Raw genomic sequence first — 221,097 nt, 5'->3', positions numbered from 1 at the left:
TTATTGACCCCTGTGACACTGTCCAGAATGTAGCCCCTCTCCACTGTCATTTCCCATTAATAGCAAATGTATGGCATCAAAATAGGTTCTAAAGTTCTGAGAACCAAAAAACTGAATCCATAACCAATAAATGTCATTTTAAAATTGAGAAAACTCTCATTAATATTGAATTATAAAAACAAATAAATGAAAAAAGAATATTTCTGCATTCAACAGACTATTTTGAGTTCAATACTTTTGAAAAATCCGTTTTCGCTTTCATTCCAACTTTTCTCAGTTGCACTTCTCTCAGTCTCGCTTTCGCTTCCAGAAGTTGTCGCATTTGTCTTTTGACAGGGGCGGGATCTAGATAGTCATTGGCTGCTGAAGTTAGGTCCCGCCCACGCAGCCGATTCTGCACATCACGCCACGTCAGCGAGAGTGCGCCAATCTTACCCTGATTGGAAAATGACCGATCGGCAAACACAGGTAAACCATATCAATTTTTTTAACGATTATGTCTTTTATAAATGCAGAGTTCGTCATAGAAGCGTAAAGTCATTTTCAAATCAGGGTTAGGATGTGCAGAGTAGGCGGTGTGGGCGGGACTTAACTTCAGCAGTCAATGACTGTCTAGATCCCGCCCTCCCTCGTCAAAACTCAAAAGCGAGAAACCTGGAGACAGAGAGAAACGCAAGTGAGAAAAAGGCGGAATGAAAATAAAAAGCCTGTTTTTATAACTTTCGATATCAACGAGTTTTCTTAATTACAAAATATAATTAATTGGTTATGGATTCTGTTTTTGGTTCTCAGAACTTTAGAACGTATTTTGACGCCATACAAACGAGAGCTCCTACTCCTTGTTATTTCAGTGTAGTAGAAGCAGGCACGACAATTTCATTTATTTTTGTATTTTTCCCCCTACTTTTACTGCACTGACCCAGCTCGTGTAGAACAAGATCTGTTTCACAAAATATCTCAAGGGCAGAGAGCTTAGCAACAACCGTATTATCACTCTTTGTGGGTAGATGGGATGTAACTAAGAGCATAATGATGCTAATTACCTGACAATATAAAATATACCATGACCAGCAGCAGAAACAGGACAAGCACAGCCTTCCAGGAAAACTTACCTAAAACTGCCAAGAATGTCAGACCTCAGACGCGGATCCTAGCGTTTTTGAACGGATATCCAATAGGGAGCTTGAAGCCCACTGACTGTTCTACAAACAAATGAAACCTGTGAAATCAGTGAATTTCAAATCCGTTCAAACCTGCTGACCTGTTCTCCGCAGCTCTGGGGTACACTATGACTCTGAATGTGGGATTCTAAGGTAAATCATATACACAAGAGAAACTTTTCAGTGTATTGTCAAAACGGCTTAGAATTCAAGCCGAGGGGGATATTTGAGCAAGCACTAAATCCTGAAAAGCCACCAGTGACATGCAGCAAAGTAACGTATCACACAGGATCAGTGATAAAATCTCAAAACTAGTTAATCGCTATCACAATTTACAGTTTGAGTGGCTGTGTTACACACACTCTCAAGCAGAAAAAACGAATCCACCTTCAGCTCTGGCGACAATAAGAGTAGCTTAGAGACCCCAACCTAGAAACCTAGAAGCAGGGGATTGGCTAAAGACCAGATTTACACAATATTCCCTTTAAAGTAAGTGTGCTTTTGCTGGAGCGCCTAGCAGGTGAGGGGAGATACGTGTTTGCTGACATACTGAGATTTAATTGCACTTGGATTAGCTCTTTATGAGTTTGGGTTGCTACAGGGAAACTTGCAAAGCAGGCCCAGCACATTTTCTTCGCTCTGGGGAAGTTCACGGAGCTATAGTGAGTTTAATTGCACCAGTATCGCTTTTTTTTCTTTTGCGGAATCATTTTGATAAATTCTCTCTCTCATATATATATATATATATATATATATCAGTAGCGGATGCTGGTCTTTCAAGGAGGGGAAGCTCAATTTTGGCCTACATCATAAAATGTGTCGGTTTATTTATATGTAAATTCTACCTTCCGTTCCTTTTTAAGAAAATGACCTGTGACCCTGTCGTACCAACAAGGCGTCTTTTCCAGGGACTTGACTAGTGTCCTCTAAATGGCCAGCAGAGCTAGGCTGCTTAAACGGCCTTGGCCCATGTGAAGTGTGTCCGCCTGTGAGTGCTTTGTGACGGTGGAGGGGCTCAGCAGCACCCGCTGGACAGAAACTGCGATAGAAGTCAGAAAGTGCGATAGAAGTCAGTCTCCAAACACAAGCAGCTACAAAAAAAACCCACCAGAAATAGGAGCTCGATTTGTCGCTAGTCGATTTTAACAAAGAAAATGCCGCTAAGAGGATTAAGAAAGTCTCCGGTTCAACTCAGAACAGAATGAAAATGTAATGCTCCCTCGGATCTCTACACCAGAGGATCGCTGATTCGCTCATTTCGCTGTCAATCAAAAAGGGATTCAGCCTCACACAGATCATCCAATCATCATGCAGAAGCTGAGCGTCCGGGCCACCCCACTGCCCCATAGACCCCCAGAGACGCTGAGCGTCCGATGGGCGGGACAAAGCCCAGAATTTATCCAATCACTCGTCTCGTTTCCCTGCACTTCGCTGCTTCTCCATTGAACTCCGTGGACGTCCACACTGTTTAAATCACTGCGGGAATGATTGAGAGGAAAGCCTCGTCTTTACCAGTGATAAGAAGCTGATTCTGAATAAAAGTTGAGCGCGTTGTAGTGCATATTAATTCAATTACATGTACACACAACAGTATATATTTGATCACTTATTTTTTGACATTTTAGGGGAAGCTGAGCTTCCCTTGCAGTCTTCGAGCAATCGCTCTATCCTAACAAGGATAAATATATCCTTGTTTGTTTAGTTTTACTAAATGTTATTCTTTGTATATTTTGGGAATTTTATATATTTAGTTTGGTTTAGGTTCATACCAAATGTCAGTGTGGGTGAAGTTGGGCAAGGGTAAATAGGAGGGAAGTAAATAGTGGGTGGCCCTGGATGACTGTTTTATTTTTTGTTAGCTATATTTGGGAAAAATTGCTGAATATTTGCATACCCAATAAACAAGAGTTGTCAAAAAAAAAACATTAAACTTAACACAACCAAATACGAACAATTAATTTAAACAAATATAAATTCAAGTAAGTTTTTTTTTCCATTCCTGCTTGTGGTTAATTGGGTTGGGCTGCAGATTTTAACTAGAACCGGAAGTTTTATCGCTAATAGCGCTGTATATTTCACATATTAGATTAAAGATGAACATACTTTACCCATTTCACGGTTGAAATAAGATTACATTTTTTAAAATAAATATTGTTTTACACCTCATTTTTGTTCTGTATTTGTCTGGCTGTTTTTAAGCCAAAAAGAGGAGGGAGAGTACTAGAGGAGAGTGAGGTGCAGCTGTCTAAAAATGGTCACATTTTGGCTGAGTTCAAAATTATGCTTAGGGCCCCAGGAAAGTCTGGACCGGTTTTGTGTGCAGGTGGCTCCTCTTCTTCTTGCATTGGGGGCTGACTCAGGGTCGAACATACAGTGTGGTAAACGCTCAGCCTAAATATAGGATGGGTGTGGCGTGGCCAGCAACAGCTTATTTGCATAAACATGACAGGGCCCTTAAAGGCTCATTCCGAAAGGGACTGAAACAGGCAAGAATAGAGCTGATGAGAGTTTTGTGCAAAGAACTTCATGAACATGTTTGGTATAGCCCATAGACTTATTTTAACTTTTTTTTTTTTTTTTTTTTTAAAAAAGACTTAATATGTCCCCTTGTAGGATTAGCAGTATCTTTGCAGCATTTAAGAGACAAGTAGCATATGTAGAAATCTAAACTTTGCATGTGTTATTGACATCAGTGCTACTACTGTCAGAAAATGCAACACCTTCCACACTTAATTTCTGCTTTAGAAAAACATACTGCTCAGGATTCTGCTTCATGGTATCAGTACTGAAGAAGTTTCAACATTACCCAACCCAAGTAGTTTGCTACTTAAGGATTGTGGCTCCAGTGAAAGACTAAAAGCTCATTTCAAACACAAAACATACCTTGACAGATCAACTTACCAGCTGAGTAAAGGGCAAAACTGTGTAAATTCTGTTTTTGACTTAACCATCACTTCTTTAAATTGAAAGAGGACAAAATGAAAGACACTTTGCAGTGATCCTATGCTTTTAATCTTCAGTCATCTCCAAACATAGTTGTCTTAAGTTCTACACAGAATAACTGTGGAAACGTTTCTGGATTAATCATGAATGTGGGAGCGTGCAGGTAGGTCAGAGCGACCCACCTCACACCAAGCCAGTCTGAATTCCGCACATGATCATTCAGTGTAGCCCTTGTTTACATGACGACAATATCCAATATCAAGAACTTTTTATTACGAGGTTCTTAATTAGATATAAATCAAACTACACATTTTCATAGAAAAAGTTATATACACTACAGTGCTGACAATAAAAATGAAACAAAACAAAACAAAACAACCTTGATATAAATAAGCTCTATGGAAAAGCCTGGAGTCATTAAAAGAATTCTGTCTCATCTCATCTTAAAAATATATATGTTCATGTCAGCTCTAATACAACTATAGTCTACAACTTAAAAATATATTATTTAAGGACCTGTTTGTGGGTTTTGTTTTTTTTTCCGACCTGCAGGGTAGCAGTGCAGCTGGCCCTAAGTGCTTTGATAGTTCACAGTTACAGGCAGGCACTGAGGAATGTTACGCGCTACATTTGCTATGTATTCCATCGATAACTTTAGGGAGAGGGAGCAAGTCACAAACTCGCACCCTGCTGGAGGTCTGCCACACTGCTGCTTTCCACATCACACACGGCTGTTGGTGTCACACTGTTCCTTTCTTTATATTCTCCTCATTGGATAAATACAGAGAGTCAACCAAAACCTTAAAATAAGATTTAAAAAAAAAGAAAAAGAAAAGGGAAAAACCATTAAAAAAAAAACAGTTATATACAAATCAGTACAAAAAGTCTTTCTGCTGTTCATGCAGGAGGGGGCTGAGCGGGTGGTGTGGCCGTGTGTCCTGTGGTGTGATGGTGGATTTTGGGTGTAGAGAGTCCGTGCCTCTGTCTGGCCGTGGTTGGGTCTGGGGCTGGTGGTGCTGTTGCTGGGGATGGGGCAGTAGCTGAAGTTGCTGGGGTAGCACAGCCTGAGGCAGAACTTGGTGCTGAGGGGGTGCAGTCCGACTGTCTGAATGCCCAGAGCTGGGTTTAGGGCTGGGAGAATGTGTGCGTTTGGTTGTTGGGGTAGTGTGCGTGTGTTTGGTTGTGTTGGAAGTATGGGCGTGTTTGGATGGCATCATCGTGGATGCTGAATGAGAAGATTTGGACGTGGTAGAAGAGTGTGTGTGTTTGGACGTCGAGCTGGAGTGCGAGTGATGTTTGGTTGACGAAGATGAGTGTGTATGTTTGGTTGGTGTGGATGTGTGCGCGTGTTTGGTTGGTGTAGAATGGTGTGGATGTTTGGGAGTTGTCGAGCTCAGGCTGGGTGCTGGCCTGGCTGTGATGGCGTGTGTAGGAGTGGTTCCACATTCTGAATGATGATGGTGTGCTTTGGGTCGGCTTTCAGACGCTGCCGCGTGGGGCAGAGGCGGTGTAGCACTGGAGCTGCTGGGTGCACTGTTGGGGGCTTTGGCCGTCCGCTCAGGGAGGGGCTCCACCTCCTCCAACTTAATCTGGGGCACATCTCTGGAAGGCTTGGTGTCCGTGGAGGCAGGTGAAACTGTGGACACACTCAGGCTCTCGGCGGGCAGCTCCTCTTTGATACACAGAGGCTCTTGTTTGATACAAAGCGGTTTCTTGTCCTCGTCTTCCTCCACCGGCACGTCTTCCTCAGGGGTCTGGTGGTACTGCTTCAAGCGGACATGCCACGCCAGGCTGCAGACGGCAGAGACGGTCTTGAACTGATGGACTACGCTGCGGGGGATGTAGTAAATGTCGTTGTCATAGAGTTGGATGCGTGCGTAGCGTATCCCCTCTCGCCTCAGCTGATTTAGCTTCGCATCATCCACCCACTGCACGCACTGAAAACAGCACAGACACAGTTCGCTGTTAAGTGATATTACATAGCAGATATTTACAAAATAGCCACTGTGTTTTGTACATGCTCTATAACTGCATAGACTATGCTGCTCTATTACAGAAAATTGTAAGAAACTATCAAAATCTTTCTAGCACAATGCTGAAATCAAGTGTCAGAGTGCCAGTGCTTTGAGAGTTCACAGGAACAGGCACTGAGGAGAAGTCTAACATATGCCAGGCTTCACTGATCTAGTATCAGCTTAATGATTTGTGAACTACATATTCAGTGCTCATTCCGAGTTCGCTTATAGCAACAGGGAGTAGGCTTGTCACAATACTTACATGACAGACTTATTGTACAATATATGGACATTTAGGACATTTTTCATATTCCAATTCCAGTGTCTGTATTTCCCTAATAAATATGTTTTTGTAAAAACAAATCTTTGTTCTTTAAAGAGGGGTGTAACTGCATTATTATGCTATTATATAATCACTAACCAGTGGTATGAAATGGTCTAAAAATGACAATAATATGGATATCACATTGTTTCTGGAACAATACAGTGACCACATGTCTGTCTATCCTGACAGGCCTAATAAGGAGTCTCTACTCCTACACAAAGGTTTACAATAGATTTTGGAACCAGCTGTAAAGATCTGACTGCATTCAGACACGTTTTATTGAAGTCAGGTAATGATAAAAGTATAGAAGCACCAATGAAGCAACAGCCCCTCATTCCTTCACTCCACTGCCCTAAAGTCCAAAGCCAGGTTTTTTTTACATCCTTTTAACCAAAGCTTTTGCAGCCAAAGACTACCATCCATTCATTTTTATGGCAAATGCACAAGAAAACCTTTAGTAAAATAATTCTTTAACTAATTATTAAATTAATTCACTAGTTAGAAAACGTCAGAGTACTTTCCCACATACATTTATCAAGGCATAAGCTAATTATTAACACCAGCTTATTTAAAACAATTAAGCCAACCTTTTCATTAAGTATAACACCCCCAATCCATTAAGGCCAATTAGTAACACCACAAAGCCAAATATTTGTACGCTTATGCATAAGCAATTCAATATGGCAAATGTGGATTATATATTTTAATAGTATATTAATATTCTACAACAGATTGTTCAAACTTAAAAACATAGCAAAGAAAATCAAATGAACTGCCTTAATAGCTTTGGCTTTCTAATTAAATCTTCTCATACCTACTGAATTTATTTATTTAAACATACACAAAATATCTTTGGGGAAAAAAAAAAAGTTAATGTAAATTCACCAGGCGCCCTTATATAGTACTAAACCAATTCCATCTGACAAGCTTAGCACAGCGTTTAAGACTATTTGCCCTGATGATGTATGCCCTCAATCCATAGCTGCTCTTTAAACCCTCCACAAACAGCAGCCCATCTGGGCTAATGAGGGAAAGATTTTAGAGATCAGTTCCTCCCCCTCGGTCCTCATCATATAACACTTTACACTTGTCAGGTTCTACATCTGTCCAGCAGGGGTCAGTGTTGCCAACTAAGATGAGTCTGAAAAACAAGAGCGGCTCAGCATTTTGAATGAACATGATACCAATTCAAGGGATGTACTTTGAGAATATTTCAGACTATTTCAATCTACTTTGTAAGCTACAATCATTTAATTATTTTAGTGTAATTTATTCAAATTAAGCCCAGAAAATGTAAACTTAGCTTAGGTTTCTTATAACACTCAGATTCAAACAGTCCCTAAATGACCATAACTATTTCTGAGCTGCAACTAAGCTTTGTTACTGAACACTATGGGCTGGTTTCCCAGACATGGACTAAGCCTAAGCTTGATCCACACTGCAATCCCATCAGTGATTCACCAGTGAAAATCCTTGTTAAATGTATATCTGGGAAATCAGCCATGTATCTTGGAGTGCAATATATCTGATGTCTCAAGCTTCTTTATGGTAACAGAGGGGCTCAACAGAAGTTAGAAGAAAATAATTTAACCCTTCAAGAGAAAAAGTGCAAATGTGCAAAGAATGGTTCAGAGCTGGTCCAAACATTTACAGGCCTTGATTGCTTTGTGGTGTGTGTGTTTATATATATATATATATATATATATATATATATATATATATATATATATATATATATTCTAGTTCAGCATTTTAAAAACAGCAATGTGGGCAATATGGCTGCAACCTTCTGGTGACCTCGTCTTATACGAGGAAAGTGAGTGGAGAAAAAAAAAATAGTAGATCAAGGCATAATGCAAAGACTAATTTAACAGCAAAAACATCCATATGCATGGCCTTGTGCCTAAAGAGAGTAATTTGTCAAGTCACACAGACAAAATAAAGATATTAAGATGCGAGTTTGCAAGGCCACTTGTAAAACTATGCTTCTCAATTAAGTTTTCTGATATGTAAATTTATTAGCCAAGTTCAATCAAGCTTTTTTTCTTTTTTCTTTTTTTTTTTTTGTTAATGGTCCAACAGAGAGTAACTTTTAAATGCACTGAACTGAGTTCAGCTCTCTCTGGATGTACTGTAATTGCAGTCACTATGATATTAAGCTATTTCATACCACTAGATCAGCACTTTACACACATACATGGATGAATACATGCTGGATGTCCCTTCCCCACCCCAAAAGTTTCTCATGTTTAAGTACTGGGAGATCTGATCTTGTGATTTTAAATTTTAAATTGACTGAAGGATCTTACGCACGTTGCAGCTTTCCCCAGACAGGCCTAACCTTTATTTGATATATTGCTCACATCTGACCAAAAAACTGGAAAAACATATTTCCTCATTTTAAAATTTTTCTAAATACAGAAACCATTATGGTTCCAATATTACTGTGCATTGCCATTAGACGTTTGATGTCCAATGTGTGACATATTTGAATATTAGGTTGTAGTAGCTTGCCCAGATCTGCTTTTATTTCAGGAATTAAAACTTATTTCTATATATATGTACTAAATATGTACTATATGTACAAATATCGTTTGTAGTGAAATGTTTTATATTACGATACATATTGATATTGAAGGACATTCACAACATGGTTCATGAGAGTTTGTGTTGGATTTGACAAATTAGTTAAGCCTGAGAGGCAAACAGCTGATCAGATGAAGGTGGGGGATATATTAATAAAAGATCTGTAATTCCACAAAAACCTTCTGATGAAATATACTGTTAGTGTTTTACAGAAGGATAAAATATTTCATCCAAGCATGACATTTTTTTTTTGACTACAAAACTGTCTGAAATGAAAATCACCTGAGACAGTGGGGGCTCATGAAGGTCCAACTGCAATCGCTGCACAACATCAGTGAAATCTGCGGCATGGAAGCAGACCACGTCTTTGGTAATGCGAGGAGGCTCCGGACTACTCCGCACACACAGACACACACAGCATGAGACGCAGACAAATCAGCATCTACAAGTCCAGTGAATGAATGCTAAAGTCTACTTTTGCATTACTGAATGTTGTGCAAACAGGACTCATCTCTAATCAAAAATCAAACATGCAAATATGTTTACATAAATATATGGCAAAACTCACCCCTCTCCGCAGCGTACAGCTTTCAGCACCCCCACAGCAGCAGTGGTCTGTCTCTCAAAGCCCTGTCCAATGTGGTCAGCGTGTGCACGTGTCCGGTCCTCGAACAGCATCTCACGTGGCTCACTCGTCCGAGGTAGATACTGCAGGTTCTTAATTTCATTGGTTGACCTTTAAGGGTAGGATAAAATTATGATTCTCAAACACTGTTATTTACATTACAAAGTCCACAGAGAGCTGACGAGAAAGAGGGAGGAAAGAGAGAGGTAGAGTGCTATAAATGTGACTGAGAATTTCTACAAAAATTATAAGTGATCAGTGTTTTGCCATTTAACTTATGCTATTAATTACAATAAGTACCATAATAAGTACAATAAGTTATTTCATGTCCACATTTAACACGTTTGTATTTGAATATGCAGATTTATCTATCCAAAGATGTTTTTGAAGGGAACACAGTACATTCACTAGGCCACATTTCTTACCAAATATCTAAAACGTGGCTTCAAGAAGAAATCAGAGATAAGACTGTAACGTAATTAATATTTTGGAAAGGTTACGTCACTGTATTTAAGCAAGTATGTTTGATTTTAAAAATGGCCTAAATTTTCATCCCCAGAACTACGACATATACAAAACAACTGGAGACAGAAAGTAAACAACTGTCAGTATATAGTACATGCATAAAAAAGTAGCTCACTGGATGTCAGCCCTTCCAACCATTATTTTTTTTTTTTTGTTACCAATAGATAATTATAAAATCCTGCTTGTTTTTAAATATTTATATATATTTTTTCACTGGCTTAAAAAAACTTTCCATTCATAGTTTGCTACAAAATATCTACATTTATCATTATGCTACATAAAAATAATGCTCACACATAGCATATGGCATTTTAAAGTTAACCATAACCCTTCTTATGCCACGATTATTAGCACCTAAATTCCTACAAGATTCACAATGAATTCATCCATTCTTTGTTTACTTTATAATCAATAGTTTTGACAATACAAGTGAACATGAGCACGCTGAAATTCTGAAGACATGATCATGTCCTATCGCAATTCACGTGGTAATCCACTAAAGAGGGGTGAAGCGGTTGCGAGCACACAGGCCTTTAGTAAACATTACAAAGGCTGATATGGGAGTGGTGGGGGCTCGGACTACAGTACAGTGAGCAGACCTACTTAGTATGCAGCACAGAGGAGAGCTGCATACCATGATAAAGTAATGAATGCAAAGCTCTCTCACACACACACGCACACACACACAGGGAGAGAGAATGGCACTCCAGCATACTGAGAGAGGGACGCACAGCTTGTGTAGGAGCGTGTGTGATGAGGGGTGATCAGACACGGCTGTTTTGAGCGTTACTGTGGGAACAGCAGGGCGATGTGTGACCAATGTGCATGAGTGAACGAGTCAATAAACAGCCTCCAAGGAATCCACAGCATCGGCGCAAACCCTCAGTCAGCAACTTCACATTTAGTGATGACCCTCATTAGTGTTAATGATCAGAAAAATCATGTTCAACACAGCAGCTAAAGAGACATTCTCACAGTCAGTTTTCCCTCTGGAAAACAAAGGCAACAAGCAGTATCAGAAGCGGAATTTTTGACAGTAGTAGACATTTGTAGGATTTGGATATGTGCACTTAAAAATACAATGTATTCCTTAATACAATCATATTTAGACTTTATTGATATCAGCAGATACTTTCTAAAAACAAAAATATCTGCATTTATTCAGATTCGTACTGGTATAAAGCCTGTTACTCTGAATGAGCGGAAATTCAACAATGCTGGGCATCACATAAGCACATGGGTACATTGCCAATTAATTATTCCCAAGGGTTCCAAATAAGTACATATATTTCTTTCATTTAATGATTTCTCTCTCTCTCTCTCTATATATATATATATATATATATATATATATATATATGAAACTTTGTTGAAATGTTTTGAATTGGAAATATTTAAATTTGCAGCTCTGACTAGATGTTGTCATCCCATTTAACATGGGATTCTATAAAAGGCATTCTTTAAAGATCAAAAAGTCAAAAACATCCTCAGTCTAAAAAGATATTTAAAACTCAGAAGGCAGGGTACATTTTCCCTTCTTTGATTTACGGAACATTTATACACAACCTTGGCCGTGATTTCTGAAGGAGGAACAGGGGTATTACCAGAGCATGGATAGGAGAAGAGAAGGGTGGACTTAGATTAATAAATCATGCACTGTGCATGTGTGAGCCTGTAGCGGGTGTAGAGAGTTGTGTGTGTAGTGTGCAGGTGTAGGCGTGCTGGATTTATCAGCACTGAGGCGGAACGTCCCCTCTGCTATTGTACAGCCCTCTGATCTGGAGCCAAAAATGACCTCATAATGAGATCACTGGGGTGATGGTGGAATAAACCCCTCAACCTCCAACAAGCACAGCAAGAGGCCTACGGTAACCTCTCCCTCTGTGTGTGTGTGTGTGTGTGTGTGTGTGTGTGTGAGAGATGGTGGCTGAGGGTGGGTGGGTTTGTAAAGTAGGGAAAAAGCAAAAGCTGCAAACTTTCATGCCCTCAGGGAACCACCAAACAGAGGTAACACCTTAAATAGCGTGTAGGCGTGTGTGTTTGTGTGAATGTATATGGTGCAGCAGCAGATGAAATATGACCTCACATTTAGTAGAGTGTAATATAGAAGTGAAAAAAAATAGGAAAAAGCATATAGTTGCAGAAACTAACATCAGCATTTTTCACAGCAGGGTGGCTGCTGCTACTGTTGGTTTAATCTCTCACACACACACCTATATAATTCTGAGACAGTACTTGCGAGTGTGCGCGTGTGTAAAACAAGCTTTTTGCCTATGAAGAGGAAAAGGCTATGCCTGAAGCGCAGCTTGTGTTCTGTTTAGCATAACAATGACACATGATTAAAGACAGAAGAGAGAGAACAGAGAGAGAGACTGCAAATTGAGATCCTCATTGTAAACAGCTCATCTATATAAAAGTCATAGTACCGCACTAAACAAACATATTTCACAATAAATCAAACAATGTGGCAGTGCAATGAGATCAGAATATTTTTAGAGAAAAAAACTAAGAAAAAGAAAAAAAAAAAGTAGGCTTAAGACGTCTTCAATCTAAACAAGGAGAGCAGTGAGTTGACACTTACCCCTGACACTACCGGCTGCTTAGACAAGTACACTGCAGAACACGACACTTCCAATGAATCCACTTTATATTTTTCTTTCTTTTTCAGCTTGATGCATGCAGGGACACATTTGCACTAATCCGTACACTGGCCTATGTGTAATCTCTAATGTTTTGCCTCTAAGGAAACCTAGAGAACAGCTGACTAAGCACAGCCGTTGAAATATGTCATTTGTTTTGCTCTGGCATCAGTATTTATGTAAGTTGTAAATATTTAGTAGGAGTTTGGTGTCCCCTCACCAACTGGCAAGTGAAAAGTGTCCATAGGTGTGAGTGTGTGAATGAATGTGCGAGTGTGTCGCCCTGTGAAGGGCTGGCGCCCCCTCCAGGGTGTGTTCCCGGTGCGCCCAGTGATTCCGGATAGGCTTCAGACCCACTGCAACCCTGAACTGGATAAGTGGTAACAGACAATGAATGAATGAATGAATGAATAAAAGAAAGAAAATATTTAGTGAGTTTTACCTTTTCCTTTTGAAGGGAGACTTTGGCATGTCAGTGACAGGAATCATTTGCTCTCCAGGCCGAACCCACATGATGGGCCCATCATCACTCTCTGTAGGACTCATCAGCTTCAGACTTGAAAAAGTTCCCCATGGCAATGTCCGCTAAACAAACACAAACAAAATCAAGCACACTTCTAAAAAAGGGGGTGCAGCAAAGGTCTTAGGTTTTTAGGACAGTTAAAGATTTTATATTTAAATGTATTATATAAATTGTTTTAAATTATACAGCTCTAAAATAAATAAACGGTATAAAGCTTAAATAGTAAGTTGTATTAATAGTAACAGTATAGTTGATAAGAGTCATTTGTTTTCCTCTTAGAATTGTGTGTCATACAGTTTTGATGCAAGGCTACACTCACATTACAAACCTTGTTTGTCTATTCCGATTTTTTGCTCAGATTGGAGTTGGCTGACTTGACGCAAGTGAAATTGCAAGTGAAATGCTGTTGAACTAGTGCCCTGTCTGTGTGCAGTAGTTTTAGTTATTATTTCTGAAGTGCACAATGTAGTGAGAATGCTATTGTTGCTCAAGCCTTTTCTCCTGCTGTTTTGCTGCGCTGCTGGTACTGGCTGAGGACCACGGCAGAGTGTGTAAAAACAAAAAGATTCATGAAATCCGGTGTGGCCGTTCACATTCATGTTGCATTTCCACGAACATGACATTGGACTCAGGAAGTCGAGACAAAGAATCAATGGATTAATCAAGTAGTAATAATAAAAAAGGCTTTTTTCTTTCAAGTGTGACTTGAGTGGTGTACTTTGAGTCTTTTCTTTAGCTTAAAGCACCAAGTACTGTATCAGCAAATCACAAAAAAATGCATGTGTTCATGTTAGCATTTTGAAAGCAAGCCCTGAGGCATTGAACCTGTCTTAGATATGTATGACGAAAATTGTTTTCAAATGACTTGTCCCAATTTATACATTTTTTAAAACTCTCAAAGAAAAAAAAGTAAAGATGAAATGCGAGAGACACAAATAACTAATTTTTACTAATATATAATGCAGCACAAATATAAAAGACATGATCAAACAAAGTTCATACTCTTAAGACTATTGTACATAAATTAGTGTTGGACCCAGCACTGGTGTTTAATTATATAAAAAAAAGGGTACTCTAGGCAACAGATTAATGACTTTGTGACTGATAAAACCAAACAGAAAATGACTTTTCCCTAAGCGTTTTTGAATAACAGAATTACATTAGGATTAGCAGTTATTTAAATATGAAATTGAAAGTTCAATACAAACCCATTTTCCAGAAAAGGTTGGCGCATTGCTTAACATGTGATAAAAACAAGAATCTGTGATATGTACATCCTCTCGAAGATTTAATTGACAAACATACAAATAAAACATTTCCAGTGTTTTTACTGAACAACTCTATACTTTTTGATTAGAATTTGACGTCAGCAACACACTCCAAAAATTTGGGATGGAGGCATGTTTACATTACTTTTACTTTAATTACACTGTGGAATCATTCAGAACAGAGAATGTTGACAGTTAAAGTTGTGTACATGCAATTTGTCCATGATGGCTTGATACAAGGCTTCAGCTTCTCAAAAATCTGCTGTTGCCTGAATCTCCTCTCCATGACCTGCATGTCAAGCACACACGTCTCTATAAAACCCAATGTTTGCCTCTACATCTAAGAAAATTCTGTCATATTTGTCACCCTTGACTTGGTCACTGAAGCACCTCCATAACATCAGAAATGTTGACATTTAATTTACACCTGTCACTGATAAGTCTAAATGGTATATTTATCAATAACACAGAATGCATTTTTATTATTTAAAAAAAAAAAAAAAAAACAACAACAACAAGGAATTTGGAGTCAACTTTGACAACAGCATGTTTCTACCATCTTTTGGACACTCTGACATGAGCTTGGGCCCAAAACTTCCTGTGCCTGGAGTAACAGGATCATATCTGGATAAGGACAAGTTACATAACAATACAAGTGCAAACGCACTCAAGACAAATGTATAACAAATACAAATCTGCTCGCTTAAGCCACTTCAGAAGGTGACCTGAGACGCATCTGAAACACACATTATATCAGTTCAAACACATCCATCTCCCAAGTCAAATTCAGCAGCCAAGACTGCTCCCAGTACACGGCAAACTCCCCCCCATGTAGCTGCATCACTGAGCACATACCACACAGCAATTTGATTTCAGAATGACTACCCGGAGACATATTTCGCTACCAAGTGTAAATGCATGCGTTTAAAAATCTTATCAGGATACAATGAAGTGAAAAGGTGTAAACGGGGTCATAAGTGTTTCCACAGAATTGTTTTTCTTCTCTTGTAACAGAGCATCAGGTTGCATTACGTGATGCAGTAATAGACTGCATTATGTGACAAGCATTTTCTTTAGTGCTACCAAGCAAATCAATCAATCAATCTCTGTCTATACATACATACACACACACACACAGTTTCTCATGCCATGCAGCCTGAGGTTCAAAGGTGCACTTCAACAGTGTTGCCATGACAGATATTTTACTTTAGTCATTTTTCAATATATGGACAGTAAACAGTGAAATATATTGAAATCTTGCACTGAACAGTTGAAATGTTTTTGAACATTCTCAAATTTGGCACAAAAGTGCTGAGCCATGAGCTATCTTTGCTTGCAAAGAGTGGGCCTTTTATGGAAGCTCCTTTTGTACTCAATCATGATCCCCTCACCTGTTACAAATTCACATGCTTATTATGGAATGTATTAAGGTTCAATTCCATCTTGAATTTTCACTCTTATTTTGCCTCTGTCCCAGATTTTTTGGAGTGTGTTGCAGCTGCCAAAATTTTACTTTGTTTACATTTATTAATTACTATTCAGTGAAGGCACTGGAAGTCTTTTTTGGTGCCTTGTTTTTTTTTTATTATATAAGCCTTAAACAAACATGTTCCAGTGAAATACTCTATGCTCTACATGCAGTTTGATAAAACCCAAATGAAAGATTCTCTATTCTTAATGTTGCCTCACTAAATTAGCATCACTCAATAAGAAAGATCTCAACAAACTAGTGTGCTTTCAACAACACATAACTGGACAACCATTTAGTGGTTCACAGCTTAATACAGATTTCTCTCATGCACATGTATCAATTTCTGAACTCCATGTATAAATAAGGACAAGTGGGAGACAAATATTTGGCAAACTTTGCGACGGTGCTTTCTTTGGAAGAATCCAATTAAGAAATGTTTGCAAGCTAAAAACATTAGGCCTGCCAGTTCATCTTCTTCTTCTTTACTGGACTTGTAGACAATTCCATATTTTACTTCTGCTCTGCTGTCCCATAAGCTTCGGGCAGCAGCAAACATTTGTAGCTTTATCACCCACTTTCATCATCACAAAGTTAGATCTGAACTCAACCTGTTCTGCCTCAGTGTAGTTTCTGCTGCAGCAGGAGACACGTGACTCACTCACGTGAGCACAGAGCACACAGGCAGCCATGCCCACAACATGACCTCTTAAAGCTGCAGTTTTTTTTTTTGGTGCAACACATTTTTTAATTTATTTTTAATCTTACACCTTACCTTTTCAAAATGGTGACTGTTTTTTTGTTAAAAATGTGTTATTGTTTTATTTGTAGTACCAGCATGTGGTGCAACACTTACAAAAAATTCCCAAATGCAGTGGAAATTTCACCACAGAGACAATGAAATTAGTGCCACTATTACTACTTCTAGGTAATGATGTCATGAACTTGATAAATTTTTCACTAATAAATATTTAAACAGCCAGCTTTCTCCTGTTTCAAGTGTACACTTCAAAACTAAGTCCTCCAGAAATATTTGCTACTGAAAATACTCATTTTACTTACTTCCAAGAATGGAGACTGCTCTAACATGTTGAGGAATTCTGGAAAGAAGTCTCCCACCTCCTCGTCCACAGCCCCAACAAGACTGATCTGGCGCATGGCCCCAGCACGGTACGTCCCATGAGAATATGTTCTCTTTACCTAGAGCCGAGGGAAGAAAGAATACACACCGTGAGAACAGGAGCCTGGGTGTGCACTCATTTTATAGCATTAGAATAATCAAAACTTCGTGAGAGAGAATGAGAGGATGAGAGAGAGAGAATATGTACTACAGAAGCATCTTCCAGGCAAACATCTGACACATCAAACATCAAACACTGCTGTGTGAGAGATTAGAGCCTGCCGGCTGCTAATTCCCCAGAGAGAGGCCAAATACAGCCTCTCTCTTTCACGCTCCCATTTTTTTGTTACCCCATCAACAGTGCTCAAAGTTCATGCATTTCTGCAGCACAAATGAGCTTTACAAGTTTAAGCCTGTCGGTCAAACCTATGGTTTGATTTATAAAAATATAAAATAAAATATCGTCAAGTATCTCCGCAAATAAGAGCTGCACTGTGCTGCAGCAGGTAGTGTCGCAGGCACACAGCTCCATGGTCCTGAGGTTGTGGATTCAAGGCCCGCTCCGGGTGACTGTCTGTGCCGAGGTTGGTGTGTTCTCCCCGTGTCCGCGAGGGTTTCCAAGGTGTGTCTTTGGACTGTGGGAGGAAACCGGAGCACTCGGAGGAAACCCACACAGACATGAGGAGAACACACCAAACTCAAAGAAAGTCACCCAGAGCACGACTCTAACCCCCAACCTCTTGCCTCTGGAGCTGTGAGACAGCGACATTACCTGCTGCCCTAGCTAATAATCAGTTCATATTAAAATATTCAATATTAGTCAATTAGTTTACAGTTAACTAACAGAATTAGCCCCTTTGTAGCCCCTTTTCACCCTACACAAATAAAAGTGACAGCAAAGGCACTTAATGTGTCCTTTCAGAATCATGACAGTAATTACATTTGAAGTAAGTAAAAAATGGTGTCTTTTTTCCTCTTTAAAGCTGCTTTAGTGTGTTAACTGTTCATTTATAATTTAATTTAATCATGAAGAGTCCAAACAGGAATGTAAAAATGAAAATATGGTGTTTTTTCACACTGAAACTTTAGTTCCAACCTGCTCTTGTATAATGAAGTGGCCTAAAAACACACAAACCAACAAATACTAAAGTATGTAATCCCCTGATCAGTGACAGAAAGGACTTAAGGTCTTCATTAACAATGTGCACATGTAGAGAGTTTGCTTCAGCTTACAGCTGAGCTTTAAAGCATGAACAAACCAAACACTATAAGCTTTGTGGTGTAAGGAACTTTACTGTTAATGTTGCCAAACCCTTTTGTTTTGCCATGTCTTTTTCACTTTCTGTAAAACTCAGCCTTGGTTTGACAAGACACTAAGATTTATCGCCTCCCTATGGCATTTTTGCAAACAGCCATGGCTATACAAAACGTCCCCTGATCATCATTCCTATTTTAAAATCAATAAAAGATGCCCAGTTACCAAGCAAATTCACTTAACTTGTGCTTATGGAATAGAAATAATGTCCTGATGTGCGTTATATATCTATTAAATGTGTGTGTAGTGTCCACAGAGTCATCACTATTTTGCTCTTGCCCTCAAGGAAGAGTGGCATCCGCTAGAGTTACTTGCTCTTTTTCCTGTATTAAGGGTTTGAGATGCCAGCTTGAGGCAGGATATGGGCTGGCCTCCCTGTGTGTGTTCTAAACTAGTGAGGCCTGGTCACTCTGTTCCAGTTCTGGGACTGAATCACCAAGCGCACGCGGATGTGTGTGTGTGTCTCTATTCAGTGGACAAGAAGCAGTTATCAGTCAGCCAGGCAAATCTCAGTGTTTGTGTAAGTGAACAGCAGCAGTGTGTAGCGCTCTTGGGAGAGTCAAGCTAAGTCAGCATAGCAGTTTAATCCCAAACAGACACAACTCGCATTTGCTTTTTAAAGGAAATATAAGTCCATGTGTGGAACTACAGAATTACTCAATAGGAATAACTCAATAGGAATACTTACTGGCTTATCATATATATATATATATAAAATGTATGGCTGGGCAGTGTAACGATAATATTGTATACCACGGTATTTAAAAATGTGGGCGGTATCTTATAATAAGGACTAAAGTCAGCTAAAATGAACATGTGCATTTAAGAGAGCAACAGGAAAGGGGCGCTGTGGGAGCTCAATGACTGCTGATGTCACGGTCTGAAAACAGGTGGAGAACAGCACAAGCCCAGTAGCCCACCAGTTGTAAAATTAAGCTGTAAACAGACATAATTATCAGAAAATCACAGTGCTCACAGTTATATGGCTTTATCTTCTAAATATGTGAGTGTTGAGCCTCAGTTCGCTGAAAAATCTGCTGTGATGTGCCAAAGCACAAGTGCCCGTTAGCGCCAGCTGTGTTTCTAAACACTGTACAACGTCTTATTTAGCTTATTTTCAAACTTTTCTGTTCTTTCAGCACCAGTTGTTGAAATGTTCTCTCCCAGAAACAGGTTTTTATTGTCAACACGTGTCGGTGTGCACTGTCGGGAAGTGTTTAGCTAAATTCACTCAACTTTGTGCTCCAAGATATAAGGCTCAGCACAGTCTGACAGAGCACCCCACCCCCCACGGTAATACTGTATACCGAGATAATATTTTGAGACTGTATATTACGGTATGAATGATGCCAATGATGCCACTACATGATGCCAGTGGAGGGAAATGTTTCCTGACTCGCTCCTCCAAAACACCCCAAAGTGGCTCAATAATATTTAGATCTGGTGACTGTGCAGGCCATGGGAGATGTTCAACTTCACTTTCATGTTCATCAAACCAATCTTTCACCAGTCTTGCTGTGTGTATTAGTGCATTGTCATCCTGATACACGGCACCGCCTTCAGAATACCGAATTACTGGTGCAATGTGCAATTAATGAAGATTGGCCACCAGGCTGCTCCAATTTAGCCATAAAACCTCCCACACTACAGGTGTTTCAGTTTCATTATCCAACCCCTGTATATATATATATATATATATATATATATATATATATATATATATATATATATATATATATATATATATATAAAATCATTACAGCTGATGGACAGTATGACAGACCGCCTCAAATAATAGAGCAAACACACTCTAATAAGTAGTTGTTTATCACACCATGTGTTTCGTAATTATCATCCATATTTGTAACAATTACACCTAATAAAATTTTTTATAAATATTTGTTACTCCCTTTACATGTAATAATGTTCACAATATTTTTCAAGAACTGTTCACTCCTGTTTTGTTCCTTATGACATCCTAGTGTTTTTGTTTTTTGCAAACTCAAATCTCTACCAGTCTTTTTCAACACCATGTTTTCTGAATGATTTCACAAGGTCCAATAATAATGGGTACTCAAATAGTGATTTGACTGGCACCCAAACGGTTAACAGAGTACATCCCTACTTTCCCCTTATATATATAAGGTTTACTGATCTACATTTTAACTACAGGAGGTTTTCCATTCCTGAATATTTTAAATGGTGGACAATAAAAGTCTCTACTAGCTTATTCCATCCAGTCTAATTGACCAAGAAGAGTCTGCTAAAAAGGATTCTTATGGCCTGAAAAACTAATGCTTTCCCTACATAAAGACTGCTTAAAGAATATCTCATGGAGAGGTTAATAAGCTGAAAGAATACAGACACACACTGCAGGAGTGGGAATACATTAATAAGTTGTACCCAAGGAAGACAAATGCTTCATATCTGCACTGTCCCCAAAAAGTATCCATGTTTAGGAAAAATGCAGAAAATTTGCAAGATTTTGTGGTTCTTTTGTGGATCTTTAATAAAGAAAGAGTAAGAAAAAGTTGTGATGTAACTGCCAATAACTGCCATTAATAGGTGGCTTAATAATTTGCTCAATTATGAGTAAATAATGAGGGAAGCAGCACCTCCCACCCAAAAAGAGGAGACATATATATGTGTGTGTGTGTGTGGGTGGGTGTGTTTCAAAAAGAACATAATGGTGTAAGAATAAATCACTGCTTGCTGCTATATTTTGATTTTAATATTGTATTCAGTTATTTAACATTTTTAGTGATATTGCACAGGGGTGTACTCATTGTATACTGTATATTGACACGGCAAATTGTATCATTTATTTAACTAATATGCTTATGCTTTTTATGGGTACAGCTGGTTATGCATGAAACAAAATGAAAATTGAATGAATACCCACTACAGATCTGGGACCGTGTGTTTAGATGTGAAAAATCAGACATGGACTGCTCTGTATTATGTATGTATATATATATATATGTATGTATATATATATATATATATATATATATATATATATATATATATATATATATATATATATATATATATATATATATATATATATGTATGTATGTATGTATGTATGTATGCGTGTGTTTCAAAAAGAACATAATGGTGTAAACATTTTATTGTGTAATAAACGGTCCAAAATCTCTGCTGCACAGTAGCATAAACAGATACATAATTACCCTGCATAAGTTTAAAAAGACTGTCTGGCTTTGTGCCATGAAATAAGCATACAGTAGACTTCACCTTTACATTAACATCTTTTTTTTTTTTTATAGAAAAATTAACTTACAAGCACGATAAGTCATAGGTTCCAGAAAAAAACAAAAGAGAAAAGAATTAAAAAAAAATGTTTTATAGGTTTTCCTGGTATATATCAGTGAACTTCTTTCATTGCTGCACAGCACTGTCTGTATTGTCGTTTACATTTATAAATCAACTTTCTTTACTGGATCAAGATTATGGATTTTGCTAATGCATAAAGTAAATGACTAAATGATATATAAATCATTTAGCTTTGTTAAACTTGGAAAGGACCTGCTTCTGTGAAGTATCTGCATGCATGGAAACAAAGCCAAACCCTATGAATGAATCATGGGACTGCATGTAGCACTTCGAAACAACTGACAAAATATCTGATCATTTACAGCACTGTCAACTGCAACTGATTTATTTGTTAACCAGCACAGCTGCATGCTGCAGCAAAGCAGAAGAGTCTAATCCAGGGGACTGTTTGACATAAGAATTTTTCACATTGTCAAATACCTATGAAGATCCCTTTTCAGTTTGGCTCTGTTGTGTGTAAGGTTACATAACACTGCTTTGGCTACTTCAGTAAAAAATATCAGTGACAGATTGTGATCCAGAAAATGCAGTATTTGAAAAAGAAATCTCAGAAGGGTTAAATCAAACATAAATCCATTCAGGCAGTGCTCTCGAAGACAATTAATTAAAAATATGAATTAATGATAAAGTCCCAAAAAAATACTGACTGCCTAGAAAGCTACAAGAGGACTAAAAACATTATCCTGCATTTACAGTAGAGGGTCTCTCTGCTTTATTCATAATTTAAGACCAAGGCTGCAATTCTGGATGACTAGCAATAAATAAAACATCAGTGGCTGTTATTAAAATATAGCCTGTATGAAAGCAGTAATGACAAAGTATTGTGTACTCTGATGGTATTTATTACCAGATACTGAGACTGCCATGCACCTCTGACACCAACACTAAGAAATGTCCTATAATATAATCATTCTCCAACATAAGATGCAGACGAATCTATGTGTACATTAGTAAATATATCCACATTCAGTGAGGAGAAATGTGCAGTTATGGTATAATACATTTTATGCATATTAAATAAGCTTTGTACAAATGGATAACTATTTACTATTACTATATTACTATTTTCACACAGTTGCAAATATAGTCCAAATATATAATATTAATTTAAAGCACCTGCATTATAAACTGATTTCCCTCTACAGTCAGCTTCATACAGCATTACTGGATTTTCCCGAGTTCCTCAGCATTAGTCACTACACGCCTGCACAAACACACACAGGATCTTTCTCTGATAAAGATGCCCAGCAAAACATCTTTGCTTTTCCACTGGGCTGTCCTAAAGATAAGATCTATTTCATTTTAAATGTAAAGGAATGTGTTTTAACTTTTAACTGCTATAAAAGAAATTGTGAAAATGGTCTCATGTCAAAAAATCTGCTAAGTCTTAACAAATCCCAGTTCCTGAGTTCCACAATTACATCTGGATTTGGTTCAACTGGAGAGTGGAGCAAAAGAGGGTTGGGTCTAATTGTGCCTAGCACAAGAAAGGAGAGCCATAAATCGAGGCCTTTCATAAAATGATTTGATTTGCTAAAGGAAAAGATTGCCTTGCATCTAAAACATGCTGCCTTTTTCCTCTGGGATAACTGGATTGTAGTGGTCATAATGTGAGTAGTAGAATATGTACAAAACCACAAGGAGCCCATCTGACCACAACATGCTACATGACAACAATGCAGCCCACTAGTGGTGATGTCCAGGAACTGGCCCACAAACAAAATATTTGGCTCAATGCAGGCCAACAGATGACAATGTATTGGATAAAATAGAACAAGCTCTTCAAGAAAGGTCTGCTCAAACCAAATGCAGCAAAGCCACAGTAAACAAGTGCTACATGTTGAGTCTTGACAAAAAAGTGTGAGGGATATTAGAAAAAATGATTAATTACACTCAGTGTAGTAACCTACATGTGCTACCTGACTGCTACTTGAACATTTGTTCTGCTCACGTAGTTGAACAATAATACACGAGTGGGAAGCAATGTGAGACATTGCCACTGGTGTGCTGCGGTCGTCGCTGAGTGCCGTACGCCAGTGCCAATATCTCACCGTTATTGCACAAACTACGAGTGTATTACTGCGATTATTCATTCATTCATTATCTGTAACCGCTTATCCAGTTCAGGGTTGCGGTGGGTCCAGAGCCTACCTGGAATCATTGGGCGCAAGGCGGGAATACACCCTGGAGGGGGCACCAGTCCTTCACAGGGCAACACAGACACACACACACACACACTCACTCACTCACACCTACGGACACTTTGTAGTCGCCAATCTACCTAACAACGTGTGTTTATGGACTGTGCGAGGAAACCGGAGCACCCGGAGGAAACCCACGCGGACACGGGGAGAACACACCAACTCCTCACAGACAGTCACCCGGAGCGGGAATCAAACCCACAACCTCCAGACTACGACACTACCTGCTGTGCCACTGTGCCGCCCTTATTGCGATTCTATCACATTTAATTTCATTCAGTATTTTGGAGCATTGCTCCAGAGCCATGCTGCTGACCTGGTGAATGAGTTTCAAGTTAAACACAATCACAGAAACCACATAGATGTAGCAATTTACTTTTATTCCTTTCTGATTTTCTTTTGTTTACAAATTGAAAAGCAGATAGCGGTCCACTGCTCCATAACTCTTTACCATGTTCAAAATAAGGGGCCCGAACAGAAAACAAACCTGTTCCCCGTTGGGTGAAAAAGTCAAGGCACAGCTCAGTCTTGTAAGCACTGGTGTTGTCAGTAGGCTACATGTATTTTGCGGAGTGATACCTGAAGAGCTTTGGTCAGAGTGCAACTATCATGTAATATTGGCACTCCTGTAATGTCTCTCAGCCACATTGCAGGGTCAGAACTAACTGTGTTATTATAATAATTCTAAACAGATATCTCCAGTCCTAAAATATGATTGGTTTCAAACACGGCTCAGCCAATGTAAAATACACGATATACGCACACCTATGATCACCTCACAACATCTAAATTCCATATTTTCCAGGATCCACTGTCTTAAACCTTGATAGTGAGCAGCTTATAAAAAAATGGAAACTTTATATTATATATTAGTGGGTTAACAGTGAATGAATGGTGTGAAGAGATAGTTCAGATTAATATAATATTAATTAAACTCCAGATTAATATAAACAGCAGTCCTAAATCATTAAGAGGGTGTTTCGTTTAGTGTCTAACATTTCATGTTAGACTGCTTAGCTACCAGAGTTTACATTAGTGAAGGAATGATTATTACAAATACTACCCACATATGTGATTTATAAATTGAAAATGGACGTTCACTATCACAATGCCACTTATCCTACTCATCCTGTTTCTTGAGCTAAAGGCTGAAAACACAGCCCAGGACTAGCTCTATACGTCCTGCAGCTTCACCTTACATTTCTGGAGAGGTGCTCATTAGGCTACGGTGTAGGGTCTGGAGAAGTATGAATTGGGCTTAAGGGTCCTTTCAGAAAGAAGACAGAAATGTAAGTATTTCTACTCAACTAAAAAACCCTGAATATATGTGAGCATATTTAGTTCAATGGAGTAGTTATTTATCACGCTTATGTTGCTTAGTAACAGTGCTCGCCGTTAACACACTATGTGTGGTGGAATTTTTTATTGTGAATGTTTGTTAATGAATATATCCGCTTATTATTTGAACATTTGTGTATTTTATGTAGACTGCTATACTTTATAAAGCAATAAGCCACTCAAGAAGCTGTGCGTTACTGTGATTTTATTACAGGTAAGGTTGGTTTTGGCACAACACAGCCTCTCGTAGCTTAATGCTTTAACATAGCATTCGCGGTTAAAAATAATTGCAAAGTATTACAGAATTGTTACATTATGCCATGTATTATCACAGCAAAAACAAAGTATAAAATACACACTAAATATCTTTCTTGAAAATAAAAATTCTCAGGAATTTGCAATAAATTAAGTATTGCACAATCTACATATTTACCTAATGTTAACACAGATTTTACCAAGTCTGAATCTGGAATGTAGGCCAACTGATAACTCCTCAAGACCTTTCATGCAAGGCAGGGTTCAATTACCTAATAGAAACATCTCATTTTACACTTGGAGTCAAGTGAGCTTAGCGATCATTAAGCATCATTTCCCACAACAAAGTGAGTGTTTCCAATAGATTCTCTCTCTTCGGGTCTACTAAAATTATGCACGTGTCAGAGGCTGAAGGCCTTGTGGGATTTTAACTGTCAGTTTAAAAATAAAGTGTACTTTTCCTGATTAACTCCAGTATGACAACTTGAGCTTAGTCTTATATCACTAAGACATTTTAAGGCAAAAGTGGAATTTCTTTCCCCCCTTACACATTACTTCTAAATATTCTGAAATGTTTTCAGTTTCACATAGCTATAAGCATAAGGCTGTGGTTTATAGTTGGCATTTTAACTGATGAGTAGTTAAAATTTTTTAGTGACCGTAAATAAAAAAAAATAGTTATTTATCACTATTATCACTCCATATTTACCAAATATTTTACCTACATTTGAACGTGTATTATTTGAGCCCATAGTAATGGTTTTATAATCATCCTTAGAAAACCTCTACATGTCTGCTAGCATTATGATTCACGTGTTTAAAGAAAAGAAAAGAAAAAAAGGCTTTTCTTTTAGCTGGATAAGCACTGCATGTGTGAGCAACTCTAATCTTAAAGCTCGAGTGGCCAGCACACTGTCTAGGCGGGTCTGCTTTCACGCATTGTAAAGATTATCGAATTTCACACTCCACAGTTCCCAGATCTGTAATTTGGTAGTGAACCAGAACAAAAGATGCTGTTCTAAAGCAGGCACACATAGGTGCCCCTTGCTGAGCTCTGAACACAGTGCACAAGTATTTGCAGACTAACAGCAACAGAAGACTAAACACGCAGTTCATTAAAAAGCATTATAGCCGGAAAAAAGGCGACACAGTGCATCTTTTTATAGAGAGAAAAAGTCAGCAAAACATAACTCAGCTTGGCATTTCAGAGTCTGTGTTGAACATGAGAGGCTCCAAAGGCTGCATTTCCGCTGCTCTGATAACAGACTAATAAGAACAAATGGTTACTGGTAGGCCTTGCACATCCTGCCTCCACTCTGAAAAAAGTGTTTTTAGTTCAAGGTGTACTTCTGTGATGAATATAACAAATCAGAATAGTTACATAGTTGCTAAAGAATGCTGACCTGAAATAAAAGAGCAGAGACAGAGGGCAGGTGAATTTTGGCTACTTGTGATTATAAAATACGACACTAAACCACTCAAAGGATAAGCCAATTATAATCATGTAGCATCAAAAGCATTAGACTGACTGGTTCCATATAAAAATAAACAATGTCATTTAACCACCCCTTTCATTAACTAGGGCAAAGCTCCCCAATCCCCATCCTGGAAGAACCTGCTAAACATCCCCATGTAACACAAAACCACATGACAGGTCTATGAAAATGCACTATATTTATTAAAAAAGAAAAAAAAAGAAAAATGCAGCCACAAAGTTCTTTTCACAATACAGACACCAACTGTTGTAGAAATTTTTTTTATAATTTTTTTTTTAGAACAGCCAAATGTTAAAAGTGACAACAGGACAAAGATCAAGTATAAAATAATACTAAAACAAAGACAACAGCAAAAATAAGAAGGTATCAGGGTAGTGTTGCAGTCACACAGTTCCAGGAACCTGGAGGTTGGGTGTTCAAGTCCCACTCCAGGTGACTGTGAGGAGTTTGATGTGTTCTCCCTGTGTACGCACGAATGTACTCCCACAGTCCAAAAACACACAAAAATGTGGATTGGTGACTCAAAGGTGTCAGTAGACGTGAATGTGTGCGTGTGTGTTGCCCTGTGAAGGATTGGCATCCCCTCCAGAGTGTGTTCCTGCCTTGCGCCCAATGATTCCAGGTAGGCTCCAGATCCACAGCGACCCTGAACTGCATTAGCGGTTACGGACAATGAATGAATGTTTACAACAGAAATTTTAAAAGCTGATTTGGTGATTGAAATGAAGTCAGCCCAAAGACTGTATCTGTTTTAGGGACTTTCAACATGGTCAGAAGGGCAGCTTGAGTGTTATAAGTCAAAATGTAACTGAGGATAGAAATAGGGGCAATATTTACCTGGGGGAAAAAAAAAATAAAACATAAAAATGTATAAAATACAACATTTCTTATACTATAGGAAATGAGAGAAAGTTTCGAGCCAGTTCCATGTGGTGCTTTGCATCTAAATTCATGAACGGATGTGATTTGCTTTAAAGTAAATACTGGACAAAAATATATTTAGCCTTTTCCACCAAAAGTTGTTCTCAGCTGGCACCAAAGAATAGTACATACTTCTATGCTAACTGTGACAACTTTAATTGACATGTCAAGCTTTAAAAAAACCCAGAACGAGCTCAGAGCCTCAAAAAAAGCATTACAGCACAGTGGAGCTAGACAGGGTCATTTATAGCAGGATATATATATAAAAAAAATAAAAGCAAATAGCAACCGGCTCAGTAGGACAGATCCAAACTCAGCAAAATGTACGCATCTGTATCATATATCACTCTGATCTGACCCTGCTGTAGAGTGGAAAAACCAGGACTCTGTCCTGACTCTACCGCTTTTGCGCTGGTGCTGAATTCAGCCACAGCACCTCTGAAACCAAGCAAATCTGCAACGGCTTTCACTGATGATGCAACCTTAATCCCCATCAAAAACTGCTGAAACGTGGACCAGTTCCCTGGTGAGCACCAAGGTTCCAAGAATCCAGAATGGAACTGGTTCAAGGACCAAGGTTCTTTTGTGACAAAAAGGCTATAAAATATGCAAGTATGCAAGCTCTATCATGCTCCATCCAATTGTTATTTATTTTTTTGTAAGTTGTAGAGCAAATACGTCAATCAAAATTCCTAACTTAATAATAAATTAATAATGCACAGTTCAAACTCACAAAGACACTGGACACATTAAGTGCAGTAATACACAATTATGAAAGGGTGAAAAAAATGTTCCAGGATATTGCTAAGATCACCTTTGAGTGTGTGCGTATGCGTGCAAAGCTTGCTAAACCAGAAGGACATGTTTTGCACACTGCTTTTCAAGGTCAGAATCTCTCTGTCTCTCTCCCTCTCTCTCTGAGCTGTGAGCAGTTTCTCCCAGGGGAGCAACGCCTCTTTGTACTCCACTGCTCTCATTCTCTCGCTCCCTCCCTGTGTCTCAACCTCTCCTTTCCCCCCATCCTGCTTCCTTCTCTTGTTCCTCATCTTGCTGAGCCAGTAATCCTGTCTTCTTTCCACAGGCACACAGCTTACATATTTACAGCCAGCAGTGCTATCACATAGGTGAACATGTATGTGCCTAAGTTTGTTCCTGTAAATGCACTTCCAAATGCTGGGGATGAGAGACGTGATCATGCCAGGTTATACACTATCTTACATGTCATGTGTAAAACAAAAAAATTCTACTGAGTATAGGATGTACAAACACGGAAATTAACAAAACACCCACTGAGGACTTTAAGAGATTCTTTCACTCCTCTTGAGCATTCACTCCAAGTATTTGTCTGCGAATTCCATTGGTTCTGGTCTTACTCTATAAAATTGAGGTTCATAGCGGTTTGATACTTTCCAGACACTGTTTAATCCTCTAAATACAGGAGATGAAAACAGTTCTCATATGCTTTAAACAATCACACAGACTGGCAGTAACTATTAAATACAGCTGTGAAAATAAGTGAAATAAAGCTCTGTAAAACCTGAATAATGCCAGTAATGACATGAAAATATGAAAATCTCCAAAAGGCACCAATTCCTGGGAATTTCAGACCAATAAAATCATCTTCTGTGTGCTTATTAACTGAAGCCAATACCAATGTAATGCTTTGACATTTAGACATTTGTGATGCATTTTTGATAAACTTGAATTTACATAATACAGTAACAACATTTACTCCTATAGGAATAAACTGCAGGCATTTAAGCACACTAGGCAAGTTGTCTCAAATTCAGCAGGGCTATCATTCAAGGGTTCTTTGTCACTCTGACATTTCCCGTACATTCTGAGACTGTATTTGAAGGAGTAACTGTAATCATTATAATTGATTCTATCCACAAAGACAGAATGAAAAGCAAGAAGAAGAAAAAAAGAAACAGAACAAATGTACAGTATAAGGATGTGTTGAATCCTTTGATGAATTACACAAGTAATGAAGAGAACAGGACAAAATGACAAAGACAGGTGGATGAGCTAAATTACCCGCCCCCTTATTTATTTATTTATTATTATTTTAACCAAAGCCTATGAATCATTAATTGCATAAAGTAAAAAAAATAGACATAATGACTTTTTCAATGTACACTTTGTCTATTTAAATTAAAAGCAACTTGACCAAACAAACTTTAAAAAATGAGTACTGAAGAATGCTTTATGTTTACTGCTGTACTGTGTTAAATGGATTAAGCATTGGCGGGGTGGGGTTTCATTAATTTTATCTGATCTGGGACATGCAAAAACTTGCTCTCCAGTCTGTTCTATTCTATATGCCAACTTTGGCTTCACTTGTCATGAACCACAGAGAAGCTGCTTTAGTGCATAACTATGATCTATAAACCCCATGATATTAGCCTCATTATGATACCAAACCCTGTGATATTATATGTAATATATTATATATCAATATTTATAACATTAAAACACATCCTTGAACCATTATGTGATGCTTAAATAAAAACGTCAGGATAAATAAAAAAGTGTGTCAGGAGAGAGTTACAGCTGAGACAGCTGACTGAGGGATTTTCCTTTTGACAGCATTTTTGTGGTCACACTGTCTTAATTATGAGCAGAAAAGAAAAGTTAAAAACAGAGCAGTCCTCTGGGCAGATGGCGCCATCTGCATTCTCCAGATGGATGCATGGGGTTCCACTACCACATCTTTATTCTTTCTTTGCTTCTATTTTTCAGTTCTGCAGGCTAAAGGGTGAATACCTCTCGTTCCAGCCAGAGGGCCTTCTGAAAACAGCTGCATGGAGAGGTAAGAGAGAACGACCATGTGAGACAAAGCGTGCAAGATAGAGCCAGGGAGATTAGTGAAACTGAAAAGCACTTGGCCAGTAGGCTCATATTCCAGGAAAAGAATATCCCCCTAACATATAAAATCACACAGGGACCACCTTCATGAGGTGTGGGAGTCTGTGTCTAGGTCACTGTTGAATTCCACTAGACACTGACCAAGGATGAGACAAAAGGGAACTCAATTTGAATTTTCAACAAAATTATTTCATTCAGTGCAGCCTGCAAATTCTTCATCAAAAAAGGGTCACAGTGACATTAGTAATAACAAGCCATGTAAAGAAGTGGGTCCCCCACCCCCTTTGTTGAAACATTTACATTCCACATCAGACTTTACTACGATATAATAGTACTGCTAAAAAAAAAAAAAAATCATATTTGACCAACACAAAATGCTGACCAAATCGCTGTTATGAGGCTAATGGCATAATTCACTTAGGCTCAGAGTTTAAGGTTGATTTTTGTATGACAGATATCACAGTCTAACCACTAACTTTCAGAGTATGAGCACAAATCTTTATTCTGAACTTCAGGTTCAAATTACACACACACACACACACACACACACATTAAGGCAGAACAGTAGGTTTGGGTAAAAAGCAGATTGTAACTTGCTCATGGTTGAGGCTGAACTTGCCTGTAAGTTTTTATTCACTGTTTGAATTACCACAGAATCTCAACTGCAACTCAAGTTTAGTTTTGTAGCACTCTCTGTATGTGTACACTTTTATGCAAAATTTGCCATCTTTCCCTGAATTTTGAGTCTGTTCCCTCTTAAGTAATGCTGCATCTCTTGGGACATTAGGCTAGAGAAAGAAGCAGAATTCTATGAAACAACAAATATAAGTCAGTATTACCCAACTATGGAGGAGTAACAGAACAACATCCTCATCACTTTTCGTGCCCTTTAACTGTGCAGAGGTCTCTACACCATCCAAACGGCTTCAGATGCGTTTTCTTGGCCATCTCTCCTTGACAATGAGGCTGTGTTTAAAACCCAAACCCAAGAAGTAGTTTAAAATTACGGTGTTAATAAATGAATCACATTAGACAGGTTTTAATTTAGCTGCAATATCTGTATAATATATAGCATTATCTGTACATATTACCAGGACACCGGTACACCTACAGTGCTCACCTAAATAATTTCCACTTTGAAGATATTGAAGCTGAAAGCAGGCAGTGTTTAAACAATGATTCCCTTTAAACTCTACACCTTCCTCCCTCAGAATAGTAGAGTGTATTCTGGTCATTTCAGACACAGCCTGGGTTTAGTTCAACCCTACTCTTTTGTGCACAAGCAAAAACAACCCCAAACCACTTTGTTTGTTTCCCCATTTACAGAGCTATGGCTGAGTATGAACACCGGATATTTTTCCAGAGCACAAAGAGACCTGAGAGCTATGAAACTATCAGTGAGATATGTACTGGATTAAAAATTTTAAACAGCACCTTTAATTTCTTATTGTAAACATTCATTTTCTATGCCTAAATGCCAGCAAACACCTGCTGACTGATTTTTCCGCCTTTTTCTCCCACTCTGCTTGTCATCTTCCTGCAGCACTCAGTTAAAGATATGATAGCTAGTAAACAGGGCCAGATGTTTCTCTCTAAAAGCTTTCCAACATTGACTCCTACAGATATCACATTATTATCTACGCTATATTACTGCCACATTAACTGAGTAACATCTCACAAATATAATAAATGCCAAGCTTTAGTTTAAAAAAGGGAGAAACACTTTATTCTAAGTATTACATTGCACTGCCTGTCTTCAAAATGAAAACTAATCTAAAAGAACTCAAATGGCTAAAATAAAACTGATTGAAATTGTTTTTTTGTTTTACTATAGGCTATTTAAATAAAAGCAAATTGTATACACTGAAAAACTTCTGAAAACAAACAAATCTATTAACTGAATATAATAAATAAAAACTGAATCTGGTCTTGAAAAAGATTAATTGTGGGAATCCATTTCTACAGTGTACAAGATACAGACAATTTATAATGTCTGCTCCTGCTCCAAACAGCAATATAGAAATAGAATACAGCACTAAAAACCTTTCCACTGGACTGCACACAATATGCAGAATAAAGCAAAACAGTAGCTGGAAAAAAGTCTTTGCTATGACAGTAACGCCATCTGTAGCCGCAGCTTCTCAAATAAATTAGTAAGTGACATGTCAGTGAAAATTATAATCAGGATATAAAGAATTTATTTCAATCTATTATAACATTCAATAACAGTGAAAATGTGATTTTCTGACACAAACTGTATACATTATTTTATATATAAAATTTATTTTTGTATTATATTTGGGAATTCAGTTGCTAAATTTAAGTTTTGACCAAGGACTTTCATTTGGTGCATCACTAGTAACAATTTTAGTACACAGTATTACTATTTTAGTAAACAAATGCATTAGTTGGCTCCACAGGGATCATCATTATTGAAACAACAATTTTGCAAGTCTTATAAACAAGGTAAATTTCTAAACTGCATATGCATACCTGGAAAACTGTTAATAATAATTATTTACAAAGTAGATTAAGAAGGGAAAAAAAACCTATAAATGACACCACATGCTGTTTTGCCTACAGCCTTATTCATCAAAGTTACATAAAAACAAGTGCAGACTTGATCGTGCTAAATGACATAACTCATCTTATTCAAAGACCTTTCATACTACATGGACTAACAATGCCTTATTTATGTTTTATAACCTAAAGCACACCAATTCATGCACATACCCCAATGGCTATACTTGAAGGACAAGTTAAATGCACTGCTCACCCCTACTGCTAAAATATAATACTGTTAATATTATATCAACTAGAAAATTCCAATATGAAGCAAGTAAGTGTTATTTATTAACGGGTGTAATAAGACGTGAATGTTTAGTGTAATTTTTTTTTTAAATAACACATTTAACAGCAGCTTTTTAATATCAGCACATTAAAAATAATATCCATTTTGTACTAGACTGCTACGTGCACACATTATTAGTAATAGTTTTTATATGTTTGTTTTTCGTAATGGCATTAAAAATTATAATCATAATTTTTTTTACTATTACTGACATGCAAATCAAGCTTATTTATTCATTTACTTTTTACATTGTTTGGCTTGTATTCAACTTACCCTGTAATTGTGCCAGGCTAGACACTGATTGTAGCTCAATTTAGTCAAATTTGGCAAAACAAAAATTACAAATAAATAAGTAAATAAATTAAAAATTGATATGCCACCCCCAGGAGAACTCAAGAGGCCGTATTAATAACTCCCCAAAGTACACAATATTCCACAACATAGTAGTTTTAGAGCACAGCCCACTAAAAGCCTGCTGAATGTGGACAAAGGCTCTGCTTTCATAAAATAAAATTTCACAGTATGAGGAGAGGACTGGAGTGAAACAGATGCACCAGATCACTTCCAGGGTCTGTTTATAATTCAGATGTTTGGTGTCAATGAGTGAGAGAAAATCTAAGCCCTAGAATCTACATTACAACAAGAACTTGGAAAAGAAAGAGACAGACTTTTTATACAGTAGTAAAAAGCCTAAGGAAATTGTGTGGTGAAGAGAGGTCTGGCCATCATCTGCTGAACTTCAAAACGTTGCATTTTCACGTTTCTTCTCACTTCCTTTTTCCCCCTCCCCCTCTCCAACTCCCTCCATTTTCAGGGATAAAAACAAGCGTTGCTAGGAAACAACACAGATTCCCCGGGTTTTGTGAAGGCACAAACTTGAGGCAAAGACAGTGAGAAAAAGATTGAGAGAAGAAGAAAAAAAAATTATAATAATCCACACAAACACACAGAAAGCCTAAATCCTCCTAATGAATGCATATTTAAACCCCTTTCTTCCCAACTGACTATGGATGCATTACAGCAGTACACTGACCATGAGCTTAGACTAGTTGCCTGTGCTGCATGTTTTCTGACTGCCAGAACTGCCATGCCCACAGACAACAGGGATCATATTCACTCACATGCCAAAGCCCAGTGCTGTGCATCAAATGCATGCATCTACAAAAACACACACGTTGAGTAATATTCCAGAGGTGCATTATAACCCATTTACCCGGATTTTAAATTTTTAAACTGTTAAGAGTACCTTAATACATCAGGTACATTTCTAAAAAAGAATGTATGACTCAAACCTAGCTTTTTCGACTGTGTAGCTTTGTGTGGCGGTCAGGTGGTGTGAGAGGAGGGATAAAAGCACTGTGGGACATTTTAAAGCCACTGAATGACATCACTAGAGTCATATCCAGGCTATAAATGCCTAGAAGGCTGACTCATCCGCTGATGCTTTACATCACTGGAGCATGAACACCACACACAATTACACTCAATATAAACACGTTCAGCAATGCTGCACGAGTTCTGCAATTCTAGCACCAAAGTGTGACCAGAAACATTTTATAAATCATGTATTTCCAGCAAATTTATTGCAACGTTTCATGCAATACTTAACTGCATACAAAAAGTGCAAGAATTACAACTGATTAAGTTAAACTTATGCAGAAAAACTTTGCTGTGTTTGCATGTAAATTATTTGTAGAACACAAAGTGACATTGCTAGTGTAATTTAATAATCTGTGAAAATCATCAGCGTAGATCAATGTAAATATGCTACAGAATGCACATACGTTTTGCCCATAAGCAAAACACCAATAATAAATTTTATTTTTTGGCATACATATGATTAATACAATTTGGAATTTTTACTAAAGTTATTTGCACAAAATTGTATTAATCAAATAATAATAATAAAAAAATAATAAATCAACTGCACATTTCCCTGTGTGCTGAGGGGCGTTTGCAATTTTTTGGTGAAAAATAATCTAGAACAAAACCCCAATTCTACCTGTGAACCCAAATCCTGTGCTACTGTTCTAATCACTGCTAATTACAAGAGCTTTTCTGCTACCAACTCATCACTATGCCATCCACAGACCAATCAACGGTCCAGAGTTCTCAAGGAATGACAATCAAGATTTTTTTGTATGTAGCATTCTCAATGATGTAAATGTCTCTTGATCACCATCATATACATTAAAATTAAACCCAATGTAATTGATCTGTAGATCTAAATTTAATTCTTAGATTATTAATATTTGGCAGCACGTCTTATAGCATTCTATTTTTTCAGTGATTATTTAGAGTTAACACAATTTGAGCAACAAATACACACAGAAACAGACGTGCACAGGAGTGTCTGCTTGGAGCGGTGACATACTGCTAGGCTGGCAATTCATGGAGGTCAAGTTTCTATTAATGACTCAGAGCAGAGGAACAAGTGTGTGTATGAAACTACTGGGAAAGCACTAATGTGCGGTGTAGGGACTGGACTTGTGGTGAACTGCCTGTATTTCAGACCGTGCCATTCTGTAGGAGCTGATGATAGGATTTTCCTGATCAATATTAAACACTCGGAGTTCAAGTGGACATCAAGTTACAGGCAAATTTTTAAAGGTTTTCTGTGGCCATCTTCGAAGAATAAATACATTATTAAACACCACTTTAGCCCACTTAAAACCAAAATATGGAAAATAGAGCAGGAATACATATTTAATAGTATTTAACAGGTTCAAATATTTCAAAAATATGCAAACTATACTATCATTCTGTAGAGAAACAAACATTTATCAAACCAAATACACGCGTCTCTCACTAGTAGCACACAGTGCCAGCTCCGTGCAGACTTACACCACAGCTGAAGTTTACTTCTGCTTCTAACGTTTAGTTCCACATTAAATGATGTCATAGTTATATTATTAATTTCTTTCAGATACATTTAGATTTTAATTTTTGTAGACATTTTGTGATTTTGCAGTTTCCGTGTGGTTAGACACAAGTGTCCATTTTAACTCAAGACGCAGCTTAAAGCAAATTTTCTCCTACATTAGGGTTGGTAGTTACTTACCTACCATGGGAATAAATCTGATATGGCTCAATCTAATAATTTCATAATAAAGACAGGTTTTAAAACTTTTCTTGAACTGTGCTTTCCTGATATTTCATAAATTATGACAGATGTGATGTAGAGATGAAGGACGTACATTTACTGAAACTTATTTTGTTTACTTTAAAGCTTCACATTTGTTCACATACACACTATGTCTATAAATCAAAATCCATCTTTCCTTTTTCCAAACAGAAATTATTATTTTCCTTGCAATATTACTTAATGCAAACATTAAATAAACGTAACACTGCAGTCTGACATGTGACACAATATTCAACACATACAGAGTAAATGTTCCTGAGTTTACTCAGAAGAACTGTATGTGTGAACGTGACCACTAGCAACATTCTTAAAAGACTTTAGCTTGGTTGCACCCTAGTAAAGATTGTGGGTAAAGTTTGGGAAATGTTCTGGAAATTTCTAATGCGGACACCTAAAATGCGTTTCATTTCCCGCTGCTAGAGGGCATCTGACGCAGAAAATCTCCCGCTTTGAGCTGCATGTGCGAAAGACTGCTCCGGGGCATCTCTAGACCCAATACTCCGGAGTTTCTAGAAATTCTCTGGAGATCATGTGTGAAAGAGGCATATGAGGTCTGTTGCTGACAGAACTAAAGGGAACAAATTAAAACAAAATGATCACTAACTGAATTTGTGGCACTTATTTTAGTTTTGTTTGGCTTACTCCAAAAGCTTGGCTGGGTGGTGAACTTTTCTTTTTTTCGCTGCTAAATCAATGTGAAACGTCTCAGGGTTACACCTCTCTAGTCCAGGATCAATAATCTTCTGGTGGCTATTCGGAAAGACAAAATGAGCTTCCTGAGATAGAGAAATAAATGTTGATGGTTGCAAGTCTGTGCCACAGCAGCAATCACCTTTAGATAGATATAAGGGAGGTCTCTACACTGCCAGGAACTGGATTAAAATTTGCATTACACTATAGATCTAAATGTCAAATGAATGTGAAAATATTTGAATTTTATAGGGTACTTGCTTTTTTGGTCTATGTGGCAAACTCTGTAGTCCTGGGAAACCACTGGTATTTGATTATAACACACGGCCAAAACTCTCCTCTCCGTACAAGAACTACAGATTAGATTTCAGTATAAGAAAAGAAAAATTATCTACCTCCCGTTCTGCATGGAGCATTCATCCTGATAGTGAAGCTGACAATTATGAGACTGTTTTCAAGACGAAGTCAGCCGTTCAGTTAGGATTACAACTAACAACTGCAACTAAGCCCCAAACCTTATCATAGACGGCTGATCTGGATGCTCTGAAAAACCTTTTTCATGCTACTGGCGTCAGTGCTGATATGGTGATACACACGCTTAAATACCCATAGATGAGTCTGACTCACCTGAGCATGAAAGTTTGCCATAGTAGTTGTCTCGATGTCCTTCTTCCCCAAGATCTCCATTTTGACAGGCGAGTTGGGGAACTTAAAGGAGAAATATTCCAGGAAGTCAGGGAGGTAGGAAGCAGCTCCGTGGATGATGCCCATGACATAGTGTGCTGCGCCATCCTTGTCTTCGCAGAATGCTAACGTGACAAACTCCTGCGCAAACCTTTGCATCTCCTCTGGAGAAAGGACAGAGAGCTCCCGGCTGTATGCGTGCAGCACCAGAGCACCGCCGTTAGGCTGCTGCTCCACGTGGACAAATCGACCAAATTCCAGACCCTCCAGCCCTGGTAGCCTGGAGTGCACGTGGGAAGCTTTTGTGGAGCCAGTGTCCACAGCTTCAGAATTGGACGTAGAGCTGCAATTCTTGTCCTGCTTGGCACTGACAGTTGAGGGGGAGAGGGAAAGGGCATTAGACACTGGAAGCGGAGATTTGAATTCTGCTTCAGTTTCAGACAGCAGGCCTGGAAAGTCTGGGGTAAGCAGGGCCGAACACAGTGTCTGGCTTGACTTGCTGTACATCTTGGGACGCTTCCTTTTCTCTCCTTCTTTGTGTTTCTTTTTCTTTTTCTTCTTCACTTTTTTAAGCAACAACTCCTCCGAGTTGGCTTTCGGTTTTTCCATGTCACCTAGAAAAGGAGCAGAAATTGAAATCAAAAACTTTCATATTGATTTTCACCCAAGACAAAATAACACATTATAATCCCAAGGATAAAAGTGTGTGTACCGTTAAAACCAAACTTTAAATTAATGTCTAAATATTACCACAGCATATATCCTAGTAAAAAATTACAAAATGCCATTAAGCTTCAACTTCCAACAATTATAAAATGCCAGAAGGATTGCTAACAAGGATAAAGATGCTGGTAAGCATTAGTTTACACAGCACGATAACAGCTCTCAGCAAAGATCTAGTTGGACTGTAGTTAGCTTCAACATCCTGGATGCCTTTTGCTTCCTGGAGTAAAATTATTCTCCTAGCGCTTTCCCTTTAACAACACAGCCAAAGGCTCAATATGACAAGACATTCATGTGGTTTTCAAAACAGTCCATTTAACACGGTGTTCACACAAAATAGAAAATAAATATAATATTATGCAATCTGCAACAGCTCCAGAGAACAGTAGTGGCACAATTGAGTGTCATTACATATTCTAATGTAACTTGGTAAGAAGTTATTGTATTTTCTTATGCACCTTTGGTACAAAAAGAACTTGAACTAGCAGGTGGTGGTGGCTGAACAGTTCAGCAATTAGTTCTGGTGTAGTATAATCTAAGGGGACAAACCTGGTTACATCTGATCATTTCCCAACATTCACTCAGATAATAATGTCACATCTGCAGAGTGTGAACATGAACGTTGTAGAACTGTGAAGAAGTGTCAGAGGTGTAAAAATGATCTGTGTTAGCAGATCCATCTATGAAATATGATCATGCAGGGACTCCACAAACCATTTTTTTCAACAGACTGAAATTCACAGAGATACATATCAGGACAAAAAAAACGCAACACATTCTCTAATTAAGATTTAAATACACATGATTAGTGAAGAATCCACATATAGTTTGCTACCTTACATTTTCTGAACCTGAAAAAAATATTGGTAAAGGCTTAGAGCTGAATCTTGTATGCCATCACATGCCAAATCTGGTCTGGGACAAAAATAGCAAACTCTAAACATCAACACAGAAGACACATCTATTAACGCAAGTATCAAACAACAGTCAAAGCAAAAAAGGCTTCGGTTAGCGCTGAGACAGAATGTATATACAGTTTATAGCAAGCTGCTTTAGAGAATTGTGCTTTTCTGTCACATGGCTGCATGACTGACACACCGTGTGGGATTTCTCTCAAACAAAACGGTTTTAAATAATTTTCTATCCGCACCTGTGCCAAACATTTAAATTATTTATTTCTTTGACAATTCTTTGTCACTAGTGAGACTGACAGGTTAAATGCTCAAAATTGCTAGTCAGTCTAATAATTTCAATTGTTTGTTTTGAAATGTAAACGACGGTGTGCATTCTAGCTCCTCTAACAAGGAGATGAAACTTATCTAGGCTATGTTTAACACATGAATATGAAAAGGTGATTTTAGCAGTCTGATCATTTCCTCATTCATTTGAACCAGCAGCAGCAAAGAAAAACTTTGGCCGTGTTAATCTATTTCCTGGTTTCTATGGCTGTGTTCATGCAGCTAAACCAAATCCAAATTTTATGTCAAAATCAATTTAAGCAAGGTAGATTTCTAAAGTCATTCATAGATCTGGCACTTCTTTCCTCCCTGTAAAATAGTTTTTATACAACAACGCAATTTGTACCATGTTCAATTCATCCACATTACTCATTCACAATTAATATCCATAGCAACACAATGTGATATTAGCAGCATTAACAATGTCATCCTACTGTAATTGTGCTTTTTTGTGTTGTATTTACTAGAAGATTACATATCAAAATAATTAAAATAAAATAACTAAAAATCTATGCAATAGTACAAAAGCAAATATACAACAATACAGTTAATACTTAAACAATAATTATCTATTACTATTAAAACAGGAAAATTCTAATGCTTTCATATTTGTATTTAATACTACTACTACTAATAATAATAATACATTACAAAATTAATAAGGCAACTGTTGTGCTTCAAAGAGGAAAACGCCACACCTGAAGCAGTATCTAAATACTTTATTACAATTTGAGATGTACATTTACTTACAGGTTGAACTTAACATTTCTCCATTAATAACAGAATTGAAAACTTAAATATATTACTACATATGACAGCAATAAGCATAATCACCTAGCCCTGCAAGAATGAGAAAGAGTTGGATAGTTGTTTTACAACGTGATAGCTGCTAATCCTGCCCTCTTCAGCACCCCTCCCCCTATCAGCACTGTTCACAACTGGGACAGCAGTGGAGACGATTAGTTAAACAGTCACAGCTCGTACACAGCCGTGTCACATACAAAGGGACATATGAACACTGTACAGCACCTGACCGCTACAGGAAGTAGCGAGCAAGCATAAAACACTGAAAGTAACAGCCTAAGTTAAATCCCCACCTAAATGTAAGAAAGCAATTTTGGCAGAGGAATACCACCTTTTCAGGCAGACCTAGCCCAAACGAAATCTTAAATTTAAAGACGGCATTAATGATTTTCATGTCTCTTGCCAAACACTAAACCGACAGATTGGCTATTAGCTCACATGCTGCTTACTCCTGCCAAGCTAATCTTAACCAAGCTAAGGTGCAGATAAGTATTATAGTTTAAGCCTGCTCATACAAAAACACAGTGCAAGTGTCTCTCTGAGATAATACAGTCATCTATCCATAACATCTATAACAGAACAATGATAAAAAAAATAAAATACAGTAGCAAACAGGGGACGCTAACCCTAACCCATTAGAACAGTTATTAAGAGCATTTTTTAAAAAGTAGGGGGGCACTGATTGTATAGAGCCTGAATAAATGGCACAGTAAATTACACCCCCCCTCCCCACCAACAAAGTTAATGCAAACAGTGTCCTATGTCTACTGATGGATTAGAAGACAACCAACACATACTGTGCAGCAACAGACGAGCTATTGTCTCTGACTTTAAATCTATATGGTGGACCAACAAGGTAGGTGTGTCTGAAAGAGTGGACAGTGAGTGGACACTGTGTTTAAAATATACAGCATCCCTGCTGTGACTGATCCACTCATACCAGCACAACACACACTAACTTCACCACCTCGTCAGTATCACTGCAGCGCTGAGAATGGTCCACCTCCCACATCATACCTGCTCTGCGGTCATCCTGTCTGGGTCCTGACCATGTAATCAAAGCAACAAATGTACTACACTCTAATAATGGCAGAAATACAAATGATCCTATAGAGTAAATTGAGCTGATAACATGGGCAATGAATGTAGGTACAAGGTATGTGTACCTAATAACATGGCCAGTGTTTCATTTACCAAACTTTCACTATGTGGTGAAGCTAGAGTGAATCCACGAGGCAGAGAACACTGATGGCAAACACAGAAGAACAAGTAATCTACAAAATCAACTACTGTTCTGAAAAACTAAATAAAAATAAATAATTCAAATGGCTGTTAGGTCAAGCACCGAGGAAAAGAAAAAGAAAAACAACCAAAAGACAAACAATGGAGACTGAGAATGTAATTGAGGATTTGGTACTAAAAAGGGAAGGCACAGCTGTAGTTTGGCAATACTTCAAGTTTAAACAGGATGACTTTTCACACTATCAAGCTGCCTGCAACCTGCTTGCAAGTGGTGGCTTTTGTCAAATAATACACAGCCAAACCTCATAATCATAATCAGCTTTTCTAAAAATTACTTAATGTTATTTATATTTATACATATATTCATTCCATAAACAAAAACAAATACTCTTCAGGGAATGGTGACTAATTTTCCAGTGGTTTCAGAAATGCCATTAGCTTTGTAGCAAGTAACTGAGTAGCTACAAAATTGCGTTAATGGGAGGTAACTAATGTAGAAGCAAAAGAAATGGGGAAAAAAATGCATTTAACTGACAATAAATAATAATGCAATTACTATTTATGCTGAGTTAAAAAAAAATACGCGTTACACAGCAAAAATATATTCTTTTTTTTTTCTTTGGTCTTTACTTGCTGCACATCACATTCTCAATTATTGTCACTGAAATATCTAGAAATAGCTATTTGCACATTATATTCATGGCCATATTATTAAGCTCAAGATTACGGATACATACCTGGCTAACAGAAAACAAACAGTACAGATCAAAGCACCACTGATGCACGCTGCAATACTAGGATGCACATTGTCTGAAGATTTATGAAAGATAAGACATTAGTCAACTACACAAAGCTAGAAAAATACCCATGATAAACAGTAATCTTGTGCAAGATTTTTCACATTATTAAAACAATATGTCTCCGGTCCACACACGTTTAAATAATATATTCTAGTATATGTATATTCTGTACAGCTAAATGATTTCAAATGTAAGCAGAAAAAATAAATTTTACTGGATAGCCATTTGTTCCAAACAATACTGAGACAGGATGAATCATGATTTTATTGGTGTATATTATAAGGAACATAAACTAACAACGAAAGATACAATTACAATATTAGTAAGAAAAAAAAATTACACGGCTTGTCTGAACTATTAGCTGTGTTTTCAGCCATATCACCAGTCTAACTCAGCAGCTCTGCAAAGCAAACTAATCAGAAAGTTGAACAATCATTTTTCTCCTTCAAATCCACACTGCAGAGATCCAAACAATGAAGTTATACCAAATGCTCTCATAAACAAGCTACAAAACACGAATTTTATTCACAAAGACACTCTCCGCTTGTGACTTCTCTCTGCCTCGCTCCCACACACGGTTTCGAACAAAAGCACTCACAGAAAGCTACAAACATGCCTGTCACGCTACTTCAGACTCAATTCACGTACGTGAATGCCACCAGAAAAAATATAACCCCACCACACTAATTTATAAGAACACCCCAAAAGATTCATTGAAGCAGCAATGGAGGCATTGGTTCACTGATTTTTGTTGTTGGGTTAATAAATTCTCCTAAGAATTTCTTAAAATGAGTTCTCTTTTAAAAAAAAAAAAAAAAAAAAAAAAAAAAAAAAAAAAAAAAAAAGCAAAGGACACAAAAGATCTAAAGCTACTGGTCATTGAAATAAATCATGATTGGGGTGAGCTGTGGTCACTTGAATGGTTAAGATCTAAACTGCATGGAATCGATCTGCAGATTAAGTGTACAAAACAAGGTATTTCATAGAGGGTGTGATGATTTTGAGAAAAGTGAGAAAAAGAGAAGGCCATCTGTTTTTTTTCCCTAAGCCATGCTTCTGAGACTTTGAACAAATCTATTAGCATGTGTGAAAGCTTACTCTTCCTGCCAGAATGATGACTATTACTCTGCTATAACATTACTCCTGATAGTACTGTTTTACCATGAAATACAAAAATCACATTCAAATAAAAAGCTCAATTATGTGATTATTTAGTGAATTTAGTAAGTAAAGGCAGAGCCGCTGAACTTCAGACCACGACACGAATGTTTCCTGTTCTGTTTTTTTGTCAGACCATCATACACATAGATACAGTACTCCACAATGTGAACCGCTTTAAAAGCACTCCATAAAACTTTACTGAATTTACAATTTACTGAAAAATTAAAAGTAAACTAAAAATAAAAATAAAAAAGGCACCTCATCCCAAACCCAAGATAAATAGCTTATGCATTGTCTTGTCTTTACTGGTGGCCAAGTATTCAAACACAAAAAAATTATAATCAGTCAGTTTCCTGTCTAAGTTATGTGTTGAAAATGAACTTACTTAAATAAAGAAGAGATAATGAACGATAATTAGTGCTACAATCTAAAGACATGATTTAGAAAACTGAATGCAAGCTTATATTACAAAAGGTGGTTACACAAGATTTCACACAAACAAATTAAACATGATTAATTCAAAGCCAAATTAACTGGGTTTAAATTGGATTTAATATATTTATCAATTTAAAGACATTCATAAAATGCTGTACAGAGTAGGCAAATTCATATGCATGGCACATTACAGCTTTGAGCTCATTTCTATAGTGCCTGGGAATGACAGCAACACAAAAACCTGTGAAAAAAAACCTCAATTATGACTCACTGTTAAAAATATTTTAGAGACTGGTGTGCATTTTCTGAAGGAAACACTTCTGGAGCTCCCAAGGGTGATCTGAGGAGGTGCAAAACTTTTCTAAAATAATTTGCTGCATCACAGTTATTTGCTATGACATATTTTAAGATGTCCCAGAAAGCAATGACTATACACATAATGATACTTTAAATTTCTTGAAAATGAACTCAAAGGTAATTAAACAAGTAATTCAATTGAACTGTCCACAGTTATGTTTCATCCATAATCATGCATGCAGGCATTGCTTAAGACCGAATTAATTACTCAGACAGAGATTACAAACTTGGTAAGAAATGAATGATATCTGTAAAGCTGGTCTGACAGATAGAGGTGGTGTGACATAATCTTTGTTGTTGTACATGTGTATGCTGCGTAGTAGTACTGCAGTGCTGTTTGTCAACTGAAGCATTTTTGTGATGTGTCAATAAAAGGAACAATTTCTCACCTTTCTGTAACAACTTGACTTCTCCATTCTCCCGTTTGATCTCATTCATCAACCTGTGTTTCTTCTTTTCCTTCTCTTTCTCTTTTTCTTGATCTTTATCCTTATCTTTATCTCTTTCCTTCTTCTTTTCCTTATCCCGTTCCTTATCTTTTTGCCTCTCCCTCTCCTTCAGTTTGTCTTTGATGATGTGTTCTGAAACAAGAAGTAAGTGCTCAGTAAAAGGAAAAAAATATATATATCACGTCCTCAATATACTGCTACTCAATAAACTCAGAACCATATACGTAATAAAATGTAAGCATGGTCAAGAACAATGTAGTAATAATAATAATAATAATAATGAGTTTGAACATCAGTTATGTGCATCTTTGCATACAGGCTTTTAGTGTTAACAGAATCTACTTATCAATAACAGTATGGAAAACAGCTGCTGCTAGAACGGGACTTTTTTTTTATCCACAAAGCCTCTACATGTCTTTGCTTCTAGCAAATTTGCAATGATCCCTTATGCTTAAGCAGACATGAGAGAATCTGTCTGTTGCTGCTTGATGTTTTTCTAAAGCCATAAAAAGACTAAGCTAAGTCAAATTGTATGAATGTCAGAAAGCAAAATATTTGGTTTTGTCCTGTGTGGAAAACCTGATGCTGTGGTTTGATTATGTCCTGAAGCTTACATTGCACTATAAAGGTAGCCTGCAAAAAAGACATCACATCTGCCTGCTGCACAGAGCATGCCAGTGCAGCACAACACACAGTACTACTATCAGTGTTATGCTCCCCGCAATAAATGTGGTATTAACATGGTACAATCAATCAATCAATAAATAAATAAATAACATTTTGAATATTTCAAGTCATGTTCCCTGTGCATACACCCTGAACAAGATCATGTGTTAAATATATTCTTCACAATTATTAATTATTAAAATCAGAGCCAGAAGCTGCATGTTTATCATTCCAAATTTGGCAACATTCGGTGCCCCAACCTTAGGGGTGTGTTTAAACTTGTACAGCAATTCCCTTAGTTATATAAAATAAAATACATTGTTATGGTTTAGTCCTGGTTTGCTTAGCATTCACATGGACAAATTTACAATTAAACCAGAATAAGTTGGGGAGAAAAAAATAAATAAATAAAAATAAAGTACAATGCCTATCTGAGATCCATTTTGCGAGGCAGTCCTCAGAACATTAGACTACACAGGACTGAACACATTTATCGGGGTTGTGTATAACTGGGGATGTTTTTGCCAACTGGATACATAGCAAGAGGTGGTAAAATGGATAAAGTAGGCAAACAGCACCAGACTTTCCTGCACTGCAAAAACCAAACACAGTACGCTGCTGTGTTCAATGCACTGTTCTCTTGCTGCCTGTTTACTGTCACACCTTGTGACATCCTGTGTTTGGTTCGTTTAAAGGTCTTCTGTACAATTCACTTTAAATATAAACACAATATGAACCAGAGTTTGAATGGTCAGTTAATTTTTGTCTGCTTACTCTAACTAACTACACCATCAGAGTAACAGCACCAGGTTTTGTTTTAATCGAACCAAAGCTGACAAGCATATACCCACACTAACAGCTGTTTTGGGAGATTGCGGAGTGTGTATTATTGGAGCCAGAAGAGACTCATAAATACAAGACAAACATGAGTGTTTTACTACTATACAGATCAAATAGAAATTCATCACGGAAAAATTATCTAAATAAATCTACATTTAAAAAAAAAATAACACATTTAGATGTAATAGTTCTAGTCCAAGTAGTCTTGTATTTAACCTGAAAATTGACTATGCTCTGGACTCAGCAATTGAGCCTACAATAATTTTTGTAATTTTACCTTTCTAACACAAATGCTTGACAGCAGCATGGTAATTTAAAAATTGACCATACTGAAAAGACTCACTGCTAGCCCTTGATTACACCCATAAATACTTGCATGTGCTCATCGAAATTACACAGATAAAAGTTATTTTCAAAATAAAAAAAGCACAAAGATGTAACTCTACTTTGTCTTTTTTCATTACACGTGCAACGATGAATATCTCCCCACATAAGTTGAGGGCACTGGTTTCCTTAAGTTTAAGATGTCAGAAGCCTAGCTGACTGAATTTGCCCAACTAAGACCATCTTTGGTATACTGCAGTTTCAAAGCATAAATGCTCAGCAATGGTGTTGACTGCTATTTCACAGAACACACCTTCTAGCAAACACCATGCTGACATGTTAACAAGGGGGGAAAAAACACCCCCCCACACACCCCACAGGAAGGGTGTTTAATATAACACAAAAAATACTACACAAGTATTTGATTAAACTCTCCTTGGTGCCAACTTCTGAATCATTATTATGGTATTTGCTACACTGTAGTCAGGCTGGTGCCTGACACTAAAATGTACGTAGAAGCAAACAGTGATAGCACGTGAGCTGAAGCTTAATCTTTGTAAAACTAAAGAACATATCTCTGCAGCTCAGTAAAAGTTGTGCTGGTAGTACATGGCTATTTTTTATTTTATTTCTTTAAGAAATAATAGAATAAAGGATAACAGAAACATTACAGTATCATATATGCTGTGGTCATTGAGAAAGATTAACCAGTGCACCTAAAGAGCAGTGCTTACAATTCAGTCCCAGTTAGGTACAAAAAACATGCCAATAATGAAAGACATCAGCTCACCAAAACGTTTTAAATGCTGTGGTTTTCACTTAATACATAAATAAATATATATTTAGTGTTTTTACTTTGTGTGTTGTTACCCAGTAACACTGTAACTGGCTTTTCCAAGCACTTTAACCTGCATTGAAATGGTTTAACTTGTCTTTATATTATAAGTAATGTGGGTTAATAACATTTGAAGCCTTTAGGCTTTTCCCCTCTTCCTCCCCACAGCCAATTGATTTTTGTTCATTAACTCTTATGGAGTATTCAGAATGTAAAGACTTTATTAAGTATTAACAGTTAGCAGTTAAATCTGGGAGAGAGCCACATGTATGGACTTCTGTTCTGGCTCCTCTAATACACAGCATTTGACTTGTGGATGGCTTGTCAATTAGCTGATAAGTTGAACCATGTGTGAGAGAGCTGGAGAGCACAAAAGTAACTCCGCAACATATTACTCAAGAGACAGGTCTCTGAGGACCAGAGCCAGGACATGAAAAATGTATGGAATAACTTTCCACATCTGAACCACTTTCCATAGTGTTTAGGAACATCTGTTTAAATGACAAGTGAATGAAAGGCACCAACATTGAGTGTGGATGTTTACCTTGAACATGTATCCCACACTGAGTGTAGTCTGAGCCAGTGAAGGGTGATCCAGTCTAAATTTGACATTTGAAAATGATAGATATTACTTTAATAATATTTGAATATCTCTGGCTAATCAGCAGTTTTCTCAGCATTTGTTAGCACCAAACTAATATATATATATATATATATATATATATATATATATATATATATATATATATATATATACACACACACACTGCACTTATGTAATTTGTACTTAATATTTGTACAATAATTCTGCCTACTAACTAAAAAGCTGCATAGCTTCCTCAAAGGACTACGTAAAAATTGAGCTATGATCGTCATAGCTTAAGTTCAAAGGAAATGTTTTAAACCAGCGGATCAACAAAAACAACTGCACAACTGAATATAAAGGAGAGTGTAGAGTGGTTTTATATTAGGGCGAAAAGGAATGTTCACACAGAAAAGAGTAAAGACTTGTAAAAACACAGGTTGATAACCTGCATGTGCTAAACCTAGAAATCATATAGTTTAGGCGTGTAGTTTAATTAAATGTGCCTAACACATTAACCAGAGTTTTAACCAGATATTCAGTTGTCAATTTAAGGCTTTTGGAAACACTCTTTGTTTAGGAAAAGTTTTAAGTCAAAATAGGTACCTGGGTTGACTGAGGAGTTATTTTTCCATGTACAATTATTTTCTTTATGCAAAATCTACACCACCACAAAACTGCACTCTGCCTGTGCATTCCAGTTACACAAGCAGCTATTTACACCCTTTAATATATACATAGCTCCGGTTTCCTCCCACAGTCCAAAAAAACACACGTTGCAGGTGGATTGGCGACTCCAACGTGTCCGTAGGTGTGTGTGAGTGAATGTGTGATTGTCTGTGTTGCCCTGTGAAGGACTGGCGTCCCCTCCAGGGTGTATTCCCGCCTTGCGCCCGATGATTCCAGGTAGGCTCTGGACCCACCGCGACCCTAAATGGATGGATGGATGGAATATATACATAATCACAAGTAGGCAACACAAAAATAAATAAATGCATTTCAGAAAACGTCTATCTCCTCTTGTGCCGCTCCTAATCCCAGGCCTACTACTATCTAACCAGTGGCTAATGGGTTCTTCAGTATTTATTGGTGGATCAAGCCTTTTTGGTGAAGTATTTTTGAACATACATGAAGTAGTTCACACTGATTATTTTTATTAGTATTTCAAATTATATATTTATTACATATACACAAGAAAATAGGATTCATCTCATAAGTGTGTCCTAATATTTTAAACAATATAAGTGAGGACAGTCTTCTGCATTTGGGACTGCACATCCCAAAATTATTCCCAAACAGATTTTACATTACCCCAACAAGTATTTTTATTGCCTCTGTGATGATGGTCCTATGTTAGTCTGGAGCTTTGATAGTCTCAACATTCAGCACTCTTACCATCTATAGGTAATCATAAAAAATACATTTTTTACAGTATTGCTTGCACTGTAAATTTACTCTGGGGTGTCTGTATTAGTACATAACATATTGATATTGTTACTGAACAGAATGACAGATTTATCTTCTGATGAATAATTCTCTAATGACAACCAGACGATAAACTTCAGAACAATTCTCTTGTGACAAGACCTAAGATCAGCTGAAGTGTCTCATTAGTAGCAAACAATCTGAGACTACACATGAAGCAACACAAGTGTCACTGATCCATTCAACCATACTCACATTAACCTGCACATCATCTTTCTAAGACTAGAAATCAATTTTAACAATTAAAATAAACACTTCTGAGAATCATGTTCTTCTAGACTAATGTACTCACACTGGGAGGTCAGCACATCTCAATAACTAGCCAGCGTAATAATCCAGAGGTGGTGTTGATGTTTTGCTAATAATTTTCTTTGTTGTTTAATCATATTTTAGTGCAGAAAGATACTAATTTAGCCAAAATAAAACATTATTCATATTAAGATATTATTCATAGGAGGAGGTATTATATTTTTAATAAATAGGTCATAACCAGAAGATGGTTTAAGATACTATTTAGGAAGATTATTTGATGTTTACATTGCAAATAACAAACCTCTTTAGATGGATATAGATAAATAAACAGCTCACTTTAACTCTGAGTAAATTTACATTCTACAGCACCATCAAAATAGCGTTTATCTACTTACACGCTATTTTTGACAATGTACGGCTAAACAGTTCCCAAACAAAACCTTCTCTTATCCACTATTTAAACATTACCATTATAACCCTTAAGATTTCATAAGACTCTATGTAGATTACACAGATCATTTGGATAGAAAATGATGTGGTGATACTGGTGTCATTGACATGTTGACACATGATTCTTATCAACGCCACTGCGAAGAAAACCCTATTTAAAAAGGTCCATACAATTTAAAAAAACATTGTGAATGACTTCTATATATCAGTTAACATGAATGTATAAAATAAAATCTGAGGAATATTGCTTTGACAGCAAACAAACTTTCAGCAGAATGGACAGAGCTCTTCCTATTATTTTAAGTGTACTTTAAGTGGTGAGGAAATAAATCCTACACTTCACACATGTACATTTTTAACCTGAACGCAATTTTGGACTCGTTATCTAGAAAACAAAAAGGCTCTATATCGCTAAACGTAAACTCTGAACTTGGCTCTCTGAAGCTCAGACTCAGATACAACCTTCCCACTCCAAGCTGGTCGAGCAGCAGGTTAACCGACTTTTTAACGTGTCAACTTACCCGTCGTTTTAGGTCAGGACCCTTTCAAGAGTGCCATAATAAGCCCGTAAATGCTGTCTACTTCGCTTTGTATACTGTTTATTTATCCATGAGTCTCCTCTAGCTTTAGCCTTAGCTCAGTGGCTAAGCGAGGCAGCTAGCACGGTCCGCTAACACTAACATTAGTGGGGTGTTTATCACCACACACTTTCTCCGAGGAACAAGCACACAAACTTCATACCAAACACGGCCTCTGTCTAAAACAAGGAAAAGCAAAAAGTGCACACAACAGGAGCAGCTTCGCCGAGAGGGTGATAAACGAGTGTTTTACAGAGTTAAGCTGTTTACCTTTCTGCAGTAACTTCATCTCTCCGTTCTCCTTCTTCAAACCCGCGCCGCTGACGCTGTTCTCCGAGGAGAGCTTGTGCTTCCTCTTCTCCTTCTCTCTCTCCCTCTCCTTCTCCTTCTCCCTCTTCTCCTTGCTCTTCTTGGCTTTGCTGGGTGCGGTGAGCAGAGCGCTCTGGGTGAGGGCTCTGTGGAGCGGGGGTTGGGCCGCTCCTCCGCTCGTCTTCACCGGGGAGAAGCTCCATGTTGCCGCGCTCACACCACTCGCCTGCTGCTGCTGTTTGTCCGCTGCTCCTCCTCCTCCGCCGCCGCCTTCTCCGTTCACTTTCTTGGATTTCAGGCTTTTCTCGTCGCTGCGCACCTTTTTGGGCGGCGGCGGCTGGAGGTCGCGAGACTGAGGCCGGCTCTCCGGTGGAGGTTTCGGCTCCTTGGGCTTGGGAAGCGTACTCTTGGTTGCGGCACCGAAGTGAATGAAGCTCAACGACTCCGCCATCTTGGGGCTTTTCTCTATTTACTCTCCGACTCCGCTGCTGCTGTTTGTGAGCGGGGCAGGGAGGGGGCGTGGCCTCGGCCTGACGGCGAGCAAGGGGCGTGGCTTTGTGGTGAAGGACACACAGATGGTGGGCGTCTGCGTGACTGTTATGCAAATGGGCGTGGTCTCACCGTGATTGACACGTGATATTGGCAGGGTGTTGTCGATGGGGCGGGATATTTTGTTGATTGACAGTTGAGGTGGGCGGGAAACTGTTGTGATTGACGGTCGGGGGCGGGGCCTCCGCTCACTATGCGCGGACGGGGAGGAGCGGTGGAGCAGAGCCGTGGCGCAGTACGGCGCTACTCCATTACGCGGGAAAGGCTGTACTACCAGAAACTCTCTGGAAGACCACCAGGGGCAACGCTCAGCCACCAGAAGCCGGAATACACATCTCAAATGGCTCCCTACTCACTAGAAATGCAGGCTTCTGCACTCAAAACAGTTCCCGGTAAGTCCAGCAGGGAGTTTTACTTGTACACACGTGGCTGAATCCCAAATGGCTGAGTGCTGGAAGCAGTGTTTCGCTACGCAGAGAGCTGGAAGCTGTTGAAGATTTATCCGACATGATTCTTCTCTAATCCATGTGTCAGACAGAATGATTAGACAGCGGTTTCAGCCAGAAATGATCTCTCTCCCACGTGTTGGGTCTAACTACTATTAATTCAAATTTACAATAGCCCAATTCCTACAACATACACATCTAACCCTCAGCTTTGATATGTATTACATGCTAGATTCCTGGGTTTCCCAAGTAATTTTTTAAGAAATGGAAAATGTTCCTATTTTAGGATATTAAAACATTATATAACATTAACATTATATAGCTGATGTTTAAAATTATATTCTCAATTTTTGTCCAGTTTCAGTTTACTACACTAATTTAGATGGCAGTTATCTTTCAAACTGTAGGAAATTCACAATGAATGCTCCAAAATTTGTTCATTCATTGTAACCACTTATCCAGTTCAGGGTCACAGTGGGTCTGGAGCCTACCCGGAATCACTGGCAGCAATGCAAGTATACACCCTGGAGGGGGCGTCAGTCCTTCGCAGGGGGACACGAGTCGCCAATCACCTATAATGTGTGCTTTTGTACTGGGGGAGGAAACTGTAGCACACAGAGAAAACCCACACAGACACAGGGAGAGAACACCACTCCTCACAGACAGTCACCCGGAGCAGGACTTGAACCCACAACGTCCAGGATGTTGGAGCTGTGACAGCGACACTCCCAGCTGTGCCACCGTGCTCCAAAATTAAATGGAATAAAATCCTCATTGAATTTCATTGAAATTAAAAAGTTTTTCTCCATATATATATATATATATATATATATATATATATATGATAGGCTTTGGCTTTCCTGTATGTATGTGAAGCCTGAAGTTCAGTATTTAGCTTTGTGATTTCCCTATAACATGGAAGATTTGAAGCAGTGGAAGTTCCACATCTGCATAAAAGAGCAACCTTCATCTGGACCAGTCTGTCGTTTCTTTGACTTCAAGGGAATTCCTTTCTTCCCCTCAAGTGGATTCTCAGCATGGGTAGATGATGAATTGGCAGGACTTGAATTAAGTCCAGTTTCTAAAATTCAGCCCTGCTCAGTAGGGCACTTATGCAGAGCAGAGACTGCCTCCAGACCTCGCTGGCACCACTGTCCTTCACACGTTTATTGAGTGGACTCCAGAGAAGTGGGTTTTTTTTTTAAACATAAACAGGCAACAGGTAGACTACAGAATCAATGATATACATTTACCAAAAATTGGTTAAGTCCTGTTTACATACATACACCTGTAACCTATGTGTATATAGTTAATTGCATATGCCATTTCACAAAAATGGATCAGGAATGGAAGCATGTTAATGAGACATTTTCCCCCACCTCAGGCGATCAGCAGCTCCATCCTCTTTGCCTGTACTAAATGATTTAGTAAATGAGGCCCTTTGTGAGGCCAGGATAAATACAAAGCTGGCAATGTTCAATGGTGTGGAAAATTGCTTTTCAAATTCATGTGCGCAGTTGTTTCTTGATAATAGCCCAATTTTGGAATGTGAAGTGGCCATGCGGAACACAAGGTAAAGGACAGCAAGGAATAAAGTCGCCATCTTCTGAATGGTGGCTCTATCAGCTTGGAGCAGGTCAGGACCTTGCTTTGGTTTCTGTCAGCTGATTATTCTGTTTGTCTATGGTACACGCTACATCCTTCATCCACAAGACAAAGTACATCAGCCATTTTAAAAACCCAATACAAGAAATAATGGTATTCTATACTAATTTATTTTAACATTCTGTCTGTTATTTGTGTATAATTTCTCAGGTATTAAGAATTCATTTATAATTTTTAAATACCATATATAACATGAATCAACACCATTTTCTAGGACTGAGTATAAAAACCCAGAGACAGAGTCGAACTTATCCTAAAGCCAAATTCTTAAGCATTTCCAAATTTCAACAGTCTGCATTTAAGTTAGAGATGAACACTATGTTCCAGAGCTTGTAGAAAATGTTTCTAATGACAGAATTCAGCTTCATTAAAGTGGACATGGACAAACATTCAATACAGCTTGTATAATCTTCATAGAAAATATTAAATAAAATGTGATGCTCTGGAGCAGCTGCACATGAACTTAAGGTCAAACGTAGTCTAAGTGCAGTATAAAGCCCCAGTTCTGGTCTGGGGGGGCAGTGAAACTGCATTCTTTAAATATATTTGGGATGAGTTGCGAGCACTGTGAGTGAGCCAGAACTAACTGCGCAGCATCGCTGCGTGACCTCACTAATGTTTATGTAGATGAATTCCATTCATAGAAGGGGAAGTAACTGGCTAAGAGGCGGAGCAAACTCTCTAATGATACCCTTGACTTTGAAAGAATATTGAGTAAGCAGGGGTCTACAGACCTTTGGTCATATAGTGTAAATTACACATGGTTACAAAGTTTGCATGTTGTATGAATATAGTGCTGTTGAAGAATACTGCTTTAGAGCTTTTAAATGCAATATTCAAAATTTTAATCCAATACACTGGGGAAAAAAAAAAAAAAGAAATAAAAATTGGAGAATATTTCCTCAACATTTGCAAGCTCTCCAGTCTGTTTGTGTGGTGGAAAAAATTGTGTGTTTGCATGCAGCACTAGCTCCATAAATAAGAAACAAATTGTTTTGTGTCAAAATGTCTCAGGAGTTTCCACTATATCTATCACAGTCTCGGTCGATAGACTGAATCTGGAGGCGTTTGGACTGTGGACAGACCTCCAAACATAGAAAAGCTTAAAAAGGGTTTATGATGTGGTTCTATTCCTGCTACATAGGTGGCTAACATTGACTTATTTCTGCTGTTTCAGAGGCATAACTTGAGGTGGAACTGACTGCAAATTCGAAAGACTGCTTACTGTGCAAAAAAAGTAAATACAAACAGTGCTACAAAAGTAAATAGAGCTCAAGATATAAACAAGTTTCTGTGATAATTCAAATAGTGAATAAACCTTGCATACAAGTTAAACTTCAACCAAGAACAAGCTACAGGCTTACTCAATAATAACATTCCACCTTAAAAAATGTGGCACTTCTGAATGAACATAAACAGGAGAGGGGAGTGCTGTGTGTCTTTATTTTTAGAATCATCTACGTTGCTTTCAAGTCCTTTCAAATTATGGACTAAGTTAAAGGTCTCTCAGTCCATTCATCATGAAAATTTTACAATTTTATGGACAGCTGCTGTCTTAAAAACCTCCAGATGTCGTTTCTCGGTCGTGAGTGGAGCATATCAGACAGAGACACTTTTTTTTTAAGCATTTACTAAGACTAGGGGTTAGTAAACACTCCATATATGTGTCCAGAAGGTGGACAGACTGAAGAGCTAGCAAATGGTGAGGAAACATCCTCTGAATTTTATAGAAAGTGTTTTTTGATTGTAAATGTTGCCTTTAATAATAAAACTAGAAAACTAAAGTAGAAACAGTATTACATTCACACCACTCACTCACCAGCTGCAAGGATTAGTAACAAATCAAACAGGCCACTGAGATATGTTCAACATGTCTTTCTTTCTTATTATTATTTTTTTTTTTACTGAGAGGTTGATTGATTTCTGCAACATACAAACAGGTCTGTGTAGGAGGGTCATTCGGATCCCAGAGGCTTGAACAAAACAACGTGAATCTCTTTCTCTCATTTCTCTCACTCATTCACTCACACACACACACATTCACATGTGCCGCTGCCCTTACATTGGACAGAAGGGGAATCCTCTCTGAAAAAAGGCACAGGTGGGCTCTGTGAGGCCAGTGGTACAGGGCATGGTTCATGAAGTGAGCAAAAAACAGCGTATACAAAAATAACCTTTAGAATACAATTTACAAAAAAAAAAAAAAACCCACATTATTACAATCTTGAGCCCGTGCTGATCCAACAGCTAGCCTTTGGGGAATAACAACCACAATAACACAACAAAAAAAAAAAGTGAACACTGTAAAGGAAAGAGAAAAAAAACAACAACATGAAAAAAAAACCCTGAAATATTTGTTATAACAGGAGAGCAAATAATAATAATTTACATTTCATAGTACATGAAAGGGGGGGGGGGGTTATCATGCGCAGACTTCTTACATCTTCTGTTAATAAGAATATTTAGCGATAGCACATTTGTCATATTATATACCTACTTGCCCTGTACACCTATAAAACAATGCATATATGGCTATCGAAAAGTTAGCAGGGAAGAAGGGTTCAAAACAACTCGTGGAGAGGAAAAAAATAAAAACTTTAAGAAAACAAAAACAGTAGTTCTCTGTCCCTAAGTATACACGTCAATTTGTATTGTCATAGTAGCAGTGTAAAAGTATAGAGGAGAGACGCTCTAGCTAGCGAGCTAGGACAGCAACACAGACTGTTGTGTCAGTCTGATCTGGTTTTTGCTATAAGAGGGGAATAAGGCAGGTTTATGGTCCCAGCAAGAGGAAGGTGTAGCACCAGTGCAGTGAGCCCGTGGCCGCTGTCACACATACAGCAGAAGGAGTGCGGCTGCATCATGGAGGATTATCTACATAGCTATATATTGATTGTGTGTTAGTTTGGAGAGTGGGTGAGAATTGTGGTGAGAGATGTCTTTTGATCCTCCTCCTACAATGGCACTTACTGAAGAGGGGATGGTAGTGGTGTGTATGAGTATGTGTGTGTGTGTAGATGCATTAAGGGTCAGCAAATTTAAGTCATTATGTCCACTCTGATGGAGGATCTCTTGGGCCTTTAGGTTGTGTGCAGCGGGAGCCAAATCCTAAAGAAAAACAAAACATAGCAGAAATATTTTGTTACACATAAAAGTTGGACAAAAAAATAATTTTAAATTGTTGATGATATTTCTTCTCTGTCTTTACTGTCTAACAATGCAGCAGTTCATTTAGTGTGTCAGGACCATATAGATCCTGAACTTCATTTTTCAAATATCTGCCATGATCATGTCTCTCAAAAGCCCATCACCTACATATAAGAGATTTTGGTCAGTTTTTCTTTCTGCCTTTAAATATTCCTGTTATTCCTAATTACTTTGGACAAGATAAGGCACCAACTATGACCTTAAATTTAGTACAAAACCTCCTCATTATTAATCAATACTTTTTATATTAAAGCAGTGCTTTACTAGTATGAATTTAACCTCCAAGAATGTTATTAAACCTAGGACATACCATTGACATAAGGCTTTTTAGCATCTAGCATCCTAGGTAAGGTGATTATCACTACAGTTACACTACAAAGTAAAACACAGCCTCTAGTGTTTTCATTCTTTGGGACAACAGTGCAGACATTTAGCCTACAAATGAGACTGCAGGGTTATTCTGCTGGAAATAGAAATAGATATCCAAGTGCCAGAGTCCAGATAGAATCTGCTTAGAAATACCCCCCCAAGTTTGAACTGAAATTTGTCCAAATTGGGAGCATACAGAGACCTTGTAGTTGACTGGTCAGTGTAAAAGCTATATGAGCTCAAACAAGGGTCAATCTGCCATACTCAGTACACTCAGTATACTTGTTAATTGTTATATTCATTCTCTAGGTGATGGTAGGCAGGCTGTGATTTGGATTTGGATTTTTTTTTTTTTTTTTTTTTGAGTTGAGGACAAGTTTATTTATTCAGGTTTACATTCAGGTTTAGACCCATTTAAGCTCCGTTACTCACCCATATCTGAGACTGCTTTGCTCTCCGTCCTCTCCTCTGCTTTAATCATAGTGCTTGTGGTTTTTGCTAGACTTTCAGAAGTTTTTCCATTCTCTCGCCCTCCATCTGGTAAAATATGTGAATAATGCATTAACTTCATAACGATTAATTATATATTTTAGAATTTTTTAACGTCACGTGAACCCAGGTTTGTGTATTAAGAGGTTTAAATTGTGTACTGTGTGTGTTTAAAAAGAGTCAGAGTGGGTAAGATAGAGATATAGTCTTCAGTCTGTAGTCAAAAACTCCATTGTTGTTTAATTAAAAACAAAGACACTACCAGTCTTTTTAAGGCACTGTGAACCATATCTATTTCCCCATGCACCAGGAAAATGTAACTACTAAGGGTAGCAGGCAAATTATATTAAAAAACATACTCCATGGTTGCAGGGGAATACCATCTGTGAGGGACATCAAATATTTCTCAAAGAAAATGTGTAATATAGATCTGATCATTTCTTCACTGAATTTGAGCAGCATTTGTATTATTAATTGAAACATATCTTTCAGCCAAATTTGCAATATAGTAATATTAAACATATTAAACAACAATAACCATAATAATATTAAAAGTGTATTTGCTTTAATGGACCACTCTGGGGTTGTAGGTTGTAAATTACAAATTAGTTGCCCATTAAATAATTGGCAGCAGATGAAAAACTCCACCGAATTAAGAGGCAACTGCATATTTAGCAGTTCGAGTTGCGACTAATTATATCATTAATTATAAACAACTTAAGCATTGACCTGGTTCATGTGATTTATGCCATTAAAATGGCAACACACATTTGAAGCATAACTGGGATGTTTAAGAGAATGTATCACTCTTGTGTATTATGTGAAAATGATACTCACCTGGTGCAGATTTTGTCGGGGTGTTTGTCACTGTCTGTAAACATAAAAATACATATATATTTCTTTAATCATTTTCTTTAAACTCAAGTCAAACACCTGAATGAGCAGTAGTGCATTGACAGCTTACCTTGAGAGAGAGAGAAGCTCCTCCTGATCCTTGTGAAACTTCATCCAATTTTACCTTCACATCTACAGGATCTAGAGCGTGTGAAGAACACACCAGTAACAGCTTAGAGTTAGTACTAGAGGGAGGCATCCAGGCAAATTCTTTACTATTACCCTACTTACTGAGTTTTTTTTTTGTTTTTAATAACAAACACTGTTTTTGTTTTTTCATTCATTTGCTTAAAAACACTATTACCACTGACTCTTAACTGTATAATAATGAATATGAATATAATTTGTTTTGAAACCATTGAATTAAATTAAGTGTGCACCTACAGTAAAAGCTTTGCTCCTTAAAGCAGTAGTTAGTTTTTCAGATGTGCTGGGATGTGCTACAGTACAATCGGTGAACCACTGAGGTGATCTGTCAGTGTCTAAAGCAGTGTTAGTGGAGCTTGTATGCGATTAATCAACATGCTGTTCAACAGAGGTCACTAATTTATGTCAGAACAATATAGTTGATGCCATTTGGAAAATAACACACATACTTTCTCATGAACAAACCTTAAATAGGGACAATAATATTTCAGCACTGCAGCGTAACTTATCTCACCCGCCCATATGTAAGAAACCCCTCAATCAGAAACTAATAACTGAACTGTCAGTAGGATTATTACAGTGGATGTTATGCAGCCCACATGTTCTTCCTTCCACAATGTATCATTACATCTAACAACAAGTAGTGGGGGTTCGCTAGAATGCCTGCATTTAACAGATATTGAGAACTTCTTGGCAAAATTTGAAATTCACATAACACAAAAGGGGGGACATTCCAAGGCAGAGACTCGTAGGATTTGTAGAGGATGTCTTGAATATTTTCCACACCTCCTGCACTTTAAGCCCTGACATGAATACAAACTTGTAAGTCAAGGCTCTGTGGCTGCCTTCTGATGCCCTCATGTGGCCAGAGGGGGATCGACAGGTTGAGATGGACAGCACGCACCTGTGGCCAAAAAGAAGGACTCGGGGGTTCTTTCAGGAAGAGGGGGAGGCGAGTCTTCACTCTCGTCACTGTCTGGAGCAGACAAGAGCAGGGTTATCCACCACAGCTCATACAGGCTTATCTCAGGCTGTTTCACGATGTGATTAAAGGAGCCTGCGGAAGCTGTGAAAAATGGCACACAGCCCAGCCACCGACCAGAACCAGCACCACAACAAGCCAAGCCACCAGCTTTTACATCAAGGATACAGTGTCTCAAATGCTCCACAATCCTCCATTTCACAGGGCATGAATATCTCAGAGCTCTTTGTGGAAGACAGGCAGCCATTTGAGACACAAGAATCTTGCTTGAGCGAGAGACGGACGGTGAGTTTGAATCATGTAAAGATGATTGCCCATTCCTTCCCATCTCTTCATCAGCTCCTGATTCCACAGCTGCAGCACAAAGCCCACATCAGTGCCATCTGTCAGCACAGTTTTTTTTCTCAGGAACAGCCCAACATGCAGAACGTTTCCCAGCACATGCAATCAATCTCATTCCTGCTTCGGCTGAGAATTAACTCCCGATCTTACATGCCTTCAGCTTGGACAAGAGTTTTGTAGACGTAGATAACACCCAAGGCACCATTCAACAAAATATTTTAGCTTTAATTTAATCGAATATACATGGTATTCCCCTTAAACCAAATGTAGTCAATTATCCCATTTTTACGCTTGTTGTTTTAGTTTAGCACTGGGAAGTGTAATGAAATGTTACATCTCACAAGTTACTATTGCAAAAAACTCTTAAATTGCTCAATAGAATATTGTCTTATCAAGATTTTTTGCTTTTATGTCCTAGGAAGATACAGTCAAATGAGCTTTCTAGTTCCTAATGTTCCTAAATGACTTACTATTTGTTAGATACATAAACCTGGAATAAGACTTCCGAAACAAACATATCTTTGCTGATTGGCTACATTTGGTTTAAAAGACATTATAAAAAAGTATACATTATAGAGTTCGGGCCAATTAATTATTGTAAAAAGAATAGAGTTATAGGACGATAGAGGGTTAAAAACACGAGTGAATAAGGCAGAAAGTGACAGAAGTTGGCACCGGTGCAGCACTCAGGTGAAGAAAGAGAGCATAAACCATGTTTATATATTGGATAGATAATCGTAATTCATGCTCCTGATCTCTGGCCAGTACTGCCCGTTGCCATCCAGAAACACACACCCACACACAGACCAGTAACATCGCTCATGCTCAATTCTCAGAAGGAGAAGAGACATAATCTTCACGTCCCAGAGGCTTTCCAGTGACAGTAGCACCCTCAGAGCAGCCAGCAGCCAAGCGCTCAAAAGCAGCCCTTCATTTCACACACATTCAGAGCATTCCATTCCATCAACACATTTCCTCCTCAGAGCCGACGAGCCGGGGAGGTCCCAGGCACGGCTGTGGTGTGCAATCCTCCTATCTACATAACTAATCTGTGACTCTTCTTCTTTCAGTTCCTCTCCTCACTTCAACAGATGGCCGTCTGGAATAGGACTGTGACAAAGTTGTCATGGCATGATAAATCGCACCAGAATGACCAAATACCACACACCGAACAGTTTCTCATGAACACAGATCCTAACACAGCACTACATTTAGTTTAGTGTTTCCATTAGTGTCTGACAAATCTAGGATTTTTAAATGTTTAAACGTATTATCACTATTGACTGAATCCCTACCAATAAAGCACAAGTGTCTTGCATTGTACATATAAAAACAATTGACAATGCAAATATTGTGCTATTTTATATTTCACTGATAAATACAGCAAAGGAGCTGTTGTTTGACAGCATTTTTATGAGCAAATATAATTAGGTCTTCCGACTGAGCTTGTTAATTCTATGGTTGTTATACAACTTATTCAAACAACTTAAGGCTGTATATTAAAAATACATAATTTTTTTTATTATTATTGTGTCTCAATTTTTACCTACACTAACAAAATATAAAGCTGCGTTCAAACTAGCCCTGCGCTTTTCTCAATGTTGTGTCACATAATCTAAAATGCTTTAAGTTGTTCCAGTGTTAACTGTCTAAAAAGTGCCTTGTATAATCCGGGGTCTCTAACCTACCCAAGAACAGTCACGAGAAGGCTGCATGCACAAAAAGCTGCAGACCGTTTAAGATTGTGACCGTCTTATGGTTAGAACAGACCAGTGTGGTCCTTGCATAAAATTTTAAGTGCTTTTGGCTTTAAAATTAATTTTCACCTCAGATTAAGTAGCTATACAGTGGTTTTCAACATTTAAGTGGAAGTTTTAGCACTTTAGTTTTTGATAATTGCACCCTAGTGCTTATTGTTATCATTGTAGTCTTATGGAAATTGCCACTGGTCATAATATTTATATTTATTAATATTTATATTTATAATATATATAATATTACACAGCAAAAAAAAAAGGAAAAAAATAAACAAAAACACAACAGCATACTAAAATACAAGAACTTGCCCTGTGTATATATATACTATGTTTATAGATTGAGTTTACCATGTATTTCAGGCCAGACTCAAGAAAAGAATTACATCTTCAGAGTCTTCCATATAAATGTTAAGAAGCTAAGAAATACTATCTTTTAGAATTGCACTGGAGAATGTAGGCTAATGTAGATAAGAGATAAACAAAGTGTAAAATAAATGGCATCATTAAATCTTTGCACACATGCAACAAGCAGAGATGAGCAGTTAAATTATCTGTTGCTTGATCTGCCTGCTTGAGCCACCCCTTTTTACTAACGTCTCAGCACAAAGTCAGACATAAGCAACGGTAGTTAAAAGCAGACTAACATACTTGTCTCTTCATCTGCTTTCGAGCAGAGGCCAATGATGGACATTGGGGTGACCTTCCTGGGGACGTGGTCCTCGTGGGGCGCTGCGGAAACAGTGCCAGTTGCCGTGGAAACACTGGAATGGCAGTCGGTGTGTGGAGCAAGCTGTGGGTCCTCTGATTGGTCGGGCTCAGAGTCGGAGTGGTCCGAGTGCAGGGGGTTGGTGAAGCACAGGGCAGTCCTGGGTGGGGTCTCAGAGGAGGGGGCGGGGCTTGAGGGGGAGCAATCAGCTGGAGAGGAGGCCTTTTCTGCAACAGGCCGCGCCCAAGTAGCCTGACCCTTCTGCTTGCCCAGGGGCAGGTGGTTGGGCCGCTGTGGACCGTCCGAGTCCTCCGACAGTGAGCAGCTACTGGCGTTGGAGCGTGCTTTAAAGGCATGTACGCGGTGCAGCATGCTATTGGCCTCAAAGCTGCGAGGACCTTCCTGTAGTGGAACCTTCTTGATCTCAATGCTCAGCTTGCGCTCTGGCCGCTTCTCTGTGGTCTCTGCAGGAGGAGAAGGGGGTCCGGTGGGTGGTATAGTCCCTGCCCCAGGTGCTGCCCCATCCGAAGGCTTGGTGTAGTTTTCGTTGAGATCGGGGTTCTGCGCTGATTCCAGCACATGCAGGACAGGTTTGGGGTGGTAACGGTCATTGTCCTGCCGCACATTGGTGACGGTGGGGAAGGCAGAGGGGGGAGATGGGGTGAGAATGGGTGGCACTGGGCGAGGCTCTGGTGGCTGCAGAATCTCTTCTTTAATGTCACCCTCTACCTGAGAACTAAGATACAGGTGTAAAGAAGAAGAAGAAAAAAGACAAAACCAGAGAGGAAGGGGGGGGGGTGTTATATTATTAATGGCATTATTTCACTCTACAATATCAGACAAATTGATGGATTAATGCAAAGTATACAAAATTGCCATGTCACCACAAGGTGGCAGAATGCAATAATTCATGTCATATTAAAGAGCAAAAAAAAAAATCATACAACTTCAGAACTATGCTTTATATTACAGGTATTCATTGCTGGGTTAAAGAACATCAGACTGGATTAAAATACAGCACAAAGCAAAAAGTTAAATAATACTTTTTAGACATCAGCCAGTCCAAATAGTTAAGTACATGTTATAATTTTTTTCTAAAATGATAAAAAGTGCATAATTCACAGTTTACTTCGAAGCCTCATTGAAAACACACACACACCAAATGTCAGAATGTAATATTTTCACACTAACAATGCAAATAAAGACATTCAGTGAGATAAGGGCCATGGGGAGGAATATCAGTAGCTTATGTTTAGCCTTTTGAACACTCTAAAAATATTTGATTTTAAAAACACAGACAAATTATGGCAACAGCACTGAACAAATGAATCAAATTACTTCAATAATATGTGTGAGGGCTAAAAAAAAAAATAAATAAAAAATTTGATAGAAAAAAGCTAATGGGAAAATACTTGTCTTCAAATAACCATGCGTGAAAATCCCCTTCGCAGATAACACATTTGCCTAGCCACACACCAACTTTGAGACAGCCTCGTAGGGCTATGAGCGGGAGGATGTGGTCATGCGCCCAACGAGAGGCACCTGACTGCTGTCTCAGGTCAATGCCCTGCACATGACTGAACACTGCTACTGAAGCCTGCACACTCTGAGAGTAAATGGGCCACTGCTTTTGAGACCACTCTGATAGATGACTCAGTATTACCCACATTTTAGCTGCACTATAAATTGCAACAAACATGCAATCTACTAAAAGTTAGCCTGGGAACTTTCATTATTACTCTCTCTGTTGTGGAGATAGGGATAGCTTGTCATCAATTGACAAGCCTATAGTAGCTCAGTATCTTTATTATGTGCAAAATGCACCACAGTGCAAACTATTGGGAGGAGACTTGTATTATGGTTGAGGTATTGCCATCTACAACCACATTTGCGGAAAATGTGGGGCGCTGAGCAAAAGGTGCAACTCCTTTAAACCCTTACTTAAAAATAAAAAAGACAATATTTCAAATATTGAAACTGAGATTTTTTTTTTTGTTTTTTGAAAAATATTTGCCCATTTTGAATTTGCTGCCACATTACAGTGTAATGAAACTTCTGAGGTAATGAATGAATGGCAACCCCGAGCTGTTTAGCAGCTGAAATTTTGTTAAATTAAGACTAGTAAATGTAAAAAAAAATCACTTTAAAAACTACAGTGACTGGTCTCCGCAATTCCCAAACACTTTCAGAGTGTTGTAAAAATGAAGAGATGACGCAACACAGTGGTTAATACAACCCCAGCCCAACGATTTTTGGAACGTGTTGCTGATATCAAGTTCAAAATGGTGGAATGTTTTTCAAAAATATAAACAAACTTTCTCAATATCAACATTTAAATCCCACACATCTTGGAGACAGAGCTCAGAGTAGGCGACGGTGAACTTAACATTTTCAGAAGTTTGTTGTTAGCTTGTGAAAGTGTCATGTGTGTTACATATTCTAAAAATTACATTTTATCTATCCAATTAAGAGGTACCCATTATTGGTATTCCCATTAAGGTTATGCGGAACTAACTTAATAAAATAAAAATATATAATAATAATACCTGCATAAAACATCAAACCTGTGTTTGCTAGTCCAGCCGTTAGGCTACCTAGTATACTTTTCAAATTAGTATCTTTAAATTCTATACTGCATATAGCAAGGCGGCACGGTGGCGCAGCAGGTAGTGTCGCAGTCACACAGCTCCAGGAACCTGGAGGTTGTGGGTTCGATTCCCGCTCCGGGTGACTGTCTGTGAGGAGTTGGTGTGTTCTCCCCGTGTCCGCGTGGGTTTCCTCCGGGTGCTCCGGTTTCCTCCCACAAAAACACATGTTGCAGGTGGATTGGCGACTCGAAAGTGTCCGTAGGTGTGAGTGTGTGAGTGAATGTGTGTGTGTCTGTGTTGCCCTGTGATGGACTGGCGTCCCCTCCAGGGTGTATTCCCGCCTTGCGCCCGATGATTCCAGGTAGGCTCTGGACCCCCCGTGAATTGGATAAGTGGTTACAGATAATGGATGGATTTTGGTTATTCCCATTAAAATGTTTTGTTTAAGTTCTAAGTCTCATCTGGTGTATGTAATGTGACAGCTTTTTGTATTTAAATCATAGTTACATCTGTATAAACACAGATTTAAGGCTTCAATCTGAACCTTCTCTGCTTGTTTTAACCTATAAATGAAAAACACTCCATGCTTTTGTTATCAGTGATAAAAGCTGTGCATCTCCTAAGAGTTCATGCTCTTCATTCTCCACTTCTCCATTTGAAGTAAAGAATTCACAAAGTCAGATTATCCTTCCCATTCTTTTTGTTCTCTCCATATGCACGGACATGTACATATGCTGAGGTTAGGCAGAGGCCAAAGCTGGTGTGCCTTCAGCAGATGCTATAGCTCTCAGCTGCTTTGCGTTTTCCCCTGCAGCTCAAATCCCCCCCCCCTCAGCTTCTGTATTTTCATGGATGACACAGGAAGGACAAGCTCATCCTTCGGGATTACACACACGCACAAACCCACACACACACTCTATGACTGGGAAAGCTCCTCAGTGCCAGTGCTCCACTTTCCCAGCACCACAGCATTCCATGAATTTTCAATTTATGCACATGAAAACACACACACACACACACACAGCTATAACCTCAGTATATGGGCTTTGCAGCAAAACTACTTTAGGTTTAATCTCAGTCATAAATCCAGATTACATGGAGCTGGTGAGGCAAATGAGACACTTCCTGTCTTCAGTTTCATATGACGTTTAACTTCATAACACATAAGCTTAAACAGGTACATGGCTGAGTGTTGAGATTTAGAGCAAGAAATGATTTATGAATATTCATTTATTAAGATGGACTTGATGTTATAATGTTATACATATATGTAAAAAAAAAAAATAATAAAAACACAACACTGTCTATGATCAACTTTGTAACGTGAATGAGTGAGAGTGAGCTGGCATTTTCTAAACCAGAATATACACAAAACTACTCATCTTTCCACAAATTATAACTTACTTCACTGTGTTGTCTGCTATCTGCTGTGAATTTGAACTAGTTTTGCTGATGTCTGAATTTATTTGAATCTTGTCCTGCACACGCAGAGCTACCAGACATTCACACGGTTGTCACTTTTTGAAACCCATGTACTAAACTCCTGGCAGCATTCATTTTATTCTAAACCACATTTCAGAATATTTTAGCCAGCACTGCTCAGCTAAATTAACCTATTCATACTTAATTACCCAAATGTATAATGCAGTCATTATCAGTGAGATGTTTGATGTTTTAATGTTGAGCCAAGCTAACTGACAATACAGAGTTAAACCATGACAGAAAGCCCAGCAGAAACAACCAGACTCACATATACTAGTGGAAAAAAAAGCCTTGTGGTTTAAAATACAGAAATGAGCTTCCTTTCAAGGGTGCATCACGTCGCACGGCAGGAGGCTGGAATGACAGTACTTTTGTTCTCTGCATTTTATATCAGAACAAGAAGCATTCTTGTTTTGTGGTTTTCATAGCAGCACAATCACAGCTCTAGCAATGGATCTGCATTAATGCCTAGACATGAGACATACAGGAATGGTGCTTACAGTGCTTACAGCATAAGAGCTCTTTTGTCACTGCAACAGAAATCCTATGTTTTTGTGTGTGGCAGGGCTTTAAGTGTTTCTGCACACAAAGGATTCAGAAGGAACCCCAGACTCCGCCGTTGATCGTCCACATCAAACACCAGAGGACAAGAAAGACCAGTAATATCGCAGGCATACCTCCACATATGTGTAAGCCCCCACCTCCTGCCCACCTACACAATCCTCCATGTCCTACATATTGCACAGTGGCCCCACCTTCCATGACCTCACACTTCTTTCTGCGTGTATGAGTGGGATCAAACTCATAATGAAGCTCTATGAAGCACGGGGGTGTGAAGGGGGTGGGGTTTTACCTCCGGATACGAGGTGGTTTGGGTGGGGGCGTGTCCCATCGCTCCTCATCAGAATTCTGGCTGGGTTTTTCCGGACTGCCCTCGTCCTTGGATGAGAGAGTGGGCGGTGGTGAAGATGAAACACAAGACAAAACATTAATTCATTAAAACAATGGACTAAAATTCTGTTTATATCTCAAACATAAACAATAACGGAAGTTACTAGCCTTTCTCTAATGAAGGAACTATGTGAATACGAGATGCTTTAATGAAAACAAAACTATGACCCTGAACCTTGATATTCAGACCTCCTAGTATTTTTATTAGTAGGGTCTATGGAAAACAGCGCTTAAACCACTAGAGGGTCCAAAGGAAATTAGTTCTGTGAGAAGGATGATAGAGTTACTTTAGGTAGAGATAGACTTTGCTTTTCAGCTGTACATTATTTACACACAAACAGGTGATCCTACATTCATGTGCATGTCCAATTACACAATTTCAGTCTAAAACGGTAATGAACTTTATTAGAGAATGCTTTCTAGGACCATACCTGCTCGTCACAATAGAATACCAAACATATCCAGCACTTTGAGAAATGTGAAGAAATGTTGTGCAAGGGATAACATGAGCATCTATCTTAGGATGAGATTACCTCACGTTCAAGGCAAGGTCATTTTTCCAGAAACTTCCTCCAAGGTTCCACCATTGTTTAAAAGTAAAATGTATTTGAATGGGAACAAATGTATAAAATGTGTTCAATATATAAATTCTGTGTAACTTAATATCTTTCAAATTATGTATTTAAGTATTTTAGGATGTTTAGAAATGCTGTAATCACTGTAAAATGACCAAAATCCATATAACATCAAGTTACACATTTATTAAGTACTAAATATATTTAAATTTGTTTTTATGTTTATGTATACAATAAAATAAATGAAACAAGCAATACTTGTCATTAGTAATGTATTTGCAAACAGACTGTAGCTGGAAAAGAGAGAGAGAGAGCGAGAGGGAGAGAGAGACTAACTGACTGAATGTGCGAGCAGTAGGCAGACGGGGCGTGTTTAGTGGACAGAGGCTTACTCTCACTGTGTGTGTGTGTGTGTGTGTTTTCAGTGCCAGATGTGGGCTGATTCTCAGGCTCTGAGGGCATTATGGGAGCATTATGTCAGCGATCTTCTGCCTTACAAACAGGAAGTGAGCCTCTGCTTTTGGCCCTTTTCCATCTGCCCCCCTGCTTCACACACAGCCATGGGCCTTTTTTTTGTTGCCCCTTTTAGACCCCGGTAATAAGAGTGCAGTCTCTCTGTATCGACTCTTTCTCCTGAACAGGATCTGATCTCCATGCAGTAGGTGTAGGAGCTATTTGAGGAATGAGGATTTGGGAAGTTCCGAATGCTTAACAGATTTGCAGCATGTGAGTGAACAGTGAAAAGCTGGAGCTCACCATGCCATCTGTTAGCTCTGAATTCGTGGGACTCTCCAAATGCAACAGCTGTTTCTCAAAAAGTTGGGCGATTGCTCGATGGACTAACTCATACTGTTCCTGCAAGAGAGAGAGACAGGAATACACATGAACATGAAATCTGTATAAAATAATAATAATAATAATAATAAATTAAAAAAGGCAAAGCCTTTTTAAGCCTTTTTTTTCATGTGTTGCGTTTGTCAGCTCACCTTGGTCTGAACTGCTGAGTGCCTTTGTGTCCGCATTTCCTGAATTAGATGAAACACATTAAAATCCTCTGGAATTCTCTGCAAGAAAGAGTGCATTTGGGAAACTGAATAAGACTTTTAATCTCACCGAACAGATACAGAGGTAGTGAGACCGAGGGATAGTTGAGATAAATGCCAGAAAGCTATGAAGAGACATTGAGAAAATTACCCCAGCTTTCAGCAGGTTCCACGTGTAATCAATGGCACAGATAGCACCTGTTCTCCCACATCCAGCACTTTGTAAAAAAAAAATAAAAAATACACATAGATTTTAGTCTCACAAGAAAGCACACTGCTTGTGTATTACTGTATAGTTTTCCAAAATGAAGTTCAGCCAAGATGAGCTATATAAATGCGTGCCGTTGTGATGTGTGTACATATGAAACAGCTGTTGGGGTCTGCGAGGAAAGCAAAATGCAACACAGCACATTTTTTAAGGCTCACAGTAGATTTTGAGTACAGAGGGAAATTTTGTATGTTTTTTTTTTTTTCTTTTTTTTTTTTTAATAGTTTACAGAAACTAAGTCTGTATCCCAAACTACATCTAAAAATTTGTGCAACCTCAATGAAGGCCTGTATATTGGTTCAGTGAGTTGGGAGAAGTTTGAAAGAAGATATATTTTTGAAAAACATTTGGGTGAATACTGTCTTCTATTGTGTGCTAAAATAAATGAATTAATAAAAAAAGCAAAATGTACGCAGCAGACAAGTTTCAACTGATCCATTACATCTCTAAGGTCTCATGATATTTTAATAATTCACAGCAATAATAAATCATAAGACTGTAGTGACAAAACACAGTGAAGGCAGCTCATTGAGAAACTGCTCGACCAGGTACATTTAAAGAAATCACCGGGAGAAAACAAATAGAACACAGCCTTTTTGCCAATTTCTTCCACATGTAGCATTATAACAAGCCGAAGAGACTGAAGAGAATCACATACAAGGCGGCTTTAACTGAATTGTGGCTGTGTGTGTGTGTGTGTGTGGGTTAACTCTGTAATAAGGTTACTGTTTGCCCTCAGACAATCCATATGGCTTCTACTGAGCCCATAACGACCTGCCTAAAGGTACTTCCTGAGTGTAATTAATTAAGGGCAGAGATCAAAGGGGCTGGAAAGGGCTGAGCTGGTAGTTTAGAGCTTCTGCCCCCACTCTAGAGACACACTAACACACGCGCTTCTCCTCGCCTACAGATGTAAGGGGGCACTGGGGCCCAGACATGATGTCATCATTCAGTCCTGCCAATGGACCCCTGCAGAGAGCCACAAACCACATCAAGCCCCATATACATTAGGTCTTCCCACATTTATTGACACCAGTGGAGTGCAGAGATAACAACGGTTCTATTTTCATATTAAACACCGTTTTATGGTAAACAAAGTTTTCAGTTAAACCGAAAACATTATGAGTGATTAGTCTTTATCCAGCAAGTTCACTATAACTTAATAACCTCTGAAACGTCTACACAGATTTTACAGCTACAAATTCCATCCAGATCTGTAAATCATTCCACTCATCCTCCTCAGTAGTTCACAGCATACTGGGAGGAACAACTGCTATTTATAAAAAAAAAAAATATGAATGATTCTTTATAGTGCTTCTATAATAATGCAAAGCATGTGCTAGGAGGATATACAGGAATAGCTTTCGTTGGAGTAATAGTACACCATTCTATAACTCTAGGATAAGTTTAACTTGCATTTGTGATCCAAAACTACTTATTCAACATTAATTCCCTCAGTGGAGCTGTGAAAATGCACAGTGACTGTAGCAACAAAGAGATGGTTATAATGTTATGGCTAATCAGTGTGCAATAATAATAATAATAATAATAATAATAAAAATAAGACATTTTCATTATGGCTTTTACTTGTCATTAAGTTATTTTAATGCTTTATAAACATTAATGTCTAAAGTAATTTGGAGCCTCATATGCCCCTGTTTTATTTTATAAATATAATGTATGAATATCTATAATAATAATTCAAGACTTTACCTGCAGTGCACACAGATAGGAACATCATCATGCTCCTGGTACTCCCTCATCAGTGCAATCATGTCCAATATGGAGTCAAACGATGAGGGGACATCATGGTCAGGCCAGTTAATGTAATGGAACTGTGTTAATCTACGAGTCTCCTGAGGGAAAAGGAGAGAGAAAGAGAGAAGGTGGAGACCAGTGAATGGGAATGTTAACCTGCTGTCTAGACAGATGTGAGACAGAAGAATCTTAAGGAAGTATGAGACTCACGTTTTCAAATTCTACTGTTAGGCTGCGGATGTAATAGTCTGTTCGGGGTTGTTCTGATTCCTGAAAAACCAAAAGAACAAACAGACTGAAAATTGACCTGGGGTATAAATAAAAGTAATATTCTGATAATACTGACTTCAGCTCTGTGAAACCTTGCAATGATATCAGTTGTTAGTAATCTACTAATTCAGTAGTCATTCCATGAACACGAACTGACCAGTAAATTACCAATGAAATACTACTTTCTAATGTCCAGTGATGTGAGACTTCAGTGCCAAAAAACAACAATATGGCTAATATTTGACAGGGTCCATAATTTTTAAGTACTTTATTTTTGCATTTATTTTCATGTTACAATACCCAATCATAAATAGACTCCAAAGTAGCAATGAGTATTATGATGCTAATTATTGCTATCATAATACACGATTGTGGATATACCTAGCACACTTAACTGCATGGTTTATTACAAAAGAAAAGCAAATATAATCCTGTTTAACGTGCAGTGCAATACATAAACAAAAATCTTAAAAATTAAATAATCTTTTCCTGAAACGCTTTATAAATATATCGGTAGCAGTGATCCTGATATCTATTTTAATTATCTATTATGGTCACTGGAGTCTAGGTGTGGGTGATAAGGGAAAAATATTTCATATTTAAATACTTGCACTCTACACCAGATCTGATACATTTTGAGCAGAAAAAAAAAATAAGAATAATTAATAAAATAAAATATTCAGAATTTAAACAGTATTTTTTAAACTTTGTTTCTAATTAAAAATGCACCTAGTCACTCACACTAGCCACTCCTAGAGAAATGTCAGGTTTAAACAGCTTTACAACTTGCTTCACACTTAGGGACTGCTGTTAATACAAGGTTTGGGCTGGTATGTTATCGTTGTCTCAAAAGGTAATATTACCATCTGCAACAACATACTTAGCTGTGAGATAGTGGGGCTTATGCTGATCTAAGTTGTAGCACTATATCTCATCTATATTCATCATTACTTCACAAAATGTTAACAGAAATAATAGAAGCAAGCCTTAAATTTCAGAGAGAGAGAGAGAGAGAGAGAGAGAGAGAGAGAGAGAGAGAGAGAGCTGGCTGCTAGGGGGTGAAGCATGCTGGGATATGTAGTGAGGAAGCAATGACTCACACAGGAGATCCTGAAAGGGCCAAAGGACATGGGTTCGTCTCCGAACTGGGGGTAGTACCGCTCGCACTTTTTCTGGAGACAGGAAACAGATGTTTTATTTCAAACTAACGGCACCATCTGTGACGACACAATTGGCTGATCGCTACCACAACGAATGCGCAATGTTAAAAGCCTTATCAAACAGTTCACAACTAAATCAAACTGAACCACATATCCCACATTAAAGCTTGTGAAACTTGCAGAGGTCCTGGAGGAAAATCATTTAACTCCCACAACCTTACGTTATTATAAACATTCACTGCTTCATTTAACAGGCTTACCCTGCCCATCTCAAATTCTCGACACGCCATTACAATCACCTAAGGAACAGAGACAGAATCTGGTTAATACATTTATATAAATAGTTAAGGCATCTGTAATGTATTTTGTTATAGAACCTGGGCATGGAAAGGCATTAACGATTGCATACGTCTTTCAAACTTCTGATGTTTCATAGCCAAAAAAGATATTACACAGCATTTACTGTTCAGGAAAATGTACACAAATATTGTGGCTATGTGGGAAAGACAATGACATTATACTGAACAGCAGGTTCTTAGTATGGCCATTAAACACGCAAAACAAACTCTAAGTCACGGTTTGATGCAAGTGTAAACCACCCACAGCGACGTGGTATTCCCAGATCATCCTCCAGAAGTCGATGATTGTGTTGGGCAGGGGTCCCTGTGTGGCAATGTACGCCTCGGGTCCATCTATTCCCTGTACACAAGCCATAAGAAGATATTTCTCATGAATAAAGAAATGGATACATTAATGTATATTAATTAAGCTGCAGGGCTGCGTGACTATGTGCACAATATTAGCATTTGAACTATAATTGTATGTATAGTGATTTGGAATATGCCTTGTATTACAACGCACTAGTGAATTATGTGGTTAAACATTGGTTTCCATTGAGCAAATTAATTAACTTTGTGAAATATTTCTTTTATTAATACACCCTTAGAAACACTCATTTAAAACTTGTCATGTTTTGTCAAGACAAACATTAAACGTTATTGCACCAAATTAAGACACACTTGAAGAACCAAACTCCTCTCTACTTGCAAACACATCATTCTGACATAGACCCTCTCAGAAACACTGTCACAAAAATGTAAGTGTTGTGGTACCCTCAAGGGTACATATACAGTACCCATAATTAGGGAACATAATTGTACCATATTCTATTACAATTGCAGGTTTTATAGCTGATTTCATCTCTTACTTACTTTTTTAATGCAGTTCTATAATGAAAGCTTAAATTATTCACCTCTCCCTCATGAAAAGAGAATGTAATGTCCCTTTAAGAAACACAACTAGAATCCAAACAGTTTGTACCTTCAGTGACATAAACTACCTGTACTATATCTCTGTACTGAACTGTGCCTTAAACAATACAATTGGCTTTGGGAATATAATGTGGATATTGTCAGCACAAACAGAATAACAAAATATCTCACTAAACAAGATATAGATACATTATGAGAACTTCAACCACTAAATAACTGCAGTATAGCAAGTAATTTACTGTCCACTGACCCATTATCTTTAATTATTTTATGAAATGCTGTTTTTTTTTTCTTTTCTTTTTTTACAATTTATACATTTGTTACCTTTAAATATTAATAGTCTTATGGGGTTTTGCATGTAGATCTAATCTGTACCAAGCAGTTCACAAACCTTTGAAAATCCAATTATCAATATAGATATAACGTTTGTTATAAACTCATATAAAATAAACCCGAGTGTAAGCCTGAGTCTAATAAGGAGCGCAGGAGCCATGACAGTCATATCCACAAAACTGCATAGTCACTAACAGAACAAAGACGGGAAGCTTAAAAAAAAAAAAAAAAAACATTGAAGAAAGCCTAAGATACAGGGGCTACTAAAGTGAATCAATTGAGGGCCACAACGTCTGCATGTTTGAGTCTACCTAAATGTCTGAATTGACAGATTTTACCTGAGAGTTCAGCTCAGTGAAATTGTAGAACAAACACTGCTGACCTCACTGAATACCAAGGAAGTTGACAGCACCAAATGGTACTTTATCTAGGCTTATCATGTCTGTCTGTAAGTACAAACACAATACCTCAGACACTGCGATTTCCTGCCTATTCATGAGTCAAGTAATGTAACCAGCATGCACTGTGAATGTGTAGTGACCACATACGCTTGCACAGAAACACACCATATATTGCTAAATGATTATGGTCACGCACTCATTTAACATTTCTTCTTAAAACAAGGTTAATAATAAGTAGTTTGTCTCTTCTGCTGCAATAACAGCCTTTACTTTCTGAGAAGGCTTTTGGCTAGATGTAGTAACCATTCAATGTATTGCTTTGCCATGGAGCTTATAGTAGCTGAAAAGTTCTCCACGGTTTGTTAAACTATGACTGGATGATGTCTGTGTTATGGTTCTTCATACTGTCTTCATAACTTCATAAGGTCACTACAATTATACATGCTGCTACTCCTGGAATGTACTCACAAAAAATAGGTTAAGTGTATAATAAATGTGTATACGTGTTATACGGGGCAAACCTATTTGTATATATAAATATACACACCTACACAGATCAGCCACAACATTACGAGCACTGAAATGTGATGTGAACAGCATGATCTCATTACAATATCACCTGCTAGGGACAGTATATGCAGAAAAAAATGGGCAAGTGTAAGTATTTGAGTGACTCTGAAAAGATCTATAAGAAGCCGTGCTGGTCCAAAGCCAAGACGATCATGAAGGACCTCAGTCTTCCTAACAACAAACTCTTCACTCCGTCACCAGGAAAGCGTTTTTGCTTCCTGAAAACAAACACAGAGGACGAGCTGCTTTCCCATGGCTATTCGGACTCTAATCCCAGACTTCATCCAGCTCACACTTTACACCACCTACAGGACTGTAAACTGCTTTTACTGCACAGACTATTTCATTTGTCACTTATATATTTCACTGCATTAATTTGAACATTCAGATGAACATTATGCACTTTAATCCACATCTTTATGCCATATGTACAGCTCAAGTTTTATATATATATATTTTTTTATATATAATTTTCTTGTGTCTTTGTTGTACAGTCTTAGCTTTAATTCTTTTTAGTTTAATAATATTTATTTTGAGAATGTCTATATATTTTATTGTATTTTTTCTGTATCTATTTCCTATTTTCCATTTCCTTTCTACTTAACTCGTATTTTGTTAAACGTGTCAGTCAGTCGTCAAAGCATTTCACTGCAAGTTGTACCTAGTATAACAAAGTAGGTAACGAATAAACTTTGATTTGATTTGAAATTGTGATGATCATAATGTTTTGGTCAGAGAATTCACAAAGCAACAGGTCTGGTGGGGTTTTTCCAGGATGAAGTGATTACCTAGATAGATAGATAGATAGATAGATACTTTATTGATCCCCAGGGGAAATTCAAGAAATTGAAGAAATTCAAGAATACCTACCAAATTAGTCAAAAGAGTGAGACACTGAAGGTGGGGACATGGTCATAGTAGCCCAAGGCTCATTAACATATATGTGCAGCAAAGGCTGGCCTATCAGTTATAGGCCAGCCTACAGAAAAGCCAAGAGAGCTCAAATTGCTCAAAAGTGTTATGCTGGCTACGATATAATGGTGTTAGAATGCACACTACATCACAGCTTGCTACATATTGTTGCTGTACAATTTAAAACACGTATCTCAGTTTTTGTGAATTTTTTGTTTACTACATCATTTAAACACAACAGTTCTTCACACTGTGTGCAAATTTCATGGTGAACAATGCTCCAAAATTACTTTGGAATATAAGCTTTTTACAATGACTTCCATTGAACATTAATAAAGCTTTTCTCCTGTAAAGTTGCTATTTTGGGAGATACATGTTTATAACTGGACAGTGACAACATACAGAAGCATAACCTCAGTCCCATTAAAGTGCCCACGCTGATCACTCTCAGCTACCTTAGGTGCCAATGCTGAGCACGTGAGCATATAATCTGGGCCATGGAGCAACACAAGGTGAGGGGCTGCTCTGATGAATCATAATTTCTTTAAAACATCATTTGTACGGCTGTGTATGTGTGAATCACTTAACTAGAAAAGAGATGGCACAGAACTATGGGCAAGCTGCTGGTGTCAGTGTTATGCAGCGTGCTGGAAAACAATCAGAGCCATGTTTTGTTCTTTTTTTGTAATATTGTAATGTTAATGATTTATTTTAAACATGGACTGAAGCCCCCACTAACTGGTTATATTCTGTTTGACAACTATGTCTAATTGACACTCAAGTTTGTGTGTTCCTCTTACAACATAAACCTAATAAAAAGTATATTACAAAAAGGCATACCATTCATCTTTTGTACTAAGTGGAAAAACAGACCTGTTGTAATTTCAAAAATATTAATTTGTATTTTGTTTTTATCTCACTCCAGTTGACATTTTTAATTTACTCTGCAGACATTAGTCAATAGGTTAAAGCATATATTTAAGCTATTTCAGTGAGACAGCAGGAAGAGAAGCACAAGCATCATACACACACACACACACACACACACACACACACACACACACACACACACACACACACACACACACACACACACACACACACACACACACACACACACACACAAAACTCTTTATCACCACAAGTCAGATTGCTGAGAGAAACAGTCCTACATAATCAGCATTGTGAATATTTCTTGCCTGGGTTTGAAACAAAGGAATACATTTTAAGCAGTTAAAAGCTGTATTTTTGCATATTATTTTAACATTTATAACAAACAAACAAACAAACAAACAAACAAGTTGGTGTCAACATAAGATAGTATCAATATATTTGCAATTTTTCTGAGTAAACTGATTGAATAAATTAATCTCCACATCCGCTTCTACCTCCCTTCTCTCGCCTGCCCGCCCGTCCGCCCACGCATACACACACCGACACAGACTGACACACACACACAAAAAAAGCAAAACCAACAAAAATGTTTTGTACCTTGATGAAGTTTGCATTGATGTAATCCGTGTCCTGATTGGATGTTTTTAATGTAACTTTCACTCGACTGTGATCAACTGAAGGATAAGAAAGACAAGACTGAGAAAGCATGAAAAAGCTGTATGCACACACAACAAACAGTGTGTTTCATCCTAGCACATACACACACATTATATATATATATATATATAACTAGCTTCATCAGTTTCTGTCGGTAGACTGATAGGAGGCCCTGTTTTTCCACTCTAGTGGTAATGGATCTGGTTTAAAATAAATAAAAGGAAAATAAATTAATAAAAGAAAATCTAGAAAAACCTCAGTATAGGGCAAGGCCTAATTCTAAATACAAAGCCAAAAAAAGGATATTTCTCTGCACAACAGTTGGTGGCATGTATGCTGTTTTAGGGTCATTCATACAAGGACTTTAAATGTTGATGAGCCTGAATATGGGTGAAGCAGAGCATTACATTTATCAAGAGCCTATATTCATCCAAAAACCCCAGATTCTCAAAATTTAAAACCTATCCAATGAAAGAGTATCAGAATAGTTGAATATTTGGGTCCAGCCCTACATGCTACTGTGATAAATACAGCCACAAGATCTCGAGAGACCTTCAGCAACTGTTTCCCCTTAACGCAGTCCCAACTTTATTACAAGGAGAAATGCATACAACAATTCTATGCAGAAACCTCCCCAGCAGACAGAGAAGGGCATAAACTAGCATTTTGGAGAAGCTATGCTGCCATCATGACAGGGTCAACACAGATGTGTATGCTTGCACAGCTGAAGAACAAGCAAATATTCCAGTTGCAAAACTTCAACATTTTGTATCCTCACTTCCAAAATGATTAAACATGTCATTAAATAGAAAGGTGATCTAATTACACACCTTTTCTTGATTTTTTTTAATGTGTCACAGAAATCAAATTCTAAAGTTCTAATTATGTACATGGGGGAAAAAACTAAATGAGATTTCAAACAAATGAATCCGTAAATTGGTCCTTCACACCTTTATTTATATTATGTGAACAACTCATTTAAAAAATTAATTAAATAAAACACTACAGAAATGCTACATAAAAAAAGCATTCTCTCTCTTGTCCTAAACAATCTGAAATAAATGTGCAGTAAAATTAAAACTAGGATCCTACATCTTAAAGATTACCACTATAAAGCCAGATAGAAGTTGGTCACAGCTTGACAGCACCTACACTGGTGGAGAGTTCTTGAACAATAAAGATCAAGCATTTTTCATTAGTATGATTCAGTAGGGCAGACAAAACTGTCTGCACACTAATGGTATGCGACACTTTAGTTTACTTACATGGCAGTATGTCTTTATATCTGTTCTTTTTCACATTTTCTTCTTTCTCACCAATGCTGGTAGGGTAGATTTTCTCTGTTCTATATCTGGTCGATAATCTTCGTAATCGCTGTGAGGAAAGACAGAGAGAGACAAGAAAACAGCTTTAATGAAAGCCAGTGTGTATTATATTCTTGTTTTATCTTTGTGTAGGAAGCATAAGTGGAACAATGTTTAACAGCAGGAATCAATGGCAGGAGAGAAGAGAGAATAATGATTATGTTGCAGACAGAGAGGGCAATGGAGAAGAAACTGCTCCCCAAGGGTTTCTCACTTTACCCTAGATAAATGCCTTAGGGCAGACAGACAACACTCTGGCATCTTAAGAGACGTGAACTAGGCCCAAAGGGAATACACTAAGACACAGCGCTACCTCCACCATGAGTTCAACCAGACGTTTCGACTCAGAAAGCACACAAAGTTCCAACCTCAATATAACCTCATGTTGCTAAGAGTTCTCTAATCTTCTCAACAGAAGAAAAGACACATTTCCAACACAGTCCATTTAGCATGCAATAAAAACAGACAAGACAAGCATTCTGACTGCAACCTGAGGGGGTGGGGAAAAAAAAAAAGCCCCTTACTCAAATTCACCATGCCCAATTCCAAGCGTGAGCTACAGGGTTATGTGGAGTAGTGGAACTGCACAATGTGAAGCTCTATCCAACCTTTGTAGGATGAGCTGGAATGATGTTTGTGACCCAAATCTCATCCTCTAATATCAATACCTGACTTCAATAATGCTTTTGTGTCTGAACGCCATCAAATAACAGAAACGTACCAACATTTGGTGCAAAGGGAAGAATTAATGCAGTGAAGGAGCATTTTAAGTGAGCCAGAGAGATTCATTATTACAGATGGTCAGTATCTATGGAGGATCTATCACATATGGAATTTTAGAAGTATATTCCCAATTAATAAACATTAATAAAGCTATAATTGGAAAAAATAATAAAAATAACAGCTCTTCATATAAAAATTTATATACACTTCTTACCAAACTGGGCTTGTCTCTCTCAGCCTTTCTCGCTCTCTTTCTAAATCTCATTCCCTCTCTCTCTTTCCTCTGTGAGAAAAATGGCGTGGGCGGCTAGTTTCCGAGGGCCTGCACGAAAGCTCTGCCTCCTCTGTTAGAGAACAGCTTAAACGGTGAACAATGTAGCACACGTTTTGTCAGACAACAGAAAGAAAAACTAATCTTGGTTTCAAAGGCGTTTTTTTTTACTAGAGAATTTCTAAAAACCTCCAACTTGCCATGTTATGTTTGGACCCAGTGGATTTATAAGGGACTATCCAGCTCTAAAATTAATCAAATAACTGACTCAAAACTCTTCCTGAAGTGTACCTCCTTAAAACTATAGAAAAAAAATTATAAAAAACTGGAAAAACTAATTCAATACAAAATTCCTACAACTTTCTATATTTTTAGATTAAAGGCACTCAATCCAAATGAAGGTTACATGATTTTGTACCAAAAACGGCCATGATTCATTTAAAATTTTTTAAATCTGAATCCCTATAAGTCCTTTACGACAGATATATGTAAATTATCTCTGGTTGTGATTGACTGGAGGGTGGATGTCAGGTTTGAAATGTTGAATAAACATGAATAAATCAAGAAAAACTGGACTGTGTATAATTAGCTTGTATCCACAACACGGTAGAATTTTCAAAACTTATGTTTCTTTGGCCGCCCACATACCCAGGCTGAGTCTTATAATAGTTTAAAGAACTGCTCTAATCAATGCTCAGTGTTAATTATTCTAGCCTGCAGTGGTAAGAGAAGAGAGAGCACTAATATCACGGATGGGGAGGGGTGTTGAGGACTGTGTGTATACTTCCAGGCTGAGGCACTTGCTGGAAAACAGCACCCTCTCAGGCATACAGTAATTATGTTATGGCTATTCTGGTCTCATGCGAATTAAATTTTCATCAGCACAGTGACTCTCTGTAGCACAAGACCAAGGGGGTCGGGGCCAAAAAAAAAAAAAAACCACACACACCTCCTCACAGTGCCAAGAGTAACAAACAATTCACATTTTAGATGCCTGAAATAAGAAGCTCTCAAAAATAGAGGCTAAGTTATTTTCACAGCAGAAGTCTGGCGGGGAGGGTACAATAACTTCTCTTTTATTTTCCTTTTACCTACCGCCGATTAACCAAAACACAGCAAGCCTGTCACTATGTTTTAAATTGTTCCCCCTACCATAAAACCCACATACAAGAATGAATGAAAGGCAGACATACTTGCGTAACAGAATTAAGATTTTTGCAGGATGCCCTCATTCTCAACGTATTAACAAATACAAATTTGTTTTAGGGGTGGGCGATACGGCCCTAAAATATCACGATATATTAGAGTATTTTGCCGATAACGATATACTTGGTGATATGAAAAACACACTGTTATAACAAAATAAATGTTATATTAGTATCAATTACATTCAATTAATATTTAATTTCTTATTTAAATTACATTTTATTTTAGTACAAATCTAACAATGTCAAACATTCAGAAGTAACAACAAATAAATGTGTAAACATTTGCTTATTTTGAAAAAAACTTACCAAGATTCTGACGTCATTATGCAAACAAGTCAGAATATCAGGATTATGACAATATTGATTTTTTTACCGTTTAAAAAAAATTGCGATATTATTGCACATTATATATGCAATATATATATATATATATATATATATATATATATAGCAGCATGTATGAGCACTACAGGCCCAACATCTATTTTCAATAGACATTATTTATTTATTAGGATTTATTGAAATATTGAGCTGTACCCATGAAGAGGACTTGCACACATTTAAGCAATAATATATTTTACAAAGTAGAAACATTTGAAATATGCACCACCATGAAACAAATGGTCTACAAAACACTGTTAATTCATAGTGAGGGTAAAAATAAATGATATCAGATACTGTTATTGTAAACACAAAAGCAATCTGGAAATAATGAAGCTAAACAATAAATAAGGATCTTGGAAATAAACATTAAAAACTGCAAATGCCCTCTCATTTCCTCTTTCACATTGCTAAGCAGCACAGCGGTCAACTGAGGAATTAAACACAGTCAGTGTTCACTTCCAAGGGCAGTGACCTGTTTAATAAAGCAGAATTTACTAAATAATATACTTGAGGACAAAATAGTCCCCACATCACCCTAATAACTAAAAGGTCAGATGAGATATTTCTTCTTTATCTGGAAAAAAGGCCAAAAGTGTCATTACAGTACAGAGATGACTCTTGCCAGCTCTCATCCTGGACAATTTGAACTTTTAGCTTTATCTAACTGTGTGAAGACTCATGTTTTGTTGATGTGAAAAAATGCTACAGGGAAGAAAAAAAATACTTTATATATAACTGCTCTTCAGGTTTTACTGCACAATTTCAATTTTTTTATTATTATTATTTTAAAACATACTGGAAAAAAAACAAAATACAACAATGTGCAGGAACTTTGGAAGAGTCTATGTTTTATATTTTACTATTTCATACCAAATATTATAAGTTCTTCAGCAAATGAACAGCCATAGCCTGTCACAATATTAGATGTACTTGATACTCAGTTATTTTTATATTCAGACTCAAACCCCAGTTAATCAGCTCAGTGCGTAATGAGTGTGTGCAACTTTTGAGTTTAAATACCACATTATGAATCAATGTGAAAAGTCAAACATATACATTTCCAAGATGTATAACTCAGCTAATGATGTGATTAATAAACATGAATCCCACTGTACATGTTCCTCAAAATATGAACCAATTTAAAAAAAGAAAATCAAGTATATTGTATTTGTTTAATGCACTCATGACCATAGTTGTCAGATATTTAAATTAAACAATATTGTCTATATTCACCAAAAGTGATGCACAAAATGTTTGACAAATATGCACTGGCAGCTTTATAAAGAAGAATGTGGATGGCAGCAATGGCCTTCGAGAGCCACCGAGGCACACTGAGTGAAATCTAACTCTGGTTATAGCACTGAAGTTTAGATTATACCTGACTGTTAAGTAATTATACCTAAACTGTGAAGTTTGTAAACGGAAAAGTTTCTGTACTTACAAAAATAAAATATGGTGTACTGCAAATTTCTGTTTTAGGACCTCTATTATTTGCATTATATTTGTTACTTCTAGGTAATGTTATCCATAAACATGTAAACAAAATTTTCACTGTTACACCTCCAACACACAGTCACACACATTCAACCTGCAACTTTTCAATCTGGTGATTAACTGTATTAATGATTGTGTTAATGATATAAAAAGCCCCTTTGACACATGCACAGAAATGCAGAAATTTTCTGGATTTTACCCGGAGAAGCTGTATGTGTACACAAATGTCTGTGGCATAGTCTGTGACAATATCAGATTGTAAATGATAAGAATTTGTCCACGATACACCATCAAAGGGAGATCACTGGATTGTGCTAATGCACATACAGTCTGCTGCAGTTCTTAACATGCTGTCTACATATTACACATCAGTCGAATGGGTGAACTCTCGGGACACTGATAATGTAAGTCAATACTATAAAACATACGACTACTGGGTTAAAACCAAAAGAATTCGTTATTCCTTACATGAGATCTCTTCCTTGAAGGAAAAAAAAAAAAACCTGAGGAGCCCACAAACACAAAGTATACCAGCGCTTATGTAAAGCTGTCCCCTTCAAAACAAGAGCAAATTTCTTTTCGTCAAGTCTTTCCGTCAATCCACTCATTAGTAATCCTCATGTTTGTGTAAAGAGGACTTGCAAAAAGTCTGGCCTTACAGGCTAAGAGCACTGGGTTAGAAACAACACAAAATATCAGTATAAATCTAGGCGAGTCAGAACCTTTTTTCCTGTTTGGTGAGGGTAAAAAGCCATTTGGAGAGGTGCATGAGATTAGTCAAGGAAGATAAAATGCTGCCATTAAGCTTTAATAATACACTTATTTTTTCTGCAGTAAAATTAATCATTTCCCTTATGGAGAGGCTGGGGTCTTTGAAGATTCCTAAGAAAGATCTCAGAGAATATTCCAAATTAAATGTAGAAAAGTGCCTGAAATGTTTTGTTGTTTTGATCATATTTTGACCACAAAAGGTTCATTTCAATATCTTTAAAAATTCTGAAGGCTTTTCAGTAACATTATAAAATTGCCTCAGGTTTATTCACTGCCTCAAGATTTAAGTATGTAATTTCAAGCGGAAAATGAAAAAAAAAAAATACCTGGGGTGTTGAGAGTTTAAAAACCAGCATGAAAAAGAATCGTGATAAAATCAAGATTGTGGTCCTGCAAAATAAAATTAATTTTATTTTATTTTTATATTTTAAATGTTTTTTGCCATATCGCCCACCCTATTGTGACATATGGATCCTGCCAAACCTCTTGTAAAAAAAATGTGGGTAATGTCAGAGTTTTACAGCCCATATTGAATAGAGCCGATAATATTTTAGAGAATCCTGCTGCACCTCACAGGTGGAGACCTATACCTAAAGCATGCAGAATATTTCCAGCTGTAAGAACGCCTCTGATGAGGAAAATCTCCAGGTGTATATTACAGGTGTGAAATAACTCCATAATTCTTTTTTAATTCTCATTTTCCAGATAACTAATGTGAAAACAGGAAAAAACTGGATGTTAGGTTACATCCTTCTACTCAAATCAGAGGTTCTTTTGCTATAACATGCAAGTAAACCATCTGATTTGGTGTTAAATTTGACACTTTTGTCCATTTCCTCACACTTAAGTTGACAATTACACTATTAACACAAGAGAATTATAGGAATATTATCTTATCCCTCTATCATTTCTAGGTTGGACTATCGCAGCACCCTGCTTTCTGACTGTTTCACATTAAAGCCTAAAGCATCAGTTAATCCAGGATTCAAGAATGGATTTACCATTGGGAGTATTGGTTCCTCTCAATATCAATTATAAAACGATCTATATGAATAAAAATGTATTTCATTTCATGATAAATGTAACAAACACCTTCTTCTGTAAAGCTTCTAATCTTCTAATTGTAAAGGTTCTTATTCAGAATATGTTTAATAAAGTTTCTGATTGTTTACATTATATACCTGTTTAAGCCTAGCTCTCGTAGCATAACACTGCACAGTGCATTAATAGAAGTATATTTAATATTTCATATTGCTTTAGAAGGTCAGATTTATTTTATCCAGAACTGTTTAGGTTGTGGATTTTAACTAGTGTTGTCAATGATAACGAGTTAACTCATGTGATTAAACTGGAATCTGGCCAAAGCTTATATATATATTTCCTCCCTACACATTTATTCATTTTTATCTCCCTTCCGAAAAGAAAGAAAAAAAAGGAAATACTACAATTTTAACTTGCAACTAATCATGATTATTTTGAAATGTTGTTGTCATTACCTCAATTTTTTTAATCAGTTGACACACTCATTTTAATTTATCTGTTTTATAACTGATGTTCCAGTGGTTCGCATTTTTGGTTTAGATTTTCTAGTATAATAACCAAATAATGACAACCTGATATAAACAGAATTTGCTGCATATGTAGTATGCAAGTTCTGTAGTGCTTACAGAGAATTTCATATAATCTTTGGCTGTTTGTTTGGTTGAATAATTCGGTCCATCAAAACAGTAACAAGTAAAAAAAATGTCTGCAATGTGAGAAAAATAAAGAATGCTGTTCGTCGGGTGAATTTATCAGTACAGGAGGACGTGAACATTGTCTGTCTCTCATTCTTTCAATCACTGACTCAGAAGGACGTGCTTTAATAGCGTTCTCTTCCGTGGTTACGTAAATGCTCTCGCACACAATGGAGACACTCCGGAGCGGGAGGCATTTCACAAGAGGAAATAAAGCAGGAACCTGCTAGAGTCTCTCCATGAGCCTGACTGTGCCAATACTCAGCCCAAGCAGAGTGTGTGTGTGAAGCGGGACAAACACCATTCTCTTCAACTCTGTATATGGCCCTCACCCTCAAAATTAAAAAAAGAAACTGAATTATTATTTTCATTGTAGTGGCCTAAATTTCAAAACGGTCCATGAATAACTGGTTTTAATTAAATAATTGAAGAAAAAACCAAGCTTTTTTAACAAAACACCAAATCAACAATAGAGTAAACAGACATCAAGTTATTTTAATTGTACTGAAGTGCTTTTAAGCCACCCAGGCCTGAGAGTATAAACCTGATGAAGGAGTAAGGTCTCCCGCCCCCCTCCGGCTGCCCACGTAACACAGGAAATTGTGGTGCTGGTTTGTGTGTGGGAGCTGGGAGGGCAGAAGTATGTCTTTGCACATGTGTGTTTATGTGTGTGTGTGTTTGAGAAAGAGGGAGAGGTGTAATATTTCCGCTACTGTCAGCACTGGGGCAGAACAATAACTGGTGTGACACAGTTGAATAAAGCTTCATCCTCATTGGCTTGTTATTTAGCTCTGCTCCAATCAAAAACCACTCTATGTTCCTCCCAGACCCCCACGGGACTCCACAGAGATGGGGCGCGGCAACGCCCTCGCAGCTAAAGTGACCACATAACAGGCTGTATGAGCACACAGTCCCTGGAGAAAAAGAAAGCCCACAAGCCTTGATGAACATCACATCCATCAACTGCTACTGATTAGTGCTTGTAATCTAAAAATACCTTTTTTGTTTAAAAAAAAAAAAAAAAAAAGTGGCATGTCTTTACAACAGAGTTTCATGTGTGTTTTTGTGTTGCACCACAGTGAAGACTTGCGATTAGACATTAAATATTTCTCTACCTGAGGATTCCACCGTACAGGTGTGGTATAGTAACAATTATTATATAATCGCCTCAGCTAAGATCAATTATTTAAGGAGTGCACAATCATGTTTCTCTCATGACAAACAGAAATGGGTTTGTTTTTACCCATTGGACTTATGTAAATACCATTAAATAAGAAAATCAGAACGGATGATATAGATGTCCTTTTAGAGGGCAGCAGTAAATAAAATTTAGTTTTTCTATTAAGCTTGCTTTGTTGTTTCTCAGCTGGAAGCAAATTATTATTGACCTGCTAAGAAGCATTTTGAAAGCTTTAGGATTTTACTCAGACCGTATTGCACTCAATCAATAAAAAAGGCATTTCAAACGTTAAAATTCTGACTGGACTACAAGATGCTTGTTAAAATGTCACAGTCCATAGCTACAAGCCAAGGAAGTTTTACTAATGACTTTCTCTAGGCTCAATAATGTGAGTGGCGTAGGAAGAATGTCATGTCACAAGGCAAGAAACATTTGGCAGTAATGACTGCAAAGATGGAACGCTAGATTGGCCTATAATCCAGAGAGAAAAAGAGTAGGAGTGCTCTTTAAAAACTGCTGTCAAAAATATGATTTTAATCTATATTTTACAAATAACTGGACAATATATCAAATGTGTTTGAACAGTGTCAGACAATGTGCTCAAATCATCCGGATTTATAAACACCAATTCAACATGTCTAACACCTATGAAAAGCATTCTGGTCTGGTGTACACACACACACACACACACACACACACACGTTTTGAGGTATTAGTATTGCTGAGGCAGGTCTGAGCTACACACAGCTAGAAACACAGGCATCATTTTCTGCTTTGAATTGATCTGGGACACCGCATGCAGACATGACTTGTGCTGTTCATCAAATCATTGATTAATCATACATCAAAATGGAAGCAAAATGTTGTGTGTTGGGTCAAATAAATAACAAGTCATCTTTCTAAACATAGATTCTGGAATGACCCGTTTTATGCACATGCTTTGAAAATTAATATCAACCTGACAAATTATAGGTTATATATAGTTTGCCTGCTGTTTTACTTCAAGGGTAGCAAAAAATAAATTAATAAATAAAATAATTTGAATCTATTTAGCAAGTGCAGAGTCAAATCAGCAGCCTTAATCAAGTAATAGTCATTCCTCAGGAAACTATAACCCATGAGACAAATAAATTGGTTTATGCAAGTAGCTGTCTGCAGGGTTTGGTATTTACTTTACACAAAAATCATCACCCTGAAAATCAGCTGGTGAGCTGGTGCCTTAGTAGAAATTTGCTTGAAATATGCATGAACCATGAAGGTCATGATTCAATCCAATAAGAAAAAAGGGCTTTTCTCTACGTTTTTGAAAGAATTTACCCCACATCACCCTCCTCACCTCGGGCTAAAGAATGTTAAACTGCAGCTCCACTGGAACAAGAGGCCTAACCTACTTTCCTGTCTCACTTAAATAAGTAAGCACTTGTGTTTCCCCCTTATCCTGAATTATTCACAGGAAATGGTTCTTTTGTAGGTAGCACAAACGTTGCTCTGTGATTGGTCGGCCCAGACTGCTGTGAGAGAACAGTGGCTGGCATGCGCGTAGTTTCCACGGAAACTCTGTGGTTGTCAGGACGGAGCCTGGCATTGGTGGCAATACGCCTTTGGGTCACCTCAATCTCATACACCATCTAGCATACCTCGCTACAAATTTCACACGCTTACGACAGAGATGGGTATGATGTTGACGACATCAACCTCAAACCACATACACTCCTATGGCTATAGTGACAGGCTATGCCCCCTACCCTTGTACTGAAGCATCTGACAGTTCTTCTCCACATGACAGGAGGTACAAAAGAATGCTTTTAAGAAAGCCTCACAGTCACCAAAGCTCTTGCTCCAGAAAAACATGCTTCGCACATGTAAAGACATCAGCTCAAACACACAAACTACGACTCTCAGTGTCACAGGTCTAATCCACCAACCAAATGATTTTTATACAGATTTTCAATATTTCATTATATATTATTTACAATATCTGTCTCTGACCTGATGGTCATTACAGGGCACTGTCTTAAGTTCATTGAACTCATTTTTAAACTTAGTTTAAAACTATTAATATTTACAAAGCCAAGTGGTATTTGTTTGATGCTGATGTTATGTTTAAGAAACATATCGTGATATACATTCTGATCCATGAACCTGCTGAGCAAGACCATTTTAACATTTTAGACTATATTACTGAAAAAAAGTAAAAGCTTATTTTATTGTGCTGCAGAAGTTGCAACTACTGCATACAGACAGGTGGGTTTTTTTCTTTCCCAAACTAGGGTTTTCACAATAGGGCTGCAACTAACAATAATATTTTAGTATTGATTAGCCCAAGCTAAGAATTTGACACAAAGTAAAAATGATGGTAAAATGATTACATGAAATGGTATGAAAATTGAATATCATGATTATAATGCCCAAAACCATTACTATCATCATCAGTATTATTGTGGTATTGTTAAAATGTGCAAATGTACATGCCGAACGACAAAACATTTTTAAGGAGCAAGTGCTTTTTTTTTATTATTATTTTGTTTTGTTTTTATTTCTTTTTGTTTATGATAAGAGGCAAACTGAATATTCAAACACTAACTTCAGTCTGTAGTGTTTTCTGCCCTCCTACATTAATATCCTCACTTCCTATTTTTGTGGCCACATGGAGGTTTTTATAAACTTTAGAACTGTTTGTTGTAACATTTACGAGATAGTTTCTGTTTAAAGTACATAGTTTTAAATGTGTGGCTGGGTCTTTTGCAGAATGTATATGTACATATACATTGTACATGTACACATGTATGTTTGCCTTGTAAAGTTGTGAAAGTCACAATGTGATATTAAGATACTACTTACTGTATTAGGCTTTGTTTAACAGGTAATAAGTGATCATAATTGTATAAACCTCTGTTTTGTTGTTATTGTGGAAATATTTGTGACACAGAAAAAAGTGAGGTCTCTTTAGAGGCATTTTTATTTAACAACTCAAACTGCTACAACACAAAGGAAAATGCATATGAATCTAAATGATGTAAGGTGGAATTAAGATTGGCAGAATGTCACAAAGCACCATTTAAAGTGGAAAAAGGCCCAGAACTTCTTCACTATTTAAAGAGGGGAAAAAGAATTTGAATTAATTTACATTTAAAGTGGAACAAAGCACCACAATGTTAGCTTCTGCACCAGTTAAGTTGGAATCATGCAGTGAGTTTGTAATTCTGGCTAGAATGCATTTATTTTTACATGGGGCATTTTCTTTGTCATTAAAAAATGGGGAAAAAAATGATAAAAAAGAATAATAATATACCAGTACTAAATGGCTTGTGTGGCATAGGCTACACTAGCCCCAGTTAGCTTGCTTTTCAGTACTTTCTACTTTATTCTGTCACTGCCCCATGTTTCCCCGACACAAAACAAACCCACACTACTGTGGCTGGAAGTGTTTCTAACTTTGGTTGAGGCTGTACGTGAGATTTTTAAACCACACAGTTACGACCACAGTTATAATAAATGTTAACCCTTTCATATATAATCTCTCATATACCATAAAACAATTTTAGTTATTGAAAAAGACACACCAATCAACAGACAGTTAAATTAGTTGACAACCCCTAATTTTTATATTGTAATATATAATCATATATTTCGACACCCCTTAGAGTAATATTTACTGAATATGTCTATGTTGCACATATTAATATAATTAACATTTCAAACAATTAATAATTAAAACCACTTTAAAAAGTACACATATCCCTGTTCTAATACTGGCCCTTAAGATGTTTTCTTAACTCATCAGTACCCTCTTCAGAGAGCACAGTACATTTGAATGTGCAATTACTTTTTACTTGTTGTCTCTGCAAATGTTTTATGATTCATTTTTCCCTAATATGTCCAAATCAAGTAATAAACTGAATCTCAGCACTAGTTAGCAAGAAAATGCCATGTGTATGTTTTATTAAACACAGAAAATCAATAATTCATGTTAATTTACCAAAGAAAAATGTGCATTTGACTGCATATACCCCCAGCACATGCCGTAAATTTGGGTTTCATATAGTGATTGGACTGTGTGTGGGAGGAACTGCCATTAGCTTAAGCATTAGCCTTGTGTCTGCTGAGCAAATCCCAGCTGAGCTGAGTCAGTGAAGCTGAGCTGGAGCATTTTCAATGCTCTTTCCTTCACACAGTAACCGTTGTTCTCCCTCTTTCACTATACATCTCAAAACCAGAGTGAGGAAGAAAGAAAATACTAGTGAGAGAGAAAAAGAGAGAGAGAGAGAATAAAAAAAGAAAAACAAACAATGCATTATCTATACCACTGTTACACAAATACATTACTGCTATCAACTGCACACAAATAAAAGTCAACGACACACCAATAAAACATCAAGGGCCACCAATAAAGGCTTATACAGAAAGAGATTTGGAATGCAGTGTGCTCTGATTGGAGTAGGAATACACCAAGGCACTGAAGCACCTTCATGCATTCCATGTGGTGCTAAACAATAACATCTTCATACACCTTACTTCATCAGTCAGAACAGTCTTCCCACTTTGCACAGAGGTCAAATATTTGGCAGCAGAAAAGCATGCAGGCTCCAGCATGTCATCTGTGAGCATTCTGACGCATTAGATACGTTTAAAAAGCAATAAAACATTTGTTGTTTTAATTTCTTATGGGGATGAACATAGAACAGCCTCACATTCTGGCATTCAGCATTTAGCGAGTGACATAATGCAATATGTTATATATGGCAAAAGCAACTCACATCAAACTGCTCTTCATAACAACTATGAAATAAAATAAAGTACTAAATGATATTCAACACCTCATGGGTTTCATCAGTTACATTGAATCACTTTTGAAGTCCTTATTGTTGTACAGGACATGAATCGAGGATGACCATTTTAAGTGTCTATGCACTATACAACGTGCCGTTAATAAAATAAAGGCACCGCTAATAAGACAATTCTGTTAAAATAATTATTTGATTATTAATATCAAGCAAAATAAATGGGTTCAAACACCTACTCTAGCAGCTTTTGTTAAACAGGGCTTCACAAATCTCACTTTCACTTGTCAGTTGCAAATTGTCAACCATCAGATTTGAACAATACTTGGTTTGAATTGGTATTCAAACTGAACACTGGGGAAATGTTTGTACATAGACACGTACATGACAAATAAAACGATATCCGCCAGTTTCCAAATTTGCGCTTCCTTATTAACTAAGATTTTAATCTTGTAATGTTAACCCCCCATTCTTAGGTATGTGCATCATTTTACAGTAGACTCAGTGGCAGGAAATGACTGGCCTACCTCTGGCCCCACCCAAGGGCTAATCACTGATCATTCTCTTATACACAAATGCACAAGTTTTTCTTCAAAAAAGGCCAGTGAGTCAGGGGTGCTTATATATCTACTGATAAGAATCAGTGAAGCAGCACAAATGGGGAGAACCAACAAGCACACACAGTCATGTGTAAAAAGTCTGGTAACCCAAAAGTTAAGCATTGGTCTTTACTAATACTCTGTGAGAAATAATAATAAAAAAGCCTTCCAAGGTGATGTGTCCAGGTAAATGCTAATTACATACACTATATGGTAAAGAGATTGTGGAAACCTGCTTGTAGACACCTGTCTTAATTTCTGTAATTAAGCAGGTTATCAAGTGGTTTGTCCTCACTTAGCTGCAGTAACAACCTCTACTCTTGTAGGAAAGTTTGCACTAGATGTTGGAAATTGCTATGTGGACCTGACAGACCAACAGACCAAGAACATTAGTGAGGTCAAGTACTGATGACGAATGATTAGTTTCGGATCAGAAACGTCACCTTAACTCACCACTACACCAAAGAACAGTTCCACTGATCACAGTCCAAAGCTGGGTGGTTTTATACCACTATAGCTGATGCTTAGCAGTAAGTATTTTCTATTTAGGAACACTAGCATCACAATTTCAAGTGTGTAATATAAGGCTGGATGATAATTCTATATCAATGGATATCACAATAAATAATGTTTCAATGATTTTTAAACACTTTATTCAATATTGCAATATACATCATTTACAGCATCTGTCACTGACTGACATTCATTACAAGACACTTCCCAGTTCACTGCCATTTATTTTAAATTTAGTTTAAAAAATATTAATATTGAAAAAGCCAAGAGGTTTATGATTGTCTGTCACAATATGTACAAACCTTCCAGAGTCTGATACCTCACTGGAAAACAAAAAAGGTGCCTCATTACTTCTAACTGTAGGGCTTTACTTGAATTGAGGGCATTATATGTGTATATCAATCGCCAACATTTAACTCTTCTGTGAGATGAAGCTGAATTCAACTGACTTCTTATTCAGCATTTTTGTTCAAACCCTCCATGTCCACCTTAAAAGTTGCAGTAGCCCAGTCTGCCAGAAGGTAACTGCTTCATCATTTAATGTGGAACCGGAAACTTACTGGCTAACTACTCAGATATCAACATACTACTAGCAATGTTCTTTCATTTGTTATGACTCAAGTGTCATAATATATTAAAAATAAATAAAAATAAAATAATATGATATTTATATAAAATATGAAACGTAAGATCCTTTCAGCCTACCCCTCTATCCCAACCAGAATTGAAACACCCTAACCCTAGGTAAAATGGCATGAAGAAAGTGTGTGACAAGTGACACGATTCTTTATCTTGTGAGAACTTTTTTCAGAACCACCATCATGGCCGACATATAATATGGTTACACAGGAGGTGTGACATTTTGCTTGGACACAGGAAGCACCTGGATAAATTCTGAACAACTCAAACTCACAATCATTATCATACTATTAATATACCCAGCATTCTGTTACTGGATGCCACACTACAGCACAGTGCACAGAGAAAGCAGTTGCTAAAAGCAGATGAGCACAACAGAGCACTTATAATTCCCTGCCAGGGCCATTTTTTGCTTCTTTTTTTGGTGGAGAAATATTTGGATGGTCGCATTAATGTGAAAGTTTCATACTGTACTCTGCCGTTCTGCGTGAACAATGCCTTGTGGCCATTCACTCTCTTGTCTCTTGGGGACGGCAAAAAAAAATAAAAAATAATCATGTGAAGGGCCAAAAATTCCACAGGGTGGAATTATAGATCCACTATAGATTTACATAGAAATCAGTCGTTTGCTGCTACATAAATGTTTAAAATGTTGGATATAGCATATGACACCAATGTGAAAGGTAGAGGTGAAATACAGCAGATGCAAAATATGCATCTGTTTTAACATTTCACATGTTAATATCCCTCTCCCCAGTGCAAATGTGAAAATTGCGAGCACAGAACGAGGAACTGCGTGTGAACTGATCATAATTCTTGCTCTCAAACCGTCATTTATCCCCCCATTCTCTAATGGTTTTTACCCTCTCGATGTTAAAGATTCTCTCGCACACCAAGCTCTTTTCCCACTGTCTATTTCTGCTCTCAAGAGCATTTTCCGCACTATCATTTTGAAATATGAGGGAATTTCTCTTAATGAACTCTATCTGCTGATGTCTCGTGGTTCTGTGACCAACCCCTCATACATAATAAGCCGCCTACAGACAAACAAACATGGTTATCTAAGTTTCATTGTGAAATGGGGAAAATAGAAAATAAGAGATTACACAATGTCTATAATCATTTTCAGAATATGGTTCCAAGGCCGTCCTGCAGTGTCTCTGTAGAGTGACAGCAGGAGGAATACAAAATATTTGTTCAGGAATCAACTCCCAAACAAATTTTCAAACAACAAATCCCAAAAAAGATTCCAGATGCTCAAAAATCGACTCTTGGCAAAATGATTCAGAGAGTTTTTCTTGCAGCAAACAATCTGCGCAGGTATATCACACATTTTTGGCATGCAAGGAAAACATTAAAATCGAGAGGGTAAATACCATTCAAGGATGGAGGGGAGGAAAAAAAGAGAATATGATCAGTGCACAAGCAATTCTGTCTACTCACAAGCTCCATATTTGAGCTGGCGAGAGGGATATTTACACACGTGAGATGTTAAAACTTGCAGATTTATATTTCCCACCTGGTGTTTTTGCGCCCTCTACTTTTGACATCAACATGACGCCATAATAGCACCTTTAAGGGGCTGGTTGTCAATTCAACCAAATGATGCAACTGCTGGCTGCACTGCTATGCAAAACAAATGATAAGCTATCAGGTTCCACTGTAGTTTAAAATACCACACGTCAACATGAGACTCAACATAGTGGTGGCACCATCATCTCCACTGCCTTCTCAGTTTAGAAGTGCTTTTGGTGTGATTGCATGGGGGAAAATAAATAAATAATAAATTTTCGTTATTTAGCTAATGAACTTTCCTAAAGAAATAATAATAAAAAAAGTGGGGAAGTAAAAGAACATTTCTAAAGTTTAAAGAACCTTATAATGTAAACATATTATACATCTAGAGCTGGGTGATACGGGCAAAATGTACATCAAGATATATTTCTTAATTTCAGTCGATACAATATAATTCTGTACATCAGCAAAAAGTCTGTAAAAAAGCCACAGAAAACTGCAAAAACTGAAAGCAACATGACATCACCAACAAACAACCACCTCTTGATAATATTTTTTAAACTAACTAAGTAAAACTGAGTGCAATGAAAATCATATCATTGTTATTGAAACATCTTATAGTGCAATATATACTGATATTGAATTATTGTCCTATTGTCCCATTCATGTGTATGTGTGTGTATATATTTTTTTGGAAACCAAATACATTCCCCTCAGTTTAGTGAAGACCATTGTCAACCACTAGTTAGGTTTCCTGCTATCACATGCTTCCCCTGAAACAAAGCTCCACAGTATCTTTTCAAACTACTGCTATTACAACATAATGAAAGTCTATATACATGAAGGTTCTATACACTTGGAGGAGAACACAAAGTGCCAAGATTTTTTTTATTTTTATGTCAACTAACAAATCTGCATTGGTTCACATAGTGCCAAGAAGAATGAAAAATAATTAAAGCCAGACATGAGAATTGGGACAAGAGATAAGGAAAGTGACAAAGACTATGCAAGACTCAAATATCTGTAATAACTACAACTTATATTTGAGCTCTGAGGCTGTACTTGACAGTATACTGAGTATGTGTATACAAACACAGCTCCGGGGTCATGATCAGAAAAGGAAGCAGACTGACCGACTCTGATTGGAAGCTTTGAGTACAGGACAGAAGGAAGGAGAGATGAATGTGTGCACTCATTTTCTCAGCAGGGGATTTTTTTTTAGAGCAAACACAGGATGTGAGTGTTGTGGGGCCTTCAACCCCTCTCCAGAAAGAGAAGCAACCCAAAATCGTTGACACATAAGCCTTCTACACTGTTTTTACCTGTTATATCCAAAACAGGGAGGTCCAACTTTAATTTTTCATTCACATGTCAATTTTACAGTGGAATGATTACATGGAAAATCTTGGAAGCCTTGGAAATTCTCTAACACACTCAAAATTTAGCTGTAGATTAGTTTCTTGACCACTCAGTGTATTTATATTATTCAAAATAAAGGTTTTTTTTTTTTTTTTAATCACACTTTTCAAGCTATTTCACATTAAATTCTTAGAATGTTTCCAATTGCTTGAGGTTTATGGTTTATAATTCTGGTATAACTCTGGTATTAGTCAGAGAAACCTGAGCAAAATCATGTATTTATTATAATTACATGGCATCACACACAGACACCCTTATGTACACTTTTGAACAACCCATCCACCTGTCAACGTATGTTTTTGGATTGTGGGAGAAAACCAGAGCACCTGGAGGAAACCCACGCAGACACATGGAGAACACTCACATCAAACTCCTCACAGACAGTGACCCAAAGTACCTGAATACTTGTGCCACCATGCCTCCATGAGCAAAATCATTTATTATAAGTTGACTTTGAGGTTCTGCATCGGAAAGGCTTTTTTTTAGTTTCCCATCACTACATACTTTTGCTGTCATTATGAGACTTCCTTATACTTGTCTTCGCACAGGTATTGTGACTCCAGCTTATCTATGCTTCACATGTAGTGTAACTATCCTCCTCTTACTAATCCAGTCCAACCTGTGCTAGTCCAAAGCGATAAGAAACTCTATAAAGAATTTTGATGGTATGTAGGACATTCCAACAACAGGGAAGAAATGCTGAAGACGTAGTGGAGAAAATGAACTGGGAATTCATCCGTCAATAAATGAGTCAAACCTTCCATCACATATGCTCACACAAATATATACAGCACTCAAGTGTCACTGAAAGTGCAAGTGTGAGTAGAGTTATCATGATTAAAAGGAGTGTTACTTAAAAAAAAAAATATGATGACCTTCTACCAAGATTTTGATATACAAGGTTGCAGTCAGCATGTTGTGAATACAGTCATTATTCAGTAAATATCACTAAGAAACTGCAGGCACCTTATTACATGATTTTTATAAATTCCAAACCTTTACTGTTATACATGCATGAAGTTCTTAGAGTTCTTCTGATGAAAGCCAGTTACAATCTCACAAAATGATTGTACAGACATGTGTAGTCTGGCCTAATAATCTAATAAATAATTTTTGTGTCTACAATATGCTTTAAAAAATATGCCTAAGATTTCTAACTGGAATCTTAGGCATTGGAATCCACAACAAAAGGGAGCAGTAACATCTAGAAATAGTGGGATTAATTAGTGCATTTGCATATTGTTGTTTTTTTTTTTGGGACTGAACACAGCTCCCCATCCCACTTCAGACAGATCAGTGTAGTTAGTCCATTTATTGTTGCACATCCAGCTCCTGCTGAATGTTTTTCATCTGCCATCAATCCAATTAGTTTTGAACCTCTTAAAAAAAATCTACAATGTCATTTTATGAGCTGCCGTTGTTGAATAAGAACAAACATGATTTCTACTGTAGTCTGGTGATTTTACAAATGGTTAGTTTGTGCTGGACATCTGCATTTCATCATGACTGACAAGTTCTTGCCAATCAGCATTCCTCAGGGTTTACACGCTTTGTAAAACCCCTTCTTGACTTGCTTGGAACCAGTAGAGTAGAGTAGGGACCATGCAGTAGAAAAGCACCATTAATCTATTATGGTTCTGTGGCAGTGCCGTTGACTGGAGCGTTTACTAATGGTTTAGCTCTGGTTATTTATAGGCATTCCCACAGTCCAGCAGTGGCTAAAATGGCAACACTAGCACCTTACTGATCACCTCACACAGTTCCCCATATTCAGTCTGGCTTTTTGCATTCTCAGCTGCAAACCATTTACACACTGGGATGCATCATCATCAGTCTCCAGCTCCACCATCATTATGGCTTCTTCTTCCACACCATGTATTTGAACATTTGCACATTACTCCCTGTCATGCTGATTGGTCTGGCTGAAAGATGGGGCACAATTAGAGTAATGCCAGAGGCTCATGTCTCGTTTGGCAGACAGCGGTCATGCTAATGACTAGCTGGCTGTCCTTTCAAGAGGAGAAAGAAAGTTTCCTGACAAATATGGACAGCAAAGCAGTTGCAGGGCACATGTTAATGAGTAAGCAAGTGTGAGAGTATCAAAGGCATACTGTGTGAATATTACACTTCTGATAGTGTGAATAGAACACTTCTGAGGGATTCTCGGCCTACGAAACATACTAAACAGCCAAAAGCACATTCAGTCATTGCTCAACAAATGCAAACACACACTGGAACACAACACAACATAACTAAACATTATCTATCAGAACCTCCATAATTAATCATATTAAAACATGGGGCAGGGTAATATGAGAAAAATGTTATCCTGATGTACTAATATGCTTTTCTGAGCACATTTTGTACAACATAAAAAAAACACTGACAACTGCCATGCAACACTAGAGAAACAGCAAATTAATCCTATCAGAAGTTTTTTTCAGTATATAAATAATCAATAAAAATGTTTAGAGCTTCACTAAACATTTTAATTGCTAATTTCAAAGGTTCAATGCTCTATATTTATTAGCCTTAATTTAGAATTAGAAGACCACACAGTACACAGATGAAACACACCATGACACTTATTAGCCAATGGTACGATTTAACAAACGTGAACTTTAATGAGCCATTTTTTAATATAATACACCTATTTATATAACACAAAAGTGCTAAACACAAAGTAAGGAACAACTCGCTTTTTAGGGATTAGTCATAAACCATTTTGCTACTACTGTTGGGTCTAGTAAAACAGCATTCAAGAGCTGCATTTTGTAAAAATGTGGTGTGTGTATATTTTTTGATGCTCATTTTGGCCATAACCCACACTACTACTAAAGGATGACAACATTCATGCCTAAGAATTTATTCAAACTACAGAGCCCCCTGTATCCCCACTCTTGCCAAGCACATGACAGCACCAATTCTGGTGCTATTAACAGAACATGGTCTGGTTCTGGAAATGTTCAAAATTTATTGGGTCAGCTTTGATCCCTTTAAAGCTCCACAAACTAACACACACACACAAACAAACTGTCTGTGCAGCAAAAATAATGTTCTGCACTAACTTTTGGGATTAAATCCCAGGTCACGAAGAGTTGAACAGTTTGTTGTTGCATTTCTGAGTATGACTGACTGTGTACAAAAGGAGACACAATATTTGAGTTCGCAAAAGGATATATGCGAACACTTTCAAGCTGACACAGGAGAGAAACAGGAATAGAACAGCAGAAGTGAAGTGTAGAGGGAGTGAGAAACAGCTTATTAGAAAGAAAGAACAAAACCAGAGAGGGAAGGTAGGGCTCTATTGTTAAATATACCAAACGTGAAAGACAAATTAATGCATTTCATAATATCATGTATTTTAGTGAAAGCAAATATTCTGTTTTAAACCAAACTAAAAAGTGATGGACCTACTTAGTTTACTACATCATTTGAACACAACAGCTGTCCTTCACATCGTGTGAAAATTTCATGATAAAGGGGCCGCATGCTCCACATGTAGGATCTAATCCACTGTACCAGTTTCCTCAACAATTAGCTTATTCCTTCATTTCCTGTAAGCACTTCATCCAGTTCAAGGTCATGTCTTCAGCCTTTACTGAATCATGAGGCACAAGACAGGAACACACGTTTGACAGGGTGCCAGTCCATCACAGGGCACTACACACTCACACATTCATCCCGGTCACTCACTCACACACACATCAGTAGGTACTTTTGAACAGTTAGTCCATCTAAGTGTGTGTTTTTTGTTGACTGTGGTAGAAAACCCGAGCACCCAGAGGAAACCCATGCACACACAGGGGGAAATACACCTAACTCCTCATAGACAGTGACCCAAGACAGCTCAAACCCACATCCCGAGGACCTGAGAGCTGTGTGACTGCAACACTTCCTACCATGCTATTAGGTTATATAAGTCTGAAGGTTAATATAATGTGTCAAAACCTATTTCTCTCACCTATTGTTTGAATAATATATGTTTTTGAAAGGTATCCATTTGTAAGTTGCTACATTCTGAACAACTGATTATGTAAGATAGCTGTGTTCAATACAAAAAAAATTAAATGAACTTGGATAGATGTTCAGCTTGCTCAACCATACTGTGAATTTAACTATTTGTTCAAGAAGTTAAATTTATAAACCTGGGTATAGTTAAACGTACTAAAAAAACTATAGTAAAAAGTGGCTTTATCTGAGTGCACAAGAATAAACATTATCTAACCACCAACAATACATGATGTAACGTCTGCAAGTTTTTAAATCTATATTTAAGCTAAGCTCATATACTGAGTGACAGAGATGTTGACTGTATGAAGATGAATGTAGGAAATCATCAGATTTACACGCTCTATTAGCTGCCATCCAGCACTTACTATCCAAGGCATCCTTTATTTTCTCTCTTCCCAGCACAAAGCCACTCAGAGAGCAGACAGGACAAGGACACTCACCTCAAAAACATTCATCTAGTCAATTAGCCCCTGAGCACTTTATTAACCTTTCCCTCAACTCAGCAACAGTGAAGGACACTATAACTATTCAGGACGAGATAACTATTCAGAGAATCCCTCTAAATTCTACTACTGTATGTATTATAGTCAATTAGAACACAAATGCAGGAGTCACTGCTGAATTTAACAGTCATATACCCCACATTCTTACACTAGGTGTCACACTAGAGTGTTGGCATCTCAAACCACAACAAATGCTTTGTATTCAGCCACGCCTCCCACCCCTCCCCTTCCTGTTCTCAGCATGGTCCCCAGAGAAAGCAGCTGCTGAATACAGACAAGGAAAAATAAGCAGAATACTTGTCAGAGATCTTTTAGCTAAAGATTGCATTTTTTTCCCATGAAGGAAAATGAACAGTTGATTTCACCTCAAGGCTTTGTGCTGCACTCTGACACCTTGCAGGTATAATGCTGAGTGATCCTTCGCTGTCCTGTTTCTTTGGGAAAGCAAAACAATGAGTTTTGCATGTTCAGCTGGCAATGTTATGAAAACAGAGCAGAAGGTGTGTGACTTTATTCTTTGCTCAGAACACATTTACTCCACTGTAATATAGCAGCAATCAACTAATTTCTGTGTACATTCAAATGTCAAATATAGTCAAAATATAAAATATAGCACTTTTAATGACCCCAAAACTTGTGAGAAAAGCAGAATCCCTCCAAACTACTGTGAGAGTGCTTAGATCAATTCTAAGAGGGTAGCCCTTATCAAATATATCTCACAGATACCCACATGAAAATTATAAATAATTTATTATATTAAAAAAAAATTCTCCATCTCTATTTCAGAGTGTAACATTGCATCAGAAAGTGGTTGAGCTAGTTGAGAGATTTCTCTCGATGACAGGTGGTGGTAGGATGGGAGCTGAATTTGAATAATATTGGTTAATATCATTTTTGACTGCCCACTGGAGCACTGTGATTTAATCAACATGCAAAAGACGCTTTATCTCAGTAAAATTTAGACAACCATTAAAAAATACACAGCAAAAGTGTCTGATTATTGGAGTAAAATACCAGTCATGCCCCAGTGTGCTGAAACTCTGCTTGTTGGCTTTATCAGGCGAGGCTTCCAGACGCAGGGAGGTCTAGACAGCTCTCAGACACAGCAGATCAGCCCCACGTGCAGGGAAAGCTCCAGCAGCTCTCCATTCTCTCAAGCTGATTACTGACTAGCCTCCAGCAACAACGCTCAGATGGCTGAGAACTGAGGGGCACCAGAGAATACAAGGAGAGAAAGGTGGAGAGGATGGAAATGAGAGAGAATAGTTAAATATGGATGAGAAAGAGGGAGGAAGAGGACATGAGAAAAAAGGAGAGCAAGAAATATAATAAAAGACTTGCTGAGAAAGAGGGAATAACAAAGCTTGAATGTCTCTATGGAAACTACTTTTAATGGAGACATTTATAACCAGGGAGGCTGAACATGCTACTGCACTGTAGTGATCTCAGGGTTTCTTTAATAAATAGGAGGTGTTTTACAAATTATCTTACATCTCAAACATTTTATATTTCATTAATTTGAATGTTAATGTCCCATTTGATTTTGACTCTATGTAAAAAATTGTCAAGATATGTACATATTTTGGTTTAGGTTATGAGATTTGGATCAATTATCTACTCCTACAGTTCAAGCAGGATCTAGCAGTGCAATTATACTGTTGTTTTGTCATTTGCTGCAATATTTTTGCAAAATTTTAAAACTTGTAGGTGAACCAATTATATATTTCCTATGTTACATTCACTAAAATAATGTGCTTTTACTTCACTGCATAATCCAAAACATACCTGGTCAAAATGCTCAGAGTACACAACATAAATACGACTAATTATAGAGCCCATCAACAAACCATATACCATGTCTATACTTTGTCCTACCTATACATTCAAAAGTTCTCAAACCACGTGGTAATGTTTTATCAACTTGTTCTCTCTCTGTGTTGTACAAAAAATAAGTATTTTGTGGTACTTGCATAATGCCAATATTTGAAAAGGTACACAACTGCTGTTTTGCAGTTAATCCTTTCAGAAAGGGACAGAGAGGGCCTATCAGAGAGCAGAATCTGTGCTGACAGTTGGCACTCACTTTGTGGCCCAAATCTTACCATCTTAAGCAGCTTTAGCTCAGTTCTGAAATCAGTCAGTACCAAGCCAGTGCTGCTGCCAGGCCCTAGCCTGTTCAGCTCTAATTCACCACTGAGCTGGCATAAACCACAGCTTTAGAGGAGCAGACAGGGTGTTACCAGCTCAGCGCATGAAGGATGTACAGACAGGCCGAGTGTTGTCACATCGACGTTCCCCTGGTTTAAATGTTTACAGTAAGCAGCCAGATCCCATGCCAGCCTTCTCTCAAGTGAAAGCACATTCCAGACATTAACGCAGCTCTCAAAATGTTTTAAACTGAGGTAACAGTACATTTCCCTGATCGACTATGTTCTGAAAGTCTTGAGAGTCAGGTCTTATTTCAGTTGTGAGTCGCCTTCACTGTGACAACTAGATCAACTTTCAAGAATATGTGGCATCTGCTGCCCGAGATTCTATCCATTGAATCTAAACATTGAATGTTCAAATGGTGACAAGGCTTTTAAATCTTTTTTCACGTTAAGGGATTAACCATTAAGGGATTAACCATTTCAATATATATTGTACATAGATTTAAAAATGTAGAAAATTAGGTTTACAACTGCTTCCCTGATATGCATTTTGGTCGCTTTCAATGGTCTCTCATTTAAAATCTTTCATGAATACCACTGTCAAAGCATCTGAGTTGCCTGGGTTAAGGGCTTACATTTCACAAATACGTCATGGTCAAATGATAGACTTTCATAAAACAATTATAAATTTAATATATTTTGTAAGGCGGGCCTTAAAGTTCTACTGGGGGACTTTCATTTGAATGAGACAAACCTATCTGTTTGATATATTCACTGTTAAAAAAAAACGCATGCATGTCCAAAATAGCACATTTACAGGAGAAGGAAAATAACTTACTTGGAAGTCAAAATAACAAGATTTTATTCCAAGTAATTTTGGAGCATTTCCATCGGTTCATTCCTCGTTTAACGTTCACACAGTTTTGAAGGACTAGTCTGTTCAAACGATGCAGTAAAGTAAAATCGAAAGTAAAATCTCTGAATCAAAAACAGTAACTACAAGGCACATAGTTAGGCACGCATTAAAATATGCTCTTGTAAAACTCCTCCTTATCATATGGAACTGAATTATGTGCATTGTCGGACCCTTATGTAATGCCAGCATTACAGATAAATTCCAGTATCATGATTTGGGACAAGCCTACATGTGGCATAACCATAAATGAGCAGAAAGCTAAACTTTCTTTTACAAATGGTCACATCTCAACCACAAACAGAAGAATTTAAATGCCTAGTCACTGTAAAAAGGAAACACGGTAGAGATGACAATCTAATTTCTATCACTAAAAACACAACAGATGTAGGCACATCTCCACTCCACCCCTCCCCCATTGAATGTCTCACAGCAGGCATGAGAAATTAGTGTGTATGCGTGTGTGTGTGTGAACTCTGCCCTCTGGCTCTGTGTGTTACACACAATGCTTGCACAAGACCAATGTCCATGAATTAAAAAAAAAAAAAACATTAAAATCACAATAATATCATGTTGGAATTGAAGTCATCCTAGGAGGTGGGTTTGAACCAGACCTGTACACTGCTCTCTGACTTTAATGTAACCACTTCAAACCCAGGGCCATTCACACCCTGCGGTTGAGTCAATGCTCTAACAAACCCGGAATGACAAGATGACAAAGCCAGGCTGTTGTCGTACCCAAGCACTGCCATTGTCCAGCTGTCTGTTAATCAAAGCTGTCCCACTCCTTAAGGGCTCAGGACAGCGTGGAAAAGTGCTAAATGCATAAAGAGGGTGACACTACTCTGTAAGCCAGAGTCAGGCTATAACCTCCCTCAGGGAGACAGTCACATTTCACATTTGTCTATCGTAACTATCGTAGATATTAATACTGGAGGGCAATTGCAGTTATAGTGGTTAGATATAAAGGAACTGGGGAGTGACTTCTACTGAAGGTGTGAAAATGCTAAAATTAACAACATGAACTGAGCACACTATTCCTGTCAGAAGAATCGATTCTTTCCATAGACTCACGAAGGCCTAAAATCTGGTTTAATTACTCTTAACAGTGATAATATTAACGGGGAAGATAATCTAATTGTGATTAATTACCAACGTATATTTTCAAGACTTGAAAAGCTACATGTTTCACAGCAAATACATAACTTGGAGCAGTGCAGAGAGTAAAATGTTGTATAAAAATGAGCTGGTTGTATAAAAATAACTACTGGTTCTTTTTTATTCTGTTCCAAAGTGTCAAACCTGAGAAATGCCCATCATAATGCACATTTCATACCATGAAAGTGACTTTAATTATCACCATATTCTTACAACATAACCCATCTGTAGTTTTAGAAAATTTAGGGCATTAACAGCTGCCTTAATATATACATGTCATGCTACTTATAATATTGTGGAATTTCACCCAAATTCCTCCATACTGCACAACACTGTTTTATCCCAAATTGGTGACATTTTGGGAAAACTGTGGAAATTACACATTTGCATTTTTAAGTCATCTATAATTAGAGCTGGAAATGGACTAATCATATGCAACAGCATATCACAGGAAGTTACATTAAGTCCAAGTTTCACAAACAGTTTAACTGTGGTTAAATTGATCATGAAGCTTTCCTCATGAGTTGCATCATGCTGAACCCTCATTGGAGGAAAAAAAGGCCTAGAACACCTCTTACATCCTGAGCTTTTGTTGTATAGAATGAATAAAAGATTGTCTTTCAGGAGCCAAGTCCACAGAAACACAGGTGGGCATTGGGCACAAAAACACAAGAATAATGTCGGACATGGACACATTATGTTTGCCATTTTACAAGTAGCATGGTATATAAAATATGTGAGCCACTCCTTGGTTTGTTCCTGTTTGTTAACAAAACAGAAGAGGTTGTAACTCTGCTATAGTTAAACTAACCACATGAAGCATTTAGGAAATCAATAGCACTGCTATCCTACATGTAAAACCACTGTGTTTATGGTTCGTGTTACCTCTCTATTCGACATTCATCACATGCATGGGACTCTACTACGTTGAACTATGGTTTGAGTTTTTTTTAGTAGGCTAAAATCTGTCCCCTCTTTGTATCTGTCTCTATCTATGAGTCTCCTTCTGTATCTGTGTTTGTGTCCCTTTCTCCCTCTGTGTCTGTATCTATTTCTCTGTCTCTCTCTCTGTGTCTGTCTCTCTTTGTGTGAATGTATCTTGCTCTCTCTATATGTATGTGTCCGTCTCTATCTTTCTCTCTGTGCTGAAACAGCTCCTTGCGCAACATCCGCGGAACTCCCTCTCACACCACACTAGACTCCCATAAACCACACATTCAATCCATTAGCATGGGCATACTTTACAGCTGACAAAAGATATCATGTTTGTCCACACATTAAAACAGAAGCGGGGTCAATAACAAACCGCACGCTGCCAAATATATCTGCGCTGTTTGGACAAAGACGTTAGCGGCGGCTAGCTAACGTAGCTCCGTCCCAGTGTTAGCCACTAAACACAAATCCGTCACCGCGGTGTTCACCACGGACATAAACAAGCTAAACATTACTCTTCCGTTTAGGTTAGCTTGGCTCTTCTATAAATAAGGGAGTCCATCCTTAAATCATCGGGTGTTCACAATTCCCATTTGCGCAATACACGCTGCTGACCATATTTACCAGAATATTTACAAGTCTTTCACGGGATTTCAAGGATAAAACCACATTTAAAACCCGGGGGATACTTGGGGGAAATAATAAACAAAATAAGTTACTATTGTGCCGTCTTTAAACATAACTTCTTCTCGGCACTAGGAAAGGGATGTGACCCAGCAGCACACACACTCATGTAGCAGTCTGAGGCTGTGTTCCGAATGGATCCTTTCACCCTCGGTCGTGGACGACGCAGGTTAGTTCATAACGGCTTCTAGACAAAATAGCATGTTATATGTGGAGTCAACTAATATTTCCCTCTAGCAATGAAGCTCTACGAAACTCGTAGAGCACCGTTTAAGAGCAGGAGTCATGTGCAGTGCACTGTGTAGGGGGCAGGGAGCGATTGGGGACACAGCCTCTGAAGAGTGCATTTAGCTGCGGCTAACAGCGTTGAGGATTTTAAAACTCGCCGCTTATAAATAAGCAGACAACTGGCGTTAACGAGGAATGAGATACATAAGCAACGTCTGGCTTTTGCAGAAACAGGATTAAGGCCGTATTTTAATTCAGCTGGAATCTGGTTTACACATACTGATAAAAACGGGGAAAGAAATGGGTAAATGTCTGAGTTAGGTGAGCAGACAAGAGTGAACGGCTGCGTACAAAACAGCAGAGCTGCTCGACAGAGCTGGGCTACTGAATACGCTTCTAATAGAGCTGTGCTCCTCTTTGACACGCTGTGAAGTGTTGATAGTGAGCAGAGCTTTGAACACAGCCCGTGTGTGTTGGAGCGTTGTGTGTGCTCTGTTCCTCCTCCTGCTCCTCACCATGAAGTCGCTGCCGAAGTTGTCCTCTCCTCTCTGGTCCCCCGTTCTCATGGCCTGGACCCCCAGGATGAACTTCCTCAGGATATTCGCCTGCTCCATCCTCTCAGTCCCTCAGCAGCACCACACCCAAACACTCCCAATACAAAGACAAGGTACAGAAAAATAAATTAAATAAATATCTTAAAGGAAAAGAACATCCCCTCTGTCAATTATTCCAACATCTTCTATGGTTCCATGCTCCTCTCTTTGCTCCCCGAGGAAGGAAAAACAATGTAATCCAAACAAGCTGTAGAAAAAAACGATCTCCTCCTTTAACGCACCAGGCAGTCAGTGTACACTTTTCTCCCTATCTTTATTGAAATTAAAAAAACAATAAGACAAGACCCTGGCTCCTGGCCCCTCCCTGAGCTCACAGTGTGCCACACATTCACAACTAAAACTCTGAAACTCAACCGCCTGCGCCGCCCAGGGCCGCCGGCACACGGCCCCGCCCTCTGTTGTCAACTGCGCGCTCTGATTGGAGTCCGACCTCCAAGAGGCCGCTTCTGATTGGGCAGGACACGTGTCAATCAGACAATCGCTAAGGCTTCCAGTCGCTAGCGTAAAAGAGCAGGCTGCCAGTCAGGTGGTCTGCTCGCCAAGTTTCTCATTGGTCGAAAACTCATACGCCCCTCCCACTCAGATTCCACTCGTGTTTGACTCAGCCCCGCCCACTGCAAGGGTGACGTGTGGATGATCCAGAAACTGAAAAATGTCTGTTTAAAGGGCCCTTATCCTACTGTTTTCAGGCACCTTTTCCTTTAGTCCACTTACCACATTTACGTGCATAATTCATTCATAATGACAACATGTCCTGGTTATGGACAGGTTATGGACCTTTTTGTCCATAAGAATTAAAGCAGGTGTAGGTAATTTTGTACACCTTCTGAAGTCACTCTCCCATAGTATATGAGTGAGCACTGCTTGGCTTGAGCTGCAGGAGTCCAGGCGTGAGGAGCGTAATGTGTTGTATCTACTTCCGTCTTGCTTATTTTTTTACTCGGTTGTAGGTATTTGTAAAATATTGTCTGCCATTCCTGTGCTACCAACTTTCATCAATGTGTGTAGAGTCTCATGAAGGTCTCTGCACAAATGAATATGTGGTCAGACTGCAGAGTGGGCAGTTCATGAGGTAGGCAATTATACAGGCAGAAAGGCCTTTTGGTTCAAATTAAATGATTGAACAGGTTTTTTGTAGTTTTGCTGTTGCCACATATAAGGATTTATGTCCTAATTATTATCAGAGCACTTGATTTCAGGATCAATATTAGGATGTAAAAATATTTAAATGAAATATGGGTTAGAAATGTTTTTAAAATTCATTACTTACTCCAGGTTTAAACAGTTATTTTGCTATTTTTGGATTTAAAGTTAACATACACTAATTAACCCCTAAATTAAAACCACTGACAGGTGAAGTGAATAAAAATGATTATCTTGTTACAGTGTGGGAACCTGTATGACAGTTAGTGAACATTCAGGGCTTGAATTTGATGTGTTGGAAGCACAAAAAATGTAACGAGTAAGGATCTTAACAACTTTGACAAGGTCCAAATTGAGATGGTCATAATGCTTTGCTCAAAGCACCTCCAAAAAAACCCCAAGTCTTAGGTGTGTTTTTTTCCAGTACATAGTAGTTATTAATTAATTAATTCATTCATTCATTCATTATCTGTAGCCGCTTATCCAGTTCAGGGTTGCGATGGGTCCAGAGAATCGGCCCGGAATCATTGGGCATAAGGAATACACCCTGGAGGGGGCACACAGTGGTTAGTACTTACTTAAATGTGGTCTTACGAAGGTCAAGTGATGAAGCAGTTACAGGGTCATGGGTACCCAAGGACAATAAAAAGCACAGTGTGTTCTGACAAATTTCTATCGTAGCATTAACATTTTCTGCAGTAGCTCATTTGTGGGATCAGACTGACTAGCCTTCAGTCACTTGGAGCACACATTTGCTCTATTTTGTGTCTCATATATCCCACTTTTTGACAGAGGCCATTGTAATGAAATAATGTTATTCATTCATCTGTTAGTGGTTTATAATCTAGAGGCTGATTGGTGTATATAAATGATTTGTGTCTCATTAAAAATTCAGTCTGCACTGAAACCCATATTTTCACTGTCAATAGTAAGGGATAAATGGCTGTAGGGGAAATAGAGATAAGTAAATATGTTGTTTTTCGTTATATCACATAGGCAGTGCAGTATTAAGAATTGGTGGTTTTGCCGTTTACTTTCCAAACACTGACTGTTTAATATTTCCTTATTTACAGACAGTTAAGTGGCCCAAAATAATAGTTGTTGATTAACAATGATTAAATTATGTCATGTCATAGCCTGGATTTATTCTCTTGTATTTGATTAAGATGTCTGTGTAAGTGTTATAAGTGTAAGATAGGTACAGGCTATCTTACACTTCTCAGGCTAATTCTGATAGGAATGTTTCTCATTGTGTGTAAAATAGGAACCAGTTTTATTTACTCTGTTACACATTCACAAAAAGTTTATGGAAGTTTCTGTGAATACATTTTTTGTTGTAAGGCACTGGATGTAATATAAGCAGTTCCTCTTCAGTTCTATAGCAAACCCAGTATTTATGTTTTTGGACCTGATGTTTTACTATTCAGGTTGCTCTTTGCATACTTTTGCCTTTATTTTATTCACTATTGCATTTGGGACTTGAAGATGAATCTCTGTAACTCTTTATAGTGTACAGGTTCAGCTAATCCAAAGAATCTCTGAGTTTCTCACTAGTCACGAAACAGCTCCTCAAGGAAGTGGACTATTTTCAGCTGTATAAGCCAGCTCACGTAGCTCCAGTCCTGAGGGTAAACTAAATAAATGATGCTGTGTATAAAGGTGGAACACAAGCTACAGCTGCAGTGCCTGCATTAGCGTGACATGTTTCACGTCCTATATTTGAAATCAATTATTTCTGGGGATTAAGTCTGTAATCTGTGCCTCTATATGATGTTTGATATACTGCTATTACCTGCCTGTGCATAATCTCACTCAGAAGCATAAAACTCTCTTCAAAGTCTAATAGTTTATACTAGTAGCTGTTATTCTTTGCTTATGTGCATTTGATGATTTTCCTATAAGAGTTCTGCATTGTACTTCATTATAAAATATAATAGCCCATATTTAGAAGGCTATAGTATTTTAGCATATTTTATGCTTTTCCGTTCTTTGTCTTATCTTTCTCTTAGAATGGAAGGGAAATGTGCCCAAAATTACCACAAATAATATGTATCTATAACATGGCATAATTTTACACCATACAGTGTCCCAAGCATATGTTTTGTAATGGTCTTTTGAATTGCAGCTGTGACTTATACATACAAATATATTTATGTGTTTAGTGCTAGGGATTAAGGCTGGTCCAAGACCCTATCCTCCTTTGAATAGAAAATCACCATTCAAAATGCTATGTAGGACTAGGCTTAATCTCTGTATGGGAAACAACCCCAAAAACATTTTGTCCTATTAAAGGTAACATTGAAGATGCTAGGCAAATGCTGTTCTCTCTGTTTTGTTTACATATAGAAGCATCTTTTAAGGTGGTATGGTATGTTTGAGGGGAAAAATTACTATTGTTTATTGCTTGCACATGGCTGCATTGATGGCAGATTTAAAATAAATTTTGGCTGGCAAAACCCCAGCTATAACGGGGAAAGCAGGCTTTAAAGACCACAACAATGCCAGTGGCTGTCACTGTCAGGTGCTGTTTACTCACTGTGTATTTGTGCATTGTTTTTTGGACTGAACATGGCTCAGTGCCCCAGTTATCACAGATCAGATTTATTTGTAGCACATTCGGCTTTCGCTGTAGATTTTCATTGGCCACCAACCCAAGGAGTGTTTGAAGCTCTTCAAAACACCTTGAAGTAATGTTACAAGTTGCCGTTGTGAGTTGGATAAAAACAAATGTGAAAGCTGCTGTAACGTCACAGATTTTACAAGTGGCTAGTTTGTGCTGGAGCTCTGCAGTTCATAATGATTGACAGGTTTCTCTGGCCAATCAGCACTCTGCAGTGTTTACATGTCAAAATGTAGTACATACTAAAAAGCAAAAATGCAGAGTTGAGTCAAGTTGAGTCGAGTCGAGTCATGTAGGTTCCATGCAGTGGAAAAGTGCCATTTGTGTAGTTCGGGGAGTGCTGGCTCTTGAGAGGATTAGACAGTAAATAAATGGGGAAGAAACTGGGCAAAAATCAAGGAATAAAAAATAAAACAATGCATTTGGAATACAAAATAAGATTGGTTTTTGGGCTTGGGCTCAGAGAATATTTATAAAATCTGTTTGGGGTTGTTTGCCCAAAAATTGCCCAAGAGAACCACTGATCTGCCCTGTCAGACCAACAAAAGGTTTTTCCCAACGCCTGTTAAATGCTGTCTTTATGCAAACAGGATCTCCAAACTGGCATTCACTTGCCACACACAGAATTGCCTTTAGTTTTCTTCTTATTTCTCATTAGAAAAGCTACAACAAAAAGCTTTCTAAAGAAAATATGAACTCTCAGATAGTCTCAGTCTGAGGCTTGGTTTTACAGGAAAGCCTGTGGACTCAGACCTCTGAACTGAATCATCACCACACAAGAGCTAAATGGAACCTTATTCATCAGTATTTCCCCTCGGTCGCCTCAGACGGCCAAGATCCCCTTAAGTAGATCTGTGCTTAAAGCAGACTCAATAAGGAAATGGGAACAACACCCCTGGTTCTCCAGGCCCTGTCAATGACAACAAAATGCCTCATTCAGGATGGTTTGTGGGGGCACCCTGTACCCAAGCTGTCAAAGAGCCAGCTACCCCTCCACAGTGTCAGGCAAACAGCACCAGGCCCTCGCAGAACCAAAGGAGTAAGCATTTCAATTCACACAGTGCACTGTATCACGTCAGTCCCTAGACTGAAAGAGACTTAGTGTTTCTCTTTCACACTTTTATCTCTTTCTTTCCTCCCACTATGCATGTCCACACACTTTCTGGATGAGCAGCAGTGGGCAGTTATACCTACTCTACCCATTACACAGATACAGTCACGAACCACTAAACAGATCATAAAGCTTGAGCCAATATCCACTACCGACCAGCTCCACATTTAGCTGATTTATTACAGTGCGCATAAGCACTTTGTGTGGGAAATGTGGATATAAAGTTTCCATATTCAATTTACGAGTAAAATAATGAACATATCACATAAGATATAAAAATGTACTGTAATAAAACTGACAGAGGCTTAAATATGAACCCTGTTTTTCACCTTAGAGTTAGCGTTGAGGAACAATGAATAGATAATAATAAAATTACAGTAGTGTGTAACATTATGTGGATAGTGTAATATAAAAATAATTTTAACATTCATGATAGTGTCATTTCAAGGTGCTTTACAGAAGGTTAAATAAAAAACAATCTATTGAATTAAAACATAACACAATTCTTTTTACATTTACGTTTACAGCACTTAGCAGACGCTCTTATTCAGAGCGACTTACAAAAGAACCTAGTGTTCAGACAGAATGTGTATCATTGCTAGAACCAATAGGTTACTGTCCATATTCCCTCTGAGCTCAGACGATTGTCAGAACAAGGGCCAGTGCTGATACCTAGAAAGAACAAAACATAGTAAGTGCAATACACAATACAATCTAGTCAGTGCTCAAACCTAGAAGGAGAAACTAGTCAGTGCTCGTATCTAGAAAGAAAGGAGTTAAGTGCAAAAACAGTCTGTTATGGTGAGCACTTATTTTATTGCTCACGTAAGTGGGTCACAAAGAGAAGGGTCTTCAGTCTGCGTTTGAAGATGGCGAGAGAGTCCACTATTCAAACAGGCAGTGGAAGTTCATTCCACCATCTGGGCACCAGCACTGAGAAGAGTGTTGACGCTAGTCCTCCATGTGACTTTAGGGATGGCAGGTTAAGTCGAGCTGTACTACCGTGTTTCCCCGAAAGTAAGACAGTGTCTTACATTCTTTTTACCCCCGAAAGTCCCACTATGTCTTACTTTCGGGGTATGTCTTATATTGGTAAAAAATGTCGATTTTTGTTTTAACCATAAAATTAACATTTATTAACAACCTGAACATTATGGTATTCACCATAAAACAGTTTTATAAAAGCAAGTGCCAAGAATGTCTTGTTACAACCGTATCATGACGGTATTTCCATGTATAACATGTAAAACAATGAAAAACGGTAAGAACGAACAGTTTGAATATGTTATACTGGAAGATAAAACAGATTTATTCCATGACAACCATGGCCATGCCAATCAGAGTGGCCACCAGCGGCTGCACATGAGGGCACTGAGGCTGCGTGTTGGACCACGGACAACATTACTGCTACTCCCGCGGCCTCCACATCCCTCCGCTCATTCCGCTCCAGATCCGTCCGCATCCCGCAGTTAATGCAGCAAAAGGTACCGGTACTATGGCTTGTATTTTTCCAACGTACAGTTTACTATGTCTTACTTTCGGGGTACGTCTTACATTAGCCGACCCCCCTAAAACCCACACTGCGTCTTACTATCGGGGGTGTCTTACTATCGGGGAAACACGGTAGAAGCTTGAAGGGCTTGAGGTGCAGTCTGACTCTTGACATTTGCCATAAGGTAGGGAGGGGCTGTCGTTCCTGGCTTTGTAGGCAAGCATGAGTATTAAACCTGATGCGCGCAGCTACAGGAAGCCAGTGGAGTGACCTGGATGAACTTTGGTAGAATGAAGACAAGCCATGCAGCTGCATTCTGGATCAGCTGAAGGGGCCTAATGGCCCGCAAAGGAAGACCAGCCAGGAGTGAGTTGCAGTAGTCAATCCTTGAAATGACTAGAGACTGGACAAGCACCTGGGCAGCCTCCCAAGAAAGAAAGGTTAGGATCCACCGGATGCTGAACAGTAGGAATCTGCATGACTGAGTCAGGTTCATAATATGGGTTCTGAATGATAGTTGGTCATCCAGAATCACACCAAGGCTCCTTGCATCTTCAGATGGAACAATTGAGGAGTTCTCAAATGAGATAGTAAGCTCTTGGTGAGGGCCGGCCGTCTTGGTAGGACTGAGCTTCAGATGGTGAGCTGTCATCCAAGAAGCGATGTCAGTCAGACATGGGGAGATGCGACTGGGAACAGTGGCAAGAGAAACCATGGGAAGTAATAATATCATCATCAGAAATAAATTTCAGAAACTTTTATTAATAAAAACAGCTTGTTACTGTGGAATATCCATTTTTAACATATGAATATCCTTTTTAAATCAAGATTGAAAAAGCCCTATGTACCAAAAGCTTTCTTTTCAACAGTCACGTCCACTGACTCACTGGAAGGTTGATGAATCTGTCCATTGATTTATTATGCACTTCTAACTAGGTTCACTGAGCTTTTATGATAAGGATTGCCATCAAAGCTAGCCATGCTGGCCTGTAGAATCCTCCATGAGCTTTTGCATCCTCTATACAATCCACTAACCCTCAGGCAGAGAACAACACTGAGATGCAGTTGACACAGTATGCTCCAACCTTAGTAAGCAGGTGCTTTTACTCTCTCTCCCTCCCTCCCTCTCTCTCTCTCTCTCTCTCCTCTGACTCCTACAGCTCCTGCTGCTTTCACAGTTCAACAGAAACAGGTCAAGCAGCAAGCGCTACAGTCTTGAACACACAAGCCCCAATCCCCCTCTCTCACACACCCTTATCTCACACACACAGCAACAACACAAGGCCTACTCTTCTCACAGAGAGATCCATACACTTCTTAGAGATTTACGCTTCTGTTTGGAATGTTTTGAGATGTTGGAAGGAGGCTGACATGTGTGGACACTGCTGAAATGTCTGGATTTCAACTTACCAGTTCCCCTCTTTACACATGCTCAATAATACACTGGCAAAAAAAAAAGACTGTCCAGATGTGTCATAATATAGAAGAACCACATTTGATTCCCTAAAGCCTCTCACTGACAGGTTCATTAAAGTAATACTCTTGTAACTGTAATGTGAAAAAGAGATGCCCTGTGATGGACTGTTACTCAAGGCTTCACACTGCCATTGCTAGCAATATGGGCAAATGAGAAGAACCTTTTCAAATAACTAGTTAAAGTTTATGGGGATCTGGGTAACACTGGAGTAACATGAAATAAAATGGTTTGTGGTCAACCACAGCTCTGATAAAAAAAAGAGCAATAACATCAAATATGGGTTTCTGTAGTAGTTCTTTTCAGATGTCCTGGTTTGTCATCTACTGGAGAGTGGTGCACAAACCAACAAGGCGTAAAATGGAAAACATAGATATTTACCCCAAGACTGTTATAAAAAATTTTTGTTGAAATATGTGTGTAAGTCACACAATACACTCATATATTATTTTATTTGCCTTCATCATGGCTTTATAACACTGCTTGGAATCTTGTAAACTCACAGAGAGGGCGATAGTGAGACCTCTTAAAATAAACAATAATCATATTTCCAAAACATATGGTATTTTTTAATGCAAATTGTGTTCCAGATACCTTTGAATAGGTATGAATTATATAATTTTAATTTATTTATGCCCTGCTCCGGGTGACTGTCTGTGAGGAATTGGTGTGTTCTCCCTGTGTCTCCGTGGGTTTCCTCCAGGTGCTCCGGTTTCCTCCCACAGTCCAAAAACCCACGTTGGTAGGTGGATAGGCGACTCAAAAATGTCCATAGGTGTGAGTGTGTGAGTGAATGTGTGTGTGTTGGTTGCCGTGTGAAGGACTGGCGCCCCCTCCAGGGTGCATTCCCACCTTCCACCCAGTGATTCTGGGTAGGCTCCGGCTCCACCTCAACCTGGATGAGCAGTTACAGATAATGAATGAATGAATTAATGGTTTATTTATTGTATTTCTTCTTCTTCATTGAGGTAAAAAATGAATTTTCCACATTTTTCCCCACATTTTCATAATTTTCACAATTAGAGCTCTTTTGAATGAGCTGTGCTATTACTTGTTTGACCACACTTTACCAGCTGTTACTTCTAAGCCCTCAGTCTGTTACAGTAAACTCCACTAATGTTTAGCTGTAAGATTTGTGCTCCATTTTTAGCTGAACTCTTTGAGAAATGATGTGTTTAAAACAAAGTTTGCAGTTTTATTTGTGGCAGCCTGTGATAACTTATGACCCACTCTCCCTTCTTAGCATTTAAATTGGATCATTTTGTAATGTGAATGAAAGAGGTTTAAGTTTTGTGTGTGTGTGTGTGTGTGTGTGTGTGTGTGTGTTCTTGACAGACTAATGTACCACAGTGATGTGGGGTAGGCCAGCCTGTGGCACATTTAGCTGGGTGAGTAACAGTGATCCACCCATCTTACCCGAGCACAGACACACACACACACACACACCCAATCCTGTGTCTATGCATGTGTTAGAGAGAGAGAGAGAGAACCACTTTATCCAGTTCAGCGTGGCTGTGGGTGAAACACTGGGTGCAAGATGGGGACAGATTCAGAATTCAGTGGTAAAAAACTGAATGAATTAATTAAATGAATCAATTCATTCATTCATTCACTCACTCGTTTATCCATCTTCTGTAACTGCTTCACCTTGGTCAGGGTCATTGTCCGCCTGAAAGCAAGAGTGTGTTTTTTATCATTTGAACACAACACTCAAACCATACAAGGACTCTTCAGCCACATTCCTGTTCTCTGAAAGTGTGCTGGTCATAGACAAAATAAATGAAAATACAACATAATATAGCTATAGTAGGATTTTACATGTTTAGATTAGTAAGAAAAACTCTAACATTATAAGGTTTGTAATCTATATACATTTGGGTATTTCACTAATTATTCAAATTAATAATGTTAATATTAAACATTCAAATTAAGAAATGCTCCATCAGGACAAATTACAAATCACTCACAATGTGATTCACAGTGTTAAATTATGAAGAAGCTGCCTGAGGCTCTATTTCTGAAGATTGTTACACAGCATAATCATTTTATTAGTTGATAAGATTGCTATATATATATATATATATATATATATATATATGTGTGTGTGTGTGTATGCATGTATATATATATGTATGTATGTATGTATATATGTGTGTGTGTGTAATATGTTTTATATTTATTATTTTAATCTTATAATGTGGTAGTTTCTATGAAGCTTCTGTGTGTATGTATGTGCGTGCCCAGGATGGTGTGTGTGTGTGCTGCGTATGAGCCTGTAGAGAAGTGTGTGGTGCATGGGTGTGTCCTTATGGCTCTGACTGAAGGAATGCTCTGTAAGAGGAACACGGGAGCGAGCAGCTGAGCGAAGGAATGCACTCCAACAAGCCTTGACAAGGCCTACACACACACACACACACACAAACCCACGTTATGTAACTTCATGGAGCAGATCCACACAAATACACACATTCTCTGTGCCCACCTCAGACACTGAGTTTGCTTAAGAAGAGCAGGTACAAACCTGTAGCTTCTGATCTCAACACTCTCTCCCACTCTCTGTGCTTCTACTCTCTTGTTGAACACATGCAGTCATCTCTAAAGTGAACTGCTAAGCGTGGGGCAGCCTGTGTTAAAATAACTGCCCTCCAGCTACACAATGCGATACACAGGAATGTCTCGACTTGTGGCAGCTGAAAGAGCAAACTGATCTCTGGGCATTTCAGGGTTTCAGATGCGCCTTTCTTTTTCTCACATAATCTGACCTTGACACAAGCCTCATATCATTTTTCACCATTCTTTCTCTCATGTGTAATGCCTCCCTATGCTGTTAGCACCACAATGGACATCCAATGGTAAATTCCTTTTTCAAACAGGGTGCAGTTTTTTTAATCAAATTACACACCAAATTCAACTCACAGGCTAATGGATTAGTGCAGTTTCATAAAGCATTGATGACTCCCCAGTCCACACAATTCAGCTGTACAATAACAAAAAAAGGTGCCTGATTCAGTAAAGAGAGCATATTAATGCTTTCTGTATTTATAAGAAATGGTACTATTCAGAGCCAGTCCAATCTTTCCTGGGGCCCTACTACCTGAACTCTGTGAGCTAAAATGTGACCATTTTTTGATAGTTACAATCTTACAAACATAGCACATATAATATTACAATAGTGTTATTTATTGTGTCAGATCATTTAGGCTCATTCAAACTGGCTCCCCCATGTATATTTTCTTTAATATATATTTTTTCAAAGGTAGGTAACTGTTTATACTATTATCTGAATACGCCATGGAATCCTTTTAATAAGATGTGTTATGCATGTGTATTGCCCAGTATGCACAGCTAATCAAAATTCAGTTCCATTCAGTTCATTCTTCAGTTTCCATTACTTTCCAGCTTAAGTCCAGATGTAATTAGGCTACAACTAAAGCTTGAGAGACTGAATAACCATTGCCTTGTATTAAGATCATACAGGAGTGTAATCACCCTTCATATACATATATTGTCTCTAGACTCATCCTCACAGAGGTTACTGCTTAAAGTTCTAGAGTTTCATTTTGTATTCGAGTTTCATATGGATATGAATGCATTTCATGATGCAGATGTAGAATTTAATGTGGAGTAACTACAAAAATAAGAAACCAAGCTGTAGCAGATGAATTAAACTCCACTATTTAAGGTGGAACAGAAAAATAAAATAAGCAGCCAACACTCATTCTATAACAGCTATAAATATAAAGGGAGCATTTAATGTGGAAATGAACTTTGGAAAACTCACTAGTTTTGCACTAGGATGTAACTACTTCACTGTTTAAGGTGGAATCGTATAGTAAGGACATTTTTGAGTGATCTGCTGTATGTAGGGGAGTTGAAAGTAGTATCAGATACTATAAAACTAAGATTGTGTTCACTTTTTCACTTTTCTGCTTCAAAGTTTGGTTCATGCATGGTTACTTTTAATGCTTTGGAATGTCCAAAGCCCACGCTCCACACACACATCTTCTATAACCCCTTCATCCTGATCAGGGTTGAGGTGAGTTTGGGGCCTATTCTTGGGTGCAAGACAGGACAGGAAACCAGTCCATCAGACAGCATCACACATTCACCCATTCACTCACACACTCAGACCAGTGGGCAATTTCACACAATCAATACCCCTATCAACATGTGTTTTTTGGACTGTGTGAGGAAACCAGCGCACCCAGAGGAAACCAGGGAGAACACATCAAACTGAGGTGAGGATTAAAGCCAGGACCCAGAGCTGAAGCTGTTAATGCCCCATTGCTGTCCATGTTAATATACATCTATTAATTTAATTAGGTCAGACTCATTACATTTGTTAAAGTACACATTGATATAATCTTACACCATGAGATATTTACAGAAAATGATATAACCACTGCTGGCCACCTTGCTATTGTTTTTGTTCACAGGAGATCTCAGTGCTTCCTTGTGGTGTGGTAGTATGTGCTACAGGCTGTAAATCAGGCCCTATGCTATAATGAGATGGCCAGAGAGCAACAACATGCTGTGAGTAACCCGCTCCTCAGCAGACTCCAAACTGCCTGGCTCCAGTCTGCCACTGTCCTCTAAATACCAATCTCTCTCTCTCTCTCTCTCTCTCACACACACACACACACACATCTTTCAGAATTACCACATATATCCTAGTTGAGCTTCACCCACTTCGCTCTGTTCCACTCTGAGCCACACCAGAACGGCCTGTCAGATTTAGCTGTCAGAATAATTACATCCCAGTAAGTGAGTGAGTGTGTTCCTTGTCATGAGTCCCTTCCATGCCACAAAGATGTGTCCCACACCAGACTGAGCCACATAGGTAATTATGAACAGGAGGGGAAAAAAAAAAAATATATATATATATATATATAGTCAGAGAGTTTGGGGCTAGACCAGATACACCAGAGAGAGAGAGAGAGAGAGAGAGAGAGAGAGAATGAAGAAACAAAAGGCAATTGTTAGAAGCAGTGTCATTTTGTCTTTGCGTGAAGCATCTATTATTAGTCCAACAACAGGACTGTGGCGGACAAGCTCTGTGGCTTCATTATTGCTTCTCATTGAGTGTGACCATGGACTTGTTAACATGCTGTAATGACCTTATAAACTCTGACTAATTACTGCCTTGCAGTGCCTGTGGGGTCAGCACCATCCGGCTAGCGGCTCTCTACCTGTCCGTCTCCTATAATTGTTCATTATCTAAGGCTGAGGAAAGCGAAACAGCTTTCTATTTCACGGGTCAGTTGGCAGGCTGTGAGCTGTGTTAGTGAACCCAGGTGTCATTCAGACAGTGGCCTGCTGAAGGATCGACCACAGGAAGAGTTTTTATTACAGAATGTGTAAAGCTGGCAGACTCTGAGGGCAGTAAACCTACCACCACGTGCTTTTATAAAGGAGAGTAAGAGGGGAGTGAGGCTGCTAAATACAACAAATCTAGACGTGAACTGCTGAGCAACGTTTTCGTCTTATCTCAGATACACAGCTTATAGCATAAACACACCTACTCTGTGGTTAAAGGGAGAAAGGAGTGTAATGTTGTATGCTGACGCCATCTTGTGTACACAGATAAATATACACCGTCACACAAGACAAGAAAATAGAATAAGGCTTCAAAAGCAACTACCACATATTCAGCTGCGTTGTTTTTATAATTCTAAAATATACCTGCCCTACGTATAATTTTACAAATTTATTTCTAAATTGAAAATATTGCATAGTACGTAGTGACATTTACTAAACATCCTGGATGCAGTCATATGACAGCTTGTGGATTTGTGTATGTGTGTGTTTTTGGTTTGTACATAGAGACCAAACTGTAGAAATGCTTATTTTAAGGCATATTTTTGTTTCTAAAACTGTTTCAACGTTTTTAACTATTCAAATGCTTTAGTAACCTTTTACATACGACCCATTCTGACCTCTTTTTAAGAATAAATTGTTGTAATACAAGTTTCCAAATTTTTGTTGTGGTGTTTATGTTACATGGTTGTTTTAACTCAAAATTAAATGCAGAATACCGCAAGAAATGTGGGGGAAAACATGTGTTCCTTGTTGTTTCCTTGGTCGGTTTTATAGAACACACAGTGTCTTTTAGCCATTTAGTCCATTTAGCATGAGTGCTCAAGATCAGCATGATGAAATAAAAAAGAATAAACCAAAATAAAATGTAAGCTAGCATGATTCAACTGAAAACATATGCTGACCACTACCTCAGGGAAGAGAGGAAAATAAACAGAGAAAAATATTGCATTAAATATCTGTGGTAAAAACATTTCCAGAAAAGAGATGCTCTGAAATCTGAAAAATTTAAATAATAACAGAATGCTATGACATGCAAATCATTTAAACCCTACATTTACCCAGATAGTAGATACATTTTGGCAGAATATGTTTCATTTTTGGTGCTTACGACTCAGTTACTGTACATCCATTGTTGTGTGGGCTGTGCAGGACTTGACTTGTATTATGGAACGTGTTGTGTGGGCCAGATGTGGGCCAAATATTGATTTAAGTGATCTGCAGATGTGCCACATTTGGGCCAAACATTCTTTCCTATCTGTTTGAAATCCAGTGTCAAGTTTTAAGAACAGAGGTGATGTTTTATTATTATTATTATTTACTTTAATCCTAGTGAGAACTTGCTAGTATAATATAGCTGCATTTTCAATCAGGTCTGGATTAGTCAGAAACTCATGTTTTAAAGTAATAAAATGCTTATTTCGTATCTAATTTAACATGACTACTAAAACTGAGATCTGGATTCAATAATCCACCAAGGTTACAAAATAGTTCTTTAGACTTAAGGGCTATTGAATACAGATCTGCAACTAGTCTGTGCCTCTCATTTCTTTTCCCAAATAGAATAACCTCTATTTCATCTTCATTCAACTGCAGAAAGTTTTTCCCATCCAGTTAGTGATGCAATCAAGACACTCACAAATAGAGTCAAGGGGACCTCAGTCATTTGGGGACAAGGCCATGTAAATCTATCATCTGCGTAACTGTGGTAAGACTGTCCATCGAATTAACTAAATAGAATTGGACAAAGAATCAAACCAAGTTCCAGTAAAATACAAGAGATCTAGAGACATATTAGTTAACCATTACTTTCAAATGGAAAGACAGCAGCATGGCCAGATTTGAAGCAGCAATGATATATTGAGGAAGATTTTATGTCTGGTGTTGTCCTTGTTTTGAGAATGAGTTACAACATTAATGTATGTAACATGAGCTACATACAAATGACTGCAATGCTCCACTTGGTATACTGTATACTTTTTTTTTCTTTTTTAAATGTTTTGGCTGATTGTTAAAATTCCTTTTATGCAGAGGTGCACACAGTACAATATTTCTATAATTAAGTAATACTATTCTGGTAGAACACTCACAGATTACCTTAATACAACTTGTTTATTACAATATTATAAGCAGGCATTTTTTTATAATTTCAGTCAAGTACAAACATGGAGATGTACATTTAGCAAATTTAGTGCATCTGCTTCAGTATTGAAATACTAAAACATTGGATTTTGTTCCCCTGATTTGTTTTGTACTCATTGAACTTCTAATTATTTCTGACTCAGTATACCCTCTTATCCTGTTTTCACACATGGTGCGTCTGATGTTAATGTGTGCAAGGTGTGTGCAACTCTGCCTTCCTTAAATGAATTCATAAAAAGAAGCTGGATGTTACAACATAAACCTCTTAAGTTACTGTTCAAAAATGCATTTTCAATACACTTTAAAATACTTCAATTTTAACAAATGTCCTCTTGATCTTATTTCCTAGAGAAAACTCCACTAAATGCACTATCCACTAAAAATTCTACACGTTCACCTTAATTCATGTGCAGATCTATGAAGATTCAATCAATCCACACCTCGTCTCAACTTATCCTTTTTTGCTTGTCTGCAGCTTGAAAGCAATGCTCTGCAAGTTGACAGGATTGGTTCCTTAGGGTTGTGATGTAAGAATCCCTAGTTGTCTGAATTTGAAAGTTTAAGAATAATGTTTAGAACAATGCAGCTTAGTTACTTTATAATATTTAGAACAATGCAGCTTCAAACCGGAAATGCTCAGTCATATAATCACCTTCTTTTTTTTTCACCACAGAGATACTTTTTCAAGGCAAATCTTGATTTTCACTGTGGAAATATTTATAATGCAATCAAAGTTTAGGGGGTTGGGCAGGATTATATTAAATTAAATTACATTACATTAAATTGTTGACAAGTTTAGAGACAAAATTTTGAGATGACTAATTAAAATACAGCAATACGACTACAGTTTTAGCCAGGTGTCCAAGCCCATCTTGATATACGTTATCTAACTCTAGTCTATACGTCGAGCTAGTTGGCATTATTTATTCATTCATTATCTGTAACCGTTTATCCAGTTCAGGGTCGCGGTGGGTCCGGAGCCTACTTGGAATCACTGGGCGCCAGTCCCTCACAGGGCAACACACACTCACACCTACAGATACTTTTGAGTAGCCAACCCACCTACCAACATGTGTTTTTGGACTGTGGGAAGAAACCGGAGCACCCACGAAACCCACTCTGACACGGAGAGAACACACCAAACTCCTCACAGACAGTCACCCGGAATGGGACTTGAGCCCACTACCTCCAGGTCCCTGGAGCTGTGCGAATGTGACACTACCTGCTACGCCACTGTGATGCCCCTAGCTGGCATTAGCCAAATTTTAAACCTTTTTTTCTTTAGATAATTTATAAGCCTTTACTATCTACTTCGGAATTTTACAACTGTAGTCTCTCAAAATCCTCAGAATTTGAATTTTCTACTCTTTAAATATTAAATTTTAAACAACAACTTTCTTTCTCAGCTGAAGCCATGTTTACAGTTAAACTTATAAAGTTGGTTAGGTGATTTATTTTTAATAAAGTAATTTACATACGTGAGGTTCAGAATCAATATCTAAAGATCTTAAGGATTATATAAAAACAGAGAAATGCTGAACATTTAATTTTGGTTGAGTTTCACTTCCATAGTTTTCCGCCCAGTTCTCTCTCGATCAGGTGACCTCAGACAAAGAGGGCGGGCAGAGGGCCTAGACAACAGATTGACAGCGCTCTCAGCCAATCATGTGATAAACTTTAGTCCAAAGAGCGGGTCTTGGGCGGGACTTACTGCTGCTGACACTATTATTTTGTTGAAGTTCTTTACTTTTTTTGGGGGAGAGACAGAGACAGAACGGAAGAAATAAAGAAAGAAAGAGAGAGAGAGAGAGAGAGAGAGAGAGAGAGACACACACACACACACACACAGACAGACAGGTAGACTAACAGTCAGACAGTGGGAGAGTGAGGGTTTAGTAAATGTATAACGAGGTATTTTAAAGAGTCGACAGAATGAATAATAATCACAGGGAGCTATTCGGATGAATCAGATTCCCACACGTTCCTTATGAGGGGCTGTAAGTGAAGATCTCACCTTGTGCTTGGAAAGGTGAGGTCACCTGACTCCCCCAGCAGAGTTATGCTCAAACTAACTCAGACCTTCGACATTCACACCGATGTCATCTCCAGCATTTTAGCTAAAGAAGAGACAGTACGACGAGGCAAAGGTAAGACTGGTTTAGCTTTTGGTTTTATTTGACTCAATAAACCTGACAAACATGGTCTCACTGTTTAGCTTCGTTTTAAAGAGCCCAAATTAGGAAATTTACTTACCGTTTGCACACGTTGTTTCGTGCAAATAGTCAAAACATTTTAAAACTTACTGTTCTCTCCTCATAAAGTAAAGGATTATTGACCTGCAAAAACTGCAAATTTAGATGTAATGGTTTTTGTGATTATCATACATCAGATAGGCACATCTGGGAAGTAAACATGGGTCAAATGTAAAGGTAAACGAATTTTACTTGAAATATTTTGCAATATTAAGAAATATTATGCAAAATTATTTACTTTGTTAGCTTCTACCTGATATGATGTGTGTGGAGATGCAGGGTCCCATAGTGTCCTGTGGTCATCTTCCTTTTTTATAACTTGGCACCATAACCTGCCTTCCATCTCAGAATTTTTCATAGTAGGGAAACAAAAATATGAGATCAATAGTGTGACACACACACTTATGGTCAATTTTGAGTCACCAATCCACCTACTAATGTGTGTTTTTGGACTGTGGGAGGAAACCGGCGCACCTGGAGGAAACCCATGCGGACACGGGGAGAACACACCAACTCCTCACACACATTCACCTGGAGCAGGACTTGAACTAACAACCTCCAGGTCCCTGGAGCTGTGTGATTGCAACACTACCTGCTGTGCCACTGTGTCTCCATAATTTAATCAGTTTTTGTCTATTTTAAGTTTACTGTATCATTTGAACACAGCAGGTCTCCCTTCACATTGTATGAGATTTTCTTGATGTATGGACCAATGGGAATACTCCAAAATTACTTGGAATAAAACGTCCATTGAGAGTTTCTTCTTTGTTCTTTAATGCTGCTATTTTGGAGATATATGTTTATCTTTGGACACTGACAATATACAAGTTGGTAGCTCAGATATCAGAAATGTGTATATGTACATGGAACTCATTAACAGCTCAAACAGTAAGCTATGTGGTCATATGAATATTTGTCTGTTCTCTTCTGTCAAGACTGTGCAGATGTTGCTGATACTCGTATCCTTAATGTTGAGAGGGATGGGGGTGTTGTGTACACTTGGAAGGTAAGTTAGGTTTTTGTGTGAAATCTCTTTACAGGTCAAGCATGAAGTTCCATACATACCACAGTGCAGTGGACTCCGATGCACATTAAGAGCCAAATCCATGTCTTAAGCCAGCTTTTCACACGCAAAGGCTAATACCCTGGGAATTAATTTAACATCAGTCTTGGACTAATGCACTGCTAAAATTGCACTTTTAATATGAGTCTGGGAAACAGTCCTAAATGTTCCACTAAGTGTTGAGGCATTGTGTCTATTAGAGTATTTAGTTAAGTAAGCATTAGTTAACTAATGATTTTTATTTTCTTTGGACAGGGTGCTTCAGGGACCACCAGAGTTGGCAAATATGACCCTCATACGAAACAGAACAAGGTATATTTGAATTCATGGCATGTTATTTTTAAAAAGGCTGAGGGAAAACCGGATACAGGAGGAATCAGCAGACACACACATAAATCCTTGATCTCATAGACACTCACAAATCAGTCTACTTCTTTTTTAATAGTGAGTTAATTACAGTAGGTTCTCCACAGTGATCAAATTAAAGAGTATATAAGTTACACTGTGAAAATGTAATACCAAGTGTGGCCAACCTATAAAAGACATCCACATAATGTTTCTTCCTGCTGTGATGCAAGACACACACTCCTCTCTGTAATCTCTCTCCTCACAGCTACTCTACACTTTTGACAAGCAGGTGTGTATCAGCAGCTGCTCCCTGAACAAAGAAGAAACTCTGCTTGGTAAGATCTCCTTCTCTGACAAGTAAACAGTCTGCTTGTGCTAGGAAACTGGCTCATTGTGTGGTAATGCAAAATCTACTGTATCACTGACCATTCCAACACAAGAAGGCTAAGTGGCAGGAGCAGTTTGGTCTTCTGGCTGTTTTAATTAAACCCAAAAAAACATTTCATCGCAATATAATCAGCCTTTCAGTGACACATGAACAAAACTCCTCAGCTCTATTTGGGCCTTTATACCTATCAGCACATATTTGGTTCAGGTATTTCTCATGAAGAGTGCAACAAAAGTTATTCAGTGTTGAACTGAGTCAGGTGAGTCATGTGGCCACAGCCTAATCTTAATCCATGACATTGAGATCTTCCGCTTAAATTGAAGTTACTGGTTGTATCACAGTTGTGTACTATACAGTGTATACTATGTACTAACCTCAAAAGTGTTAGTTTGATCCTGTGGCTATTACAAGACCCATCATACAAATCTGCAGATGCTGTCTGCCATTACACAGGTTGCAACTCAAATAGCTGCCTCCACACTGAGTAGTGCACAGTGTATGTCATAAAATAATGGATTCTGCTCTAAAAATGTTGGATAATAAAACCATTTATATTCGCTTCACACCCCTCTGTCCAACATTTAGTGCATTGTCTGGGTGTAGCAGTAGTCATTTTATATTTTGTGAAGTGCACTAGGTAAAGCACTATAAGGGACAAAGCCAAGCGTTTCCAGGCGTGAAAAGGGCTTACCGGTTGTGGGAAAATTGTGTCCATTATTACCATACTCAAAAATCGACTGATGTGTATGCACCGTAGATTTTTTAGTATACTCATATTTGACACTTATAAATATACTAAATTCTACATAATCAATCACTAGTTAAGTTATTAAGAGCGCAATGGGACACAATTGCTTCTTCCTGCTACTTGCTCATTATCTGGTTGGGGAGGTGGAGCACAGCCAGCGGTGAGCCCCTGAATGCCAGACGTCAGGGGCTGCAGCTACATATACTATGTACTACAATATTGGTTTGACTGATTAACCTAATAGTTTGACCTGCATTAAAAAGTGTTTATATTTTATATGTTTTTTTTTTCTAGTAAGTACTATTTTATATAGCTCATACTAATGGTGAATGTGTCTTTTTCAGCGGTCAGTCTGACACGGGGAGGAGAAGAATGCTTTAAACCAGGTAGTCAACTTAATCCCCAGTCACAACACAGAATGGCAAAATCATTTATCGTCATGTATTTAAAACCTAAATGCAGGCTAAAGATACAAACAAGAATGTTAACAATGACAGTAATAACTGTGGATGCACCATACTTGATTAAATCTGGGGATAAATGCAGAGATTGCATTACCTTTGAGGGAAAAGAACCTAGTTATATAATAAACCTAACCTATTGTCAGGAACATATCACATGATTAGAGCTAATGTTTAAGCTTGTTGTGTACCTATTGTTACAAATACTTGAAAGATTGACATTTATTTCTAACAGGGAAATGTAATCGTCAGTCATCAGTGTATATCAAATTTATGACATATGATATTAAATATTATTGTTTTAAAATATAAAAAAAAAGCTGGAGCATTAGATAATATTCAGAAATTTAAGAGTGTACTTTTCTCAGTAACTGCCGTACCAAAGCACTACATCATGCTTGGCACAGTTTTGTTGTCCTCATTTATATCAGATTGAAATAAGGAACATGTGGCAAGGACTGAATCAACAGATTATAGAATTTTAAACTTATTTTGAAGAAATTGATTTTTCTCTACGTTTCATTCACTGTGTTTTTTTTTAAAACTGACTTTCTTTTAGTTTCAACATGCCTGACCCTCCTCATAGAAATACACCCAGTTAACAACACTAAGGTCCTGAAAGCTGTGGATTGCAGGGTCAAAGTTCAGGTAGTCAACTATTACAATTTTAAAAAGCAACTTACATCTGTGAACCTAAAATAATACATTAATGTTTACCAACAATTTTCAGTGTCAACACATTATATTTGCACCATATTTTTTATATAGCATGGGTCAATGGTGCCCAAACAGATTTTGCACTGCCCTCCTTTTTGTTGATGAAAATAATTTTGAGAATAACCCACACATATGTCTTTTGCTTCCAAGCTCCACTGTAATTTATTTTACACATTGAAATGTGAACTGTGTAAAATACAAAACTGAAAAATTCTTACTGAAAAGAAGAAATATAAAATAAAAAATAAACCACAAATCACCATTACACTAGAATTAGACATGCATTATGCATCTCAATTATTTGCCTTTCGGCACCCCTCCCCTCCACCATATATTTATATAAGTATGTATGTATGTTTGGTGGTGCACCGCTTATATAATCTTCAAAGTAAAACACATTCCCAGGACACATTCAAGCATCTGCATATGAACATCATCAAGGAATCTCTCTATATACCCAAGATTTCTGAGGAAATGTTGGACGAGCAAATGCCCACAAACTCTTGGTTATACAGTGTATTTGTTCTCAAGTTCAAGTCTTTATTTATCTTTGTCAGTACAACGAGATTTAAAGTGCTCTTCATTCAGTTCTGTGTGTATAACTTTGTCCTGTGTCCCAATTACACTCTGATTCATAATTCTAAAGCAATATGCATGCTGTAATATGTTTTAACAGTTTAATCAGACATTAACGTTAGTGAAATTCATGTTCCTTTTTCTCTTCATATACAGTTTCTATATCCTCAGCCTTCACGGAACACTGCCCTTGAGAGCCATTTGCTGCTTGCTGCAGAAGATGGCTGTAAGTATTAGGGAAGTGGCTTCATAATATAACCCTATGTGCTTTTGTTTCCTACTGTGGGCTGGCACCAGAGTGTGTTCCCTTTTTAGTGCCCAATGATTCCATGTAGCCTCTGGACCCACTGCTACCCTGCTTAGGAAGAAGCAGTTACAAAGGATGAATGAATGCTTTTTTTTTTACTGTGGACTGTAATTTATGTCCAGTAGATCTACCATGCTTTATTAATGCTTGTGATTTTTGTTATTTTTCTATCCAGATGTGGAGCAGTACCACATACTGCTGGTGAAACAAGAAGGCTACAGAGTTGTGAGTCTGTATTATGCATGCATATTTATGCACTACTTACATGCAGTTTAACTTATTATTTATTAAAGTACTTAATTAAACATTTGAATTATGGTAAATTTTACATTTCACAAAGACAATGAGAAAAAACCTAAAACATATGCTCTCAAAATATATAAATGCTAGGCTTCTGTCTTCTACATTAGTATGTTTGCTTCATTAGACAGATCAGCAGATTAAAAAATTCTGCCATATTAAACACACTTTATTTAGTATATCAACAGTTTAGGAATGCATTTGTTTTAAGAAGACAAACATTAATCTCTGCAGGGCTGTGGCCCACAAGGAACTAAAATCTCCAGCAAAACACCATTTGTAAAGCCAGCCACACATTTTCTCGCTTTTAAAATCCTAACCGACAGTGGCACATTCTAAATGTCTTATAGAAGCAGTACTAGTGTTATAAATGTGCACAAACTATGTGGCAGGGCAAAAAAAAAAATGCAGTGCTGGCTATGTAAATTACATTGTTTATTAGCTAATTCTGGCACATTTACATTGATGTGGAAACCGAAATGTTAATGTGCATTGTCCCTGATAAATCAATAAATATATCTGCTACCATGTGATACAAACAAAGCTGAACAAAATCCTGAACCGGGGCTAAATATGTGGTTGTTCTGATCCATATATTAAAACATTAAAAAGGCTCTAATTTGCCTGTGTTCAGCAAGCAGCTCTGCTATAGCTAAGGTCTGCTGTGCAACAGCCAATCAAAGAGTAAGATAAGAAAGGGAAAAATGGATGAAGAAACATATATATTTTCCCTTTATCCCCTTCCTTACCCTCTCTTTGGACATTCATACAGTTAAGTGGTCGTGCTTCCAGTCATCTGTAGAGGTTAATACTCTCTATGTAAGTTCTCCCTAAGTGTGTGTTTCTTGAGATTTGTTGTTGTTGTTGTTGTGTCAGGTGATGCAGAACCAGGAACGTCTAGTGAGAGACAGAGTGGCGGAGGATTTCTGCTGGGCTCAGTGGGATTCAGGACCCCAAAGACTCTTCTACCTCACCTGCCGGGTTAGGACCACTCTCATCTACACTTCATTTAGTCAAAAGTTTATTGTTCATTGAAAAAATACAGCAATAAACTGAGAATACTTTTGAAAATTATGGAATGTGGCAGATAGTAACTTTGTTTTTTAATGAATCTAAAATGGGAAAGGTGTTACTTGGGAAAAATAATGAGTAAAATAAAAATGTCTGACTAAGATCAACTTGAGTAGAACAAAGAAATAAGTATTTTTAAATAAAATAAGTATTTAGTAACACATACAACTGCAGTGAAACTTCTTAATTCACCCAGCATCTATCAGCAGAGGAACTAAAATGTGTACGGTTCTGTTCCTATTTTGGATGTAAAATTAAAATGCAAAAATGCTAAAGCACATGTGTAACCCAGACACTTCAACAACACAGAAGGAAATGAAATACAAAAACATTAGCTAGCCGTGGAAACATAAATGACTAACATGTAACCATGCAAATTTTATATACTCACTGATATACTTCAGTAGAAGTAAATGTATTTAAATTTGTAAATACTAAGAAATTATAAATGCATCAATATTTCACTTAAGTAAATGTACTTGGGTAAACATATTGACACATTTCAGTTATTTTAACCACTGTTGCTTAAAGTATTATAGTTCAGCATTCCCTGTGGAGGATTTCACATCTCACTGATCTTCATTGTGTTCTGAACTTCATTGTGGTGTTCCGTTGCTTTTAGGACATACACATACACATAGATACACATACACTCTAAGAAAGAAGGCTTCACAATAATACAATAATTTTTAATTACAGTTATAGTGAAATGTTTTTGGTGCTACACGGGAACAATTTCTCCAAGATTCTTTAAATAAACTTATTACACACATACTTTTATTTGTTATGCAAATTAATTTAACGATAAAGGTTTAATGAGTTTTATTGCATTTATTTTTGCCCTGCATTGTTTACTTCTTAAGTCCAAAGAGTTTATATGTGGCTCTATAGTTTAATTTTATTTTAACTTCTCTGAACATCATGACATCAATTCTCTTCATTTTCAGGACAAACATGTCCTGAAGTGTGCGCAGTTTTTCCCTGATCGCAACTTTGAGATTCTGGTATCATTTTTTATTATTATTATTATTTTTTTTGCCATTCACTGATTTCTTAGATTTCATTCTGTTTACTGACAGCTAAATGTGAAGTTTGTTGCTTTTGTGTCTGACAGTTTGAACTTCCTCTGGAGTTATCCATCATTCCGTTCACCTCTGTGAGGTAACACATCCAGCTGTTTTACACCTGGCAATGTTGTTAAATGTATAACAGGAGGGGTGTTCAATAAGTTCGCAGTTCAGGTATGAAACTTATTATATTATATTTGTTTGAGCAGAAACAAATATAGATCAGAAATTTTTTGATTGATCAGAAATCTTTCTACGAATTTAAGAACAGGTTAGAATCACTTAGGGCTGAGTTGGGGCTGTAGAGTGTTTGACTAATGTCTTGGAATCATCAATCATGTAGAACATGAGGCTACATTTTCATCAACATACCTGTGAGCTGATGTTGTCTTATATACCCTCAGAAAGTGTTACTTCCTAGAACAATTACAAAACGACCTGCAGGATTAGTAATAATCAACTTTTTGAATGCCCCTTGTAAATGTAATTACACTTTACACGAAAAGGGGTGAAATGCACTGCTTGAAATATTCATTGTGCTGTGGACAGGTTTGTTAATTTTGGACATGATCACTACCAGGAGGAGGATAATGAGGGACTGAAAATGGTGGTGTTTACAGATAGAACAGGCAAGTAATGTGTAAAATACTGTTCACGTTGAGACTTTGAAATTCGTTTGATTGCTGCGAAGTTGTGCAACATTTTACTAAGTCTGTGTTTATTGCTGTTTTTTAAACTTTGTTCACTTGATCTGCCGTAGAGAGTAAGTTGTTATTTATGTGTGTCTTGTTTAGTTAATCAAAGCTCACATAATGCATGTGGCATGTGATATTTGAAATCTACTCAAATGACTTTGGGAGAGCTGGGTGCATGAACATTATTGTATGTTGCTAATGGTAAAGGGTTTTTTTTTTGCTTGAAAATATATATATAATTTTTTTTAATGATCACAGATGTAATTAAGGAACATAAATACCGTCTGGTAAGCAGAGGAACATATCAATATTTTAAAACCTTCTTGATTGTCTCCAGTGACTTCCAAAATGATTAAAACTGTGAAATCAACATAGTCATCAATGCTGAAGAATTAATCGGTAGATCTTATCACTGAAGGTTTTTAATTAGGATCAATCACATATTCCTACACAATCAGAATAGTAGCACTGACCTGTAATTTTGCAGGGCACCTTTGCTGTCACTGCAGTGGCATCTTCAGTATCTTTACTAAGAGCAACATATGATTGTACCATATCACTTTAAAATAATTTAGAGACAAATTTGCTTTCATTGTTCCCTGGGTGTGGATGTGGATAGAAGTAACATTTGTTTCTGACAGTGTAGGAATAACCAGAAATGTTTTACATTTTTATCTATAATCCTACATTAATTATTACAGCAAAAATAGACATTTTGATTTCACTTCCAGGCTTCATTATACAAAAAAGGCAAGATTTTACTATGGGTTATCATTCATAAGGCTACATGGCACCAAAATGCCTTTACACAGACATTTATAAACATATACATATACAAACATTGATTATCATAAAACCTGGTATATCCTGGAAAAAATTAAGAGTTTACGTAGATTTTTTGTCACTTAGCCTTGTGAATGATGACCTAGAGTGAAGTGTTACTCTAAAAACTTACCCTGTATGAAACATTTGTCCTTTGTTTTCCTCACAGGGACCATGTGTGTATGTTACAGTCATCCTGTCTATAAGCAGAAGGATAGAATGTATACCATTGCATTTGTGCACAGAGGTATAAGAAAAGTTAAATTATGCCTAGATTAACCCAATCCATTGTGGATATATTCTAATAACTCTCTTTTATCCATGTTGTTCAGGCTTCAGTAAGACCTACACTGTAGCTCTCGAGCAAACAACTATGTCTACCAGCACAGCAAACCTCCAGCCACTCTTCATCCACTTGGGTTAGTGAAAAAGTGTAACTGATAGTTTTTCAATCAAATCCTCACAGAAATATTCCAATATCTTGATTAATATAAGTTATATCGGAATTTTATATGAAAAGATGTCCACAAAACTTGGGGCATATTGTGCATAATATTTATGCCATATATCCAGCTTTGATGTTACACAAGTATCTGTGGTGGTTCCCCTGAAAGGTGCATATTCAGTAGCTTTAATTGTAGAATTTAAAGTAGTGCCTCATTTTATCTCTAGGACTTATGTTGTTTTATTTTTTACAGTTCTGTGATTAAAGATTACAAATATTAACCTTTGCTTATGGAGAAGAGAATGTTATATACCTTTAGGGAGCACAGCTGTACTATAACACCAGTGTTATACATTTAAATATATATTTACACTGTTTGTATCTTTAGTGACAATACTATACGTCTGCCTTTACTGACTTCAAGAGGCTAATTGAATATATACATATTTTTCCACTTTTTATTTGTGTTTGCTGATACACACCGGTGTATTAATATTGTCTTACTTTGATTGAACATGTGCTCTCTGACTGAAATCTTCCTGCAGGTTATTACATAGTGGTGTATCTAGCTGGACACTTCCTCCACCTTATCAACTGCAGGCAGCAGGATCTGCTCTGCCACAGTCTGTTTCTGTCAGGTGAGATTGAGTAATTCAGGTTACTGCTGAGACATCATCCTAATGAATCAGTACTCACCACATAATAAACAGTCAGCAGTGTAATCCACTTACTATGCTGTACCAACAGTTTACTAATAGCCACAAATTTTAAATTAGCATTTTAGCTATTGCCAAATTTCTCAATATTAAAAAGGATGTTCAATGATTTTATTCAGAACAAAATTGTTAATATTTATACAAAGCACTTCAGACATACAGAATCAGGTTTGTTTATTGTGGTTGTGAAGGACACTGGTCAAATTAAAGGAACACTAAGTAAGATTTGGTATTTGTGCTCCCGTGCTCCACTACAAAGGCAAATTATAAGTCACTTTTACAGGGGGGTGCTATGTGGTGTCCACCCTCCAAAACCTACATAGTGCAGTTTCTGCAGTGTTCATCCTGGGGTAGTAAAATTGTTTCTATTACATGTCAATAAAGATTTACCATGATTTTAAAGCTGTAAGTTTAATATGATAATACTACATAGTGTTCCTTTAAGAATTCACCACATTAAATGCCATTTTTCAAGCTATGACATGAAATCGTTAAAAATAAGCTGTCTGACACCTGTTTTTACTATTTTTAATCTCATCCAAGAGGAATCTTTGGCCATAAATACTAATGCTGTATTCCCCTACAGTTGCAGCATTGTTAATCTGTCTAATGCTGTAAGTAAAATGGCTATATTTCCGTTGTAAACATTATAACCCCAATTCTGTCAGCGCCATTGTATATACATTTGTAAGTTATGTTATGAACTATGTCATTTACTGAGTTATTCAGACACTTTAAAACCTAGTATAGTGCATCTCCCCTGGGAGTTGGGAGAACAAAATTGGCCTTAGTCTATGGGTGGGTAGGGCAACCCCTTTCTCTCAACCTTAAACACATGCACAATTCTGGCCTTAATGGGCATTTGTGGGCTGACATGGCAGATCTAGACAATTTGCTTTCTTTTTTATGGCTTTGAAATGTCCAAGTGAAAGTTCAGAAAGAGGCAGTGGCTGTTTTGAGAGAAAGTGTGTGCTTGCCTTCACACTCCAGGTCGATGGCATTGTGTAGGATTTGGGGAGACCTAGCTATCAGTTGGTATTTTTGAGAACTAGTGGCAAGAAGACGGAAGGTAAAAAAGGTGCAAACAGTGGGTATTACAGAGACCGTACTATTCTATACAAATAACAGTCCTTGGGCAAGACTTCTAACACTATGTTTACCTACATCTGTAACCTCAATAAAATTATTGGCAGTTCTGAATCAATGTCTAAACACCAAATGCATACATTTATGCATACAATTAATGTAATTTAATTGAATCAAGTCAGAGTGGGATCTAAAATATAGTTTTTTAATATTTAAGAGAATTTCTCTGCTTGAGGTGAGAGAAAGAGTAGAAGTATGCGTCCAGCTATTTACCATGTTGAGTATGTGTTAATGAGTACAGTGCATTTGTCCTCCAGGTGCTGATTCCCTTGTGGAGGAGTTGGGAACCGAAAGTGTTGTAGTGAATGTGCCTGGTCGCAGGTTGCTAGACATAAAATCTGGCCGAATATACACCACTGACATCAGCCCTGACTTCCTACTGAAACTGCTTAGCTCCAGCAGACCTGAGGCACAGCGTCTAGCATCACTGCACTGCATGCTGGTCCATCTGGGACCTGACCAGGACCTTGAGGAGAAGGTATGATGGAATGGAGATGGATGAGGCAAATGATACACATGAAAGCTGCTGAGTGCGTGAATTAAGCCTGAAGGCCTGGAGTGAGTCAGTGTGTTTGTGTGTGGAGTACCTAGCTTCATGATAAATAGAAGCTTTGTGTAAGAAACTCAATTCCTGGCCAGCAGATGTGTGCTTGTAAATCATGAGATTGAGAATGTGATGAGCTTTTTTTTACTCTCACTACGTTCTCTGTTCAGATCATCAACTGGATCAGTGAGAATGTGATGAGCTTCGATGCTTTCGATCAAATTCAGGAATATATTCTGGGTAAGTAAGACGGTAAGCGTGGGAGTTTTGTGTGTGTTTGTACGTGTGTCTGTGGCATTTATACATTCACTGCCCACTTTATTAAATATATTTATCTTGTATCTACACTCACTGTTTATTTTATTTGCTGATATGGTGGTGATGTGTGTGTTGTGCTGTTACAGGTGGATCAGACAAAGCAGTGCAGTTTTTTTTAAACACCTCAGTTGTCACTGCTGGACTTTTAATAGTCCACTAACCAAAAATATTCAGTCATCAGCGTCGTGTCCACTGATTAAGGACTAGAGAACGACCAACACAAACAGCAACAGATGAGCTACTGTCTCTCTCTATAAGGTGGACCCAAAAGTAGGATTGTCCAACAGAGTGGACAGTGTTTAAAAAATTCAAGCAACCGTGCTGTCTCTGATCCACTAACATGCCACCGTGTCAAGTGGATTTATTGTCATTTTAACCACATACAATGGGTATAGTACACAGTGAAATTAAACAACTTTCCTCCTGAACAAAGCACTACATTAAATAACTCATCTACACAAAACTACATAAAAGTGCACATGTGTAAACATGTGCAATGATGAAAAACAAGTATAATAACAGTAAGGATTTGACCAGTTCACAGTGGATGTAATGCGAGTGAAATTAAGTGCAGTATGCTATATAGATATCGTTGAAGGGAACAGAATAGAAACATAGTACACTAATGTAAAGTGGGTGTCACGGTGCCAATGAAGCGCTGAACTCAAATCAAAGCTGCTCTATTGTATTCTTGTGGGGATCCTGACCATGGAAGAAGAGAGTGAAAGGGGATAAATATACAAAGAAAAAAGGTGGACTATATCATGTAATTGTAGAAATACCAACGTTTTTTATATGGTCAGTGGAGCTGATAAAACTCACATTTCTTTATCACAGTAAGAAACAAAATGTATGTTGTTACTATTAGAAGAAAACCTACTTGTGTCTGAATACTCCTAAATGCAGCCTACTGAAGCAGTATTCTAAGGGAGAAAGGCACAGACTCATGCCAATGCGATAACAAATTGCTGCCTTGGAAGCCTGAGTGTAGCTTGATTCGGTTACAGCGGTGGTTCAACTTTTTCTATCATTCCCCATCTCAGACAAAGGTAAATTTCCATGCCCCACCTGTACCATATCGCCCCCCAAAAATGGTAATAAAATGCACATGCAAGTTCTCTAATTTATTCAAGTAACATCAAATTATATCTCAAAATCAGTAGCTTAACCTCATAACACCAGATACAACATTAATATCAATGTTCAGACATACAGAAAATAAAGAAAAGTTTAATGTTTAAACTGTGTTTCAGTGTCTCACTTTTGAATCTGTGCAAAAATGAGCAAAGGCAGGTGCAGGGCGTAGGTGGGAGTGTGATATTGGTGAGGGACATATTTGTCAAAGCCCACCCCATTTCCAAAATATTAGATAGCTATAAGCTGACTCCTATGTAGATAAGGCAGTAAAATACTGCATTTATTATGATGTGGAACAGCATTTGATTAACGTTGACCTTAGAGATGTGGTGTCCCAAACAACACACTATGGAACTTTACATACTGCAGTACAGAGCGCACTACAAAGGGTGGTATATATGTATTTTCATACCATTTAGTGCAGCAGTGTGCTGTTTGGGACACAACCAGAGACTAACGTTAACTTGCTGCATGTTTAGAGTGCTTTCTCACAACCTGAACACAGCTAATATTAACGTTTACTAACCCTCAGATCCTCCTCTGTTTCCCTAACAGTTATAAACAAGCCGCTTTCATAACTGTAATTAGCCGTCATTGCTATCTGTTGTGCTCTTGTTACTGACCTCAAGCCCAGAGCTGGTAAACATTGACTTTATAAACCAGACTCTGCCGGTGAAGCTGAGGATTGGAGCAGACCCACCTTCTCTGACTCGCTGCCAAAACACGTTAATATAGGGTGGTGCATTTTCAAAATAAAAGTTTGCGAATAAAAGCATATTTTGTTTCCAGGCAAGCTACATTTTTTCTGGTCTTCTATATAATGTTTTTTTTTTTTTTTATTAAGTTTAAGGGCTACTAATGAATCCATTGTGAGTGTGTGCTTTATACTGAGAAAGCTTTATAGGCAAAACAGAAAGACATTAATAAAGACAGGCTCATTAATAAAGAAATGCTAATTTCTCCAGATTTTTTGCGTCCCACATTCAATACCTACATTCCCCTACAGGCGTGCCCCACATTTTGAGAAACGCTGTGTTACAGGTACCTTTAAGTTAAAACACTCATGAGAGCATGGGCATCAAGCCATTACTTTTTGCTACTTTCTTTTTCTGACACAGCCAATTGTTTTAAAATTATAATAATTATTATATAAAAAAAGAATTCCCTGTACTGCAATTGTGGAGCATTAGATTGTGTTCTGCTCATTATGAAGTTTAAAGGAGAGCTGGATTTTTCATTATATTAAATTATATATTTCATTATATTGAATGGAAATGGAGAAAACCGAAGAAATGGAAAACAGAAATGGATATTTTTGTCCAACAGAAGCAACATACTATATCTTAGCAATGCCTTTTTCTAAAAGTATTTTAGAATTTTATGGCATGCTTTGTTATTCCTCAGTTTATTCATATTTTTTTATATATTTATTGGTCCTATTTTAAAGCTCTAATTGCTATTAATAGATTAACAATAAATCCATTAAACCTCTCAACTACTGCTGTAATATATAGAGCGCATTGTATAAGCCAATTGTATAAGATACTAACCCGTGTTTTCACATTTCAGCCTCCCTGTACAGAATCTGCTATCAGCAGTCTCTCAGTCTGGATAAAGTGCTGCCATATTCATCTGTCTTTGAGAAGAAGGTAAATAAATGTAGTGCCAAGGATATCATTGGCAATTATACAACCCACTTTATTTTTACAGCATATGCTTTGATTTATATACTTGTGCATTCTTCATAATATGTCATGTGTTACACAGCCAAAATGCTGGGCTTTATACCCCCCTATAGGTGCCTTTTGTCATTGAGCAGGAACCTATTTTTTTGCCGTTCACAACTGTAATCTGCAAAAACTTTTAGTAAAATCCAGTAGATGTTTCTTCATCCTTTGCTTGCTCTTCAGTCTGTTTGCATGCTTGAAACTGGTTTAATGTGTTTACAAAGCCCCAGTGTGTGTAAATGAACAACAAAAATGATAAGGTATGAACTGAGATGAAGGTATTGCTCTCTTCCTGCTCTATAGGTGGTTAATCCATTTCAACACTCTGCAACTGGTCTGTTTATGGTGAAATGGGTCCTTACATAGCTAAAATAGTACAGTATATTGATTTCCAGTAGATACACCTTGAAAAAATCTCTTTATACATCAACATGATGTATTTTGATGCTATTTCCCAGTCCCCTAATGCATTTCTTAAAGGTTGCTTAAATGTAACCCTACACCTTCACCTTCATCCAGCATACATGCATAAATGCAGTTATTCTCTGGCTCTATGTCCATTTACCCCTTCGCTGCTTACCCTGGCAGCTCAAACATCCCACCCAACAAGCTGACCCAAATTGGTTCCTGACATTTCCTGGTTTGTGATGTATGAAACTGAATTCTTAGAAAACCTGCTGTTTCAAAGCAGAGACGCTTAGCTATGGTCATTTAATATCTTCTAGCAAATAAAAAAAACACCATGCAGATATGTCAAAATGGGAAAAACTTGATTAGCTGGAAGGAGTCTTTAAAAGGTTATTGAGTGTAAAACACTAAGTTTTATTGATTGGGTGCTGACTCCTTAATACTCACTACAACTATTTTGTGTTGCAGGAGCTTCCTGTAGCTCTCACTGCAATTCCAGGTGTGAAGTGCACCCCTGAGCTACTGGCACAGCCACTAATTAAAGGAAAGGTATATGTAATTTACTGAATATCACTTAGTGTTTCAGAAAGCTGAGGGAATGTTTAGCTGACAGAAAGCTTGGTCTATAAGCACACAGATATTAAACATTCATACAGAACATAGCAGCGGGAGATTTCACATTTATATTTCATGGACTCCAGGTGAAATTTATAAATGCAGTATACAGAAACAGTACTAGATGGCAGCAGAGGCAAAAAAAAAGTGTTACACCAGAAGTATTACTGCCTAACTGGAGGTGCTTCAGAAATGAAAAATGCTTTTGAAAACAACCAAAATGGTAGATAGGGCACTGTAGACAACAGCTATTTTGTGAATTACAATATAGTTTTTTTTAAATAACATGCTTTTTTCTTAAAATGTACTGTCATTGTCTTATGCTATCTCAGTAGTAGATTTCGATTCTTAAAAGTCCAGACTATGCCTTGAGCATAGTAATAGTTGAAGGGACCTTGGGCTGGACATCTGGGATGAACTTAGGACGGACAGATAGAACTAAGAATCAGTCACAAAATGCATGCTGGGAAACAAGGTTGAGATGGGCAATATAAGATGTCAGATTGGAAGAGGGAGGGCCTTCCAGCATTCTTATTCCATAACTGCAGTTAATCATATTGGCCAATTAGAAAATGGGTATAGTAGTTTGATAGATTGTCACCAAATGTTGGTGGTTTTAAAGTCTTATAAACTTGTGATCCCTAAATGTACATTACATTTTCTTCTCCAGAAAAGGAGGTTTTCATTGTAGAACTGTGTTAAATACACCAATGTAATATAAGTTCTAGCAATGAAACAGTACAAATGAAAACAACACAAATTTTAAATCAATTATAATAGAATAAGGTACATTAATGTTACCTAATTAAAAGGTTTGAATATGTACCATTGAGGGTACTACCACAGAGACAGTAAAATGTACCACCACAGTCACAGTTTTTCTGACAGTGTTGGGTTAATCAATTTTATTATTAACTGTCACTGATGAACTCAACAGATGTGTGCTGACACCCATGTCCAGCAGTTTATCACTGTTGTTTTGTTATTGTGTACAAAAGGGCAGGAGTCTGCAGGGCTACTGGGAGGAGCTGCAGTGGATTGTAGAGAGGTTAAAGTATTTTGAGGCTGTTTCCAGCCCTCGATACCGAACAACTCAGATAAAGAGTGACTGGACCAAGCTTCAGCTGGCTCTGGTAAGGGGAAAATACACAAGTTATGTGATCATGATTACATTCTGTCAGTTAACACTCTGCACAAACAAAGCTGTGCCTGTTATGCAGCCAATTCCTCTGAAAATATTATTTGACCTAAAGCAAAGGATATATTCCTGTTTCTTATTTGGTTAATTATGTTTTTACTTCTTAATCTATTTGACAAATGACCACCTATTACACCTACGTTTTCATTTTGACTTTGTCATGTTTGGAAAGTCCCTTTGCATGGCCTGGCTTATTTTGGATCCAAACTGAATACAGACACAATTTGTATTTATTGGATGAAATGCTGAATAATGTACAAAAGCCATTTCCAAAGAAGTTGTGATACTGTGCATATTATGTACCTTATCTATGGTACATAATATCAAAAGATTATGAGAATCTGGTGAAACCTCTATACATAAGGGGCAAGGCTCAAAACATATTAGCTGGGTGTTATCTTTTGGCCTTCATGTGACATTGCATCACTAACAGACAAAGAAAGACAACAGACACATCTGTTGTGGAAATCACTGCATGGTCTCAGAAACACTTCCAAAACCACAGTCTGTGAACATATTTGGTTGCTGCATCCACAAGTGCAAGTTAGACTCTGTCTTGTAAAGAACAAACCAAATATAAACAGGATTCAGGAACACCAAAGCTTTTTCTGAGCCTGAGTTCATTTAAGATGGATGATGTCTCTTACAAGCCAAAGAGGAGAGAGATCATCTGACTTGTTATAAGCACACAGTTCAAAAACATCTGTGATGGTATGAGGGGGGTCATTAGTGCACATGGCATGGGTGACTTGAATGCCTGTTAGGGCACAGTTAATGCTGAACGATATATACAGGGTTTGAAGCAACATGCTGCCATCTAGACCTTGTCTTCTTTTAGGGACAACGTTGCTTATTTTAGCAAGACAACGCTAATCCACATTCTGTATGTATTACACCACCATTATCCCATAGTAAAAGCATAATAAAAGCTGAAATACTATATCAAACACGAAAGGGAAAACATTTCACTTTTAAAACTACAGGGACTGAAGTCCTCAGTTCCCAAACATTTAGTTGATGATAAACATGGACTGGCCCCAAATTTCCATAGGAACATGTTGCTGGCATCCAAATTAAAAATAAAAGTATTAATTATTTATTTATTTAATTTATTTCTCTATTTTAACATTTGTAATGTCGTTGTAATGACTGATTAAATATATGGTTTATATGATTTGCACATCATTGTATTCTGATTTTATTTATATTTTTCAAAGTTTGGATATGACTTGATACATTGTTTTACTTTATAAAATGTTATTCCTGTTTAACAGCTCTGCACTGCATACCCACCACGTTGTAAAATATTGTTTCTTTCAAGGACCATAAAACAGTGTTTTCCCTCTGACTTTGCCAGACATAGACAAATCTCTAGAGTCAATAATTACTTTGGCTCAAAACTAACATCAACAGAAACAAGATTCGTATTTATAGAATTAGATATCCAAATAGTTTAAGCTCCGCATAAATATTTCACATTGACAGTTCAAGTAGGCATACAGAGTATGTACATTTATTAAGGGCTTTACCTTGTAAACTTATAAGTTAACTCCTAAAGATTTATTCATTATCATTTTCTTTAATGATTATTCTGTAACAGAACTCAGAGAAAAAGAAATCATTGAACCACCTTCGCCACCTTGAGGAGAACACAAAAAAGTAGGTGGATATAAGCATGTGGAGACTGTAGCGTGTGCGTATGTGTATGTGTGTGGGTGTATGAGTGGGAAAAAGAGAAAACCCTATCTGTCAAGTGTAAATAGAAACTCTCTTGTTGCCATGCAACTGAATTCCAAGGTCCTAAACTACAGGGAAATGTTTTACTGGTTAAATGCCCAACAGATTCTGACTTTATTAATCATCTCCTTATCTACAGATGAGTAATAAAGCAGCATGCTTTCATAGTTAAGTAATTCCTGTGGTTATCCACAGGTGGATTTGGATATTGAAATTAATGATGGAGTTTGAAGTACTGCAGACGTTGCATTATGTATTGTTTGGAAGAGGGTAACAAACCAAGTCCTCTTTCACCCACTTGATTTACAGACAGTACTGTAAAACTGAATTACAATCTGCAAGTCTAGGGGAGCCCAGTAGCAAAAAATATCAGACCTTACCTAGTGTTTCTTGTAATATGTGAAGTCTATAAAATAGGAAGTGATAGCTTGGAATCATGAAAGATTTCTTATTGACTTGTTTTATGTTCCCTAGAGTTTTGTCTATGGTTGACACTTGGCGTCTGGGTAAGTACAACATTTGCTGTTAACATTTCCTAGGAAATCTGTTCCAGGTTTGTAGAAGCACTGGCAATTTTTCCCCTTTGATTAAAGCAAATTCTTTACTTTTCCTTGAGTTCCCAGCCCACGTATTCTGTTTCACCAGAGTACACTTTCCAAATTCCAGAGTAATTAATCAAGTAAATACAAAAAAGGAAAGAGTAGAAAAGAAAGAGAGGGCAGAGGAATGGTGCAGTACGGTTATATAAGAACAAGAAATTTCACAATTCCTTTTCAAATACTTTCCATTAAATCATTCTCCCTTTACCCCATGAACTGTTCCACTACTTGTAGCTGGATGTTACTGGATATTGTGCTCTGCAATTACTCACAACCTTCAGATATTTCCAGCTCATACGCAAACACATTACAGTATCTGGCCTAAGCATACAGTGTTGACTGTTACATAAAGCATAAAACCAACAAGTAAAGAATAAGAAGCCACAGGAAAACGATAAAGCCGGCCCAAGCAGTGTACGGAGCTGTAGAGTGACATTTGTCTCTGTGTGCCTCTACAGATAAGAGAATTGTACCTCTGTTCCAAGAAGAAGACCAACAACAGAGGGTGCTGGTGGGCTTGGTGGGTTACAACCTATTCTCCCATAGATGTCCTATAGAGTTTCACAAATTTCTCCACCTGATCTGAATAATAAGTTACCAAATATTGATGAGCTGGGGTTACCTCAGAAGTGGCTAAATAAATATTATTAGTAGTAGTTTAACCTGGAAGAAAAGGCACATACATAAAACTATAAATGCAAAATATTAATTTCAAACAGTTAATACAATTGAAGCTAAAGGCACCACCACACAGGTATGTAAACTACATTATTAATCATTATTAACATGGGGAATAAACACACAGCTGATAAAGTTACTCTGTAAACATGCAATATACATGGCCAACTGTGGATATTCTTTACAAGCTACTTTAATATGCAATGAGTGTTGACACACTGTCACGCCCTGTCCTGTACTGTCATATGTCTATATGTCTGCCCCCCCATGTGCTCATTTAGCACATGGCTGTGTTTGTTTTGTCCTTGTCTCCACCCTAGCCCCGCCTTAGTCCTAGCTCAGTCTCATTAGTGTTTCCAGGTGTTCCTCGTTTGTCCTGTGTATTTATACCCCTGTGTTTGCAGTGCTCCCTTGTGTGTTTCTGTTTCTGTTTACCTATGTCTAAACTGGTTCATTGCTGTTTCCTGTTTGTCCAAGTCCTGGTTTGTTCCTCTCCAGTCCTGTTTAGTTTTTCTAGTTTGCTCATGTTTGTTTTGTTTTGTTCTTTGTAATAAATAATTCCTTGGGTTTACGTCCGCCTCCTTGTTCTCCCTCAGCCGTGGCACACACAGCTTGTATAACCTCTATAGTAAATAAGTGGATGCTCTGGAGCGTATAAAATCACCATATTCAATGCCAAGCAGTTGATGTTACTGATGGGCTTTAACCTCCTCAGTATCCTTTTGGGGTAGTTTGCCTAAACCATAGTGGTATACACTTGTCAGAATGTTTAGGACCCAGTGACAGATGGACTTAGGCAGGTTGAACTCTCTTGCAGCTCTGGAACAACGGTTACAATCTGAAGTATGTAAACTATGCTCATATACTCCAGGGATGGTAGAATTCTGGTGCATAATGTCCAGACACTTGTTTACTACATTATTTATTGCCCTATTCACAGACCTCAAGGATGTCTTAGGTTATTTGCAACCACAAACAACTGCAATTACAGTGAGAACTAGGTGTTCTGTTACTGTCAGTGACCCGTTTTGTGTAGTTTTCAGCCACTCATCCAGTGGAGAATGGGCCACCGTTCAAATAAAGTATTGTCATTGGTGGTCCAAAGCAGTGTCTTTCTACAGATGCGTGTAGTACAGACTGATACAGTGTGTTTTATTACTGGTTTAGACCAGTGGTTTCCAAAGTCACGATGAGATACATAATGTATGCCTCTTGTAATTATTCCACTGTAAACTGTTTTGTTCAATAAGAAGTTGCAGTTTTGTATGAATTACCATGATTCAAATAAATTCCAGTGGCGTTTGAAAGTTAAAGATGTGTGCTATTTGTACACATTTTCAAAAGGGAGGCACTGATTTAAACTATGGTAGATAAGTCATGTGCTTCACTTTGGCCTATGCGATTGTAATAGTGTGTAAAGATTCTAGTCAGTACTTAATTAGTTGTAAAATACATTCCTCATTTTCACAGCCTGTCCAGAGTGACTTCCAGCCTTCTTGATTCTATTACAGAGACAGGCTATTTCAGCATCAGGGGACCCTCATTGGTATAGCGTGGTGATAGATAGATAGATAGATAGATAGATAGATAGATAGATAGATAATCATTAATATGTTTTACCTATGTAACAACTATAATATGATTAACAAGTCAGTGATGATCGTTCCTTGTCTTGTTCAGATGGTGGACAAGCTACGGGAGCATTTGAACAGACACCTACCACGGCTGGGGAAGAAGAAGATTGACATGCTAGTGGTGAACTATGTAGCTAAACTGGTGTGTATGCTCCCATTGTCACTTGAGACATTGTATGATCATTTCCTTATTAAAACAAAATTATTATTATTATTATTATTTAATAATGCTTAAATATACAGAAACCAAATTGTGCTTCTTAAAGAAAAACTGACTTAGAACCACATAGATTCTATTCTTTACTCATTATTAAGATATATAGCTAATATGCTATTATAATAAAGCCATGCAAGATAATAAGTAATAATAATGCTAATTATGTTAACTAGATGAAACTCGTTTAATCACACCCTGCCAAGCTGAGAGCTTTCTCCAAGAGGTATGAAACCAACTACTGCTTCTAAGCTGCTGCTAACATAACCCCATTGGACAGCTCAGCACGCTCAGGTGCCCAAGTGTGCTACGCCAGCTAACAGATGTCTACATTGGCTAGCACCGTGGTCAGTGATGGTCATCCCATCGGCCCTGAGAGAGAGACTAAATTTTGTTTTGAAAGAAACAGGCTATGGGCCCAACTCTTCTATGTTATATTTCACAGTATATGTCTGATGTCAGGGAAGCATGTGGACTGATGTCTCTAATTTCCTGTTTGATATGTGACAATCACAGACAATTTCCTTTTAAATAATACGCATGATCTGCCTGAATCATGAGAAGACAAGAGGATGCACCATTGGTGTGGTTCTTCCTGTTTTTACAGAGTGCAGACGTGTCAAAGTCCTGCGTTCTCTGTGTGTGTGCTCGTATGTGTGAGTGTGAGTGAAAGAGATTGGGACATACTAAATTTGAATTTGCTGAATATGCTAAAGGTTTTTGAACCCGAGAGACTCTTTTCAATGAAAACAGGAAATAAATGTGAATCATTTCATCCATCAAAGGTGTTCACCATGTGAAATTCCAGCAGTTATCACTGTCATTGAAAGGCACATCTGCCTCAATTTCTACAGTGTATTTTCCAGCAAGATGTAACAGATTTATAGAAAGAAGGCAATGACTATCACAGCTCCTAAAAAATACCCAATTGGTCAGTTTCTATGGGGAGATTAAATGATGCAGTATCGGTTGTAATATATTTTCATATTTATATTTAAAACAATACATTTTATATATTCTAGAAATATATTCCTTAAGACTCAAAAGTGACCAAAGATGTGAGTGGGTGAGTGAATGTGTGAGTGTGTGTGTTGCCCTGTGAAGGACTGGTGCCCCCTCCAGGGTGTATTCCTGCCTTGCACCCAGTGATTCCAGGTAGGCTTGGACCCACCGTGACCCTGAATTGGATAAGCGGTTACAGATAATGGATGGATGGATATTCCTTAAGATATTAATTACTGAGCTATTTAGATAATCAAATGGTGGCCTCAGATTTCTCCTCAAAAGGACAGAAATATCACAACTTACAGTAATTATTTAAGCTAATTATAATATGAGCTCTTTCTTAATAAATGAACACATACTGCTGAGACGTATAGCTTTTTTTCTCCCTGGGTGCATCAGACAATTATATACTGCCAATATGATATGATTCTGGTATTATTGTGCATATTTATTAATTATATAACGCAGAGCCTTCTTTCTGCTTGTGAAAGTTATTAAAGTGGTTATAGAGTTAAAAAATGAGGATTCACAGGTTTCACTGTGTGTCTATTTACATTTGCAGTTGGAGATGGTGAGGCATATGCTGGAGTCTGTGTGGCTGAAGCTGAAGCTGGGGCCCACTGTGCTTTGTCTGTAAGTGCTGCTCTTGGGTCATCTTTAATTTCGATTCAGACTCTTTACAAAAATATGGCCACCCAATGTGGCTCATTCAAGGGACTACAAAGCAATTTAATTTCAATTTACATTGCATGGCACAAAATTAATAATGTGTTTTTTTTAACATAAAAATGAATTATTGCTCTGTTAACTGTCACCTCTGTCTTATGTTGGTGGGTTCTAGTAAACAACAGGGTAGCTCTGAGGATTGGGTGATGTTTCATGTGATGTGTCGGATTCTGGAAGCCACTCGAGGACTCTGTCTGCCTCTCCCACCAGGTAAGAGGAACTCCACACCTGTCTTTTCAACACCTTTTTTACTTGACTTACACCTCTGCCACTCATGATTTATTGGAAGTTATAGGGTGGTGGTCCATCACCTGAGAATGCGGTTCCACTGCTCCTCAGTCCAGTATATACACTTGTATATACACACCTCTGGACTTATAGTGTACATTAATCTTTTGAATTTTGTGCATTTACAGTCTAGCTGAAGGATAATATTGGGACTGTTTTGTTTTCTTCTAAGGAATGTTGTAAGATGAGGGAAATGACATATATCATATACTGCCCAGTTGTGTTAATATTCATATGATGGTTGTGAAATGTTATTTAATAACATGAGTATGGATTATATTAATGGCTGCATTCTAACCATCTGCACTAGGTTATTCTACACTTCTGACTGTGCTGGGTGTGCGCTGTTTGCCTCGCCACACTTTCCTGCAGTATGTGGATCACGGCTTTCTACAACTCACTGAGCCTTTTGTCTCCCGTCTCATGACAGGTATACCTTCAATAAGGAGAAATAACCATAATTCACCTTAAAGGAACACTATGTAGTATTTCTACCTTAAGATTACAGCTTCAAAATCTCTGTGATGTTTCGCTGTCCTGTAATAAGGAGAATAGAGCCCCTGTCATTACTACTCTGGGCTTTGCACTGCAGTACATGCACTATGTAACTATTGGAGGAGGGTTGGAAACCATGCCTCCTTCACTATCTGAAGCCAAATTCAGAAGAGCGCTAACTGCATGAAAGTGAACACAGTGAAAGTGCTACAAAACTGAACAACTCGAGGTTCACATGAGTTTCTGTGGTAATTCAAAACCATACTACCTTAAGCAAATGAGAGAACAGTAGTTACCCTAAATTGTAGATGTTGCCTTAAGATGCAGAGTTCATGAAAAAAATAAGTTTGATTGACTTTTATATATCTGTAAAGTATTAGAAGTTTAGTGAGCTCAAAATTTTAACTTTATATTTGAAGTTTATATGTAAATTTTGTTTAAAAGTTGTTTAAACAAATCTTTTTGACAGTGTGCACATAGACACTCGAGTGATATGATTAAATTCAGAGGAGCGTGATTTTGGCAGAAAAATATGTATAATTGTTAGAGCTCTTGAACATCTGTATTCAGTAAAAACACTCCACATCTCAGTCAATTCTGTAATTGACTCAGAAACTTACATGCTCTGACTTGTCACATTAGGAACACAGTTTGCCAAGAATTAGAAGTAGTAGCCATTCTGTTCTCTGTATGCATTGTTTCTATGGTTAGGTAAAATCAGCTCTGAACTAAAGTAAAAACGGCAGTTCATAAACTACTGAACTATGACTGCACTGGAGTGGTTTAACATACACAACATCTGATGGCATAGGAACCAGAAATGTGTTAAACTCTGTTCTCTTTTTGGTGTGCTCTTAGTCTAAAATAAAACACTAAATACCAGAAGTGGTACCTCAAAGGAGGTTTGATCAATCACCAAGCAGAAGAGATACAGTCAGCAAAACATAATGAAAAACAAAATGCAATCAGTGTTAAAGGTTCTGTAATTGATTCTGGTGTTATATTTGAGGGCAGCCTTTGTCACTGTCACACAATTACAGGGATCTGGTGTTGTGGGTTCGAGCCCTGCTCCAGGTGCCTGCGTGTGGAGTTTGGTGTGTTCTCCCTGTGTCTGCGTGGCTCTTCAGGGTTTACACGTCACCATTTAGCACATACTTGGCACGTTTGGAACCTGGATCGAATTGGGACTGAAAAACTATATGGTTTCAGAGACAAGGTACCAGATTTGGTCAGTGGAAAAGCAAAAGTGCCGTGCTGAGTTGAGTAGTTTTGTAGGATCCATGCAGGCGAAAAGCACCATAGGTAGGCTCTGGACCGTGACCCTGAACTGGCTAAGCGGCTACAGATAATTAATGAATGTTATATTTGAACTCAACAGCAAAACAGCAGACTCTCCGCCCCCAAATTCACACACTGCCTAGGTAGCAGCAATGGGCTTGTGGACCGCCTCCTTTCCTGGGCCTGTGCACAAGCACAAATGCCCCTTGTTGCTGACTGGCTGGAATAGTGTTGTGTCGAAGAGCCACCTTCTTTGTTTTCTGTTTGCTGAGCCAGGGCTGAGTGGGAACACCAGACTTTTTCCCAACAGAACAAAGAGCTAGCAAACTGTGAGGAAACATGAGCTAAATTTTACAAACAAGTGTATAGGACTGAAATCATATATAACGCTAGTCAAAGCATCATTGCATTACTTTTACGTTAAGCTTTAACACACTTATGTGTGAGAAAATACTCAAGACAAATCCAGCAAAACGCTACTAAAAATACACCTGCTTAAAAAAATAACTAGTTACTACCCCTGATCTAAGAATAATACAGTGATACGATCAAAAAGTAATATTCTTCATGTCAGGCCTGAACAGGTCATCTGTTTTTCCACTGCAGGTGGTTCTAATTCAGAGCAGTGACTCAGAGGAGCACAGAAAAATTTATATAGCAAGCAAGAGGCAAGAGCTCATACTCATGACAGAAGAAAGCCACACCTTATTGTTAGCTGCTTGGAATATTCACCATTCACTCCAGCACACTTAAGAGCATTGTTTTACTGTTCACTTCAGGTTTTAAACCCTGCTATTAGGACTATTAGGATGAATAATGCTGTAAACACAGCAGGTACAGAGTCAGTGAAAGGTCTGAGTCTCTTGCAGGGTTTGTTTAGTGCCGGTGAGGAGTTTGTCCTCCTTTGTACTACTCCTGGCACTGAGACAGAACCAGCAGCTTATAAAGGCAAACCCTGTAGAGTTGGATTCTTTTGAAGTCTGGCAGAAGGTTGTTAAACAATGAATGTGATTCTAATAGACGATTCAAACAAATCCAATCGTTATTTCTTTCAGAGTGGGCCACTGTCAAGGAACAAGTTCTGTGGCACGACTTTGATTAATGATACCAAAGAGCAATGGCTGTGCTTACTTTGGCTGAATCTCAAACAGCTCCTTACTCTCCATGTAGTGCCCTTTGTAGGTTGCTGTCACAGGATGGCACAAGGTGTAGAGACAGAAGCACATGTGGAGATGTTGGGTTTAATAAATACACAAAATCTAGGGCCACAAACCAGAAAGTTTTAATAAACACACAAAATGAATGACAAATCAGGTGACAGGGAAAGAGCTTATATAGGGGAACACATAATGAAGGATCTTAAGATAAACAATAAAAAGTTTATAAGAACGTTCTTAAATGCAGTTTTCAAAAAAAAATCTCAAATATTGTCTTAAGGTCTTAAATATTATCTGGAATGAAGCCTTTGCTGCTGCATTTTAGTTTAGAAATATCACATTTCTAAACACACAGTTTTAAAAATGATTTGACCATTACTACTGGTATTCAGTTAAATCAATGCAGCAGGCATTCAAGCAGATGAAATGCAGAAGTAAGCATTTTTGAATTTTTAGTAAAGAAGAACTAGAAATGTAGGTGGAGAGAATAGTCAACAAGAACAACCCCCACGTTTAACCTTGTTAAATTATACTTTATTGATAGTAATTCATCTATTATTTTAGGGGTTTACCTGAACTCTAAGACAAGGCTTGTATAAGGTTAAGAAAACAGTTAAGAACATATATTTCTAAAGAATACTAATTGTTGTAAAGTTAAGAAAAAAAATGCAATGATCTTAAGAAAATGTTTGAAGAATGACCATTTATCTTAACATTTTTTACTGAGTATGAAGTTAAGAAATATTAAAAAATTCTTTCTTAAGTTACTTTTGTTAATCCGACTCCAAAGAAAACACATGTCAAAGAACATAAACACAGGAGATCAATTAACACAGACTCTGCACCTGAATAATATAATGACTAATATAAAGCCACAAATATTCAACCTTAAAGGGAATATAGATGATTCTGGGAAACTATTCTCACAGGAAAACAAACTCCCCTCCTGCTTGTTTTCATTCAGAAGCTTCACATATTGTAAGGTGAAAAGGTATTTTGAGTAAGAAGTTGGCTGTTGTTTGTATGTGGCTGAAGTTTAACTTGTCTGTACATTTTTATTCACTGTTTGAAATACCACAGAAACTCATTTGTTACTTGTGTTGTTTAGTTTTGTAGCACTTCTGTTCTCTGTTTACTTTCAAGCAGATAGCACTCTCCCAAAATTGTAACAGCAAAAATTTCAACATTAACGGCCAATACAGCAGGGATAGAGCAACACCCTCATCTCTTTTCATGCTTTTCAATGTAGTGAGGTCTCTTCGCCGTCCAGACTTCTTCATGTGCTATTCCTTATGTGGCTCATCCAGCAATGCAGAGAGAAAACCTGGGATATTTTAAGTTTTTTTTAAATCCCCAATTTAGTTTTCCGTCCAATTTACTGAGCTAGAGCTGTGTTCAAACATTGGAGCTTTTTCCAGTGTGCATATAATCTGGAGAGCTAGCAAATAGTGAAGAAACATAATCTGAATTTCTTTATCATGTATCACTGTCCTTTATTGCTTATTGTCAGATCTAGATAACAGTGATGGCAATGAAGAACTGAAGTTCAGTGTCCTGAAGAGACTTCCCGAGGTAATGTCTTAATGACGGTCTTAATGAATACAGACTGACTGCAGGAAGTAAACACTCATGACTGCCTTCACTCTGTTTTTACAGATGTCAGTAATTGCTGTGTATATAGGAAGTTAAATGGGAGTGTGAGTGTGTGCTAATGAACTATGGTTTAGTTTCTCTGGTTGTAATGTGGCCAATGGACGTACAACAGAGAAATCTCATTTCCCTTCAGAGATCAGTCTTTCTGCTATGGAAATCTCTTCTTTCCACACTGGGTTTTGCTTTTGCAAAGTATGGAATGTAAAATGTTTTGAGCTTGTCTGATTTAATAACCACAGATGTGTATGTCGTGAATCTTATCCTAATTACTTATTTGTATATAGATTCCTTTAGTTTCACAATTCCTTGCATATGGTCACTAAACATTTTAATGGCTTGCCCTAATATGGATCTGGTTTTAGTCTATGGAACAGAGAGTGTGTCAGCTATGGGATCATCCTATCAGCTCAGCCTGCATCTCAAGAGAATATGTGAGAACTCGACTGGAGAAATACACAAAGACCAAGGTGAGTGTGGAGATTTAATCAAATCATTGTCAAATCAAGTCCCAAAACGATTGTAGCCAAGTTATCAGTCTAGCCATGACATAATTACTGGGATATTACTTTTATAATGAAATAATAAAAACAAAAGAATGGTTCCAAAGGAAAATGACAACAAACTAATCCTGAGCCAGTTGGGAAAAAGGGTAAATATATTTTTGAATATTTAAGGAAGTTAGTAATGCTATAGGCCCTGACTGGGTCAGCAAGCACAGTCTGGGATCAACTACAACATGAGATTTTTTTAGTAGTGCCGCATAGTTCATTCACAACAATATTATTGACTTATCATTCAATATATGGACATTAGCTCCAGAATTTTGCCCATTGTGATAACTTGTGTGTTTGTTTAAATGACAATGAATGTCACCTATATTTTACATAGTCTCACTATTCTGTTATGATATGTGCCTTTTGTCGGGAAACATATGCATTTATTTATTTAAAATACTGAATGTATAAATATTGTTAAGAACTAAGGCTTTGCTAAAATTTAAAGTAGCTCTTTAAATGGGTGCACGTTCATTATTATGCTATTAAGATAGCATGTGCTGGCATACAATTGTCTTAAAATGACAATAATATCATTTATTGCAAATGATATGAGTGGATAAATTTGAGAGCACAGTGATATAGGGAGTTTTCAAAGAAAAAAAAATGTATGGTCTGGGTAATTCTTCACCATTTTCTCCACAAGTGGTTGGTTGCATGTATAGATTACTCCAAGAGAACAATACAGGTGCTGGTCATAAAATTAGAATATCATGAAAAAGTTGATTTATTTCAGTAATTCTATTCAAAAGGTGAAACTTGTATATTATACTCATTCATTACACACAGACTGATATATTTCAAGTGTTTATTTCTTTTAATTTGATGATTATAACTGACAACTAATGAAAACCCCAAATTCAGTATCTCAGAAAATTAGAATATTACGTAAGACCAATACAAAAAAAAGGATTTTCAGAAATGCTGGCCAACTGAAAAGTATGAGCATGTACAGCACTCATTACTTCAGGCTTTTGCCTGAATTACTGCAGCAATGCGGCGTGGCATGGAGTCGATCAGTCTGTTGCACTGCTCAGGTGTTATGAGAGCCCAGGTTGCTCTGACAGTGGCCTTCAGCTCTTCTGCATTATTGGGTCTGGCGTATTGCATCTTCCTCTTCACAATACCCCATAGATTTTCTATGGGGTTATGGTCAGGCGAGTATGCTGGCCAATTAAGAACAGGGATACCATGGTCCTTAAACCAGGTACTGGTAGTTTTGTTACTGTGTGCAGGTGCCAAGTCCTGTTGGAAAATGAAATCTGCATCTCCATAAAGTTGGTCAGCAGCAGAAAGCGTAAAGTGCTCTAAAACCTCCTGGTAGATGGCCACTTTGACCTTGGACCTCGGAAAACACAGTGGACCAACACCAGCAGATAAAATGGCACCGCAAACATCACTGACTGAGGAAACTTTACATTGGACCTCAAGCAACAGGGATTCTGTGTCTCTCCTCTCTTCCTCCAGACTCTGAGAGCTTCATTTCCAAAGGAAATGCAACATTTACTTTCATCAGAGAAAATAACTTTGGACAACTCAGCAGGCCACTTCTTTTTGGAAGCAAGACGCTTCTGACACTGTCTCTTGTTCAAGAGTGGCTTGACCCAAGGAATGCGACAGCTGAAACCCTTGTCTTGCATATGTCTGTGTGTGGTGGTTCTTGAAGCACTGACTCCAGCTGCAGTCCAGTCTTTGTGAATCTCCCCCACATTTTTTAATGGGTTTTGTTTCACAATCCTCTCCAGGGTGGTTATCCCTGTTGCTTGTACACTTTTTCCAACCACATCATTTCCTTCCCTTTGCCTCTCTATTAATGTGCTTGGACACAGCTCTGTGAACAGCCAGCCTCTTTAGCAATGACCATTTGTGTGTTGCCCTGCTTGTGTAAGGTGTCAATGATCTTCTTCTGGACAACTGTCAAGTCAACATTTTTCCCAATGACTTACAGAACTAGACTGAGAGACCATTTAAAGGCCTTTGCAGGCGTTTTGAGTTAAATAGCTGATTAGAGTGTAGCACCAGGTGTCTTCAATATTGAACCTTTTCACAATATTCAAATTTTCTGAGATACTGAATTTGGGGATTTCATTAGTTATCAGTTATAATCATCAAAAAAAAAAAAAAATAACACTTGAAATATATCAGTCTGTGTGTAATGAATGAGTATACTATACAAGTTAAACTTTTTGAATGGAATTACTGAAATAAGTCCACTTTTTCATGATATTCTAATTTTATGACCAGCACCTGTACAGGGCTGAATACTGAATTCCAACAGTAAATGGTTCTAGTGGCTGTGTTGTGCTATGGGGTATTCCCTTCTATATATTTCCAGCAACATGTAGAATTTCAATCAAGGCATTTTTAAGCTCCTCTAGTGGCTCATGGAGACCAACATCATAATGACGTTTATGTAAGTCTAAAGCACGTTGCAATAATTGTGTAACTAATTGCTAGACTTAAGCAATATGTGGGTTCTTTCAATGTTTAAAGTTTGTGATTGGATGTGTTTTGTAGGGCTCAGTTCTTCTGGACAAAGATGAGACATGTTTCAAGCCTAAGTTTTTGCCGTTATCCTACCTTGCCAGCATCCTCTCCCACATGGAAGAGCAAGGTATGTAATGCAAGAAGAGTATATGATGTAGTGGAGACTCACCAACATAGATAACAAAGAAATGTGATTTTTTTTCATTGTGTTTAAGCTTCAAATCCATTTGAAGAACAGGAGAATGTGGATGCCAGGTTTGTGGAAGAAACTGCACTGAAACAGACATTGATCAAGCTGGGCTTTCAGGATAAGTAACAACAGTGAAAACAGGAATGAAAAGAAAAGGATATATGAGGTGGGCAAATAAAAGATCCAAAAATTCGGAGACTGACGCAATTGGGCAATAATTATTCCTGTGTCAAGCAACCGAGACTCAGAGCTGTGTCACACTGAAAAACAATGACTAATATCCTGCTGTGTCAATCACACATGTTGCAGCAGGCTGCCCATCACCTCTAATGTCTACCACATTTTACTGGAAAGCCATATGCTTCAGCTGGCACCCAAATGGACAAACAAGTGCATGCCCATTTTGCCTAGGAAATACATATATTACAGCAGTTTTACTTGCTTAACTAGATTAACTATTAATTAACTGATCCAAATATTGGTCAAAAGGGATTTTTTATACTTTATACTAAATGTTTACACTTTTCTTTTGGATTTTTTTATATTAAATATGTAGGCTTTGTGTTTTGTCTGTTTTCAGCTTTTTGTATTGTCTATTTCCTGTAATAGATTAAAATTACTGTAACCGTCAATGCCCCTGTTTACATTTCTATTTAATTACTGGCTAAGCTGAATGGGGGATTGTTGTAACCCATGACCATGCTCTGTGCCCAAATCCCCACCCAACAAACCGTCCTCTGAATCTATCACTCAGTAGGATTTCCTGCATTCCACCCACCTTCCATCTCTTGCAAAAGGTGTAATGAAGCCCTTGTTTACTAAACTGTATAGTGGAAACAGGTGTGCTGACTGAAACATCTACTGTATTTGAGTCATTTCTCTAAAAGAATAATGATTTGGAAACACGCAAACTACAGCATCTAAAGCAGTGTATATCAAGCCTGGTCCTAGAGGCATATTTGTTGCATTTCCTTTTCCCAACACACCTGCCTCAAGTAATCTCTTAATGAACAAGTTCTTTCAGTGTTGCGGTGGGTGTTTTAAAGCAGAGAAACCAATAAATTGTGCAGGGCAGGGTGCCTCTAGTACCAGGGCTGAGAGGAACTGATCTTAATAGTTGGATCAGAGTCTAAATAATATTTCATCTCTTACAGTAGTATGAAATTGAACTATGGCTAATCCTCACAAAACAAGAAGTGTGCAGTTCCACAGAACTATATGAGTAAGAACTTCTGATGAATTTCCCTATAGTGACTTTTGAAGTGAAACTTGTCTCTGGAAAGCACACAGCATGAGCCTCAATCCTCCAGGCATCTAGCGCTGGCAGGTTTGCAGCAACTGAATTTCCTGCATGAATTGTCAGTTACAGTTTAAAGACAATGCAAGCCAGCCTCAGCCAGGAAGAATGAGCCCTCAAATTAAAAGCACATGAAATGGCTGTTTATTCCTCTCAGCCAGTAAAAACATTCTGAAGAACAGGACTGTTCTCTTATGAAAGGGGAACATATTTACTTTCATTTTGATCAGCCTTCTTATGATTAGGTTATGTGGATATAAGGGAGACAAAGACAAAAATCTAAAGCTCAATGGGTTTTGGCTGAGGTTTGCGGATGTGGCGCATGCTGGTCCCTGGCTCACTGGGTTTGAAGGGGGCCAGCGCTCCATATGGCTTGGGTAAAGGTAGAAAGTCTTCATCTGGAATATAGGCATTGGGACGAGCCTCTGCTGTGGTGAACACTCCATTTGGAAGCTGTTTCCATTCGTCCTCCTCAGCAATCTAATAAACACATATATACAAACACATTAAAAAAATTTAGTAAACACTAACATCATTCACACTGCTCATTCTTAGAAAAAATAAAGCAGCCACACTGGGCATTGAAAACAATATCAAAATAATCAAAGCAATATCAAGCAATAGAAAATGGCTCCTTTGGAAAAAGGTGTGCTTTGGAATTACTCCCAAACTTTTATAGTCGCTAATACTGTTACAAATATTTGCTATTGTTCCCAGTACATTGTTTAAAATTAATTAATTATCTGCAACTGTTTATCCAGTTCAGGGTCGTGGTGGGTCCAGAGCCTACCTGGAATCATTGGGCGCAAGGCGGGAACACACCCTGGAGGGGGCGCCAGTCCTTCACAGGATAACACACACACTCACACCTATGGAAACTTTTGAGTCGTCAATTCACCTACCAACGTGTGTTTTTGGACTCTGGAAGGAAACCAGGGCACCCGGAGGAAACCCACGCGGAGACGGGGAGAACACACCAAACTCCTTACAGACAGTCACCCGGAGCGGGAATAGAACCCACAACCTCCAGGTCCCTGGAGCTGTGCGACTGTGACACTACCTGCTGTGTTACCGTGCTGCCCATTGTTTAAAATGTACCAGTGAAAAACAAACAAACAAAAAAATGTATTTCCCTTTTAAAATGTTGGAGGTCTTCAAAATTTGATGAGTGTATCTACTGGTATAAGCTGTATGTCCTACGTGTGTATGTGTTTTGTGTATGTGTGAGTGGCTGATGAGGCTGACCCGGGCTTTTTCCTCTGAATCTGCTTGGTGACGATGCTGTTCTTTGAGGCAGCGCTGCCACTCCTGCTCAATGCTGTCTGACGGTGGCAGCCCCTGCTCTAATCTCCTGTGGCAGGCGTCCAGCTGCAGCTCCTTATCACACAGCTCCTGCTGCAGACACAGAGCCTGGGCCTGCCTCATGGACAACTCTGACACCACCGCCATCAGCTTCTTAGTGCAGTCCTTAATGCGGCTCTGATATTCATTCACCTGAGGAGACACAGCAGTGCTACATCATCCATCACTGGATAGAAGACATAGAAGACTTTACACCAGGTTTTGGAACACTGCTGTGAGTATATGAATTCATCCATAAAAGAATGGAATTAGTACTAGAACACAAATGGCACTCCAACTTGTCCTAAATGCACTGCATGGTGGTCCCTCACTTCAGAGAATACAGTCAGGACTGCTCCATAGTCCAATGCTGTGGGACTTCATATGCCCCTCTAACTGAGGTCATGGTGACCTTAGACTTGTGTAGGTGCTCCAGAGAGGCCCTTTCAGCTGCTAATGGTTTTTATGTAGTATGCTTTTAAACAAGACAAAGTATACACCCTTTCCACAAGATATCACGTCACTGGGCTCTTAACGAAATGTTTTTGTTTTGTTTTTGTTTTTAAGTACCACAAGGCTCAAACAACACGGTACTGTTCTCCCCCTGTCTAAACAGCCTTGTTCAGAATGTCTGGTTTGAACGCCTTTTCCTCAAGCTCACACAAATGAGAAGTGAGGTGCAGAGCCCTTGGTTTTAGTCATTTTTGCTCAGTTTTCCTGTTTCTCCATTTTGGTGTTCCCATTATGGGTTCTGTGTTTCTCTGTGTAAACTCCTCTTTGAATGCTCACATAAACAATGAATGAATGCTTTATTGTCATTGCACATTGTACTTGTACACATAAAATGTAGTCCCAGTAAACAAGGGGTGTGTGTGTGTGTGTGTGAACTAAAAAGAACATCATGCATAAAATATACAGGTTAAATCAGACTGTGTCTGTGTCAAATCCTACCTTTTTGGCCAGGTTGAGTGTGTCCTCTTTACCAGTCTCTGCTTTGGTGCAGATGTGCTGGGACAAACGCGTCACCTGCTCATAAACCAGCTCTTTCTCCAACAGCTGAGCCTCTCTCTCTGCTATACGCACCTCTAGCTACACACAATAAAATAAACAGTGAAATGGTTACACACATTCCATCAGAGTATGAGAATTAAATTTATTTATATCCTACCTCTTCTATCTTCTTGATGAGCTCTACAGGGGAGGGGTCCTCACCACTCAGTTTACGTGATCGCTTCTCTGTAGCCTGGTCTTCAAGAGCCTTCTCCAGGAACAACATGCGGTCCTTACACTCAGAGAGCTAATGCACACACAGAAACACACACACACACACATGCTGAATATATTATGTTTTGAATTGTGACTTTCCATCAAAAGGAGAATATAGTCCAAGACTAAGCTTAATCCCTGTCTGGGAAACAAGCCCATAATATTTTTCTCTCGTACAAACTGATACCTGATGTACCATAGTACAAAGAACAACAAATAAGCACTAGCCCTAAACACAAAACCTATAAGAAATGTTTTACAATAAAAGGATGACAGAGGTGGCATTAGCATAATACAGAATACATTTCTGAAATGGACTGAAAGATAATGAGCTACAAGATACAGAACACGTTCCACAGATTAGGGGCAATTACACTGAAGCATAAGTCCCCAAAAAATGGACAGTTTAAAGGGAGGGATAACCAAGAGACAAATAGACCTCACTAAACATACAAGATTTCAAGTGTAGGACTTTAAACTGTATACACAGAGAAACATGTTTCTCCAACAATTGGAGAACAGGGAAAATGCCAGCGGAACCCTTGGGAAAATTTAGCTTGGGCAGTGGAATGCTGAAAGTCCTGAAGATGTTGCAAGACTTTTGGTGGAATGTCAACATTGAAGTAGTTACAATAAACTAGACGCCATGGGATGTTTCATTATCTTTCCATCTTAACATAGATTGGAGCTGGGTGGTGTTATGGAGATCAAAAAATACTTTTAGCAACACTATAACATGAGGTTCAAAAGAAGGGCATGTTTAGATAATGCACACTTAATTAAATCAATTAAATTTACCATTAGATGTATTTGGTGACTAAAGAGAAGCAGAGATGGGAAAATCTTTTTAGAGCATACTCAGCCTCTATGTCAGCCTATCATTATATTTCACAATCTTGATCAGAAAACACAATGGCAGAGAAACATCATCAAAGTACAACCTCAGCCAAGTACAACCCCCCCCCCCCACCCCCACATACACTTCCACCTTAAAAGATGAAGAGCCTCTGAATGCAAACAAGCCAGAAAAAACTGCAGTTTCCCACAACCATAGATGTTCGTGGGTCTGTAGTTTTATTGTAATTTAAGAATAATTATAGGTTTCTTGATAACAACTAACTACTAAAGCTAGGGACATTCTGTGTCATATACCTACAAAAAGTAGTACAAAAACAGTAGTTTGTAGTCATCCCTCCAAAAGTTGTGGATGGGTTTGTTCAACTGCATATTAACAGCTTGTGCACATTGAAAAGCATGAAATTATAAGGAATGCTCTGGTGTTGTTGCACATGAGCTTAAGGTCACCATACCTAGTACCAGGTTTGGGGTAGGCAGGTATAAAGCACTTCAATACTCGGCTGTGGAGCAGTACAGCTTTGTTCTCTGGAGGAATGGAGCTCCATCCTAATCTTTCAGGATGAGTTGGAGTGTTTTGTTGTTATCCAGACATTGACCTCACTGCTACTTTTGTGGCTGAATGCTATAACTCCTCAAAGAAAAGTTCCAACATTTAGTATTCAGCCTCTTCAACAGGGCAGAGGCAGTTACTACTGCAAAGGGGACAAACTACCTTCTTATATCCTTAATTTCAGAAGAAATGTTGGATAAACCAGTGTCCACAACTTTGTTGAGTTTATATTGCAGTATTTAAGAATTTAGCTTTTTACTGTTAGTCTTGAATGGATTTTGGTAAACTATATTCTCTCAGCAAAATGAAGACATTATCCATAGAGAATAAAACCTATTCCAATTTCTTTCTTGTATGGGTCGAAATTTATACGAATATGTTCACTTAAAACTAATTCATGTTGTACAAAAGGACAACAGAGACCATTAAAGCTCTATTCTGAATGTGCACTGATATTGATTTATAGCATAATTGTCACTTAATCAGGCACAGGCAAGCTGGAGGCACAAGCTCACACACAGGGCACACACACTTTTTGTCAACTTCTCAGCTGCTCCAGCTATGTCAGAACAGACAAGACATCAATCGGTGGTGACAAGAAACATGAGAGTGTGTGTGTGTCTGGAGAGATTTTAGATTTTGTAATCAAGTATGTACCTGACATCAAAATGTACTCATTAACACAAATAAATCTGCACAAAGCCTGAATGGAAGGTTTCAGTTTCATACCTTCTTTAAGCAGGTCCATGCACAAAATTCAGAGACAAGTACCACAGAGACACTATTACTGCGTTCCAGCTCAGAAGGGCGTGACGGGAAAAGCACAGCACAGAGTATTAAAATCTGGCACGCTCTTGTAATTCTCTGACCTCACCAAAACACTGAAGGACCTTCAACAAACAGCTCAGAAAAGAATCAGAGCAGAAAACTTACACATCTACAACCCCAAATACAATGAAGTTGGGAGGTTGTGTAAAACATACATAAAAACAGAATACGATGATTTGCAAATCCTTTTCAACCTATATTCAATTGAATACATTACAAAGACAAGATAATTAATGTTCAAATGGAAATTTTATAGTTTTTGTGCAAATATTCACTCATTTTGAATTTGAGGCCTGCAACACATTCCAAAAGAGTAGGGACAGGGGCAACCAAAGACTGGGAAAGGTGAGGAATGCTCAAAAAACACCTGTTTGGAACATTCCACAGGTGAACAGGTGAATTGGAAACAGGTGAATGTCATGATTGGGTAAAAAGGGAGTATCCCCGAAGGGCTCAGTCTTTACCAAGCAAGGATGGGGTGAGGGTCACCACTTTGTGAACAACTGCGTGAGCAAGTCATCCAACAGTTTAAGAACAATGTTTCTCAACGTACAATTGCAAGGAATTTAGGGATTTCATCATCTACAGTCCATAATATCATCAAAAGATTCAGAGAATCTGGAGAAATCTCTGCAAGCAAGCGGCTCAAGGCTCAAAACCAACCATGCCCGTGACCCTTCGATCACTCAGACGCCATCTGATTTTAAAACTGATATCCTTCTGTAACGGATATTACCACATCGGCTCAGGAACACTTCAGAAAACCATTGTCATTGAACACATAAGTTCAAGTTAAAACTCTACCATGCAAAGCAAAAGCCGCCAGCTTCTCTGGGCTCGCGCTCATCTGAAATGATCTGACAAGTCCACATTTCAAATTGTTTTTGGAAATCATGGGCATTGTGTCCTCCTGGCCAAAGAGGAAGAGGACTGTCCTGATTGTTATCAGTGCAAAGTTCAAAAGCCAACATCTCTGATAGTATGGGGGTGTGTTAGTGCCCATGGCATGGGTAACTTACACATCGGTGAAGGCACCGTTAATGCTGAAAGGTACATACAGGTTTTGTAGCAACATATGCTGCCATCCAAGCAACGTGTTTTTTTTAAGGGCATTCCTGCTTTTTTCAGCAAGACAATGCCAAACCACATTCTGCATATGTTACAACAGCGTGGCTTCATAGTAAAAGAGAGCAGGTACTAGACTGGCCTGCCTGCAGTCCAGAGCTATCTCCCATTGAAAATGTGTGGTGCATTATGCAGTGCAAAATACGACAACGAAGACCCCGGACTGTTGAACAACTGAAGTTGTACATTAAGCAAAAATGGGAAAGAGTTCCACCTACAAAGCTTCAACAATTAGTCTCCTCAGTTCCCAAACGCTTACTGAGTGTTGTTAAAAGGAAAAGTGATGTAGCACAGTGGTAAACATGCCCCTGTCCGAACTCTTGGAACGTACTGCAGGCCTCAAATTCAAAACGAGTGAATATTTCCAAAAAAACAATAAAGTTTATCCGTTTGAACATTAAATATCTTGTCTTTGTAGTTTATTAAATTGAATATAGGTTGAAAAGGATTTGCAAATCATCATATTCTGTTTTTATTTATGTTTTACACAACGTCCCAACTTCACTGGAATTGGGGTTGTACTAAAACATTTCAGTTGCCATAAAGGTCCCAGCTGGACCTGAGATCAGACAACTTTTGCAAAAACACTTTTGTGTGTCAGGTAGAATATTCTTTAAATTTGGAATGTGTGTACGATTTTTGTGATGCTGTCAGAAATTCACAAAACGCATCATTTCCACATCTTCAACAAGGCAGTGAATGTCTACAGATACCCCATGTATCTCTCAAATGTTCATTACAAGTATATCCAACCAAGACTTTAGTGAGCCAGGGCAGATGTCTACAACACAGATAAGCCTCAGTGTGCAAAGGTCAATAACAGGAATTGTTTTTCCCACAACAGATGGAAACAATGAAGGTGTTGGATTGAGTTTGTGATGGCACGGAAAAAGCAAGTAGAGAAATGTTAACTCATTGTAGATGCTTAGATACCTGTCCTTTTAGATCTTTTACCAACTGCTACAGAAGAATGTTAGTTTGGTTGACAAAAACCTCAAAGTTAGTGTAAGGTTCTTGTAGTTCCTGAAGATATAGTAAACGGACCATGCCCAGTTCTATATAAATGAAACAGTGTGAGATATGTAGGGGGCTAAATGGGCTAAAGGGTGGGCAATATGGCAAAAATATATTTATTACCCTTAGATATCATGACAATAAACAGTAAGTATTCATATTCACTCATTCAGCTAATCAATTTAAAAATGGTCAACAAACACCCACATTTTATTCAGCTTTTCATATACTGTACTGCCTTAATTACACAGAACTTAATAGAACATGCTGGTCAATGTTCTTTAAATTTGTACAGTAAGAGGGGTGTCCAAGTTCTCAGTAAAGATATACAGGTAATTTTATAAAGCTTGTAGGACATCATACACTCTGAGGCAATATAGAGAAAACGTCAGAACTACACCATTATGAGGAACGCAAGTATGCTGACTATGGATTCCAAGACATTAGTCATCCAGCCTACAGCACGGACTCAGCCCTGAATGATTTTTAACCAAAGATTTGTTACCAAATTTAAAGAAAGCTCTCAGGGGACAGCAATAAATGTAAACTTTTCAAATAAATGTATAAAGAAATGTTTTTTTTTCAGCGAACAGAAAATTCTGTACAACACTGACCTATAACCCTGAATAAGAAGTTAATAAGATATTGGCATGTAAAAATCAACATATTGTTGCTGTCCCAGGAAAAAAACACATCTCTGTTTTTGTCAATTTTTAGTTTACTACAGCATTGAACACAGCAAATGCTCTTCACATTGTGTGAAAATGTAATGATGAATGGACCAGTAGAAATGCTCCAATATTTCTTGAAATTCATTTCTATTAACATTAACTTCCAAACGCTCAGGGTTTAATGCATCGACCAGTGGCTGTAGTAATAAAATGGTTAGGTTTGTGTATGAGGGCGAATGTTTTAGTGAGTGTGCACAGGCTACAAATATTGGAAGATGGGGTGAAGCACAATATTGGAAATTGCTGGTGGATGTAGGTAAAAAAAACTGCAGGTCCCAGAGTGCACTGAGGTCAGACATTATGCTGTACTCTAAAAGTAAATGGATAGTTTATTTCATAGAGTTAACAGTTCCATTTGAGGATGCAGTAGATGAAGTACTCAAAAGAAAGATGCTGAAGTACGCAGACTTGGCAGCTGAGGTGAGGGAACACGGGTGGCAGGCACATGTAAGACCAGTGGAGACAGGTGTTAGGGGTTTTGCAGCCAAGTCTGCCACATCCCTGCTTGCGCAATTCAGCATCAGGGGCCGGAAACTAAGGTCAGCTGTGAAGGAGTTATCAGAAACAGCTGAAAGGTCTACTCAGTGGTTGTGGATAAGGAGAGCATAGATTACTTGGGAAAATACACTGTGGAGATGCTAATGTGATTGTTGGTGATTATAGCACGTACAGTTCACATAGAACTGGTGGCACTGAGCATGCATTAACAGTACCAGTAAGGCTAGGACCAGGAAGGCCAGTGTGGATTTACAGATGTTGAAGGTAAAGGGTAAGGTAGAACTGTAAAGCTGGCTTGGTGGGGAGTGGGTCTGGGACTCCAGACTTCACTGTTGAGCCTTTAGGAGGTGTTGTGGGCTTTATTCAGCAGAACACCAACAAGGGGGGTGCCTACCTGATGACCCCTGTGAAGAGCTAGTGATGCAGTGGGTGGTTTGGATACTCAGTGGGTGGGCTGGGCTCAATGAGTAACCGTAGTTGTTAAGGATATCTGGTTGCTGATCGGATCATAAATTGCCACATCAGCCCTAGGGTGTAGGTGTAGGATACTATTAAAGATTGCTAGATGTAGCTGGTTTCTGATTGAATCATAAATGGCCACAGCAACCTTAGTGTTGAGGTGTAGGATTCAAACAACATTTTGTGGCCATAGGTAGAAAGAGTGTGTGTTGGGCTCTATGTGAAGCTCTATTGAATTCTCATAGGATATTTTAGATCTTATTCTGTGTATGATTATACTTAACTGGAGATCTACTTTTTCGGGCAGCAACTGTATGTTTCCTTTCTTCATGCACATGCATTTGAGAATGTCTGCACATAACATTATGCAGAATGGAGAATCATACAGGAAACATACAGACAGAGCTGGCTACATATTCTGCTGAAGTAACTAAAGTCTGTGCATATAGTGGCTGCAATTTTTTTCAAACATTACCAGTAGTGTCTCAAATATGTAACAAGTAACTGGGAGACTCTGATTAATAACAGCAGCTGTAACAGCCATACATGATCAAATTTATATGTGTGGAAAAACCCCAAAAAGCTTTTAAAGCAAAATCTTTAAAGCATTCCATGAAACTGGCTTGTAAAATATAAACTCACTCCTGTTTGGAAACTGATCCATAGGGCAGTTCTATTAAGTTCTTTGCATCAAAGACATGTCCTTGTTTTTTTGCTATGGTACAGTTTTAGCTCTGTAGAATGATTTTGCCCATATTGGCCCTTTCTGTATCAAAAAGCCACAGTATTAGCAAAACATTACCAGGCCCCTAGCCTTTTCTTAATGGCATCTACACTCAAGTGTACGCAGTAACTTGGTCATGTTTTTTAAGTGTTTTGTTTCAGACAGTTTCATCCGGCCGTTGTTGATGTTAAGCAGGCCTTCTGTTTAAACATGGCACAAAATAAAACTAATGGGGAATTTCATTTATTACACTTTTCACTCTGTGCATTCTTTCTGCTGCAGTTTGACTAAAAATGGAAAGATGTGCTTTATCAATGGATACTTAAGCCACCTTCAACAGCAATTATGTTTGGAATGTTTTCATACAATTTACACTTGACCTTATATTTACATTATTTCACATTACTTAAGGGCTTGTGTTTATGTTATAGACACATGTATGAATATCTATTTAGCTGAATGTTTATGTAAATGGCTGGCCCATTTCTAGCTCTACCAGCTCAGCTCAGACATGAAAGCCTGTTGAGAGTGAAAAACAAGCCAAAAAAGCAGAAGAACAAAGCTCATCTGATATTTACAAGGAAAACCAAGTTTGTAACACATTATCGGAAGCATGGTTAATACCTGTATCTGCAGTAAGGTACTCTCCTCCGCCAGGGTTCTTTTACAGGGTAACTGTTTTTTGCACACATCTATCTGCCTTCTCTCCTCAGTGATGAGCATCTTCAGGGAGCGGATTTCCTCCTCCAGTGCCTGGATCTCAAGAGTTCCTTTCCGAATCACAGCCTCTTGCACATTCACCCTCTCATAGAAGATACATATCTCCTCCTCTCTCTCCAATAGTTGCACACCCCTGCCAGACCCAAATATACACTCATATTAACACTGTTTCCTGAGAACCACCTTCAGTTGAGGCCATATTTGTACAAACAACTTTTAAACTCAGTTTTTCACACATTACAGGTAATTGTACGTTTATTGTAGCAGGTTATTTAGGGTATTTACAGCTGTGATTCAATTTGGCATGGACTGGACAAGTTTCTGGAGGTAGGTAACAGGTAATCAGCTACTCTTGCGTCAAAGATTTGCACAGTTCTGCCAGGTTTTGTAAATGTGTTTTACTCATTGTTACAGCCAGATTCAAATCCCACAGATTCAAATCTGGGGATTTTGCAGGACATTCCAGTTTTGTGAATGCTTCTGAATTTTCATCATGCAAATTCACAGTCCTCTGAAAGTGAGAACAGTTGTCTTGGTATACAGAGACCCCAACATCACAGAAACTCCTCCGGCTTGAACCACATCTTGTATGCCATCTTCATTGAAGGCTTCCTGAAGTCTACAATTAAAATGCCACCTATCATCATTTACATACCAACAGAAACAAGATTCATCTGACCAGATAACATACTTTCATTCATGAACAGTCCAATTTTCATGTCTCTTCACCCATTATAACCAGGCAACTGTGTGCAGAAATGAGCAAAGGCCTATTGCAGGCCACTCAGCTCCATGTTATGTAGTTTCCTGTGGAGTGTTCTTTCAGAAATTGGTTGCGAATGACCTGCACTGATTTTAGAAACAATTCTTGCCTGGGATTTTTGCCACTGCTGGTCGAACCCATATTACTGTACACTTGGATACACCTGCAATGCAATCACTCCTTTATGCCAATTATTAACATCTGCTTTGTGACCCATTTTCCACACATCAAATGAGACATTCACTGCACTTTACCACGTATTCTGTATGTATAAATCCCATTGGAGGCATCAGGTACCAAAGTGTCTACATTAAGGTGGGTGGAGGTGAGGTGAATCATTTTGCTTTACTGGGAAAGAGAATGGTACAATTCAGAAAGTAGATGGCACCATGAAGGAGGGTTGTTTCTTAAATACTTAAGAAACATCTCAATAAATCAACCAGAGAGCTAAAACCTGGTCACAAATTGGCCTTCCAGGAGGACGATGATCCTTAGCATTCCTGCAAAGGTCTGAAAAAATGGCTAAAGGACAACAAGGAGAATATACCTTCTCATCCCAAATGAATGTGATCAGACAAGACAAGCCTGCTGGCCAAAGTGCTATGATTAGCCAAGACAAGGCTGAAGTCCAAAGAAATTCTTTAGAAGAATTATTGCTTTAAACGTTTTGTGTAATCTCAAACAGATTTGCTTACATGATATTTGTATGTCATACTGTTCCCTATCAAAAATGGATTAACATACTGACAAAACCATTTTAATAGTACATTGTGCATTTTATTTGTCCCTTTTAGCTAATGTCATATTGTCAATCAGAAACATCTCCATTTTTGATTTGCTGCATCATTTGAACACAGCAGCTGTTACACATTGTGTAAGAAATTCATGATAATTGGACCAATTAAAATGCTTCAAAATGAAAATGAAAAATCTTTTTAAATTTACTGCCATTGAAATTTAAAACATTTTTCCCCCTCTCCTGTAAAGCTGCTATTTCATGTTTTTCAATGGACAGAAATAATACATAATACAGTGACAGGAAGCAAGTCTGAGATGACGAAGAAAAGTTAGTCAGCGGTACATCACTCTGAATCACTAACTAAATGTAAATGATTACTGGTAAATGATAAATGAAACACGCATTTAGTCATGAATATTGCACAGAGTTTTTTGCTTGGGAATAAATTTTCATTATTTCATTAGCTTTTTGTAGTAATATTGGGAGATCAGCTACATTTGGGGTAAAGGAATATTTTTTCCATTTATTTTTCAAAAAACTATTACTTTAAGGGTTAGTTCTGAAAGGCTGATGATTGGTTATTTTCATTTAACTTAATTTAACTTGTCTGTAAATTGCCAAATGTACTGGGTGTGTTTGAGCAGAGATATCACTGAAGTGTATGTGATATGAGCTTTCTAAGACCACAGTAGTGCACCCCTGCTTACTGACTCCTTTTAGACTCACCGTTCGTTTCGGCTTTTGACGGAAGCTTCATGGTTCTTACACATTTGCAGTAGCTCTTTCTCCTGGTTGTTGACCATGTGGGTGAGCTTGCTGATGTTCAGCCTCTGCTCTTCTCTCTTGTGCCGCATCTCCTGGAGCATCCAGGCCACTTTAGAGATGTCATTCCTCAAGCTGTCCCTGATGGCAAAGCTGTGGACGTGCTTCAGATGAGACTTCTGTTGCAGCCTATGAATATTACCCACAAAAACTTAACAAAACAGAACTTTTTAATGTTGGAGTTTGACATCATTTTAAACATTACATTCTAAACACTTTATTATTAAATAATAAATCTGCATTCAAATTTGTGATGTCATCATGCACTTTGGTCATAAATCTGTCCCTGCTTCTAGGAGAGGAAGGAATTAGTGGAAATGAGAAATAGCACCTGTCCTTATTGATTGCATTGGTGCGCAAAATCTCAATCTCAATTTCCAGGATTTTGAATTTCTCTGTCATATCTGCTGTACGCTGAGTGGCAATCTGGATCAGATTTACACAGTTGTTCCTCTCACCCTTGATGATATTGTACAGTTTTCCAAACACAGTCAGTCTGCATACAATTAAACACAGTTAAATTAGGGTTGCATTAAACAATCACTACAAACATGTCTACATTGCAAGCAGTTAAATGCAGTTTTATTTCATAAATAATGACCATTACAAAAACTTACCTATGATAACAATTCTATATGTACAAATTATTTGCATAGTAAAGAAAAAATGGGACCATTTCTGTGATTCTCTCATGTTTTAACATCAGCTGCACATGCAAAAAACTAATCTATTATTAGTACTTGATATTTCACCCTTCACTTTCTTTTTTTGACAGTCACTGAAGAACAGCGTACCTTGACTGAATATCCTGAAGCTGCTTCTTGTGTTCCTGTATTTGCAGCTGTTTACCCCGGATGTCCTGTTGGATACGGTTGCATCTTACCTGTGAAGAAACAAGTCTCAGTCAGCACATTAGCTCATATTCACTTGCATTTACTCTGATTGCATTTACACCTTTTATCCCTCATTGCATGCTAGCAGCTCATAACATACAACATTCTGTACTCAGAGAGCCAATCATGTGCTAGGTCCTGGATAATCGGATAACAGAATTATGCAAGAAAATAATTTTTTTTGAAAATGTAGATTAAAAATATGCAAGCTAAATAAAGAACTGATGAAGACGATCACATGCAGAAGTATAATAAGATGATGCACCTGAGCTTTCAGCAGCTCTCGGCTCTTTTGGTTTCTCTCGTCTGCTTTAATGAGGGTTAGGGTGTTAAGGTGGTGCAAGTCCTCATGGCAGTGATTAGACTCCCTTATCAGAGCCTGTTCCCGCTCCACACACAGCTCCACCACATTGTCCTCATGATCCACCACTGACTGCTGCTCTCACAGACACAAACTTTTAAGTTAAAAAAAATTAAACACACATCTACTTATTTAGCTTATAACATTTTCTGAACCAAAAGCGTACCTGTTGAGCTAGGCTTAGTTTCAGGTGGTCTATTTCCTTTTGCAAATCCTTAATTTTCTTTTGCAAGTCATTACCCTTAGGCATTACATCCCTCTGGAAAAACATACGAACACATTTTGGTCCCATCAAACATTTAGGAAAAAATTGAATTAATTTGCCTTATTTAATTACTCTACTTAAATAATATTACTTTAAGTATAAAGACAATCACAGATACTCTATATTTAATAAGTAAATGAGAAATAATTATTGATTGTTCTGGGCATTATGACTTTTAATTAGATGTGAGACTTGGTTATACTGAAAGCACATAAATAGTACAGTTATGTTTAGGATCGTGGACTTAGAACTTTTATTTTGCAATTCATAAATTTTTTCTTCATTTTATTTTCATTGATTTAAGTAATTTGACTGGTCATATAATTTTTCGTTGGAAATGTAGTGGGTAAGCTACAAGTATTCGTTCCTAATACCTAAAGGCAAGTTTCCATATCTGCTTTCTGTTTCACATGATTATTTTTTGGTCATCTAATCTATAATTCTCATTTCCTCAGTGTTATTTTTTGTTCTTCTTGCTTAAGATGGAAGCTGCACAGAATATTGGTCCATGTTCTCAATACTCCTCTATGTCAACTACTCTTTGACCATTAATGACCTTGATATATTTATGAAGTCCTGTATGTCTTTATGCACCAGTAATACTGATGATGACAAGTAAGAGCAAAAGCAAGTAACTAGAAATAAAATTGTCATTTCTTAAAATTAAAGTTCCTCTTCTGATATGAGTATCAGTCACGAACACCAGTTTTTCACTTCCTTTTAACCACCGGAAATTCTAATGTTCCAAACTTTTGTAGCAGTGGAAACACTTCAGAAAAACTAAAAAATCAACACATCTTAGTAACATATTTCACAATGCAAGCTGCTGAGTTGGCCTTAATTTCTTCAGTCTGCCACACAATGTGTACCTTATCAATCACAAGTGCCAGTAAATGGAGTGATGTGCAAAGAAATATCATTGTCAGCTCTACAATCTTAACTTAGCACAAAAAGTAAGGAAATTTGTGTTTGGTATATTATTTTTTTTATTGTAATAATGCTTCTTGGCAATAAATCTTATACTGTTGAAAAGCCTGTTAATTCCCCTTTTAAATGGTGACACATTTGTAAGGAACATGCATTTGTGGGATGAACAAAACAGCTGTGGGTTGCACCCATGAAAAAATTGCCAGATCATCTCTGCCAACGCCAAACAGCTTATTTTGCTGTTGCTGTTGACACTGGCTTTGAGCTTCTGGTACCCCTCTTGGAGCAGACGCCTACTGATCAGGTGCCAATCAGGCAGCACCTGTGAGCATGGGCCCTGCTACAGTGATCAGTAGGTGTCTGCTCCAAGAATCAGCGTGTCACGTTTGACTGATCTGGATAGGGCACATGCGATAGGGCAACTTCAAGCTGAGCCAAGTTCCATATAATGGGGGATGTCAGAGACAGGCCGTGAAGTGGGCGTCCCAAGATGATCACATCCCAAGAAGATTGTTTCCTCACCCTGTCAGCATTTAGGTACCATAGGCTGTCTTCTACAGATTTGCAGTCAAGGTTTGCAGAATGATATGGCCAATGGCTCTGCCCAGACAATCCAGAACAGACTGCATGCAGTCAATCTCCAGTTTCATCGGGCTGCTAGGAGGCCTGACATGACTGCCTTTTACTGTCTGGCCAGTTTGTGCTGAGTCGGCAACACTTGCATTTGAACCAGAACATGTGGAGGAATCTTATGTTCAGTGATGAGTCCAGATTCTGTCTACGGCAGTTGGATCATAGGGTCAGAGTGTGGGGAAGACGCGGAGCATGCTATGCTGATTGCTGCACCAATAGAGTAACATATTTTGGTGGAGGCAGTGTGATGGTGTGGGGCGGCATCTCCTTCGCTGGAAAAACAAGGCTTGTCATCATTGGAGGCAATCTCAATGCAGAGAGATATCGAGATGAAATTCTGCAACCAGTGGCAATCTCATATCTCCACAGTCTCATATCTCCGAACTCTGTCCTCCAAGATGACAACACTCGCCCCCACAGTGCGGGGTTTATCGGAGACTACCTCCAGAATTTGGGAGTGGAGAGGATGGAATGGCCTGCCAGCGTCCTGACCTCAACCCCATTGAACACTTGTGGGATCAGCTTGGGCGTGTGTTCCAACACAACCACGTCGGCTGACTTGCAACAAATGTTGGTTGAAGAATGGGACGCCATCCCGCAGCAGTGTGTGACCAGGCTGGTGACTAGCATGAGGAGGAGGTGCCAGGCTGTTGGGGTTGTATATTTTTCTTCCACAGGCTAATGAGGCTTCTGTTTGTTAAATGAATTGTTAAAATAAAATGCCAATAAGTCTTGTTTCTTCAAACTCCAATCATCCAGTCCATCAAACAAGTCAACGGCAGAATAGGCTGTTTGGCATTGGCAGAGAGGGTTTTTGTTAAATTTTTCATGGGGGCAACCCACATACTCAGCTTTACTGCTCATCCCACAAATGCATGTTCCTTACAAATGTGGCACCATTTAAAAGGGAAATTAATAGCCTTTCCAACGGTATAAGATTTATTGCCAAGAAGCATTGTTACAACAACTACAAATAATCTAGCTAACACAAATTTCCTTACTTTCTGTTTTTATCTTTTCATGTGTATGTACACATGTTTATAAATATGTATATTTTATTGTGAGTATATGGCATGCCCATATGGATTTATATATATATATATATATATATATATATATATATATATATATATATATATACACACACACACACACACACTCACACACACACTTACTTCAATATCCTATACTTATCCCTCCACTGCACAACTTTTACTTGCTGCTTTTCTGTTTTATGCTCATTTAGTATATCTTCTCTTTGCTTATTAAATTTAATCTAACCTGGGATTTAATTTGGTCATAGAGCTCCTGAGTATGGGATAGGGCATCTTCTGCCACTTTTAGCTGCAGCTGCATCTTCTTAAGGCTACGCAGCAGTCTGTCCTTCTCTCGCATTTTTCGAGCAAGTTTCTCATGAAGGGAATTCTTTTCCACCATGGTGTGGTTCATATTGATGTCCATCAGGCCTCTGTGTGTAACAGCAAATAACAAACACACTCTACTGTTTTGAATACAGCATCAAATAATAATTATTTTACCCGTAACCAACAACCAGCACTTTATAGCTTTTAAAGGGCCTGTATAATGGAATACATAAAAGTCTTCACTTTTTAAAAATTAAATAGATTAAGGCAGTATACAGGTGCTGGTCATAAAATTAGAATATCATAAAACAGGTGATTTCAATAATTCCTTTCAAAAAGTGAAGCTTGTATATTATACTCATTCATTACACACAGACTTATATATTTCAAGTGTTTATTTCTTTTAATTTGATGATTATAACTGACAACTAATGAAAACCCCAAATTCAGTATCTCAGAAAATTAGAATATTACTTAAGACCAATACAAAAAAGGAGTTTTAGAAATGCTGGCCAACTGAAAAGTATGAACATGAAAAGTATGAGCATGTACAGCACTCAATACTTAGTTGGGGCTCCTTTTGCCTGAATTATCGCAGCAATGCGGCGTGGCATGGAGTCGATCAGTCTGTGGGACTGCTCAGGTGTTATGAGAGCCCAGGTTGCTCTGACAGTGGCCTTCAGCTCTTCTGCATTGTTGGGTCTGGTGTACTGCATCTGCCTCTTCACAATACCCCATAGATTTTCTATGGGGTTAAGGTCTGCATCTCCATAAAAATGGTCAGCAGCAGGAAGCATGAAGTGCTCTAAAACGTCCTGGTGGACGGCTGTGTTGACCTTGGACCTCTGAAAACACAGTGGACCAACACCAGCAGATATAATGGCACCACAAACCATCACTGACTGTGGAAACTTTACATTGCACCTCAAGCAATGGGGATTCTGTGCCTCTCCTCTCTTCCTCCAGACTCTGGGACCTTCATTTCCAAAATTTACTTTCATCAGAAAAAATTACTTTGGACCACTCAGCAGCAGTCCAGTCCTTTTTGAGCAAGACGCTTCTGATATTGTCTCTTGTTCAACAGTGACTTGACACAAGGAATGCGACAGCTGAAACCCATGTCTTGCATATGTCTGTGTGTGGTGGTTCTTGAAGCACTGACTCCAGCTGCAGTCCAGTCTTTGGGAATCTCCCCCACATTTTTTAATGGGTTTTGTTTCACAATCCTCTTCAGGGTGTGGTTATCCCTGTTGCTTGTACACTTTTTTTTCTACCACATCATTTCCTTCCCTTTGCCTCTCTATTAATGTGCTTGGACACAGCTCTGTGAACAGCCAGCCTCTTTAGCAATGACCTTTTATGTCTTGCCCTGCTTGTGTAGCCTACAGAACTAGACTGAGAGACCATTTAAAGGCCTTTGCAGGTGTTTTGAGTTAATTAGATGATTAGAGTGTGGCACCAGGTGTCTTCAATATTGAACCTTTTCACATTATTCTAATTTTCTGAGATACTGAATTTGGGGTTTTCATTAGTTGTGAGTTATAATCATCAAATTAAAAGAAATAAACCCTTGAAATATATCAGTCTGTGTGTAATGAATGAGTATGATATACAAGTTTAACATTATTAATGGAATTACTGAAATAAATCTTTTTCAACTTTTCTGACACAGGTTTTTCTCATATTGTGATAATATGACTCGTAAAAGTTTTTCACCTTGGGCTGAAAAAGAGAGAGTACAGACCAGACAGGACAGAGACCGTTAACATATATCAGTTGAAAAGTTCCAATAAAAATGTACTTTTATTTTAAGGGATAAAAGCTTCAGAAAATGATTTTGAATGCTTTAGAAAAAAAGATATATTATTGGTGCAAAGAACCACACAAACATCATAAATGGGAATATATAAAATATGAGAAAATGGCAGTACAAAAGACTTTTAAAGTTTGTTATTTCCACATTGTATATTTGGGATTTTTTTCTGTTTAGAGTTGACCATGTGATTACAGTTATATGAATAGAATGTATTTAATGATCAGAATTGCAGTGTTCTGTGTGTAATTTTTCACCTTTGTTCTAGAAGGATGGCCTCTTTTTCCTTGGTCATCTCCAGTTCTTTGATCAAAATGTTGTTCTCTCGCTGAGCTGCTTCCAGGTGAACCCTACCACCCTCTAGCTCCCTCACCACTGTCCTGCGCTCCTCCTCCAGCTGCCTGCACTGTGCCTGAGTCTGCTTCTTCAGCTCTGCCAGCTCCTGCAGCTGCTCCTCCAGGACAGACTTACGTTGCTCCACATCCCTGTTGTACACAGATACATAAAGACACCTGTTACAGCACTCCTAAACACAGTAAAACAAAAAGTAATCTTTCAACCCTTATTGCTTTGAGAATTTGAATATGATCACTGAGTACTAAAAGATGAATTGCCTTGACAATTTGTGAAGTGGGTGAGGGCAAATTTATAGAAATGTATTTCATAAAACAAAATAAAGCTATATTTTGTTACTAAAGTATTTTAAATACAAGTTCAAAGGCAAATAAAAATGCAGTAAGTATATTCATTATAAAAATAATTTGTTCTCTTATTGGTTGAGGGCATGGGGTTACTGTAAATTTTCAGAGAGCCAAATCAAGGATCATTATGGGCCAACTTTTCATTTCTTTGGAATTAAATAATAAACACTTACATCTTCTTGCGACTAATTCTCTCAATCTCCTTCCCAAGCTGACCAGGCATGGAGAGCAGCTGGGCCAGTTCAGCCTACAGTCATAATTATAAATAGACATCAAACATCCTGCAGGACAAATTGAAGACGACAGCTGTCTGATTGACAGGTGTAACATACCTCATTGCTCTCAATTGTTTCTTTCCTCTCTTCAAGCTCCCGTTGCTCTCTCTGCACCTGTTTGTTACGAACCTCCAGGTCCTCAGTTAAACTTCGAATCTCCTGTCGTCGCTGGGCAATCTCTTTCTTTATCTCCTCACAGCTCTCCTTCATAGCCAGGTACAGTTTCTCCTGTTCCTGGAAGCCGTTTTTTGGAAACAGTCATAAACCTTAATTACACTTAAGGCCCTGATGTGAGGAAATGCAGAAAGCAATAATTAATTAATTCAGTCATTCATTGTCTGTGACTGTTTATCCAGTTCACGGTCGCAGTGGGTCCGGAGCCTACCCGGAATCACTGGGCGCAAGGGAGGAATACACCATGGAGGGGGAGTCAGTCCTTTGCAGGGTGACACACAGGCACACATTCCCTCACACACTCACACCTTTGGACACTTTTTGAGTCACCAGTCCACCTACCAACGTGTGTTTCTGGACCTTGGGAGGAAACCGGAGCACCCGGAGGAAACCCACACAGACACAAAGAGAACACACCAAACTCATCACAGACAGTCACTCAGAGCAGGACTTGAACCCACAACCTCCAGGTCCCTGGAGCTGTGTGACAGTGACACTATGCCTCCCAGAAATTCATTGGATATGATTCAGATGTAACACAGCAAAAAAACAGCAATCTGCAAATTTACTTTTAATGTGCCCATAAAATAGAAAAACCAATACTCCTTCCTTTTCAGAAATAGATTAATGCAGTATATAAACATTGTTAAAGCTTCAAAAGAAACCATTCATAAGCCTGTCCATATGGTCCATATGTGAAAATAAATTGGTGAAAACAATTTTTGTATACTCAAGCAGAAAATCTTAACCCTACCTAAGTAATTAACACTGCAGTGTAGAAATAAACATCTAGAATTAAATCCTGACAGAAATATTATAACATAATGATTTTTTTGTTTAAAATTATATAGTAATAAATACTTCTAACAAATATATAGTTATTTAAAATACATAAACTCTCAAGTCACGTTTACTGTACTTGGGTAATATTTATTACCATTTCATTATAAATGAGAAACTATATTTCATTATCTCATATAATTATCTCACATAAAGAATTTCTTCAGCTTCATAATGTATGGCCCCATGATCATAAACAGCTTCATTAAGAATTAGTAGTAAATATGGGACACTCAAGGGACACAATGTATTTTGACAATAAATTGCTGTGCTCCTCTTACTCTACTATTCATCAGCTGCCAAGTCAGGGTCTGTACTTTGTTTCTTTCCTAATTAATTTTTGGATACTTACAACAGGCTTAGGTTGGCTCTCATAATCTTTCTCAAGACAAATCTTTTCCTCTCGGAGACTGAAATATGAAAGCACAAAACATATTGAACCACTCATAGTTTTTCATAGAAAGATGATGATCAACTTGGGTACAAGAAAGAGGAACATGAACATTTGCAAAGATGTAGATTTTTGCTCAGCTTTCCCCCCTGTTGTAATCACTGTTATATTTATGAGTTTGTGGTTTCTATAGCAGCTTTGCTCAGCATGTTTGCAGTTTAAGACTTATCAAAAACTTTCTGTGTGCTCTGGGATATTTTCAAAGATAGAGAGAAACAAATCAGAGTATGTTTTATGAATTTAATTTGAGACAAATCTAGACAAAAACAAGGATGTCATTTTACCGCAGTCATGGAGCGAATTAAACTTCTTGATTTAGAAAGCTAAAGGAATTTGGGTTTTCTGAGGACTATTGTTTTTGTTCAGAGTTCTGAATCATCTGTTTAAAAAATGCATGCAGTTTATTTGTGTTTAACTTTCTGAGAAAAACATAACGTCATAACATCTACTAACTTTTTAAACATTGCCACAAACTGCTCTATGAAGCTTTGTTTGTAATTTCAGTGTTTAACTTGATTGTACAAATGAGTTCAGGAGTCTATATCTGTCCAAAAACACACATAAATTTGTCCACCTAAACAAAGATATACAGTATTTACAGAGAATTCCTGTTACACTATCCACAGGAAATTGCTTTGGAGTGCCAGTACAGTGCAGAAGGCGAATTCCTCAGTACAGAATTGGCTGTAGATGTATAGAGTTTACTTTTTTTTTACAGGCATCTGTTGGAAGAGCATCTGGGTGTTATGTGCCTATTTCTTTATGGGAGAAAATGATCTTGGCTTCCATACAAACTGTCAATACCACATGTAGTCAAGATATATGAATGTATTATTAATATATCATAAAACTTTATTGTTTTGTTTACTACAGGATCATGCAACTGTTACATGTTATTAAAACTATGTTGAATATTTCTGTTCTGATTTAAACACATACATTCACCAATCAGTCATAACATAATTACCACCTCCTTATCAGCCATAACATAATTACCACCTCCTTATTTCTACACTCACTGTCTACTGACTGCATATGTGCACTTTGTAGTTTTACAGTTAAAGATTGCTGTCCAACTATTGCTAAACCCACTGTTCTTCAATGGTCGATCCCCACAGGACCACCACACAGGAGAGCTGTGTTTCAATTCCAATTTTCGTTTGCTCTCGCTCATTTCCACTGACAACTTGGAAGTGCATAGCACCTACATCACACAAGTGGCCACAATACAAGGGGAATGGGGGCAAGGAGGAGTGGGTTTTAATTGGAACAAATTCGCCCCTGGCAACAAATACAAATATGCATCCCTCTGAATTGATTTCTTTGTTAATTTGCACATTACATTTGCTAAAACTCTCTACAACGTCAATTTGACAAAAAGGTGAAGAGTTCAAAAAGTGATCGCATGAGGTGAACAGGGACTAAATCTTTTCAACTTTATAACCTGATGACAGGGTAAAATATATCTTTTTGTAATTGTGTATTACATATTTTTGACATTTTAAGCATTGTGAAGATTAATTTGATTTCAGTTTACACTTGTAAACCTCTTTGTCTGACACTGTTTTCATTGTTGCTATGGAAGTTGCATAATGTCGCAATGTATTCTGGGAAGGTTCTGCTCAACATCTGTGTTGACTTGAACCCTCAGAGGGCTCATTTAACACATTTCCATAAAGAAATCGAGCAACATTTAAGATGATATCAGGGATTCCCCAGAGGGGAAGTGGCGAGGTGAAGTGGGTGAGGGCAAGTTAAAGCCAGAACTGAATAGCAGAGCTGGTATTATCTAGGTAGTGGATATATTTTGTTGGTGGACTATTCTCAGTCCAGCAGTGAGTGGGTTTATAAACTCCAACGGCACTGCTATGTCGAATCCACTCATACCAGCACAACACATACTAACAGATCACCACTACGTCAGTGTGACTGCAGCGGTGAGTATGATCCACCACCCAAATCATACCTGCTCTCTGAGGGTATTGACCATTGAAGAACAAGATGAAAAGGGAGAACAAAGCATGTGTAGCAACAGATAGACTACAGTCTGTAACTGTAGAACTACAAAGTGCTCCCACAGGATCTCTGTTAGGATGATAAAATGGACAATGAGTGGAGAAACAAGGAGGTGGTAGTAATGTTATTTCTGATCAGCATATATCATATATTGTGAAATCTAAAAGCTTCTCTTACAAGCGTCCTTATACTGACTTAGTAAAATAACTGACAAAGCAGTTTTTTCCTTCCTGGATATGTTGGATGTAGCACGGCACATAGTGTTTGTTTGGAATCTGTATTTTGGAGGCGTCATTGACCTTTTGGACACAAGGAGAGGAGTGTTAAACTGGGACATTGGGAGGAGAGGAACAGGACTGTCAGGCGTCAGCAAACTTTAGCAAACAGAACAAAGATGTTGGTTTGGGAAAGTGTGCCTTGATATTAATATCAATATGTTAATATTTTGTGAAGTACTGTACTGTATTCCAGAAGAGCAGATTTTTTTGTAATACATTCAGAACTTTTTTTTTTCCTCATTTAAATGCATTACCAAATGTAAACCCAGATGGTTTTAATTAAAGTTCCTCAACATTATGTTTATGTTTAAATATTGGCACATGACTCTGTGTCTCTTCCGATATCAAATTTCTAAAAAGCAAAGTATCAAGATACATGTCTTATGACATGTTTTCAAATATCATGACACCATATTTCTACAACAACTTCCTTTTTTGTTAAAAAAATAAATAAATACATAAATAAATACAACTGTCACTAGAAGAAGCCTACCACTCAAGTTGGTACAGCATCTGGTACTCTCTGTCCTCAGCCTGGCGGATCTTGTTGTAGAACTGGAGAAGTTGGTGCCTCATGCGGCTGACCTCCGTGTCCTGGCCCTCTGGAAACTGCTCAGCTTTCTCCAACTCCTGCTGCTGATGCTCAAGCTCTGCACGAAAGCGCTTGGCCTCCTGGAGCAGATGCAGCTCAGACTCCTGAGAACTAAAAGAACAAGCCTGTAATCCAGAAATTCTGGGCCAGAAAGTAAAAATCCTTCCCAGAACTGTCCCGGAGAGGATTTTTACTTTTACTTTTACCTTCTCTGCCTGTTAAATATCATATTAGTTGTGGTGGTGAGCTGTTCCATATGAACTGGAGTCACCACATAGTTATCATATACTGGATGAGCTACAGCATAGAGTTCTACATATTATCTATTGTATGACAGTACTTACCCTCTCAGAATGCCATGTAGCAAATTAAAACTGGCTTTCAGTCTAGCTACTTTAGCCCCACTGATCTTCCCCATTGAGAATAGCTAGGGAAAAAAAGATTCATTCAAATTCATTACTAATTTTGAAAGCATAAAATATAAAGACAAACACAATATACATTGATCAGTCATAACATTAAAACGACCTTTGCTCCTTTAAAGGTCAAAATGCTTAATGGCAAGTGTTTGTAGTTCCTCAGCACTGGGACATAAAGAAAAGAAACTACATTGTCTAGAGTTATGTGGCCTGTTTAACACCTGTGTTATGATTTTGTGAACTAGAATCTTCAAATATTTGTAGCTGACAATATTAATAATATGATGTCTGAATACAATCCTCAAAAAAATGTTTCAAAATCTAGTGTAGAGCCAGCCTAGAAGAGAGAAAGCTGTAACTGAAGTAAAGGGGGCTTCTGGAGGCTGCTTGCAAATGGATGTGTTCCAGACATGTTTTAACATCTTAAAACCATCCATGTGTTTGCAGGCTTTAGAGAGACCGGCTTTACACATTTAAAAAAAACACTCTAGAACTGAAGTAGAAACGAATAAGGTTGAGCTTTGATTGTGGTTTATCGGAAAGCTAAATTGTAGTTTTTATCCCTAAAATCTCCATAGGTTATCATGACAAGGACAAAGAGAGAACATCTGCATTTGTTTCCACTACAAAAGCAGAAAAACAAATTCAGGCTCCACCTTCAGACTTGTTTTGAAGTCAAAAACTCAACTGACTGTTGACCAAAAGCTCAAGTATTCACAGGCCTCAAAATGATATCAGTTAGGGTCAAGGATACATATGCACTTTACACTCGTATAACGCAGCTTTATATCATTAAAAAATGGGATCAGCTGATGAAGCAAGAGCAAATAAAAAGCAAAAGATACTGGCTTTCCATTGATGCACACAATGTTGCTCATGACAGGCAACAACATTGTTTAAGCTGATTACAAACCCAAATATCCTGGATTGCAGGTAGTACAACACTACTGTCTCCAAAGTAATTTCTGTAAAAAAGATTATGGTATTTATTATTACAAAAGCAGTAGTAATACTATCCTTGTTTTTTTCTTAAGTATTTATTCCATCCTTTTCAGAGGCCAGTTGAATCAAGACATTGTTTTGGTAATTAATGTATCCCACTTGTTTCTCAAAAACCCAAAGGTGTAAATAAAATTAAAATAAAAATTAAAAAATATATTCTAAAGTTACTAAAATGTAACAATATGTGACAAATATTTGAAGGAAACTACTGATCATTAATTTCATCTGCCAGCATTCTACTGCTATCACTTTTTTTTCAGAGTGGTCTTTTGATACTCATTTCCTAAAGCTGGACAATGATAAGCCTGTAGTCAGTTTACAGTCGGGTCATGTATTCTTTAGAGTAAGGCATGAGGCTCCCATGTGGGAGCTGGGCTTTGAAGTGAGATGCAGCCACTGATGGATGAAATCATGTTTGAAATGCATGCCTCAGCACTGACTCAAAACAAAAATGGATAGAATATGCAGTAAAAAAGGCTAATTAAGACCACACTTAATGCAGACTGTCAATATTAAAATATAACATAAAATACAAGGTACTTGATGCAATGACACAAGTGAATTATAAAAGCTGCATTTTGCTCAAGTGGAATCAGTGAAAACCTGTTCTGGGGTCAGACAAGTCCAGGTTTTGTTTTTGGGAAAACGAATGCTGGATTCTACACGCTAAAGATAAAACAGACCACCCAGAGTGTTACCTGTCTGTGCACATTTGTCACATCTATCACATTTGTGATTTCATGAGGGCGCGTCAGCGCCCACAGCATGTGTGATCGACGTAAATGTGAAGGTAAAACAGAGGCACTACTGGCATTTGGGGAGACATATGCTGCCACCAAGCAACGTCTTCTGCCAGGAACTCCATGCCTATTTCAGCAGGACAAGGACAGGCCTCATTCAGCACAAGTTACAACAGTGTGTGTGCTTGACTGTCCTGTGATCCAGATCTGCCTCCTATTGAAAATGCAGGGCACATCATGATAAGGAGTATCAGACAACAGCGATCAGAATGTTCAGCAGCTTAAGTCTTGTATACAGGCAAGAATGGGCAAAAATTCCACTTGCAAATTTGCAACAATTATTATTAATTCATTCATTCATTATCTGTAACCGCTTATCCAATTCAGGGTCGCGGTGGGTCCAGATCCTACCTGGAATCATTGGGCGCAAGGCAGGAATACACCCTGGAGGGGGTGCCAGTCCTTCACAGGGCAACACACACACATTCACTCACACCTGTGGACACTTTTGAGTCACCAATTCACCTACCAACGTGTGTTTTTGGACTGTGGGAGGAAACCGGAGCACCCGGAGGAAACCCACACAGACACGGGGAGAACACACCAACTCCTCACAGACTGTCACCCGGAGCGGGAATTGAACCCACTCAACAAGGTCCCTGGAGCTGTGTGACTGCGCCACCGTGCCGCCAACAATTATTATTATTATCTTCAATACATAAGCGATCAAAAAGCGTAATTACAAGAAAAGATGTGACCCAGTAGTAAATATTCCTCTGTCCCAGCTTTTCTTAAGCGAGTTGCAGGCATAAACCTCTCAATGTGTTTATATTAAACAAACAGAATTAAGTCTGCCACTGAAAACCCTAAAACTATTTTCTTTGTCCATTTGTCTTTTAAATAAACATTCAAGTGAAATAATAAAAAACAGATGTGTGTAGTTTTTATTGTATTTTTTTGTGTCCCAGCTTTTCTGGAAATGGGGTTTGCATTACATATTTGGTTTTAGAAAATTGAACTGTCTTTTTAAGGCTTCCTAGTTTATTGTTTTATAAGATGTATTTTGAAAAAGAAAGGCTGTAAATATTTCTCTTAAACTTAGTGTTTGAACTCTAACTTCACATGATAAACAGTGTCTCACGGAGAGATTCAAACGGCCCGCAAGCTTTTCAAACCTGTACCAATATATGTGAAGAATGCAAGGCTGCCATAAGAAACCTAGTGTTGACATCATGCAAAGAGAGTGCTGTAATGATTTCAGTATGTGATTGCTCCCTCAAAAATGTGTACAGAAGGGAATACTGGCATTCTGCTTCTAATTCAACACAGACAACAATATAAAAATAAATACCCACACAGGAGGCACGTGCAGGGAAAGACAATAATGTAAGAGTTCCTATTACTCAGAATTCCACTGAGGTTAAAGTGAACTCAGTAAATACAGAGCTATTCTTGTGAGACTTGACTAATTTTTCTGAGGAAAAATGTGTTCTGAGGAAAGAGAAGAGCAGTCCCACTAATCTACTTGAAGTACTCTGCTGTGGTGCACACATATTACCCAACAGTGCTGCCCCACCCACTGCTTCCCACTCTGCCTTCGCTCAGATATTAATGAGACTGCGAGCACAGAAACAGACAGTCTGCCTGCCCGCTCTCAGTCAGCTCACACTCTTTGGATGCTCAGTATCATGAGGCTGATCATAGCGTGTATATATGCTCTGTTGGCAGCTGCCACACTTAGCTTAGAAGCTGGGACCAGTGGAAGCTCTGGTGTGTCTGGGAAGGTGTCTGCATCTGAAACCTGCTCCCAGGTGAAGCTGAAGCCTGCTGGTCAGTGCGGAGATGATAGTGACTGCCCCTACCAGATCACCCTGCCTCCTCTGACCATTCAGCTACCAAAGCAGTTCAGAATGCTGGAGAAGACCATGAAAGAGCTCAAGAGCCTGAAAGAGACTGTGAGACAGCTGAGAAGTGCCTGTCTAGACTGTATTCCACAGGCTGATGTCTCTGAAGCTCGGTCGCAAGATGATCAAGGCAGAGGAGACGCGGGCTCTAGAACGCCCATGAATGACAGCTCCGGTAATGATATAATTCAGGAGATGCAGCAAAAGATGACCCGCATGTCCATCAGCCTGAAAAACGCACGTGGGCAAATCCACTCACTGCAAGCACGACTGGATCTGCTGGATGGCCTCAACCTGAAGAATGTGGAAGAAGTGGTGGACAACAGAGTGGCCAACCTCACTGGAGTCATCAAAAAGCTCAGCAGCTCCTGCACAACAGAGTGTGCTGCTGTGGGTCCACCACAACGTAAGAGCAGAAATGTTTTTTACTAAGCTGATAAAAGGTTTGAATAATGACACCTGTCACATATATCATGCATGTCCTTCATTGTGAAGTATTAAATGATTACTTAGTTTTAACAGAGGCAAATAAGCTGTAGGGAACTTCAACAGTAGAAAACTGCTGCTATCTGAATTACGCCTTGCATATCTATATTGAAACTCATGACTGTGATTTCCAAAAAATCAGTTGGGGAATGCAAACTAGCCATAACAAAGTTTACTTCCAAAATGAAATTGGCTCTAGAGATGCTATCAATTTGCTAAGGAATCATCTGATCAGCCAATGAAAATGAATAAGCTCCACTGCATAATAACAAAAAAGTCTGCATGACCCTTTTACCCCCTTATAAAAAACAGATGTTGAATTTCTGAGATGAATTGAATGGAACCGATCAGGATCTTCCCAGTGTGTCTGAAATATGCATAGGCACAGTTACCTGCTGGCAGTAAACTGGTTGCAACGTGAATAGGAATGACTCTATGATTAACAGGAATGTTACATATACCCTGTGTATCCAAGGTCAGCGATTAAAAAAAAGGAAATAAAAAATAAACAGTGCAGGCATTAAATATTATAGTCTATTTAATAATTACATAAACCAAAATATTCCCATGGGACTTAAAATATTATGGTTGGTCAAAGTTTAAGCCTAACCTTGAAAAAATATATTGGGCACTAAAAGAACATTTTAATACTTTTCAACATCATTTCTAACTGGTTCATCAATATAGGTGGCAAAAGGGATCTCTGAAGCAATGTAAATCTTTGGTACCAATGTATGTTTCGTCAAGAAATAATTTTCATTATATATATTTTTTTTAAGAAAAACCCTCATAACATTTAAAAAGCATATACTTCATTGAAAGACTGTGTTCTAACTACAAAAGAATGCAGCAGCCAGTTCAGGTTAAAGATCCTGGAGAAGACAATGACTAGATTCACATCTGACGTTTCCATTTTTTCATTTCAGATATCCTAGCACCACGAGACTGCTCAGACTACAACATCATGGAGCAGAAGAAGAACGGAGTCTATAGAGTAACCCCTGATCCTAGAAATGGCTCTTTTGAAGTGTTTTGTGAAATGGAGACATACGGAGGAGGCTGGACCGTCATACAGCACCGAATGAACGGCAGTGTGAGCTTCAACCGCTCCTGGGCTGACTACAAGAAGGGCTTTGGGAACCTCAAGGGGGAGTTCTGGCTTGGCAATGATCGGATCCACCTGCTCACCAAGGCCAAAGACATGGTCCTGCGCATCGAGCTGGAAGACTTTGCCGGCGTGCGCGAATATGCAAAGTATGATGAGTTCTATGTGGCCAATGAGTTCCTCAACTACCGTCTGTCTCTGAGTGGTTATTCTGGGACAGCTGGGGACGCCATGCACTTCGGCAAGAATTTTAACCATGACCAGAAGTTCTTCACTACTCGAGACAAAGACAATGACAAGTACCCCTCAGGAAACTGCGCTGCTTACTATGGCTCGGGCTGGTGGTTCGACGCCTGCATGTCTGCCAACCTCAACGGAAAATACTACTACAAAAAGTACAAAGGAAAGAGGGATGGCATCTTCTGGAGCACGTGGCACAACATGACCACCGAACAATACCCTACCAACTACAGGCAAGCTTTCAAAACCGTCTCAATGATGATTAGGCCAAAGAATTATGCACCGTAAACAAACTATGACAGTAGTTTGAAATGAAATTAGGGGGCAATGGGTAATCCTGGACGTTCATCTGGAGATCAACAAATATGCCACTCTGCAACTCATCACATGGTGAAAATCAGTTTTGCAAATGAAGCAGAGAGCAAACAATGTTTGCTGTAAATGTTATTTCCATGTCTTTTTTGCACAACCTATCTGTCCTATACTGCCATCTAACGTCCTTTTATTTCACTGCAATGTAAGACGTTATCTAGAAGGAATGGTTTAAAGCCAAGGATGAAATGTACAGTATTTATTTTTTGGATGTTCTATATCTGAGCAAGTATTATAAGAAGATTACAATAGTTTGTTTTAAAAATGTGTTCTGTACCAGTGGCAGTGTTATATTTTTTATACGTGTGGCAAAATAGTTTAGCTTTATCAGAAATTATAGAGAGTTCCGTATTAAATCTGGATGTGTTCGTGTCCATATTAACAAAAATAGCGAACTGAAATGCTTTTTTTGTCACTTACTGGTTTTATGTGTTTTAACCTGGCTTTGTAACTTTTTAAATAGAAATTAAAATAAAAACGTTGTAAGACAAAGAAAGTAGCTTGAGTTTTCATATACACCACATATTCAAACTCCCAATTGTTACATTCATTCATTCATTATCTGTAAGCGCTTATCCAGTTCAGGGTCGCGGTGGGTCCAGATCCTACCTGGAATCATTGGGCGAAAGGCGGAAATACACCCTGGAGGGGGCGCAAGTCCTTCACAGGGCAACACAGACACACACATTCATTTAGGGACACTTTTGAGTCGCCAATCCACCTACCAACTTGTGTTTTTGGACTGTGGGAGGAAACCGGAGCACCCGGAGGAAACCCGGACACGGGGAGAACACACCAACTCCTCACAGACAGTCACCCGGAGCGGGAATCGAACCCACAACCTCCAGGTCCCTGGAGCTGTGTGACTGCGACACTACCTGCTGCAGCACCGTGCCCCCCCAATGTGTTACATTTATTTTTAATTTGTAAAAATGTATGTTTTCCACAGATTGTTACTAGATTGCTGCTTTAGCTTTGCACTGGAACGGCAATGAGTAATGGAAGCTTATACACCACAAATTAGCATTCTAAATCACTGAACGCGTGCATGAAACCACAGTTGCTGGGCAAATAATCTCATGGACTTATACAAGCCATTTCTGCCAATTTTATTTAGTACTGTATAAATCATCATAAGTGCTTTTAACTGTATCATACTGTTAAGCAATATATTGCTTAGTTTGATAATTGTTGATGATAATTATTGCCTGTTTATATGCTGATTATATTATGAATTATAAAGATTTATGAAGACTAGATTGATGGTCAAACTATTCCTTTAGGCATGGATGTTTTATCAACTGACGACCTAACATTACTTATTCCGCATACTTACTTCTTGTTTAAATTAGTTTTTTTTTCAGTCTAGTAACTACTGAGAGGTATTTAGCTCATGTAGGAGGCAAGATTACAGGAGAGGTTTGTTACCTCTTCTAGGCACTGCAAGGCTGGGCTGGCTGAGATGTGACTGGGACGTTCCTCCTGTAAATCAGCCTCAGGAGCTAAAGCACAGATAGGTTCCTCAGTCTCACAGACACCCTGCTCCTCATCCCCTCCAGGTGCAGAAGCACTGCTCCCTTCTGCTTGACTCATGATCTGCAAACACACTCAAAAAGGGGAACAGTCATTCACATTTGGCTGAACCCTATGGGTGTTTTTTAGTGAAGCTGTCTCTAATGTAAACAGCCTTTGATAGGCAAATAGTAAATATTATACAACATGTTATATGAAACATCTTGTCAGTACTGGAGGAAGAAAAAAAAACATCTTGAAATAATAAATATTATTTTCATGTGCACTCCCTTGTGTAGGCGTACAATTATTTTTCACCACAAACAAACCAACACAGAAAGCCTCAAACACTAAGCCTTAAATGATTTCTGGCAGTGGCAAACTGAGAAACAATTAATAACAGTGGAGCCAGTCCAGGGAGCGGTTCCACAACACAGGATTTATGAGTTAGCTTGGAAACTTAAGCCAGTGGCTCCCAAGCTTTTATGCAGTGACTCCTTTTTCTAATTCAACATTTTTTAGAGCCCTCAACTTTGACACACAAGTAAATGTCTTTTGCTTCCTAAATCAACTGGTATTTATTTTAAATACTGTAATTCATAAAAAGCCGCACTTTTACAGTCCTATGGTTCAAATTAAAGGGAGGCTGGGGGTCTGACCCTAATGATTAAGCCTTGGAACCCCAAAAAGAGGTAAAAACATCAGTGCAGGGGGGTCAAATATAACTGATATTAAAGCCTGGAAGAATTTTAAAAAGTCACATAATGTAGTCCCCACAGTCCTGAGCCAAGGATATTATATGTATATTAATTTAAGCCTAATTATATAGCTTGTATAATGCACGTTATTGCTTCCTAAAATTCTGAATTAGATTGTGTCAACTGATTACTATCCACGGGGAACATTCCTCAGCTCTTTTCCTACTGGCCATATTTGAGCTAAGGCTTATCTGGCTAAACCACGAAATGGCTTCATATAATACACCATCAGTGTCCATAAAGGAACACTAGGTAAGATTTTGATATTTTGCTTCTGGGGCACCCCCTAATGCAATTAAATTTTACAGCACTGAACTGAAATAAATGGGGAGGGTGGTGTTTTCCAGCTCTCCTCCAAGAGTTACATATTGCAGTTTATGCAGTGCTGAGCCTGTAGTAACAAAAACAGATGCTCTTTTCTCCTTACAGAAGCTCAATGGAGCATCACAATGATTTTGAAGTTGTAATTATAAGGTAAAAATATTACGTAGTGTTCCTTTAACCCACAGTCCAACTTTGCTTCACTTTAGTTTTCAGTTGTACTCATAAGTTGCCCTTAAATATTGACTTTAATCTCAAAATCTAACGTACATTTAACATTTTATTGTGTCTCTATATTGGCGTCGTGCCTTAAAAAGACCTCCACTATCTCTAAGTAAATCTGTAGCCTAATTTAGCCAACAATAACTACACTTCATTCAGCTGCCCTTGATAATGTTACACTTTTTGATTTCCACTTACCGTGCAGTGTATTTAAAGGATGTCAAAATCTTGAAAAAGTTTTCCGTGACATTAAATTAAACCAAGGGCTGGTAAACGGAGAGTGTGCACTAACCTAAATCTCAGTCCGTGTTATTCAGGGCTCTGTCTACAGCTGTCTCCATAGCGACCACCAGCGCTATCGTCCACCAGAGGACGCTCTGCGTATTACAGCTGAATAACTGATTTTAATTGGCCTTGCTCAGACTACAAACACGCTGTTTAAATAAACACTAATGGAGTTAATAATTTTGTCAAATATGTATTCTTTACTAGTATGCCACTGAGCTGTAACCATGGTACAAACCTCAGTTCTTGGCTTCTGTAATAACTGTCCTGGTTTGTGAGTTAATGAGTGTGAATGTGTGTGTGCCCAGATATGGATTGGCGCTCTGTCCTGGGTGAAGTCCTAGTGCCCGATGCAGTCCTCCAGGTGGACGGTCGTTTCTGGTTGAGAGTACACTGTGCGCGTTTGGCTGCCGCTTCTCGCCAGTGTGTGTGTGTGAATTGAGCGTTCTGAGCAGTGTAGATTGTAAAGCGTCCTTGGGTGTCTAGAAAGGCGCTATATAAGTGTAACGATAAGATAAGTAAATCCGACCAAGAACAAGAATAGATTCAATCAGCTTTCAGTTTTAGCGGTTACCCAGGAGTCCACCAGAGGCCAGCACTAGACCATTTATAAACTACAATGACCAAACGTTACCTTAAACTAATAATATGAATAAGTTTTACATGTTTTTATAGCTGTTTCTTAGCTGTTTTCAGGAAAATATAAAGGAAATATTTTTAGGTCCTCATAACATTAGACTGGACCTTTCAAAGAAGACACCGAGGTTTTACATTGCAATGGCACTTTAATGGATTTGATACATAGCTAAATACCCAAGTAACATGCACTTAGTGAATGTGAAACAACACTGAGGGGTGGGGAGCACGAGAGGACATAAACGATAAACAAACATAACGTTCTGCTACATTTTCATTTAATCTCTCATTGTCTTCTTCTTCAACACAGATATATATTTACATAATTGTTTCCTATAGCATATCAATCTGGTGGCTCATCTCCACTACCCCTCTCAAACAATAGTTTTTTGAAAATAGCCCCACACTTCAGCTTCACCCTTTTTGCCCATCCTACATTTAGAGACTATAGAATCACCTTTCTCAATTAATTTGTCCTGACACACTCGGACTGCATTCCATCCTGATCTATATTCCTCTCCTCTGGTGTCTCCAAAATCCAGATTATATTCTTTTTTCAGGTGGAGAAGAAACCTGATTTTATTGGTCAGGATTGATGACCCTGTGACATCATTAAAATTCAGAATATTTTGGTGGCACAAGTCTCTTTGGTTTGTGCCACTACCATTGAGTTTGTGACACTTCAGTATATATAGTCAAATTGGACAGTTGGTGTGAAATGATGGCTAGTTTTACATGTCTCGGATGAAGTATGGGTTAGACTTTAACCTACGACTATTTGTTAGCATTATGGGTGAGTGGAAGTATGTAGAACTGGAAAATTAAAATTGAATATTGGAGACAAAATTTTGGGGAAAAGAGAGACTTCCATCATTACAAGAAGAGGATTAAGAGAAAATGTATTTTTTTTATTTAAGGGTTGACTTCATAAAATCTACAAGTATATGACTATTCTGGAATAGTTTTCTGTTTTAGTATGCAAAGAAGGCTGTTTCCTGTTCTTCTTAGGATATAAGGAAAAAATTTACTGTCTACTGAATGAGATTTTTACTGGATTTGTATTCGCTGTTTTTCTCTATCTGAGTTCTGTTTCAGGACCTGCTTCTAAGCAACTGAAAATATTATATTGTTTTTAAAGTAAAAATGGAAAACTATGCACCACATTACATCATTGGTTTGGTAAATCAGCCATAAGAAGAAAACATCTGTGGCTTCATGAATCAGTGCCTGCAGTGAAAAGTGGAAGCGTGCATCTCAGAAAGACACAGTTTTATGGCCATGTGGGAGACTCTTTTCCTGAAGCCTGAGACAGACATAGTGGGTTGGGGTGGGGGTTTCCAGTCTCACTGATGAGAAGCACCATTCTCATGAAACACTAAAAGTCACTTGAGTGCTAACAGGTATCATCATGTTCAGAACTATTGTAAAGGGACATATGTCTAGCCCATCAGGTGAATTCCTAGGTGAAATTGTAACACTATCACATAAATGTTAATTAAAATATTGTTGTTTGGCTTTGAAATACATCTCAATTTTTATAGGTGTTTCTGGTTGAGCAATGTGTGCTTTTTCTTTATTCAGTTCTCTTTTGCTGATTGGGTTGCAGTCAGTTCTGTGATGACCCCTTACAGAGATCAATCACGTTTTTATCTTGTTGACACATGCAAAATAAGCAGTCAAAATCACGACTGAGCTTTACAGCTTTAAAACTGCAACATTACAAAAAATAGTCTCAAATGGCTGGATTAACCTAAGGAATGAAAGCTATCAACTTGCTAAGCAGAGCATCTGAGCTGCAGGTGAGTGGCGAAGAAGTAAGTAGAGAGAGATGCTGGGCCTAATTGCATATTTGTAAATCTTCACATACTGAATCACAGCACAGGTGCAGATTTTCTAACTAAACTTTTAAAGCAACAGTTAAAAAAAACTGTAAATGACTTGTAAATATAATATTTTGTTTAATGAATATGAGTTTTATGGTGTATAATGGACAGATAATAAAATAAACTAGATGGTTAAAATGAGGGATGGGCAGCACGGTGGTGCAGCAGGTAGTGTCGCAGTCACACAGCACCAGGGACCTGGAGGTTGTGGGTTCAAGTCCTGCTCCGAGTGACTGTCTGTGAGGAGTTTGGTGTGTTGTCTCCGTGTCCAAGTGGGTTTCCTCCTTGTGCTTTGCACAAACACATGGTAGGTGGATTGGTGACTCAAAGGTGTCCATAGGTGTGCCTGTGTGTTGACATGTGAAGGACTGGCGCCCCCTCCAGGGTCTGCCTTTAAGGTAGAAGGAACATAATTGGTTACCAGCCAACAGGCGGGGATGAATGTGAAACAGATTGAGCGGAAAACTGGTAAAGCTCTGCATAGACATTTGTGTTTGCCTGCTCTACCTGAAAGAAATTCTTTGGAAGAATAAATGCATTCTGCAGCTCACTCAGAGGCAGTTACAGTATGCACCATGCAAATAGTCTGAATTATTTTGAGTTACATTATACAGTTGCCATGTATATTATGCTTTTTAAACATCTTTCTGTAGTGTTGGTGTTGAAGAAATAGTAAGACAAGAGCACATATGTGTAATAATTCTCTTTAGTAAACTGACAGTTCAAACAATGTTTGATAAGACAGCGGCTGTTTCTCAATGTGGGTTTTTGTGTGTTCTTATGTCCTTGTCTTCTTGCTGGATGTTATCTTCCGCTGTCCATTTTACATTCCAATAGTCATATGAAAAAAAAAAAAACACAGTGAACAATTAAAGTATCTGGAAGTTTAATCCACCACAAATAATGAGGATGTATCTGCTCGTGACTTGCCAATGACAACCACCGGAATGTCCCTTCACTCTCTCCAGTGTCATGAATATTTTATTTATTTATTTATTTTTTGCCAGGAGATTCTCAAGAACATTTTTCTGTAAAACACAAGTCCATTCTATGTGTTCTTTTAACTGAGGAACAGCAAGAGAGAAGCCCCACCTAGTGCTTAAACCCCAAAACTTAGGGGGTGGTGACAACTTCAGGAGAAAAGTATGAGGACAGTAGATTACCAAACCATCCCCCCTCCAAAGACAGTGAATTTATAATATGTGAAATAAAAAGATTAAACTCACTGAAACATACTCTACCTACTTTTCAAGACTTTATTCCAAAAATCCTCTTGGGACATTGGTTTTAATACCATATCGGAAATACCAATAATGTCAGAGATTGGATTTCAGTAATGTGTTTTTAAAGCATAAACCAAGAGACAGACTTTTCAGGAAAAGCATCTAGTAAAATAAAGAAGCAGTGTATTTGAAGGATCTAGAAAATGGAAAGAAAATATCTGAATAAAAGCCAAAGATGAGTGGTAGAAAACCCAGCCGAATGAATCAGCATGAAATAAAGGCTGAATACTGGCCACTGTGTCGATAGGGGTAGATGGAAGAAATTATCCGTGACTGACAGTGCCAGCGGATAGAGCCCTTTGGAGAAGCAGGAAAAACAACACTTGAAATGTATACAGATGTACAAAATGGCTTCAAACCACAATGCAGTTATCCTCCAGAGCAGAGCATTTTTTCAACACTGTCCTTAGAGACATTCCAGATTTTTGCTCTAAACCCTGCTCCAGTCCATGGACCAGAGAGCACTGTAGGGTCCCATTTTACATTCCTACTGTCCTCCAAAAGTTACATAGTGCAGTTTACACAGTGCTGAGCCCATAGTAGCAATGATAGAGACTCTATTTTACATATTACAGAATTGTGGAGTATCACAATGATTCTGAAGCTGTATTTATGGTAAAAAATATTATGTAGCTTTATTTACTACTGCTCTTGCTGCTGCTACTACACTTTCTCAAGTGCTACACTTATGAAATAAACCATAGATATAAATACAAGGACAGGGTGTAATTATGGAGCTTCTGGTGATGTTGAAGCTCTTTTGGGGAAAACTCTGCTCCTGGTTCTGTTCTCTATACGGTTTCATTCCAGCCACAGCGATCCCAGCATTCTCAATAGGCCTCTTCCTGCCACAGCTCCACTGTGGGGGAGTTAAACTCAGGACAGAAACCATGCTCTAATCACATAGCTGCACAATCCATATGCATAGACACACATGCACACAGATACACTCAAACGTGGTCACACACACACACCAAATCTGGGTCTGTCATGTTCGTTTGTGAAGAGTTAGGACTGAAGCCATCAGGAAATCTGGTGAAGAGAAATTTTATGACAGAAACAGGCCTCAGACCAGGTACCTGTTAGGGCTATTAGCCTCCCCATTAACCATCAAAGATAGTTTATTGGAAAGATTCTTTCCTGTTGTGTGTGAGTGAGATGCATGAGAAAAAAAGTGTTGAATTGAGAGTGCTAATTCTATATATATGTGTATAAAATATACACATTCATTATCTGTAACCACTTATACAGCTCAGGGTCACAGTGGGTCCAGAGCCCACCCAGAATCACTGGGCGCAAGGTAGGAATACACCCTGGAGGGGGCGCCAGTGCCCCACAGGGCAACACACACACACCTACCAACATATGTTGTTGGATCATGGGAAGAAACTGGAGCTCCCGGAGGAAACCCACATGGACACAGGGAAAACACACCAAACTCCTCACAGACAGTCACCATGAGCGGGACTCGAACTCACAACCTCAAGGTCCCTGGAGCTGTGTGACTGCGACACTACTTGCTGTCCACCGTGCTGCCCAATATATATATATATTTCATTCATTCATTCATTATCTGTAACCGCTTATCCAATTCAGGGTCGCGGTGGGTCCAGAGCCTACCTGGAATCAATGGGCGCAAGGCGGGAAATATTTATATTTCAATTTTTTAAATTATTATTAAAAACAAACTACTTAAAAAAAAAAAAAAAAAAATATATATATATATATATATATATATATAGCAAAACATGTTTTTCATCTCTCTTAATCATCACTTAATTTAATTTACATTTGCAGTGTTTCCTCTGTATATTTTTGATGGGACCTATTTTATTTTACTCAAAAGTCTCGAAATCTATTTGATTTCAGCTTTTTTATTTTATTTATTGTAATTAATTTTAAGAGTAAAAAATCCAGATTGGAACATTAATACATGTGAATAAATCTTCCTGCGTGACTTGTGCACAGCTAAGATGACTGTTTTGTTGTATCTTTGGATTTAAAGCTGTGTGGAAATTTTCATATGAAAGTTATGCGTTTTTGTGAGTGCACTCTATGATTATCTTCAAACCAAAATTACAGGCTGGGAGTCGCAGAGCTTGGAAAGACATGTTGTGGCCTTTCGGAAAACTGAAACTATGAAAACATCTCAGCCTGCAGATGATACCTCCCTGAGCATAGTATCAGAGAAACACACAAAACAAAACATAGACACTGCCAAAGGACAAGCAGGGTGGTAGCTGTATTTTTTCAGTCACACAAACGACACTCAATTCCCTACTTTCTAACTGTTGTTGCTTTGGAAAATCTTTTTATTTTTAGTTAGATATTTCATTATAAATATTCTGCTTTAAAACATAATAGTTTGAATGTAAAGTCTTATGAATGTGTCACCAGTTTAAGTCCCTAAAAATACTAAAAATACTATATTAAAACCATGTTTAAATATGTTGTGATAGTGGCAGTCCTTTAATCAAATTATTCAACGTGCAATCATAAAATTAAACGTATACCAGTGTGTGATGCCATAGAGGCCTCCACTGTGATTCTACAAAGGGCCATGTTTTAAACATTTGTGAATGTCAAAATGGAAACTGCGGCATGGTGGTGCAGCAGGTAGTGTTGCAGTCACACAGCTCCAGGGACCTGGAGGTTGTGGGTTCGATTCCTGCTCCGGGTGACTGTCTGTGAGGAGTTGGTGTGTTCTCCCCGTGTCCGCGTGGGTTTCCTCCGGGTGCTCCGGTTTCCTCCCACAGTCCAAAAACACATGTTGGTAGGTGGATTGGCGACTCAAAAAGTGTCCGTGAATGTGTGATTGTCTGTGTTGCCCTGTGAAGGACTGGGGCCCAATCCAGGGTGTATTCCCGCCTTGCGCCCAATGATTCCAGGTAGGCTCTGGACCCACCGCGACCCTGAATTGGATAAGTGGTTACAGATAATGAATGAATGAAAAATGGAAACTTCATATAATATAAATACAATGAAGAAGGTTCTTCATTCTCACATATGTCCTCTAAAAATATGGTTCTCTACAAGCAGAAACATCCAAGGATCATTTAAGAAAAAAAGAAAAAAAAGTGCTTTTTCTGTAATATAGTGCAAATAATAATAATAATAATCAAATAAAATAAGTTTGTTTGTAATTTTTTAAATTATTTAATATAATTGTAACCCATTGGACAAAGAATATTATATCTGCATAGACTATACTTATAGCCAATGCTTAATAATCACTGTACCAGTTTGTCATTTACAAGATTTCGTAGTAGTCTCCTATTTAACGTGAAACTCATTTCAAACCTTCTACATTTAAAATGGCATTACTCACTGATGGTTCTATTGTCTAATGATGTAACTTTTCTAGTGGATAAGAAATAGCAAATGGTACGTAGCGGCAAGGGAGAGATTTTTTTGACTATATTTTCAATGCCTGTAAAAAACGTGTTTGATTTAAAAGCAATTGCAACATGATGAAGAAAGCACAATGATAACTCATTCTTAATGAAAAAAAAAATGGGGTTCAGCTGTGAGCACAGCATAGCAGTTAATCAAATAAAGATGACTGTTTATGGAATAAACACAGCACTGTAGCCTGTTGTGTGAAATACTTTGTTACATATTTCCCATCAGAAGAATTACTAGGATCTGATATTTGGGTGTTTCCTTTGGCTGGGCAACAACAAAAATGTTGCATTTCCTAAGTAGGGTATTTACATTTACAACTTTTAGCAGACGCTCTCATTCAGAAAGTACTTTGTGTTTAGTCAGAGTGCATATCCCAGATGGCACAAAGGATTAGAACCTAAAGTACCCTTGAGCTCAAACAATGCCAGAACAGGGTCAGTGCTGATACCTAACAAGAAAAAAAACTTAAACGCAGCATAACTACAACACCTAATACCTATTCTGGGTACATCCCCATGTGTTCACATCTAGAAAGAAGCTAAAATGTTAAGCAGAGCATAATGTAAACATAAAGCTTTCAACAAATGCTTAGATTAGTGCTCATTGAAGTAGTTTAGAAAGAGATGGACCTTCAGTCTGTGTTTGAAGACTACAAGACAGTCTCCTGTCCATTCCACCCTCTGGAAGCCAGGAGAGAGAAGATTCTTGATGCTGGTCTTCCATGCATCTTTAAGGATGGTGGCTCAAGTCGCGCTGTACAAGTCGTGCTTGAAGGTAGTGAGGGTTTTAAATTTGATGCGGTCAGCTACAGGAAGCCAGTAAAGGGAGTGCAGCATGGAAGGTAAATTGTAGTGCTATATAAAGGACACATGATTATCTATACACACGGACATTTTAATTTGAGAAGTCTCTAAATAATGACAGTGATTTTTTCATTAAATGTGCAAATGATTTCTAGAATACATTAATTTATTATATCCAACATATTTTCAGATACACCAACAAATACTGTCTAGGTGCTGTCTTGTTTGGAGGGGTAAGGTCAGAAGAAGATGGGATGGAGGTAAGTGCAGGAGATTAATATAAGACAGTGAACTTAAACACAACGACTAAGAAGCTAAATACAAAAGGTTAGGGAGCTAAACACAAAAGACTAGGCTAAACGCTAAACAGAGCTAAATGCTAAAAAAGGCTAAACACTAAACAAAGACTACACAGAATAAAGGAGCTAAACACAGAGACATGAAGTACAGAGAGCAAACATTCATACATACATCTACACACACAAGAACCAACAAGGGAGCGCTGAAACAAAGGGACTATATATATACACACACACACAACAAGTAACACCTGGGGACAACTGGACAGAGGCAGGACTAAGGTGGAAACAGAAACAACACAATAACAGAGCCATGTGCTACTAGCACATGGCAAACAAGGCAACGCGACCGACAGAGCTGGAATACAGACAGGGCAAAAGCATGACAAATACAACAACTTATTTGATACAGGCTTTTGGTAAAGGAGGCTCATATAGACATACAACAAAATATACTGGGTGAATCAATGGTCGCAGGACACCCTTTTATTTCTTTGACATGATACATATCCATACATATCAGGAAAAACTGAATTCTATTAAAGTAAAGGTAAATTGTTATTCGTTAGATTGTGTACACATAACTTTGCATGGGCCGTTATTCTAGCATTAATTAGAACACACCAAACTCCTCACAGGCAGTAACCTGAGGCAAGGCTCAAACCTAGAGCCCAGCACCCTGGAGCAGTAGGTTAGCAACACTGTTTAACCACTGTGCTGCCCTTTGTTAGTGGAAAATATTAACATTTTCACCCATATTTCACTACATTTATATATATATATATATATATATATATATATATATATATATATATATATATATATATATATATATATATAATTTTGTTTACTAGACATATGCATTTATATACCTATCAGGAAATATATGCATGACCCATATATATTATACAAATGTCCAATATATGAAATGTACAAACGTATACTAAGATATATGCCCCATCCTTTATACTATGTGTGTATATATGGCTCTATTACAGACAATTGTACAGGAGAAATCTGAATATTTTTAACTTCTAATGTAAGTCAATGTATTATGATATTTTAGTGATCCACTAATTGTGAGATTCATAGATAAAGAGAAATAGGAAATACAAATTTGTGTTCCTTAATAACGATCCATTATGTCCATTATGTGTGAAGACTAGGTCATACATTCTCCAAGACCTGTGAAAGCAGACGCTGCACATTTTTTAAAATGCTGCTAGCACAATGTGACTGGAGTTCAGTGTGCTTAATGGAGAAGGCTAAAGGCCCAGTTCTGATACTTACCCAAAGCATTTGTACTTTGTGATGTGGAAGAGGTAGGGTCTACACACCCAAAAGAGTGACACTACTGTACTCTCTTGGACCTCTGGCCTCAGATGCCTGGGGTTGAACTATGCAGTCTCCCAACGATAGCTTGGACCATGTTAGAGACATTTTTGGACAACCACAAGATACAGCCTGCTTTGCACTTATCTGTGTTTATTTATTTATATATTTATTGTTCTACATCTGCTTGTCTTTTGGCTTGAGATTTGTTGTTGACAGCACATGGATTTTCTTTCTTGTGTTGCATACTACCTTCCAAAGACTGCCATTAAAAAACAAAAGAATCTGGTCTAATCTCTACTATATGACATATGCTCATTATCAGGTTCATTAATGCTGTTCTGCCCAGTGTCCAGACATACCACAACACTGTGTTCATTTTCCTTTATCAGCTCCATCATTCCTCTTTAATTGCAGGTCTGTACTTCACCCCAAATGCAGCCAAACACTGTTGTTGCTTTTTTAAAGCTTAATTTAGCAGGGTCATTAAAGTCATTCCTAGTAAGTCATTAACGTGACTGAGTCTGGAGCTGTCCTGGATGGCTTTATGATTGCTTTTCTAGGCAAGTCAGTCGGCTACATGGAGAAGCCTGAGTCTCTGTTGGTTGGAGCTGGCAGAGTGGGGGAGTCAGACTCTCTTGTAAGATGAAAGTAGTTGTGCAGATGCTGAATGAAAAACTCTCAGTGCACCCATTCAGACTTCCTGTAACACAGAGACAAAACATCTATCCAAGGGAAATGGTTCACCGTGACCTGAAGCCAGCTAAACTTCTTACCTCCTTATTTTCAGGAACCCAGATGTCAACACAGATAAATGTCATCTCAAGCAGGCTGGTTCTAACAGCTGATCTAGTTTACATGCATGGTGTTTACTCAACTGCTGAGAACAGCAAAGGGAGATCATTTTAACCAGGACTTAATTTTGTATTATGTCATTCCTATTTAGATTAATGTTAATGTAGTTATTTTTTTGGGTGGCACGTTGGCGCAGCAGGTAGTGTCACTGTCACACAGCTCCAGAGACCTGGAGTTGTGGTTTGGAGCCTGGCTTCGAGTGACTGTCTGTGAGGAGTTTGGTGTGTTCTCCCTGTGTCTGCGTGGGTTTCCTCCGGGTGCTCCGGTTTCCTCCCACAGTCCAAAAACACACATTGGTAGGTGGATTGGTGGCTCAAAGGATTATCCATAGGTGTGAGTGTGTGTACCTAGACACTGGAATGCATTGCGTTGTAGCACTGGTCCCAAAGCCTGGATAAATATGGAGGGTTCCATCAGAAAAAGCATCCGATGTAAAAAAAAAAAACGTGCCAGATTGACAGAGCGGATTGCGATTGATCCGCTGTGGTGACCCCGGATGGAAGCAGCTGAAAGAAGAATAACGCTTTTTAATTTTCCAAAGATCTATGTCTGAAAGCTATTAATTCCTCATTGTAATGCTGCAACATCTAAAAACCTGAAAAGATGGGATGTAGTTCTCAAAAAAAAAAAAAAAATTACACATTTTCAGAGTTTAAAAAATCTGACTAGAAGATTTCTCAGTATCAAATCTCAGTACAGGGTGAGTCAAATGTTGCAGGACATGCTGCTTTTAATTCTTTGATATGCTAAATAACCACGTTCTCTTTGGAAAAACATGCCCTTGATCCAATATGGTGGCTTTCAAGCTGTTCTGGACATAAAAGTAGGCCCCCTCACCTATTACTTGCTGGGGTATTCAGATAGACTCACCCTGTACCTGATCTTCCTAGGTAAAAATAAGTGCTGCCAGAGTAATCAAATTCAGCAATCACAGTTAAGTATTTGCATGAATAATATGAAGATTTATTATTATATGTTATATGAGATTATTGTTGACTGAACTGGCCATTTAAATGTCTAATTAAAAATTTTAATAAAATATAATATGCAAAACTAAACATTTTATTTAAATAACAAATGTTAATATTTTTTATTAAAAAAGTGATTAAAATATATATAAAATCTGATTGAAAAACAAATTTTTATGTATGGATTTTAATCTCCATACACTTCATTTTAGAAAAGAATGAAGGATGAGGAAATATCCATGTAGTGTACTTACAATAATTTCTAGATAACTTTCATCAAATGTAAATTCTTAATGTAAATTTAATTTTCAAAATGTAAATTTCTGTGTAAATTCAACATGATCATGATGTATCACAAACTATCATCTAACCTCCTTAACGTCCAGGAAAATTGTTGCCAACAGAAATTATATGTTGTTTTGAACAGGCCTGTTCTACTATCTTATCTAATTTGCGGGCCTGTACTCAACTCCTGAAAACAGCAAAAGCAAATTGTAACAAATCCTCCTAACTCCAACTGAGAGATACAAGAAAAAACATCCAAAAGCAGCTGTTCAGCTTTTCAGTATGTCAATAAACATGATCCGACAAGGTCTAAACGTTCACTGGTGCAGATCTGTAGGAAACAGACTAGGAGGGGAAGTCTCATCAGACTTTAACAAGGTCACAGTCGGTAAATCTGTTTACAATCAAAGGCAGCTGAAAAAGCCTAATTAACCGAGAGGATATAGATGCAGCTTCAGTCTCTAACGTCAGACTGTGTGTGTTTGTGTGAGGAATACATTACATTGTGGGGATCAAAACTTGTTTACACACTCATATTGTAGGCTTGTCTTCCTTGTGGGGAGCACAAGCTGGTCATTATTACATTTAGGTTAGTGTTATGTTAGAAGTACTTATGGAAATTTTAATGGTACGTCTCCACAAAATGAATGGTAATCTACGTAATGTCCCTACAATTCACAGATACAAGTTGTCCCCTGACAACACAGAGGCATGGTTTTGTGTGTGTGAGATGTGTCTAGGCTATCTGGATAGAGAGAGAGAGAGAGAGAGAGAGAGAGAGAGAAAGAGAGAGAGAGAGAGTTAATGCACTAGATGTTGGCCTTCTCCTTTCTGTAATTCTCCAGCTGATCTGAATGGCTGGGATGAGGCTAGATGAGGGGAGAGCAGAGGAAGTGGCTAGAAGCCAAGAGGCAAACTAGGGTGAAGCTGTCCAGCAGTAGTGTGAAACTGGAGAATGACTGGAGATAAAGAGTCAGAGGAGTCTCTCTCTCTCTCTCTCTCTCTCTCTCACACACACACACACACACACACACAAACACACACACCACTCTGCCAAAACATGAAAATGCACACTTGCACAAACTCCTACACTTGTACAGTTTATCACTTCCACTTAATGTGCAATCCCATACTTAAACACTTTGTGCTGAATTGGAATGAGTGGATCAGATATAGCAGGGCTGCTGGAGTTTTTAAACACTGTATCCACTTACTCTGCATGCTATTATATACACTTACCTTGTTGGTCCAACTTATAAATGTAAAGTTAGACCCAATAGATTCACTATGTCATCTGTGTGTTAGTACTCTAATACTTCATCAGTAGTCACTCACTTAGCATTGCCTTATCTAATCCAATTCTTCTTTGATATAAAGAAGGGCAGCGTGGACCTGAAGGTTGTGGGTTCCCACTCCAGGTGACTGTCTGCGAGGAGTTTGGTGTGTTCTCCCTGTGTCCGAGTGGATTTCCTCCGGGTGCTCCAGTTTCCTCCCTCTGTACAAAAACACACATTGGTAGGGGGATTGATTACTCAAAAGTGTCCGTAGGTGTGCATGTGTGTCGCCCTGTGAACGGCTGGTGCCCCTCCAGGGTGTGTTCCTGCCCAATGATTCTGGGTAGGCCCCAGACCCACTGCAACCCTGGATAAGCAGTTACAGACAGTATGAATTAATGAATGGTATAAAGAGCAATATTCATATTTGTAGGACAAAGGACTTTGGTACTGTCTCTCAGTTCCAGCGACATAGTAAATTGAGGGACTAATAAATCTTAACTATCATTTAAACAGTTTGTCACAAGTGGGACAAAGCCCTACTGAATTCTTCAGTCTGTAGCTACGTCCCAAAGCCTAGGCTGCAGCCGAGCTCGGCTGCTACGTCAGAAGGCTGCTCCAATGTGAAAGATCCTTCGTAAGAAAAGAGAGAAATGTAACCTATGTTTGGAGCAGTTTGAAGGACGCAATAGACGTATCCTTCATGTCCCTCAGCTACTCACAATTCTCTCTGCACGTAGGGCACATTTGAGAAAATAAACAAAACACAGTGAAAAAGGGACATTCAGTTTGCTTACCTTGTAAATTGCAGCTTGTGAGATGGCTCAGAGAAGTTTGGGTTCTCAGTTTGGGTTTCTGCCCCTGTCTCAGCCAGCTGCAGATTCATTTATTCATTTCACAGACACTGTAAACTGTAAACAGAAATCCTGTCCACTACACTTCTCAAAATGTATTCAGTGACTGAAAATAAGTTCTTTCATTTCAAAAATTAAGAGTTATTTTGGGAGACTGGCACTTTACCTGGCAGCTCCAAGGTTCTGACTTTGTTGCTTCAGTACTTGCCTTGTGTCTTTGAAAAAAAATTTCTCCTTTTTTTCTGCATGGGTTTCCTCCAACATTCAAAAAATCAATGTTGATAGGTGGATTGGCTATTCACAATGTCCATGGATGTGAATGTGTGATGCCCTGTGATGGAATGCTCCCTGTCCAGAGTGTGTTTTGTGTGTCTGGACATTTAAAAAAAAAACAAGGATTTCAGATTCCAGCATATAAATAAGTTTCTCTCAGGGTTCATGGTGTTTTGATGTCTCTTTAAGGGGTACTATGCCCCCCACTGGACTGGCATGATAATGCAACCATTTAAGTTTTACTCCCTAGGACTCCCAGCCTCCGATAACTGAGGCATCACTGAAGATCGAATTTGTGATCTCCAAATGATTGGGCTACTCAGGAACCTAAAATGTCTTATTGTTAAAAGGTAGGGATGTATTTTTACTACCAACATGATAAACACAGCTGGAGTGATATGAAATAATACATTAGGAAAACTAGCCTCTTACTTTGTGCTTTTGACAAGGTGAAATATTGAGAGTTTAAAATTTCTAGACATTGATGTGTAGAAATTCAGTGATTTCTGAGGATTACAGGATTAAGTGACTTTCATGGCATGGTGGCACAACAGGTTTTTGGTACAAAAAACATTGGTAGGTGCATTGTTTACTCACAAGTGTCCATGTGTGTGAGTTAATTTGTGAGTGTGTGTCACCCTGCGATGGACATGTGCACCATGCAGGGTGTGTTCCTGCCTTGTGCCCAGTGATTCCGGGTAGATTCCGGACCCACCACGACTCTGAACTGGATAAATGGTTACAGACAATGAATGAATGAATGCAAATATATTACAGAACAACAGCTGTGCGGCATACTGTGAGTTAAAAGAGCTGAAGACGTTGTGAATTAACTGAAAAAAAAAAAAAAAACACTAATCAGAGTCCATTATGTTGGTAATTTGTCTTGATGGAATAGAAAGATAATTGTAGCTGTGTTGTGTTTGCTCTCAGGCTGGAGATTGGAAAGGAGAAGCAGTTTTCTGTTCATCTTAAGTCCTCAACATTTTGTGGGCCTTGCCTCCTACAGCAATCAATCACCTTAAGAAAAAAAGACATCTGAGAGGTCACAAGCTGTTAGCTGAATAATAGCACACATATGCAGCCATATAAATCATACAGTTCAAATAAATAGTAGACAATTTTATGCAAAGGGAGTGTTAAATTCCATGAAAGGAGTTTTTAACACATGCAGGAATAACTAAAGTATTCCACCTCCAGGGATGTTTGTGATTTTTCCAAGAGGGTGTGGGGGTTAACTTTTTTTAATTTGGGAACAATAATGTTACATAACTCTGCTAGACATTTTATTGCTGTTATTATAGATCTCTTGACTGCAGCCACATCCAGCTGTGTCCCTTATCATATGGGTAGGTAGCAACACTGCCAAGGAATTTGGGTGAGAGGGAGAGATGGGGATCACATAAAGGCAGAGACATGTCACAAAAGGATTTATAACCGTATTTTGTGGATAAGCCCATCAGAGTTACTGTGAGGAAGTGAATCAGATCCAGACACTGTTGCAAAACCCTTAAAATGCAGATTTGTGGAGACTACTTGGATCCAAATTTTGACTTGCCCTAAGACCTTTAATATGGCTTCCTTATCATCTGTGAGCTTCTGAATGAGTGTACAAGGAACGGTGCCAGTTTTATAATGGAACTAGACTGCAGGGAATCTTCCACAGAACTACCACAGAACTGCAGAGCAATGGTGTTTTCTTCGGAAAGATGAAGCACAATCCAAAATCTCAATATCTCAGAACCTAAAGTAAAGCTTTCCCAGAAAAACTAGAGACTGTTATTCCAGCAAAGGAGGAGAAATTCACTGTGAAACTCTTGTACCCTTTATTTGAGATAATGGAAGCTTTTGGTCATATAACATAATTAAAAGAGCAATGTGTTTTTTTTAAAACAAAATATAGCAACAAATTTGTAATAAAATGGTTGATTATTATTTTTATATATTCTCTATAATTTGCAACTCATATGGCATGCTTTTTTAGTTCCTTATTCAACCAGTTCATATGCTCCATAGAGCGGGTGCTGCACAATGGTGTCAGCCATGTTTAAAATAGACTTGATGCATCCAGGACACAAAGTATCAGTGTAATGGCCATTTCAGAACATGAAGAAAAATCATTTGAGGTGTTGCACCATGGTTCTATTAAATATAATACAGATGGATTTATATTTTCCAGAGTATTTTCAAAGCAATACCATTTTCAAAAGTCTTTTACTATTAATCGAGTATATTAACAAATAAATTGTATTTTTTTTCTGTTATATTTGACCTGTTTTTATTTAGTTAGTTACAGTATCTATGCTAGAATGTGCTAGGTCTCACCATTGACTTTTCATATTTTGATGCTGGAATTAGTAAATATTTTCAATGAAGTTCTTTAAGAATTTAAATAAAATTTTGGAAGGTAGCTTGTTTAGAACATGATTTTGGACTCTAATATTCTGTTTTGGTTTGAAAACAGTTTGGTACGTGTGATAGATGCTGCCCATCTGTTATCACTAACTCACAGCTAATGTATACATTCGCATGCCTTCTTTACCCTCTTTGTGGGCCTCTGACCCCTCGTCCAGTCTAATGTTTGCAGTGGCAACAAATGAGGAGGATGAAAATAGGCCGTTTAGCCAACTTCAGTCCTTCAAGGGCATTCTGTTCCCAAGCCAGGATTTGCAGACTGTTTAAAAGTAGTAGGAGAGCGAAGTAGATGGATCAATTAGACTTTCTTTAAAATAAAGGAGCGTGTCTTGAATGTAAGTGTAACATGGTGAGGACAAGGATACACGATGCAGGGGCGAATGTGTTTTAGTTTCAACAGAGGTTTACTTGATCCCTCCCCTTTACTCGCTTCCATATTGTGGATATATTCTCTGCTTCAGGGGCATGAGTAGGTGCTTATGCCATGTTTTAGCACTGCCTTTAGCCCTTGTCTCTGTGTTTATTTGGCTCATGAGATTTTGCTGTGTTCATTTATTCATTCATTCATTATCTGTAACCGCTTATCCAATTCAGGGTGACACACTCACAATTACGAACACTTTTTGGAGTCGCCAATCCACCTACCAACGTGTGTTTTTGGACTGTGGGAGGAAACCTACGCGGACACAGGGAGAACACACCAAACTCCTCACCGACAGTCACCCGGAGCAGGAATCGAACCCACAACCTCCAGGAGCTGTGTGACTGCGACACTACCTGCTGCGCCACCGTGCCGCCACATTTTGCTGTGTGTTTTTCTTTATTTTTTTTGTCTTCACTTCTTCCTCAGGTTGCATCTTATGTTCCCAGCTCTAGCCACACCCCACATCTGTAAGGTATCCCTGATCTCTTTATGTTTAAAAGCCCTGTGTATTGCCAGTCATTGTGTGTTTGTAAATGTTTGTCTTTGTGTGTGTGTGTGTGTGTGTATGTCCTTATATCCTTGTGTTCATTCTTTGCATCTCTATATTACTGTAAGGTTCTCAATAAATAAATAAATCTATATATATATATATATATATATATATATATATATATATATATAATTCTGTGATTTATTATTTTTTCTTTGGTCCATCTATGACACTAAGTAGATGAAAGGCAGATTTGAAACCATAACTGGCTACCTGCTAAGATGTCTAGCTTGGTAGTGAGTTAACTGTGGGTAATAACTGCACTAACTAACTAACTAAATAAATAAATAAATAAATACATATATAAATAAACAAGCAAGCAAGCAAACATATCAAATTATAATTGCATTTTATTTTCATTACAAAATGTTAAATACATTTAGAAATAGCAAACGACATGTACACTGTTTCAGATATGTTCTGTGTTTTTCCTGTTCTTATCCTTCATTTTCTTGACAGAAATAACACAGGAACTCCTACTAATGGAATGAGGCAAATTACACAGAACAGTATAATTCTGGGCAGTTCTACTTTAAGGGAACACTAGGTAATTGTTTTATGTTAATATTACAGCTTCAAAATCATTGTTATGCTCCACTGACCTATAATAATAATAATAATAATAATAATAATAATAATAATAATAATAATAATAATAATAATTGGGCCGCCCTGTGAAGGACTGGCGTCCCCTACAGGGTGCATTCCCGCCTTGCGCCCGATGATTCCAGGTAGGCTCTGGACCCCCCGCGACCCTAAATTGGATAAGCGGTTACAGATAATGGATGGATGGATGGATAATAGGGCCTCTGTCATTGCTACACTGGACTCTGCACTGCAGAAAGTGAACTATGTAACAGTGCTATGAAAAGAATATTTACATTCTAAAACAGCAGAGGGAGACCAGGAGAAAAAATAAAAAAAATCTTACACAGTGTTCCTTTAATAACCCAAAACACAAATGCCAAGGCTGAGAACACAAACACATATAATCAGTGAAAGGATAGCAATCAAGAAATGAAAGAAAGTAAAAAATCTTTTAAACATTGAGCAAAGTAGTTCTCCTTCTCCGAACGTATTTGACGTTAGGATCTGGTCAGCATCTGTAGTGAAGGGAGTTGCCTGCTTTCTGTTGTAAACTGTGGGTGACATTAATGAGCCACGAGCACTACGTGGCACTCTGTTTTAGCACTGACACTCACCCCTTACCAACACAGTGGTTACACTGAAAGCACCACAAAATATCTAAAAAAAGAACACACCCTTAGAAGCAACACGTTTATGGGCTGGAGAAAACATACAGTTAGACAACAGATAGACCTCCAAACGTTGAAAAGCACAAACCAAGATGAGGATATTACTCTGTTCCTGTTCCATAGGTGCGTAATATTAACTTATTTTTGCTGTTTATGATTACTTAATGTGGAATGTCTCCAAATTCAGGAGAGAGCTAACTGCATTAGCGAAAGTGCTACAAAACTTAATAACTTGAGTTACAAATGAGTTTTTTAAAAGACACAGTGCTTCTGAACATAAACGAACCAAAGAATTTCCCCACAATCCCCTTTAAGTTCTAATTGCTGATTTATAGTGATTTGAGCCATTTTTTATTCAATGACTTTCCATAACATGTAATCCAAAAGAGTTTAAAAGAATTTAGGACATTCACAACCTGTCATATTCTGAAAGGTTTCAGGAAATCTAGAGAAATCTCAGTCTGTGTATGACAAGTTGGGAAAACACTGTTGAACGTACATGACCTTTGAGACTGAGAAACCATCATGCAACTTTGAGAAATATTGCCACATTGACTAAAGTCATTCTCTGGGCCTAAGCTCGTCTGAGAGTCCTTTAGTACCCACAGTAAGAATGTACTTGCTGTGGGTACTGATTTGGGGGTTTAGGGAGACATATGCTGACATTAAATTGAAGTATTTTCCTGGGAAGTTCATAGTTAATTGGTATTTGTAAGTCTTATTATACTTTGCAACAACAGTGTGGCTTCAAAGATATTTATCTCTGGAATCAGACATTGGTGGCCATGGATTGTTGGGAACTTTTGTATCAAGCAAGAATGGGCAAAAAAAAAAACCTTTCTTACAAACTGTAAAAATTAGTATCCTCAATCATGTTCTCCAAATGATTAAAAACTACAGTTAGGTGAAGTTACCCAGTGGTAAACAAGCCTCTGACTCAACATTCTTTAATTGTGTTTTAGGCATCAGCTATGATCATATTTGTAATATTTATCATGTAATATTTATTACAAGTTTATCAGTATAAACATTGTGTGCAATAAAGGTTCAAGAGAACTTACAAATCATAGATTCTTGTTTGTATTGCATTTCACATAATATCCCACCATTCCTGGAAGCAGGGTTGTAATTACTGGTTAGTAGTTCCTTGGCTTCTGTCAATATAAAAGGCAACATCAAAGAACAACTCAGACAGTGCATCGTTTGACTGCTTTCATGCCTGTCTTCCGGATATGCTGACTTGTTACAAACTGTAATGAGGAACAGATTTTGATTTCTTCTACAGTGAGCACAATTGTTTACAGTGAGCACAGTAAAGAGAGCACTGTTGCTAATTATCTTTACTAGCATGCTAGTACCAGAAATTAAGGCTGTCAACAGAAATGTGAGAAATTTTGAGACTCCTGACCATTACAATATACGATTTTGTATATTTAAAAGAATGCTTCTCTTTTGGTCTTCTCAGTTTCTTTGGGCGCAAGGCAGGAACACAGTCTGAACAGGGTGCCAGTTTATCAGAGGACTTCACACATTCACACCCATGAAGACTTTTGAATATCCAGTCTACCAAGCAGCACGTGTTTTTGGACTGTGAAAGGAAACCAGAGCACCTAGAGGAAACCAACATAGACACACCAAATTATTAATGAGCAATCACCTGAGATGGGCATTTGATCCCACAACTCCAGAACGCTGGAGGGTGACAGTGAAACTGCCTCTTAAATACTGAATGCCAAAATGACCCTGCGATACTATGTCAAGCAACGACTTGTGACTTTTAGATACTGTTTTGAATAATGACTTATGTTCTGCATATTATAATATTGAAATATTATGTCAAAAGTATGATTCTTTCCTAGTGCTTTTGATAAATGACCTGTCTATCTGATATTAAGTGAGCGAGCTGGTGCAGATTGGCTGCCATCCACATCAAACATACTGATGATGGCTGAGGATAATCCCTAAAACACTTCAGAAAAGTGCTATGTGGGTGTAACTATCATTCATTCATTCAACATGCACAGGTACAAAAATGAAAAATTAAGCTCAAATCAGATTGAAACATGAAGGGAGAAACAAGGAGCAGCTAAAAGCAATCTGTAACCATGCATCTCAGTGCATTTGTGAATATCATATATTTTACAAAATACAAAATAATTTTGTTCCTTTTTTGAACACATACACCAGGAGTAAACTGAAACCAAAACAATTGCACATTGACAAAGAAACATGTGGATCAGAAACAAAGCAAAAGAAGGCAAAAAATAACAATACTAGAAATATTTTTATCATATGGGAGGCACAGTGGTGCAGCAGGTAGTGTTGCAGGGACCTGGAGGTTGTGGGTTCGAGTCCCGCTCCGGGTGACTGTCTGTGAGGAGTTTGGTGTTTTCTCCGTGTCCGCGTGGGTTTCCTCCGGGTGCTCTGGTTCCCTTCCACAGTCCAAAAACACGTGTGTGTGTGTGTCATCCTGTAAAGAATGGCCGCCTCTTCCAGTGTGCGTTCCCACCTTGCGCCCAGTGATTCCAGATAGGCTCCGGAACCGCCGCAAACCTGAACTGGATAACAGGTTTCAGACAATGAATGAATGAATTTTATCATACCTCTGCCTGAATGAGACATGTTTCCTCCTGTATATGAAACTTAGTAAATGAACAGAAATATGCTGACTCAAAACACAATGCATCTAGTCCACAATGAATAAATGAATGAATGAATTAATTAATTAATTAGTGAACAGCAAGTTAGCACAACAGATATTGTTCTTGCGCCACAGCTCCAGGATCTTGGTTTGTTGATACTTTGCTCAGGTCACAGATTGTTAGGGGTTTGGTGTGTTCTGTGTAATGCTAGGTCATTTGGTTTTACCACAGGGGAGAATGTGTGTACACAAGCTAAAGTATTACAATTTACCTTAATGTAATGTATTAAATAAAAAGAAAACATAAATAGTTCTAACATTTTATAAAGTATATTGACATATGGCTGATATAGATGTCCCTCATTTGTTGGTGTATATGTCACATATAAGTCCATAAGTCAGATATAAAAGAAGATATGTATTCTAATACATAAAATATATTTGAAATCTCTATATTGTTATACATGGGTTACCATTGATGTTTCTGGCAATCCTTTAAAACTCAAAATGTCCTGTAGATATAAAAACTGTAGACTTTAAACCAGATTCCAGTGTTCATGCAAACAGTGACAGAAAATAAAACTCTATTAAAGGAGAAACATATACCCTCCACTAATATTCCAGTCAGCTAAGGCTATGCAGTAATAAAAAACATGTGGTGGTAGAGGATAAATATACCCGAAGAGACATGCTGAGAACTGCTTCTATAACAAGGTACAAACACTGCAGCTTACTGTAAAAGGACCGGAGATAATTATCTCTCCCAGCTGTGTAAACTCAGTGACGTATAATGGGAATCTTAAGAAAAATACAGTTAAGTATTAATTAAAGAGAACATATTTGTCTCACTAGTGTTTCCAATATGAATTTCCCATTAGAGTGTGGCACAACTTGAAGCAACAGGGCTGTTGTTCCTTGAAGCCTAGGGTCTGGAAACCATTAAACCTGGCTGTAAAAATCCAAACATATACAAAGAAGTTTAAAAGGTGGAAGATCCACAAAAGTAGACTGAGCATTAACTATGCACCCTATTAATAGATTTATATCTGGGGGGATCACATGACAAATTCTGATATGGTTACTTAGAACATGATTTGGTTATTTCAAAAGTTTAGAATCAGTTTACACGTTGATCATTTTGGTTACAGTGTATGGCCAGAGGGTTGTGGACAGATGGTCATCCAGTTTCTCTTCTGAATTAACAGTTATTTAAAGGGACTTTGCACCAACTTCGCTGCAGTAACAGCTTCTAAACTTCTGGGAATGCTTTCCACTATAATTGATTTCATTTGATTAGGCCACAAGAACACAGTGTGGTGAGATGCTAATGATGGATGATTGTTTTTGGATCACAAACATTACTCCAAATCAAGGGCGTATATTTGGTGTTGACATTTGTGGGGACCTATGAATCTACTTTTTTTGTTGTTTTGTTTTCTCTTTGCTCCGCAATAAAATGATAAATGACTGATATACAGGGTGGGCCATTAATATGGATACAACAGAACAAAATTGGAATGGTTGGTGATATTAACTTCCTGTTTGTGGCACATTAGTATATGGGAGAGGGAAAACTTTTCAAGATGGGTGGTGACCATAGTGGCCATTTTGAATTCGGCCATTTTGGAACCAACTTTTGTTTTTTCAATGGGAAGAGGGTCATGTGACACATCAAACTTATTGGGAATTTCACAAGAAAAACAATGGTGTGGTTTTAACGTAACTTTATTCTTTCATTAGTTATTTGCACATATCGTATCTTCACAGCATAGACAACTGCCTTCAGATGACCCCAAAGATAAAAGTCTAAGGGGTTCAGATCGGGAGACTTTGGGGGCCATTCAACTGGCCCACGACAACCCACCAACTTTCCAGGAAACTGTTAATCTAGGAATGCTCTGACCTGACACCCATAATGTGGTGGTGCACCATCTTGCTGGAAAAACTCAGGGTATGTGCCAGCTTCAGTGCATAAAGAGGAAAACACATCATGTAACAATTTCGCATATCCAGTGGCCTTGAGGGTTCCACTGATAAAGAATGGCCCCACTATTTTTGTACCCCATACCATCAATTTTTTTGCTCCAACAGTCTTGGAGGGATCTATCCAATGTGGGTTAGTGTCAGACCAATAGTGGTGGTTTTGTTTGTTAACTTCACCATTCACATAAAAGATTGCCTCATCACTGAACAAAATCTACTGTGTAAACTGAGGATACCATTCCAATTTTTGTTTTACCCATTCTGCAAATTCAGTGTGCCGATCTGGGCCATCCTCGTTGAGATGCTGCAGCAGCTGGAGTTTGTAGGGGTGCCCTTTGTGAGTAGCTAATATCCACTGAAGGGATGTTCAACTGATGCCACTATCCAGTGATATGTGGCGAGTGCTACGCTGTGGGCTCTTGCTGAATAAAGCTAGGACAGCCATTGATGTTTCTTCATTAGTATACAGTTTTCATCTGTCCACATTTTGGCAAATCCAACACTGAACCAGTTTCACAAAACTTAGCAACCAGTTTGCTAACTGTAGCATGGGAGATGGGTGGTCTCGTAGGGTGTCTTGCATTGAAATCTGCTTCAATGTCCTGGTTAGTGCATTCACCAGACATCAACACAAGCACACCATTGTTTTTCTTGTGAAATTCCCAATAAGTTTGATGTGTCACATGACCCTCTTCTCATTGAATAACAAAAGTTGGATCCAAAATAGCCGACTTCACGATGGCCACCATGGTCACCACCCATCTTGAAAAGTCCCCCCCCTCCCATATACTAATGTGCCACAAACAGGAATTTAATATCACCAACCTTTCCCATTTTATTAAGGTGTATCCATATAAATGGCCCAACCTGTACTACATATGCTATTCTATGTGTTTTAATCTATTCTGAATAAGTTCATAATTTAATTTATTCATAATACAATAGTAAATGAATGTTAAACTAATGACTGACAAAAAGTAGTATATACTTTAGTTTACTTCAGCTATAGTGCAAATGAAACAGGTCTCGTGCATAGCAATAATAAAAGTAGGTGGAGCACTGCATAATCTCAAAAAAATCAACAAACTAACAATCACAGAAAAAAATGTCTCTCTTGCAATGTGTCAATGAAAGTATAATATATGCTGTTTTCTCTGACATAGAGAGTTTCAACCAAAGTTATACATGCTACTCTGGGAGACCGTAAGAGAACTGACAGTTGGCAGTTGCTGTTAATTCCCAAACCATGTTATTTATAGCTACAGACAATTTTAGCCTGCTGTATGCTGTGTGCCAAAAAATAGAATTGCCATTATCCCTGATAGCAAAGAGTTGGTGGACCACATTTGGTCCACTGAGGGCAAAGTTGGAGGTCCACTGGTGTTTTGCACAGAATTTTCTGGGTAGACCACTGGTGATTAAACAGAATTTTAGACAAAAAGCCACATTTTAGCACTTTTCCATTCACAATCCAATTTACTATTTTTTCCTTTTGTTATTCTTTATAAGTTAGATCAATATATAGTGTTAATCATGCACAGTGTCCACATTTTCAGCATAATGACTTACATGTTTCTTTGAAAAAATAGCTCATGTCCACCTTCTTTTTACCTGCCTCCTCACTCGTTTTTTACACCCATGTGTCACTCACGTGTCTTTCTACAATTACAGACTAGTCCTCTGTTTCACTGCATACGTTCTTATTCCCCTTTCACTTTATTCTTCAATAGTCAGGACACCTAAAAGACTGTTGTCAATAACAAAATCTGCCTCCGACTCCTGCTTTAATATCCATCTGTCTACTCGCTAACTATGCTTGCTAACCTGATAACTAGCTCGCTAACTAAGGGTACAGATTATACACAGTTTAACCAGTTTGAGTGGAGGTGCTCTAATTTCAGGCACAAAGCTGGCAAAATGATCTGTGGCGTTGCCTCGCTTCGTTGTAAGTGTGTTGTTTTAGCATGTTAGGCTGTTTTATATGACTGAGTTGTAGGATTCACTTGCACAAAGACTTTTATGTTGATGAGCCTGAATATGTGGAGAGCAATGTTTTTACTGCGGGAGAGTCTTAAATTGGGTTGAGGTTTGCCTTTACCGACAGCCACGTTTATCCAAAAAAGTGAATATCCGAATCTCAAAATTCGAAACCGAATACTTGGAGCTAGCCCTATTGTTCAGAAAATCAATCCCCACTTTAAAATTAAGGCTGCACTGCGGCTCCCAGCATGGCTCTGTTCAGTGAGTCGTTGTGCATACACGGTCCCACTAAGGGCACAACGTCTACACGAATAAACCAGAGCTTCTTGGAGGGGTTCTAATTTGAAATGTAAAGCAGACAAAACGAACGGCAGCTTTGCCATGCTTTATTGTAAGTAGGTTGCTGTAGGGTGTTAGGCTGTTTTAAGATTCTTTAAAGATGTTTATGTTGACAAGGCTGAAAACATGTGGAGTTGGAGGGTTGCCTTTATCATCACAAAATTTTCCAAAAAAAAAAAAAAAAACCTGAATCGTTCAGTTTATTATACAGAGGATTAGACATTTTACGCATTAGACGAGACAAGAAACACCTTAACTAAAGCTATTTGTTTTGAGAAGTCTGTTATTCTGCCCCTCTTCCCTCCCTCTTTAGCTCTCAGCTGATTAGGTGTGGGTTCTCTTGTTCACAGTAGAACGAATGTGTGGACACAAACTGCACTTCTCAGTCTACCCTTCAGAGTAGTTGCCTGCTTTCAATCAGCAAAGGCATTACGCTGAGACAGATCCACTGGCAGGTCACCTCGGAGAGGGAAATGGAAACACTCCAGACTGAGCAACACATGGTGTTTGAACAACCCCCCTTGGTTAGAGGATGACTCGCTTGTTCAGACCTTCATTTCTCAGTGATTATATCACTGCTCACTCAAAGGCTTTGTTCACACTGCAGGGCAAATCAGGCTGAGGGACTGTATACAATTTGTATGCACATGTGTTCACGGATCATGTGATCAAATGAAACGCCAAGTGTAAATGCACCTTCAACACAGAGCAATTCGAATTATGTCTAGAGATCAAGATTTGCACTCATTGCAGTGTCTGCACTCTTTTTATGTGCTGCACCATGGTCCTAGAGGAAACTTTTACATAGAGTCCATCTTTGCTCTGCATACTTTGTTTGCTCCCTTTCACCAAGCTCTTCAATGGTTGGGAACCCCAGAGGACTGCCACTGAGCAGGTATGATTTGGGTGGTGGATCATTCGCAGCACTGCAGTGACACTGATGTTGATGGTACTGTGTTAGTGTGTGTGTTGTGCTGGTAAAAGTGGATCAGACACAGCAGTGTTGCTGGAGTTTTAAATAGTGTCCACTCACTGACCACTCTGTTAGACTCACCTACCTCATTTATCCACCTTGTAGATGTAAATTCAAATACAGTACCCCCCCCCCCCCCCTTAATTATTGTAAACACCATTGAGTTTTTTAATATAAATTGGACTTATGTAAAATACTTTATATACATTATAAATGGCTTCTTATACATGAGTGGCATGCTGAGATACATTGTTTGCAGCAGGCCAACTTTGTACAAAGGAAACAACATATATATTGATGTGTTTTAAGCAGGACCGTGCAGCTGGATTTCATGTGCCCACATTGGAGGTGTATTTTGGTAAAAAGTGCAAATGATATTCAGTCTTAAGTCTCTCCTAATAGAATCCAGACATGACATATGTGGCTGCAAGGTGTAAACAAGCTCCACACCAGGTGCACTTGCTGCAAGTGACAAGTCACCAAACTGAATGTGTACAGTTGAATTGTAGCTGCATTTCTTTACATATCATGTTAGTTGTCATTTTAGACAGCACAGCTGCGCACATACTGACCCAGTGGACAAAAGGATCATTTTGGCCACATGCAAACAATTCATTCATTGGCAGGCTACCTTAATTTTTTAAAAGATAGTATATGTCAACATGAAAACATGGAGAAAGTCATTTTTAGAAGTCTCAGTATTGAAAATCATTTTCCAAAAGCTTCATTTTTCAATGACTAAAAAAGCTATTTAGTAGTGGAAGCGGCAAAATAAAAATATAAAATCTTTTAATAGTAACTATCCATTCGAAAGCCTTTCTGAGGTGTAAGACCTCAGGAATATTCTGATGTTTTTAATTTTCATTATTATTTCTATTCATCTTATAATAATTTACAATTTTTTCAATTACATATTTTCAATGCACTTTTTAATTTTTATTTTTTTTAATGTATACTTAATGTTTTCTCCTTTTTTAAATCATGACTTTAATTAGATATGCTGTTTACATGTACATATTTTATTATTTTTGTTGTAAAGAATTTCTGTAAATCAATTTGAGCTGCATTTATGTATGAACTGTGCTATATAGTTAATTATTATTATTATTATTATTATTGTTGTTGTTGTTGTTGTTGTTATTTTTATTAAAATTGATTACCAAAATCTGTGAAATGGTGTTCTATGATTTTTTATTTTATTTTGCAGGAAACAAGCCAGTCATTTAGGCAGTCTCCACACAGCACAATACTTCCTTTCACGAACATGAGATTAGTGGAAGAATTTTTCCGGTCTTGGAAGGCTTGACTGCATGACCTCCATGTAGACATCTCCTGGGAGAAGAGAAATTTCCCATTGCCCTGTCTATCAGCACCCTAAATGGCAGAATGCAGAATGTTCTGTAATCACCTTAAGGAAAATTTTTCACTAAATTTCTGCTCACATGTCCATTATTTAATTAAAATATTTACTACTGAGTTCTTGATAACAATCAAGCAGAAGCTTGAAATATAGATTAAAACTAGATCACTTTATCTGAGGACAGGTTTAGTAAGGCTGTCTATATTCACTTTTATACTATAAATCCCCATGAATGCATGACGAATGATATCATGTCTTATGGAGCCAAACATGATGAAACAGCGACTGGTTCTTCAAACTCATTGGGCAGCAGCTATAACACAAACCTACTGGGCATTTTCAGACTTGTTACAGTAATTATGGCAGACAGTAAGACGGCAGATATCCAAGAATGATGCACTGGACTAATCTTGGTTTATCTCCATGTTCCATTCTTCACAGCTGCAAATAGCTATGGACACAGCCAGTCTACACCGATTACTGTGCAAGGCCTGCATTAATGCTAACAACTGTAATAAAAGGCATTTCAAATATACTAAGGAATATCCCTAGGGATGGGTTGAATACTGTTATTCTGGATTGATTTCTACACCAGGACCTTGCAAATTAAGTTTTAATTAGATATTTTCTAATATAGGTAACAGCATTGTAGCTGTTTGCCAATGTCCAGGCTGCAGGGTCCTTTGTTGGAATGTTTTCTGACATTTTTGGACACCACACCGGACACCACCCTCTGTTTTAGTGCATGATGGGTAACTGGAAAGTTGGATACTTAGTTTTACCTTGTATCCTGTATACTTATATACTTGCATATTTTCCAGTCGCATTTCAAGAAAGAAAGCATGTTAGTTCAAGAAACGTACTGTTGGCATGTTTTTAAAGCCCCTGGGAACCTATTTTAAATGTTTGCGTGTTTTTTTTGTATATTTCTAAACTTGAGTGTTATGTGAA

The 221,097-nt window shown here is 38.0% G+C and overlaps 5 protein-coding genes and 2 long non-coding RNA genes across 9 annotated transcripts; 2 read left to right on the top strand and 5 right to left on the bottom strand.

Moving 5' to 3' along the window:
• Positions 1–4,159: 4,159 nt before the first annotated feature.
• On the bottom strand, positions 4,160–52,302 carry LOC136695339 (lysine-specific demethylase RSBN1L-like). The gene is made up of 8 exons (XM_066669373.1): positions 51,811–52,302; positions 45,468–45,659; positions 38,262–38,932; positions 17,140–17,277; positions 13,261–13,403; positions 9,598–9,765; positions 9,312–9,420; positions 4,160–6,040 (listed from the first exon to the last, which is right to left on the bottom strand). Exons 1-8 carry the CDS (start codon positions 52,298–52,300, stop codon positions 4,976–4,978), a joined length of 2,976 nt encoding a protein of 991 aa, XP_066525470.1. The 5' UTR covers positions 52,301–52,302; the 3' UTR covers positions 4,160–4,975.
• Positions 52,303–54,634: 2,332 nt separating this feature from the next.
• ptpn12 (protein tyrosine phosphatase non-receptor type 12) lies at positions 54,635–108,652 on the bottom strand. Of its 2 annotated transcripts, XM_066667689.1 has the most exons (18): positions 108,231–108,652; positions 79,801–79,909; positions 78,476–78,552; positions 74,101–74,196; positions 73,758–73,796; positions 73,438–73,509; positions 72,278–72,337; positions 72,023–72,165; positions 70,193–70,259; positions 69,985–70,062; positions 69,755–69,853; positions 68,326–68,411; positions 63,345–64,138; positions 60,520–60,591; positions 59,539–59,609; positions 59,412–59,445; positions 58,518–58,622; positions 54,635–57,617 (listed from the first exon to the last, which is right to left on the bottom strand). In XM_066667689.1, the coding sequence occupies exons 1-18, from the start codon at positions 108,327–108,329 to the stop codon at positions 57,556–57,558; spliced, it is 2,163 nt and encodes a 720-aa protein (XP_066523786.1). In that variant the 5' UTR covers positions 108,330–108,652; the 3' UTR covers positions 54,635–57,555. The 2 variants fall into 2 exon arrangements, with proteins under 2 accessions (XP_066523786.1, XP_066523787.1); XM_066667690.1 differs by lacking the exon at positions 60,520–60,591.
• An 8,179-nt stretch (positions 108,653–116,831) lies between these two features.
• LOC136693868 (uncharacterized) lies at positions 116,832–139,444 on the bottom strand. The gene is made up of 3 exons (XR_010802121.1): positions 139,372–139,444; positions 117,787–117,838; positions 116,832–117,064 (listed from the first exon to the last, which is right to left on the bottom strand). It is a non-coding gene; the product is annotated as an uncharacterized lncRNA (long non-coding RNA).
• Positions 125,389–157,716, top strand: gsap (gamma-secretase activating protein). Its single transcript, XM_066667085.1, has 31 exons — positions 125,389–125,774; positions 126,815–126,885; positions 127,198–127,254; positions 127,556–127,625; positions 128,771–128,812; positions 129,447–129,535; positions 130,337–130,406; positions 130,663–130,712; positions 131,664–131,768; positions 132,806–132,862; positions 132,973–133,019; positions 133,475–133,554; positions 134,612–134,689; positions 134,775–134,861; positions 135,433–135,525; positions 137,007–137,227; positions 137,464–137,533; positions 140,318–140,397; positions 141,352–141,432; positions 142,497–142,631; positions 144,297–144,355; positions 144,908–144,939; positions 145,491–145,552; positions 147,391–147,486; positions 149,126–149,196; positions 149,405–149,499; positions 149,888–150,007; positions 154,018–154,079; positions 154,523–154,627; positions 157,232–157,328; positions 157,417–157,716. Exons 1-31 carry the CDS (start codon positions 125,687–125,689, stop codon positions 157,515–157,517), a joined length of 2,571 nt encoding a protein of 856 aa, XP_066523182.1. The 5' UTR covers positions 125,389–125,686; the 3' UTR covers positions 157,518–157,716.
• A 1,176-nt stretch (positions 157,717–158,892) lies between these two features.
• Positions 158,893–192,120, bottom strand: ccdc146 (coiled-coil domain containing 146). Of its 2 annotated transcripts, none has more exons than XM_066667082.1 (19): positions 191,989–192,120; positions 190,406–190,573; positions 183,054–183,136; positions 182,611–182,820; positions 179,725–179,782; positions 178,416–178,592; positions 178,257–178,330; positions 177,640–177,867; positions 175,487–175,673; positions 172,547–172,639; positions 172,285–172,455; positions 171,921–172,009; positions 171,458–171,622; positions 171,031–171,255; positions 168,707–168,935; positions 161,198–161,326; positions 160,981–161,118; positions 159,934–160,182; positions 158,893–159,168 (listed from the first exon to the last, which is right to left on the bottom strand). In XM_066667082.1, exons 2-19 carry the CDS (start codon positions 190,568–190,570, stop codon positions 158,968–158,970), a joined length of 2,871 nt encoding a protein of 956 aa, XP_066523179.1. In that variant the 5' UTR covers positions 190,571–190,573; positions 191,989–192,120; the 3' UTR covers positions 158,893–158,967. The 2 variants fall into 2 exon arrangements, with proteins under 2 accessions (XP_066523179.1, XP_066523181.1); XM_066667084.1 differs by having other exon boundaries at positions 192,083–192,109.
• On the top strand, positions 186,508–190,572 carry fgl2a (fibrinogen-like 2a). The gene is made up of 2 exons (XM_066667086.1): positions 186,508–187,180; positions 188,187–190,572. The coding sequence occupies exons 1-2, from the start codon at positions 186,547–186,549 to the stop codon at positions 188,891–188,893; spliced, it is 1,341 nt and encodes a 446-aa protein (XP_066523183.1). The 5' UTR covers positions 186,508–186,546; the 3' UTR covers positions 188,894–190,572.
• Positions 192,121–201,626: 9,506 nt separating the features above from the next.
• LOC136693716 (uncharacterized) lies at positions 201,627–206,353 on the bottom strand. Its single transcript, XR_010802095.1, has 4 exons — positions 206,119–206,353; positions 205,896–206,009; positions 205,160–205,319; positions 201,627–202,419 (listed from the first exon to the last, which is right to left on the bottom strand). It is a non-coding gene; the product is annotated as an uncharacterized lncRNA (long non-coding RNA).
• Between the last annotated feature and the right edge of the window lie 14,744 nt (positions 206,354–221,097).

Source organism: Hoplias malabaricus, chromosome 4, assembly GCF_029633855.1.
Source record: "Hoplias malabaricus isolate fHopMal1 chromosome 4, fHopMal1.hap1, whole genome shotgun sequence".
Classification (NCBI taxonomy): domain Eukaryota; kingdom Metazoa; phylum Chordata; class Actinopteri; order Characiformes; family Erythrinidae; genus Hoplias; species Hoplias malabaricus.
The sequence above is the reverse complement of the archived record's forward strand: the minus strand, read 5'-3'. Positions and strand labels throughout refer to the sequence as shown.

Coding starts and splice junctions, on each gene's coding strand:
- ccdc146 (XM_066667082.1), bottom strand. CDS start 190,570: ATGAGTCAAGCAGAAGGGAGCAGTGCTTCTGCACCTGGAGGGGATGAG. Junction 182,821..183,053: donor CTACATGGCATTCTGAGAGG/GTAAGTACTGTC, acceptor TTGTTCTTTTAG/TTCTCAGGAGTCTGAGCTGC. Junction 159,169..159,933: donor ATTCAGAGGAAAAAGCCCGG/GTCAGCCTCATC, acceptor TGTGTTTATTAG/ATTGCTGAGGAGGACGAATG.
- fgl2a (XM_066667086.1), top strand. CDS start 186,547: ATGCTCAGTATCATGAGGCTGATCATAGCGTGTATATATGCTCTGTTG. Junction 187,181..188,186: donor TGCTGTGGGTCCACCACAAC/GTAAGAGCAGAA, acceptor TTTTCATTTCAG/ATATCCTAGCACCACGAGAC.
- ptpn12 (XM_066667689.1), bottom strand. CDS start 108,329: ATGGAGCAGGCGAATATCCTGAGGAAGTTCATCCTGGGGGTCCAGGCC. Junction 78,553..79,800: donor ATATAAAGACATACTGCCAT/GTAAGTAAACTA, acceptor CTTATCCTTCAG/TTGATCACAGTCGAGTGAAA. Junction 70,260..72,022: donor CCTATCTGTGTGCACTGCAG/GTAAAGTCTTGA, acceptor TTTTTTACAAAG/TGCTGGATGTGGGAGAACAG.
- LOC136695339 (XM_066669373.1), bottom strand. CDS start 52,300: ATGGCGGAGTCGTTGAGCTTCATTCACTTCGGTGCCGCAACCAAGAGT. Junction 38,933..45,467: donor AGTCAAGTTGTTACAGAAAG/GTGAGAAATTGT, acceptor CTCCTTTTCTAG/GTGACATGGAAAAACCGAAA. Junction 9,421..9,597: donor GCTGTACGCTGCGGAGAGGG/GTGAGTTTTGCC, acceptor TGTGCGGAGTAG/TCCGGAGCCTCCTCGCATTA.
- gsap (XM_066667085.1), top strand. CDS start 125,687: ATGCTCAAACTAACTCAGACCTTCGACATTCACACCGATGTCATCTCC. Junction 134,690..134,774: donor CATTGCATTTGTGCACAGAG/GTATAAGAAAAG, acceptor CATGTTGTTCAG/GCTTCAGTAAGACCTACACT. Junction 144,940..145,490: donor GGTTGACACTTGGCGTCTGG/GTAAGTACAACA, acceptor GTGCCTCTACAG/ATAAGAGAATTGTACCTCTG.